This window comes from Oryctolagus cuniculus, chromosome 2, assembly GCF_964237555.1.
Source record: "Oryctolagus cuniculus chromosome 2, mOryCun1.1, whole genome shotgun sequence".
Taxonomy (NCBI): domain Eukaryota; kingdom Metazoa; phylum Chordata; class Mammalia; order Lagomorpha; family Leporidae; genus Oryctolagus; species Oryctolagus cuniculus.
Window position 1 is genome coordinate 42,671,090 of NC_091433.1, and position 282,665 is coordinate 42,953,754.

General features: G+C 51.3%; 4 protein-coding genes, 3 long non-coding RNA genes and 2 pseudogenes across 14 annotated transcripts in view; 4 read left to right on the forward strand and 5 right to left on the reverse strand.

Moving 5' to 3' along the window:
• Positions 1-14,310: 14,310 nt before the first annotated feature.
• Positions 14,311-18,425, reverse strand: LOC138848446 (uncharacterized). Its single transcript, XR_011386234.1, has 3 exons — positions 17,990-18,425; positions 15,931-16,130; positions 14,311-15,060 (listed from the first exon to the last, which is right to left on the reverse strand). It is a non-coding gene; the product is annotated as an uncharacterized lncRNA (long non-coding RNA).
• Positions 18,426-18,472: 47 nt separating this feature from the next.
• CTSB (cathepsin B) lies at positions 18,473-35,394 on the forward strand. Its single transcript, XM_002709436.5, has 10 exons — positions 18,473-18,614; positions 28,945-29,095; positions 29,528-29,613; positions 30,479-30,593; positions 31,773-31,891; positions 32,126-32,211; positions 32,466-32,609; positions 32,936-33,052; positions 33,990-34,118; positions 34,435-35,394. Exons 2-10 carry the CDS (start codon positions 28,970-28,972, stop codon positions 34,530-34,532), a joined length of 1,020 nt encoding a protein of 339 aa, XP_002709482.1. The 5' UTR covers positions 18,473-18,614; positions 28,945-28,969; the 3' UTR covers positions 34,533-35,394.
• Positions 35,395-39,479: 4,085 nt separating this feature from the next.
• On the reverse strand, positions 39,480-67,834 carry FDFT1 (farnesyl-diphosphate farnesyltransferase 1). Of its 2 annotated transcripts, XM_002709437.5 has the most exons (8): positions 67,558-67,834; positions 59,924-60,021; positions 58,608-58,791; positions 51,210-51,338; positions 48,264-48,455; positions 44,134-44,310; positions 41,883-42,035; positions 39,480-40,349 (listed from the first exon to the last, which is right to left on the reverse strand). In XM_002709437.5, exons 1-8 carry the CDS (start codon positions 67,654-67,656, stop codon positions 40,128-40,130), a joined length of 1,254 nt encoding a protein of 417 aa, XP_002709483.1. In that variant the 5' UTR covers positions 67,657-67,834; the 3' UTR covers positions 39,480-40,127. The 2 variants fall into 2 exon arrangements, with proteins under 2 accessions (XP_002709483.1, XP_008247080.1); XM_008248858.4 differs by lacking the exon at positions 67,558-67,834 and having other exon boundaries at positions 59,924-60,393.
• Positions 67,835-72,604: 4,770 nt separating this feature from the next.
• Positions 72,605-92,635, reverse strand: NEIL2 (nei like DNA glycosylase 2). 2 transcript variants are annotated; one of them, XM_002709292.5, is made up of 5 exons: positions 92,535-92,635; positions 90,912-91,051; positions 86,676-87,031; positions 76,495-76,691; positions 72,605-73,552 (listed from the first exon to the last, which is right to left on the reverse strand). In XM_002709292.5, exons 2-5 carry the CDS (start codon positions 91,047-91,049, stop codon positions 73,239-73,241), a joined length of 1,005 nt encoding a protein of 334 aa, XP_002709338.1. In that variant the 5' UTR covers positions 91,050-91,051; positions 92,535-92,635; the 3' UTR covers positions 72,605-73,238. The 2 variants fall into 2 exon arrangements, with proteins under 2 accessions (XP_002709338.1, XP_069924310.1); XM_070068209.1 differs by lacking the exon at positions 76,495-76,691.
• Positions 92,636-93,189: 554 nt separating this feature from the next.
• Positions 93,190-93,319, forward strand: LOC138848856 (U1 spliceosomal RNA; annotated as a pseudogene).
• Positions 93,320-102,550: 9,231 nt separating this feature from the next.
• Positions 102,551-180,283, reverse strand: GATA4 (GATA binding protein 4). Of its 4 annotated transcripts, none has more exons than XM_008248888.4 (7): positions 180,155-180,283; positions 152,227-153,282; positions 112,750-112,919; positions 111,729-111,854; positions 108,302-108,389; positions 105,254-105,405; positions 102,551-104,160 (listed from the first exon to the last, which is right to left on the reverse strand). In XM_008248888.4, the coding sequence occupies exons 2-7, from the start codon at positions 152,840-152,842 to the stop codon at positions 103,978-103,980; spliced, it is 1,335 nt and encodes a 444-aa protein (XP_008247110.1). In that variant the 5' UTR covers positions 152,843-153,282; positions 180,155-180,283; the 3' UTR covers positions 102,551-103,977. The 4 variants fall into 4 exon arrangements, with proteins under 4 accessions (XP_008247110.1, XP_051698478.1, XP_002709484.1 ...); XM_051842518.2 differs by lacking the exon at positions 180,155-180,283 and adding an exon at positions 167,067-167,091; XM_002709438.5 differs by lacking the exon at positions 180,155-180,283 and adding an exon at positions 156,619-156,983 and having other exon boundaries at positions 112,750-112,916.
• Positions 130,731-131,469, forward strand: LOC108175603 (pre-mRNA-splicing factor 38B pseudogene; annotated as a pseudogene).
• A 17,291-nt stretch (positions 180,284-197,574) lies between the features above and the next one.
• On the reverse strand, positions 197,575-198,601 carry LOC127490255 (uncharacterized). Of its 2 annotated transcripts, none has more exons than XR_007918099.2 (2): positions 198,496-198,601; positions 197,575-197,806 (listed from the first exon to the last, which is right to left on the reverse strand). It is a non-coding gene; the product is annotated as an uncharacterized lncRNA (long non-coding RNA). The 2 variants fall into 2 exon arrangements; XR_011386795.1 differs by having other exon boundaries at positions 198,103-198,572.
• A 78-nt stretch (positions 198,602-198,679) lies between these two features.
• LOC103345245 (uncharacterized) overlaps positions 198,680-282,665 on the forward strand; it is an 88,460-nt gene continuing 4,474 nt past the window's right edge. The window contains exons 1-5 of one of the 2 annotated variants that reach the window (XR_011386237.1): positions 198,680-198,855; positions 199,077-199,327; positions 205,104-205,180; positions 235,747-235,873; positions 248,964-249,655. This is a non-coding gene — a long non-coding RNA (uncharacterized lncRNA). The other variant, XR_011386236.1, reaches the window with a different exon arrangement.

The window sequence follows — 282,665 nt, forward strand, 5'->3', positions numbered from 1 at the left end:
TGCCAACATCTTGAGGATAAGTTTCTTTTTTTTTTTTTTCTTTTTTTAAAGATTCACTTTAATTTATTTGAAAGGCCGAGTGATAGACAGGGAAGGCCAGAAAGAATTTTCTTTTTATCTACTGGTTCACTCCCCAAATGGCTTCAACAGCTGGGGCTGGACCAGGCCAAAGGCAGGAGCTTAGAACTCCATCTGGGTCTGCCATGTGGGTAGCAGGAGTCCAAGGACCTGGGCCATCTGTTGCTGCTTTCCCAGGCACATTAGCAGGGAGCTGGATCGGAAGTGGAGCAGCCAGGATTTAAACCAGCACTCTGATATGGGATACTGGTATCACGCGTGGTGGTTTAACCCACTGCACCACAACACCAGACCCTTGAGGACAACTGTCAACAACCAGAGGCCACGGAAGTGGGAGGCTTCTGTCCATTTTACTAATCTAAAGCAGAGAGAGGCTCCCGATGAAGATTTCAAGGCCAAGCAAGAAAGCAGAAAACCATACAAGGGAGAAGGTAACAGAGCACAGATGTTGTTGTTTTGCTTTAATCAACTCAGGTGCATCTAGGCCACACGGATCGCGGCTCCCCTCCTGCCCCTAGTCTACAGCTGATGCACTGATTCATCATGAAGGCTGGCTCCACGCTTGGACAAAGTTAGGCCTCCTGCTTGGACCTTCTGACCTGCATGTGGCCCAGTGCCTCCAGCGGCTCTGACCCCACACCGGGGCACGCTGGAAGCCTGCCTCCTCACGGCACCTGTCCACTGCTGGCGAGAGGCTCTGCCCAACAGCTTTACTTGCCCACGACCCCAGCAGCCTTCACGCAGTCCTGTTCCAGCTCACAAGTCGCTCTGTTGACTGTCCGTCAGTGACCCAGTGCAGGGGAAGGAGGGGGCTGGCTCAGCACACACCCCTCCCAGCTCCTCCAGCAAACTCCACCAACTTGCCTTGCGCACCCCGATGACAGATCCACTACTCCCCCCCCAACACACACACACACAAAGGAGAGTTAGCAACAATGTTTTCCTACGTCCAGTCACACGCACGTGTCAATCAGAGGAAGTCTTCACACCTACACAGAGCCCCACACAAATGAACAGGGATGGCGAGCTCAGACAGGTGACCATCTGGGGCAACAGATGAGCTCATGTCTCAGTGTGGATTTCTGACATCCAGAGACATCCTCGAGCCAAAGCAGAGTTCAGCAACAACAAAACACTTCTTCAAAGACCAGAACAGTTTAGAAAACGACTTACTAACCAGCTACACAAACATGCCAATGTTTCTGAAATCCATAACAGAGACCATTCTCCCTGGTGGATCTTGCTGGTATCGAAATGAGCTGGAGCAATGACATGCTGAAATCGAAGCGGCCTACTCTATCTTCCCTTAGCAAAAAAGATTCCCCTCAAAAACTCCTTCTGCTGACCTATGGTCATGAAACTTCTGTTGGTCTCGTGGTCCGTGCCAAAAGCGGCCGAGGAACCCTGAGTCGGGTACTTCCCAACTGTCGCTCCTCCTTGGCCACAACTGAGAACTTTCCCAGGTAGATACTCGGAATCCACCGCCAACAGCACTGAGCTATTTTTCTGGGAGCTGAGTCTGTAGGGCTGTCCATGGGGGGAAATTCATTCCCCAGGACAAAAGTGTTCTGAGACCGCCCGCGAGACTCTAAGGCATAGGAGCCCAAGAAGACAGCCCACTTCCCTGTCACTCAGACAGCTGCCCCGGAGGGGGCCCGGGGCACTGCAGAGTCACAGGGGTGGTGGCCGCGACCTCAACAAGAGCCAGGAAAGGCACGGGGCTGAGTCAGGAGGCCCAGCTGCTTCCGCGCCGTGTGACCCTGGCAAACATCCCAGCCTCTCTTGGGTCTTCTCGTCTGTAAAATGCCTGCCTCACCGGGTTGCTAAGAGGCCCAAGTCAGAAATGCTTCTGAAGATGAGAAGGCGCCAGGAGTGGCCAGGAGCTAGGTGGGAGCAGTGTGTCCTGTGGGTTTGCAGTGCACTCAGCCTTGGTATCTGCAAGTTCCACACCCACAGATTCTGCCAACCTTGCCTGGGAAGATTCGGGGGAAAAACATGGAACATACACAGATATTTTAAAATATAATTTTATTTTCTATTTATTTTCATTTTCTTTGAAAGGTGCGTGCACACACACACACACACACACACAGAGAGAGAGAGAGAGAGAGAGAGAGAGAGAGAAAGGGAAGGAGAGAGAGAATCTTCTATCCACTGGTTCACTCCCCAAATACCTGAAACAGTTAAGACTGGGCCAGGCCAAAGCCAGGAGCCTGGTACGGAATTTGGGTCTCCCACAGAGGCAGACATGTGAAAAGAAAATGCTGGGAGGTATCCTGAAGATACCCACAGCTTCCCCTTGGGGTGGCAGGGACCTCAATACTTGAGTCATCATCTGTGGCCTTCCAGGGTCTGCGTTAGCAGGAATCTGGATCAGAGCAGAGCCAGGCCTGGAACACAGGCCCTCTGACACAGGATGCAGGCATCCTAAAGGGCAGCTTAAGCACTGTGCAAACACCTGCTCTCAGATGCACTTGTTAAAAAACAATTCTTTATTGAGATAGACAGTTAGCTCTCTTCACTCCCCAAATGACTACAATGGCTGGAACTGGGGGCCAGGAACTCAATGCAAGTCTCCAACATGGGTGACAAGGACCCAGCTCCCTGCTGCCTTCCAGGGCGTGCATTAGCAGGAAGCTGGAGTCAGGAGCAGAGCCAGGAATTGAACCCAGGGACTCTGATGTGGGACAAGGGCATCTTAGCTACTAGACTGAAAGGCATTTACATTATATTGGGAGTTTTAAGTAACCTAGAAACCATTGAAAGTATGCAGGAGGATTGTGTAGGTTATACGCAAATATTAAGCCATTTTATAGGAAGAACCTGAGCAACTACAGATTTTGGGATCTGCGTGGAAGCAGGGGGAGGCCTGGAACCAATCCCCTGTGGAAATCAGAGACCATGCACTTGTGATTTGGAGCAGTCTGGAGGTTGCGCTGTGCTGGCCGCTGAATGCCTTATGAGTATTAGTGCCCTCACCACGTCCCTGTGAGATCAGTCCCATCATCACCCCTTGCTACAGATGAAGAAAACCAACCCAGAGGGTTTCGTGAGCTTCCCCAAGTCCCTAAATGGGAAGTGGTGGAACCAGGATCATAAACTTGTGCCACTGGCCAGTCAGAGCTCACCAAAACCATTTCTTTGTTCTGGGCTGCTGCACGTGTGGCTAAACCACACTTCCCAGCCCACGGACAGCGACACAGCTTCCGTGAAGGGGCCATGTGTAGAAGCTCTACAGATCACTGGCAGGCGAGGGCTGCTGAGAGGTCAGGGGGGTCCCCACTCTGCCTCTGCCCTCAAGCAGGGTCCTCATGCAGGGACTCGGGGAGCTGCTCCAGTTTCCTGAGAATGCAGACCTGGGAGGCAGCGGTGATGGTTCAAGTAATCAGGCCCCACCACCCACACAGGAGGCCTGGATTGAGTGCCCAGCTCCTGGCTTCAGCCCCAACTAAATAAACAAGCTTTATTTCTAAACACTTTTAAAGAAAAAAAAAGAATGAAATTTATTGTTGTTGGAATGGGCCCATTTATTATATAGAATTTAAAAAATTGTCTATTTATTTGAAAGGCAGAGAGACAGAAACAGAGAATCTTCCATCCATGGGTTCAGTACCCAAATGCCCACTATAGCCAGAGCTAGACCAGGCTGAAACCAGGAGCCAGGAACTCCATCTGGGTCTCCCATGCAGGTGGCAGGGACACAAGTACCTGATCAGTCACCTGCTGCCTCCCAGGTGTGCATTAGTAGGTGTCGCTCCCCCTCTTCGTGGAGGAACGACACTAAACCCTGCCTAGGCTTCACATCCGAGTCATGGCACCATTATGTCGCTCCCCCTCTTCGTGGAGGAATGACACAGGACCCTGCGTTGTTCTTCTGTCTGCTAAGCCCTCCCCGGGTTTGCTGCTGGTTCTTCCCGGGTTGGCTACCGACCCTTCCACCTCCGTGGAAGGGCGGTTCCCCCTAGCCACTTTCCCCACTTCCGCAGGGGAGCGGCACACCACCGGCCGGCTCTCTGGGGGCTGCACAGGTGTTCCTCTTAGATAGATGTTCCCCTTAGATGTTCCCCTTAGATGTTCCTGGTGCATGTTGTCTCTCTCCTCCTTTATAGTCCTCTTCCACCAATCCCAACTCTGCTACCCACATGCCGAGTACGCTGCTCTCCTCCAATCAGGAGCAGGTCCTACAGTTTATTGGTTGAACTGGAGGCAGCTGCGTAGAAGCTGTTTCCTCCTCTCCCAGCGCCATATTGTGGGAGAGCAGATGCATAGAATAAGTCTTAATTCCAGTAACTTTAGTCTAGTCCGAGTTGCTCCCAGTTGCTCCCCACAGATCCCCCTTTCTTTTTATTTTTGGCGTTGATACGCGCCTGTCTTCGGTGCCCCGTGGCACACACTCTGCTCTGCTTGCTAGAGTTGCCCACAGGTGCTTACAAGCCCTACCAATCAGGCAAACTGAATCCGGGTCCTCTCTTCGCCATGTTGTGAAGAGGTTGTTTTTTTTTTTTTATCTTTTATTTAATGAATATAAATTTCCAAAGTACGACTCATGGGTTACAATGGCTTCCCCCCCATACCGTCCCTCCCACCCACAACCCTCCCCTTTCCCACTCCCTCTCCCCTTCCATTCACATCAAGATTCATTTTCGATTATCTTAATATACAGAAGATCAGCTTAGTATACCTTAAGTAAGGATTTCAACAGTTTGCTCCCACACAGAAACATAAAGTGAAAAATAATAGATGATTTTTTTTAAATGATGATGAAATCAGATCAGACCTATTGTCATGTTTAATCCCAGTGAGAGTCAAGTTGGGAATTGATAATTTCTTTTTTTTTTTTTTTTACAGAAGATCAGTTTAGTGTACATTAAGTAAAGATTTCAATCGTTTGCACCCCCATAGAAACACAAAGTGAAATATACTCTTTGAGTACTCGTTATAGCATTAAGCCTCAGTGTACAGCACATTAAGGACAGAGATCCTACATGAGGAGTAAGTGCACAGTGACTCCTGTTGTTGACTTTACAAATTGACACTCCTGTTTATGGCATCAGTAATCTCCCTATGCACCAGTCATGAGTTTCCAAGGCTATGGAAGCCCCTTGAGTTCTCCGACTCTTATCTTGTTTAGACACAGTCATAGTCAAAGTGGAGGTTCTCTCCTCCCTTCAGAGAAAGGCACCTCCCTCTTTGAAGACCTGTTCTTTCCACTGGGATCTCACTCACAGAGATCTTTTTGCCAGAGTGTCTTGGCTTTCCATGCCTGAAATACTCTCATGGGCTTTTCAGCCAGATCCGAGTGCCTTTAGGGCTGATTCTGAGGCCAGAGTGCTATTTAGGACATCCGCCATTCTATGAGTCTGCTGAGTATCTCACTTCCCATGTTGGATCATTCTCCCCTTTATTTATTCTATCGGTTGGTGTTAGCAGATACTAGACTTGTTTATGTGCTCCCTTTGACTCTTAGTCCTTTCATTATGATCAATTGTGAACTGAAATTGATCACTTGGAATAGTGAGATGGCATTGGCACATGCTACCTTGATGGGATTGAATTGGAATCCCCTGGTATGTTTCCAACTCTACCAATTGGGGCAAGTCAGCCCGAGCATGCCCCAAATTATACATCTCTTCCCTCTCTTATTCCCACTCTTATGTTTGACAGGGATCACATTTCAGTTAATTTTCAACACTTAAGAATAACTGTGTGATAATTACAGAATTAAACCAGTCATATTAAGTAGAACAGACAAAAAAAAATACTATGAGGGATAATGTATTAAGTTGTCCATTAGCAGTCAGGGCTATGCTGATCAAGTCACCATTTCTCATAGTGTCCATTTCACTTCAGGAGGTTTCCTTTTTGGTGTTCAGTCAGTTGTCACCGATCAGGGAGAACATATGGTATTTGTCCCTTTGGGACTGGCTTACTTCACTCAGCATGATGTGTTCCAGATTCCTCCATTTTGTTGCAAATGACTGGATTTCGTTGTTTCTTACTGCGGTATAGTATTCTAAAGAATACATATCCCATAATTTCTTTATCCAGTCTACCATTGATGGGCATTTAGGTTGGTTCCAGGTCTTGGCTATTGTGAATTGTGCTGCAATAAACATTAGGGTGCAGACCGCTTTTTTGTTTATCAATTTAAACTCCTTTGGGTAAATTCCAAGGAGTGGGATGGCTGGGTCGAACGGTAGGGTTATATTCAGGTTTCTGAGGAATCTCCAGACTGATTTCCATAGTGGCTTGACCAGTTTGCATTCCCACCAACAGTGGGTTAGTGTCCCTTTTTCCCCACATCCTCGCCAGCATCTGTTGTTGGTAGATTTCTATATGTGAGCCATTCTAACCGGGGTGAGGTGAAACCTGTGAGGAGGTTTTTAGGCGCTGATGCGTGCCTGAGTTCGGTGCCCTGCAGAGCATGCTCTGCTCTGCTAGAACTGCCTGCAGGTGCTTACAAGCCCTATCAATCAGGCAAACCGAATCCAAGCCCTCTCATTGCCGTATTGTGGGGAGACTTACTGGTGTTGATAACGTGCCTGTCTTCGGTGACCTGCAGGTGCCCACAGGTGCTTATCGTCTTACTAATCAGGCAGACCGAATCCAAGCTCTCTCATTGCCATGTTGTGGGGAGGCCTTATTTTTCTCTATTTCTCTATCTCCGGGCATTCCTATTTCTCCTATTTTACTTCTATCTGCGAGCATTCCTATTTCTCTCATTTTACTTCTAAACTTGTTTCTCTTATCCCCGCGGTTTCCCGGCGCCCGCCCCGAGGCTGCTTCTCGGCGCCTCGCCACCCCGCGGCGGCTTCCCGGCTTTGCGCCGCTTCAGCCCGCGCTTCTCTCATCTGTGCGGCTTCCCGGCTTTGCACGCGCACTCCGCGGTCTCCGCGCCCCTTCGCGTCCGCACCACGGCCTCGCGCTAGCCCCGGGTTCCCTATCTACTTGTGCCCCACGCGCTCTCTCTGCGCGCAGCGGCTTCCACGAGTCACACAGCACAGCTCACGTTTCCGCCACCGGCATTCAATCCAAGTTCCCCGGGCTAACCTGGCGAACTCAACCCAGCTCACGTCTGCGCCCTTCGGCTTGGCTTCCCGTCCTTTGCTCCCCGGGCTAATCTGACGGATTCCAACCTGGCGGCCCACGTCTCTGCCTCTGGTTCCAGATTTTCACCTTTTGCTCCCCGGGCTGACTTGAAGAATCCCAAGATAGCTTACGTCTCCGCTTCAGCCTGCACTCGCGGCTTCATCCTCCCTAACATATTTTTCTCTACCCGGTATGTTTCCTAACTTTTCTTCCAACAATATTCCTCCCTCATTTCTCCTGGCTTCTCCCCACAGTCTGTGTCCGAGTCTGTTTGTTCTAGCTTTCACTTTCACTTTCAATCTTAGAGATTTCTCCTAACTTCTTTCCCACAGTCCGTATCTGAGTCTATGCCTAGGCTTTCAATAGCTTCTTCCGGCACCTTTTCCGTCCGGCTTTTCCCTAGGCTCTTTGCTAGTCTCTCTCTCCAGTATTTTCCCACTTCTTCCCGTTTCTTCCCTCCTAGGTTTCCTATCCGAGTCACGGCACCATTATGTCGCTCCCCCTCTTCGTGGAGGAACGACACTAAACCCTGCCTAGGCTTCATATCCGAGTCACGGCACCATTATGTCGCTCCCCCTCTTCGTGGAGGAACGACACAAGACCCTGCCTAGGCTTCACATCCGAGTCACGGCACCATTATGTCGCTCCCCATCTTCGTGGAGGAACGACACAGGACCCTGCGTTGTTCTTCTGTCTGCTCGGCCCTCCCCGGGTTTGCTGCTGGTTCTTCCCGGGTTGGCTACCGACCCTTCCACCTCCGTGGAAGGGCGGTTCCCCCTAGCCACTTTCCCCACTTCCGCAGGGGAGCGGCACACCACCGGCCGGCTCTCTGGGGGCTGCACAGGTGTTCCTCTTAGATAGATGTTCCCCTTAGATGTTCCCCTTAGATGTTCCTGGTGCATGTTGTCTCTCTCCTCCTTTTTTTTTTTTTTTTTTTTTTTTTTTTTTTTTGACAGGCAGAGTGGACAGTGAGAGAGAGAGACAGAGAGAGAAAGGTCTTCCTTTGCCGTTGGTTCACCCTCCAATGGCCGCCGCTGCAGCCGGCGCACCGCGCTGATCCGATGGCAGGAGCCAGGATCCAGGTGCTTTTTCCTGGTCTCCCATGGGGTGCAGGGCCCAAGCACCTGGGCCATCCTCCGCTGCACTCCCTGGCCATAGCAGAGAGCTGGCCTGGAAGAGGGGCAACCGGGACAGAATCCGGCGCCCCGACCGGGACTAGAACCCGGTGTGCCGGCGCCACAAAGCAGAGGATTAGCCTAGTGAGCCGCGGCGCCGGCCCTCTCTCCTCCTTTATAGTCCTCTTCCACCAATCCCAACTCTGCTACCCACACGCCGAGTATGCTGCTCTCCTCCAATCAGGAGCAGGTCCTACAGTTTATTGGTTGAACTGGAGGCAGCTGCGTAGAAGCTGTTTCCTCCTCTCCCAGCGCCATATTGTGGGAGAGCAGATGCATAGAATAAGTCTTAATCCGAGTAACTTAGTCTAGTCCGAGTTGCTCCCAGTTGCTCCCCACAGTAGGAAGCCAGAATCAGAAGTGGAGACATGGGGCTGGTGTTATGGCACAGCAGGTAAGGCCACCCCTGGTGATGCTGGCATGCTATATGGACACCAGTTCATGTCCTGGCTGCTCCTCTTCCAATCCAGCTCCCTGCTAATAGCTTGGGAAAAGCAGCAGAAGATGGCTCAAGTGCTTAGGCCCTGCCACCCATGTGGAGGACCCGGATGGAGCTCCTGGCTCCTGATTTTGGCCTGGCCCAGCACTGGCAGTTGCGGCCATCTGGGGAATGAATCAGTGGATAAAAGCTCACTCTCTCTCTCTCTCTCTCCCTCCCCCCTCTTTCTTTGTAACTCTGACTTCCAAATGGATAAATAAATCTTAAAAAACTAAAAGAAGTGGAGCCAGGCACTTTGACACAGACGCACACATTCCCAAGAAGCATCTTCATTGCTGTACCACATGCCCACACTATCAGCTCAATTTTTGTAGAAAGTCTATTTCTTTGTTTTAAATATTTATTGATCTACTTGACAGAGTTGCACACACATATACACACACTCACAAACACAGAGAGAGATAGAGAGCTCTTTCATCTGCTGGTTCGCTCCTCAAATGGCTGCAACAGCCAGAGTTGGGCCAATTCAAAGCCAGGAGCCAGAAGCTTCTTCCGGGTCTCCCATGTGGGTGCAGGGGCCCAAGCATTTGGGCCATCTTCCACTGCTGTCCTAGGCCATAGCAGAGAGCTGCATCAGAAGAGCAGCAGCCAGGACTCAACTAGCACCCATATGGGATGCTGGCACCACAGGTGGAGACTTAGCCTAATACGTGACAGCGTTGGTCCCTGGTTTCATATCTTGAGATTGCATATATGAGTTTTAGAATCAGTAGCTAAAAATCCACAAAAATGATGGGCTCAACAAGAGAGATTCAAGAGTGAGAAGAGAAGAATGAGGAACACTTCTCATGTGGATATTTACAAGGAGGCACAGGAAGGTAGAGTCGTGGAAAAGACTCTGAAGCCGTCGGAAAGGAAGGAAGCCAGCGAGGAAGAGTGTGATTGTGGTACCCACCAGTACACAGTGTTCAGACAGAGAAAACGGGGCAGGGTGACAGGACAGGCCAACTCAGATAGGGACCGAAAATGTGCATTGTATTTGCCAAGTAGGGTCTTATTAGATAACGCAACAGAAGTCTTAGTGAGCTGATGAAGTCAGAAACAAGATTTTAATGGCTGAGAAGTGAACAGGGTGATAGAAAGTTGGGGCCATGGGTACAGAAAATTCTTATAAAGTGTGGTGAGAGAATGAGAGGTATTTTAGGAATGTAAGGTGAAGTGAGAGTTTTGCTGGAAGGGTCAGAATTATATGTTGAGGTGGAGTTTAAAAAAAGAATGTGAGTACGGTCATGCACTACAAAATGACATTACAGTGGACAACAGACTGCATACACAGAATGATTTTTTTATCAGCTCAATTTTTTAAAGGATTTATTTTATTTATTTTGAAAGAGTTAGTTGCAGAGAGAGAGAGAGAGAGAATCTTCCATCTGGTGGTTCACTCCCCAGATGGCCGCAACGGCCGGAGCTGCACCGATCCAAAGCCAGGAGCCAAGGGCTTCTTCTGGGTCTCCCACATGGGTGCAGGGACCCAAGGACTTGGGCCATCTTCTACTGCTTTCCCAGGCCATAGCAGAGAGCTGGCTCGGAAGAGGAACAGCTGGGACTAGAACTGGCGCCCATATGGGATGTCAGTGCTTCAGGCCAGGGCTTTAACCCGCTGTGCCACAGAGCCGGCCCCTATCAGCTCAATTTTTAAAAAAGATTTATTTTATTTATCTGAATGGCAGAGTAACAGAGAGAGCAGGAGAGAGAGAGAGAGAGAGAGAGAGAGAGAGAGAGAGAGAGAGATCTTCCATCTGCTGGTTCACTCTACGAATGGCTGTGACAGTCAGGGCTGGACCAGGATAAAGCCAGGAGCCTGGAACTCCATCCAGGTCTCCCATGTGGGTAGCAAGGGTCCCAGCACTTGGACCATCTTCTGCTGCCTTCCCAGGTGCATTATTGGCAGGGAACTTGTCTGGAAGTAGAACAGCTGGGACTCAAACTGGCACTCCCAATATGGGATGCTTGCATTGCAGGTGGCGGTTTAACCCACTGCCCCACAACACCAGCCCCGACCACCTCAAATTTTTTACCCTGCAATAATACAAAGGTACTTCAACAAGTTCACAGGAAAGTGGAAAGAAAAGATAATTTATTTTGCTGCAAAAATGTTTGGAAAGCCACACACTGCATTTTCTCAATACACATTTTTCATGAACTCTTTTTTTTTTTTTAAGATTTATTTATTTATTTATTTATTTGAAAGGCAGAGTTACAGAGAGGCAGAGACAGAGAGAGGTCTTCCATCTGCTGTTCCACTCCCCAAGTGGCCACAACAGCCAGAGCTGAGCTGATCTGAAGCCAGGAGCCAGGAGCTTCTTCTGGGTCTCCTATGTGGGTGTAGGAGCCCAAGGACTTGGGCCATTTTCTACTGCTTTTCCAGGCCATAGCAGAAAGCTGGATCAGAAGTGGAGCAGCCGGGTCTCGAACCGGCACCCATATGGGATGCCAGCACTACAGGTGGCAGCTTTACCCACCATGCCGCAATGCCAGGCCCCTCATGTACTCTTTGAAGACCTCTAGTATGTATGCGGGGTTTTTTTTGGACCAAAATGAATTTACTTTCCTTGGCATCATCTTGATTTTGATGGCATCAACAATGATTTCATGAGGAAGGTGCTTGAACATTGCACTTCGGGTTATCCAAGTGGACCACACTTGCAGCCAGATGAAGACACAGGATGTCTTTGTTTAGATTAAGTTCCTCACCGCCACTGCTAAAATCATCGCCTATCATCCAGGGTAATGGATGCCCCATGTGACATGCACACGCCCTCTCAAAACAAAACCGGGGCCTCAAGCCTCCCTGGGGCTACTCAATCTTCTTCTGTTTCTCTTGCACAAAAAGCCACCCTTGCTGAGTCACTGCATTGGAGTTCTCTGGAGCTGGGCTCAGCAGCGCAGGCAGCCATCTGGTCACCAGGAGGTGACTCTCAAGGCTGGGTGGACCTCACGATGGCCCAGACCATGGATCACATGGCCCCGGGGGGCCTGGAGGCACACACTTGCTGCTGGTCCCTGAAGAGTGTGCTGTCTACAGCAGAAAACTGCTCCTGCCCTTGGGCAAAGAAGCCCGTGTTGGATTTGGGACAGAGCATGACAGTGAGTCAGCCCTGGAGCCTCCAATGGACCCTTCTCTAAACAGACACCTAAACTTCTAATAATGCCACCTCCCGTCATTACAGAACAGCAATTCCCAAACCTGCATGAGTCTGAGAATCCCCCAGAGGGAGAGTCTGAGAAACACAGTGTCCAGGCTGGCCCAGGATCTTCAGGGTCCAACTGCCAGGGTGGGAGTTGTGGTTCAGTTGCTGAGCTGCGACTTGGGTCACCTGCATCCCCCACTAGATCCAGTCCTGGCTGTTCTGCTGTCGATCAGCAACCCGGCTGATGGGCCAAGTGCTTAAGCCTCTGCCACTCCCATCAGAGACCTGGCTGGGATTCCTGGCTCCTGGCATCAGCCTGGCCAAAGTTTGGCTGTTGCAGGCATTTAGGGAGTGAACCAATGGATCAAAGATCTCCTTTTTTATCTCTCTCTGTTGCTCTTTCATTAAGATGAAATTAAATAAACCTTAAAAAAAACCAAACAGTCAAAAGTTGTGAGAATTAGAAATGTGAGAGGTTGGGTATATTGTTTATAGTTGCAAAGGCAACGGCTGGGAAGCTGGAGTGGGATGATACACGCTGGGGAGCTAAGGAGGTCACACAACGTCAGCTCTCCTGCGTCCTGGCAAGGAGGCCATGGATAGGGGCACAGAGGCCGCATCAGAAACACAGAGGGCTCTGAGTGCTGGCGTCAGGGGCAAAGCTGAAGGGCTGAGGCGTTGCCAGGCCCAGGCTTCCAGCCCAGTAGAGCACATGCAGGTGCTGAGGCCCTGGTGGGGACCAGAGGAGACCCCATGTCTTTTGTCTGCAGTAACTCAATTGCCCTCAAACCAAGATAGGCCATGAAGGAGACACTGGCATGAGAATAATGAGATTTCTTTCTGGAAGCCAATGGAAAAAGACCCAGTCAGCCGAAGCAAGCTAGACCCAGAAATTTAGAAGTTACTGGAACCAAAGCATCACCATGTCCCCTCTCACTGCTGATGGTCACCCCCAAAGAAAGAGAGCTGTCAGAGGGAAAATGAGGTGTCCCAATGCATGGCCCATACCTCCTTGTGGAAGGAGGACAATAGAGGGACTGAAACCAAACACAAGAATAAGATGGTGCTCTTCCCCAGAGCACCTCAGAGTCTGGGCAGGCAATGATAACGTATTTATGAAAGTACTGAATATGATTATAGTCAACCAGGAAACCCACCTCAGCTCAACACTATCAGTTAGGCACTGTGGGGTGCTCAAGGATAATTTTTAATGTTTATTTATTTATTTTAATCCACTTGATAGGCAGAGAGGGAGAGAGAGAAAAAGAGAGAGAGAGAGATCTTCCACCTGCTAGTTCACTCCCCAAATGTTGGGCCAGGTCAAAGCCAAGAAACTGGGACTACATCCGGGTCTCCCAGGTTGGTGGCAGGGTCCCAGGTAGTTGAGCCATCTTCACTACTTCCCCGGTGCATTGGCAGGGAGCTGAGTTAGAAGTGGAGCAGCCAGAATTCAACCTGCACTCACGCACAGGATTTGAGAGACCCAAGCACAGCTGAATGCATGGCAGCACCCCACTGCCCCAAGGATTTAGGAAAAATCATGAGTCTCAAATAGATATAAAAACATACATGTATCAGAGAGCTTGCCGAACTCCTCCGCGTGGAAACTGGTAAGGCGTCATAAGGCTCCAGTGGAGAACACCCAGAGCAAACCCACACATAGAGCACAAACGCCACAACAGCTGGCCAAATGGGAGCCCAAGTGTCCACAGACAGGGTTTACATGCTAAGGAGGTTATTTTGCATTGCTGTCAGTTATCTGCAAATTAGAGGAATGCAGCACAATTAGTCACATAAAATCAGAATCAGATCATCTGCAAGGATATGCAGAAACTGAGGCACAGTTCCTATGTTCCACCAGCTTATAGAGTAGTGAGGAACATGGCTGGTACTGGTGCCGCAACACATAAATGATAGTAACAAAAGTAGTGATGGCAGGGCCAGCACCATGGTGTATGTGGTGCTGGCATCTCACATGGGCGCCAGTTCAAGTCCCAGCTGCTCCACTCCCAATCCAACTCTCTGCTAATCGCCCAGGAAAGCAGCAGAGGATGGCCCCAGTGCTTGGGCCCTTGCACCCACTTGGGAGACCTGGAAGAAGCTCCTGGCTGCTGGCTTTGGATTGGCCCAGCTCCAGCAGTTGTGGCTATTTGGGGAGTGAAAGATCTCACTCTCTCTTTCTGTAACTGTGCCTTTCAAATAAAAAAAAATTTTTTTTTAAAAAAAAGAATGCCATTGTTATTAAAAAAATTTAAAAAGCAGTGATGGCAAGCATGCCACCCACACCTGCAGAGTGGCTGGAAGCAAGGTCAGTGGACTGCAGAGGCTGGAACAAACATTCTTTTTTTTTTTTTTTTTTTAAGATTTATTTATTTGAAAGACAGAGTTACAGAGAGAGGTAGAGACAGAGAGAGTCTTCCATCTGCTGGTTCACTCCCCAGATGGCCACAATGGCCGGAGCTGCGTCAATCCGAAACCAGGAGCCAGGAGCTTCTTCAAGGTCTCCCACGTGGGTGCAGGGGCTCAAGGACTTGGGCCATCTTCTACTGCCTTCCCAGGCCATACAGAGAACTGGATTGGAAGAGGAGCAGCCAGGACTAGAACTGGTGCCCATATGGGATGTCAGCGCTTCAGGCCAGGGCTTTAACTCGCTGCGCCACAGCACCGGCCTAGAACAAACATTCTTAGTAGGTAACTGGCTCAGCAGATTTTTTGGAATAATGGATATCTGAGCCCACCTTGAAGAACAGTTTTTGTGAAGTCCTTTTTGTTTCAGGTTTTGTTTTTATGTCATAGGCTTAAAAGACGATGTGTACATTTTCAAGACACAACAAAGCTGAAAGTACGTCACAGTGAATTTTTACAGGGCACACTGGGATGCCCATCTAGATTCTACTGTGAACATTTCATTTCAGCCGGTCTATCACAGATCCGTCCGTGCACCCTGCCTCCTGACCTCCATCCATCAATCCAGCATGCTAATGCATCTCACAGTAAACTGTGTAACTGTCACTTCTCTTTCAGCATCCTTCTCGTTAGCCAGAGTCCAGCATGCGCTCGCACCGGTTTCTTCTGATGTTAAATGTAGCTACAAAGACAAAATGCACAAATCTCAAGTGCATAGTTGCCAAGAGTTGACAAGCACATCCACCCATGTAACCCAAACCTCCGTCAAGACACAGAACAAAATCATCACTCCAGAAAGTTCTCTGGGGCCCTTGCCAGTCAATTCCTAACCACAGAGGCAACCAGCTTTGATACTGTTCCTCCATAGATGAGTATTGCCTGTTTCAGAACTTTGTTTAAAAGGAATCCTATGGGGCTGGCAGGCCCTGTGGCGTAGTGGGTTAAGCCACCTCTGCAATGCCCACATCCCATATAGGTGCTGGTTCAAGTCCTGGCTGCTCCAGTTCCAATCCAGCTCCCTGCTAATGCGCCTGAGAAAGCAGCAGAGGATGGCCCAAGTCCTTGGGCCCCTGCCACCCATGTGGGAGACCAGGATGGATTTCCTGGCTCTTGGCTTTGGCCTGGCACCACCCCAGCTGTGGCTACTTTGGGTGTGAACCGGCAGATAGATATAAGATCCCTCACTCATGTTCTCTCCCTCTCTGCCACTCTGTCTTTCAAGAAAAATAAGTGAATAAATCATTAAAAAAGTAAATTATCCTCCAAAGACCTTCCTTCTATCTGCAAGAGGTCTCAGGAGATGAGGCTTTCTGACTCAGAGGGTCTCACTCGCTGTCTTGTGCCTTCAGGGAGGGCTGCTCCAGCAGCAGCTCCCAAAGTGGCTGTTGGAACAGGGGAGGCTATCCGTCCCCAGGGAGCGCTCACATTTGTCTAAGGAGTTGTGTGCAGTGTTGTGGCTTGGAACACAAATGGAGAGGAAAAGGATTTAATCAATAGCCATCTTCACTAGCCAGATAAGGACCCTGGAAAACAGGGTGACTAAGACACTTACCCAGGTGTCACACGGTTCTCTGGGGCAGTCTAAGCTTGCTCTACCTCCTTGTGGAAGATTGACAGGGGGCTGCAGACGTGGAGCTACAGTGCTAAGAAAACACCGTGTAACCTTCCTTCAGACACGAGGATCCACACCAAGGTCACGTCCTCACCCAGGCTGGGTTGTCCTTAACTGTACCACTCTGCATCCAGACCCACCTGTGAGACAAAATGCAAGCCTGGGATCAGAGGGGCTTTGCGGCTGGGGCTGGCCATCTTAGCAGGAAGGAAAACCCCCACCCCCACCCCAGGACACACCTGGCAAAGTGCCCAGGCGAAAGTAAAGGGAGAGAGTGTATTTTTTCCTTTTGGAAATAAAATGTCATGCATCTACTTGAGGCTTACAACATGAGGCTATGGGATCCACAGAGATTCATAGCTATATATAGACAGGACCACGGTGGCTATAGTGAAGAACCCAGCTACTTTTTTGTAAAACAAAGAGCAGCAGAAAATACAGCTGGGCAACCTGCTACCTCTCCAGATTATGTATTTGCATTTTAATGCCAGCTCTCAAGGACAAAATACCTTGTCCAGAAAACAAGTTGCTCTCGGTGCCTTCCTAACATCCCATCACAGCCTCTGTGGCCCACAGGTCTGGGAGCTGTGGCCACTCCTTCACCTGCTGAGCAGGAGAGCTGCGGGGGGCTTCAGAGTCCCTGGCTGGCGTTACAAAAGCCTGCTGCACTGCTACCCTGTGGCACTGACTGACTGACTGGCTACTGTCCGAACATTTTAGGCCACTGAGGCTCGGCTCGCTGGAACCCCTTAGGTCACTGGGCCTGAACCCAGGCCGGATGAAACAGCTATGATCCCAGTTTTACTCAGGAGACCCAGAGAAGTCTGGCGTCTGATCCAGGCTCTCCTTACACTTTCTCAAAGTGTTTCTGTCCCCACTAAAATAGTCTTTTCTGCTTTAGCTGCCTCCTGGCCTTCTTTGAACCCTAGAACCTAACAGTAACTTACTAGAACTTTCCTGGGTTCCCTTTTCTGCCTCTGTAACATGGTGTAGGGGAGGTGGGGGGCTTCCTCATTTCACCAGGTGCTGATTTTCCTTAGACCATGTGTCTTGGGTGGCTGTTGTAGCGCAGTAGGTTAAGCTATGCTAGGGATGCCCACATCCTCTGTCAGGGAGCTGGGCTGAGTCTCGGCTCCTCTGCTTCAGATTCAGCTTCCTGCCAATGCTTCCTCAGAAGCAGCAGATGGTGGCCCAAGCTTGGGCCCTGCCACCCTCATGGGAAACCTGGATGGAGTTCCAGGCTCCTGGCTTCAGCCTGGCCCAGCCCTGGCTGCCATGGGAATACAGGGAGTGGGCCAGCAGATGGAAACACTCTGTCTGGTGGAGATGATAGGGTGGCTCGGGCCCATCTCTCCCCAACAAGCACCCCCAAACCTCTCTAGCCCTCACAACAAGCTTGCAAGGTAGGCTTGACCCCAGTTTCATTTAGGAGACCCGGAAAAGTCTGGCACCTGACCCAGGCAGGAGAAGGCTGCGAGCTGTGGGTCCGGCTGACTGCAGGAGGCTGGCCCTCTGCCGTAGGTACAGATGCCCAGCCATCAGCTGTCACACAGCTCCTGAGCCTGCCCTGGCCCATCAGGGAGCCTTCTCCTGCCTGGATCAGGTGCCAGACTTTTCTGGGTCTCCTAAATGAAACCAGGGTCATGCCTACCTTGCAAGCTTGTCATGAGGGCTAGGGAGGTTTGGGGGTGCTTGTGGGGGGGAAATGGGCCTGAGACACCCTACCATTTCCACCAGCCTCTCCAGCAAAAAAATAAATAAATAAATAAATAAAAACACCCTGTGCTGGTTGCCTATGTCCCTGTTCAGACTCTGCTTGGCCCCACTGTGTAGCAGCCCTTCCTCCCTCTGGTGCCGGGCAGGCCCTCTGGGAACCTAGCATCAGACAAGGTGGTCCCAGAGGGTGGCCAGCTCCCACACGGAAAGGCCAGGCAAGGTCCGATTCTACTTCTAGGTTTTCCAGGTGTGTAGGCGCAGGGTCCTAGCTGCTATGACTTACCTGGGGGGAAGAGGCAGTCTAGTTCCTGCGCCTGTTTTGGGGGGAGAAAGGTCCGCCAGATCTGGCGAGCACGCTTTCTTGGGCTCGAAGTTCTCAGCACGCCAGTGCACTGCATTTGGGTGCCTTGTCCTGAATCTCCACAACACTCTCTCAGAACGTTAGCGCTAAAGGAGCCCCGCGTTAAGGCTCCTCTGTGAGGCTGGCTGTCCCCACACCTGCAGCCCCAGCCTCTGCTCTGCGAATGGATGGCAACATGCAGACATCCCGCAGCTTTGCCTGATGGGGACCTGGGCCCACTTGTGCGCCTCCCGCCCGCGGCAGGTCCCCCTGGAAGCCGGGGGGACGCTCCTCTGGCCCGTGCGCCCTGGGCTCCGAGCGGCCCCCGCCGGGTCTCCCGGAACCGAGGCCCGGCGGGGCAGGCGGGGCAGGAGCCGGGGCAGGGGTGCGGGGCGGGGCGGGGCGGGCGCGGCGTCACGTGACGAGTCAGCCGGGCGGCGGGCGGGGCCGGCTGGGTAAAAGGGCGCGGGGCGGACTGCGGGAGCTACGGCGGCTGCTCGGCTCCGGCTGCGGCGCGGCGGCGGCGGGCGCGAGGAGGCTGCAGGCCCGGCTCTCACGGCTGCGCTCGGTGAGTCGGCGCTGGAGGCGCGCGGGCCTGGGTGGCGGCGCCGCGGCGGCGGAAAGTGACCTTGGCCAGGCCTGGGGGCCCGGCTGGCGGAGGAGAGCCACCCTTGGGGCCGTCGCTGCGATGCCAGCTGGGGTGGCCCCGGGCCGCCTTTGCGCCATCGCTGGGCGCAGTGACCCTGGGCCTGCTCGGCTCACACCCAGGGCCCGCCCCGAGTGGGGTTGCCGGGGCGCGCCGATCAGACCCCGGCCTCGGGGCTCTTGGGGACACAGTCCCGGGCTCAGAGCACCCCGTCTGCCTGCGTGGTCGCTTTTTTCTCGTTCTGAAGAGCTTGACTGCGCACAATCTCCACACCATTCCTGGAGTCCCAGGAGTCGGGTCCCTTCGAAAACAGAAACCTGGAACTGGGTGGCTAGGGTGGAACCGGCACGAGGAGGAGTGCGATTCATAAACAGGAAGAGAAACTGAGCGGAGAGGAGAGGAGCCCGTCCCGGACTTGGGGGCCCCAGGCTGTCCCCGGGGTGCCGGGGGCAGGGCTGTGGGAGGGGAAGCAGGGTGTTTGCCTGGGACTTCACCTCTGCCCTCTGCTCCTGGCCCTGAGGAGCAGCTGGGGAGGGGGACGACGGGTGGGCAGGCAGACCGGGGGAAGTGAACTGGACCCTGCTTGTTTGCGGGTGCAGGTGTGAGGTGCAGGACTGTGGCTCTGGCATTCTTCATCCGACCTGGGAGGGACCCCATTGCCTAGTGGTGGAGCGAGTGAGGTTGCGGAATGCAGGGGACCACCTAGCACCTCGGGTCTCTTAGGAACACATCTCCGGGTGTCTCTCGCCAGAGGAGACCGGCAGAGGTGCGGCCACCGGGCCGGGGTCACTGGGAGGTAGGTGAAGAGGAGCTGGCTGAGGAGAGGCCACTCCTTCCCTGCCATCCTTTCGTTGATGGAGGACACCGCTTCCGCTTGGCTCCGGTGATGGAGACCTGGAGAAGCGCAGGGCTGCCTATGCTGCGAAGCCGTTTCAGAAAGTCGGAGGAGCCCTGCAGAACAGTGGAGAAAACCCCCGGGGGTTCTGCTGATGGCACAGGTGCAGGGCCCTCTGGGGTTGCTTCCGAGGCCCTGGCTCCCCGGGTGTCCCGAGGCTGGCTCGGGCAGCACAGCCCTGTTTCCAAGCTGCTTGGATTCGGGCGTGGGTGGGAGCCCTTTGGCTCCAGGGCGAAATTGCCCCTGTGGTGCTGACTCAGCAGCTGGGGCCGAGGTCCTTGCTTCTTTTCTTTCCCCAACTGCTGGGTCTGGGAGTTACACACATTCAGGGTAGGGTAGAAGACATTTTATTCGGCTATTGGCAGTGGATTGGAAAGTAGAGGGAGACCACTATTGCCTGATTTTCTTTTAAAATTTTATTGTACTTGAATGGCAGAGACAGAGGTTCTGTCTCTTCTTCACTCACTTCCCCCAGATGCGCGCAGCAACCCAGACTAGGCCAGGTTGAAGCTACAACCTGAAACTGAATCGGGGTCTCACTAGCCTGGCAGGACCCGAGTAGCTGAGCCTGCTGCCTCCCAGGATGCTCCCTACGAGAAAGCCGGCAGCCGTGGAGCTGGGTTTCACACCCAGGCACCCTCACGGGATGCCACGGCTTGACTGCCCACCGTGTGTGGTTTCCTTAGAGGCAGTGGCGAGTTGTGTGGAATACCCACACTGGGGAGAGAGGAGGCCGCACAGGGCTGCTGCCCGCTTGTGCTGCTCTGGCCCAAGGAAAGTATCAGAAATCCGTGAGGCTGAACTATGCGAAATGAGTGCTTTTGCCCTTCACAGAGTTGTCAGGCAGGGAGGGTGCTGAGTGTGTATGGGGGTGTATTTGCTCACTGAATATTGGGGTGCAGTCAGCAGTGCACACCTGGTCCCGCTCCAGGAACTAAGGGAGGCTGTGTGGCTGCGGATGTTTTCATTCCACCCTGGTCTGTGTGGGAGGGGCGGTGCAGGGATGGAGCATGGCCACACCTGGAACCAGACCCCCTGAAATCTCACGGGTTCAGGCCCTTGCCCCTCCCCTACAGACCTGGGGCCACCCAGTCTCAGGGTTACCTGGGACCAGGTAAGCAGCCCCCCTGTGAGGCAGCGGGTTCTTGGCGTCTGCTCCACCAGCCTCACAGCGATCAGGTAATATTTGCCAATCCATAAACTCCAGACATGTTTCACTTTACAAACAAGAAAAGCAGGGTGCCTGCAAGTGTCCCTGTGATTGGGGTCACTCAGCTGTGAAATTCCACCTGGGATTGTCTCCTGACCGTTACCAGTTTCTACCTAGGTCCACCCTGCTTAGAGGTTTTCCTCCCCTGGACAATGGACTCCTTAGACAAGCGCGATGGTCCTTTATGGGGATTAGTACTGTGTGTGTGCCAGGTGCTGGGGAGGTTGCGTGGCTTGCAGCCTTGACCGTGTTATCTGTAATGAGCAGGGCAAACCTCCTGAGGTCTGGTCAAGATAATCTCACGTTGTCGGCACGCATGGGTGGAGGAGAAAGGGACTGACAGCGCCAAGATAGTCGGCAGACCCGGCACGGGAGCACTGCAGAGCGGCAGGATGTTCTACCCTCAGCAACACAGGCCGCGACTGCTCCACGGCCCTGTGCCCTGCTGACCTGCACTTGGGCGGGATGTGCCCACACAGAGGAGTCCGGTGCCTTCCTGGCTTGCAGAAATCCTGGGAGAATGCTGCCAGTCACGGGCTGCTGCCACGCGAGGACCGGTCAGACCTCCGATGGCTGGCACCTGCTGCAGCTCTACTCAGTTAACTCTCCTTGTGTGTGTGTGGGGGGGGGGGGTGACTTTTTGTTAGTCAAGATAGCAGAATGAATAATGTTGAAGGCCTTCTCACTGGTAGGTCAGAGGCCATATCTTTTTTCATCTAATCTGGGATAGATTTGAAAATAAAATGACCCTGGGCAGCAAGTGTCACCTGCCATGTGCATGGGGAACTGTGGAGTCCCCTCCCGGTGATGCAGATGGCCCGTGGGAGCATCCCCTTCCGCCTTCTGTCAGCCCTCTCCCCAGGAGAGGAAACCAGTGCCGAGCTGGGGGGCAGGACCTCTGTGTGGCGTGCTCTCCACCTGCCAGCGGGAAGTATAATCTACGTAATCTAACCTGCAGTCGAATTAGGGCACTTTGGTGTGCTGCAAGCTGGAGAGGCCAGGAGCATTAATCTCATTTAAATCCCAAAGGATCAAAAGCTTTTATATAAAGTAGACCCAGCATCCTTCAGTATCCAGGCGCCATGCCCACTTTAGCAACGGAGATGTGCATCTCATGAAGTGAGTAACAGAGCCATAGAGCAGAGCCGGTAGACAGAAGCTTCCAGAACTTTCCAGAACATTGCCTAGATTGTCTCACTAACAATAAAGACATTTTGAACTGCTGGGAGCTTTCATGGTGTCTGTGGTTGTAGGCCTGCAGTCGTCATTTTCTTTGATGCACGACGCGCCGGGCAAGGGTTTACTGCGCTGGTGTTGGGTTGGGTTCCGAGTGTGGGCGTTGTAGTGAGACATTTTCCAGGCATGTGGGGGAGTAGCTTGAGTAGGCTGGCCCTGCTGCACCTGGTGCAAAGGAGTGGCTTATTGTGGGTAGATGGCTGACAGGTGGGCAGCAGGGCAGTGCCTGTGCGTGGCCTGAAGGGCTTGGGTGGGTGAGGAGGGGCAGGGTCGTCTAACAGCTCCTCCGGCTCCCTTGGGTCCCCCAGGGCTGGTCAGCACCTGCCAGCTGCCCACTGCCTGCCCTGAATGGCCTTTCTGGGCCACACAACCGATGGCTGCCAGGAGCCCAGCTCCAGGGGACAAGTGGGCAGCTGGTGTCTGTTCATAAAGAGATGGATGGGGCTGAGGACTGGGGTTTTTGTCCTTCAGCGTTGTCAACCAGAAGGCACTGAATACCATAAAGGGCAAAAACAGAACATGAGAGACCACATCAAGGCTGTGATTCAGACCAGACAGGCAGTGTCTTGGCCTCCGTCGATGTGTTCAGAGCACAGGTCAGTGCGCTCCCAGCTGCCGCAGGGCTGCCGTGTTCTGACCGGCTTGTGGGGGATAGCAGATCTGCACGGTCTTGTCTGTGACTGCGCTGAAGTGGTCGAAACTGGAAGAGCAGCTGCCTCTAGCGACACAGGCAAGAGGAGTTTTTATAGAAGAGAAAGAAGCTTACCGAGTTCTCAGCAAGGGCCCGGCCGTGTCCTCGCAGCCTGCCTGCCTTCCGCCATCCCTCAACCCTGAGCACTCCACTGCGCTGGGTAAGGCACCCTCCAACTGGCAGTGTCGGGAAAACACAGGCACTCGAAGTTTCTGATTCCTTCCAGCCCTCTGTGGAAGAAGTCAGCCGCGCTGTCACAGAGGGGTGATCAGGGAGGAGCAATGGACCGCATAAATACCGTGTTGCTAGACATTTGTTCGCTTTTCAAAAATGGCTTACTTATTTTCATCTACTTGAAAGTTAGAATGAGAGAGAGAGAGAGAGAAAGAGGAGATCTTCCATCCGCTGGTTCACACCACAAATGACCACAATAGCTTGGGCTGGACCAGGCCAGAGCCAGGAACCATGAGCACTGTCCAGGTGTCCCACGTGGGTGGTGGGGGCCTAGGCACTAGGGTTGTCCTCGGCCGCCTCCTGGGTTGCACTGGCAGGAAGCTGGATCTGAAGCAGAGGAGCCAGGATTCGAACCAGCACTCTGATGCGGGATACAGGCATCTTCCCCTTCCCCTTCGATGTTCATTCCATCTTTCAGGGTCCCAGGGTTCCTGTGTGTCCTAGGTGTGGCTTCAAGGCAATCTGAGGAGTGGCTTTGCTGGGACAGCAGGTGATTTGGTGGACGTCTCGCCTGGTGACATGACAGCATTCTACCCACCTTGGTGGGACTTAGAAACTACTGAGTGCTGTGTGGGTTTGGAAAAGGAAGAAGTGAGAAGAGCTCGGGTGCTTTCGCCAGAGATTAGCTTGGGGAAGGGGCAGAGCATGTCTGCCCAAGGGCCCAGCTGCCTGAGGAGCAGCAGTCACTGGTGCCCACAGCTGTTAGCCCCTGGGCCACGCCTGGAGAAAGGGGTTCTGATGACTCCCAGCTGTTCCCCATCTGCTTGGACCCCTTCCCTCCTGAAATTAGAAGTGCGGGAACGAGGAGAAGGGAGGGCAGCAAAGCTGCTGGGCTGAGCAGTTTCATTACCTTCTCACTGTACCCCTGCCAGGGGCTTTTGCCCACCTCAGTTTGTTCCCGGCTTCCACCCAGATCTGGAGGCCATTACTCCCACTTTACAGAGAAAGACTGCGGCTCAGGCAAAGTCAGCAGGTGGCAGAGCTGAGATGTAGGTTCCCATCCTCCAAGCCCAGGCCTCGCTTGTGGCCCCTAGAATCTTAACCCAGGGGCTTCGGGGAAGGAGTGGAGAGTCCCTGATGCCCTACCTGTGTGAGGGTCCCTGACACCCTACCTGTGTGAGGGTCCCTGACACCCTAGCTGTGTGTGGGCGCCACGTCGTGTCAGACATTAATGCTGGATAGCAGTCCCCAGCTGTCAGCTTGGAGTTCACGGAGAGCCCTGGTGGTGCGTAGGGAGAACAAGGTTGGCAGAGGTGGGCGGAGGATTGCAGAGCCGGAGGAAGGGAATGGAGCCCATGCAAGGCCTGCAGGCCAGGGGACTCGGCTGGGAATGGCGTGGCACTGGCCAAGGCAGGTGGGCATGCAGGAGCTAGGGACCCCTTGGGAGATAGGAGCGCCTGTGTTCTGCCAACAGAGAAACCAGAGATCTTGTTTAGAAATTTGAGTTGCCATAGGAATGAGCCGTCTTCCGCTTGGCTTGTGACTTAATGTGACAACAGATGCCATTCTCCCAGGGGCACCTGGGGACGTTCTGCTGCCATTGGACATGTGTGCAGCATCTTGTCTCACGCGAGGCTTTCCTGAGGACCCAGCCAGGTCCTGCATGTCACCCTGGACCCGTGCTGGTGAGAAGCCGAGCGGGGCAGCCCTTCTGCTCAGGCCCTGTGCTGCTGATTGTGCCTACAGCGAGTGGACTCCGCGGGGTTCCTGTACCAGCTCCTCCCATCTTGCGGAAAGGTTAAAGTGCCCCGTGTAGGTCAGAGGGTACCACTGAAAGGAAGGAAAAGAACCAGCCTGCTGCACCCTGCTGCCCAGGAGACGCATTTACCTAACAGTTCAGAGGCCGTGTGGGTGGCTGACATGTGGTCATGTGGCCATGTGACTCCCAGTCCCCTGTGAGTCATTGGAAACGGAAGTGAAGTGTATGAACAGAAAGTCACTAGGCAGGCAGTCTCAGAAGTCACTGAAAATGCATTTGGGGATCAGATGTTTATCAGTTTGGTGGCTTAGGGTCTCAGAAGCAGTGCTACCATTCTTCCTAAAAGAAACAAAACTTTAAAATTCAAGAACAAGAAGCGGCGCTGTGTCATAGCAGGTAAAGCTACCATCTACGGTGCCAGCATCCCATATGGGCACCGGTTTGAGTCCTGGCTGCTTCACTTCCAATCCAGCTCTCTGCTATGGCCTGGGAAAGCAGTAGAAGATGGCCCAAGCCTTTGGGCCCCTGCACCTGCCTGGGCAACCTGAAGAAGCTCCTGGTTCATGGCTTCAGATCAGCATAGCTTCGGCCATTGTGGCCAATTGGGGAGTGAATTAGCGGGTGGAAGACCTCTCTCTCTCTCTCTCCCTCTCTCTACCCCTTTATCTCCCCCTCTCTCTCCCCCTCTCTCCCCCCTCCCTCTCTCCCTCTCTCCCTCTGCCTCTCCTTCTTTCTCTGTGTAACTCTTACTTTAAAATAAATAAATAATTCTTTAAAAAATAAAAAAAAAGAGCAAGGGGCCAGCGTTGTGTGTTCAAGTCCCGGCTGCCCCACTTCTGATCCAGCTCCCTGCTATGGCCTGGGAAAGCAGCAGCGGACGGCTCAAGTACTTGAGTTCCTGCTGCCCATGTGGGAGACCCAGAAGAAGCTCCTGCTCCTAGCTTTGGCTGGTCCCACTCAGGTCGTTGCAGCCATTTGGGAAGTGAACCAGTAGATGGAAGATCTCTCTATCTTTCCCTCTGTCTCTGTGTAACTCTGCTTTTTGAATAAATCAGTTAATTTTAAAAAATAAAATACAAAAACAAGTGTATTTCTTAATTTAAAGTATTATTTATGTGAGAGGCAGGAAGATCTGCCATTATCCACTGGTTCACTGCCCGCATGCCTGCAGTGTCTGGAGCTGGGAGCCTGGAACTCAATCCAGGTTCCCTCTGTGTGTGGCAGGGACCTAGGGGATCGAGTCATTTCCAGTAGGAAGCTGGAGTCAGGCACAGGGGCCAGGTGTTGAACCCGGGGACCCTGATGTGAGGTGTGGGCATCTTAAGCTAAGCCGAATGTCTTCCCCTGTTTCTTTTTTAAAAAAGGAAGGATCTGTAGTGACACAAACCCCTGTAGCATCCTCACCTCTTTTGTATCCTTGCCGTGATGCCCTGGATGCCGTAACAGGAATGCAGCTCTGGGCGCGTGCTGCTTAATAGACTCGCGCATTGAGCATCTGCAACTCGCTTTCCCCCACTGACAGTCTGACTGGGGCATTTTTATTTTAGCTGTGTGGTAGGATGCAGTTCAGCTAGCACAGTTGTTCGGTGGCTACTTTGTATTCCATGTAACCACTTACCATAATTTAACTGTTGCTTCCTTATCGGCTTTTGTTTCTGGCCTTTTGCTACTACAAACAAGGACTATTTAGTAAAAATCCTGTATTTGTATCTCTGTTTGTAGGGACTACTCTACGTGTCCAATGAATTCTAAATGTCAAATTGCTATGTTCCAGGGCCTGCAGATTTAAGGATTGGGAGGCATCGCAGGCTGGCCCTGCCATGGCTGCCCTGCCCCAAGCATCTGTTATCAGTGCTGGCCTCTTTTTCCCCACAGGGAAGGGCCACACCCGCCCAGCCTTTCCCAGTCTGACATCTAATGAATATCCCCTTGACTTAATCTACGTGCCTCTGAGGCTCGGCATTGTTATATCTATGCTGCCATTTGTAGTTTTCTATAAAGTCACTGTATATCCTTTTACCATTTTTCTTTTATGCTGTTTGTATTTCTCTGATTTTTTGGGCTATATTTAAAGATTTATTTGTTTACTTTAAAGACAGAGTTACAGAGAGAGGGTGAGACACAGAGAGATCTTCCATCCTTTAGTTCATTCCCCAGATGGCTGCAATAGGGCTGGGCCAGACCGAACCCAGGACCCTGGAACTCCATTCAAGTCTCCCACATGTGTGGCAAGGGCCTAAGTACCCAGGCCATCTTCTGCTGCCTTCCAAGGCTTATTATCAGGGAGTTGGATTGGAAGTGAAGCAGGGGCCAGCACTGTGGCATAGTGGGTTAAGCCACTGCCTAAGGTGCTGGCATCCCATATGGGCACCAGTTCGAGACCCGGGTACTCCACTTCCCATCCAGCTCTCTGCTATGACCTGGGAAAGCAATGGGAGATGGCCCAAGTCCTTGGGCCCCTGCACCTGTGTGGGAGACCCAGAGGAAACTCCTGGCTCCTGGCTTTGGATTGGCACAGCTCCGGCCATTGCAGCCAGTTGAAGAGTGAACCAGCAGATGGAAGACCTCTCTCTCTCTCTCTTTCTGCCTCTTCTCCTCTCTCTGTGTAACTCTGACTTTCAAATAAATAAATTAAAAAAAAAAAAAAAAAAGTGAAGCAGCCAGCACTGGAACTGGTGCTGGTGCTTGTGTAGGGTGCCAGCATTGTAGGCAGCAGCTTTACCCACAGTGCCAGCCCCATGTTACTGTTGTTTGAGAGAGGCAAAGAGACAAAGTGACAGCTCCCATCTGCTGTTTCACTCCCCCAAATAACTAGACCAGCTGGGACGATCCAGGTGGAAGCTGGGTGCTAGGAACTCAGTCCAGGTCTCCCACAAAGGTAGCAGGGTCCGAAGTGCTTGAGCCAATCAGTGCTGCCTCCCAGGCTCTGCACGAACAGGAAGCTGCCGCCAGACTCAAACCCAGGTACTCCGATATGGAACGCGGGCATCTTAAGTTTGTCTTTATTTGATTTTTTTAAAGAAATTTTATTTTTATGTAATCAGATCTTTCTCCTTGAAGGTCATGTTTTACATCAGTCTTAGGCATTCCTCAAAATGATACAATTTTGAAAGATCATGGGTTTTCTTCATAAGACTTTCCTATTTTTTTATTTGTGAGTTTTGTCTCACTGAGGCACTTTCTGTGTGGTAGGAGTCAAGTGCAAAAATTCAGCCTTTTTTTCCCCAAATGGACAGCAGATGTGCAAGCAGTACCTGCTGCGGCATCGCCTGTCGCCTCCTCGGGGGCCTTGCCCAGCTGCCCTGGGCGCCCCCGTGTGGGGCGTGCTTCTGAGTGCCCCATTGATGAGCTGCTCCGGTGCTGCGTGAGGCAGTTTGCTGCCCTGGAGGACCAGGCTCCCGTCAGAGTCATCTTGCTGTCCTCACACATTTGTTCTTCCGGATGACTTGTGAACTAAGCAACAATGAAGTTCAGATTTTCCCTGAAACAGACCTCACCAGGCAAGGCGGAGTGTCAAGTGCCAGCTCCTACATCAGGCCGGGAACAGGTGCCCACAGGGCCCCAGGTGCCGGTGCCCAGGGAACACTTCTTGCTTTTGTTCGACTTGCATAAGAGGGTGACTCATGGGTCGGCTGGAACTCGTTGGTCTCTTAACCAAGGAGCGAGTCCAAGGGCAAAGGCCGAGGCAGTGATGTGATGACGTCTCAGAAGCCTCATCTCAAGCCGGAAGCGGAGCCCTTGGCTGACCGGAAAAGCCAGAGCAGATCCCAGAAGGCTGGTGCCACCCGCCAGACCTGCTCTGTGCCCCAGTCGGCACGAGGGCCGGCACTCCGGGGCCTGTGCGCGTTTTGTCGAGAACGGTGCACGCGTCTTACTTTCTCTCAGATTTCTCCTCCCCTAGGTCATGATCACACAGTTTCAGATCTCTCACTGGGGAAAAGTCTCAACCTTTGTTCTGCAGATCTGAAAATAGAGCAGGCCCTGGACTCAGTGTAGCTGCAGCACAGCCCAGGGCTTTCCCGCTCCTGGCTCCGGCACACCCGGCACAGACAGGGCTTTGCACGTGGCTCTGTGCACCAGGCACAGTTAGGGACTTTGCGTGGCCATGAGGCTGGGAGCCCATGGACATCCCTGGTCCTTGAGGGTTCTCTGCTCTTCAGTCACCTAGGGGGGAACGGGCAGGGGCGGGGCCAGGACAGGTGTGCGCCAAGACTGCGCCCTATGATCAGAGCAAGGGAGCCCAGTGGGGGAGAAGCAGCCTGATGTTTGCTGTTCCATCTTTGGCAGGTGCATCAAGGATCTGTCTTCCAGAATGTGGCGACTCCTATCCCCTCTCTGCTGCCTGCTGGCACTGACCAGTGCCTGGAGCGACTCCCATCTGCACCCGCTGTCGGATGAGCTGGTCAACTTCATCAACAAGCAGAACACGACGTGGCAGGTGGGCCGGGGGCTGCTCCCAGCCTGGGTCCGCTCCGCGGGTTTATCTGCACACGGATCCCCAGGAAAGAGACGCCTGCTGTGGCCACAGGACTATGTCCTGGGCAGTTGAAGCTCGGGACCGGGCCCTTGACCTCCCATCCTGAGCACTGTGTGTTGGGGGGCGTGTGTGTGTGCGTGTGCACGTGTGGGAGTAAGCAAGCCTCAGGAGTGTCCACAGCCAGGGAGGTCCCGTGCTGCTTCATCGGTACCAGCCCCTGTGTTCGGGGTTGGGAGGTTCTGTCTTCTTGCCAGCAAATGGTGGCGATGAGAGGTCCGAGGGTCACTCCAGCCATCCCCCAGCTGTGCAGGACCCCTGGCCTTCCCACGCCGGCTTTCAGAGGAGGCAGCACCCATCTGCTGCTGGGTGACTGAGAGGGTGGCTCTCTTCCAGGCCGGGCACAACTTCTTCAACGTGGAGGTGAGCTACCTCAAGAAGCTGTGCGGCACCTTCCTGGGAGGGCCCAAGCTGCCCCGCAGGTGAGTGCCCTGGGAGAGCCCCGGGGAGGGAAGCAGGAGAGGGAGAAGGCCCCCAGGCCTCGATGGCCCCCAGGGCTGCAGAGGCCATGTGAAGTAAGGGCTGCCCTGGGAAGCTGGATTGGCCCAGAGCAGAGCCCGGGGGGGGGGGGGGGGGGGCAGGTGTGACAGGGAGGTCCAGGTCTGCTGGAACTCAACCTTGGAAAATTTAAGGCGAAACCTAAGAAAAGCTACGTGATCTCCCGTTAATGCTTTTTTTCTAGCAAACTGCAGTGCACATTTTCACACAGATGCTACTCTTGAACAAGCATCAGGCGTCTCCCCAAGGCCGGGGTAGTTGAGTGAGGGGAGACCACACCGTCATCTGATGGTGGTACTTATGGTGATATATCAGGGACCTGGGCAGCTGTTTATGCCTGGGAGCAGGGGAAACAGGAAACCCTGTGTCTGAGACCCTTGAAACTCCCAGGTAGTAAGTCTAGAAGGAAGCAGACAATGCAGAGAGAGAGGTCTTCCATCCGCTGGTTCATTCCCCAGTTGGCCTCAATGGCCAGAGCTGCACTGATCCGAAGCCAGGAGCCAGGAGCCAGGAGCTTCTTCTGGGTCTCCCTCATGGGTGCCGGGGCCCAAGGACTTGGGCCATCCTCCACTGTTTCCCCAGGCCATAGCAGAGAGCTGGATCAGAAGAGGAGCAGCTGGGACTAGAACCGGCGTCCATATGGGATGCCTGCGCTTCAGGCCAGGGCTTTAACCTGCTGCGCCACAACGCCGGCCCCAGCCAGCTGCTCTTAAGCCAGGCAGCCTCTGCAGGGAGGCAGGGCACGAGCTATGAGATGAGGGCTTCTGATAAAGACCTTTCCTTCCCCAGAGTTGAGTTCGCTGATGACATAAAACTGCCTGAGAGCTTCGACGCGCGGGAACAGTGGCCGAACTGTCCAACCATCAAGGAGATCAGAGACCAGGGGTCCTGCGGCTCTTGCTGGGTAAGCCCCTGATGCCTGGGGCGGGCGTCGGGCACAGGGGGCGGGGTCAGTGATCCCGGGGTTAGGATCAGACCAGCCTGTGACAAGGCCAGCATGTAAGCTTTCAGCATCTCCGTTTCCATCCATTAAAAAAAATCATCAGGTGCCTCTGGTTGGTTGTGAGTTCTCGCCAGGATTAGGTGGTACGACGGATGGGCGAAGCATGCTGCACACCAGCAGTCCCGAGCGCCTGGGTTGTGTAGCTGGTTTCCTTGCTGTCACACGCTGGCTGGCCTGTCAGCAAGTACCAGTGCCTCTGACCGCTGCTCCGCTCCGTGAAAGTGCCCCATCTGTGCAACGCGCTATCTTGATTTTGTTTAATTGTGGCACGGGGTGGCCAAATGTAGCCATCAGAACCATTTGTTAAATGCACAGTCCGGTGGCCTTAAGTGCCTTTCCAGTGTTTTTTTTTTCTTTTTTTTTTTTTTAAGATTTATTTATTTATTTGAAAGGCAGAGTTACACAGAGGCAGTGGCAGAGACACAGAGAGAGAGAGGTCTTCCATCTGCTGGTTCACTCCCCAAATATGGCTGCAATGGCTAGAGATGGGCTGATCCAAAGCCAGGAGCCAGGAGCTTCTTCCGGGTCTCCCATGCAAGTGAAGGGGCCCAAGGACCTGGACCATCTTCCACTGTTTTCCCAGACTATTAGCAGAGAGCTGGATTGGAAGTGGGGCAGCCGGGACTCAAATCGGCACCCATATGGGATGCCGGCACTGCGGACGGCGGCTTTACCTGCTGCACCACAGCGCTGGCCCCAGCCTGCCCAGTGTTGAGTAACCATCTCCATGCCCAGCGACCCCTGCTCCCCAGGTCCCGGCAGGCCCCACTGTGGTTCCTGTTTCTGTGAGTTTGACAATGCCAGGGCTTCCTCTAAGTGAAAGCACATGGTGCTGGCCTTCTGCGTGAGCTGTGTTTTACGTTGGACACACAAGCTACTGTCTCGGAAACGAATGGAATTCCCTAGCGGAGGTTTAAGGTGGTCTCCTACGGTACAGCTGAGTCGGAGCCCACCTGCTCATCGGCAGATATACCAAGAGATGGGCCCCCCAAGAAGGTCTGCAGCCCCCCCAGGTGACAGCTGGAGCTGGCCACCGGCCAGGGAGGCGGCCTCCTCAGCCCATGGCGCTTGTTCCTACAGGCTTTCGGGGCCGTGGAAGCCATCTCCGACCGGATCTGCATCCACACCAACGGGCACGTGAATGTGGAGGTGTCGGCGGAGGACATGCTCACCTGCTGCGGCGGCCAGTGTGGAGACGGGTGAGTCCGCGGCGGGGCGCATAGGGTGCCTGGTGCAGGGAAGCGGTGCTCCGTCGAGTCAGAAGGCATGGGAGAGCCGGCAGGGCTCCCAGAGTCCTAGCGAAACTGGGTCTCATAACCTCGCTGAAGGCTCTGGGCCCGGTGCCCCTGTCTCCTGGCCGTGCTCTGGGGAGCAGCTAGAACTTCTCACAGTGGCTCTGACTAGAGCTGCACACGCGCGTGTTTCCTTTTCAGCTGTAATGGCGGCTACCCCTCTGGAGCTTGGAACTTCTGGACCAAAAAAGGCCTCGTGTCCGGGGGCCTCTATGACTCCCACGTAGGTGAGTGTGTGCCCTTAGCCCAGATATGCGGCTGGATTTTATAGGCTGAGTCCTGATGGCTCCATCCTCCTTTGTAACGCGAAGGTCCACAGCACAGGGCACAGGGCTGGGCTGAGAGGTGGGGTGGACACAAGCCAGTCACCCGGCCGGCAGCGCCAGCACTGTCAGCTGCAGGCGGAAGGCAGCCCTGGCCTGCAGGGTCTCCCAGTGGGGGCTGGAGACCAACTGCCCCTCTTGCTCCTTGGTTGCCTTAGGCTGCAAACCCTACTCCATCCCTCCGTGCGAGCACCACGTCAACGGCTCCCGGCCCGCGTGCACGGGGGAGGGAGACACGCCCAGGTGCAGCAAGACCTGCGAGCCCGGCTACAGCCCGTCCTACAAGGAGGACAAGCACTATGGTAAGTGGGCTGGGGGTGTCTGCCGGCACTCCCTGGAGCCACGGTGGGGACAGGCCAGCCACACTGGATCCTGGAGTCGGGGACACCGGGGCAGGCCAAGGAACGGCAGTGAGGCCTGCCCTGCCTCAGGCCACGGTACACTTGCCTTGTCTGCCGTTCCCCACTGCATTCCTGCAAGCCGGAAGGGATGGCGGAGCCGTCCGTCCGAGGGGCTCCCTCGGGCCTCCTGCAGGCCCTTTCTCTGGGCGCCCCCGAGGCTCGCGCTCCCCTGGCGCCACAGTGTCCCCCACGGGCAGCACCATCACCCTGCCCGGTTGCCTCCCCAGGCTACAGTTCCTACAGCGTCTCCAGTGACGAGAATGAGATCAAGGCAGAGATCTACAAAAACGGCCCGGTGGAGGGCGCCTTCACCGTGTACTCCGACTTCCTGATGTACAAGTCAGGTGCGTGCCCCCGGCAGAGGGCTACTGCAGGGGCGGCGCCGCACACGGGCTGGGGCTCTGGGCTCGGGGCTCCTGGCTCCTGGCTCCTTGGAGGATCATGCAGGCCTCCCCTCACCCAGCTCTCCGTGCCTGTGTCTCCCTGGCTCCTCAAAGTCTCCCCAGGGTTGTTTCTGATTGGCTCTCTCCTTCCCGTCCCTGGGGCCCGGCTCTCCTGAGAAGCCTTCACCCTCCCGTCCCGTCCTCCCGCCTGCCCTAGCCTCTGCGCTTTGTCGGGCCCCTCGCCTGATGCCCCGCTGCTGTGGGCAGAACTTTCTTCCAGAGCCCTTCCTCCCTGGATCTTCACTATGCGCAGTTAAATCGGGAACGAAGCCCTCGGTTCTCATGGAAACCAGGACTGGACAAAGTTAAAAAAAGAAAAAAAACTGCTGTAAAGATGCAACTCTGAATGCCATCCCCACTCCTGTTTTTTTGTTTTTTTAATTTGTTTGAAAGTCAGAGTTACAGAGATCCGCCAGCAGCTGGTTCACTCCCCAAATGGCTGCAACGGCCAGGGCCAAAGCCAGGAGCCAGGATCTTCTGGGTCTCCCATGTGGGTGCAGGGCCCCAAGGACTTGGGCCATCTTCCACTGCTTACCCAGGCCATAGCAGAGAGGTGGATCAGAAGTGGAGCACCCGGACTCCAACTAGTGCCCATATGGGATGCCGGCACTGCTGGCGGAAGCTTAATCTGCTATGCCACAGCGCCGGCCCCAGAGATGTATCTGAATAATGTCCCTGGTATCATGGGAGCGTCTGGAAGCTCCTGGTGGGAGGAGCACCCAGGGGCCGGTGCCTCCCTCGCAGGGCCCTCTTGATCCATCTGGAGCCTGTGTCTCCCGGGGCTGCTGTGGGAGGTAGAATGGCGTGTGGGTGTGACCGGGCCGGTTGCCTTCCCCAGGAGTGTACCAGCACACAACTGGCGACATCATGGGAGGCCACGCCATCCGCATCCTGGGCTGGGGCGAGGAGAACGGCGTCCCCTACTGGCTGGTGGCCAACTCGTGGAACACCGACTGGGGTGACAAGGGTGAGTGGCAGTCCCCTTCCTTCCAAAAGTGGGGAGCCGGGGGCCAGGACAGAGTGGCCATCCGGGGCTCTGGGATCCACCAGCCACACAGCTCCCAACCCTGAGCCCCTGAACCCCAAGCTTTGCCTGAGCCAGGTTTCCCCAGGCCACCCTGAGGCCTTGCTTTTCGGGGAGTGTGGCCACCACAGCTCCTTCTGTGACATCCTGCTTTGGGCTGGCTTGGCAACCTGCTCCTGGGTCTTTTAGAGGGTGGGTCTCCTTGCTTCGATGACAGTCCAAACCAAGGCCCACTGTGAAAGCACCTTTTCTTTCCCAGGCTTCTTTAAAATCCTCAGAGGACAGGATCACTGTGGAATCGAATCCGAAATTGTGGCTGGAATCCCGCGCACTGACCAGTACTGGCGACAGATCTAACCCGCTGTGGGCTGGCCCCCTCCCCCGCCGTGGGGGAAGCGCCCCTAAATGTATCGGATTGGGCTGGGGAGGAGATGAGATGGGGTTGGGGTAGGTAGGAATGGCTTTCCACACAAGATGATACGGGAGGTTTTAGACAGGGCCTGAAGGACTGGACTGGGCCACGCTTGCGTCCGCCCCAGAGCTGTCTTCCAAGGAGACGCATCCATGGCTGCCCCCTCCAAGCCTGCTCAGTGGACGCTGGTCAGGAGGCAACGGGCCGCGCCGGCCACTTCTGTGAGCGCAGGAGGCTCCTCCTCCACTAGGCACCTGCTGCTCCCGCCCCAGCTGCAACCACCGCACCCCTTCTCTCTCCGGAACCTCCAAGAGCAGGACAGACCTGTCGGTGTGGGCGGCAGGCGTTCCGAGGCATTGGCGAGTGGCGTTCCTGCTGACGCCGCCAGCAAGTCGCCTTCTAGACCTGCACCAGGTTCCGAGGAGAGATGGCGGCAACTCTCCGGAAGACGCCACCTCCCCCCAGGGCCCCTGCACCTGCCAAGCTTCGCAGTGTCGCAAACCCTCTCCGGTCTTGTCCTCGGCATGGTTCCTTTCTAATAGAAGTTGTATTTTTTTGCATCCTTGAGCTGATCACGTGACCGAACAGGTCTAATAGTTGGAAGAGCGGCACTCCCTTTCCAGATTGTCTCCCAATGGCACGACGTGAAACAAAACCTGGTGGTCTGGATTTGCTGACTGTCTCCTGACATGGCACCTGGCAGGACTAGTGTGGGAGAAACCAGCTTTTACTGTTTTCTAAAAATCACTGCTTCACCCTGTCCATTTAATGAGGAATGACTGTGCCAATAAAAGGTTTCTCCTTCTACCCGAGGTCTGTGCTCTGCTGGCGTCTCCAAGCCCTTGCTCACTGCCTGCAGCCTGGTGGCTGCTGTCTCTGCCGCCGCACCCCGCCCCTGCAAGAATCTCTGTGTGTGTGTGTGGAACTGCATGCCCCTGCAGCTGCAGTTTCAATTTCTCATTGCCCCAACCCTGTTTCCAGTCCATGGCATCATTCTCCTTACAGCTCCCTGCCGTCCCCGTAATCCTTCCCTGTAGATCGCTCCCTCTGAATACGCCCCAGCCTTGGCCAACGTGCTCCTGCTTAGAGAATTAAGGTCGTGGTTGTAGTGCATTTTTTTATTAAGCACAAACCTTGTACCTGGCAAGATGCAGGCATGGCACATCGCCCATGGTGAAGACAGGGACCCTACCAGAGGGTGCCATTTCCGTGGGAGTGCTCAGTGTAGGGGGTTTTGAGAGTTCCCTGTGTCCCTGGCTGACGCTGCTGGGGGAGGACTTCGCCATTGTAATGCCCTGGTTAAGAATCACATCTCAGGGCCGGCGCTGCGGCTCACTAGGCTAATCCTCCGCCTTGTGGCGCCGGCACACCGGGTTCTAGTCCTGGTCGGGGCATCGGATTCTGTCCCTGTTGTCCCTCTTCCAGGCCAGCTCTCTGCTGTGGCCAGGGAAGGTAGTGGAGGATGGCCCAAGTGCTTGGGCCCTGCACCCCATGGGAGACCAGGATAACTACCTGGCTCCTGCTACTGGATCAGTGTGGTGCGCCGGCCACAGCGGCCATTGGAGGGTGAACCAACGGCAAAGGAAGACCTTTCTCTCTGTCTCTCTCTCTCACTGTCCACTCTGCCTGTCAAAAAAAAGAAAAAAAAAGAATCACATCTTGGTGCCCAGGTTCCTGAGGAAGCCAGGAGAATCCACACTCAACCCACGGATCAGTTGAGATACCTCATTTCTTTCCCTTCGCCAACTGAGAATGTCAGTGGGGATAGCTCCTTCCAGAAGCACGGGGAGCCTGGCGTCCGGCATCACTCGGGAGTTGATCAGAAGCCGTATCAGATAAGCTCCAAAAACCTGAACACTGCAGGAAAAGTGGGACACTCGGATGATGAACAGTGGTGACCTGAGGCACAAGGCGATCACTTTATCCTTAGAATTCCAAATAAATTCATAGCTCGTAATTCTTAGTGCTACCTGTGCCCAAACTAAGTTTAATTCCAGTCCCATATTTCTTTCCCTGCCTCCCTCACGCACCCCCTTGCAGCTGTGGAGTCAGTGAAGCGTGGGGCACCTTCACACGTGGCTGCGCAGCTTCTGGGAGAGAAGCCTGCCTTGCCACCTTCCTGATTGGGGGAGATGCACCACAGGTGAATCATCCGTCAGTTTGGGACTTTTCTTGGATGCCTGTCCACAGGTGACAGATGGAGGTCACATTGCCTTTGCAGCCCTAGCAAAGGACATTGTTTGAGGCCGTAACAATTTAGAAGTTTGGGCAAAATAGTTCAGCCTTTTCCACTCTGAAAGCCTCATAAGCCTTGTTACTCTAAGTGGTCTGCAGCCAGCAGCATGGCCATCACCCCAGGGCCTCCCGGAAACGCACTCAGGATGCCGGGGGTGGGGGGGCTGGGGGGAGCCATTTGTGTTTTAAAAGACCTCTGGTGGTTTCTGGAAGCAGTCGTCCTCAAACCAGCCCCACCAGCAGCAGCTGCTGCAGGGTTGGGAAATCTCTGGTCCTTGCAACCGGGCAATTCTGATGGTTTTAAAGCTCTCAGCCTTACAGCTCTGCTCCTAAAGGTGCCAAGAACTCAGGACGCTTGTTACTTAGCAGATACCTGCTGTCCCTCCGCTCCACACAGCCAGGCCCCAGGATGGAGCTCAGCAGCTGGTGGAATGGGGCCTCTCCGGGATGGCCCTGGCACCAGAGGCAGAAGCATGTGCGTGTCCGGATTGGACTTGCACAAGTCCCCCGGGTTGAGAACAGGTTCTTGCTCCCAACTGTTCTATTTTAAAGGCCTAGACTCGGATGGGTCAGATGCTCACTCTAAGCAGGAACCAAACAGATGGCATACCAGGAAGGCTATAAATTGAGCTGGGGAGTGGAAGGTGGGTTTGCCAGACTTAGCAAGTAAAAATACAAGATGTGCAATTAAATTTGAATTTCAGATACATACTTTTTAGCATAAATGTTCCATGCCATATTGGGGCTATAATTATACTAAGACCCTTTAATCTGAAATTCAAGTTTAATTGGGCTTATTGCACTTTGCAACCTTAGAGAAGATACCTAGGAAGACAATGTTGTTAGTATTTTATCACCATAATGAAATAGCTAAGGCAGCTAACCTGTAAGCCAACATTGCAGCTCACAGTCGCATTGGGCAGCCTCCATTGTTGGTTTAGCCTGATGATGGCATTCTTGCTGGCAGAGTGATCAAGTGGCAGAGAGCACCACATGATAAAAGCCACCAGGACTTGACCATGGGCCCCATCCTAATGACCTAACCAGTCACCTTCCAAAGCCCTACCTCCAAATGCCATAATTGGGTTGAGTTTCCACTCTCCTAGTGCCATAGCATAAGACTTTGGGGAGCAAACCCCTAAATCCTGAGGGACAGTGTTCAGACAGGCAAGCCTTTCAAAGAACTGCCGTATGGGTAACTGCTAAGGCCTTTGTATGAGGCAGTGCTGGACAGAATTCCATAGCTTCAGGTTCCAGCTGTTTCTACTGGTAGTCTCGTGTCTTATGAGGACTTGAGAACAAAGTCTTAGATCTTGACACGAACTGTAACAACCTTTGAAATCGCAAACCAGGCTGAAGCCAGGAGCCAGGAACTCAATCTGGTTCTCCAACATGGGTGGCAGGGACCCTACTATTTGAACCATCGTATCTGCTGCCTCTCCGGGTGTGCATTAGCAGGAAGCAGGAGGTGGAAATGGAGCGGGACCTGAAGCAGGCACTCCAACATGAGTTCCCCAACTTCGGAGCCAAACGCTGCTCCCTCAAGCCCAGTTTTGGTGACTGAGTTGGCTTGTAAGCCAGCTGTATCTAGGTGGCATGTCACCAGCCTGGCTTCAGCATGGTGTCAAGTGTGTCCAGGGCTGACCCTCCGAAGAATAAACGAACGGAAATCTTCACAGACCCAAGCTCCAGCGGTCACAGAAAGAAAATCTGTAAATCAGTGTTTCGTGTAGAACCACGTATACACCAGCGTCACCACTGGGAAGGAACCCTTGAACGTAGTGACCAAGTCACCATACACAGTGGACTCAGCAGAGACCATCCACATACATACGGTAACGGTTACTGTGCCCCGCAAAGCTGCCACATGCTGGGGAACCTTCCAGAGGTGAGGCCTAGGTAATCAGCTCTTGCCCTCAGGGAGGACTTGCTGACCTCCTGGAGTGGGCTGATTCTCCAGGGAGCTGTTAGAGAACGTGGAAGCCTGGTCCCTGGCTCCCTTCTTCTGTGTTCCCATCTCACCGTGGGATCCATTCCACTGAGCTCCCACCATGGTGATGCTGGATTCTGGGGCACCCACCGATGGGACCAGCCCATCTCGGACCTGGAGCCTCCAAACCTGCAAGCTTCATCCACCTCTTCTACCTAAAGTGCTCAGCCCCAGGTACCAACAGACCGACACACACATCTAGAGCATTTTAATGCTCTGACACGGATATTCAACCTGAGGGGCTTTCTCAAACACACCCTTAGCAGGAGGCCATGTGCTGTCTCTTGCTCCTCCTGAGAACAGAGCACAAATCCCAGCTGTGCTGGCACGAGGAGGAGGTGAGGCAGGAGGCACTAGGCTAAGGAGGACCAGGCTAAGCATGATGGCTTTTTGCCAATCGCCTGGGAAGAACCTCTGGCCTCGCTTCAGACTCCAGTACGTTAGCTGGGAATACTCACAAAGCAAAACTTCGGACGGCTGCTAAGGTGCAGAGAGCCCGGCTACAGCAGTGAGGCGCCGCCACCACCTGCTGCTGCCAGCAGCCCTGCCCCCTCTGGTCCTGGCGTCACCTGGGAGCAGATGGCTCCTCCTCCTCCTCCTCACTAATCCATTCTCGGGCTCCAGCTTTCCCACTCACGCAGGCCTTCAAGTGAACTGACTTGACAAATGCAGAACAAGGAAATTCTTTATTACAAAATCTTCCTCCCCAAGACGCCAGCCTCGCTGGAGGCCACACCTCTACAATGAGGCCAAAGGCATCCCTGCCGATTCTCCCTGAAGCCCAACTCCCCTTAAATCAGAAAACAGTACCAGGACATCCAGATTTTTATTCCCAGCCTTCGTATGCAGAAGACAAGTCTGCCTTCTAAGGAAGCACAGAAGCATCACCCCGAACTACCAACATTCAGGTCTACCACATTCAAACAAGGAAATGCAACGAAGCGATGAGAGAAACAGGAATGGACAGAGAGAGTCCACTTCATTTTCAACTACGATAGCTACTCGAAGGTTGCTTCAATTCAGTACGTCGAATCCTCAACACAGCCCGATGCACTCTGCACCAATCTCGTGCCCGTGCAGCTGCTTCGCCTCGGTGGCAGCCATAAGGCCAGGCTCGCGTCGGGGAGCCGCTGGGGCCAGGCGGCCTTCCTTTTGTGTGTAACTTCTCAACTGCACCTCACGGCTTCTAGAGGTTCAGGCACCCTGAGCTCCTTCAGGGATGAAAGTAGGAGGAAAAAAAGTAACAGAAAAGCCGACATCATCCTCCCAGGTGAGGCCATTTCGTGGTGAACTGCAGCTTCTGTACACATTCCAATCAGTGTTCTCCGGTCTGGACATAGTCCTCCGTGACCTGGGACAGCGTGCTCAGGTACTGCCAGCTCAGGGCAGCCAAGAGCATTACGAAGGACAGGTAGAAGGGGGAGTAGTGGCTGCGGGAGATGAGCTGGCAGTTGGGCAGGTTCTGCGTCCTGATGGTGGAGATGATCTGCCTGGTTTTCCCGGAGGATGGGTCTGAGCTGGGGATTCTGTGATAAATCTGTCAGAGGAGAGGAAGACACAGTCAGCGCTCTGCGCGGAGCACCGGGTCCTCTGCAAACATTCTCCGCGTTATTTCACCACTGAGGCCCCGACAGGGCGGGGGCCCACCCGGACCGCCGTGCCAGCAAGCAGAGACCCCCGGAGCAGCAGCTGTGCCACGCTGCTCTTCTTTCCGACCCCTCCCCCCAGTGCCAGGCACACAGTAGATGCTCAATAAATGGTGAGCTGAGCAGAGGAAAGACAGGGTGAGAGCAGCTCAGGAAAACCAGATCAGCGTGTGCTGAGGGCCAGATGCAGGGGCAGGAGTGCGCCCTGTGCCTTCACACGTGCGCAGAGCCCGTCTCCCCCCGATCCTTACGCTTACTGACAAAGGTGGGCCCTTCCTGCTGCCTCTCGGCTGGGCCACCTGTTAGCTTGACCCAAATCCACTCATCCGTCTTCACAGTCACAGACACCTAAAAGCCCTGCCCGACAACTCAGTGGCTCCCTCTTGCCCAAGTGCCTTCATGTGGGATCCCAGGCTGCCGGGGACGCAGGCTGCTGGGCGCCCACTGACCAATCCACCCGCGGCGCCAGTGGTGGCCCTGCCTGTGCAAGGCTCTGTGAACTCTGTTCCTCTCTTCCCTCACACCACTCCCTCTCTGGGCAGCTCCTCCCAACCCCTTCTTCACCTGGCCAGCACTGACCTATTCCCCAGCTCTCAGCAGAGGGCCAAGAGCGCCTCTCCTGGACAGACCAACCTCTCACAGAGACAACTGCTGTGTCTGCGCCCCCAGCTGCACTGCCCTGTTTTGTTCCCCCTTTTGAGCTCCAGTCTAGCACTATGTCTAGCACACAGCAGGCACTCCATAAATGCTCACTGGGTTGAACCAGCCAGCTCAAGGATTGCTGGTGCCAAGTAACAACAATCAGAGCCAGGACTGAGGCGAACAGACTGGACAGGTCATTGTAAAATAGTTTTTAACCCCTAATTTTCATTATACAAAGTATTCCACCACCACCCCACAACAGGCATAGCTTAATCCTTGTTACTCTCTTCCCTAAAGAATACGCCAGAGGAACATGCTAATGGTGTCTAATATCTAGTATTACACTATAAAGGACAGCAATAGAGAAAAGCAGTGGGGATAAACCACCATTTCTAATTTCTTTCAAAAACTTCTGTGTGTAATAACGGTGATAGAAAAATAAAGTAAAAAGTAAAAATCCCCTCACAATACTCCTCCTTGGCCACAGGCTGGTGCAGTCAGTCTAAGGTCTCTTATGATGCCCATAGCATCATCTTCTAGTTCCAAAAACACGATTCTCCTTTGGCCTGCCTATTCCTTGCTTCACTGGTGGTCTCTGACCCAGGACCTGGGTAGCTCTGAACAATCAACTCAGCTTCTGTACACGTATTTGTTTCCTAGTAAGGACACTGACTCCTGGGAGCTGTTGGCATCATCTAACATCCAAACATGGTATGTGTAAATAATAACACTTAAATCACAAAAGTAGCTACACCGTATCCAGGGAGCTGACTAAAACCCACCTCTTCCATATACTGGTAGATGATAGCTTTGACAGCTGGCATGTTGGTGGCATCCATCATGAGGGTTACGGCTTGCCCTTTCCGAATCTTCACCACCCCTTTGAAAACCTGCTGATTATTATAACAGGCAGCCAAAGTAGCAATGGCCATTACCTGTGGGCGACAAGGAGAAACAGGAGAGAAAAATCCAAATTCATTTCATTTCAGGATAAAAGTTAGAAAGGGTGCTGCAAGCAGCTGTCATGAACCTGAGAAAACTCTCCGCAAGTGAACAACAGCCAAAGAGCAAAGATTTCAGTAATCAAAACGCACCAGTGACAAAGTACATCAAGATTTGTCCTTGTCCCACTCCTCCCTTCTCACCAACACACAGAATCAAGCAGTCTTTGCAGTCTGAAATGATTCTGAAATGATTTAGCCAGAGGTTCCACTTTATGTGGAAGAAACAAATACAAATAAATGACACACTTCCCATGACAGAGTACACAGTTATTAGATCTGAAATGTACATTTCAAAATAGATCAGGAAAGAGTTTTCTATTTTTGGTTGGTTTTGCCTACAATGAATTTAATCATTGTACATTTAAAAACGGGGGAGGGGTGTTAGTGTTTGGCATAGCAGTTAAGACACTGCTTCTAACACCTGCACCTCTTATCAGAGTGCCAGAGTTTGAGTTCTAGCTCTACTTCCAACTCCAGCTTCCTGCTCATGTGGACCCTGGAAGGCAGGTGATGGCTAATGTAGCTGGGTCCCTGCCATCCAGGTGGGAGGCAAGGACTGGGTTTTGGGCTCCTGGCTTCAGCTGTCATGGGCATCTGGCGCAATGAACGAATAGATGGACGATTTTTTTGTCTCCCTGCCTTTCAAATAAAGAAAACAATATGGGAGGGTAATAGAAGGGGGATGATTTCCTCAAAGGAAAAAATTTCAAGAATAAATGAAGACCTAAGACAGGGATAAATAGGGCTGGCGCTGTGGCACAGCGGGTACAGTCACCACCTACAGTGTCAGCATCTCACATGGGCGCTGGTTCGAGTCTTGGCTGCTCTACTTCCAATAAAGCTCTCTGCTGTGACCTAGGAAAGCAGTGGAGGACGGCCCAAGTCCTTGGACCCCTGCGTCCACATGGGAGACCTGGAAGAAGCTCCTAACTACTGGCTTCGGATCCGCCCAGCTCCGGCCTTTGCGGCCATTTGGGGAGTGAACCAGTGGATGGAAGATCTCTCTCTCTGCCTCTGCCTCTCTGTAACTTTGCCTTGCAAATAAATAAATAAATTTTTTTTTTTTTTTTTTTAAATTTTTTGACAGGCAGAGTGGACAGTGAGAGAGAGAGACAGAGAGAAAGGTCTTCCTTTGCCGTTGGTTCACCCTCCAATGGCCGCCGCGGCCGGCGCGCTGCGGCCGGCGCACCGCGCTGATCCGATGGCAGGAGCCAGGAGCCAGGTGCTTTTCCTGGTCTCCCATGGGGTGCAGGGCCCAAGCACCTGGGCCATCCTCCACTGCACTCCCTGGCCACAGCAGAGGGCTGGCCTGGAAGAGGGGCAACCGGGACAGAATCCGGCGCCCCGACCGGGACTAGAACCCGGTGTGCCGGCGCCGCTAGGCGGAGGATTAGCCTAGTGAGCCGCGGCGCCGGCCTAATAAATAAATCTTTAAAATAAAAAAAAAGACAGGGATACACTTTTTCGTTCCAGCCACTATTCAAAGTTGGCCCTCAGAACAAGAACAATCCCATTTCCAAAGCAGTTAAGTCCTCTTACTTTCCTCACTGATTTGAGTAAATAACTGAAGTGCCCAATAAAGACACCTGGGAGAAGCTCCCAGAATACCAGGGCCAGGTCTGCAGCGTCAGGTTTTGGAATCCCAAGTCTAGGAAAAGGACAGCTGCTTCAGGAAGATGTTTTAACAGTAACAACTTCCCCAAGTTTCACCCAGCACCCCCATAGATACAGGTTGAAGCCCTTGATCCACCCTAACGGTCTAGCTAGTTCAGAACAGTTGGCAGGAAAAGTAAATCCAGAAGGAAGCTTCTGAAAACAAGCAGACGTAGCCTCCGGGCTGAGGTATGACACTGGCTGGGAGACACAGGGAGTCTCGTGGATCCGAAGCAAAAGAAAATTGCCATTTTAAAGGACTCATGCCCCCGGAATACAGCAGAGCCGAGCGGTATCTGCATGCCCCTCGCTCGCCACCGCCCTGCTCCCTGTAGCCCCTGCCTCCCATCCACACCAAGAGGAGCCCCCTGCATACCTGCGGAATAGCACAGAAGTTAAACACACTCTGATTTCTGAGTCTTGAAAGGTAGGTGATGACATCCGGGATGTGGTGCAGGGCATTGGTTATGAGTTCGTTCAGGCACTGCACAGCCAAGTCAATATTCTCTGGCTTAGCAAAATCCCCCAACTTCTTAACATACCTGCTCCAAACCTAGACAGAGGGCAGGATTAAACAGCAAGTCAGCATGTGCCTGGGGTGCATTTACAAATGATATTGAGGGATGTATGAGTAAGAACTGTGATATACAGTAAAATCTCCCTTTGCCACTGACTCAGCTTTCCCCAAGGGCAAGTCCATTGTCATGCCATAGCCATTTACTAGCATTGGGGGCCTGTTGCAAGGCAAGAGTGAGTTAATGGGAATGTCCTTAGAGACCATTATTGCAATATGCACAAAACAATGCTTTACTGACCTCAAACTAAAGAGGCGTCAGCTATAAATAAAAGCAGCTACAACAGTACCACAGGATAAACATTAAACCCTCCCAAGACGGCCAGGTCTCAAGACAATTAATGATTAACGTTACACTATTCATTCTGGTAAAAATACTGAACAAGCACATTTCGGGAAAACAAACAGGTTTAAACTCTAACATTACCTCCCTGGATCTTAGTTGCTTGGAAAAACAAAAACAAAAACAAAAACAAAACAAAACAAAAACACAACACTTTTTCAGTTGGACTGGTGGGATTGATCCTATGATTTTTTTTTTAAATCTTCCATCAGCTGGTTCACTCCCCAGATGGCCACCAATGGCCAGGGCTGGGCCAGGCTGAAGCCAGGAGCCAGGAACTCCATCCGAGGCTCCTATGTGGGTGGCAGGAACTCAAGTACTTGGGCCGTCACCCCTGCCTTCCCAGGTACATAGCAGGGAGCTGGATCAGAAGTAGAGCAACCAGAACACAAACCAGCACCCATATGGGATGCCAGGTTGCATGTGGCGGTTTTACCCACTACACCATAGTGCTACACCATAAGTGCCGATCTTATGATTTTTTAAATGTAATTTAATTTATTTTTTAAAAGATTTTATTTATTTGAGAGGTAAAGCCACAGACAGTGAGAGGGAGAGACAGAAAGGTCTTCCCTCCTTTGATTTACTCCCCAAATGGCCACAAAGGATGGAGCTGCGCCATTCCAAAGTGGGGAGCCAGGAGCTTCTCCAAGTCCTCCACGTGGGTGCAGAGGCCCAAGCACTTGGGCCATTTTCTACTGCTTTCTCAGGCCACAGCAGAGCTGGACTGGAAGAGGAGCAGCCGGGACTAAAACCAGAGCCCATATAGGATGCTGGCTGGCACTGCAGGCGGAGGATTAACCCATTGCGCCATGGTGCCGGTCCCACCGAACTTATGATTTTTAATAAATATTATTTAGAAGATTATCTGAAGCTAGCAAATAACTTACTTTTATTCTTAGGTAATTCTTCAGCTTCTTAAAATATGTTTACTGCAACCTTACATACTCCTCAAAATAAATAAGGACAGGGCGGGCACTGCAGTGCCACTTGGGATGCCCACCCACGTCCCCTGTCAGAATGCAGTTCAAGTGCTAATTACTCCACTTCTGATCCAGCTTCCTGCCCTGTGCCTGGGAAGGCAGGGGATGATGGCTCAAGTACTTGAGTTCCTGCCAACCACACGGGAGCCTCAGATGGAGTTCCTGCCTCCTGGCTTCAGACTGACAGTCCCAGCTCTTGTGGTCATTTGGGGAGTAAACCAGTGAATGGACGATGTCTCTCTAACTTTCAAATAAATAAATCTTACAAAGAAAAAAAAAAGCCTATGGCACTGTGGCAAAGTGGGTTAAGCTGGTGCTTGGGACATCAGCTTCCCATACTAGAGTGCTGGTTCAAGTCCTGGCTATTCTACTTCCAACCCAGCTCCCTGCTGATGTGCTGGGAAGGCAATAAAGATGGCCTAAGTGCTTGGACCCCTGCCACCCATCTGAGAGACCAGGATGGAGTTCCTGACTCCTGGCTTCAGCTTGACCCAGACCTAACTGCTGTGGTCATTTGGGGAATAAACCAGTAGACAGAAGATGTCTCACTCCCTTTGTCTGTCTGCCTTTCAAATAAAAAATAAAGCAAGTAAATAAATAAATAAATAAATATTTTAAAAATGACTAGGCCTAAAAGGAGTAGGAGATTCTATTAAAGGTCAAATTTTTATCTATTCTGGGACCGGCGCCATGGCTCACTTGGCTAATTCTCCGCCTGCAGCGCCAGCAGCCCATATGGGCACCGGGTTATAGTCTCGGTTGCTCCTCTTCCAGTCCAGCTCTCTGCTGTGGCCTGGGAGTGCAGTGGAGGATGGCCCAGGTGCTTGGGCCCTGGCACCTGCATGGGAGACTAGGAGAAGCACCTGGCTCCTGGCTTTGGATCGGCACAGCGCCAGCTGTAGCGGCCATTTGGGGGGTGAACCAACAGAGGGAAGACTTTTCTTTCTCTCTCTCTCTCTCTCTCTCACTAACTCTGCCTGTCAAACAAAAAAATTATCTATTCTTACTCAGATTGATGGATTGTATAATTTGAACCATAAATGTCATGACATATTTCCAAAGTGGAGGGCCCCTTCTTAAATACATAATTATTTATCACACCTAAACATTAAGAATAAAAATACTTAAAACAGCTAGAATTCAAATTTTTCCATGGTCTTTTTTTTTACACTTGTCTTATTCAAATAAAGATCTAAACAAGCTTTACAAATTGCATTTTGATATCACTTAGGTCTTTTTTAATCTCTAGAATCTCTCTTGCCTTTTTTCAGGCCATTTATTGAAGAAAAGGGTTTTGTTTCCTGACAAATTTCTTCCATTCTGGATTTTGCTGGTTGTATCCTGTAGTGCCATTTCATATTTTCATTCTTCCTTTGTTCTTCCTGTTCATTGACAGGTCTGGCAAGAATACTTCATTGGATCCTATATTTTCCCTGAACCATGCCTCCTTAGAAAAATCACAGTTCAGTTTCCTAATCCCATGGAGCTTCCTGTTCTGTTGTTAGTGTGTGGAGTTGCGCTGTCCAGTGCAGTGCAAGCTGAGTATATTTGGCTATGTACATTTAAATGAGCTAAAATCAAACAGAAGTCCAATTCAATGCCTCAGTCGCAGCAGCCACATTTCAAGGGCTCAGCAGTCTATGTGACTCGTGGCTGCTGTACTAGACAGTACAGCACCAATATGGCACCTCGCTGAGATCTCCTCCTGTATTCCAAGCCCTGCACCCACTATGATCTAGAACCTCTATTGTCTTCATGTTGGTCTTCTCTATTCTACTCAACTTTTATTTCACTCCTCAATATGGAGCTCACAGCGGATGCCAACTTTTTTTTTTTTTTTTTTGACAGGCAGAGTGGACAATGAGAGAGAGACAGAGAGAAAGGTCTTCCTTTACCATTGGTTCCCCCTCCAATGGCTGCTGCAGCCGGCGCACCGCGCTGATCTGAAGCCAGGAGATAGGTGTTTTTCCTGGTCTCCATGTGGGTGCAGGGCCCAAGCACTTGGGCCATCCTCCACTGCACTCCCGGACCACAGCAGAGAGCTGGACTGGAAGAGGGGCAACCGGGACAGAATCCGGCACCCTGATCAGGACTAGAACCCGGTGTACAGGCGCCGCAGGCGGAGGATTAGCCTATTGAGCCACAGCACCGGTGCCAACTGTTTCATAATTCCATTCCATTCTGGCACTCTCTGGCCTGGAGATGGCAGTACATGCTACAGGCTGAGGGCTCAGCCCACAGACTGCAGGCAGCAGGCTGTCACCTGTACACCAGACTGGCTGCACGCTGGGATTTCCACAACCCCCTCCTTGGGTCTGTTTAGTTTGCCAGAGCAGCTTGTAGAACCCAGGGAAACATGTCTCGAACAGTTTCCTGTAAAGGGTATTTCTAAGGATATGGAGAAGAGCCAGATGTCACGAATGTCTGATTGTACTGACACCCGAGATCCAGCGACTACCTGAAGCACACTGAATCTTAACTTTATACTCACGTGCCTAAGGCAGTTTGACCTGTATTTCTGTCACTTGCAACTATAAAAGTTTAATGATTTGTTTTCAGAGTGTGTCTAAAAATTTTTTTTTCCCCAAATACTCTGAATCTGTTACCTCTTGAGGCCAAAACTCTCTTCCTTCCCTCTGGTCTTCCAAATAATCACGAATTATGTTTGTTTTTTGCAGAAACAGGCCCATAGAGTTAGCACGCTCTATGTCTTCTCCAACTAAGGGGTCTTCAAATTCTGAGGCCGAGAAAAGACGGGAAAGGCCAATTCCCACCAGTCCGGCAACATAGTGACAGTACTGTAAAAGATTATAAAGTAAATTAATAAAGAAAAATTTACTAAAATGGAAACATTAGAGATGACTAGCTACAAAAAGGCAGGTTCCAAGCAGAATGTTCAAGATCTCATTTTGATTAAAACACACAAATATACAAGCATACACATGCACATGGAAGGACTGTGCACCAAAAATTTAACAACACTGGTCTCCAGGTAACGAGAATTCGACGTCTGAGAACAAGGTAGCCCAGCGAGGCTCTGGCACTGCTGTAAGTGCTCTGTATTTTCCATCATCACAAACATCTGATTAACAGTTTCACAGATCATCCATCCGGGAAATCAGAGGCCAGAGGTTAAGTCCACCTTAAGAGTTAGGCTTTATCAATTTCAGTAAAACTTTCCCACTCTCAACAAAGATTTTAGTAAATGTAATTCTTAATTGTTAAAGAACTGTCTTCGATGAAAGCAGTTTGTCAGAACTGTGGTCCCCTAAAAAAGGGACTCTAAAACAACTTACTGCAATGCTCTTCTACAATGAATGTCTGTCAGGCAATCTAAGAAGGGATAAAGAAGGGAAACACCCACAGTGGTCCTCAGCAAGGGTAAACGTTAGAGACCAAAGAGTAACAAGCTGCCTGGAGTAGAAACACGGACATGTTCTAGGAGAGGAAGAGTCTGGGAAAAGGGAAGATCTGCTGAAATTAGAAGGAAATCAGGTGTGGATAGCTACTAAAAAGAACTATTGGGAAAAAAATTTAGAACAGCTAGAGTACTGTTTAACTGTATTTTAAAACAACAGTTCCTTGGATAGAAATATGAGGGTACTTGAAGAAGTTTATGGAATATGGAATTAAAAGATAAGTTTATTTTGGTTTAAAAATTTTTTGCAATCAATGTAGTTTTTTTCATGTGTTTTTAATGAATTTTTGGAAGAACTCTTATATGCACACATTTCAATTGTTTTTCCCCTTTATTCAGGAGGCAGAGAGACAGACAGACACACACATGGAGACAGAGAGGTTGTGTCCACTGGTTTACTCTCCAAATGCCTCCCAGCAGAGGCTGGGAGCTGGACACCCAACCCCCGAGCCACCACTGCTGCCCCCGAGGCAGGAGTCAGGAGCAGAGCTGGACATTCCCATAAGGCACGTGGTTATCCCAACTGCGAGGCCAAACACTGGCCCCTCAAAACTGTTTTGCACCAAAGTAAACCTATCTTTTAATTTTTCTTGAACTTTTTGAAATATCTTGTGCTCCCAGAAAGGAGACTTCCATCTTTTTCCAAAGTTGAAGGAGGAAAAGTTCTTCAAATATTCAATTTTATCTGATCAGAACTGTAACAACATAGAATTAAGTTTCCTGAATAGATCTGTTCCACAAAAAAGGAAGTTACTATCAGATAGCCAGTGCTGGTTCCGGGCCAAAAGTGGGAACTTCAACTTTAGATGGATTTTCTGGCTTGTTAACTGGGGCAGCATAAGCCAGAAATTCCAAAGATGTTTTCATCAAGTTTTGAGGCTTAAAAAACGAAGAGGCCGGACATCTGATCTACACTGACTCAATGAAAATGTAGCAGCATCTCTTCTGAGATCCCAGCCCAGGCACGGGTGAAGACTCAGCATACATGAACACTAGACACTTAAAATCTCTGCTTCCATAGGGGTGATGTGTGAGTCTCACAATCACCATTTTAAGGAAAATGGGCAAATTTCTGCCCCTACTTTGTATTTTTATGTTTAGTTTTGTTACTTAGGCCCTACAGTCAATTGTGTCCTTTTGGCTACATAAATGAGCCTGTTCCCCAGACCCCTAATTCAAACCTACAAGTATGTGGGTCTCCTACAGCTCATTCCTTCATCTGTCTGCCTGTAACTTCTATAATCTGAATGTCTGCCTACAAAACTGTGTGCTGGAAACGCAATCCCCAATGCAACGTGCTCCAGGCAGAGCCCCTGGGAGGTGACTCTTGTTCTCTCTGGGCCTCTCCGCCCTTCACGCCACAGGGTGATGTGGCAGGAAGGCCCCAGGCGCTGGTAACCCGATATGAGACTTCCCAGCTCCCAGAGCTGTGAGAAATAAATCTTTCTTCATAAATGGCCCTCTCTGGTATTCTGTGATATACCCCAAAATGAGTTATGACAATAACCACCACGCAAACTGAGGGGGGAGGCCACGAAGAAACGTGGAAGCATCTATAAGCGTCTTACTTCAGTCAGGAGACAATGAGAGAGGAAGAAGTAGGATATTAGAGATACTCACCCTTCAGCGTAAGACACCGAAAACCCAAAGCCAATGCCTTTGGATTCTCATGAGCTGTTCTTTGTTTCCAAGGAAACAGACACACAATGTAAGAGCTTAACTGGTATCTGTGTCTCAGAAACAAACAGGGCCAGCCCGGTACTGACGTAAACACAGTCTTAAGATGGGACTTGAAATGACTCGGATACTAAGGCAGACACACAAACACACATACTCAGTGATGGAAAAGAACAGAAAGCATTTTTTCAATTATGAGCTTAATGTCTATCTTCAGACAAGTCCAATCTACTCCGGCCTTGCTTCACAGTAAACTTTCGAGGGCGTGAAAAATTTTGTTGACAGAGAATTAAACTTTAATTCGCTATCAAGGGCTTCTGATGAGACATTCAACCCAAACAGATGACTTGTCAAGTTAGAAAACCTGGAACTAGCAGACTTGTTCCTTGTTCTTCACTCTACGATGCGGACTGCTGGGTTTTGGCCCATGCTCAGACACTGTTTTGCAGTCACTAACCTTGTCCCACTCCTGTTCAGAGGTCACGTGCTTGTCCAAAAACTCTGCCATCCCCATCCCCATCCTCCGGCAAATGTCGGCAATCACTTTCTGATACTTCTCAGCCAAATTCCTAAACTCAAGGGAGATCTGAAACGGAGATCACAGAAAACAGAAAGTATGAACGACTACACCACAGAGCAGGGTAGAACTCTCGTGATGGCTCCAACAGTTCATCTGTGTGCTCAACCTCAACCATACCATTCTACATGCTAAATAATAAGCTCTGTGCATTCTATAAATACCAAACAGAAATGCTAATGTTCCTAGATGCAAAATAAAACTCAAAGTCTCGTTATCTATTCATTTTCCAATATATAATAAATAAGATACTTCAACACAGAGTTGGATATTAAGTGTAAGAATTTTAGGAAGAACAAACATCTTGCTTCAGGTGAACCTTGTTATGGCAAAGATTCATTTGTGCAAGCGTCTATCAAGCCATTTCTACCTAACAAACCTTGTTCTAGGCACTAGGGAGAGACGTCAGGGAAAACGAAAACTTCTACCCTTGCAGCTCGTATTCTAGCAAGGAGATCAGCCAGCCACTTCCCATTGTCAGTTTCCCAATTGTATCTTAAAGCTGGAGTGTCTCTCTCACTGTAAAGTTATATTTTTTATTTCCTTAAGCAACTCACACAATACGAAGCATCCTGCCTGGTATTTTTTTTTTCATAGCCATGTTCTAATGTAGAAAACAGTCTTAATGTTTATTAAGTTTATTGGTACTGCAGAAATATCTTGTTTAAATTCAAAGAAGTGTTTATGGGTTAACAAAATAAACTAATAAAAATGATGTCATTTAATCACTGTTTAACCCCCCAAAACCCATAAAATCAGTCTCTGACCCCTGCTCCTTCCAGAACAGCTGTTCCAAGCCAGGGCCAAAAGCAAATTCCTCCTGTGGATGGAAAATACTAGCACCTCTCGCAGAAGGTAGGCGACTCCGACTCCCCCCAGAACCCTTCCTTACACAGATCCTCGGCCAGACCAGTTCTATTTATAAAATGAAAAGGCCAATGAGGGTGGGAGGAGGAGCTTAGACTCAGGAAAACAAACTCTTCAAAATAAACACTTTCTCATTTCTGAATTTGAGCTGTCTCTTCCAATAACTTTTTCAAATGTATTACATGATTATGCAGTTCAAAATGTGAAAACAAAAATATGCAAGAAAAAAGTGAACCCAAGGGAAGAGGGGTGCTTTGCCAATTCCAGGCTCACTGCCCGGTTCTGTGCGTTCTCCAGGCCCAGCGACAAGCTCTCCCGTGAGAGGGGTGCCCTCCCCAGCCCCTCGTGCCAGGTGGGTTCCACTCCAGACTAGACACGGTGCCTTGGGCCTCAGACCACTTCCTGGTGCCTGTGAGCTCATGAAGGAAGCACCGGTGTGATAGGAGCCCACAGGGAGAGTGGACAAACGCCAGATCCTGTGTCACGGGCAAGGACAGCATGGCATTTCCATTCACCTGTGAAGGCAAACTCCCCAATCAGAAATCTTAGAACACTGTTATCAAATCCCTACTATGTTCAAGAGTTTTTTGCTTATTTGCTTTTTTAAAAACAGCTTGAGGGGCTAGCACTGTGGCATAGTGAGTAAAGCTGCTGCCTGCAGTGTCAGTATCCCATATAGGTGACAGTTCGAGTCCCGGCTGCTCCTCTTCCAATCCAGCTCTCTGCTGTGGCCTGGGAAAGCAGTAAAAGATGGCCCAAGGCCTTGGGCTCCTGCCTGCACCTACGTGGGAGACCCGGAAGAAGCTCCTGGCTTTGGATGGGTGCAGCTCCAGCTGTTGCAGCCAACTAGGGAGTGAACCAACGGATGGAAGATTCTCTCTCTCTCTCTCTCTCTCTCTCTCTCTCTCTCTCTGCCTCTCCTTCTCTCTCTGTGTAAGTCTGACTTTCAAATAAATAAACAAATATTTTAAAAAATAAAAGAAATCATTAATTTATAAAAAAAAAAAAGGCCAGCTTGAAAGAGGCAGTTAATTATGCCAATGATTAAATGCAAGATCTGCATCTCACAGGTGATCTGACAAAAATGTAGGTAACAGCGTATCATGTTTTAGGTAGTTCGCCTATTGAAACTACATTATAGGGCCAGCGCCGTGGCTCAATAGGCTAATCCTCTGCCTTGCGGCGCCGGCACACCGGGTTCTAGTCCTGATCAGGGTGCCAGATTCTGTCCCGGTTGCCCCTCTTCCAGTCCAGCTCTCTGCTGTGGTCCGGGAGTGCAGTGGAGGATGGCCCAAGTGCTTGGGCCCTGCACCCGCATGGGAGACCAGGAGAAACACCTGGCTCCTGCCTTCGGATCAGCGCGATGCGCCGGCCGCGACGGCCATTGGAGGGTGAACCAATGGCAAAAGGAAGACCTTTCTCTCTGTCTCTCTCACTCATTGTCCATTCTACCTGTCAAAAAAGAAAAAAAAAAAGAAACTACATTATAGAAAAAAAAAGAATCATGAAATATTTTTAGTAACTGATTTACAGTAAATTAATAAATGTATTATTGCCACTGTTTAAAAGTAATTCAGTCTAGCAGCTAAGAGGCCTGTGTTCCATATCAGAGTGCCTGGGTTCAATTCCAGGCTCTGGCTTCTGACCCCAGCTTCCTGCCAATGCAGACCCCAGAAGGCAACAATGATGGCCCAAGTAACGGGGTCACTGCCACTCATGTGGGAGACCTGGATGACATTCCTGGTTCCCAGCTTCAGCGCAGCTCAGCTCCAGCCACTGCAGACATGTGGGGAGTGAACCAGTGGATGAGAGCTCTCTGTCTCTCAAACAAAATGAAATTAAAACACTAAAACAAAACAAAACCAAAACCAAAAAACACCGTACTATTTCTTGCACTAAATTCTGGTAAGAAATATATGTGGACTTCCATAAGCATGGGCTCTGTATCTTCAGATTCTATGAACTGCACACTGAACACATTTAATAAACACAATGTGTCCATACTGAACAGTACAGGCTTTTCTGGTCATTCCCCCAGATAATGTAACAACAATTTATGTGCATTTACACCGGATGAGGTATGGTGGGTCATCTAGAGAGGACTGAATTACAGAAGTGCGTAAATACCATACCTCCTCATACCGGAGAGATTTCAGTATCATGTGGTCCTAGAACCAACTCCACAGAGGCACGGGATGATGATATTCTAACTGGATCCATAGTATACAATGAGAGTTCTAGAAAGCCTGACTTGAAATGGTATCAACAAATGATCACTATAGCAAAAAGCCTCAGGTTCAATCTGAAGGCACAGACTGACAGTACATGGAGGTAGTTACTTGATTAGATCAGATTGTTCTGTCTAGGCTTATTCCTAAATTCTATGGGTCTGGGACACCAGAGCAAATGGAGGCCCACATACCATATGTTGCTAAAATTTTTTAAATTTTCTATTAAACGTGTTCATTCAAATATGTTCTACCTTCCTGTCCTGACAAATCTCTCTTCCTGACAACCTGGATGGTTCAGGTTTGAATTTAAAATGCTTGGTGCTCAGGGTTTTGCTCCAAAAATGCAGCAGGGCAGAGACTGTAGATCCCCAGTGCCCCTCCCTACCACCCCCAGTTCTGTCCAGCCCTGGGAGGGACCTCACATTCACATGTAAGGATGCTCTAGCCTGTAGGACCAGTTTCATCCACCACCCTCCCAAACACAGCCCTTGGCCACCCCTCAGGCCTCCAGACACAGCCACTGGTGGCATGTTCCATTCTAGATAAGAGATGGACTTAAGGAGACAGTCAGACCTTGGGCATGGGCTCAGAGACAGGGGGTTCCAGACACCCAGAACAATGGTTGAGAAGGGGATGGTAGCATTCCATTTCAGAGTGCTGGTGTGAATCATGGCTACTTTCCACTTCCAATCCAGCTTCCCACTAATGAGCCTGGGAGCCAGAGGATGATAGCTCAGTTACCTGGGTTGTTATTATCTACATGGAAGACCCAGGTCCAGTTCTTGAATTCAGCCTATGTTAGTCCTGTCTGTTGTGGCATTTGGGGAGTGAACCAACAGATGGAAGCTATCTCTCTCTCCCTGTCAATCTACCTATCAAATAAAATAAATCAATCATTAAAATAAAATAGGTGGTGGTATTGTGGCATAGCAGGTAAAGCTGCCTCCAGCAACACTGGAATCCCATATAAGTGGTGGTTTGAGTCCCGGCTGCTCCACTTCTAATCCAGCTCCCTGCTAATGCTCCTGGCAAAGAAGCAGAGGAGGCCCTGGTGCTTGGGCCCCTGCACCCATGTGGGAGACCTGGATGAAGCTCCTGGCTTCAGACCAGTCTAACTGTGGGCACTGCAGCCATCTGGGAAGTGAACCAGTGGATGGAAGGTCGATCTCTTTCTCTCTCTCTCTCTCTGTAGCTCTGCCTTTCAAATAAATAAATCTTTAAAAAATAATAATAGGGGGCCGGCGCTGTGGCACAGTGGGTTAATGCCCTGGCCTGAAGCGCCGGCATCCCATATGGGCAACGGTTCTAGTCCCGGTTGCTCCACTTCCGATCCAGCTCTCTGCTGAGGCCTGGGAAAGCGATGGAGGATGGCCCAAGTGCTTGGGCCCCTCATCCGCAAGGGAAGCCCGGAAGAAGCTCCTGGCTCCTGGCTTCAGATCGGCGCAGTTCTGGCCAGTTGCGGTCAACTGGGGAGTGAACCATCCGATGGAAGCCCTCTCTCTCTCTCTGCCTCTCCTTCTCTCTCTGTGTCTAATTTTGACTTTCAAGTAAATAAATATATCTTTAAAAAAATAAATAAATCTTTAAAAAAATAATAATAAAATAGGGTAAGGGAACTCTCTTGCCTCAGTCTCAGAACAGAGCTATGGAAGCGAGGTCAAACTCTCAATCCCTTACTTGTTCTGTCCTGTGATCCGGTCAGAAGCTACCTGTAGCAGAACACCAGGCAACCACACCACCCACCAACACACGCACACACTCATTTCTTAAGAAGACCATTTCTACCTATTGCTGTCTCCTGCTGAATCACAGACCAAAAGGACCTCAAACTCAGGTATCTTAAAATTATACATGCCCACAAAACACATCACATTCCTAAGGATATAAAAGGCGAATAGCAACACAACAGTGCTGGCTGTCCTGGGCTTTCACTCCCTTTACTCTGCCTAGGAGCAGTTCTCTGCTTTCAGGGTCATGGGGGCGCTGCTACCCCAAACGGAAAAGACACATTTCATGTTCACATTTGATATCTTCTAGAATAAAACATTATTTTTCCATTAGAATGCTCTATGTGTAAAGGCACTTACAAATAAGCACTTATAAATATGCTGAAATACTGGCTGAAAATTTACTAGCTAAGATTAACCAAAATTAACATAAATTTTAAAAAAACTTAGCCCTTAATTCATTTTCCACAAACTTTTTGCTTATTTATTTGAGAGAGAAAGAAACAGAGAAATCTTCCATCCACTGGTTCATTCCCCATTGACTGCAACAGCAAAAGCTGGGCCAGGCTAAAGCCAGGAGCCAGGAACTCAATCCAGGTCTCTCCTACGTGGGTGGCAGGTATCTCCCTATCACCTGCTGCCTCCCAGCTGCACGTTAGCAGGAAGATGGAATTGGAGGAGCTGGGACTCAAACTCAGGTACTTTGATATGGGATGCCCACATGGTGGGCCTGGATGCCCCAAGCAGGACCTTAACTTCTGTGCCAAATGCCCAGCCTAGCCTTGTTTTTTATATTACCTAACACATTTATCCTACAACCATTAATTATTTGTTATGAATCTACTCAGGTCAAGAGGAGTTTGGCGGGGCTGGCACTGTGGCATAGCAGGTAAAGCCGCCACCTGTAGTGCCAGCATCCCATATGGGCACCAGTTCAACTCCCAGCTTCTTCTCTTCCAATCCAGCTCTCTGCTATGGCCTGGGAAAGCAGTAGAAGATGGCCCAAGTCCTTGGGTCCCTGCACTCACATGGGAGACCCAGAAGCAGCTACTGGCTTTGGGTTGGCACAGCTCTGGCTATTGTGGCCATCTGGGGAGTGAACCTGCAGATGGAAGCCCTTTCTCTCTCTCTCTCTCTGCCTCTCTGTAACTCTGCCTTAAAATAAATAAATAAATCTTAAAAAATAAAAAAAGAGAAGTTTGGGGAGGCTGTTGTTGCCTTTGCTAAGTATTGGTTTAAGTGAAAATCTACTATAAATGGCACGTGCCCACTACTGGCAGCAATTCATCCACCCTAGCAGGGTCCAAAGGCTCCTCCAGAGCCAGTCACAGGTTTCCAGGGAGAAGACAGCCATGCTCTGGTCCTCAGGTGTTCCGTGAGGACTAACCCACGAGTACCTGCCCTCGGGTAGAACTCTCCCTTCTCATCTTCTTCACAGACCCTTTGTTTTGGATCGGATGTGACCTGAAGTGACCTCAGCAATCTGAAATAGGCCCTGCTCTGAAGGAGTCTTTCTGAAACATTCTTCTGGAATAGGTAAACTCTGCGCTGTCCCTCCAGCTCCTTCCCGCTCAGACACACCACACACAGCTGTGATTCAACAGTAAAGTCACAGAAGCACTGTCCCACTCCCAAAACTCTGGCAAATGGGTACAAAATGGACTTCTTTGGGCTATTCGGGAATATATGACTTTGTTAAATCAGACTTTTACTTATTATATATGGACTATCTACAATCTATGTGATAAGACATGAAAATTCTGGAAAAGTGGGCATACTCACACATATAAATGTGTGGGACTCTACAGCACAAGGTTTTAATTACAGCTCACTTTACTCCAACAAGATGGACAAAATAGCTAATATTTACAGACCACTTGGCACGTACCAAGCTTTATCATTATTTTAAGTACGTTACAGGTAGGAAATGATCCAATCCTCAGGGTTCTACCTCTACAGATAAGGACACGAGCATAAAGCAGGGAAGGGACGTGCCAGGTCCAGACAGCTCTAAGCAGCAGCGCGTCAGCCTGCTTCTCAAGCCTCACTCCAGCGGGAAGAGCTCACTGCCTACTTCTCTGGAGCAGCAAGCCCATGTCAAGGCTCACGATGCTCCAGAACTCAGTCACGTCACACAGCGAGTGTGGGAGCTACCACGGTGAGTGTGGCGTCTCCCACAACCTTTGGATGCATTTTTCCACAGGAAGATGCACAGGACTTCCAAACAATATACTGCAATAAAAATAGTAGTGAACACTGTTCTAAGAACTTTTCCTATATTAACTCTTACCCCTCACAACAATACAATGAGGTAGGTGTTTCACACATGAAGAAATGGAGGCATAGAGAGGCTGTATCACCAACCACCCGTTACTACGTTGGGATGCAGGCTGACAACTGCATTACCAAATACAAACACAAATGTGGGCACAAGAGACTCATCATTCCACTACCGTTGGGAAGTCCTCCAGCACTTGTCGATCCTTCTCCTTGCTCTCCATAAACCGCCAGTCGGGTTCATAAAGGAAAGAGTGAAAGTTGTGTAACAGTGGAATCTTCTTTTCCACACTGATGGTCATGTCATCTTCCAGGGTGTCCAGAGCCCGAAGAACCAGATAAAATATGCATACCGCATGGCTGTAAAAAAAGAGGAACTGTTAATACATAAGGACATCCAAAGATATGAACTTCAAAATAACATCTAATTTGTACTGGCCATTTTCTTTTCTTTTTTTTTTTTTTTAAGATCTATTTATTTTGAAAGTCAGAGTTACAGAGAAAAAGGGAGAGAGAAAGAGATCTTCCATCCATGGGTTCACTCCCCAGGTGGCTGCAATGGTCAGTGCAGGACCAGGCCCAAGACAGGAGTTTCATCTGGTCTCCCGGGGGATGCAGAGGCCCAAATACTTGGACCGTCTTGTACTTCTTTTCCCAAGCAATTAGCAGGGAGCTGGATCACAAGTGGAGCAGCTGGGACACAGATCAGAGCCCACACTGGCGTTCTAGGCAGCGGCTTAACCCACTGTGCTTCAACACCAGCCCCATGTACAGGCCACTTTCTAAACCTGCCTTTACCTTAGCTCTACAGAACTATGAAAAGATATCTTAGACTCTTCATACTTAATGAGACTTACACTAGTTTTATTTTCTTAAATGAGTGTATGGACCTCTGTAATCTATTTTAAAAAATAATAAAAACTACCAGATGGAGTTATTAACCCTATGAGCCCTATGAGTTAATTTAACTAATGTAGAACTACACAAACCAAATGTTTAGACCAAACTAATAACCTGCAGATAGAAAAGGAAGTCCCAAGACACAACTTCTTCTCAGTTAAAGATATCACACATAAAGGCAGCTGGTGTAGCCTGTTGTGTATACTCTGCACAAAGGCAGCTTCAGGGGAATTAACCCACTAGGCCAGAAACGCAAAGCAGAGTAAGGGAAGCCAAAAAAATACATGACCTACCCAGGCAGGTTCAGCAGCCAGGACTAAAAAAAGTTAATAAACATTACCATCCCCCCCCCCCCCGAAAGAGCTGGGCCCGCAGGGACACTATTAGATGGCCAGGTGCCTGGAAGGGCATTCTAAAGTAAACACATGGGCATTTCCAATCCCCAACATTTCCTGCACACAGGCGGGGCCGCGTTCTCGCAAAGCCAAGAGCAATGGGACTGCAGCCCTCCCAAAGTAGCTTCGATGACTCAACTGCCCACGGAAAATCTTTCCTCCCCCAAGTCGGAGACACTGCTGCATCTGCCACTCACCGCATTTCCCCATCCAGCGCCTCGATAACAGCTGCGAAACTGCGACTGGTCTGATTCAGATACTTGTAGCAAGTTTTCAGGCTGCTGCTGAGCGAGTCCTGAGGGCAGACAACACACACGGCGGTGGGCGGCGCGGAAGAGCACGAGTGGGACGGGGGCAGGAGGCTGGCGGCCGGGCTCCGCAGCCTACCGCAGACGCCCTCTCCCCGCAGCCAGTCCTTGGAGGGCCAGGCGGCCGGAGGCAAAGGGCAGCCCCGCGGTGGGGCGCCGGCGCTCGGGCCCCTGGGCGCCGCAGCAGGGCTCAGCACCAAGGTGCGCTTGAACAGGGACATGGCCTTGGTGCTGCAGGCGGCTGCGGCCATGGGAATCTTGGAGCCAGCCGAGTTTTTCCTCCATAGACCCCAGCAGAGCTGGGAGGCGCCCGCTGAGGGGCGCAACGGACTCTCCCTCCCCCCAAATAAAGCGCTGCGCAGGCCGAGCCCCGAGGGCGCCCCGCCCCACACGTGGAGGCCGCCCCGCCCCCGCCTCCCCCCCTCCCCAAGCACAGCCCCGCCCCCCGCGCAGCCCCACACGTGGAGGCCGCCCCTCGGCCCCGCCCCGCAGCCCCGCCCCGAACAGCTCCGCCCCCGCCCCTCGGCCCAGCCACCCGCAGCCCCGCCCCCGCCCCAGCAGTCCCAAAGCCCCAGCGCCAGGGCGCTTCCTCTGGGGCTTGCCCTTCTCCCTGGAATCCACAGGCTGCTGAGGGAACCCAGGCCACTTCCTCCCTCTGACAGAGTCTCTCACAGACCCCACGGCTGGATCCCCTTCCAACCAGGCCCGCACCTTGGTGCAGGTTAGCCAGAGTCGCCCCTTACCCCTGGGGTCTCTTTCCCCTCCACCCAGGGCGCCACTCTAACTTGCCATTTTCCCTTGGCGGGATGTAGGATTGAGCGCAGTCTCCTCCCGCTTTGCTACTGCCCAGCTGTCGTTTTTCCTAAACACCTGCTAAGCCTCTACTGTCCTCTGGAAAGCGGGCTCCTCCTTCCACGATTTCTTCTTGCCTTTCCCTTTGAAATCAGTGAACTGTACTGCGCCGTTTCCTGACCTTTACTCTTCCCTAAAGAAAACAAGTAAGGACCCCGCTTCTCCAGAGGTGACGGAAGGCAGGCCTATCAGAAAGTCAGAAAGACTCGCCTTTCCTGTGTGTGTAATTTGTTATGTAGGCTTTTTAAAAAAATCAGATTGAGTACAAAGTACCAGGAGTTCCCATACACTTCCTCTCCCTACAAGTCTCCCCACCTTCTGTTAAAGAAATATGTTTGAAAGCAGAGTGAGAACAAGAAAGAGAGGGAACGACAGAAAGAGAGACAGAGAGATTCCATCTGCTGATTCACTCCCCTAACAGCCACAACAGCCTGGGCTGGGTCAAGGAGCTCCATCAGGGTCTCCCACATGAGTGGCAGAGGCCCAAGTTCTGGGGTCATCTCCACTGCCTTCCCAGGCCCTACCTTGTTCTTAAGAGAGACATGGGAAACATTTACAATATATAACAGAAGAGTTACGACAGCTTATCTACTGGTAAGAATCGCATAAAGTCACACTGGAATGTTAAGAGAACCCTGGTGGGGTCCAAGTGTACTAAGATTTTCCTTATGTACATTTCCAAAAATTTCCTATCACTGATATATGTTATTTTGTCAAACAGAGTAAAGCTTTTTCTTTTTAAAAAAAATGTCACATAATGTTGATAATTTCATTTTACTGCCATTCCCAATAAACAATTGTTAGTAAAAGTTAATATTTACTGGGTACTGTATTTTAGTACAGCACAAGGTCTGGCACACAAAAACATTCAGTGAAGGCTTGATGAATAAAATGCAGAGTATTTAAAATAGTCTACCAGGGGCCAGCGCTGTGGCGCAGCAGGTTAGGCCACCTGTGTCACTGTCATGGTCCTGAATGGTCTGCTTCCTTTCCAGCTCCCTCCTCATGCGCCTGGGAAAGCAGCAGCAGATGGCCCAAGTCCCTGGGTCCCTGCACCCACGTGGGAGACCTGGATGAAGCTCCTGGCTTTGGCCTGGCCCAGTCTTGGCTGTTGTGGCCATCTGAAGAGTGAACCAGCAGACAGATCTCTCTTGTTCTCTTTCTCTCTCTCCTGCTCTCTCTGTAACTCTGCTTTTCTTTCAAGATAAGTAAATATTAAATCTTAAAAAAAAAAAAAAAAAAGGCAAAAATAGTTCACTAACTCCTTCCCTCCCAAACTGTACAGAGGCAAAATTTTATGGTATAAGAAGAAGTTTGAAAGTTCTTTACCTAGCTCCAGGCCAGCTCTTCCCACAACCTGACAGCTATCAGACCACAGGGATTCCTTTCACTGCTCTGCCAAGTTTCCATCCTCAGCTACAACTAATGATTTTTGAGCTAAGGTCAATAAGCACAAAGATACAGTCACAGTGGACGTGAAAAGCTACAGTCTTTAAAAGAAAACCAGCCTGGGGCCGGTGCTGTGGCGTAACAGGTAAGGCTACCGCCTGCAGCGCCAACATCCCACGTGGGTGCCGGTTCAAGTCCCAGTTATTCCACTTCTGATTCAACTCCCTTCTGGTGTGCCTGGGAGGGCGGTGGAAGATGGCCTAAACCCTTGGGTCCCTGCACTGACATGGGAGACCCAGAAGTGGCTCTGGGCTCCTGGCTTCGGATGGGCTTAGTTCCAGCCATTGCGGCCATTTAAGGAGTGGATTGGTGGAGGAAGACCTCTCCTCTCTCTGTAACTCTGAAATGTATCTATTTCAAATAGATATTTTAACTTTGAAATTTATCTATTTGAAATAGATAAATTAAAAAAAAAAAAAAAAAAGATGGGGCCAGCGCTGTGGCATGGTAAAGCTGCCTCCTGCTAGTGCTGGCATCCCATATAGGTGCTGGTTCTAGTCCTGGCTGCTCCTCTTCTGATACAGCTCTCTGCTAATGTGCCTGGGAAAGCAGCAGAAGAGAGCCCAAGTGCTTGGGCTCTGAACCCATGTGGGAGACCAGAAGAAGCTCCTGGCTCCTGACAGCTCAGCTCTGGCCACTGCAGCCATTTGGGGAGTGAACCAGCAGATGGAAGATCTCTCTCTGTAACTCTGCCTCTCAAATAAATAAAATAAATCTTAAAAAAAAAAAAAAAAAGTACTTGGTATTTCATGACAGTTCCTAGGCTCTTTGAACTTTTGCACTTCTGCTCCCCATTAGACTGTGGGGGCAAGCATTTTCTTCTCTATGTCCAGCACATGAAAGTGTGTCCAACTCTCAGCTGGGCTGGGCAATCTGCTGCTTAATGTCTCTTTGTAGTGCACTGTCTTAATTATAGGCAGGAGCCGGCACTGTGGTATAGTGGGTAAAGCCACTACCTGCAGTGCCGGCATCCCATATGAGAGCCGGTTCAAGTTCTGGCTGCTCCACTTCCAATCCAGCTCCCTGCTATGTCTGGGAAAGCAATAGAAGATGGCCCAAGCCCTTGCGCCCCTGCACCCATGTGAGAGACCGGGAAGAAGCTCCTGGCTCCTGGCTTCGCATCTGCGTGGCTCCGGCCATTAAGGCCAATTGGGGAGTGAACCAGCAGATGGAAGACCGGTCTTTCTCCCTCTCTCTCTGTGTAACTCTGAGTTTCAAGTAAAATAAATAAATCTTTAAAAAAAATTATAAGCAAAGCAGGGTAAAGAGAGTGAGCTCTATAGTTGGAGTGCAAGGGTTAAAGCCAGGCTCTGCCACTTAAAAGCCATTAGGTCCTGGGCAATTAACCTCTGTGCCTGTGTCCTCAGCTGTAACTTAGAAAAAACAACTCCAGCTTCCTCATAGGATCACTGGAGGTTTAAATAATAATAGATGTGAGGTATTTAAAATACTGCCTAGCACACAGTACAAGTTCAATAAATCTTAGCCATTATTATTATGATACTCTCTGCCTGAAAGGTAAAGTCCCAGGTTTAAAAAGCCTTTAGGGGGCTGGCATTGTGGAAGGTGCTTAAACACTGAGGACACTAACATCTGACATTGAAGTACCTGCCAGTTCAAGTCCTGCCTGTGTCACTTCTGATCCAGCTTTCTATTAATGAGTCTCAGAAGGCAGCTAATGGCCCTGCCACATATGGGAGACCTGGATGGAGTTCCCAGCTCTTGCAGTCATCTGGGGGAATGAACCAACAGATGGAAGGTATCTCTCTCTCTTACTCTCTTGCTCTCTCCCTCTCTTCCTATCACTCTGCCTGCATTTCAAATAAATAAATAACTTTAAAACACATGAATAAAGAAATAAAGTCTTTCAGCAGGGCACCATCCTAGGAAACTAGAGGCGGAAGAGGGGCAATTAGGGATCTGAAATGACCACAATTCTGCTTGAAATGTCAATGAACACCGATATGGGAGAGCAGAGGAGGGTTTGAAATGGGGAAAATGGCTTTAGTTGTACTTGGGCATTTTATATTTTAACAAAAAAGATGAAAAAATATGGCAAAAAGTTGGCATTTAATCTCACGGATGGCCCAAGTGGCTTACAACATTTTCAGAACTTTGCTATTTACTTCAAATATTTTATAATCATAAGTGCATTTTTAAGCTTAAGTAATCTTTGTGTTTTTTTAAGATTTACTCATCCATTTGAAAATCAAAGTTACAGAGAGACACAGAGAGAGACAGAAACAGAGATCTTCCATCTGCTTGTTCATTCCCCAGATGGCCACAATGGCCAAGGCCGAGCCTGGGTGAAGCCAGGAGCCAGAAGCCTCTTCCAGGTCTCCCATGCAGGTAGCAGGGGCCCAAATACTTGTGCCAGCTTCTGTTGCTTTTCCCAGGCCATCAGCAGAGAGCCGGATCAGAAGTGGAGCAGCTGGGGCCAGTGCTGTGGCATAGCAGGTAAAGCCGCTGCCTGCAGTGCCAGCATATCATATGGGCACCGATTTGAGTCTCGGCTGCTCCACTTCTGATCCAGCTCTCTGCTATGGCCTGGGAAAGCAGTAGAAGATGGCCCACATCCTTGGGCCCCTGTACCCGCATCGGAGACCCGGAAGAAGCTCCTGGCTCCTGGCTTCAGATCAGTGCAGCTCCAGCCATTTTGGCCAATTGGAGAGTGAACCAGCGGATAGAAGACCTGTCTCTCGGCCTCTCCTTCTCTCTCTGTGTAACTCTGAATTTCAAATAAATAAATAAATCTTAAAAAAAAAAAAAAAAAAAAGAAGAAGAGGAGCAGCAGGGACTCAAACCAATACCCATATGGGATGACAGCATCATAGGCAGCCTCTCTCCAATGCCAGCCCCAAGTTAAAGGAATTTTAAGCTGTAATAATTAGAATGAACACAACATCTATAAGAAAAGAAGTAGTCTAAAGTGGCCAGACCACACCTAAAATACTGCAATTCTGTACTTTAAGAGAGCGAGCGAGCAGGTCATTCAGGCAAGAGTGACACACAATGAATAGAGGAAGAGCACAGAACATTAGATTTGCACATCAGGATTCTTAAAAGAGAATATGAGAGTTCTCAAACATACTTCAAGTGCTATATTACAAAACAAGGATTAGATTCTCTGGTTTTGGAAGAACAAAGCGTGGACGTACAATTCACTCTACAGTAGCATTTCTAAATACCAGAACCATCTGGAAACTAAGTGGGCCATCTCCAGAGGCAGTGAACTACCTGTCACTTTTGGTGTTTAGCAAACTGCACACCCTAGGTTGGAAAGCACTATTTGTTCAGGTCACAGATCCCATGGAAGAATTTGGCAAGAGTCAACACTGCTCTCCTCCCTACAACACACACAAATGTGGGGCAGGCGTTTGGCGCAGCTGCTGATCCTGGGAGGCAGCAGGTGATGGCTCAAGTACTTGGGTCCTTGCCACCTGGCTGACGCCTGGCCTAGCCTCAGCTGTTCCGGCATCTGGGGAACAAACTAAAGGATGGAAGGTCTCTGTCTCTCTGTCTTTCAAATAAAATGAAAACAAATTTAAAGACTTAAAAACAAACGTATGAATGTACAATAACAAATCCAGGTTGAATATCCCTTATCTGAGATGCCTGGTAGCAGAAGTGTTTGGCTCTCAGACTCAGAATATTTCTGTAAGTCTTGTAGACCAGACCCAAGCTAAACAGGAAATTCATTTGTTGAATATACACCTAAGGCACATAGTCTGAAGGTAATTTTATCTGGTATCTGTAATGCACCTGCATTTTGACGGTGGCCTGTCACATGAGGTCAGGTGCGGAATTTTCCACTTTCGGCTTCAAGCTTGTACTTTAAAAGTTTTGAATTTTGGTGCATTTTGGATATCTGGTTTTTGGATTAAATATTCTCAATCTGTATCTGAAGTAATCTCAAGAGTGCCCTAAGTTAGAAATCATAATAAGAATCTCTGGTTAGACAAATTTTTATTCAGCAATTAAACATAATTTAAGTCTGTATTTCTTGATGACATTCCCATCCTAGCCAGCAGTGCATTCCTCCTCCTGTGCATTTCCTATGGCATTTACTGTCTTCTGCTACCTCTACCGAAGTTTATCTTGCTTAAAGGGCTATTAGCTTCTTGAGGCAGGGCACCCAGCCTTAGCTCATTAATTCATCTTTACATGCATTGACAAGCTATCGTGTTGGGTCACAACAGACACATCGCATCAAAAAAGGCTCCTGTCTGCAAACAGCTTAGAATCCAGAAACAAGTGTAAAATCTTTAATCTGACAAGGACTTTGGGAATATAAAACCAAAGCACCAATAACCAACATCAGACCATGCGAGGGACAGAGGGGAAGCAGGGCTGTCTCAGGATGCTGCCTTCTAGGTTTTCTGTGAACAACCTCATAACATCTTAGTGCCCTGACAGGGTGGGGAGTTCTCTGAGGGTCTCATTTGTCTAAAGGCACCTTTCTACCACCTTGCACCCAAAGTAGAACCTAACAGGGGAACAGGTGTTCAGTGAGTGCCTGCTGAATGAGCTAGACATTAAAGCATGAGGATTCTTAGCTATGAGATAAAGGGGAAAATTAAAGTGCTTTAATAAAGAAAACAGATTAGGAGTGCATTTAAGCAAAGTGCAGTACCTGTGACATTTCTATGGGGGAAGGGTAAGAATCATCAAGTAAGAATAATCTTCCTATTGGGACAAAAACATTTGTAATCATTCATTCAATGAAGGGTAGGAGGCAGATGAGAGATCAATAAAATCAAGTTCTGGTCTTCAGGCGGCCAATCGCCTGACCTAGAGATAAGAACAAGCACTCAGACACAGGAGCGGCTGTGACCCGCAGGAAGCTGGGGTAGCCAGCTGTAGAAGGTGGCTTTACCGAAAACTGGAAGAAGTAAGGTTTCATTCCGAGGAGGTGTTCACGGGGTAACACATGCACAGTTCCTTATGTTCACCCAAAATGCCCCCAGCTTCACCTGTCCGTGTCACCTCGACCCCAGCGCTCACAAACACCAAGGTTCACGGAGGGCGAGCGCTGACGCACGACGCCCGGAACACCTGAGGGCGGGCGGGGGACCGTCGGGAAGGCAAGGTCCACCCCGGAGCGCCGCTGGGCTAAGGACCGGGGAGCCTGGCGGAGGCGCCCCTCCCCGGGGACCAGGCAGCAGCCGCCGCCGCCGCGCGCAGCCTCCCGCCAGGCGGAGAGGCGAGGATGCTCGGCCCACCTGGTCCATCTTGGGTATCACCTTGCGTCTGCCCCCCAACCGGAAGCGCAGCAGGTTGTAGAACTCCTCCGGGTGGCTCAGGCACTTCAAGAACTCCATGCTGGCGTCGGGCCGGGGCTCGGCGGCCGGCTCTCTCGGGGACCTCCGGCTCTTAGCCGCCAGCACTCGGCCAACCTCGAGGCTGAGGCGATGCGGCGGGCGGGGCGGGGCGGGCGCGGAGGCGGGCCCGCGCCACAGCGTCCCGCCTGCTTCCCGCCCTCTTCAACGGACCTCGGGCGCTCGCGCCGCTATCCCCGGGCTCGCGGAGTGAGCTGACGGGCGCTGATTGGCCAGGGCTGCTCGCACCAGGAAGACACCGACCAACCGGCGGCAGGATGAGCCTGGCGTGACGACCACACCCTAGCATCTCATTGGATGACGAGAAAGAGGCCGGCATCCGGGATTGGTGCCCCTCGTGGGGGCTTTTGTTTTCCTTTGCCTGCCTCCAACAGGGGAGCGTGGGCCTCCGGGAGGAACGCGGCCCCCGACTCTGGCGAGGGCGTGGGACGCGTAGGGAGACCGCACTCGCTGAACGGATTCTGCAACGATGATGTCAGAAGCCGCCCACTTGTTCGACTTTGCGGCTGGCGGCTGGATTAGAGCTTGAGCCTGAAAGGGGAGCCCACCACCAAGCTGTCAGTCTTCACTGACAAAAGCAGCTTCTGTCAGGAGTCACCCGGAGCCCACCGCATCCAGCCTGGAAGACACGGCGGCCCAGGCTCGCAGAAACGCCCCTCCCCGGGTCCGACCTCAGTGGGCAGAGCGCCCTCAGCCTCAGCAGCCCTCCGGGGAGTTTGTTGTAGATCTCAGTCCTAGGGAGGGCTTAGAAAACAGCGCGGCTCGTCGCGCTCACTAGCTCCAGAGCCCCCTGCAGCCTGTGTCAGCACGAGTGATCTTTGGAAAGAAGAGCTGACAGCCCCCAAACCCTGCAGTCTCTGTGCAGCTCCCTCAGAAAAAGCTCAAGACGCCTGTAGGGTCTCCAGGGCCCTGCAAGGCTAACCCTGCCGGCCGTTACTCTTTCTGACCCCAGCGCCTTTGTGGCCGGCTATTTGGCTAACACCTTCACCTCTTGGAAGTCTCTGACTGAATCCACATTCTCATTGGGACCACCCTGTTTGATGCTGCAGCCCCCACCCGCGGCCCACGCATCCCCCATCCTAATTTTTCCCCCACGCAATTTATCACATCCTAATGTAACACCTAATTTGCATAAGATGTTTAGTGGGAGAACGTCACCTGTAAGTGCTGGCACTAGTGGGCACTTGCCCCTTCTTGTTTTTTTTCTTCCCCCTCGACTAATCATATGCAAGTCCTCCTAGTATATCCATCCTTTAAAAAGTAACTCTCACGGTGGGTGTTTGTCCTAGCGGTTAAGCCACTGGTTGGATGCCTGCATCCCATATCAGAGTGTCGGGCTTCAAATCCTGGGTCAAGTGCTTCCTGCTGATGCAGACCCTGGGAAGCAATGTTGACTGCTCAAGTATTTGAGTTCATGCCACCCATGCGGGAGACCTGGATTAAGTTCCTATCTTAGCCCTGGCTGTTACAGGCATTTGGACAGTGCACCAGTGGATGGGAGCTCTCTCCCCCTTCCCCAGGCCTCTAGTAATAATAATTTTAAAAAGTAGTAGTAATTCTCCTTGACAACCTTTTTCATTTTCTCTGAGGCCAATCTTAAGTAGTCAGGCATACAGGCTAAAATTGATAAGATTTGTGAGCTGAAGACCACGCCTTCACCACGCCCCCTGTGTGACCTCATGCCCTGATACCTTCACCATGCCCCTGTATGTCCTTATTCCCCTACCTGGCCACACCTGGGTGCCCACCAGACAATCAAGTTAATTAACCACTCCCCTTTGGAAGTGGGTTAAAAGCCCGGGACCCGGTGTGTCCCAGCCCTTCTCTTCTCCCCTGGCCTCTTGCCAGGAGAAGGCTCTCTGTATCCCTGCGCCTCCAGGTCACAAGGCCTTCAGGCCACGCACCCTAAGCTTCCAGGCCTAGATGCTCCTCCACGTGGCTGGTTCCTGCTGCTCGGTATGAACCAGATTTACTTCTCTTTTTTTTTTTTTTTAAGAGTATTTATTTGACAGGTAGAGTTACAGACAGTGAGAGGGAGAGACAGAGAGAAAGGTCTTCCTTCCGTTGGTTCACCCCCCAAATGTCCGCTACCGCCAGAGCTATGCTGATCCGAAGCCAGGAGCCAGGTGCCGCCTCCTGGTCTCCCATGCGGGTGCAGGGCCCAAGCACTTGGGCCATCCTCCACTGCCCTCCCGGGCCACAGCAGAGAGTTGGACTGGAAGAGGAGTAGCCGGGAATCCCATATGGGATTCTGGCGCCGCAGGCGGAGGATTAGCCAAGTGAGCCACGGCGCAGACCCCTACTTCTCTCTCTTAATAAAGCTCTCTCCTATGCATCTTTCTCACTAAATAAAAGCTTAAAACGTACCACGCTGCCTCATTTATCTGTGCCAGTATTTAAAATTCTTCTCTAAATATTAGGCAAGAACCCTCTCGGGCTTATTAATATTGGGGATTTAGTAATAAGGCAATGGTGAAATCATATGGCACCCCAAATTCTGGTAGCATATGTGGCACCCCAGATAGCACTTCTGGGGAACTTGAGGGGCCACATTTCAGTGTAAATTTTAGGGGGTCATGTCGAATTTCAAATCTAAACAAACAGCAGACTGTTCTCACCATTCCATTCCACTTCTCAGCTCCCACTCTGCACAAATTACTCTCTTGAAAGTCCTCCTGACCTCAGGTTCCATCAACAGCCTCAGCCATTTGTTAGGAAAATGGCGCAGTCTTATCTATGGCACGATTCTACATCCTAGGCCGTAGCCCCCGCCGCCATTGCTGAAAGCCAGGTGGCCACATGGGCCAACCACCAGTGTCAAGCCCCACCCCCATCCTGATGGGATTTGCTGCTCCTACTTCCCTGCCCGCCCCCCCCCCCCCCCCCCCCGGCAAAGTTTTAAAAGGACCTGTTCCCGAACATGTGGCTCTCTTGGCTCCGCTCCTCTCCTCTGCTCTCATCTCTTGCTCTCAGCTGTCTCTCTGCTCTCTCTTGGCTTCTCTCTCGCTCCTCTCTTCTCCCCTCACTGGCTCCTCTCTCTTCCTTCCTTCCTCGCCCCTTCCCTCCAGCCTGCAGGGTTTTCCCCAATAAACCATTTCCCTTACTCTGGTGTCTGGTGTGTTTTGTGGCGGCCTTACACCACAGGACTCCACTATTATCAACCATCAGCTCCTGCTGGGATTTCTTTTCTCCCTTCCTACATCACTGACTGGCTTCCCCCCCCCCACCCCACCCCCCCACCCCCCCCCCCGCCCTGGGCCCCTTAAACACAAGCCTTTCTCTAAGATTCTATTACAGTCTCCATGTTTCTGCCTGAAAAAAAATAAAAGCCAAAATGGTGGCAGAATGATTAAAAAAAAAAAGAGTAAAATCCATTTTCTGAGTCTCGGGAGGACTTACCTGAGAGTAGATCGCCACTCAGAGGTTGACTGCTTCTCCTTGTTACAAAAACCCAAACTCACCTATAGGATTTTCTCCAAATCCCCTTTGTAGCCTACAATAGCCTAAGCACCTCCCCCTAAAATTGCTACGCTGCTGCCCTAAACTCCAGTTTGGAGATAAAGCCTTCAAAGAGGTGGTTAGGGTTAAATGAAGTCCTAAGGGTGGGGCCTGGCCGACATCCCTATAAGAGACACCAAGAGTGCACACAGACAAGGAAAAAAGTCACATGAGGACAGACCAAGTAGGTGACAACTACAATGCAAGGAGATGGACGAAAACCTCAGACGAAACCAACCCAGCTCACAACTTGGCCTTGGACTTGGAGCCTCCAGGAGGAGGAGCAAGTCACTGTCTGTTGTTTAAGCTGCCCGGTCTCTGGTAGTACATTCTGTACTTCGGCAGCGGTAGTCAATAATGAGAGTACCACAGAAGGCCTGTGGGGCATGGAAATGAAAGTTAAATTTACTTTGGGGGTCAAAAAATTTGACACCACAATTTTTTTAGTAATAGATATTTTCCACTAACTTTCTGAAGACCCCTTCTTTATAGGATTTCAAAATATTGTGTACCCAAATAAATTTCTCTTTTAATTCTATTCTTCTGTGAAGAGGATTTAGACTGGACAGAGGCTGTAAACTGTGAGCACAGCCACAGGTGCTATTGACCATAGCCACAGGCGCTGTTGGCTACAGCCACAGGACCACAGCATGGACATTGCTAACCACAGCCACGGTGCTGCTGGCCACAGCCCACAGGACCACAGCCGCAGGTGCTGCACTGAGAGAGTGGAGAGGCACATTTGAAGCAGTCACTGCAGCATCCAAATTCAAACGATGCCTTCGCAAGTCTGGGAGCAGACAGGTTCTGACAGCATTGCCTACACTGTGTACCAAGGAGTAGTAAAAGATTCAGAAACATCTAGAGCAAAGTGAAACAGTTTTCTCTGCTGTGGGATTTCTTAGAGACTTTATGTGCAATATACAGCTCCAAGTGGTGGTGGTGGTGGTGGGGGCAGCATGCAGTAGTTCTCAAACGTATTTCACCCTTCTTTTGTGGGATTTCTGAGTGATCATTCTTCCTGGTGTCACACTGTCAGAGCCGATGGGTCAAAGGAAACCTGGCTACCCTGAGGGATGTATTCCCGAGGTTGCAGGTGCTGCTGGCCCGGGCTGGGAGCTCCTGTGGTGCAGCTGCTGCTCCTGACAGAGGGGACTGTGGTACCTGGCTGCTATGGGCTGAATATGTCCCTCCAGAACTCATGAGGTATTTGGAGATGGGGTCTTGGGGAGGTGACTAGGCCCGCAAGGACTGTGCCAGGGGCTGTGGGGACAGAAGTAAAAGTCCATCTCTGCTCACCTGGGGCAGAAGAGCAGGTGTGTGTGGAAGCATCAGGCCGATACAGCAAGCCCCACGAGGCCACAGCCACCTTCACAAAGAGTTCAAGTATTGACAACTTAACACCCTTTACTGCCAAATAAAGATGAGAAGAGAAGAGAAAATCACTTTATTTTCAAGCCACTGTCTTGTTTCATCTAGTTGTTGCCAACCATCTGACAGCAGCTTCTCTATAACCCCTGATTCCTGGAGTGTTCAACATATCCATGGTCACAGCTCTATCAGCTTCAGGAGGACATGCGTAGCTTTCCCCTACAGGCCCAGGGCGTGCCAGGAAGACGGCCAGCTCCCTGCTCCCTCACACAGGCCCCTCGGGGTCTGCCGTGGAAGGCTCCCAGGCAGGAAGCTGACCACAGCTGCTAGCTCCTCACCCCAATCCCTCCAAGGGAACAAAGAAAGAAAATTCTGTTTCTCCAAATGGAGGGTCTTAACGTCAACCGAAGTTCAAACACAAACAAAGCTCAGAACCTGGGAGGCAAGGCCGGGAGCTTTCACCCTCCACATCCCACTGCGCTCGGCAGCCTCCTCGCCCACCGCCGTGATGTTTCTCATCTGTCCCAATAGCAGAACTAGAACTTCCCTCGGAAGAATGAACTAGAAAAGGAAAAAACTCTAACCCTGGGAAAGCGCTTCCTTAGACACACCTCTAGTGAGACGACCATCAAGAAAACTGACATCCCTCTCCTCTCTGGGCACCACACAGGGCCCCCAGAGGAAGGGCCAGGTGACTAGGCGCGCTGGTGCTGCTCTGGCCCCTCGGCTGGGAGCCGGGGCTGGCACTGCGGGCACCACCAGGTCAGCCTCTGAAACCCGCCCGGGGGCCCAAGCTCCTGCTTCAGGACCTGGTGCCCGGCAGGACACTGCTCCTTCTGGTAGATCTGGGGGTGCTGCTGTCGGCCCTGCAGCTTGTCCTGCAGCCAGTGTGTACTGAACTCCACCACGTGGTCCACAAGGGCCTCCAGACACGAAGGACTCAGGAGCGAGCCGAGGGAGAGCGGATGGACCCCGGCTCTGTAGAGGACTTCGTTCTTGATGATGTTCCCTGCAACAAAGCAGGCAGAGGGTAAGGCCAGGACAAAACGCACACGGCACAGGAAACCATCCCCAAAGTCAGCCGGGCAAGCCGACGGTGGCATGGCAGCAGCAGGCGAGTACACCCAGGAGGACTGGAACTGGCTGCGCCACATACTGGGGGACCTCGGGCAAGCCTGCAATCTCTTTGTCAAAATGGCCTGGGAAAGCAGTGGAAGATGGCCCAAGTGCTTGGGCTCTGTACCCGCGTGGGAGACCCAGAGGAAGCTTCTGGCTCCTGGTGTTAGATCGGCGCAGCTCTGGTAGCCATGGCCATTTGGGGAGTGATCTAGTAGATGAAGATCTCTTTCTCTCTGCCTCTTTGTAGTTCTGCCTTTCAAGTAAATAAATCTTTAAAAAAAAATAAATTTACAAAAAAAAAAAAAAGAAGAAGAAAGGCAGAATTACAGAGAGGAAGGGGTAGAGAAAGAGAGAAAAAAAGAGATTTTCCATCCACTGGTTCACTCCCCAAATGGTTGCAGCAGAGTTGGACTGATCTGAAGCTAGGAGCTTCCTCAGGGTCTCCCACGTGGGTACAGAGCCCAAGGACTTGGGCCATCTTCCACCGATTTCCAGGCCATAGCAGAAAGCTGGATTGGAAATGGAACATCCAGGACTCGAACCAGCACCCATATGGGATGCCGGCACTGCAGGCAGCGCTTTACCCACTACACCACAGCACCAGCCCCATGAATGGTTACTATTATGTGAAATGTCAAGCACAAGGCCTATTCTATAGAAAGCTCTAAGAGGTGTTATTTTCTTGTTTTTCTACTCCTGCCTCATTCTTCAGGAAGCCAGCCTTGATCCCTCCTTACAGAATCAAGTAATTCTTCAAAATGTTCCCACAGTGCCTCTACTAGGCATTATCACAATCTGTGCTTCCCGGGCCATTAAACAAAGATTTCCTTCATGGAGGAGGGAAGGTGAGCCTGCCCGAGGGCAAGGGCTCTGAATGCCTGTGGGGAGGGGCTGAATGGAATTACTGCTCCTCCCAAGAGCTTCGAAGTCACAGTGCTGGCTACACACACACTCTCTCTCCCAAGGCCACGGGCAGGCTACTGCACTGGAATTTCAGCTGTGTGGCTGAACTTGCAATGGGCCCTCTGCTTTGGTTTCACCTTCTGAATAAAGGGAAAACAAGTACCTTCTCCCAGCACAAAGCAGCGAGGATGAAGCCATGCACCGGCACAGTGCAGTCCGGTTATTACAGCTGCTACTCTGTCACTGGCCAGGGGAGCCCCCAGGGTCCTACATGGGGAAGCAAGGCCAGTGCCTGGAGAATGCAGGATCTTTGCCTGCAGCAGCAAAGTCACGCCATGGATATGGAGGTGACTTTGTCATCACCAGCCTGCCTGATGTCCTGGGTCACACAGACTCCCCGGCTGTGGGTAATGAGAACGGTACGCTCTCCTAGTCCAGCTAAGTAGCCGTGATCTCTTTTATCAGATTGTTCAGTTCTCCCCACCTCCAAATACTCACGGTCTATCACTCAGGCCTCCTGAACAAAGAGGGAACCAGAACATGATGCAGGCACGAGTCACCTGTGCCTTCAAGCAGATCTACCAAAGAGCAGTATCCATTAGCAAGCTGCAAGACTTTCTGCTCCTAGCAGATCCTGATCAGGCACCTCCCATGGGCCAAGCAGTGTGTGGGCAGCAGAAAGCACAGGGTGTACAAGCATGACCCCTGCCCTTTAGTAGCACATGCTCTAATGTGCCTGTTCAGAAGCTAACAACTGGGGCCAGCTTTGTGGCATAGCAAGTTAGCTGCCACCTGCAACACCGGAATCCCACAGGAGAGCCAGTTCAAGTCCACGCTGCTCCACTTCTAATCCAGCTCCCCATGAATGTGCCTAGGAAAGCAGCAGAAGATGGTGCAGGTCCTTGGGCTCCTGCATCCATGTGGGAGACCCGGATGAAGCTCCTGGTTTCTGGCTTCGACCTGGCCCAGACCTGGTCATTGCGTCTTTGGGGAGTAAACCAGCAGATGGAAATCTTCTCTCTCTCCCTCTCTTCTCTTCCCTCTCCCTCTCTCTCTCTGTAACTCTGCCCTTCAAATAAATTAAAAAAAAAAAAAAAAAAGCTAACAACTGATAATATAGTCATGGTGTGAATTCCAAAACCAAGAGAGAAGTCAGAAACCACAGAGGGGCCTTATGGCACAGTGGGTTAAGCTGCTGCTTCTGACACTGGCATACCGTATGGGTGCCAGTTTCAGTCCTGGATGGTCCACTTCCCAGCTCCCTGCTAAGTGTTTGGTCTCCTTCTACTCAACTGGGAGACCTGGATGGAGTTCCAGTCTCCTGGCTTCAGCTTGCCCAGCCCTGGCCATTGTGGCCATTTAGGGAGTGAACCAACAGATGGAAAAAATATATATTTTTTTAATTTGAAAGTCATAGTTACAGAGATAGGAGGGGAGAGGGGGGGGGAGGGAGAGAGAGAGAGAGAGAGAGCGCGAGCAAGCGCACACTCTTCCATCCACTGGTTCACTCCTAAAATGGTTGCAATAGCCGGGGCTGGGCCAGGCCAAGGCTGGGTCTCTCATGTGGGTGCAGGAGTCCAAGCACTTGGACCACCTTCTGCTACCTTCCCAGGTGCATTAGCAGGGAGCTGGATCAGAAGTGGAGCAACTAGGACTCAAACCAGTGCCCATATGGGATGCTAGTGTAGCAGGCAGAGGCTAAACCTGCTATGCCACAACACCGGCCCCAACTCTGTCAAATAAATGACATATCTTTAATTAAAAAGAAAAAAAAAGAAATGCATAATCTAACTTCTTCAGTTTAAAAATGGGAAATGAGGGTAAAGAGAGTAAGAGTTTGCTGCCAGACCAACTGGGGTGAGTCTCATGACCCCCAGACGACTGACTTTGTAGCATTTAGCAACTCCATCCCATCTCCATGGCTCATACCTAAGCCTGAGAAGTATCTCTGGTCCAACAGCGTATAGCAGACAGGCTGGGCCTGGCCCAAAGCTTCCAGGGCTTGTCCTCGATGGAACTTTTCAGACAGGATGTCAGAGGTGGGTCTGACCACTGGGGAAGAGCTCCAAGACATCTGACAATTGTAAAACGCCAGAAAGCCACCACCGCCAAAATAAAGGACCAGCCTGGGAAGAAAGCACAGATCACACGCGCAGTTAGCACAACACAGGCAACAGGTACACACCGTCACTCCGCACACTCCGCATGCACACACACACACAGCTTCCTGTCTGCAGTCTTGGTCGACCTGCGGAAACAAAGGCCCTGAAAGAGAAAGGTGCAGGGCTGATGCTGTGGCACAGTGGTTAAAGTCCTAGCCTGCAGCACCGGCATCCCATTTGGGTGCCAGTTCGAGTCCCAGCTGCTCCACTTCCAATCCAGCTCCCTGTGAATGTGCCTAGGAAAGCAGAAGATGGCGCAAGCCCTGGGGCCTCTGTACCTGTGTGGGAGACCCAGAGGGAGTGCCTGGCTTCAGACTGGCTTAGCTCTGGCCGTTGCAGCCATTTAGGGAGTGAACCAGTTGATGAATGACCTCTCTCTCTCCGTGTCTCTACCTCTCTCTGTAACTCTTTCAAATAAATAAAATAAAATCTTTAAAAAGGAAAGAGGGATAGGGAAAGGGAGGGATAGGGAAAGGGAGGGATAGGGAGAGGGAGGGATAGGAGGGGGAGGGGGGAGGGGAGGGGGAGGGGGAGGGGGAGAGAAGCTCTGTAAGAAGTACAAACATCTCAGGCCTGAATGGAATAATTAAAAGAACACACAGTGTTTAGCCATTGGCTAAGATGCCCACATCCCATACTGGAGTGCCTGGGTTTGATTTCTGGCTCCAGCTCCCAAATCCAGCTTTTCTGCGACGCAGCTTTGGTCTGTTGTGGACATTTGGAGAATAAGTCAGCAGAAGGGAGCTCTGGCCAGCGCTGCGGCTCACTAGGCTAATCCTCCCGGTTTCTAGTCCTGGTTGGGGCACCGGTTCTGTCCTGGTTGCTCCTCCTCCAGTCCAGCTCTCTGCTGTGGCCCGGGAGTGCAGTGGAGGATGGCCCAAGTGCTTGGGCCCTGCACCCCATGGGAGACCAGGAAGAAGTACCTGGCTCCTGGCTTCGGATCGGCACAGCGCACCGGCCGTGACGGCCATTTGGGGGGTGAACCAACGGAAGAAAGACCCTTCTCTGTCTCTCTCTTACTGTCTAACTCTGTCAAATTAAAAAAAGGGGGGGGGGGGCTCTGTCACTTTGCCTCTTGAATTCAAAACAAAAGGAAAAACTACATACACATTTTTCTGATTATAGCAACTCATGTTCACAGAACATTTGGAAAGGATAAAGTCTGAAGTTAAGGAAGTACGGCTACCTGGACACAACTGGCTCACGAGGAAGGAGACAGGGCAATGGACACAGGAGAGGAACCAGTGTCAGGCTCATTCCCCAGACACAGACACAGCCAGGGGCAGACACCGCGTGAGTGGCTGTACTTCTCGGGATGCTCGCGTGCCCTATCAGAGAGCAGGGGTTCCAGACCCAGCCCCACTCTCCAGCAGCTTCCTGCTAATGTGCAGCCTGGGGGACAACGGGCGATGGCTCAAGTAGTGGAGTCCCTGCCGCTCACATGGGAGACCTGGACTAAATTTCCAGCTCCTGACTTTAGCCTGGCCCACACCTATGTGTTGTGAGCATTTGGGGAATGAAGCAGCAAACAGGAGATCCATCTATCTCTGTCCCTGTCTCCCTCTCCTCTCTGGCTCTCCAAGAACAAAACAAAGCAAGACACACTCCCACATACTCAGCTGAGCTTCCTGAATGCCAAGGACAGAGCAGCCTGATCTTATCACCTGAGAAGAAACAACGGGTTACTTTGTCAGGGAAGGCAATCCGGCTGGAACTGGACTCTACACTGAAGCAGAAACCCGCAGATCCTTCTGTAAAAGTAACAGGGAATTCTACATGAGCAGGGACTCAAACACAACGCAGCAGGTAAAACACACGGCTAACAGAAAGGAAATCACCAAGGGCATCAGGACACAGGAGACACACAGATGAGAAACACCACACAGCTCTGAATTTCATAACATATGTGAGCTCCAGATGGACTGTGACTGGGGCTGGTGCAGTGGTGTAGCAGGTTAAGCCTTTGCCTGGGGCGCCAGCATTCCATATGGGCGCTGGTTCAAGTCCTGGCTGATCCTCTTCCAATCCCGCTCCCTGCTGATGCACCTGGGAAAGCAGCAGAAGATGGTCCAAGTCCTTGGACCCCTACACCTATGTGGAAGAACAGGAAGAAGCTCCTGGCTCCTGGCTTCGGATGGGCCCAGCTCTGGTCATTGTGGCCATCTGAGAGTGAACCAGCAGATGGAAGACCTCTCTCAGTAAGTCTGCCTCTCAAATAAAAAAATCTTTAAAAAAATAAAAATAGACTATGATTCTGATGTGTAGCAGAGGCTGTAATTCAACTGTTACAAAAGAACTCTTAAAACAAAACATAGCATGGGGCCGGCACTGTGGCGTAGAGGGTGAAGCCATCACCTGTAGTGCCAGCATCCCATATGAGCACCAGTTTGAGTCTCTGCTGTTTCACTTCTGAGCCAGATCTTCTATGGTCTAGGAAAGCAGTAGAGGATGGCCCAAATCCTGGGGTCCCTGAACCTGCATGGGAGGCCCAGAAGAAGCTCCTGGCTCCTGGCTTCTGATTGGCGCAGCTCTGGCCGTTGCAGCCATCTGGGTAGTGAATGAGCAGATGGAAGACTTCTCTCTCTCTGCCTCTACCTCTCCATAACTCTACCTTTCAAGTAAATAAATAAATTTAAAAAAATAGCTACTTCAGTTATGTATTTATGAATTTAGTATCAATTTAATTGATATCTAATTAAACCGTAAATTAACACTATTCATTCACTTAATAATCCAAAACACTGAAGTAGCTGGGCAAACTCAAGAGTTGGGTGAATATGTCAGAGAAAAGAAATAGTAGGTAGGGGCCTGCACTGTGGCATAGAGGTAAAGCTACCACCTGCAGTGCCACCAGCCCATAAGGGCACCAGTTCGAGTCCTGGCTGCTCTACTTCTGATCCAGCTCTCTGCTATAGCCTAGGAAAGCAGTAGAAGATGGCCCAAGTCCTTGGACCCATGCACCCACGTGGGAGACCCAGAAGAAAATCCAGGTTCCTGGGTTCAGATTGGCCCAGCTCTGGCTGCTGCAGCCATTTAAAGAGTGAACCAGTGGATGGAAGATTTCTCTCCGGCTCTGCTTCTGCCTCTCTGTAACCCTGCCTTTCAAATAAAATAAATAAATCTTACTAAAAAAATAAAAAGAAATAGCAATTAGTTAATGTGCCCTGGGAAGCAGCAGAACATGGTCCCAAGTATTTGGGCTTCTGCCACCACATGGGAGACCCAAATGAAGTTCCAGGCTCCTGGTTTTGGCCTGGCCTAGCCCTGGCCATTGCAGCCATTTGAAGAGTGCACTAGCTGCTCAAAGTGCGCTCTCTGTCTCTCCCTCTCTCTCTCTGTAACTCTGCCTTTCAAAAAAAAAAAAAAATACATCTTTCAAAAGAAAAGTAGCAGGCAAAAAATATGTTAAAGGATTTTTTCTAGAGGTGAGGAGAACAAGCAAAAAATTAGTTCTTGGCCGGCGCTGCGGCTCACTAGGCTAATCCTCCTCCTTGCGGCACCGGCACACCGGGTTCTAGTCCTGGTCGGGGCGCCGGATTCTGTCCCGGTTGCCCCTCTTCCAGGCCAGCTCTCTGCTGTGGCCAGGGAGTGCAGTGGAGGATGGCCCGAGTCCTTGGGCCCTGCACCCCATGGGAGACCAGGATAAGTACCTGGCTCCTGCCATCGGTTCAGCGCGGTGCGCCGGCCGCGGCAGCCATTAGAGGGTGAACCAACGGTCAAAAAAAAAAAAAAAAAAAAAAAACCTAATTTTTTTTTTTTTTTTTTTTTGACAGGCAGAGTGGACAGTGAGAGAGAGATAGAGAGAAAGGTCTTCCTTTTGCTGTTGGTTCACCCTCCAATGGCCGCCACGGCTAGCGCACTGTGACCAGCGCACCACGCTGATCCCAAGCCAGGAGCCAGGTGCTTCTCCTGGTCTCCCATGCGGGTGCAGGGCCCAAGCACTTGGGCCATCCTCCACTGCACTCCCTGGCCACAGCAGAGAGCTGGCCTGGAAGAGGGGCAACCGGGACAAAATCTGGCGCCCCGACGGGGGCTAGAACCTGGTGTGCCGGCGCCGCTAGGTGGAGGATTAGCCTATTGAGCCGCGGCGCTGGCCAAAAATTAGTTCTAATAATGAGAATAATTAATGTTGATGTAATTAAAAAATGAAGTTATTAACAGAAAAATCCACTTTTCATTTAAAGATAATTACCATCAGAATGAAGATGAACAGCAACCTGTCCAAAGAAACTCAGTGTCATGAGTATAAAAAGAAAAAAAGAAATAGTACATCCAACAGTAGAGAAGAAAACAAAGTCCAATAAACAGGCAATGAAACAAAATCCACACTGCACAGTTCTCACATTTCCTGAGTTTCAGCTGGAGTTTAATGAGACACAGCAACTTCCTCTAAGCAGCACAGCTAAACCAAGTGAACACTGGGTGTAAACACACTGAATTACGTGAAAGGGCAGGGCCGGCGAGCCACGAACAGCTTCACTGAAGAGAAGGCACAGCGTGGCAGGGACGCTGCCCCCACCAGAAAGCCCTGGACAGTCAGGGATGCTGAGGCCTGGGACAGTGACTCAGCAAAATCAACAAACTCCAGTGCTCAGTTGCACAAAATCCGTTACCTACCCAGGAGGCTCGAAGGCTCGTGCCAAGTTCTGAGTTAGCAAAACAATAACCTATTCTTTTCCTTTGCTCAATGTTTTAATAACAGTTAATGTTTACACTTTCTTTTTTTTTTAAAGGTTTATTTATTTATTTGAAAGTCGGAGTTTCACAGAGAGGGAAGGAGAGGCAGAGAGAGAGAGAGGTCCTCCATACGCTGGTTCACTCCCTAGATGGCTGCAACAGCCAGAGCTGTGCTAATCTGAAGCCAGGAGCCAGGAGTTTCCGCCGGGTCTGCCACACAGGTGCAGGGGCCCAAGGACTTGGGCCATCTTCTACTGCTTTCCCAGGCCATAGCAGAGAGCTGGACTGGAAACAGAGCAGCCAGGACTCGAACCAGTGCCAATATGGGATGCCGGCACTGCAGGCGGCAGCTTTACCTTACCTGCTACACCTCAGTGCCGGCAATGTTTACTCTTCATTGTATGTTCCTAAAGAAAGTAAATCTTCATTTATGCACACAAAATGTAAGCAAAGATCAAATTTAATGGGTGCCAAAAGTAGAAGTTACAGGCTGTGGTCTGACCATAATCCAGTGATAAGTGTTTTTTTTTGTTTTTCTCTTTTTTAAATATTTATTTATTTGAAAGACAGAGAGAGATCAATCTTCCATTCTTTGTTTCACTCCCCAAATGGTCAAAATGGCTGGCACTAACCATAGCCAAAGCCAGGAGCTTCTTCCAGGTCTCCCACATGGGTGTGGGGTGCCATCTTCTGCTGCTTCTCCCAGGTGTTGTAGGGAGCTGGATTGGCGGTGAAGCAGCTGGGACTCAAACTGGTGCCAAGCGGAGGCTTATCCTTCTACGCCACAACGCTGGCCGCAATGACAAGTTTTAAAACAACAAAAAAGATCACCCTGGCCAGGGCTGATGTTCAGCCTGGCAGTTAAGATGTCAGGCAGTGGGGGCTGGTGCTGTGGCGCAGCAGGCTAAAGCCCTGGCCTGAGGCGCCGGCATCCCACATGGCAGTCAGTTCTAGTCCCGGCTGCTCCTCTTCTGATCCAGCTCTCTGCTATGGCCTGGGAAAGCAGTGAAGATGGACCAGGTCCTTGGGCCCCTGCACCCACATGGGAGACTCAGAAGAAGCTCCTGGCTCCTGGCTTTGGATCAGTGCAGCTCCTGCCGTTGTGGCCATCTGGGGAGTGAACCATTGGATGGAAGACCTCTCTCTCTCTCTCTGTAAGTGTGTCTTTCAAGTAAATAAAATAAATCTTAAAAAAAAAAAAAAAAAAAAAAAGATGTTAGGCAGCTTCCATCAGAGTGCCTGGGTTCAGTGCAGGGTCCAGCTTTCTGCAGATGCAGACCTTGGGAGGCAGCAGGTGCTGGTTCAAGTAGCTGGGTTCCTGCTTCCCAGGTGGAAGGCCTGAACTGAGTTCCCGGCTCAGTCGTTCTGGATAACTAGAGTGAACCAGTGGATGGCAGCTCTCTCTCTCAAATTAATAAATTATTTAGAAAATCATCCTAAGCACTATGTAAATCAGGAAATATTCTTCCACACAGAAAGAGTCTATAAAGCTAATATTAATTTGAAAGACCAGCGAGGTAGATAAAACTCAGGTAAGCCTAACAAATAAAAGAGAAAGGATAGAGAAAAATATAAAAATGTGAAAAATGAGAAACGGGATACAACTTAACAAGAAGAGAGAAAAAAGCGAGGACGTGATGTGGGACATGTATTTATTCTCTGACAATAAACATGAGCCCCAGGGCGAGGCTGCTCCCTGGGAGGGCGTTCCCGTCCGAGCTAGAGACCAAGCCAAGAATCGGCAGGGCTGAGCTCAGGCAGCAAGAGGTTTGCTGGGGGTTCTGAGGAAGCGCTCCTGGCTCATCCCCACTTCCAGAAGTGATGCTCTCAGCTCTTTCTTCTCCTGGACGTGGTCTTGGGTGGAAACGAAGCCAAGACCTGCAGCAGCATCCTGCGCTGCAGCTCCAAGGACAAGAGCAACGTGAACAAAGGCGAAGCCAGGAGGACCACAAACATGGGGCCAGAACCCTGGAGCCGAGTCGAAGGCAACTCCTTCTTTCCCTCTGAACTTTCAAGTACACTAACCGAAATAGTTCCTTACCACGTAAGCCACTTGGAGCTGTTTCTACAACGTAAAGCATCCTATGGCGCCTAATCACATCATACATAAAGACTACAGGCCCAGGGGCGGGCAGTTGGCAGGGTGACTGAGATGCGGGATGCCCACATCCCATGGTGCAGTGCCTGGGTTTGAGTCTAGCTTCTATTTCTGATTCCAGCTTCTTGCTAATGTGCACCCTGTGAGGCAGTAGGTGATGGCTCACGTAACTGGGTCCCTGCCGCCCACATGGGAGACCTCTATTAAATTCCAGGCTGCCTTCAGTGTGGCCAAGCTCCAGCTGTTGCAGGCATTTGGGGAAGGACCCAGCTGATGGAAGATCTCTCTCTGTCTTTCAAATAAATTTAAAAGAAAAAAAAATATTTTTTTAAAGACCACGGTTCTAAACATAAAAAAAAAAAAAACCTTTAAAACACAGGAAGTCCATGTGTATGGGCTGGCATTGTGGTGCAGTGGGTTAAACCATTGCCCAAGACACCAGCATCTCCTATTAGAGCGCTGTTTCAAGTCCTGGCTACTCCACTTCCAGTCCAGCTCCCTGTTAATGTGCCTGGGAAAGCAGTGGAATCGGGCTCCTGCTAGCCACATGGGAGACCCAGATGGAGTTCAAGCCTGCTGGCGTCAGCCTGGCACAGCCCTGTCCATTACAACCATTTGGGGAGGGAACCAGTGTATCTCTCTCTCCATCTCTGTCACTCTACCCCCCCACCAAAAAAAAAAAAAAAAAAAAGACTTTGGGGTGGAAGGCAACTTCTTTGGTGAGAGGAAAAAGTTAAATGCATCCAAAACCTATACTGACCATCAACTATTTAAAAATTAAAAATCCTGAATGCTAAAAGGTATCACAGTCAAAGGACACAGTACAGCCTCGGAACAACACAGGCAACACGTATCACAGAGGTGAATGGACTTCACATCTGTTAAGCTTCAAGAAACGGAGGGGAATACACAAACGACCTAATGCTGGTGACAATTCAGTTAAGCTATCACTTTTCTAAGGCCATGAAAACGTGTGCCCCTAAGAAAGTTCCTTCTCTTCAACCAGCAATTACTTCTCTGGGAACAGATTGCTAAGGAAGTAAACCCAAACAGACTTGTATGCACAAAGAGGTTGTTCTCGCATTCAGATGAAAACTGGGGAAATCCTGCCCTGAAATTCAGAGAGCACGAGTCAAGCCATAGAATGTTCTTGAGCCCTTCTACCCGCAGTCCCAAGTCTGCTGGAACAGTGCCCTCCTTTCCTAAGCCTCCCCAGTGAGTTAGGAGTCCTCTCCTGGGTGCCCAACATAGTCCAATTTCTTTTTGTTTTTTAATAATTTATTTATCTAAAGTCAGAGCTACAGAGACAGAGGGGGAGGGAGTGAGGGAGGGATGATAGGAGAGAAAGTGAGAGAGAGACAGAGACAGAGAGATCTTCTGTGGTGGTAGATACTTATTCAAAGGCTGTATTTGCAACAGCCCAATCCGAAGAAAAGGCTAGTAATGCGATAAAGGCGGTTAAATCAGCCATGCTGGTCCTTGGTGTACCCTGGACCATAAAGACTGATAACGGGCCAGTGTATACATCATAGGAATTTAATTCCTTCCTGAAATCTTGGAACATACAGTCTGCCACAGGTATCCCATACAACCCACAGGGACAGGCAATCATTGAAAGAACTCATAGGACAATTAAAGATCTCTTACAAAGACAGAATAACAATCATGCCCCCAGACCCACAGCTTGCTTTGAATGAGGTCCTTTTCATTATCAATTTTCTTAGTTTTGATTCCCAAGGGATCAGCCCAGCTTATAAACACTGGGGATCCTTTCCATCCCAAACCCCAGCCCCTATGGTTAGGTGGAAAGACCCCCTGACAGGAGAATGGAAAGGACCACACCCTCTGCTAACCAAGGGTTAAGGATATGCTTGTGTCTTTCCAGAGAATGTGGGACAGCCCATTTGGGTACCAGCCAGAAACATAAAGCCTGCAACTGACAGCCAACCAGAACCAGCTGAACAAGACTGAGAGTCCGCCTTGTTAGCAGACATACCTGCCCTATCATCCTACCCTGAGAAACTGGCCATAGCCACATCCATTGCTGTTTTATACCCCACTTAGCTCTGGTCAGCCACTCAAATGGCCCACAGCCTGTGTGCGGTCATGCCATTCCTGATAACCATTATTCCTCATTCCTACCCCTATCTGGGCAAGAACTCCTGTGGTCTCTCGATTTAAGCATTGGTTAGTCAACAACGGGTAAGATCCCCTTGGGGACAACCTAAGACAGGCACAGCTGCGTATGGAGACCACATGGAAATGGGGTCAACAATGGTATGGCCAAGAATCACGCCTCCCGTTGCTCAAAAATAAATGAAAAGGGGGAAATGTGGTGGAATGAGAAGGCCATGCCAAGATGGCCGCTGGCAATCAAGCGTCAGTTACTCAGGAATGGCTTTGAAGCCCACCTGGCAACGGAGCCTGCCTGGCAACAGGCTGTGATTGGTTAGGGCATAAACTGCCCCTTGACTGAATTGGCTATCTTGGCTATATAAGATGTTGTACCAACTGAAATAAACGAGTCTGCGGGCTGCTCGCCTCTGGCCCGCTTTAACCCAACTCTCGGGGTCTGTGTGGTGACTCCATGCCTCTTGCCCCCACCACACTCCTCATCTCAGAAAGAAATCAACTTCAACAATCTTCCATCTGCTGGTTCACTCCCCAGGTGGTCACAACAGCCAGGGCTGGACCAAGCAGAAGCCAGGAACTTCTTCCTGGTCTCCCACATGGGTGGCAGGGGCCCAACCATTTGGGCTGTCTCCTGCTGTTTTCCCAGGCCATTAGGAGGGAGCTGGATTTGAAGTGGTGCAGCTGGGACATAAACCAGCACCTGTATGGGGTACTGGTGTCGTGGGCGGCAGCTTTACCCACTACCCCACAACACTGGCCTCCATAGTCTACTTTGTTTTGAGTAAATATGAGGAGTCTTCAAAAAGCTCATGGAAAATGCATGCTACAAAAAACCCTATGTGTGGATTTCAGAATGCTCTGCACCAAAGGAAGCTTTCTCTTCTATTCCATTTTCCCACAGGCTTTCCCAAGCACCCTTGCCCAGCAGCCTCTTCTGGCCCCTGGACAGCAGGGTGCCGGGTAGCCGGCTGGAGCTCCCCACTGCCGAGGGCCCGTGAGTACTGCAGACCCCGCAAAGACCTGGCCAGCCACTCCCTCACCTGGGCGCGGGATCCCTCCAGTCACCCCTCTTGTTGGCTTTCTTCGCTCTGGAGAACTCGTTCACCCAAATGCTGCCAAACAGGCCGAAGCTGACTTGCAGCCACCTCTCAGCACCTGGCGTGAGGCAATCCGCCCCCAGACACTTGGGCCCCTCGTCTCCAGGGGGGACGGCAAGCGCCGCAGCCTGAGAGGACTTGTCAGAAGCTGTCTGTCTGCTGGGCCCCACGGCCTGCTCTTGGTCTGCGGCCTCCACCTCCTGGGCTCCTTTTCGGAGAGGTTCTGGAAGTGGGTCATTGCCACGGAGCCTCAGTTCTTCATCTGGATCAAATCTAAGGAATAATTTCTTTCCATGGACCTAGAAAGAAAACAACATGGATCTGAGATTCAGAAAGGGACACAAGATGGGTATGCAGATTGCTGCCTTACTGGGAATTGCTTCCTTGTCTCCTCCCCAGAAGCTCTCCCAGGTCCAGGGCTTGGGCCCTGTCTTCTGCTTTTCATCTCAGTGCTGTGGGCAGTTAGCACATGGCTTTCAAAGCGACTGGTACCAACTGGAAGAATTAGATTACCAATAAAATGATTTCCGCTAGGTAGCAGGCCACGCAAGGATGCCCAATAATTGCTCCCAATGTTTTCATGAATTAGCTAAAAAATAAATACAAACTCTCATTCTTTCATGCTGGAAATGATCAGCACACACAAGTAGACACCAGCTAACGACAGCACACTGTATAAGGCAGTGCCCCTTACTACACACACACACCCGCCCAGCACATTGGACTTGATAAAAGTTGCAAGAGAACTCACAATTGAAAAAAATTCTGTAAGAAAAACTAGGGGCCAGTGCTGTGGTGTAGTAGGCTAAGCCTCTGCCTGTGGTGCCGGCATCCCATATGGGCACTAGTTTGTGTCCCAGCTGCTACTCTTCTGATCCAGCTTTCTGCTTGTAGTCTGGGGAAGCAGTAGAAGACGGCCCAAGTGCTTGGGCCCCTGCACCCGCATGGGACACCCAGAAGAAGCTCCTGGCTCCTGGCTTTGGATCAGCCTAGCTCCAGCTGTTGTGGCCATTTGGTTAGTGAACCAGTGTATGGAAGACCTTTCTGTCTCCCCCTCTGTCTGTAACTCTACCTCTCAAATCAATAAATATTTTTTAAAAACTTGAATCGGAGCCAGCACCGTGGCACAGTAGGTTGATCCTCCGCCTGCGGCGCCAGCATTCCATATGAGCGCCGGTTCTAGTCCTGGCAGCTCCAGCAATTGCGGCCATTTGGGGACTGAACCAGTGGACAGAAGACCTTTCTCTCTGTCTCTCCTTCTCACTGTCTTTAACTCTACCTCTCAAATAAATAAATAAATAATGTTTAAAAAAAAAACCACACACCTGAATCTTGACACCAAAAATAAATGAATCAAACCACTACTATAAAATAAGCAAGGCGGGCCAGCGCTGTGGCTCACTTGATTAATCCTCCACCTGCGGCGCCGGCATCCCACATGGGCGCCGGGTTCTAGTCCCTGTTGCTCCTCTTCCAGTCCAGCTCTCTGCTGTGGCCCAGGAAGGCAGTGGAGGATGGCCCAAGTGCTTGGGCCCTGCACCCCATGGGAGACCAGGAAGAAGCACCTAGCTCCTGGCTTCTGATCGGCGCAGCACCAGCTGTGGCAGCCATTTGGGGAGTGAACCAACAGAAGGAAGACCTTTGTCTCTCTCTCTCTCACTGTCTATAACTCTACCTGTCAAATAAAAAAAAAAAATAAGCAAGGCAAAGGACTCACCTTATCACAAAGAAAATGATTTCAGTAAAAGAATATGAAAATAAGAAATGTATGTAAAAGAACGTTCCAGCTGCTTTGTGCTCTATTTTCACATTGCCAGCTCCTAGTATGTAATATCTGCATGCCCAGATTCCAGGGTGTGTTCTTTTTTTTTTTTTAAAGGTTTATTTATTTATTTTAAATTCAGAGTTACACAAAGACAAGAGAGGCAGACAGAGAGAGAGAGAGAGAGGTCTTCCATCCGCTAGTTCACTCCCCAGATGGCCGCAATGGCCGGAGCTGCACCGATCCAAAGCCAGGAGCCAGGAGCTTCTCCCAGGTCTCCCACGTGGGTGCAGGCGCCCAAGGATTGGGGCATCCTGAACTGCTCTCCTGGGCCATAGCAGAGAGCTGGACAGGAAGTGGAGCCAGGTCTTGAACCTACGCCCATATGGGATGCTGGCGCCTCAGGCCCAGGCATTAACCCACTGCTCCATAGTGCCCGCCGGTCCCAGCCAGGATGTCTGTTCTGTACAACCTTAAATTCAGGCAGTCTTTCAAAAACTTAAAATCAAAACATCTGCCATTAACATTGGAAATGCCTTTTTTTTTAAAAGATTTACTTATTTATTTGCAAAGTACAGTTAATGGGGGGGGGCAGAGAAAAATTGGGGAGGAGAGGAGTAAAAGAGAGAAAGAAAAAAAAAAAGAGAGAGATTGAGATTCCAGCCACTGGTTGACTCTCCAAATAACTGTTAATGGCTAAGGTTGCACCAGGCTGAAGCCAGGAGCCAAGAACTCGATCCTAGTCTCATCCATGTGTGGCAGGGAGCCATACAGGAGCCATCAACTGCTGCCTCCCAGGAAGCGTGTTAGCAGGATCATCAGAATCAGAGAGCACTTGAAGCCAGGAACTCTGGTATGGGTCTGGGCATTCCAAGCAGCAAGTTAACCACTATGCCCAACACCTGCCCCTGGGCAGCATCACTCTTCACATCAAAAAGTAGTAACAGGCGCCAGCACTGTGGCGTAGCAGGTAAAACTGCTGCCTGCGATGCTGGCATCCCATATGGGTGCAGGTTCGAGTCCTGGATGTTCTACTCCAATCTGGCTCCCTGCTAATGCACCTGGGAAAGCAGTAAAAGACGGCCCAAATGCTTGGGCCCCTGCTCCCATGTGGGAGACCTGGAGGAAGCTCCTGACTTCAGATTGGCTCAGCTCCATCCGTTGCAATCATTTGTGGAGTGAACCAGCAGATGGACGACCTCTCTCTCCCTCTCTCTGTAACTCTGCCTTTCAAATAAATAATATTTTTAAAAATGTGTATCTGCATCATGGAATATAATTCAGCAATAAAAGGAGAAAAAGAGCTGCCACATGCTACAAGTGAGTAAATAGTCTGAGCACCAGCTCTGCGGACAGCACTGTGATCACTCTGACATTCCAGAGACAGGGGCATCATGCTGACCCCTGTAAGCCTCCCAGGGCTGTGTGAACTAAGAGGCCATGCACCTGGAGGTCAGACGACCCGCGCTCCAGGCTGCCCCTCACCAGCTACCCATTCTGCGGTGGGAGATAGTGGTGGCAAACAGCAGGGTAGAAGCAGAACTAGTATTTCTCAAATGCCTACAATGTGCCAGGCATAACGTCCAGTCCTAGGATCACGGTAATAAGTGGGCAGCCTATCCCCATTTCACCTCTGAAGAAACTAGAGCTGCGAGGTTCAGGAGCTTGCTGGAGAACACAGCCAAGCAAACGGCAGCACAGCCCCAAGTCTACTCTGCAAACACCTGGCACTGGGTGCCACGCAGCCGGGATACATGACTGATGAGGACACAGCCCCGTCCTGTGTATCTGTCTCCTCCACTCAACAGGCCGGACACAGTCAGCAGGAAGGATGCAAGAGGAGGGGCTACAGGGTGCCCAGGAAGCACAGAGGAGTCCAAAGCAGGCAGGGCAGGTTTCACGGAGGAGGTGACAGCCAAGCAGCAACCAGAAGACAGAACTGCCGTGGTCAGCTGAGGAGACAGGCGGGGCTGGGAGAAAAGGAAGCCCTGCTTGGGATGACGGGAGCAGCAGGTCAAAAGCATGGGCAACACAGACTGTCGGGAGAGCCCCAGGTGGGCAGGGGGAGAAGGCTGGAGGGCAGCGCAGGGGTCAGACCAGAGGGCGCTGTGCGAGCGGGGAAGAACCCGACTTCTGCTCCAGGACTGACCCACAGCTCCCCTTACTTCCCGGTGGGATCTAGCATGGGTTTCCAGCCAGAGGTGCCTGATGGGCACAGCAGGAAGGACCAGAGTCGCTCCAGACTTGCTGAATCAGGGTCTCCACAGCCCACTGTGACGCCCATGGGAGCTGTGTGGAGTCCCAGTGTGCTGGTTGGGGCCCATGGCAGCGACAGCCGGGGATGTCTTGGGACAGACTCCAGGAGGAAGCGTGGGAGGGGCCGAGGGAATCAACACACCTGAGGATGCTCAACTCACCTGGGTGTCCTGGAGCCACAGAGACTGAAGGTCGGGTGGGTGCAGCTTCTTGCTGCTGCCCCCTGTCTTGACCACCTGCTGGCCCACAAAGGGGGACACCAGGTGGTGAAATTTCCTCACAGACGGCCCTTCCGGCATCCCTGCGGGCAGAAACCGGCGTCAGAGGCCGCGGACTTCTCTCTAGCACGCTGACTCACCTCAGGCTGCAAACAGCCCTCTATGCCGCCAACTTTAAAAGCAGAGAGCGCCCAAAAGCCAATGTGGCTGGGGACGGGGTTAGCTCACCAGTGGGGATGAGCCGCAGCCCCAAGTGGATCAACTTCACAAGAAATTCACAAGGAACGGCCCCCTCCTTGCCTCTTCCGCCTCCACCACCCACAGTGGGCAAAGCAGCCCGTCGGGACCACCTGCCGTTTCCATCCGCAGCAGGAGCTGACCCTGTTACTTTTTGCCTGGATTGTGGGCCCCTATCTCATCTCCACGCTCTCTCTGCCCCCACTGCAACCCTCTCCATGCTGATTCATCCCCCCCAACCACCACCTTTAGGGGACCCAGTGGTGAAGGCTGCGAGGGACACGGAGACACAGCCGTGGATTCGGACCTCCAAGAATCTCCACTCCAGTAATGGGGACACGCAGGCGCAGGGCAGAGCCCGGAATCCTGACAAGCGCAGACACCTAGCCAGGCCAGTTCGGAGCAGGGAGGGGTCGCTCGCGGTTTAACTAGAGACGGATCCCTAGTAACCGCGGCACAGCTGTGCGTCCCTTCAACGCCGATGCAGAGTTGTCTGTGGCCCCTTCCCCCTCTGCGCCAACGCCACCCACAGGAGGTCTGCGTGGCTGCTCGCATACGGAAGCCCCCAGGTTTCTCAGCAGCACAAGACTCGCTGTAGTAACTGCACAGGTGCTGCCGGAGGGGGGGGGTGGTAGAATCTATCGCATTTCAGTGACTCTAAAAGACCTTTACAAGATTAGCAAGCTGCCGCTTACAATCCATGCCTGCTTATAGCTTGGTTAGCTGCACTTTGGGTAACGCACATCTGTTCGCAGCTGCCAGGGATTCCCTGCGACGCAGCCACTTTTCTCCTAAATCCTAACGCCGGGAAGCCCTGCAAGGGTCCTGCCAGCTGTGAGGGTGAGCCTGGACGAAGGTTCTGGAAAAGCTTCCCCCCCCCCCTGCTTCTCTCAGGTGTTTCTGCGGAGGGGGACGAGCGGCAGCACGAGGAGAACCGCCCCCCACCCGCGTGCCCCATCCCCGCACGGGGGTAGCCGCTGACGTCGTTACCACCCAAGGAGTCTAAAAATGACTGCTTTCCGCAAGTCTTGGGGTAGGGGAAGAGGAGCGCGCGGAGACGGGACCGAGGGCCACTGGTCGCGCACAACAAAGAAACTGAACCGGGAGCGGGAGTCTAGAGACCCTTCTTAATGTTCCTGTCATTTAGTTTTCACTCCGAAAAACAGCGCGGCGCACCCGTTTGCTCTGGGCGCGCGCGAGGCCGCGCCGCGCACACTCCGCAGAGCCTCGGCTCGGGAGCCGCACGGCCCTCCCCGCCTGCACCCCTCCGCAGGCCCCGGTCGGGCCGAGGAGGCGGGCGCGCAGCGAGCGGCTGGCTGCCGAACTCACCGGCTCCGGGCGGCCGCCCTGGGCTCGCCGCGGCTCTGCAGCGCACTTCGCACGCTCGCTTCCGACGCCGGCCCGGAGCGTGCGCGCAGGAGGCGGGGCGAAGCCGGGATGGAGGCGGGTTTGCGGCGCTCCGCCCCTTGGGGGCGGGGCTCCGTCCTGGCGGCGCCGGCCCTGTTCTCGGGAGAGGGCGCCGCTCTGGGGAGGGTGTTGGGGGGTGGGCTGCTGGAGGCGGGGCAGCCGCCAAGGGTGGAGAGTACCGGGGTGAGAGGTTGGCGGGTTCCGGAACTAGAACTGGAGACTGAGGATCAGAACACAAGACAGTGATGGAAGAAGGCGGGTGCGTTGCTGAATGGGAGCACTTTGTGGGGTGCGGGCACAAGACAAACCTTTCTGTTGGTTCTGCTCGTCCTCGGAGCCTAGGAATGACGGAAAGGATCCAGGTTGTCAAGAAATTCCCGTGAAGTCATTTATTTATTTAAGTCAGAGTTACACAGAGAGACAGAAAGAGATCTTCTATCTGCTGGTTCACCCCCCAGATGGCTGCAATGGCCGGTGCTGGGCCAGGCCCAAGCCAGGAGCTTCTGCCAAGTCTCCCAAGTGGGTGACAGGGGCCCAGGTACATCTTCTGCTGCTTTCCAAGGCACGTTAGCAGGGAGCTGGATCAGAAGTGGAGCAGCCGGTCTCCCATTGCACTGCGGGAGTGCTGACCCCTGCGATTTCCCCAAATGTGGGAAACTCGACGGCATAATTTGTGGTAGTGGGGGACTGCGTTCGCGCTCTCCCCTGAAAAAGAAAAAAAAAAAAAAAGGAGTGGAGCAGCCGGGTCTTGAACCCGCACCCTACCCCCATCCCCCCATTTGTCTTCCTCACATGGGATGCCCATGTCGCAGGCAGCGGCTTTACCTGCTATGCCACAATGCTGGGCCCTCCTGAAGTTTTTAAAGGGGGGGATTTTCTATTTTATATTTGAATTTTCACTCACAGCAAATTTTGCTTTAAAGTTTTGTGTTTTTTATTTCAATAAATGAAAGATAAAAGAATAGATTATTCAAAGATAAAATACCTCTGTTGCCGTTGGTTCTCCAGGGGGGATGCCCGGCCAGCACTTTCCAGGAAGGCAGCGAGGAAGTTTGGGGAAGTGCCCGAGCAGGTGTTCAGGAAACAGCCAGCCGCGCGACCCTGGCCAAGCCCAGCCAGTGGTCCTCAGAGAAGCCACCGTGTCGGCTGCCGACAGGAAGCAGTACAGTGCCCGCTTGCTGAAAGGGCTGGGGCAGGGAGAGGAGAGAAAGGCTCCAGATAGCCAGGTCCCCAGCCAGAGAGAAACCCCGGAGCAGAAACCCCGGGAGAGGGGTCCCCCACTTTCTATCTTCTGAAGAGTAGCATCCTCTCCACCTGATGCCTCCTGCTATGGGATCAGGCTCACCCCAGGCTGGTTTCTAGAACGCTGGTTGTCCCTTCTGTAGCTTGTGGCTGTGCTGGGAGGGAAACCATGGCCACGGTCCTTGCCTCACCTGGCCATGCCGATGCCTGGTCTCTAAGAGGAATCTGCTGAGGCCAAGGAGCTGGGCAGGTGAGAAACCAGACAGTACGCAGCTTGGGTCTGTCATGTTATATATATATTATAGCTGTTGTCCATTGAGCACATGCTATGTACAAGACACTGGTGTTTAAGTTTTTTAGACAGAGTGCCTCATTATGAATTAAACCATCTGAAAGGGAGAGAAAGACACAGACACAGAGAGATCTTCCATCCCCTGGTTTACCCCAGGACTGGGCAGGCCAAAGCCTGGATCTTGGAACTCAATCTATGTTGCCTATGTGGGTGGCTGGAATTCATATTTTTTTTAAGATTTATTTATTTGAAAGTCAGAATTACACATACACACACACACACACACAGAGGGAGAGGTCTTTCATCCGATGATTCACTCCTCAGATGGCCGCAACGGCCGGAGCTGCACCAATCCAAAGCCAGGAGCCAGGAGCTTCTTCCCAGTCTCCCACATGGGTGCAGGAGCCCAAGCACTTGGGCCATCTTCTACTGCTTTCCCAGGCCATAGCAGAGAGCTGGATCGGAAGTGGAGCAGCTGGGTCTCAAACCAGCGCTCATATGGGATGCCGGCACTGCAGGCCAGGGTGTTAACCCGCTGCTCCATGGCAACCAACCCTGGAATTCACATATTTGAACCACCACCTGCTGCCTCCCAGGCTAGGCGTTAGCAGGAAGCTGGATCAGAAGCATATTGGTAACTGAATGAACTCGAGCGCTCTGGTATGGGATGCAGGTGTCCCAAGTGACATCTTAACTCTGCACCAGTTGCCTTCCCATAATGCCTCAGCTGTGAGAATACAAGCACGTCCTAGTACCTCTGACAGCATCTCCAAATCTATTCATTCAGGCTTGTTCATTGCACGGTCTTACAGAACTACTATAAAGACACACTTCTCAAACTTTAATGTGTGTGTCAGTCACCTGGGAGCTTTGTTTAAATGCCAGTTCTGACTCAGGTCTATAGCAGGGCTCAAGATTTTACCTCTCAGGGTGGGTGTTTGGTGCAACGGTTAAGATACTACTTGGGGGGCCAGCGCCGTGGCCTAGTGGGTAAAGCTGCCACCTGCAGTGCCAGCATCCCATATGGGTGCCAGCTCGAGCCCCGGTTACTCCACTTCCAATCCAGCTCTCTGCTTTGGACTGGGAAAGCAGTAGAAGATGGCCCAAGTCCTTGGGCCCCTGTACCCACATGGAGGAACCCTGAAGAAGTTCCTGGCTCCTGGCTCCTGGCTTCAGCCAGTTGGAGAGTGATGGAAGACCTATCTCTCTCTCTGCCTCTCCTTCTCTCTGTGTAACTCTGACTTTCAAATAAATAAATAAATCTTAAAAAAATAAAAATAAAATAGAGACACTACTCGGGATGCCTGCATCCCATGTCAGAATGCCTGGGTTCCATTCCCATTTCTGCTTCTCATTCCAGCTTCCTGCTAATGTGCACCCTAGGAGGCAGCAAGTGGTGACTCAAACATTGAGTCCCTGCCACCCAGATTGAGTTCTGCATTTGGGGAGTGAACCAATGAAAGGGAAAGTTTTCTCTCTCTCTCTCTCTCCATCTCTCAAATAAGGAGCTTAAAAAAAAAAAAAGATTTTAATGTTTCTAAAAAGCTCCCCAGTGCTGCTGCTGCTGGCCCAGTGAGCACTATGAGCAGCAAGGGCATAGAGTAGTAGTACTCGGCAGTTGGAGGGCATAGAATCAACCTATGTTGAATGGGTAATGAAGTGGTTAGGAAACACGTGCAAACACTTCCCATACGGTAGCAAGTGCTTACCCAGGATGTGCAACTATCCCCGGCTAGGGGGTGTCTACTCTTAGGAAAGGCAGTGATGGGGTATGAAAGCCCAGACTCTAGAGACAGATAGAAAAGCTTTTTGAATCCTGATTCTGCACTCACTAGCTCTGTAACCTTCAAGGAATGACTCAAAACGAATGGACCCTGAGGCCAGGGTCTTGGTGTAGCAGGTTAAGCTGCTGCCTGCGACGCCGTCATTCCATAAGGGTGCCAGTTCAATTCCTGGCTGTTTTACTTCTGATCCAGTTTCCTGTTAATGGCCTGGGAATGCAGCAGAAGATGGCCCAAGTGCTTGGGCCTCTGCACCCACATTGGAGACCCAGATGCAACTTCTGGCTCCTGGCTTTGGCCTGGCCGAGCACCAGCCTCAGCGCTTCCCAGCCATTTGGGGAGTGAACCAGCGGATGGAAGAGCTCTCCCTGTTTCTCCCTTTCTGTCTGTCTGTAACTCTGTCTTTCAAATAAATAAGTAAGTCTAAAAAAAAAAAAAAAAAAAAAACCAAAAACAAAAAAGTGTGGATCCTGTCTTCTCTGTGTGCAAAATGTGATTGTGGGAATATATAGCTTTTTTTCTGTGGCTATTTAAAGCTCCTAGTGGTGTCTGGCATGCAGTATTGCTCAACAAGCAATAGGTGCTTTTTGTTAGGAGACTGGGATGATCAGAGCCATGGAGTTTGGAAACATGGGCTAGACTGAAGGCAAGATGAGAGAGAGCATGGGCGCCCCCACATGGCTATTGCATTAACTGCAAGCACGGTGCCTGTGTCCATGACCTTCTCAGTCAAGGGCAGATGCTGAGTCAAAGTTGCTCTTCCCCATACCAGTTCTGTGGTCTGGGCAAGTTCCTTCCACAGCACAAAAAAAGGATTTGGACCAGATGATCTCTGAGACCTCTCAAAATTGATAGAAATGGGTCTGGTGTCTCAATCTTGGCTGCTTTGTTCATAGCAGGGTTCAGTTTCCTTTTGTTTTGTTCAGTTCCCCAGGCTAGCTGTTGGAAACCTTACTGGTTCTAACTTCTCAAATCCTTAGCAGTTTGTCTCCTGAAACCCCACAACACTCCTACAAAGCCGACCCATACCCTCCTGGGAGGAAGGACTTTCACAGAAATTCCCCAGCCTGGCCTTTGTGCAAACAGCTAGGTTTTAGGCTGCAGTCCCTACCTGGAGCTGAGAGCAGCCCCAGGGGCTTGGACAGCAGTCCTGGGACTGTTTGCTTGCTTGACTTCATAGCTGAACAGGAAGGTTCACTCTGGGCCAAGCCCCAGACAACCTAGATGAAGTTAACTGGTCTTTGTAGTTCTGTACTAAACCGGATCCTCAGAGCAGGGGTTCTTAACCTGGGATATCTGAAGAAGCTTCTAGAGTTCATAAAACCCCTAAAATGGTAAGTGGTGCCCAAAGCCTCAAGATTTATGTACTTCTCTGGGGACAGTGGGCACAGCTTTTGTATATTTTCAGAGAGGTTTGTAACTTCCAAAAGTTAACACACACACACATTGTCCCAAATTGTTGCAATGACTGACCTCAAACACTCTCTATGTACGAAACCTCCGAGTTGCCCCCCCTCATAACCTGCAGCCCCTCTCACATCTGCCCAGAACAGCTGGGCAATGAGGGACAATGCCAAGGCCATTTGATGGGCTTGGGAAGACACACCTAGGACTAAAGCGCGCTGTGCTGTCCCCTTCTGGGGAGCAGCTGAGGCTGCCTTGGCTGGAATCCCTTTGCAGAGCTTACGAGCCCAGCTTCAGTAGGCCCTCACCGCAGAACCAGGACCGCACCAGAAATGGTCAGGTGGCATGATTGTGTTTGGGGCCCCCTAAGGAAATGTGGCTAAGAAGCCACAAGGCTTGCTCTCTGTGGCTGTTCATGAGCAGGTTCTGGACAGTATCTGAAGGGAGTTACAATGCTTGTTTTTGCTGGAACTTTGAGATGAGTTCACTTCCCCGGGAAGCTACTTTGAGGGGCAGTGCTCACTGGCTGTGTGCTTTCTGCTGCATTCCATGGCCACACAACACTGGGCCCCTGTCAAGGTCCTGTTCTGCATTTGGAGAGCACCATCTTGAGTCTCAGAAGGACCCACCTTTGCATGTTGGAGCCCTGGGCTTTCTTCTTTCCCACCAATAGTGTGTGAGGAGAGGGAGAGGTGAGGCCCCGTCTTGCAACTCCTGATAGCCTCGGCTGCCAGCCCAGAGGTGCTGGGTGCGATGCAGTATGATGGGGGCGGGGGACGGGGGATTCTTTCTGTCTCTCCCTGACCACTCTTGCAGCCTGGTAGAGTGTCACAAAGGAAAGGTGACCTGTGCTCCTTGTCTGGTGACAGATACAGCAGGGATAGTTTCAGATTATTTCAGCTATCACAGACTCCTTGGAGCTTAAAGATCCCCAGTCTGAAACTCTTTATGCTTGAGGATGCTGAGGTGAGAGCAGTGTGATGCACGGGTCTCAGAATTCCCTGTTTGGGGCACTTTCTTGGCCCAACTGGACACAGATGCAGAAGCCATCCCAAGGGTGTGTGCATGGCACGGTCCTTTCCTAGACCCCCCGTGGCCCAAAGCATCACCCATTAGGAACCCACAGCCATTAAAAAATAGTCAGAAATCCCCCAAGTGGCCAACTGCTCAGCATCAGTAACAAGGCCCTGAATGAAATCAGATGTCTGTGCCTTAGGCAAGAACTCAGCTGGTACTGGTTGGTGGAGATGAAGTTAGGGTTTTTGTCCTCTTTAAAATAAAAGTACAAGTTATATGAGGTTATAGTTTTGATCCATGAAATATGAAGGGAAGCCCAAATGGTTGTGTAGATAGCATGATTGCAGATTGGAAGTGAGGCACAGGTGGGTGTGGACAAAGGGGACTCTGATAAGGTTGGAGATATCCAGAGAAAGGTGCCTGGGGAACCACGGTGGGGACGGCAGGAAGAGGTGGGAATGGAGGTTGACTTAATGAGTGTCCAATCCACCCTAGTACGGCAGGACTGGTAGTGGACTGATAGCAACTCCTCCCATTGGACGGCATGTGACTTGGCACCACCTCTTGCTTTGCTCAGCATCTCTGGTCCAAGGCCTATTTAGGATTGTTATTTCAGTCTTTTCTTGCCAAATATATCTTCATCCCAGCTCAACCATTTCAGATAATCAAGAATCCTAGCAATAACAGATATTTTATTTTTACCTTTAATTGAGTTCTAAAGGAAAAGCACAAAAGAGGGAGAATCAATTGAATTTTTTAACATATATGATTACTATTCATTTCATGTCAGCAGATTATTAAATCTTAAAGAAGAGGCAGCACAATAGACTACAATAGGGACCGGCACTGTGGTGTAGCAGGTAAAGCCACCATCTGCAGCACTGGCATCCTATATGGTCACTGGTTCGAGTCCTGGCTGCTCTACTTCTGCTCCAGCTCCCTGCTAGTGCACCTGGAAAAGCAGTGAAGGATGGCCCACGTACCTGGGCCTCTGCTCCCATGTGGGAGACCTAGAAGAATCTCCTGACTCCTGGCTTTGGCCTGGCTGAGCACAGCCTGGTCATTGTGGTCATTTGGGGAATGAACCAGCAGATAGGAGATCTCTGTCTCTCCGTCTCTCTCTCTGTAACTCTGACTTTGAAATAAATAGATTAAAAACAAACAAAAAAAAAGGGGCCAGCGCTGTGGTGCAGTGGGTTAAAGCCCTGGCCCAAAGTGCTGGCATCCCATATGGATGCCGGTTCTAGTCCCAGCTGCTCCACTTCTGATCCAGCTCTCTGGCCTGGGAAAGCAGTATAAAGTGCCCAAGGACCCTGCACCTGTGTGGGAGACCTGGAAGAAGCTACTGGCTCCTGGCTCCGGATCGGCGCAGCTCCGGCCATTGCAGCCATCTTTGGAGTGAACCAGCGGATGGAAGATCTCTCTCTCTGTCTCTACCTCTCTCTGTAACTCCATCTTTGAAATAAATAAAATAAATCTTTTAAAACACACACACACACAAGAAACTGCAGTACCTCTCCTGTAAGAGCAGTCTGCTGGTACTGTCTACAAGAATTGGGCTGCTTTGGGCCGAACTCCTCATAGGGAATCATGGGTTAGGAACCTTCACTTGTCCTGTTGATTTGAAATGATTAGAGCTGCGGGTGTGCCGTTAAAAACCTGCTGTAAATCCAATGGTGGGAGGAGGGACACAGAGAGAGCGAGAGAGAGAGGTTTCTTGGTAGCCACAGCCACTGGAGAGGGGAGAAGGGGTGGACTGTGAGGGGGTATGAGAGGGTCTCATTCATCACTCTTCACTTGGGAGGGAGACGCTCCCTTGTGCGTCCATCTGCAGACCTCCCCGCAGAGGGCCGGCTGCCATGAGCACTGGGCACCTCACTGGCCTTTTCTCTCTCCTGTTATTAGCCCAGAGGGCAGCTGTGCAGTCTCTGCCTTGTGTAAAAGCAAACCCACAGTCTCCTAGGTGTTGGCCAGAGAGCGAGCTAGCAATGAAAAGACAAGGGAAAAAAAAAAAAAAAAACACCTGGTCATTGAAAAACCAGGTCTGCTTTAATGTCATCTTGGCTTTGATTATTTTATTCTCACTTGTTATCAGCCTTTTTCCAAATGCGACTGCTGCAGCTATATGGGGAGAAATATGAGTCACACGGGAGCCAGGGCTTCCGAGGCAGCCCTGCAGGCACAGAGCCCTCAGCAGCAGTGCTGGGTGTCAGACCAGACTTCGGATTCCCAGAGACACTACTTCCGTACCACACCTGGAAGCTCCAAGGCTGGTCCACGGCCACGGGTGACACGTATTTGTGTTCCAGCTTCAAGCACGGTGAGGATGCAATCTGGAGAGCAGCTTCCCGGGTCACAAAATCTGAATCCAGCTAACCCAAAGCATAACCTACTCCAAAAGCCCCTTTCCAAATGGCTGTGTCCCACACGCTCAGTACACAAGTCAGGATGGCGGGTTCTGGGGGCTCTGCAGTGGGAGTTCTTCCAGATACCCCAACCCTGGCTCGCTTCAGTATACAGTCAGTGAGTATCCACTTCCTTCCACCTCCTCTGAACCCACGCCAAGCATAATCACAACTAAATCTGCTTCTGTAGATTATTGCCCTTAAAGGCAGACAAGTCAAATACTGAAGAGTGATTCTCTCCAATTGTCACGTGGCTGGCCCTGCGCGTCAGTGGCTTTGTCAAAGCCAGACGCATGGCTGCAAGGGAACGGGAGGGATTTCACCGCAGCCTTGCACCCTAGGCAGCTTCACTCGCCCACTGGATCATCCTTTATTCTAAGGACGATGATCTACTACCCTCCCCCCACCACCCCCCAGCCATATAGAAATTGCATCTTCTACTCTATCCTGTTTGGTGGCAACTTGGCCTGCTCTGGATACCCCGGGGTTGAGGAAGCAGCCAAGTCTGGTGAGCAGTCTGGGGGGAGGGACATGTTCTAAGAGGAATGAGGGGTCTTCCGGCATTGTCTGTAATTGTGTTGTGAAAGTCATTACTAAAGGGAAGTGGCAAGACTGATTTCACCAGTGACAAGCAGGAGTGGCCTTTGGACCCCTGCTCACCCTCTCCACATACTTATTTTAAGATATATTTATTTATTTGAAAGGCAGAGAGAGAGAGTGCTCTTCCATCATTTGGTTCACTCCCCAAATGGCTGCAACGGACACAGCTGGGCTGATATGAAGCCAGGAGCCAGGAGCTTCTTCCAGATCTCCCACAGGGCTGCAGGGGCCCAAGCACTTGGGCCATCTTCCAGTGCTTTCCCAGCCAGAAACAGAGAACTGCACTGGAAGATCAGCAGCCAGGACACAAACTGGTGCTCACAGGGGATGCCAGCACCACAGGCAGAGACTTAGCCTACTAGAGAAGTCAGGAGCTGGGCAGATCTGAAGTCAGAAGTCAGGAGCTTCTTCCAGGTCTCCCACAGGGGTGCAGGGGCCCAAGGGCTTGGGCCATCTTCTGCTGCTTTCCCAGGTCATAGCAGAGAACTGGATCAGAAGTGGGGCAGCCGGGACTCAAGTAGGTGCCCATGTGGGCTGCTGGCCCGGCAGGTGGTGGCTTTACCTGCTCCGCCACAGTGCCAGCCCCACTCTCCCCATACTTTTAAATTGAAGCAATTGAGCAATCCTTTCACCTAGGAAGGTGAAGACAAAAAAAAAGGACAAGGGAGAGAAAGTCCCAGTCTCCTCTCTCCTGGAGTGGAGCGTCATTTGCTCCTGTAGGGCCCACTGGAATCCAGCCATCAGGGACTGGTGGAAGACAGCAAGGGCTGCCCAGGGCTCCCCTCTGAGACACAGGTCACCTCCGCGGGGCTGAGCGGTCATCTGTTCTCTGCTGAATGCAGCCCCCGCTCCAGCCTCTCACATCTGCAGGGGAGCTCTAAGGGTGCCCCCACTTGGGCAGTGACATCTGTTGGACCTTGAGGACCCTTAGTCAGTGGTGGCCCAACCCTCTCCTAGGAATCTGAAGCCCACGGTGACCTGTCCAAGGTCTCACGGGAGTCACTGGCAGGGCTGGGACAAGCGTGCTTTCCACCACTTGCCAGCACCTGCTACCACCTACAGAGGAAGCCCTGGCCAGCGGCCAAATGAGAACACAGGGAGCAAACGGACTTCCGAGCAGCCCGCGAGCGCATCAGTGGGCAGGCCTCTGTGTCCCCTGCAAAGCACAGCAGCAGTGACCGCCGAGGGAACAGCAGGGAAAGAGGAATACAGATAAATTTATTAGTTAAATACTGATTTTACAGCCATTTCACCTTAAGACAATGTTAACAGGTTCGTGGGCTTGGGAAGGTAGAGGAGGGTGGCCTTCGGGAAGAAAACAATGTAAATGATGATTAAAACAGATTCTTGGCTTAAAGATCTTCTCTGCTACAGCCAGTAGGATCGGGGTGGGGGCTGGGTGTGGGGGCAGGGCAGTAACGCCACAGTCAGCTTCCGTCCGTGCTGCTGAGAATGAGCAGCAGAAGGCCAGCCCGGGACAGCGCGGAGCTGCAGTCCCGCCAGGCCCCCGCTGCTCTCTCATCCGTCCGCTGCTTCTTTCCGTGGGTTTGATTTTGCTGTTCGTTTGCTTTGAGTCTAGGTTGCGAGATCTTTGCTCTTCATTGCCTGGATAAACGAATTCTGCTGGGGAAAGGACGCAGGCCCAGGGGCTTGTGGAGCAGGGCCACAGTCTGACGGAGCCAGAGTCCTTGGCGCATCCCCTGCTCCTAGGCAGGACGCTGTCCACCAGGCACTGCCTCCGGAAGGGTCTAGAGATCCAGGTGAGCGTTAGCCAAGCCCGCTGCAGCAGCAGAACCTCTTGTCCTTGCTCCAAACAGCTGTGCGAGCGACAGGGTGACTGGAGGATGTCGGGGGTAGACTTGAGGGGCCTGCCGCTCGGCTACGCTACCAAGCTCATGTTTTACAAAGGGAGACATGCACAGGCTGAAGGCAGAGCTGAATCACTCAGAACAGAAGGGCTCTCATTTAGGAGGCCTTGGCAGGGAAGACAAGGAGCAAAGGATGGGGCCTCAGCAAGGGAAGGGGACGTCGCCACGCTGCGGTCTGATGAAGCGACGGCGGGTGCTGGGACGTGGCCCTCTCCACCGGCTCCCCAGGAAGCGCTCAGTAACATCTGCTTTGCACCTGGTGCTTTTGGAGTCAGATTTGTACTGGGGGACGCAGAGACGTGCCATGCCTCCGGGGAGTGTTGGGCAAGGACAGGGGCTGCCTCCTCCGGCCGCCCTCGGAGCCCTGGTGCTGAGAACACAGTGGAGAAGACACCAGCTTAGGTCACCGCAGTGGACAGGAGAGGAGAAGGACACCTTGTCTCACCAGGGGTGGGGCGGGGAGGAGAATGAGAAACACGTCTCCAGCTCCATGGGAGAGACTTCGTGTGCTCGTGGTGAAGGGCGGGCTCCTCCATTCAGAGTCTGGGCTCCTGCCAGCCCCCCCCCACCTTGAAAAGGCATCAGAAAGTCCAGCACCTACGTGCCCTAACCAAATCGTCGACTTCAAGTTTCTTCCCAGTTGTTCTTCCAGAGTCACTCCCAGACGGGGGCCGGCCCCGGGAGCCCAGAGCCTTGATCTCTGCTGGCCTCCAGGCCCCGGGTCCACGCAGGAAGTTGAGGGGGAAGGAGGGAAGATTACGCAGTGATTATGTCCCCGTGACTGTCAGCCAAGACCAGGCTGTTCCAAGAGTCCTGCTTGGAGCTGGCCTGCGGTGACTGGCTGACTGGAGACGCATAGCCTTGTGGGGACAGCTTCAGGGCTGAGAGGACTGGGTGGATGGAGGGCCCGTGGCCAGACATGGAGCTGACCGAGAACGTCTGAAAAGCACAAAGCACGCAGTGAGACAGACAGAATGGCGCCTGCGGGCTCGGGAGGGGAGCGCAGCTGTGCAGATGGCCCCAGCGGGGCTCAACCCCAGGAGGGCAGGGCCAGGGACCCAGGGCAGCCTCCTGGTTTTCCCTAATCCCTGCCATCCGGGAGTTCCTCAGCTGCTTCTGACACAACACAGCCAGGGCTGGGCTGCTCAGGAGGCTCTGGGGTTTCAGGAGACGCGTCCTAAATCTTAGCACCCTCAAGTCTGCACTTCTCGACAGGGGCATCCTCGCCACCCGGAAGGGGCTCCTTCGGAGAGGCAGGAGCTCCAGGGGACATGGCCTTTTTCATTAAGTGCAGAGAAAGCAGCAGACTAGGGCCAGGAAAGAGGGGGCGTCATCAGGCGTGGAGCATCCTGCTCCCAAGAGGCCAGGAAGCAGGGATGCCATTGGTGTCACCTGTGAGAGGCAGGAGGCACTGCCTGGCCATCCACGGACGTGAAGCAGGGCCTCATGGAAACAGCACCCTTCCTGCTCTTGCCTTCCCCACTGCCACCACCCAGTCACCCTCTGCAGTTGCCAAGCCTGTGCCCCTGCCAGCAGGGTCCTCCTGCCCTACCTCCTCCTGTTAAAATCCTTCAGGGCCAAGGTCTAACCTCCCTGCACTTTGGAAACGGCATCATCCTGAGAGGGCTCTGCTTCCAACAGCTGGGCCCCAACCCCCTCCCTCACCCAACACGTGCAGGCTGCAGGTGGGTGTGGCCTTCCTGCCCCTCCACACTGGGTGTCGCCCCAGGACTCCCTTCTTCTTGTCTCCAAGGGCCATGCACACAGGAGCTACCAAACATCTGTGTGTCACAGCTCTGTGTCCCAGTCCCCGAAGCTTGGTAACCTGTGCTGAGACCTAGTCTTGAACAGGCAGATGGCCGTGGCCAGGGAGGGCTCTGAGGGCACAGGGCAGCTCGGAGGCCTGGCGTGTGCAGCCCAGTGAGGGGGCTCGCCACTGGCCTTCTGCAGCTCACACTCTAGCACCAGCTGGCCACCTGGGACTCTGGAGTCCACTTCCCCACACACAGCCCTGTCCCGCCCATGGGCGTACCTGGGACATGGAGCTGCTGTGGCCATAGTGAGATGACAGCCCGGGCTCTGTCTTGATGGGGCGCATCTCTTCGCTGCTGCTGCTGCTGGTAGCATTGCTGGAGTTGCTGGAAGCGCTGCTCGTAGGAGGAAGGCTCTCACTGCCCGCAGCACCTGGAACAAGGCAGAGTGAGGACGCTAGCCAGGGCGGAAAATGGAGGGTGGCCCTTTGAGATGGCTGGGATTTATTTCCATTTGCTGGGGAGAGAAGCAGGGGTCCATCTCAGTGGGGCGACAGTTCTCAAAATCAGAATTTCCAAGGAGACCTTTTCAAATGCTGGGTGGCTTCCTACCCAGATTCCAAACCTTGCAGCCCCATGTGTTTTAGGAGTCAAAGCTTTTTGAATTTTAAGGAGTGCAAATAGGCATGAGGGTTTAGCCTAGCAGTTGAGACACCTGCACCCCATATCAGAATGTCTGGGTTCAACACCTGGCTCCAGCTCCAGCTCAGCTTCTTGCTAATGCAGACCTGGGAATCAGTGTGAGGGGTCAAGTAATTGGGCCCCTGTCATCCATGGGGAGACCTTGACTGAGTTCCTGGCTCCCAGCTTTGGCAATGGCTGAAATGGCTATGGGCATTTGGGAAGCAAACCAGCAGATGGGAGCTCTCTCTGTCTCTCTCAAATAATAAGTAAAAAACAGACAAACAACAACAAACAAATGCAAATACTGTATATTATAGGCTACTTCTAGCAGGTCTGGGACAACACCCCATACTTAAGTAATAATAAGATGTAAACATTTACAGTAACTGGGATAAATAGACACTGTTAAGAATAGGTTTGCAATCAAATCTAGCTTCCTGGACCTGGGACAGGGGATCACACATGGCCACCAAATGCTGCTTTACCTGGGATTGCTATGGGGAAGCAGCGGGGAAGCATCAAGCAAGGTGGAAGCCCACAGGCAGGAGGCACGGAGAAGTCTTACAAGAAGTATGCCTGCCAGAAGGCGTAGGCCCCAGGTGAACCCGGAAGAGTGGGTGTCTGACTGTGTTGGAGGATGCGGGAGGGGGCCCTGTGTCTGACTTTGTCGTGCCTTCGATTAAGCTTTGGGTCAGGTCGGCCAGTTTTTCCGCGAACATGCTGCCAACCAGTTAACACTTCCAATTTGGCAGCAGTACTGAGTAGGGAATGCTTTGGGCATGGTTGTTAGCCCTTGGTGTGTTTGTTTGTTTGTTTGTTTGTTTAAAAAAACACTTATTTACTTACTTGAAAGTCAGAGTTACAGGAGAGACAGAGAGAGATCTTCCATTCACCCCTACCCCACCAAAATGGTCACCAAAGTCAGAGCTGGGCCAGACCGAAGCCAGGAGCCAGGAGCCAGGAGCCTCTTCTATGTCTCCCACATGGGTGCAGGGGCCCAAGGACTTGGACCATGCTCTGCTGCTTTCCCAGGTGCAGTAACAGGGAGCTGGATTGGAGGTGGAGCAGCCAGGACTTAAACCTGTGCCCATATGGGATGCGGGCGCTGAAGACTGAGGATTAACTCACTGTGCCACAGCACCCTGCCCTTGTCCGGCTGCTCCACTTCTGATCCAGCTCTCTGCTATGGCCTGGGAAGGCAGTGGAAGACGGTCTGAGTTCTTGGGCCCTTGCACCTGCGTGGGAGACTCCGAGGAAGCTCCTGGCTCCCGGCTTCAAATAAGTTCAGCTCTGGCTGTTGCGGTCATTTAGGGGAGGGAACCAGCAGATGGAAGACCTTTCTCTCTCTCTCTCTCTCTCTCTGGCTCTACCTCTCTCTCTAACTCTGTCTTTCAATTAATAAAATAAATATTTTAAAAAAATGTAACCACAAAGGGATTAATTCACTTTATTTAAGTTTTTTCTCTTAATTTTTGTTTTATTTTTATTTATTTGAAAGGGAGAAAGATCTTCCATCCACTGGTTTACTCCCTAAATGCCTGCAATAGCTAGGACTGGGCTAGGTTGAAGCCAGGAGCCCATAAATCACTCCGGCTCTCTCCTGTGGGTGGCAGGGACCCAAGTGGGCCATCACTTCCCAGGGTGCCCGTTAGCAGGAAGCTGGAATGCAGAGGCGCTAGGCTCAACCTCAGCCACTCCATCTGGGATACGGGCATCTCAGTGGCGGCTTAACGCCTGCCCCAAACACCTGCCCCAGCCCTCATTCTTCAGTCTCGAAACTAAGAGGGCAATGTGGTAGGCTGAATTGACTATTAATATTAAATGCTGGGTTTCGATTCCAGATCTGCCTCGGAGCAGCTGTGTGAGTTTGGTGTTTATTTATTTATTTTTTTTTTTTGGACAGGTAGAGTGGATAGTGAGAGAGAGAGACAGAGAGAAAGGTCTTTCTTTTTGCCGTTGGTGCACCCTCCAATGGCCGCCATGGCTGGCACGCTGCGGCCGGCGCACCATGCTGATCCGAAGGCAGAAGCCAGGTGCTTCTCCTGGTCTCCCATGGGGTGCAGGGCCCAAGCACTTGGGCCATCCTCCACTGCACTCCCTGGCCACAGCAGAGAGCTGGCCTGAAAGAAGGGCAACCAGGACAGAATCCGGTGCCCTGACCGGGACTAGAACCCGGTGTGCCGGCGCCGCTAGATGGAGGATTAGCCTAGTGAGCCGCGGCGCCGGCCCGAGTCTGGTCTTTATTGGTGCTGCCTGGGAACAGTTACGCACTGACTTCCACCTGAGTCCTGTGCCATGAGCAATGGGCCCTGCGCCCTGGAGCCCAGGATGCCGGAGAGGAGTTGAGTTCCTGGGTGACCGCAGCGCTGACGAGGCAGCAAGTAACATTCCTCTTTCCTCAGGCTGGTCCAGCCCACCCATCCAGTCTGCAGTCGGCAATAACCAGGCTACAAGGTGAGCCGAGCCTGCCTCAGAAGCTCCCCATGTCTGCTGCGGGGATGCCACTTTACGGGGCTATGGGCTCCGTCCTGCAAGGCCAGGGCTGGATGCTGTTATCGGCACCCGTCACCAGCTGTGCTAGGACTCTCACACATTCCCAGGGCTACTGACTTGTTCCTGTAATCACACACAGGTCTTCTCCTCACCTGCTGGCGTCTTGGATTTGTTAAGATTCTTGGGCTTCCGTTTTCTGGTTTGAATCCCCTCTTTCCGCATCGCAAGAGGCCTGGGGACCTGCAGGATCACAAGTCAGTGTGTGTGGTTTTCCATCTGCCCCTCAACTGCACACGACTGAAACAGGCAGGCATGCAGAAGGAGCAGGCAATGCCTAAGCGACCCCTCAGACCTTGGGGCTGAAACCAAGTGCAAAGGCCCCCGGAACCCCTGAGGAGAAAGAGCTCAATGTGTTGAGCACCTAGGCTATGTGACGGGCATTTTATTAGACCCTGGGTCAGTAGAATTAGACATAGTTCCTTCCTTCCGGAAGTTCACAGTAGAGTAGTAGAGACAGACAGCTAGAAACAACAGGCTCTATTAAGTGACATGGGAAGGAAGGGAGGAAACAATAAACTCTGTCCTGGTGGGGAGGAGGGGACCCGAGGAAATCAAGGAAGACTTCACTGAGGAGGTGACAGCTGAGCAGACAACGTGCATACATTTCAGGCAGCAGGAACAACAGTATTGCAAAGGGCTTTATCATCCAGACCAGGGCAATGTGAAAACACAAAAGGGGCACTGTTAGCAGTGACGCTGAGAAAGCAGGCAGACACAGGACGGTCCTGGTGAGGGACACACAGAGGCCCACTGCTGGCAGCAGCTCTGTCCTGCACGGAGTCTGGCTGGAGCCCGTGGCAGGGTCTGTGTGTATGGTGGGAAACAGCAGAGCGGCTGTCCTGTGCCCCGGCCCTGAGATAAGCTGTCTGTGGACAAGACTTTGACCTCATCTGCTGCTCCTGAACGAGCAGTGGCTGCTCAGAGCCAGGCCCTTGAGCCCTCAGATGGCTAACCAAGGGTCTGGGGTGGGGGCAGGACTGCAGGTCATCTTCCTGGAGTTTCTACTACTACGCCTTCCCCTCATCTGGTTTCTCTTAAGCCAGGACAAATATTGTCGCCCCTGGCCTATCCCACGCTTGTCTGTCATGTGGGACAGATGAAGGCCACATGTGCCAAAAACTACCAGCTGCGGCTTCAGTGCCAGGTTCACAGACATTGCTGCTTCAGGTTCAGAGAGAAATGCACACACTGGTGACTTGCCTCCTAGTCAGGGGATGCTGCCCCTCATCTCCCAGGGGCTCCACAGCATCCTTCCCACCTCTGCCCACCATTGGAGGAGGGTCTCCTGCTGTTCCTCATACCTCTGCCCCTTTAAAGCCTGCGTTGACCTCACAAGAATCTTGCCCTCATGTTTATTCCTATTCACTTAAGTATAGTTTTTAAAAAGTAGTGGAATACATGTAACCTAACATTTACCATCTTAAGACATTTTTAAGCATATCATTCAGTAGTGCTAAGCATATTCATACTATTCTGCCATCATCACCACCATGGCAACTTCATCAGGGTCTTAACTGCTAGGCTAAATGCCCACCCCAGGATGTGTATTGTTAACCTTAATAAATACACTAGCCTAATTTCTTTTAAAAATACAGTAATTCTCATTTAAATAATGAATACTTATTTCCCCAAATCCTTACTAGCACTATATTTTACACACATTTTAATGATCGACAAATACATGTGCAAAATGAGGAACCTCAGGGTTTTGCCACTTATACTCCCGATTTTCAGGGAGGCCTAGCATGTCTGCCTACATTTAATGGCTATCTAGGGGCTTCTCTGGGCTGTCTGCTCATAAAAGTTTGCCCGTCTGGGGAGCTGGGAAGAAAAATCAATTGTTTTCTTATGAGGTTATAGGATCTGCTTTTGGTTTTGTTTTGCTAACTTTGTTTAACCTACATTTGAGCAAGACTTGTATATGGACATCTAAAATGTGCCAAGGGAGTGCACAGTGAAGACAACGCTCTCTAATACCTATTCCTCCAGCCCCATTTCCTTTCCTAGACAAGCTCCACGCTTCCAACTTCTGTGTCCTTCCAGAGGTGTGCTGTGTGTGCATCAGCAACTACATATGAGTTATGTTCCTTTTTCAAAATGAAAATGCTATGGGACCAGCATTGTGGTGTAGTGGGTAAAGCTGCTGCCTGGGACACCAGTGTCCCATACAGGTGCTGGTTCCAGTCCCAGGTGCTCCACTTCTTACTCAGCTTACTGCTAATGCACCTGTGAAAGCAGGGGAAGGTGGCTGAAGCACTTGGGCCCCTGCACCCACATGGGAGGCCTGGATGAAGCCCCTGGCTCCCGGCCATTGTGACCGTTTGGGGAGTGAACCAGCAGATGGAACATCTGGCTCTGTGTCTCTCCCTCTCTGTGTAACTCTGCCTTTCAAATAACAAATAAATCTTTTAAAAAAATGTTATAGAAAGTGTTTGGCAACCTGCCTTACTATCTAAAATACTATACAACAGGCAGGAGTTTAGCCTAGCAATTAAAGATGCCTGCATCCTACATTGAAGTGTGTGGTTCAATGCCCAGCGCCACCTCCTGACTCCAGCTTCCTGCTAATGCAGGCCCTTGGAAGCGGAGGTGATATCCCACAGAACTGAGTGCCTGCCACCCAGTGGGAGACCTGGATTGAGTTCTTGGCTCCTGCTTCCAACCCTGATGCAGCTCTGGCTGTTGTGGGCATTTGGAGAGAAAACCAGTGAATGGGAGCTTGTCATCTCCCTTTCTGTTTCACTCTCTCTCCTTCACAAATAATTTTTAAATTAAATAAAACACTATATAACGGAGATTGTTCCAAATCAGAAAGTACTGTGCTTTCTCAAAGCTCTTTGCTTTCTGGAAGTGATAACCCCCCCTTTCTGACATATGTGTGCATTAGCTTTTGCTTTCTTCTGATGTCATTTTGCATACTCTAACACTGGATGTTTATATGATCCAATACATCTAACTTATGTGGCTTACAAGTTTTTCAAACCTGCTGAAGTTCTCCTTCCATATCGAAAGTTGTCTAAAGACTTCTCCTTTAATTTTCTTCTAGTATTTTTATTTCTTTTACTGCCTAGTATTTTATTTCAAAGACGTCTTATGTCTAATATTTTTGATTCACCCAAGTTTATTTTGTCTCAGGTAGGAAGTGGAGGGCAAGCTTTGCTTTTGTTTCACAGATGGAATGGCTAACTAGATCAATACGATTATTCCTCAACAAGTTATCACTGTATCCGCTGAATCAAAGCATCCCGGACTACCTATGGCATAGTCTCCTCATCTGTAAGATGTGAACTCATACAACATGAAAGATGCACGGGCCCGCAAATCTACGATAGCTTCCAGATCTCAATCGTTGTTAGGAAGGGGGAAAGGATTCCAGTCTGAAGGGAACTGAACAGTGGCCAGGAAAGAGCCGGCAGCCTGCCCGGTGGGGGCTGGGGCCATGGTGGGCGGCGGTGCGGTGCGGGGCTGGGGCCGTGGTGGGCGGCGGGGCAGGGCAGGGCGGGGCGGGGCGTCACTCACCCCGTGGAGCTTCATGTAGAGGCCGCAGGCATTGCACACCGGCTCGCCCTCGGCGTTGCGGCGCCACAGCGTGGTGGTGGTCGTCTGGCAGTTGGCACAGGAGAGGCCCACTCGGCGGGAGGCGGACTGCGACACAGGGAGGAAAGCTTTCCCGTCTGCTTCTGCAGAGCTGGGCCTCCCCGGAGGGGTAGCAGGGCTGGGCCACTTGCAGCAGCCCCATCTTGACGCTCCCTTACCCGTGCCACTGGGAGAAGTGAATGAAACCAAGACTAACGCTGCAAGTGCACCCTCGGCCTGGCTTCCGCAGCACATGAATGGCTCAGCAACCCTGGCTCTGGCCGCAGAAATGCTTTCACCACAGATAGAACTAACCTGGGCTGTGGGTGCGGGTGAAGAAGCCCTGTACCCTGATGGCGTCAAAGATGGAATGGGCCTTGGGACCTCAGGGAAGGGAAGTATCACGTGTCCCCTCTGTCCCTTCCTAATACCACGCAAGCCAATGGTTGCTGAGCAGAATCAAATTACCTTCAAAAACAGCATGGTACCAAGAGCTACAAATCAGTCCCAGGCATTGGGCCCAGTGCAAACTGCTTAACCTCTGGGCTTGGGGTTTTAGCAGCCTTCCTCCTGGGGCTGCTGGGCACGTAGGACACCTTCCAGACAGCACTGGCATGGGAGCCAGTGCAGCTGGGTTCTGGCTGCACATGGGAGACACACTGTCAGTGTGACTGTGGGTGACGCCACTGGCTTTATGAGCCTCAATCTGCTTCTGTGCATCACAGGGGTTGGACCGGAAGGTCTGGCACATGCTGGGGGCTCACACCAACCCTAAGGGTGTGAGAAGTTATGCACTGCTCCCAGCCACCTGCCCAATCCCTCAACCCACACCCTCAAATTCCAGAATTCCAAAATTCCAAACCAGAGACTTTCCAGCTAATGGGAGAGCCGACAGCAAGTGCCAACGGGAGTGGGGGGCCCGGGGAGCCCCAGCTGCTAGACTGGGCTGGGGGCGCTTGCTTACCAGTCGGCGCTGAGGCTTGATGAGGGGCCGGTTGATGCCGTTCATCTTGTGGTAGAGGCCGCAGGCGTTGCACAGGTAGTGTCCCGTCCCGTCCCGCCGCCACAGCGGGGTGGACATGGCCCCGCAGTTGACACATTCTCTGCCTTCCGAGAAGTCATCAAACATGTCTACTGGGTGAGAGACGCACAGGACTGACTCTTAGTTCATGCCCAGCAACCTCGCGTGTGACAATGTGGAGGCCGCAGGCATAAGGCGGGAGGAGAGAGGGGTCACCTTGCGGTGCCTGTCGCTTCCTCCGCTCACCTCAACCCCAGGGCAGCAGCTACACAGATTGCAGTGGGAAGTGGACTTTGTCACAGGCACAGCCTGCAAGCAAGGGCTGTCACCAGCAGCCTGGGCGGCAACCTGGGCATCCACACTTCACCCACTCCGGCCTTCAGGGCCTACAGCCTCCACAGCTCTCCCCTAACATGGAGATCTGCTGAGATCCTCCCCCTTCCCACCGCCAATTCAAAATTAACGTTATTTCCCGCTGGGAATACAAGTACAACATGTATTTACTCCAGGGAAATGAGAAAGTGCCAACAAGGGTAAAGAAAATAGAAATCTTTACCAGTTACAAGCATTTTTGTTCTACTGCATCCTTGGCAAAACTTTCTATGTTGACAGATATCTCTGCCTAATTGAGGTCAAGCTATATAATTTAAGCCCTTCCTGCCGGTTCAAGCCCCAGCTGCTCCACTTCCAATCCACCTCTCTGCTATGGCCTGGGAAAGCAGCAGAAGATGGCCCAAGTGTTTGGGCCCCTGCACCCACATGAGAGACCCGGGGGAAGCTTCTGGCTCCTGGCTTTGGATCGACACAGCTCCAGCCATTGTGGCCATCTGGGGAGTGAACCAGCAGATGGAAGACCTCTCTCTCCATCTGCTTCTCCGTAACTCTGCCTCTCCAAAACTCTTTCAAATAAATAAGATAAGTCTTTTAAAAAATAATTTAAGTCATTCCTTTGCATAATACCAAAGCATTATGATATTAATTAAAAATTACATTATTAAAATTTTTATTAATTACATTAAAGTTTCTTTATTAAAAATTATTAACTCATTGTAGCACAACATAATATTCCCTCATGGGAATGTGGCATACTTTGTCCTTATCCATTTTCTCATTTTTTGTTTTGTAAACACTGTCTGTTTTGTACACAGATTCCTGGGTTTGTGTTTATTCCTTAGGGTATTCTAGGATTAGAATTTCGAAGTCAAAGGGACTAGATTTTTTTCTTAAGTTCCTGAAATTCTCAGACTGCCCTGCATAGATTTCACTTTTCTCAGGGTAATGTCTCTGTGCGCTCTGCTACCACAGCTGTTTGCCTGCTCACTGGCACAAAGTCAAGGTGCACAGCATGACCACCCACGGGAGTCCACCCTTGCACCGAGGCTGTCATCCTGTGCCTCCACTCACTCCCCATCACCCGTATCTTCCTTGTGCATTGAATCTTACAATGGACAGATTCCACGTGCATCCGTGCATCTGTTCTTGCGATCCTGGTGAAGAGAGGCTGGGCTGGTTTTCTTACTCCCTGTCTTCTGTGTAATTCCTGGCTTAGAGCTGCAAGAAGTCTCCCTTGACTCCATGCTGTCCTAATTTTATGTCCCTAAACATAGCTACCTTGATCTCTGGATTATTCTTGTCCTGCTGCTCCAGTGCAGAGGGGGCATGTTTTGGGGGCAGGTGAGTGGAGGGCCCCTCCACCAGGACCCAGCCTTGGGGCTTAAAGCTGGACATTTCGCTCCTCTTAGACCAACTACTTGCTGTAAGGGAATGTGGGCAGGAGGAGGATGGGGGGGGGGCTACCCCTCAACTCTGGGTATACAAACAGTCATTTGCACCTGCAAACAGGTAGCTGTGTGTCCACACCAAGTAAACAATGTGCAGGTGTGAGGGGCTGTTTGCTCAGGCCAGGGAGCTGAGCACAGCCGGCGAAAGAGAGGCTATTTTTACACCTGGGTCACTCGGAGGGCCTGCCACAAGGTCACCTGCCTTCAGAGGTGACTGCTGTCCACAGCTTGTTCCCACCTAGACTCTGTCACCAACACCACCCTCACCACCTCTGCAGCCCTTGTCTGTAGCTGCCAGACTGGCTTCTTAAACACAGGACCTCCTCTGAGGAACTAGAAAGGACCTAACCCCACCCCCCACCCCCCACCCCCAGGAGCGAGACACCAGCAATGTCATTTTCTCAGGATTTGCAATAAACACTAGATGGCACTACAGTCTCAAAAGTGAAACAAGACTCCTCATTCTCCTCTCAATTGTGCTTGGGGAAGCAGGATTGTGCAGATCATCCTTCCAGTCCAAACCCAGTGCAAGCCTCTTATTGTATTTGTATTTATTATGAAAAAAAATTAAAATCAACATTCAGAAGTGGACAGGGGCCGGTGCTGTGGTGTAGCAGGTAAAGCCACCGCCTGTAGTGCCAACATCCCATATGGTCGCCCGTTTGAGTCCTGGCTGCTCTACTTCCAATCCAGCTCTCTGCTATGGTCTGGGAAAGCAGTAGAAGAAGGCCTAGGGCCCCTGCACCCACATGGGAGACCTGGAAGAAGCTCCTGGCTCCTGGCTTCAGATAGGCACAGCTCCAGCCATTGCGGCCATCTAGGGAGTGAACCAGCAGATGAAAGGTCTCTTTCTCTCTTACTCTTTGCCTTTCTGTAACTCTGCCTTTCAAATAAATAAATAAATCTTAAAAAAAAAAAAAAAAGTAGACAGAATATAAAAATGAACTGTTATTTAACCAGTATCCAACCTCCAACAATTTGTGGTCAGTCTTGTCCCATCTCGACCTCTGCCCACTTCCTCCCATCCTATATTATTGAAAGAAATCCCAGGCACGCTTATCATTTATTCATAAATAGCTCAGTATGCCTCCCTCACAGATAGAGATTCACACTCTTCCCCTATTAAAGATAAGCAAACCAGCTTCTTTCCTACCTCCTGGTCCATTTGAGCACCACAATAAAAAAAATCTCATGGTCTGTTCTCTGATTTAGGAGAAAGATCGCCCTTTCCCGTCTCACAGACGGTTCTATATGCATGACAGAATCTTAGAGAAAGACCCAGGAGTCTTGGGAGGTCTCCCTTTGCTGACTGCTCATCTGCTGCTGCAAAACTCCCTGAGGCTTGTCTCAGAGAAAGGGTTACACATTCAAGCAGAGATCTTACTGGCCAGCTAAAGCCATTGGAAGTTGGCAAATATGTATTTGTCACCGACAAATATTTACTAAGCATCTGTATTTAAGCACTCCCATAGCTGTCACAGGAGCTAACAGAGAGCTTTGTTCTCAGAATGCCAATGATCTAGTGGGGCAAACTGGACGTGAGTATCAGTAATGACTAACACTATTACTCAATGCATTTTCAGGACATACCCTCAACAGAGTCGGGGATTGGTGGTAGGCACCACCGAGACAGGATAGGAAGTATGGAAGCCCAACCCAGAAAGAAGTCTGAACCAGGCAGGAGGGTCAGGTGTTCCAGGAACAGCAAAGGAAAGACCTGGATGGGAGGGACAGCCCGTGTTTCCCTGGGGCTCCCAGTCAAGACAACCGCAACCCACCACACCTCCAAATCTGAGGAGTTCCCACATTTCCCACCACAAAATCTTGTTCTCCTACCTACTTGCTCAGGGACATATGCCATAAATTTTCTAAATGCTATTACACAGACAAGGCACCCATGGAGTTAAATGTTCCATAATGTTAAATTTAAAAATGCAGCACACGGAACACCAAAGACTTTGTGACAGCAGAGACTACCAGAAAGACACTTTTATTAGATCAGTTAAATTGTATGGACTTTTCTTTGGTAAAAACACCATCCTGAATTCTTATAATTGCCTATATTTGAAAATTTGATGAAAGAGAAGCAGGCATTAGGTGTGGCAGTTAAGATGCCCCTTGGCAATGATTTCTATTTCCCATATCAGGGTGCCTGGTTCAAGTCCAGGCTACTCTGCTCTGATCCAGCTCCCTGCTAGGGCAGGAAGGCAGATGATGGCTCAAGCAGTGCAGTCCCTGCTGCCCATGTGGGGAGACCTAGATTGAATTCTAGGGCCCTGGTTTCGGTCTGGCCTAGCCCTGGCTACTGTGGGTATTTGGAGAGTAAACCAGTGGATGAAGATCTCTCTCCCTTTCAAATTAAAAAAAAAAAAAAAGAAAGAAAGAAAGAAAGGAAGGAAGAAAAGAAATAAACTTAAAAAAAAAAAAACTGGAACTCAAACATGGCAGCAGCTCCTAACCCACACTGAGGAAGGGGCTGTTTGATCTCTGACTTCTGACACATGTATTTTTTTCCCTCCTGGACTGAAGAATTGTGGGAACAGATTTCATACCCTGCTGCCTGAGCACACACCCTGGGGGAAGTAGGGGTGAGTGAGCCCCAAGCCAGCACTAACGTCTGGGGTGAGCCTTCCTGTCCCTTCACAGGGAAGGTGCTGGGTGGACCTTTCCAGGGAGCAACTTCGACTTCTGAGGTGGGAGGACAAAGCTGTGGCCTCCACCTGAAGGCAGCCATACCTGCCCAGTGCTGGGCAACATGGGAATTGGTCCAACCACTTGGGAAGCAGTGGGAATCCAGCCCTGGGAAGGATCACCCCACATTGGGAGGAAAGACTTGTAATAATAGTTGTAAAGTCCTTTGCAAATAAGAGGAAAAACTTATAACAATGGCTGTAAAGTGCTCTGCAAACACCCAATGAGATAACAATGATGGATTATTGTTGGGAGCCTGGGGTTGGAGACACCAGAGGGAAGGGGGAGGTCTTGGGACAAATTGTGGTGCTGGGTTACTGGGGAAGAGGGAAGGACAGATAAAAGAGCCTAGGAGATTTGGGAATCTGTCCTTTTCTCAAACCACTGGGGCCATTCTGAGTCGTATACTGCCCCAGAGTTGACCAAGTGTGAGACACAGGTGGTCACTGACAGAACATAAGATTGACAGTGTGGGCTGGTAACTGACAGAGCACAAGACTGACAGTGTGGGAGCTGGCGCTGTGGCATAGCCGGTAAAACCACTGCCTGCAGTGCCGGCATCCCTTATGGGCGCCTGTTCTAGTCCCAGCTGCTCCACTTCTGATCCAGCTCTCTGCTATGGCCTGGGAAAGCAGTGGAGGATGGCCCAAGTCCTTGGGTCCCTGCACCCCATGGGAGACCCAGAAGAAGCTCCTGGCTCCTGACTTCAGATTGGCTCAGTTCTGGCAGTTGCAGCCAACTGGGGAGTGAACCTGTGGATGGAAGACTTCTTTCTCTCTCTCTCTCTCTCTCTCTCTCTCTCTCTCTCTCTCTGGTTCTGCCTCTCTGTAACTCTGCCTTTCAAATAAATAATAAATCTAAAAAAAAGAAAAAAGACTAACATTCTGTGCACCATGTGTGAGGTCTCAAAGTTGCTGCTCACGGGTCATACCGACTGATGATTGTTTCAGCATTCAAAGCACAAAATGAATGTGTCCTAACCCCAAGGATGCAGACCTAACTCCTCACCTTCATCCACGTCCTGTCTTTAAACAAAAAAGAAAAACAGTGTTTTAAGGAGTAAACAAGTTCAGTCTGGCTTCCTAGGTGCAGGACGGCCATTCCTAGGAATTAAGGCAAACTAGTCCCACCCAAGTGCCTGAAAGAAAAATGTAGGCCAGGAGGTTGAAGGCTCCCAGCCCTGAAACCCCAGCAGAGAAACTGACCAAACATTCCGCCCTCTCCCGGGTTCTGCCCCACCCCACCCTCTCAGGGACACAGGCAGCTGTTAGCAAGTCAGGGTGGGATAAGGAGGGCGAGGAAGAGAGGGAGAGACAGGAGGGGCAATCAGAGGCCAGGGGCATGGTGGGCAAGCTCCGCTGGGCAGTGCCCACTGCCCACAAGCTGGAGAGAAAGCTCAGCTGATGGGGTTAGTGTAGCTCAAGCATTTGCTGTGTCTGCTATTCTTGCCCCTGTGGTGAGTGCTGGACATACAGTCATACTAGAAAATTGTGGGTGAAGTCTCTGCCCAGAGGGGTTGGAGTCTAGCTGCAGACACATAAAATAAAGCCAACAGTTGACTACATGTGACAAGGCGCAGTGGGCCTGGGCTGTAGCCCCACCCACGTGCACATCTCCCGCTGTTCCAGGTCATGCTGTAACCTATCCCAGGAGAGCAGATACACAGCACAGTGAACATGACCCATGCCTAGTGTGGTCACCCCATGCTTCGAAAGAGAGGCCAGAGGACAGTCAGGAGTTTCCCGGGGAAGGCCCCAAACACGACCACAAGTAGGGTGGCCACCTGTCCAGAGACTTTCCTCTGGGAACCAAAGGGGCCTTAGGAGCAAAGTCCCTGATCCCACCGGAATGTCCCATGCAAAGGTCGCCAGAGGCTGGGCCTGGATCCACGCCTGTGGCTGGCGCCTGGGCCTGGGGCACAAGGAGCAAACAAATCCTGAGGTCTTTCTGCCAGCCCTTGAGCCTTAGGTCTTCTGGGCTTTGTCAGGCCCAGGCAGATGCCTGTGACAGGAGGCTGCGAGGGGAGGGCCGAGGTTGGGCAGCGTGAGGCCGGCTGGGATTACAGCACCTATTTTGGAAGCTCCAGCGGCAGCTGAACAGAAGCTGCGCACGCCAGGCCTGGCTTGGAGTGGCCCTGTGGCGCGGGGCCTCTGCCGCTGACTGCGGAAGACCAGGCAGAGGGGGCAGCACCCAGGCGCTGGCGGGGGCCTCCCTGCACAGCTCCAGAATGTGACTCGGGTTTAAAACATCACAGACAAGGACGTTCTGAAAGGAAGTTAGAAACAGCAGAAACATGGAGGAAGGAAGAAAGGGAGGAAGGAGCCAGAGGCAGAGGAGCCAAGAGGCTGAAGAACAAAGACAAGAAAATCTTCCAGGACCTAACACCCTGATCAGCCTAACCGCGAGCAGGGCTTACACATTACAAAGAGGACACCCGGGGGGGGGGGGGGGGGGGACCAGGTAGAATCCACCAGTCAGTCCTTCTTCCGGTAAATAAAATAAAATGTTTATTTACATATTTTTATCTATTCAAAAGGCAGAGACAGTGAGTGAGAAAGAGAGAGAGAGAGATCTTCCATTGTCTGGTCCACTCTCCAAATGCCCCCAACAACAGCCAGGGCTGGCCCAGGCTGAAACCAGAAGCTTGGAACTCAATCTGGGTCTCCCACATGGGTGACTAGGACTTGAGTACTTGAGTCATCCCCTGCATTAGCAGGAAGCTGCATCGGAAGTGGAATGGCCAGGACTGGAAGTGGCATTCCCGGATGAGGTGTGGGCATTCCAAGCAGCTGAGCCACAATGCCCACTGCCTTCCCTTGGTTTAGAAAACAAGTCTTACCCAGGACTAAGAGCCAGTAAACAGCAGCGCTGGGACTGAACCTAGGCTGGCCCACCAATCTCATAACCACAGAGCCAATCCCTTCGGCTCCTGCCTACACCTGCCTGACCATCCTACTGAGGCCCAACTCTCCCCAGAAGCAGGCAGGGGTTCAAAACTCACTCCCAGTTCATCTGATCTCCAAAACTCTCAGTGCACATCTGCTTCAACACTCTGCAGCCGACCTATCCAAGGGAATGCTCCCTAGCCTTCATCATTGTCAAGATTAGATGGTGAGAACTTCAAGAGTCCCCACATATGGGAACACAATGACAGCATAACAGATTTCCCAGCAAAACACAGAGTCAATCACAAGCTCCAGGAGAAGCACCTCCAGGTTTTAGAATTCACACTTGAGCCTGAGCCATGATTCTGTCATGGAAGCCTGGGTTGTGCAGTGCTAAGTCCATGCACTGCTATTGGAAATACTAAGTGTGGTGTCTGTCTGAACACTTAAGGCTCCTAAATTCCCAAGAGACGGCTGTCCAGGTCCTTCCCACCTGCGAATTGAGACACTGTTCCAAATGTAGGCAAAGGAAAAGAGAAAAGGAATACGCAAATGACTGCACTGTGTTTTAAGTTGCTATTTTTAAAAAAGATTTACCTTCTTTATTTGAAAAGGCAGAGTCAGAGAGAGATCTTCCGTCCACTGGTTTACTCCACAAATGGCTACACAGAGCTGGTCCAGGCTTAAGCCAGGAGCCAGTTCCTTCATCTGGGTTTGCCATGGATTGGCAGGAGCCCAAGCACTTGGGTCATCGTCTACTGCTTTCCCCGGCACATTAGCAGGGAGCTGGATCAGAAGTGGAGCAGCTGGGGCTTGAACCGTTGCTCATGTGAGATGCCAGCGCTGCAAGCATCGGCTTAACAGTTATGCCACAGGATATTTTTTAAACATTGCCTAATGTCAGTATTTTGTCCTTATACCAGTGGATTTTTTACAAATACTGTTTGGTCGCTTTGTTTCCCCACGTGTCTCCTAGGTGCTACTCTCCCAAGAATGACCTGTCAAGAGTGTTTGCAGTGGATCCTCCATGTACTGAGGAGCCTGGGCCTCAGTAGCTGTTGTGTCCAACAGATCCCTGGCCTGTGTCCCGGCACCCCAGACCACAGGCAGCCTGGGACAGCTGGCTCCTTTTTCGGCCAGTTCCCAGGTCTGACCAGGATGCTATATAACTCATCACCCAAGCTGGGGTACTTCTGAGACAAAGGGGGCACATTACTAATTATTCCAGCTTTGAATCAGACCCGCGACAGCCCCCCATCAGCCCCAGTGTGACGTCAACATCCCTGATAAACCGACTCTCTGGCATTTCTCCCCAGTGGCACCGGCTGACTTCACCACCTCCCCGACAAGGTGCACGCAGAGTGCTGGGGCAGAGTTACCTAACACTGCGCTCACCACCAGGCTCCCCCACTGGCGCTGACATCTCACAGCTTTTTGGGCTTCGGGCTGAAAATCAGCTGCAGCCATAATAGCCCTGACCGGGGATGAGCAAGTGATGAAGTTTGCTGTTTCAGGAACCCTGGGGGCCGAGCCCAAAGACACCCTCCACTTCTCTGGGCTCCACCTTGTTCATGACTCTAGCCACAGGTTAGCTGTGCACATCCCTAATGCTTCCTGTGGGGGTGCTTGCTCAGGTAGGCTGCAAGGCTCCTGGAGGGCAATCGGCACAACACACAGGGTCTTAAACCCTGCACGTACCATCTGGACAACTTAATGAACGTTCAGAGGAGGAAACCAAGGCCCCACGAAGGTGAATCAGTCACCTACGATGGTAACAGACCCTATCTCAGCCTCTCCACTCCACACTGCTCTCAGCTGGGCCATACCATCTGCAGTGCTCTGCACACCACGGAAACCCAGTGCACACTGACCTGTGTGACCTCAACAAGACCCACGGTGTCTGGAGAGGCAGCAAAAAGGCAACAGCACAGTGAGAATCAGAGTGCTGGCTCCCGGCCTGCGTGGCTGTCTGGCCACTGAGCTGCTGTGTTCCTGGACACGCCTCATAATTCAGCCATGACAGTCATCTAGGCAGGGCCAGGGGACTGAACACATAGGCTGCATATGTGTATATGCTGTATGCACCAAAGCCCAGCCCGTTCTTCTCAGAGATAAAACTGCTCGTGTGACTCATTGCAAAGCATTTTTTAAAAGGGGAAACATTTATCCTTAAGATGCTCATGGCAGGTCTGGTGCTGAGGCACAGCGGGTTAAGGTGTCCCCTGTGATGCCCGTTTCCCATATATATGGGCACTGGTTCGAGTCCTGGTTGCTCCACTTCCGATCCAGCTCCCTCTGATGGCCTGGGAAAAGCAGCAGATTATGGCCCAAGAGCTTGTGCCCCTGCCACCCACACAGGAGACCAAGAAGAAGCTACCTCCTGGCTCCTAGCTATGGCCTGGCCCAGCTCTGACCATTGTGACCATTTGGGAAGTGAACAAGCAGAAGGAAGATCTATCTCTCTCTCTCTCTCTCTCTAACTCGGAATTTCAAATAATTAAATAAATCTTTAATAAAAAAGAAATATGAAAACCTGACGATTTTTTAAATGACAATTCTATGGGTCATGTTCTCAAGATTTTCTCTTCCTGTAACATGGTTTAAATTAGTTAAATAAGGAGTTAACAAGCATCTCTGAGTAGGAGTTGGAAGATCAGAGATATCTACCTTATTTCCCATTTTCTGGGTGCTCTCTTCCTCAAAGTACCTTCTTCTACTTGGGCCCAGGCGTCTCCTCCAGACAGGCAGCCCCATCTGAGCTGAGACAGGCAGCTCAGGTGCCTGTTACGGCTGACTCTCCCCAGCCCTCAGGAGGGGGAAAGCTCTCCCTGTGGGCACTGCCTCAGCAAGTGTGGGATGGGACACACAGTGCTTCCCAAAAGCTGCCTGTCAATCATGCTGTGGACAAAGTCAGACACTGGTCTGGCTCCTCCCAGGCCTCTCCCCAGCCTGCGTCCATCCTCCTTCTGTGCCCTGGAAATGAGGGAGGAGGGGATGAGCACTGATGGGGAGGGTGAAATGGTACAGACCATAGGGAAGGCAGTCTAGTAATGTCTTTTTTAAAAAAATATTTATTTATTTATTTGAAAGTCAGAGTTACAGAGAGAAGGAGAGGCAGAGAGGGATGTCTTCCATCCACTGATTCACTTCCTAAATGGCTGCAACAGCTGGAGCTGCGCTGCTCTGAAGCCAGGAGCCAGGAGCTTCTTCCAGGTCTCCCACGTGGGTGCAGGATCCCAAGGACTTGGGCCATCTTCTACTGCTTTCCCAGGCCACAGCAGAGAGCTGGATCAGAAGTGGAGCAGCTGGGACTCAAACAGGCACCCATATGGGATGCCGGCACTGCAGGCGGTGGCTTTACCCTCTAGGCCACAGCGCTGGCCCTGGCAATGTCATGTTAAAAGTGTAAGTGCCCATGCCATTTGATCCAGAAATCCCACTTTCAGGAATTAATCCCACCGAGGTCATGACAGTTGTGTGAAATGGCTTATGTGCAAGGAGAGTCACAAGGATATTTTTTGCAACAGCAGAGGACTGAAAAAACAACTTCTATGTTCACAGTACGGGACCGGTTGATTCGGTTAGGACACACTATGTAGCCATACCGAATGAAGATCTTTATGTACCAATATGGAAAGCTTTCCAATAAAGCTGTGAAATAGCAGAAGCAAAATTAAGAGCAGTGCACGTGAGACTCCTTACAGAAACGGGAGAAGAACCCACATCTGATTTATTGTCTGTTTATATATACAGCAAATACATTTGGGAGGACAGACAAGGTATGACAGTACTGGCTGCTTGTATCATAGTGGCTCAGAGACACTTTCACCATATGCATTTGGGTCTTTTTATACCACAGGAATTGATTTCCAATTTGTGATAAATAGTTATTTTATACGTTCGATAAAGCAGACCAGCATCATCACTAGTTCATTTTAAATCAGGCAGGTTCCACTTTCTGATCTTCCCATAAAAGCATGTTATTTCCCAAATGGGAAAGTAGAATCCACTTTTCATGTGGGTTCTCAGTTTTGCTGTGGTCCTAAAACTGCAACCTGTGTCACGCACGTCTCACAGCACTGTAGTCCCGGTCCCAAGGAGCCCCCGCCCCCAGCTCCTCAGCAGGCTGGGGCCCCAGCCCCGGGAGCTTTGGCTTGGCTTCTCACGCTCTGTGACGCACAGGCACATGGCCCTTGCGCCTCTTATTTCTGAGGAAGACTGAGTGGGAGCTTTGGCCAAGGGTGACTTAAAGCAGGCAGTGTGGGCTGCCGGCCTCTGCAAGCCCTGTCCAGCTTGTCACAAGCTGGCAGGCTGGAAAGGAAACATGCAACAAATTGGCAGGGCAGCTCCCTCAGGGCCCGAGACAATGGCCTGCAGGGAAAGGCCTTTCCTTCCAGGCCTGCAGCCGGCTGTCCAGAGAAAACAACTTCCCCTTCACCGAGAGGAATGGCAGCAGCCAGCCAGCCAGCCGGGGAGATTTATGGAGATATAATGTGACCTCTTTATTGCCCTGAGTGCTCGGGAGGCGTTTCAGGCGAGATTTACGCCTTTCCGAAGGGGCGGTGAGCGAGGGTGTAGAAATTTATACAGGGGGACTGTTTTCCCCTCTCAAGGGTTTCTCGGGGATTACTTAATCAAACCAAGGTTAAGCTCCAATCGCCAGCACTTCACATCTTCTCCTCCTGCTAATCCAGCCGGTTACCCTGCTACCCTGCAAGCTTTCTGCGTGAAATGTGGTGCCTAAGGTGAGTCGGGAGGGCTCTGTTCAGCTCTGAGTGCAGTTACTACAAAACCAACAGTAAGGCCCGGCTCCCTCTGGCCGTGGAGCCAGCAGTACACGCGCTGCCTGAGTAGCCCTCAGATCTTTGTAGAGTGAGGATGTGGGACTGCATGATCCAGGTGAGAACGATCCAGAGTGACTGCAGATCAAATGCTAAGTCTGTAAATTACTCTGCACCGCGGCTTTTCCTGTCATGTTTCTTCCCGCTGCAGGAACTTTCCTCAGAAGAAAATCGCGTCTGAGGAGGTCTGACACAAGAGAGAGGGATGCAGCTGATTGGGTGAAAAAGAAGAGCGGGTGTCCTCCCCTCCACACAGGCATCCACAGCCACACACCCTCCAGGGAAGTCCTCTGAGCTCTGGAGGGCACCAGGAGCTGCAAGTCGTCCAGGACTCGACCAGTAAGGGGGATGGGCCCATTCACTGAGTCAACATCAGGAGCTACGCTTCTCAGACTTGCTCTTCAGGGCAATGAGGACAAATGCCAGGTCAACCAGAGGTGGAAGTGTTCTCCAGCAGTAATTTTAACCTCTCCTGGTCCCCCGGCACTGTATACCTGGCACTGCATTATAATTCTCACTTATATATTTTGGTACTTTTCCCCCTCAGTGTATATTTAAATGATAAAATTCATAATTTCTTTAAAAGTTCAAGTAGTACAGAAGAATGACATGAAAACAGAATCTCCACCAACACTAGGTATCCCCAGAGGCAACAGTGACTAACATTTCTCTATTTTTCCAGAATCTTCTACATCGATAATTATAATTTAAACATTTTTTTAGTCTGGCACTGTGGAGTAATAGGTTAAGCCTCCACCTGTGGCACTGGCATCCTATATGGATGTCAGTTTGAGTCCTGGCTGCTCCACTTCCAATCCAGTTCCCTGCTAATGTGCCTGGGAAAGCAGCGCATGATGGCCCAAGAGCTTGGGTCCCTGCACCCACGTGGAAGACCCGGAAGAAGCTCCTGGATCCTGGCTTCGGATCATCCCAGTTCTGTGAACCAGTGGATGGAAGACTTCTCTCTGTCTCTCCCTCTCTCTGTCTTTAACTTTGCCTCTCAAGTAAATAAATCTTTACAAATATTTTAATTATAAAACATTCAAGGAATAATGTCACAATCTTTTTTACCCCTCCTCAAAGTCTCCTATCCAACCACTATTTTGAATTTTGTGTATATCCTTCCAAATCTATTCTTACACTTTTACATACAGATGTACATGAATGCCTTCATATTATACATGGCATTTAGAAACTTAGTTTTTAGAAAAGATGAGATATCTCATCACTGAAAAAAGGAATACAACAGCCATGAACACTCAACCCAGTTTTGTCTAATGTTAACATTTTATGCTATTTGCCTCAGTTACGTTGAAAGAAACAATACAATACAGATGCTATCCACTCCCCTATATATCTTCTTATTCTAGGTTTCTTTTTTTTTTAAAAATCTACTAATGTGTCTAGCTTTTAATTATGTACTTAATTAGTAGATACCTGTGGGTCTACTTTACTTATGCTGGTTTACAGTTTTTCATTATATTAACACATCCCATTTTATTTATTAATTTCCTTATTGTTATAGACTGAATGTTTGTGCCCCCCAAAATTCACAGGTTGAAACTCTACCCCTAGTGTGAAGCAGGCGCAGGAGCCTTTGGGAGGTAATCAGGTCATGAGGATGGAGTGATCATGAAGAGGACTACTGCCATTCTAAGAGACAAAACAACTTTCTCCCCAACCCACCATGTGAGGACAGAGCAAAACGATGGCCAAAGCAAGTCAGGAGGCAGGCCCTCACCAGAGGCTGGATTGCCAATACCTTGATCTTGGGCTTCCTGGGTTCCAGAACTGTGAGAAATCATATTTACTGTCTAAGCCACCCAGTCTATGTATGGTATTCTGCTATAGCAGCCGGAGTGTCCAAGACATCTACTGGTATATATTTAGGTTGTTTTTGATCTTTGCTGTCATTGTAATGTTTCAACAGGCACCCTTGCCCACATCTGTTCACATAGAGGAGAAAATTTTCTCAAGGATGTGTTGGACATGTCATAGCTATGTTCAGAGGTATATGCATATAATACTTATGCTTGGTTTTGATGCTGTTTAACAATGTATTGGTCAGCTGTTTCTAGGTTATGTTATACCAAACAACCCTTAAATCTCAGTGGCTTACAGCTGCAAATATATTTTGCCATTGACATCACATGTAAATTGGCTGAAGCTCTGCTGTAGGGATGGCTCTTGATGCCTCTACAGCATCTTCAAGTCACAAGTCACTGGTCTTTGACCAAAGCAAGTCTCGTAGCCATGCCCATGCCATCAGAGTGGGGGAGAACAGAGAGTGAGCCCTGATGCTAAGTGGGACCACACTACACATGGGCAGCCATCTATTGAGAAATTTTTCTGGGCCGGCGCCGCGGCTCACTAGGCTAATCCTCCGCCTAGCGGCGCCAGCACACCGGGTTCTAGTCCCGGTTGGGGAGCCGGATTCTGTCCCGGTTGCCCCTCTTCCAGGCCAGCCCTCTGCTGTGGCCAGGGAGTGCAGTGGAGGATGGCCCAGGTGCTTGGGCCCTACACCCCATGGGAGACCAGGAAAAGCACCTGGCTCCTGGCTCCTGCCATCTGATCAGCGCGGTGCGCCGGCCGCAGCGCACCAGCCGCGGCGGCCATTGGAGGGTGAACCAACGGCAAAAGGAAGACTTTTCTCTCTGTCTCTCTCTCTCACTGTCCACTCTGCCTGTAAAAAAAAAAAAAAAAAAAAAAAAAGAGAGAGAGAGAGAGAAATTTTTCTGTATTGCTCCTATTTCAGCTATAGGAAGATTTATTAGTTTTACGTTGTAAAGGTACATAACATTTACATTCGATTCCTTAATTCCCTCAGTTGTCTAGCTGTACTTGATACTTGAAAGGATCCAATGTTAATGCCAGTCTTTTTAATATGGTGGTTTCCACACCCTTAATGCCTTGGCTGTATTTCAGCAAGTAATTTTTCACTGCTACACACACCGAGGCCGTAATACACATCACTGCATTAGTTTCTGTGCCAGTGCCTCTTTATTTTGGTTTGTTTTGATTTCTGAAAGGGTGAGTCCTGCTTTCTTAAGGCTTCTTTTAAAAAATTATCCTGGTCAGTCTCATACAATAACTCTTCCATATAAATTCTATAATCAGTTTGACAAGTTGAATTTACAGCACTTTTTTGGGACGATTCCTGGGATTGCATTAAAATTGCAGATTTGTTTGGGGGAGTTTTGAATACAGAATTCTGCTGAGCTTTCCAGGCTGAGAGTACAGCGCCTTCCCCCACTTGGCCATGTTTTCCTAATCCTATCAGGAGAGTGCAGCAGTGTCCACAGAGAGCTTGCGTAGTTTTCCCATAACACAGATTCCCTATGAACCCTTCATACGCACGCATTTCAAAACATATTTGTACCAAGTAAATTTATCTTTAAGAAAAATTACCCCTGACTTTTTAGAGATTTATTTGAAAGGCAGAATGACATAGAGACAGAGTTAGAGATCTTCCATCCACTTGTTTACCACCCAAATGGCTGCAACAGCCAGGGATAGACCAGGCCAAAGCCAGGAGCCTGGAGCTCCATCAGGGTCTCCTATATGGGTGACAGTGTTCCCAGTCCCACCCTCTGCTGTTTTCTGAGGCATATCAGCAGGGAGCTGAATTGCCAGGACTCAAACCGGCACCCTAACATGGGATGCTGGCATCACAGGTAGCAGCCCAGTCCACTGGGCCATCATGCAGGAATAAATTTATCTTTTAATTCCATTTTCCATGAATTTTTGAAGTGTTCTCATATTTACTTAGTGATGTTGATCATTCTTTGATCTGCAAATAACAAAAACATTACCCCTCTTTTCCCATCTCATTTATTTTATTAACCAAGATATTTATGCCCAGCTAGAGATTAGGAGGTACGGACCAGCTCTCAGTCTTTCGCTCAATGATGTCAGAATTTCTACTGTATTTGTCGTGTCTCTACAGCTGGGGTATGAGCTATCTCCTAACTTCACCAGAGATGTAATTGGTGCTTTGTTTTAGGTTTTGTTTTTTTTTTTTGTTTTGTTTTTTGTTTTTGTAAGATATATTTATTTATTTGAGAGGCAGAGTCATAGAGAGAGACAGAGAAAAAGGCCTTCCATCTTGCTGGTTCATTCCTCAAATGACCACAATGGCCAGAGCTGAGCCGATCCAAAGCCAGGAGCTTCTTCCAGGTCTCCCACGTGGGTGCACAGGCCCAAGCACGTGGATCATCTTCCACTGCTTTCCCAGGCCATAGCAGAGAGCTGGATTAGAAGAGGAGCAGCTGGGACTAGAACCAGAGCCTGCTGGCACTGCAGGAGGAGGATTAACCTACTGCGCCACAGCGCCAGCCCCAGGGAGATGTCTTGAGGCAGCATTTTTGTAGACCCACTCTTCTAGAAAAAACTCAGAGGGAGTGGTAGCTGTAGTAGAGAAGATTGGAGACAAGGAAAGCAAAGAGAAAGAAAAGTAAGAAGGGGAGGGATTGCGGAGAAGAAAGAAATGGAAAGGAGAGAAAAGGACAAGAAAAAACAAGACAGGATCCCCCCAGAAACAACCCACAAAAATCCTGTGGTCTCAGGATCTAGAGGGAAGGAGGATCACTCAAGCAGAGCAGCCTGGAGCAAGCTGTTCGGGAACACCACTGGCCCCATCTCCCAGAAACGGGAGGCCGTTCACCCAGTGCAGCTGACACAGGCAGGAGCAGAGTGGCACATGCCCTGGGGGGTCTGCTGACCTGGGTCCCACCAGCCGCGGCCCTGTGGCCTTGAGCACATCCCTGCAACCTTGGTTTCTCTGCCTGACAATGCACACTGCCACCCTGTCTGCAGGACACTCACTGGGAATAGGCACAGTGCTAGAGGAGAGCAAGGCACAGAATAAGCACTGCTGGGCTTGTACCACTACCACTCTTCACGCCTTTCCCTTACGGGGGGCCAGACCAAGCCCCCACTCCCTGACAGTCACAGCACAAGCAAGCACCCTTCACGTCTTCCTGTTTTTCACATTCAATTCCCATTTTTGGTAGAATCTTTACACTATCCCCCTACGTCCTTACCTCCTGACTCTCAGAGAGCTCATCAAAGCTGGAAGGGCCCATAGACCTAGGAGGTGTGGGTCCACTTCACTCATTTTTACAAAGGAATTGAAGGCTCCATAGGGCTCCTCCAGGATGGACACCAAGGCCACATCACTCCTCAGTGAAGATGGAGGCACAAAGAAGCTTGGATCTTGTTCCCAGCCCATAGAGCCAGTCAGTGGCAGAAACCCCTAGGAAGTATATCCTGAGTTATTAGAAAATGTGTTTCAGAGTCGCAGCACCAGGCGGCCATGGCTGCAGCCCAGTGGCAGCGGCGGCAGCAGCGGAGGCGCCATCAATAGGCAGTCTCGGGCAAGCGGGGCCATGTGCTGCCGCTGTGAGGCAATGAGAAGACGATGAGCCTCAACCCCATGGTCCTGACCAGCATCCTGTCATCCCCTTACTCTGAAGCTCAGCTCCACGAGCTCACGAGCTACCATGAGGTGGTGGGGGAGATTTTGTAGGACTGTCTCAGTCTTCCAGTGAGGCTTGGAGCAGCCCAAGGGCACAGGTGGAGGTACCCATGGTGAAGCATGGGACAGAGGAAGCAGTGGGCCAGACAGAGCTGTGTGGAGGGGTCTGAGATGTTGGAACAGGAGGAATTGTCTGTACAGCATTTTGTCTGCTATACAATTTACTCTGAACTCAATTCACGAGCAAGTGATGGGTCTTATAACACACAAAGGCTCTCCATATGTCTGAGCCCTTGGATTTATGTATGTGAGGTATTCACAGCCACAGCCACAGCCACCGACAGATCCATGGCATTGGTTGAATCCTTCCCGGCTGCTGAAGAAGACCTACGTGTGAAGGCACGTGGAGGCTGTGAATTGACCACTGGAGAAATGCCGTGATCTTTCTACAAAACTGGACTGGCTTTCTATTTTGCTTCCAAGAATTCCAGTTCCAGCTCAGAATATTGATCAACAGTTTAAAACTTGACCTAGAAAAATCAAGAAAGATGGGAAGGAAGGGGCTGAGGAGTTAGACACGTCAAATGCAGGGCTTTCAGGGTCTCCAGGGAGATCAATGAGATCCAGGAGGCTCCCAAGACCAAGAAGTAGAAGTCATCATTAGGAGGGCCTTGGGTCTTCTAGTTTTGATACAGGTGAGAAAGAAGTAACAGCAACGACTGGAGCGTGAAGCTGAAGAAAGGGAGAACGATGAAGACGACCTGTTGACCGGAGATGAGAACACAGGCATAGCGGGAGGTAGACGCTGCAGTGGAAGTTGTGACTGTAAAGGGGACAGAAGGGATGGGAATTGGGAAAGAGAGAAAGAACATGAGAAAGGTAGAAAATGAGGTTGAGACTACGATAAGCAAACAGGGACTAATCAAGAAAAGGAGAGGGAACGGTCCAGGGCCAGCGCTGTGGCGCAGCGGGTTAATGCCCTGGCCTGAAGCGCCAGCAACCAACATGGGTGCTGGTTTGCTTCCTAGCTGCTCCTCTTCCAATCTAGCTCTCTGCTATGGCTCGGGAAAGCAGTGGAAGATGGCCCAAGTGCTTGAGCCCCTGCACCTGCTTGGGAGACCAGGAAGAAGCTCCTGACTCCTGGCTTCAGATTGGCCCAGCTCCAGCTGTTGCGGCCATTTGGGGAGTGACCCAGCAGATGGAAGACCTCTCTCTCTCTCTCTCTCCCTCCCTGTCTGTAACTCTAGCTCTCAGACAAATAATAAATAAAATATTTTTTAAAAGGAGAGAATGGTCCCAGGAACTAACTAGCTATGGGTTCAGTAGAAGAGAAGAAAAACAAAGACAAAGAAGATAGGCAGCATCAGATGACAAAGAAGATTCCAAGAAAGAGAAGGAAACACAACAGAAGTAGAAGCATGGAAAGGAAACAGGAGTAGGAGTAGAAATGCAGGGCAATGGAGTAGAAGCAGGGGCAAAGAAAAATCAAGTAAACACAAAAATGAAAGTAGAGAAAAATCAAATAAACAAAGTAGAAGTGGAAGTCAAGGAAGAACTGGCAGTGTTGAAGAAAAAAAAAATCAAAGAAACAAGAGCACAGCCCCAACAAAGAAAAATCTAGAAAGCACAGCAGAAGCAAAGAACGGTTCCACACACGAGATCACAGTGATACTAGAACTAGTTGGACAAACACGATCGTGGAAGGAGCCAAAGTGTAGAACGAGAGCCAGGAAAACAACACAGAGACAAAGACGGAACTGTGAAGACGCTTTTGGAAAAGTGGATTCTGCACACATGTGTCTGAAACTGCTCCCCCAACACGTGCTGGGATCGTGCAGTACTCTGCTCTCTTGCAGCTCCCCGTAGGAGAGCTGTCTAGGGATGTGCCTTTGCGATGTTCTCACCCAACTGTTCAGCTGAATACATGACGCATGGATTGGTCTTGCATTTTTGCTTGCTTTTAAGATGTACAGTCTGCACTTAGGTCCTGAAAATGTTTTCATTCTGTTGACACAGTTGCCACATTGGTTAAATTTGTATAAGGTAATAATGCATCACTAATTCTATTTTTGTTTCATAGGTGTGGGATTATGGTTTGTGTAGTGGAGCTAGCATGGTTGTGTTTTTCATAACAGAATGTTACAGACTTTGTCTGTTATGAGAGAATTATGTGCTTTCAGCGTACATGAAAACAGGAGTTGTAGGATTTACATTCTTGTCCTCTGTATATTATCTTGGAAGGCTCTTCCCAATGTGTTACATTTAATATTCTCTACAATTACCTTACAGAAGTTATGAGAAGTTAGTTTCTGATGCAGAAGTTTAAATTAGATTGTGATCACAAGTTCTTTCAACATCCTACATCAAAGGAACACTGTTAGTATGCCAAAAATTTATTCACTTAGTTTTCCGTTTTTATTTGAAAAAATACATGACATGTCATCTTTTTCCCTTGAATTCTTTCTCAGGTTTTTAAGGTACCCTATTGAAGAAACAAATGAATGTCTAAAGCTGAGCATTCTTGCAGCAGCCCAATACTAACTAGAGGGTCGATAAAGGAAGCAGAGAAGATAAAGAGAAGCAGATTCAAGCTTCAGTTTCCAAAGCATTTTAAAAAGTGGAAAATACTTAAGTTACGAAACAGCTTGTTACAGTGTCCTTTTTAAAAATTCAAAGTTTTCATATTAATTATGAAAATTGCTGTTTGAGTTTTTAAATTTACTCTAGAACAGAGATTAAAAGTAATGCTGCAATGCATTACTTAAGACTAAGGCAAATTACTGGATACACTGTTCTTATGACAGAACCATCCAGAGTGTAGAATAAAAACTGGATTGGATTAAATCCTTAAAAATAAGTGGCTCCTCCTCACCCTGATACCCTCTCCAGAGCCACTCGGAATGCAGCAGCCAGTGTGGGTCCTATACATTTCTGGGCAGAAATTCACAAGCTGGCAGGCTAGCCCCCCCGCTTCAGGAAACACCATTTAGTATGGTCAAAATGTTCACCAGGGCTGCTGGGCTCCTACCCTAGGGAAGGGTCTACTGAGAGAACTCGAAGTGGACGGCGATCCCACTGCATCTCAGAGGTTCCCGGGGCCGGCACTGCGAGGGCTTGCTCAGAACACACAATCCCTCCACAGCCCAGCCACAGTCCTGTCTCCTCTTGAGTTCAACCCAAGTAGCTTCTGCCTTTTTTCTTCTGGTTCAAATCTCATTGGAAGCAAATGGTCCCAACTCCCTTAGAAGGAGCTTTACAATATTCTAAAACCTTTATTTAAAAAAAAAAAAAAATCACTCTTGGCCGGCGCTGCGGCTCACTAGGCTAATCCTCCGCCTTGCGGCGCCGGCACATCGGGTTCTAGTCCCGGTCGGGGCGCCGGATTCTGTCCCGGTTGCCCCTCTTCCAGGCCAGCTCTCTGCTGTGGCCAGGGAGTGCAGTGGAGGATGGCCCAAGTACTTGGGCTCTGCACCCCATGGGAGACCAGGAGAAGCACCTGGCTCCTGCCATCGGATCAGCGCGGTGCGCCGGCCGCGGCGGCCATTGGAGGGTGAACCAACGGCAAAGGAAGACCTTTCTCTCTGTCTCTCTCTCTCACTATCCACTCTGCCTGTGAAAAAAAAAAAAAATCACTCTTCAGGCAACTATAATTCCAACTAACTTCTGCCTGCATAAACGTGTGTGCTCATGTAGAAAGAATTATAGGCAATAAATTGAAAAGGGGCCCATACCCTCAACTATAGATTGAAACAGAAAAAAAGAGGCAAATTCCAAGTAATCCAAATCCCTCGATTCAACTTGGCATCCTTCTGTGCACCTTTGTTAGTAGAAGCAAAAAACCTCCTATTTTAAGTAATATCTCATTTAATGATAATAGTTAGCTTTTTAATAGGTAATGCTTACAGATAGACTGTATGCTAAGTATTATGCTTTATGAACATTATTTCATTTTGCAATAACCCCATGAAGTAACTTCAATTCAACTTTATACCCATGAAAATCGAGGACATTATAAGGGGAAAGGCTAGAATTTTAAACCAGGTCTGACTCCAGTTCAGCTTCCTTAGCCACAAGATTCTACTGCCACTCCTTTATCATCAACCAATGAGTAAAAAGTTGGAGGTCCCAATAAGAAATATAAGCAAAAGTTCTCAAAAGCAAAGAAAACAAGTCTGGCTAATGGACTCTGTTCCCCACGAACAGCTGGTTATGTGGTCCGTGTGGCCCGCTCTCCCCTTCCCGGCAGATCTCGCCCTCTTCTTCCATCTCTCCCCACTGCCCCTCTGCTCTATCCTGGGGAACGGGTCCCCATTATTAATGCCATTCCTAGAGATGTGTTTACACAGGGCAGGAAACCTAATATCAACATTCCCCGCAGGAAAGTGTCTCGTCACTTCTGCGAAGCACTTCGGGCAGGGAGAGACTCTCCTCCAAAATCAACAGGCACTTACACGCTTTAAACAGAGTCTGATGGGAGAGTTTGTTTCTGCAGGGAATCCTGGAGTTCCTGAGCTGGTTTGTTATGATGAGGTTGAGAGGCAGTTTCAGGGGTATACACAAAGCTCTCCCTGAGGCCCCCCAAGGCTCTCTGTGAAGGATCCCGGACTTCTTCTCCCAGTCAGGAGGAGGGAAAACAGTGGGTGGAGGTCCCCACCCGCAGCAAAGGGCAAACATGATGAGAGAAGGCTCCAGAGTCTGCAGGGAGACAGTGGGCCCAGAGCACCATGGGAAGAGCAAGGGGGCAACAGGGAACCAAGCAATGTGCTGGCGGCTGTCGTGAAGCCACGTACTCAGCCGTTCCATACCCCCAGCTCGCTTTCGCAGGGCCGCTGCCTGCGCTGCCCCACACGCCTCGACTGCAGTACAGGCCAGCTCTGCTGAGCTGAGCTCCTCCTTGGCCCTCTTGGCACCTCCTCACCATCCTGGGGGCTCTGCCTTGTTCTCAAGGCTTCACACAGAGGCAGTGGGGACCCTCAGACTCCCACCGTGACCGCATCTGCCTCCTGGATGTCTCCACCAGCACATCCCTCCCCCATGCCTCAGACCACCACATGCTGAGGGTGGATCCAACTTCCAGGTGCCCTGCTCTCTGCTGCAACCTTGGAGAACATATCACGGGAGCTCTCTAGGTCCGTCTCTTGCCTCCTGACCCTCTATGCATTGTCAATTCTTGGAGCTCCTCTCCCACCACCTCTCTCAGGGTCCCTCTGCCTGTCCAGCTGATCCTGGATCAGGACAGGCTCATCCTTGGACTTCTGCCTCCTGGGTCCCTTTTTCAAGGATGACTCCTCTCCTCCCTGGAGGAGAGGATATCTCAGTAGGGCCATTCATGCAGGTGTGAATATGGGAGCCAAAGGGATTACTGACATGAGGATGAATTCCAGACTATATCCTTTTATGTTAATTAATGACCATGGATCTGGTATTTGCCAGGTGACTGTATTACAGACCCTAAAATGAAACAGGGTGCAATTCTTGCCCTAGAAACACTTCTAGTCTGGTGGATCAATAATCCATATAAAAGGATAGCACCGTAAGGTCTGGTTCTCAGGAATTCTGCCTGGAAACATGGCAGAAGCTGGCCGCAGAGACGAGGCAGCCCTGAGGTTTAGATGAGAGACCAATCTTCAGTTTCACGCACTCACAAGGTCCACCTTCTCCCTGCCTCTTGGCTACTGAGAGGCAATGGGAACTTGTATTCTCTGATTGTATTCTCTTTCTTTTTGCTTCCAGTTCTTCCTCAGTCACTTGGGGAGGACAGGAGATAAAAAGTGTCTGCATAAAAAGGTACTGTGGGGTTACTAGGAAAGCACCAGGTACCAGATGCTTTGTCGTGGTGCTCCCATCATCCGGCACGTCCTGTGAGCCAGGACTCTATTTCTATGTGCCTGGCCACCATCACAGACAGCAGCAAGGCTGACCTCCGAGACAGGAGCCAGGCTCAGAAGTTCCACTTATCTTGGCCTTCCCCACAAAGACGAAGACTCATGGGAGCCCAAGTAGTAAAATCCAAGGGACTCTCCAGAAATGTGATCGAATCTGCCTTCCTCCCAACAGCCAACCAATCAAAGGCAGTTACCAGTTCTTGCACTTTGCCCTCCCTACAAGTGCCACTGACTTCCCAGCCTATCCCATCAGTCCAGGAAGCTGCCAGGCCTGAAGGGACAAGTGAAGAATCCAATCCCCAGGCCTTGGGCAACAGATGGATGAGAAATCCTTCTGTAACTTCCACACCCACTCAAAATCTATTCAACTCCCTATACAAAAGTTCCTTTAGATTTTTTCAACATAGCAAATTAAACTACTGAGAAGAAAAGTAGGTCTGAACCCCTGATGGGGCAGTAAGAGGTGACACTGGCCTAGTCCACATGGTAGGTCAATGAAGAGGAACCTCAGATGCAGAATTCTTGGATAGTTCCTTACAATGCATCCCCCCTGCCCCCTCCTCACCTCTACCCTCACTACACAGGGAGTGCATCAGGTAAGCAGGAAGGCTTACAATACAAGCAATGACTCTCTCCAGGACAGCATGAAAGGGCAGCCCAGAATTTATTTGTAGACACCATGTCTGGGCAGGGCAGTGACATGAGGATGATCCACTGCCTATGTGAACTGGGGGTAAGAGGTACAGGAAAGATATCTTACATTCACTCCCCCGCAGCTCTCTTCACAATGGAGTCCAGATGCTTGAGAGAATAATAATCACTGACTTTCCCTACAGCTTCCCTTTCCCAATTTGACCTGGTGCTTTCCCCCTTGCCTTTTCTTTCATATCTTCTGCCATCATTCACTCATTCTCAGGACTAGATTAAGCTTCTGAACACCTCCTCTCTGACCTCCCTGCCTTCAGCCTCCATGCCAGTAATCCATCTGATACACGCATATACACACATCCTTCTGTGTATACATATTCCCGATTTACTGCTTCTATCATACTTGCCCTCAATTCACAAAGTCCCGAAGCTCTCGACTTGACTTTCAAGGCCCTCCACCCAACTTTGGCTCCAGCTGTGTCAACCTTGCTAAGCCGAAGGGGAAACCAGACTGCTGGGGACATGGGGACAGCTACAGGTTGTAGGTGGTGATGTCCAAGATGCCCAGTGGAATCCAGGCAGGTGCACCCCAGCTCATGTAGCTGAACAGGAGCCCAAAGCCAGGAACTAGAAAACAGGTGCACAAAACAGGTTTCAGTAACTGTATTATTGGTGAAAGTTTTGGTTTTATTACTCTGAGACTCTATGAATACCATGGCATAAAGGAAAGGAGAAATGGGGTTGGAGTTAAAAATAGGATTGGGGGGGGGGCTCCGTGACTCACTTGGTTAATCTTCCGCCTGCAGTGCCGGCCTCCCATATGGCCACTGGGTTCTAGTCCCGGTTGCTGCTCTTCCAGTCCAGCTCTCTGCTGTGGCCCGGGAGGGCAGTGGAGGATTGCCCAGGTGCTTGGGCCCTTGTACCCGTGTGGGAGACCAGGAGGAAGCACCTGGCTCCTGGCTTCGGATAGGCACAGCGCCAGCCGAGGCAGCCATTTGGGGAGTGAACCAACGGAAGGGAGACCTTTCTCTCTCTCTCTCTCTCTCTCTCTTACTGTCTGTAACTCTACCTGTCAAAATGGGATTTGGGATGTGGATGAAAAGACTTATAGATGTAAGGATGGCAGGGCTGGTGCTGTGGCACAGTGGGTTAAGCTGCTGCCTGCAGTGCTGGCATCCCATATGGGTGCTGGTTCATGTCCCGGCTGCTCTGTTTCCAATCCAGCTCCCTGCTAATGCACCTAGGAAGGCAGCTGAAGATGGTTCAGGTGGTTCACATGAAGATGGCCATGTGGGAAACCTGAGTGAAACTTCTGGCTCCTGGCTTTAGCCTGACCCAGCTCTGGCCATTGTGGCCATGTGGGGAATGAACCAGCAGAAGGAAGATGTCTCTCCCTCTCTCTCTGCAGCTCTGACTTTGAAATAAATAAATAAATATTTAAGAAAGAAAAGATGTAAAGATGTCATGAAGGATGTAAAATGATACAGTCATTATGGAAACCAGTTTAGTGGTTCCTGAAAACCACATAGAATTATCGTATAATTTAGTAATGCTACTTCTAGGTATATACTTAAAAAATTAAAAACAGGAACACAAAAAGATACTTATATAGCCAGGTAAAAATGGAGCATCACTTGTAATAGTCAAAGAGCAGAAGCAACCCAAGAGTCCACAGAAAGATGATGGGTGGATAGATAAAAAGTGGTCTATGCACACAGCAGAATATGACTCATTCTTAAAAGGGAAGGAAACGCTGACACACACCATAACATGGATGAATCCTGACGACATTATGCTAAGTGAGAGAAGCCAGACACAAAAGGACCAATGCCATATGATCTCATTCATATGAGGTACCTAGAGCAGTCAACTTCGCAGAGACAGAAAGTAGAACGGTGGTTGCCTGGGGCTGGGGAGAAGAGGACTCGGAGATTTATTGTTTAATGGATGCAGACTTTCAGCTGTGAAAGATGAAAAAGCTCTGGAGATAAACGCTGGCGATGCTTTCACAACAATGTGGATGTGCTTAACGCCATTGAACTTTACACTTAAAAATATTTAAGATGGCAGTTTTTATGTTCTGTATATTTTACTGCAATTTAAAAAATAAGCACAAAGTGAAATAAAAATCCCTTTAGTCCCAAATTTGAATTGGAAGCATTGGTATGAGCACATGATATATTTTATCTTATCTTTGGGGCGGGCGGGCGGGTGAAGTATTTCCTAGCTCTGCTGAAAGACTAACCCGATGGTAATAAGCACAACTAGGACAGCAAGCGCCAAGAGCGAGCTCCAAATACCATTCCTCATGAAAGGAGCCAGAGTTTCTTGGGGGAAATGGCCAAATTCAGGTCGGAGAGAAGAAAATGGAAGAGAAGGGCTTGGAACATTTTGTAGTACAAAAAGCAGGAAACTATTAAGCTAACATTTTGTCAAATGTACTTGAGTCGATTTGAACAAGTTCCCACTAGCAAAAAGTAGGATACTTTGAGCATCAGTTGGAATACAGGGACAAAAACACATCCTATAACTCATCTGTTTAAACCCAGGAGTTTTTAATGACACTAAAAAAAATGTATCTCACTGGTCATCTTTGAAGGATGTTGGAGAACTCATTTGTTATTTTGAACACTGAAAAGTGAAGTGAAAGCAACCTGCATTTACCCTTTCTTATACAAACTTTTCCTCAGGGTACCAAATATTTGATAAGCTAAAAATGTATTTAGTATTGTAGAAGAGTTCCAGCTAATAAACGGAGGAATGACAGCGTCAGAACATTACCATTTGCAACCCCTAAAGGCTCCAAGCTTCCACCTGAGTTGATCAAGTCTATCTTTCCAATCACAGATGCAGTGAGGGAGGGAGGAACCTGCTAAGTGTCATGAAGAACAGCAGTCTGCAGAATTTCTACAAGAAAAGCCTCCTTTCCTGAGCAAACATATTGCAAGCACAAGAAAGAGAGGGGAAGGGAGAACCCACAAAAGAAACTTGAGATGTCAACAGAGGCAACATATGCACCTTATTTAGATTCTGATTAGAACAAATGGTGAAGGAAAATGAGAGAAACAGGGAAATGTGGACACTCAGTGGACATCTCAGGACACTAACAGTGTCAGTGAATTTTCTTCGAGGTGACAATTTGGAACTGGAGCTCTACTTAAAAAGATACCTTATATGTCTTACAGAGACATACACAAGTGCTTTCGATGATATGACATGCTGTCTGGAATTGGCTTAAAAATGGCAGGTTCAGGGAAAAGAGAGTAGAGGTAAGAACGAAACAGTTGGCCACGGGTTGGTATTTGTTGAGGCTGGAAGCTAGGTATTCTATTCTCTAATTTTGCATATGTTTAGATTTCCATATTTAAAAACTGGTTTAAAGGCAAGAATTGAACTTAAAAAAAGATGGATCAGAGAGAGAGAGAGAGAGAGAGAGAGAGAGATGTCAAAATAAGGGGTTATCCAGAGCCCTTCATCCTGACTTTTAAGCCTCCTGGGAGGTAAGTGTGCTGATGAGCCCATTCTGCAGAGTCTAGTGATGCACACTCACATTCAAGTATTCTCTCCTGTGATCATCTCTGTTCCTATTTCAAGGCCACTCCTGCCACCCACCACCCCTACAAAGAACGGGGAAAGAGGGTGGAGTTATAAAAGGCTGTTGGTCCTGGGTCAGACACACCTCATTCCTCTCCCTCCTGGTAGCAGGGATCCAGGTTTGGGGACTAGGAGTGACCTGCATTTCCCCTCCCCCGCCTCAGTCTGTACACAAACCGCACAGCCGTCTGCCCTGCTAGAGTACACACACGGAACTCTCCCAAAATATGCTGGCAGTGTGCAGCTGCACGTGAAGCAGAGTTCTCGTCTGAATGGATGCAGTATGGGACAGGAAGTCAATCATTGCCCTGCCTGAGGGAGGCAAAAATAAAACCAAGAGCCACAATTTTGAGCCTTTCTATACAATTCCTATAACCAAAGACATGGATCCTAAGTCTACTCAAATCCTGCTCTACTTTCAAGTTTTCTACCCCAAGGCTAAGTGTGAACTCTTCTCGATGCATTCGCTTGCTTCCCAGCCTTGTGTACCCTACCCTAGGCTACAAAAGAGCTGTCCCTTCTGCACACAGCAAACTCTCCGTCATCCCTCGGGACTCAGCAGAGCTGTCCCTTCTCCAGCAAGCCTGCTCAACTTTCTGCACCAAGGCCAGTTTTGACATCCTCAGGGCTCTCGGGGAAGACAGGTATACCCCACCATAGCTCTTCATTCCCTGCCCTGACATGGCACATGCACTTTTTATTTCCTCCTATCAGACTGTAAGCTACTGGCATTCAGAGACCATTTTGGATATTTCATATCTCCGAAACCAAGCACCCAGCTCACAAGGAGCAGGAGAGAAACAACTCAACTGGCTGACTGACGAAGCAAAGAAATGTGTCTGGTATGTGCATCTGTCACACTCTACCCTCTATGAGTCTCCTCTGCTTCCTAGAACCTCAGACACTCAATGAGTTTATTAATAAACCAAAGGTACAATAAACTGAGACCACTCTGAGGTCACTGGCCCATGGTTTCCCAAAGTTTGTTTTGCATGTTAGTGGTTACGTATTCTGTTATGTATAAGAAAAAGCAAAGTCCACCCAAACCAAGATTCACAGGTATTGTTGCTTAAACTGAGGCAAGTGACCATAGGTTTCCCTGGCCACCTGCCTCCTGTGTCCACTTCACACAGCGAGTATGCTGTGCAGGCAAGCCCATGTAGGTTAAATGTTAATGTGAAGCCCTACCAGTGGTAAACTTGAATAATTCTCACAGGGGAGGCCCGAAATCCCTGGATTTTAAAATCCCCATAGGACACTGGAGTAGCCCTTCTCACTATGTATGCACTTGATCTGATCTCTTTACCTTACAAAGCAGATACAGTGAGTCTCCCCAAGTCATCCAGCAGGAAAATGAGGGCATGGGACAGGACCCTGGGTTCCTCAACCTCAGACTGAAGTGTTTTCATTTCCCTGTGGCTGCTGGGTTCCTGGGTCCCCCTTCCTAGCAGCAGCAAGCTGAGCCTCACCAGTCAGCAGCCTGCGATGGGCCAGGGGCACCCACTTAAAACTCACAGATACATTCCCACTTCAACCCTGCTGTCCCTTCTGCACAACACACGTGTTTTTACCTGCAGCCCTCCCATTGGATGGGCTATCCCTTACTGACAGTTCTTTTGATCTGTTTCCCACTTTTGTACTCTTTAAGGGATCAGTCCTGAGGGAGCCAGTCTGGGCCACTAATCTTAAAGAAACTCTTCAGTGCTGAAGTGGTTTTAAACAGTAACTTTTATGACTATTTAAAAATATAGATATACACATTCTTGTATATGCATAGTAACTAAAAAGTTAGGATTAATGCCTAACAGTGGTTATCTTTGGGTGGTAAGATTACCAATTAATTTGCACATTCATCTATCTGGGTGTTTCATTTTTTCACATTAAACATACATCAAGTTTAATAAAAGAAGAATAATTAAAGTTTTATTTATTCCGTTTGGGGGAATCGTTTTTCTGAAACCATTTTAGCCTAGAAAATATTTTCGTTTTGCAAATAAGCAGTATTTTTCTACTAACCATGTACTTGTGGGAAGCACATTCTTTATTTAGGGTCAAGTTAAGTTCTCCCTATATGCTGGAGAAAGGTTTTATTTGTTGTTTGTTCTTCCCCGCCTACTCAATTTTGAGGGGTAACTTGTATTATTGCCTCTCTTTACCTGGTTTGATTTATGATCTTAGAAGTCAGGTCATTCTTTCCTACCATGAAGGAAGAAAGAAAAAAAGGTCTCCCCCTCCTAATACCTGATAAAATATCTGAAAAGCTCATTGCAGACCTTGACAGAGACACATGCAATTTCAACCCAATCTGATAAAACAACAACTAGAACACTTTTATCAGACAAAAATGTAATTTGCCATTTCCCAGCTCAATTGATGAACTTTTTTTATCTGAAATGACAGACATCATAAGATAGGAAAAGCTGCAGATAAGAAACCAAATTGAGTTGTCTTGAATCAGATCTGATTGTCTGCCCCCTCCTTCAAACTCCCACACCTGCTTGGAATGGGTCAATGAGTGTCTCTTGGCATGGTCCCCGAGGGGTTTGGAAACATTGCAAAAGTGGTGAACTTTGAGACTTCGGCGTTTATTCTGCGATTATAATTAACCTGCTCACCAGTTGCTATCGATCAGTTCTAAATGGAGGTGATAAAGTTTGACTGGATTTCTAGAAGTCAAAATGCAGATTTAAACCGAGAGGGTTGAAAAAAAAAAAGAAAGAAAGACCAAGAAAATAATTTAAAGACGGAATCCAATTTTAAGAAGTAAAACTAAATGTGCAATTGGGAGGTCCTAAAGTTCATGGCTTACTAATTCTCAAAAGTTGAATAATAGCATCTTGGTTTCTCATCCTGCAGAATAAAATGTAACAGCGACTATTCAATAAAAATGAAAGACCACCTCAGATTCCATTTGCAGGGACTTTCCAAGGACTTACCTATCCGGATTAGAATCTTCTTTTAAGAGACAAAATATTTTACAAACAGCAAGTCGATTCTTGGGCTCCTTCAAAATGCTAAAGGCCAGAAAACCAAATTCCCTTCACTCTGATAAGAAGCTTGAATATCCCAGCTCAATTCTGATTGCAGAGCAGTCGTAGATAAAACTATAGGCTGCCTGCCAGGAACAAGCAAGCTGCCCCAGTTCCGTTGCTGTGTCCATCTCAGACCACCTCCATGAGTCTATTCCTGCCTGAGGCTTAGTCACCATCCTGATCCACGCCCCTGTTCTCATCTTCATCACAATCAAAATTACTGTGTTCCTCTGCTCCTGTCGCAAACACTCTTGAAATCTTCAGAGAAAAGGAAAAATGGAGAAAATGGTTGTAGATTCCCTTTAGCAAAGGAGTTTCTGAGGTCCTGGCTCTTTGGAAGCAGCCAGCAGCCTAGGTGAATCCTAGTTTGGAGGAACTGAATTCTGGGACTCTCTCCTTAATCCTTTGCACACTAAAGTCAAGAGGCTGAAAAAGCAGTTCATGCAAGGCCGGGGACCCATGCAGTCCCCAGCTGCACATCCTTCAGGACCAGAATGAGACGGGAGTTTACTCCAGACCCTAAGCCTGGGAAGACACAAACTCTTGGGAAGCAGGGACACACAGACAGAAGTTACCCTGGGGAGAGAGAACAGCCGGAAAACAAGGAAGGAAAATCACAAGGTTTAAGAGAGTCCTTCAACCACGATGTAGCTTTTGATTCTAAAAGGGTCAATGCCACTGCCTCAAATTTGGCAAATGCATGGGGAAAAGGGGAAAGTCCCACAGCAGGGGCTGGCCTTGCCTGGGTTCTAAGCCGGAGCTGTTGTCTGCTACCTGTGGGGACTTGGGCAGATTACTTCATCTTTCTAGACGTCAGTTTCCTTTCCAGCCAAATGGAGATCATAGGATATACCCACACTTCAAAGTCGCTGGCATAGGGTGATTTCCCCAATGATCCAACTCTATTCATGATGGGCTATTAAGCAAAGCACACACTACTCTTCCTAAAATGTTATTAACTACCAGCTAAACACTGATGTACCAAAAAGTACACATTTATTTTGTATAAATTAAAATAGATCGAGGTTATTCTTATTATAACCCCACTCCTATTATTTTTCCCTGCTCTTCTTTAGAAGGTGACAAAGGAGCAGCTCTGTAGATATCCAATAAAACTGTCCGAGTAACCCACTCATGGACTGTGTTACAACAGGCCATGTCAATCTAGCACAGCGATACTCCCCAAGAAAGGAGCTTATCCCCTGGCTCTGCAGGATGGATAGGCCAAAGAAGTCCCCCAAAGACAAACCTTTCCTTGTCAAAATAGTCCCTTTAAATTCTTAAGGCAGAAGCCCAAGTCTGCAAGCGCTGCCTCTTCCAGAGCTGGGCGGGGTAAGCCTTCCTCTTTCTTATGCAAAGAGAAGTGGCAATATTTGCAAATGGAACAGTCTCTAAAAATCACCTTGCAGCCTGGAAGAAGGCAACTTGCGTTCAAGCACAATTCCACCATCGCTTAGGTTGGTGTTTCCCAGCCTGTTCTGGTCTGTGTACCCCTGAAGGAGAACTGTGCACCAGGAAAGGCAACCCATGGTCAGGTGTGTGAGTGTGTGTGCCCACGAGGGGCCCTTAGGAAGCCACAGCAGTGTGTGTTGTGGTGGGAGACGTTTGACAGTTGCAAAAGGACAATACTGTGTGCTTCCACTCACATGAGGTCCCTGAAGGGGTCAAGTTCATAGAGACAGAAAGTACAAGGGTTGCCAGGGGTCATGGGGAGGAAAGAATGGAGAGGTTTTTATTGGGTACAGAGTTTCGGTTTTGCAAGATGCAAAAGTTATGAAGTACACTTCCATGAGCTTTGTCAAATGTGCAGACAGACCTGTGTCATCACTGTGTTTGGGGTCTTCCAAAGGAGACACAGCATGGAGGTACTGAACACATGGAACTGTCACAAAAAAGGGTAGGGGGATTTAAAGTTGTTTAAATTAAATTTTAACTTCCCTGTATAGCCAATGTGTTTTCTTGTGATTTAATGGATATTAATCCATTAATCCACAGACATAAGCATAAAAAATGGTTGAGGAACAGGTGTTTGGTCCAGTAGTTAAGACACCCACGTCCCACATCTGAGTGCCTGGGTTTGATGCCCTGCTCCAGTTCCTGACTCCAGCTTGCTGCAAATGCAGACAGTGGGAGGTGGCAGTGGTGCTGCCTTTAGTAATGGCATTCCTGCCACCCTGGTGGGACACCTGGACTGGGTTTCTGGCTGCCAGTTCCCTTCTCATCCTTTCCAGATCATTTGGATATTTGAGGGAGTAAACCAGTGGATAAGAGCTCTCTCTACTATGTGTCTGCCTTCCTCAAAAAAAAAAAAAAAAAAAAAAAAAAAAAAGGAAAAACAAAAGAGGCTAGAATGGTTTCAAAAAATTCAAAAGGTTCCAAGGCACCTATGGTGAAAGTCCCTTTCCCACCCTTAACGTCACACCTACCTGTCATTCCCCCATAATCAGTTATAAATTCCCTATGAGAATCTGTATTTACAAATACGAATATTTCCAGAGATAATTTATGTATTTTCAGGGGAATACAATATTTTCTTCCTTTTTGCTAATACCAGGAGAATAGTGCTAAGAATACCTCCCATACTTAGATATGTCTGGATGAGATTTCCATACCATTACACAATGAACTTCATATACTTTCTATACTTATACAGTCTCCTAATGATGATTTTGTTATTACAAATAGTGCTGCAACATATATGCACTTGTCTATTTGTAGACTATGCTCCTAGAAGTCAGCATTTCTAAGTCAAAACTATCCAGCTTGTATCTTGATGGACATTACCAAGGACTCCATGCATGTACCAATTTACACTCCCACTCACAGGTATCAGAGTTCCTGTTTCTCTGCACCTCAGAGTATGTTTGTTTTCTTTGTGCATTTAAGTAAGAAAAAAATGGAGAGGGATATGGAAGAAAGGGTTATCTAAGCCTGTCTCCTGTGCATCCTCCACCTGAGTGCTGAGAGGGAGCCTGGCCGATGTGGCTTGACCTTTCGATGGGACACAATTGGGCAAGTGGCAGGTCTCACTTGAAGGCGTGACACACCCCTGGTCACCCCAACACACCCTCCTTATTTAACTGGCTGTCCCCTTCGCACCACAGACCAGCCCCGACACTGAGTGACCTGTGCAGGGTGGTAACCGGAAAGTTAAACAACTTTGGCTTTCTCGAAGACTGACAAATCTTTCTCTAGCCAAACAAGCTACTTCAGAGCTGGTCTCACAAAGTTCCCTGGATAAATGAACTGGCACTGAAAGCAACTGGCCAAGTTGATAAGCAGTCCCAGAAAGATCCAGAAAACAGTGGGGTGGTTTCCATTGACCTCCACCACAAACCAACTCTCAAAACACCTTGAGTGCTCCCACCTTGCACCAAACAGGACAAAACTTCTTTTAAAGAAACCATTTGGGTAACACTGAATGATCTGCACACATTTCACTGTGTTGCTGCTTTTAACTGACTCTTCAAAAGCTTCAAAATTTTTTGATCCTTTGAGAATATTATAATTGCCCTTTCTCCATTCCACAAGAGAATTGTTATTCCACAGTAAAATACATTTCCCTACCCTTTCTAGGGAAGGCTAAATCCTTCAAGGCATACTATCAGCATCACACTGTATCCTTCAAGGTATATTTACATATAATTCCCATTTCAGCCTCCTTTTCATCATTAATTGGTACAAAACCATCTTCATTGTGATGTGTTATACATACAACCAAAGACTCACATTTTGAGAGTATATTTCCATTAGTTTTGCCAAATGCATATGCTCATGAAAAGGAGACAGTTGTACTCATATTGTCCTGGAACCATGATTACACACACAGCCACACATGTGTGCATGCCCACACACAGACCCGAAGCCCTCAAAACTAAGAAGTGGGTACACAACTTTGCTGGCAGAAGCTTCCGATGTGATGCAGTGTCTGTCTCTTTGAGCACTTCTAGTGCCTAGCAATTTATTATGAAGACAAGCCATAGTCCATACTGCATTTCCTAATAGCTACCATCATGTAGAGTTCTCAAACCTTGTATCTGCTCACTGAGGGCGACATGAAGTTAAAAGGTCATAGGCTATTCTTCCTTTTACCTTTTAGATATTGGTGCACTGTCACCTCTGTCCACTGAGTGACTTCTGCAACTTACAATGTCTGGTTCCTCAGGGCTTTCAGAACCCTCTTCCATCCTGCCCTCTCTCCCTAAAGTGCTCCAGTCATTCTATGTGGTTTGACCAGGCAGGGCAGAGTTCTGGGACAACCACTTTCTTGATCTCTACTCAAATATTTGCTAAGTGCCCAGCATGTGCCAGGCACTTAAAAATGAGTAAGACTCTGTACCTGCCTTCAGGAAGGTCACAGAATTCCATTAAGGCAGCCTAACTATTTCAATAGCTGTTCCAGGGCCTTGGTTCACACTGAACTTGGAATGAATTAAAGTCCATGTCTATTGCAGTGGAACAGAATAATTTCCTTCCAAAAAAGTGCAGGGTTTTAGAGATGGCCACTTCTGTTATGATTTAACTCACTTCTATTATTTTGATTTTTCCCTTATTCCAATAACCAACATAAGAATTCTAGCAAGATATTAATTATTGTTACACTAATATTTCAAAAAATAAATATATTATTTCTCCTCATTGAAAATAAACAATTTCTGAATTAAGGGTGAGTCTGTGCGGAGTTGCCTATGGCATCAAACACATTATTTAAACAAAAGCTGGGGCTTTCTGGATTATTTCATGGTACTACACCTATGTCAGTGAGGACCCAGTTTCTCTTTTTGTTTTTCTTTTTTCCTTCTTTGCACTTCCTCTTCCTGGCAACCTCTCATTCAAAACCAAAATGCATATGGCACCACTAAGGTGACTTTCAGTGCCTGAGACAGAGCGAGAGAAGTGTTTCTGCTTTCCCTACTTACCTCTCAAGTTCATAACCGAGCCATGCTCATGTCATATCCCTGCTGGCTGGGGATGGCACCAGATCTAGTACTAAAACCCCCAAGTCTTAGGAAACCCCTCTGTCCTGGCCTCTCTGCATGACAGTGAATGACTGTTTAATAAAATTATTGTCACTTATGAAGGACCAAAGCCAGATATTTCACAAATGCTACCTTATCTTTCAAATTTAAGACAACACTAAAGAAGTGATGATAAACCCATTTTACTGAAGTGAGCTTATAAATAACTTGCCCAAGATCAGCAGGGACACCTGGAACTGAATCTGGGTTTGCCAAAGTTCAAAAGCTTGTGTTCAGAGCCGATTTTGTGGCATAACAGATAAAGCCACCGCCTGCAATGTCAGCATCCATATGGATGACGGTTCCGGTCCCAGCTGCTCCACTTCGAATCCAGCTTTCTGCTAATAGCCTGGGTAAGCAGTGGAAGATGGCCCACGGCTGGTGCTGCAGCTCACTTGGCTAATCCTCTGCTTGCAGCGCGGCACCCCGGGTTCTAGTCCCGGTTGCTCCTCTTCCAGTCCAGCTCTCTGCTGTGGCCTGGGAAGGCAGTGGAGGATGGCCCAAGTGCTTGGGCCCTGCACCTCATGGGAGACCAGGAGAAGCACCTTCTGGCTTTGGATTGGCACAGCTTGCCACCTGCAGCGGCCATTTGGGGAGTGAACCAATGGAAAGAAGAACTTTCTCTCTGTTTTTCTCTCTCACTGTCTAACTCTGCCTGTCAAAAAAAAAAAAAAAAAAAAAAAAAAAAAAGAAGAAGAAGAAGAAGAAGAAGAAGAAGAAGAAGAAGACGGCCCAAATCCTTGGGCCCATGCATTCACCTGGGAGACAGGGAAGAAGCTCCTGGCTCTGGTTTTGGCCTGGCCTACTCCTGGCAGTTGCAGGCATTTGGGGAGTGAACCAGTGGATGGAGATCTGTCTCTCTGTATCTCTCTCTCTCTCTCTCTGTGTAACTCTGCCTTTCAATAAATATAAATCAATTATATTTATTTCAATAGATATAAATCTTAAAAAGAAAAGCTGTGCTCGTACCGCCACACTATTGCCATGTAATCATCAGCTCTGAATCGATGCCACGAAATCAGATCTCACACGCTTCCAGCACTTGGGTAGGCCAGAATGCATGCTGACTCATTCCCAAGCTGCCAGGTATTCACAGGAGGGCCAGCATGATGGGAAAAACATAGAAAGGGCACATTCAAGTGCCTGCTTTTCAAGCTAAGTAAGTGCAAAACTCAAAACACGCTGAAGACCTGGATGGCAACAAATTCAACCTGATTCCCAAACCCTGAACAAAGATACTCGGGCACCTCATAGGGTTTCAGGTTAGAAACACCTGGCCACGCAGGGAATGAAGAAGCCAGTCACTAGGCCTTCTGGTGGGACTTCAGGCACAGGCCAGCACAGCCTAGAGGCCAGAGCAGCGGAGAGGCAGTGCTTGGACAGCAGACCCTTTTTGGAGGTCAGCTTGCCCTTGACTACAGTGGAATTTGGGGAACACTTTCTGCACGGTATGGCTTACATTTTAAAAATCTACACACTGTGCCGGCGCCGTGGCTCACTAGGCTAATCCTCCGCCTTGCGGCGCCGGCACACCGGGTTCTAGTCCCGGTCGGGGCGCCGGATTCTGTCCCGGTTGCCCCTCTTCCAGGCCAGCTCTCTGCTGTGGCCAGGGAGTGCAGTGGAGGATGGCCCAAGTGCTTGGGCCCTGCACCACATGGGAGACCAGGATGAGCACCTGTCTCCTGCCATCGATCGGATCAGCGGCCATTGGAGGGTGAACCAACGGCAAAGGAAGACCTTTCTCTCTGTCTCTCTCTCTCACTGCCCACTCTGCCTGTCAAAAAAAAAAAAAATCTACACACTGTGGAGGGAGAGGGTGGAAGGCAGGCATTGTGGGGTATTTGGTAAGGCCACCACCTGCGGTGCTGGCATCCCATATGGGCACTAGCTGCTCCACTTTTGACCCAGCTCTCTGCTATGGCCAGGGAAAGCAGTAGAAGATGGCCCAAGTCCTTGGGCCCTGCACCTGTGTGAGAGATCCCGAAGAAGCTCCAGGCTCCTGGCTTCGCACTGGCGCAGTTTCAACCATTAGGGCTACCTGGGGAGTGAACCAGCGGATGGAAGACCTCTCTCTCTCTCTCTCTCTCCCTCTCTCTCTCTCTCTCTGCCTTTGCCTCTCTGTAACCCTGCCTTTCAAATAAATAAATAAATCTTTTTTAAAAAAATCTACACGCTCGCTGTGCACACTCACAAAAAATCCATTTTGTTTCCACGCTGCTGCATTGTAAATCTGGACCTTTCTCTTTTTTTCCTTAACGGAACGCCAAATTCTCACTCCCAGGATTATAGGAGTTACCGAGCAAACTCCTCCCGCCTCCTAATCAGAAGAAAGTGGAATTCTGGGGACCATTTCCCCTTAAGTGCCACCCGAGGCGGCACGAGAGACGGTTCTGGAGAGAATGTAGATGTCGCACGAATGAAGGCCACGGCGCCCCACGGCCCGCACGCCCACTGCGAGCCGCCCAGCACGGAGATGCACCATGCGCTACTGCTGCGAGGCCGCCCGCAGGGCCCGGGCGCTGGCCGCCCCTCCTCGCCAGAGGGGGCCGTCTGCTTCCCGGCCCCGGCGCCACTACCACGGTTAATCAGTTTACCTGGGATGTGGATTTGGCTGGAGCCCCCGGGGGGGACCTCCCCTGGCCACCCAGGGCCAGAGAATAATTTAAAAGGTCTTCAAAGCCGGGACCCTTCTCAGAGGCGGCCTGAGCCTGGAAGCCTGGGAGGGACAGGCTTTCCTCTTCAAAGTGAGAACAAAAGCAGAAGGATTTAGCACTTAGTAGGCAGTCAGTAAATGTTAACTCAGTCTGTCAGGCCTGGGCTTCGCCACCTCCCTGCGTCAGAGCCGGCGTGATCCGACCCCGGCCCCCCCGGAGGGAAGCGGCGGTGGCCGCCGTCTGCGCTCGCCGTCCCCGCACTGAGTCGGGTGGAAACACCGCACGGCGCCCACCACAGCTGTCGTTTCTAACCCAGACCCTGCAGCCGAGGGAGGAGCAATCCCGGCCCCTGGACTCCCGTCTCCCTTTCACAAGGGCTGGCCCTGGACGGCCAGCAGCGTCCGGCGACACGGTGCGGCCCCAGTCCACCTCATCTCGCGGGCGGCCTCCTTTGTTCCCGGTGTGAAGCCCCCCACAGGAAAATCATCTGCCGCTCCCAGGGATCCTGCAACGGCGCCGCCAAATGGCCCAAAAGATCTCAGAGCCATGCCAGCGCCGTCTGAGGCCTCTGAGGAAAACGGGAACCCGGGGCTAGCGGTCGCCAGCCGCTGCCCCTCCAGGGTGCCAGTCGGCCTCGCGCGGGTCAGCTACAGCGCGGCGCGGCCGGGGGCTTCACCCGGACCCCGCCACCTTCGCGGGGAAGAGGATCTGGCGGGGAGGCCCGCCTGGCTGAATGACGGCGACCCTCACTTCACCGCCGCCAGCTTGTGCCTCGAGGCTTCGTGTGCCGTCTTGGGAGACTTGGTGGCCTCCAGCACGTCCCCTCTCCCACCCCCGGCACACGCTCCAGGGACGGCGAATGCCCCGAGCAGGGCTCTGGGCGGCCGGTGTTTCCGGCCCGCGCTCGGTACTCACCAAGATTGGGGTGTCGGGCGGTGGGGTTGGCCCGGCCGGGCAGGCTGTGGAGGACCGGGCTGTCGAAAGGGCCCGCAGAGGCGGCGGCGGCTGCTGCCCAAGACGCGCCCACGTCGGCCATGTAGGCGGGATAGGGGCTGGAGTAGGAGCCCGCGAAGCCCGCGCGCCCGTACTGCTCGCGGCCCGCCAGGCCCGCTCCAGCCGCCCCGCCGCTGGAGCTGTAGGCCGCGGCTTCCCGGGCCGCAGCGGCGGCGGCCGCGGCCGCCAGAGACCCGGTGGTTCCCGGGAAGGAGAAGCGCGGCGACACCGGCGGCGGTGTGTAGGCTGCCCCCTCGGCTCCGGCCTGACTCCAGACGGGGCTGCCCTGCTGCGTCCCGGGCCCTGCCGCCGAAGGGGCAGCGCCGGAGCTGCTGCCCGACGCCGCTCCGGACGCGGCGCCGCCGCCCCCGCCCTGGAGGTAGGACAGGCCCAGCACCGAGGAGGGCACCCGCGGCGTGGGCACATAGACCGGCGAGGACGCGGCGCCCGCGCCGTGCATGAAGGCGCCGGGGCCACCCGTCTCGTAGGCTCCGGGCGGGGGGCCGTGGTTGGCGGCCATGGCCAGGCTCTGGTACATCGTCCTTGGCTTCGGAGTCCTCCCTCTGCCCTGGCAGATCTCCGAGCAACGCGGAGAGGGAGAATAACAATAAAAATATGCGTGTGAGGGACTGTCACGGAAATAAAAATCAAAAATCAAAGGGGAAAACCCAAGACGCTCAAAAGTGTCTATGTCTTAAATCCATCCAGCGTTGAGCAAAAGCCTCTAGGTTCTTGTTTATTCGGGAAAAATCCCAAACGGAGTTTTTGGTTGTTCCAGAATGTGGTACAGGACGGGCCGAATCCACCCCGGGGCCCAGCGGTGCAGAGAGCCTGTGGGTGGCCGGAGACCCAGGGCGGTGCCTGCGGGTCACGCACGCGGCCCTCTGGGAGGCCTCGGTCCCGGTCCCGCGGAGTTCGTAGATCGGCCTCCAAGCCCAGGTCCCCGAAGCTCCTAGCCTCCTCGCTGCAGCCGCGGTCCTAAAGCAGGAACGACAGGGAGGAAGAGAGACGTTCATTCCAGAGCTTTCCAGCCCACTTTCCTGGGTTGCTGGGTTGTTTTCTCCCGCACTGCAAACGAAATCGCCCCACCCCGCGGCCCAGCTTGGGGCCCCGTAGGACGCGGGAAGCGGCGGCCTTTGTCTGGCTCAGAACAAGGGGTCCCGTCGGCGGGGCAGGCAAGCCTTGCGGGAGGGCGCCCTGCGCACGCTTCTGGGCGTGCAGTTACTGGTTGTGAGCTCGGTCAATGATTTCAGTATTGCTTGGGGGGAGGGGGGGCTTTACTTTTACCCTTTTCTTCAAGTGTAAGCCCCCTAGGGTTCCGGGTGTCCGGGGGGAGTCCTGCCACCTCTCCCCAGTAATTCCTGTCCGGGAAACAACTTAAAATTGCCTGTAGGTAGACAATCACAAACTTTATAAAAACCACCAAGCTATGAAGGTTCTGTTTGTAATCTTTTTTGAAAAACCTAGAGGTTGAGTCTAAATGTTTATAAATGAGCAAGTGTCTGCTCAATCTCCCAAAAAGTATGGTGAAACCCCTTATCCATACATGTACCGTGCAGATGTCAAATCAAATGAGTTCCATGTTCCTTGCAGATACTTACATTTTAGACATTTTGCAGATTGTGTATCAGGACCAGAAAAGCGACAGGAATGGACAAGGTCACTTTATAGGACCGCTCACTGGACTACTCGCATGCAATGAGCAGTTTTTTTCATTTAGAATCAGCAGGGCCATCCATTTGCGGAATCAGAGTTGAGACTGCATAGGAAAGGTCTGTGGGGCTTGACTGTACGCTTCTGAGCACCCTAGGTTTTGATGGGATGATGGATTTTTTTAACAGAGAAAATAGGAGCTGCCCTTTTCTGAAGCACCTGCTGCACTTCCAGATCCTTTTCTGGATCCCTGTACCAAGGAAAAGTGTCTATTTTTGCAAAAGACGGAACTGAAACATTGGAAAGTTTTGAAACTTGTTAGGATCAAAGTACAATTAGAGGGGATGGGGGATGGGATCTGCAGGCTGCAAGGATTTAAAGCTGTCCGCTACAACCACATTTTTCTCCTTAAGAAGCAGCAGCTACTCCAAACAGTGGTTTCTTGTTTTACTGGAATAGTGGACTTACAAGGATACTCACTGAACCATATACTAAATCCAGGCTCTGCCACTTACTGAATGAATGACCTTAGACAAATCACTTAACTTTCTATGCCTCAGTTTCTTCATATGCAAAATGCAAAAAAATTAGATTCCTCATTTGTAGTCATTGAGAGGATTGTTATTGAGGATTATAAATTAATACACTTAAAGCACTTATAACAGGGCCTTACTAAACTGTTATAACAGCACAAAGTTCCACCTACAGAGTTCTAATGTACCTCAAATGTAATATTACTAAAACAATCATCTTTATTGTGAAAATTCTGAAAATGTAATCTCTAGTATGTATGCACCACCTGATGCATTTTTTGCAACATCACTAGTAACAATCACAGGATTATTAGGATTGCATTATATAGGCACCTAGTAACAAGATGTTTTATTCTTTGCTTTCAAAATATACAATAACTATTGGTTTGAGAGACATTTCCTTCCTTGCTAGTTTGGTTAAAGGATGGGTACAAAAAAATTTTACCTGAGGCCACCAACTTTTTTTTTTTTTAAAGCAAAATCTCAACACCTCCAAGCAACCTCTGTGCTTCCATAAGTGAAGGTGCAACCTTCCCTTCATTAAATACTCAGTTTTAACTTTAAAATCAAGTGGCTGATCTACTTCATCCCATTTTCTGTAATACTAAACTCTTGCAGTTCTAAAAGATAACATTGTAAATTTTCTTTTCTCACATAACTGCAGAAAAAGGAAGGCGACTTAGAATTTTGTGATCCAATTTCCAGTATACATACAAGTGCTAACTTGCAAGCTTTAAAATGTAAACGCTTAAAAATATTCTAAATTTAACACGTCTTTATGACATTCTCCACCTTTTCAAATGGCTGACATATTTACCTTGAAGCTGGATGAGTGGAACAGAGAAGGAGAAGAAAATATCCCCCCCCCCCGTACCTTTCTGGAAAGACATGAAATTATTCCTTAAAATGATGCTTGCTTATTTCTGTATTAGAACCGGGGTCCCGCGGCGTGCTGTGGCAGCCGAGCGAGCTCCGGCGGCGGCTCACGGCTGGCCTGCGCCCCAGCTTTCTCTCTCCTGATCCGTTTCACCCCAAGTCCGCAGGCCAACAGGCCATGCTTTCTCCTTTCACGATTTAGCCAACATTACCCTCTTCCAATCTAGTTTTTCAGAGTGGGACACTTCCGAGCTCGCGCCCGTGTGCAGGTCCTTCCTTGGCTTCGGCCTCGGCTCACGGCCTGCAGCGCGCAAGGCTGCCACTCACTAGCCGGCACGCCAGCCGCAGGCAGGCGGCTGCCGCGCCAGGGGCCCGGAGACTCCAAGTGCGGGGGAGCCATACACCGTCACCCCAGGCGAATCTCTCCCGTAGGAGCCATCCTTTTCTGAGAGCCACAGGAAACGCTCCCCCAGCCTTGCGGGCAGCGCAGGACCTTGCTGCTCTGGACGGGGTCCCTTCTTCTACTAAGCCATTCTTTTCTCCTGAGTGAAACTCCCCCCCGCCCCTTCCCTCAATCTGCTGGCAGCTCACTGCCTGGGCATCCTTCTCGCCCCAAGTGGACCCCCTGCCCGGCCCAAAGCCAGGCGACCGTGGGTCCGCAGCGAGCGGGGAGGAACGTCGCAGCCCCTCGCCCGGGTTCCAGGCCTCGGCCAGTTTCACCCAGTAGCAGTGTAGATGGGAGGATTCTCTCGGCGAGGGGCATTTCTTTCCCTGGAGCCCAGTCAGGAAAGCTAGGAGGCCAGGCCGCTCGGCAGCCGTCCCCACCTCGGAGCACCTCCCCGGTCCCTGGAGTCGGCGGCGGTGGGCGAGCGGGAGCTGCCGTGCGGCCTTCCCCAGGTAGGTCGGTCAGAGCGACTTCTCACGGCCACCATCACCACCACCACCCGGGCCCGGGCTGAAGAATCGGCGCACGAGGACGGAGATTGGCAGCGTTCAAGTTCACACCGAAAGAACCCCAAACGCGCTTGGACCAGCCCTCTTCGCGGCGCCCTCAAATCCGGTTTAGACTTAAGGAGTTGCTAAGCCAAAGTCAAAAGCAGAGCAGGCTTCGGCCAGTTGGGGCGTGAGGAAGTGACCGATGTCTCCTTCCCGCGAACTGGCTCCCTCCCTCCTCCCAGGCAGACCACTGCGGAGGAGCGCCGAGGGTCGGGGACAGCTCGGAAGAGCCAGGGGAGGGATTAAAGAGCCCTACCTGCCGGGCCTCGAGCCTTCCAGAGAACTGCGCGCTCTCGCCTGGGCGCCCCTGGAGCGGCGGCGGCGGAGCCTCCGCGGCCACTGAGCCCGCCGCCTCCGAGTCCCGCGGCTGCCGGTGCGGGTCCCCAGGCCCCTGAGCTCGGGCTGGCGGGCGCTGAGTGGCCTGCGCGAGTCACGTGCCAGGGCGGGGGGCGGGGGTGCGCGGCCGAGGCTGCACCTCCGCCGCGCGCCGAGCTGCGGGGCTGTTCTGAAAGCTCCCCCAGCAGGCAAAGTCCAGGCGCAGGAATCTCCTCGGGAAACACCAAAGCGCTATCGCCAGCGCGCGGCCCTTCGCGCACTGCCCAGCGCGAGGTCGATTCGGTTGGCTTTGTGGCCCCGAGGCTTTTTAAATGAGCCTCTCCCTCCCACACCCACTCCCCTGGCCTAGCCTTGGTCCTGCGGCGGCGGGCGAGGGGCGGGGCTGGGGAAGGGGACCTCACCGGCTCCACTCCCGATCGCTCGTGGGACTCCGGGTCACCCCGGTGCCCCGCTGGCCGAAGGTTTCCGCTCGCGACTAACGGGGATCGACCCAGCCCGGCTTTCCGAGGAGGTTCGCGAGACCCTAACTCCGGGACTTGTCGCTAGAATCTGAGCCGAAGACGGAATCTCGATCTGGAGCCTGGGGAGAGGGGCCGGGCGCCGAGGATCCCGGCACCAGCCCGCAGCTTTATGTATTTATGCAAAACGTGCGCCCCTTCCTGGAGCCGCTTCCCTTCTGCGGCCTCCTGGCTTCTGATCTTTGCCTGTTTCCTCTGCAGTCTGCAGTGGCTGCTGCCCCCATGGAAAGAACACGGCGGGGACGGGGTGGGGGGTGACCCCGCGATCCGAGGGAGCTTCTCAGTGGAGGCTGCTTTTCCAGGGGCTGCGGGCGGTTCCTCCCCGGAATGGGGTGCGGGGAAGGTGTCAGCCCGAGTTTGGAGCCGGCGTCAGCGCCTGGAGGCCCCTGCGCAGCGGGGCTTCGAGCCGGAGAGTCCCTCAGACAGGTCTAAAGGTTAATAGAGCAATCACAGGCCCTATTACCGCGTAAAAATAACCCATCGATTACCGCAGCCTTCAGTCCCAGATAACAGCCGGCCTGTGGCTCTCACGCTTTCGGTTAAACTTTTTTTTTTTTTTAAAGGCCGCATTTCGCTCCGTGAGCACAGGTTTCTCCCAGATCAGAGGTATCGGGAGGGGGCTGGGATACCACCCTGCACCAAACCTGTGCTGCTCCGAAACTAGTTGCAGACGACACCCGCTCCCGCAATCGGAAGTCAGTTATGGGCTCCCGGTGCGCGCCAGGGTAACCCGGTCGCTGAGGATCAGGCTAGGACGCGGGGCTGATTGTAAGGAAACCCCCTGATGGGATGGTGGCCAACTCCTGGGAATTCTCAGGAAAATCCCAGAGGAAGAAGTGAGCGCGGCTGCGCGGGGAATTCTCTTCCCTAAACAAGAGGTGCGGAGGTCCAGCAGGCCCCAGCGCAGAAGAGAAAACCGAGCCGGCGAGGGCGCGGAGCTAAGAGCTTGCACGCGGCCTGGACGCCCCGACCCGGCCTCCGCAGCCCAGCAGCTGCTCCCGGAGCCTTGCGGCGCCGGAGACGCAAACTACGAGAGGCTTGCGCACCGGGTCCCTTCTCCGGCTCTTAGCCAGCGCCTCCGCAGAATTTGGCCCCGCAGATCAGAGGCCAGGAAACTCCAGAGAGTGGGTCCCGGTCCCGGAGGCGGGCGCCGGGGGAAAAGCTCCAGCACACCGCGATCTGCATCCCCAGACGCAGCAGAGGGAAGGGTTCGACCCCTGCCCTGTTTGAAGGGAGCCCTCATCTTCATTGGGTTGAGTCTGAGGAAGGGGCCAGCGAGGGCCTTCTGGAGAACTGAAAGTCTGGACTTGGAGGAACCGGAAGCTGCCTCTGTACTCTGCCCCCGCGGATCTGGGGGTCCCGCTTGGCCGGGGGCCTCAAGCTCTCCCTCTCCCTCCTCCCATGCATGGCATTCAGAGAGCAAAAAGGGTTAGCCTGGGGACTTACACTAGGCAGTGGATTTTCTTTGCAACAAGTCAGGAACTTGGGGCTTAGCGCTGGCGGAGTCCTTCCCATTGGGAGGCACAAAAGCCCGTTGCCCCCACGGGCTTCTCCCAGCGCTTTGAGATGGGCCGCAGCGCGAGGTGTGGTGCTCTAAGAGTTGCCTTGGACAGCCCGCCGGCCTCGCAGAGCCCCCAGCGCGGCCTCTGTGCGCAGGTGGGGAAAAGCAGCTGGCTCCGCTGTGTGGCTGTTCTAAGACCCCTGCAAGGGCGCCCAAGTCCCAGGGCCGAGGTTCCCCGCCAGGCCCCAAGAGGGGTCGACCACCCGCGCCTCCCGCTGGACGGCTGCTGGCTAGGCCCAAACCTAGAAAAAATTCCTAGGGCCCGGGAATATTCTCTGCTTCTCAAAGACACAGAAACGTGGGTCCGTTTCCTGCGGCTTTTCCGGTGGGCCAGCGCTCCGGCTTTCTCCCGGAAGGCCTCTGTGCAAGGGCCGAAAAGGAGTGGCTGGCGAGCGCCCTATCTTTGTGGGTGTTCTATTCCCCTCACTCCCTCCTAGGCTCGCCCCCTCCCTCCCCGGGGCCAGGCGGGAGCCCGGCGTTGCCTGGAGCGGGGAGCATTTCAAGGCCTCGCTGGCCCGGGGGTTGGAAGAGGTTTCCCGGCCGCCTTTCCAGGTTCCCAGGCTTCGCTCACTCTGGAGACGGCTGGGGGCGGGGGTCCGGCGCTCTGAGGTTCAGACTCTCGGCTATTTTTAAGGAGGATGTCTGGCTTGGCCTGGGAGGGCTGCTTAACCCGGCTCTCGTCCCTTTTCCGCTTTTCTTTCCCATAATCTAAGAGGATCGTTTAACACCGTGACCTCTTTTTACTAAAGGCCTGGGTCTACTGACCCAGCGTCAAATCGCGAGATTTTTTTAAAGACAAGATTTAGATATACTATACTCTCTAAAAAAAAAAAAAAAAAACCACCTCTCCAGGACACAGCGAAAAATCCGTTCCTCTGTCTCATTAAGGCTCCCCGGACTTGAGTCAGCCCATACTCTGGGAGAGCTCTGGAAGAGACAAAATTGTGAGCATATTATACAGAAGAACGTGGATTTCCTCGAAAAAAAATTAAGCAGCAGATGCCGGAATTTAGTGAGACCCGCAAGGATCTCCCAGGAAGAGGTTCGCGCGATTTCCCTGGGGGACACGCTCGGGTTTACTTAAGCCGAGCGCACCGTGCCCGTCCACAATCTCAAGTTACTGCGGGCTCGAGGCCCTCCCTACTCGCTGGAAGAGAGTCTGCTGCAGCCAGGGCACCCAGAGCAAAACGGCGCCCAAGGTCACCAGAGTCTCGTAGTCGGAAACCAGAAACTCAGAGAGGGAGGCAGAGCAGGAAGAGGGGCCTACAGATGCCAACCCCCGTGGCGTGAAACGCAGTGCGGGCGCGCCTCTTGGGACGGACGGGCAACACTACCCGCGCAGAGCGAATGCCCGGTCCTCTCCCCGCACTGCCCTCCCTCCAGCCCTGCGCGCCGCCGGCGCGGTTCCTCGTTTTCTCGGCGACACTGGGACCTCCCCCCAGGGGTCTGCCCTGCCCTTCGCAAAAACCCCCACCCGCAGCCGGCTCGGCAGAGTCTGTTTTTGCTGCTGGAAGAATGAAGAACGAGTTAAGCTGGAAGACCACGTAGACCAACCTTTCTTGCCTCCCTGCACCCCGCGCCTCGCACACCTGGAATTGGAGTGGGGGTGGGGAGATCATATAGCGATCCCCGCGCGACGCACCGGGCGCCGAGCTCAGCAGCCCGGTTGCATCCAGCCTCTGGTGAACAGACGCGAGGACAGGAGGCAGCACCGCTTTTGAATTCTCTTGTAAAAAAACACTGCTAAGCGCGGCAGAGGGACGCGGTAATCTCTCCTCACAGACCTCCGCAACAGCTCCCTGCACCGCGGACCGAGTTTGTGGCACACCACTCCTGTTTTACAGCGACTTCCAGATCACAGAACAGCTTCCCTCTAGGAAACGGCGACCTGATCACATTAGAGGAAGGGAAAGAAGTATTCCCATGCTCACCCTAAAAAACAGCCCATGGCTGTTTTCTAGAAAACAGAGAGGCTGAGACGCCGGCCAGAGTTGGCAAAGCCCCAGCAGCAGTAGCAGCGGCAGCTTCCAGTCCCTCAGTCCTCGCTTTTTCCTACTTAAAACCACCTTCTACCATGAAACACTTCTTTCACCATCATTGTATTATTCAGAAATTAAATTTCCTCTAATGAACATGTCTGACATTTAGCAATTACATTTCAACTAAAATGCTTGGCGTGGCATCATCTGAAAGCCAGTGGGAAGGGACGGAGAAGGGGACCGCAGCCCGAGAACACTTTGGCTAGGCTTGGGAGGATGCCAGAGCTTTGCGGAGCGGGGAGGGCGCTCCTCGGGTCCCGGACCGGCGCTCCCGGAGCCCGCAAGTCCCGGCTCCGCCGCCAGCGGGCCGGCGAGCCCCGAGCACTGTGGCGCGATGGCTGCGCTGACGCCCGCGCGTTTGCCCCTCTCCTCCCCGCTCCCAAACGGGGCTCCTTCTCCTCCTCTTCATCCAAGGACCTCTGAAAAAGCTAGCGAGTGGGCGCTGCCAACGCCCAGTGCCCAGGCGGACGAACACGGCTGCAGCCCGCAGGCTCTGGGAGCTGTCTGTGGGGAGCTTTCTCTTTGCCGCTTCTGGCACGGCTCTTGCTGATGTAGGCCCCAAGTCTGTCAATGTGTGTCCTCCCTTCCTTCCTGGCTGGAGACTTGCGGAGTCCCAGACCTGCTGGCTCTGCCCCCAGAGCAAGAGCACGGAGAACGTCCTTGGACTGTTCGTTGGCTTCATTACAGGTCCCAGGTTCTCCGGGGTTACAAGCCCGTTTACCTGGAGTTGGCTGTGCGCTGCCACCTCAGCTCCCGTCCTACCCCGGAGGGCAGGCTCGGTGAGGGCAGCGTCCAGGGGTGGCACACAGTAGGTGCTCAATAATTGAGGGAACGAAAATAACAAACACGGCTGCTTACGGCGTTTCTCTAGGCTGCTGAGAGCTGCCTTTAAGCGGCCAAGCACACACAGGTGCACAGCGCCTCCACATTCCCGCATCGGGTGGCTGATGCCGGAGTTGGAGGCGGAGGGAGGAGCCGGTCCGGGTCCAGGTGACCCAAATCCCTCCTGCGGGTTCATCTGCCAGCTCAGCTCTGCAGCCACCCGCAGTCTGGGCTTATCCCGGGGACATCCTGAGGTCCCTGGAGCCTGGAGTTTACAAACCAAGGATATCTGGGTACACAGGCAGGGTTCTGGAAGTAGTACTTGGCTGGGGGACCAGGTAGGCTCTGTGTCACCAGGTGCACCTCCTCCAACAGCTCAGAGGAGGACCAAGGGATCAAGGCAGGCACTGGGGCTGAGAAGAAAATGGGGTGAGGGAGTGTGTGGCAGAAAAATGAAAGGAAAGAGAGAAAAGGGGGAAAAGCAGAAAGCAGCCAGACCAGGAGAGAAGAGAACCCAGAGGGCATTGAGAACTCAAGGATGAGGGATTCACTCATCCACTCATCCATTCAATTGACGTTTACTATCATTCGCTCATTCTGTCTATATTTATCGAGCACCCATGCTAGCAACATTGGAGGCCTGAGCTCTACCTGGGGACCTTACAATTTGTGACAGAATGTAAAGTCCATTTTGTAGGGTGTTAACGGCGAAAGCGGTGAGGAAAAATAGCAGCGGGTGGAGAGGGCAGGCACAGACCCTGGGAAAGAAGGCCAGCTAGGACTCCAGGGACTGGGCGGCGTTGGGGGGGGGGGGAGACTCCTCCCCCAGGCCCGCAGGAAAGGGGTCCGGCCTGGGAGGGGAGGAGAGCACCATGGGAGAGCTGGGCCCACTGCTGAAGGCTCCCCCTCCCCTCCCCGAGGGCAGCGGTGGCGGTGGTGGGCAGGGCACTGCCAGTCGCCGGTACCGGTGCACAGATCTGGGGACTGGTGGGGCCCTCGGAGACCTGGCGTTCTCAGCGCCAGCTCAGGCTCATTTCCGCACCGCCCTCCTCCACCCCGAGGTGGCCGAAACGCCCCATCCGCCAGGCACCCTTCCCCTCGCCCCGGAGCCCTGGGTGACCCCGAGTTGGGGAAGACGCCCAGGCAGGCGCCGCGACCTGGCGCGGCCGGGCGAGAGACAGGAAAGTGTCGAGGAAGCGCGAAGCCAGAGTGCGAAAACAGCGTCTCGCCCCCCAAGCCTCCCCGCCGCCAAGGGTCCACCGGAGCCCGGGAGGGGCTGGCGTCCCTGGCGGAGCGGGGGTGGGGGCAGCGGCCCTGCTGTCCTCCTCGCCGCTGAGAAGTCAGCCGGGTCGTTCCCGGGTCCCGTGGCCGTGGGCAGTCGGGTAGCTGCACATGCCCTCCCCTCCCACCGCTAGGCAGCAGGTGCCCGCGGAGCTACGTCTCCGACCGCCGCAGCTCCGAAGTGCTTCTTGTTGGGAAATCACCGACTTCTTGAAGGGCAGAAGGAAGGGGAGGCATGAAGCTTGCACTAGCGAGACAGTCCTCTTTCTGACAAAAGGGTATTTACCGTTTTCTGAACCCAGCGAGAAAACAGAGTGGAAGGTTCTCCCATCCGTTTCGGGGCGGCCGGTTTCAGCTTTCCCCAGCTTAGTTATGTGTGCGTGTGTGTGGTGTGGAACGACCGGGACGCTTTACTGCTGAAGTCTGACTTCTTTGGCAGTCCCCTCTGCCCTTGGCCAGAGGTGCTAATGAGCAGCGAACTGTCAGAGGGCAGGGTACCAAAGGGAGAAAAGTCACAAGCAAAGTCTGCGTGAAATGCAAACCTGGCCCGTGGACAGAGGGGAGCTGGCAGGCGCTCCCTTCTGCAAATGCAGACTGACCAGGAGTCTCTCTGGATCTTATCTCCTCCCTCCCTCCCCTTCACACACTACTTCTGGCTGGGACTGGGGCTTCTCCCACCCCTCCCCCACACCTGCCCAGTGCCATACTCTCTTTGAAGGGGCAGTGGGGCACGCCTAGAGTGAGGCTTACTTGCCTTGTCAGTCAAGATTGATCAATTTCTCAATAACTATGTATTTGTTTTTACTCCACCTTGCTAGTTCTGATTTTACAGTTTTTCTCTCCCCTATACGTCCACCCTTCCATATAGCACTTTACCAAGGACTGTGCCATCCTCACCTAATTCTCTGAACGTGGTCCAGCAGAGGACTGTGATATGCCTGGGGATTAGAAGTACTCCATGTAAATTTGTTTTAACCAACAAGAGTATGCCTGGAATTGTCAGAGTCTACAGCTTTATTCACAATTCTCCTTAACTGGACACCACACAAAAGGCCACCAAGTAGGGAGTAGATAAACTCATGTACAATGCACAATGAAACACTACCCAGCTACAAAAAGGAACGAATTACAAGCACATCCAGTGACAAGACTGAATCTCAAACGCATCCAGCTAAGTGAAGGAAGGCTCCAAAGACCAGAGGGGGCAGAAAACAGACCAGAGGCTAGGGGTGGGGGGGGGGTCAGGAAATTGGGGGAAGGGTTGACTACAACAGGGGGAGGAGGAAATTTGGGGAGTGCTGCGACTACTCTAATATCTTGATGGTGGTGGTGGTTACACAATTTGTGTAAGTGTTGCACACTACATGGAGTGAATTTGCTATGTGTAAATTACACTTCCATAAATCTTTATTAAACTGAGAAAACCGGGTAAGATGCTCCTGCCCCCATCTCTCCACCCCCTCTGCAGTCTCCAGTGAGACTCCACATCCCTGGTACATCTTTCACTCCCACCCACAGCACTTCAGCAGAATGATTTATATGCAGAAGAAAGCAATGCCTTTCTTTTTAAAGGATCCAGTTTCCAAGGCTGATCCTCCCTATTGCTCATCCTTGGTCCACGTGAATAACCACAGCAGTCCATCCTGGGCACAGCTCCAGCGAACACGTGTGACACTAAAACACACACAACCACACTCACATTCCCAGTAGACTGGGGGTGAGGGGTGTGGCACTGGAGAATCATCCTGCTTTAGCATCCTGAGGGCCAAATGGCTCAGGAATTGCTAAGTCATCTTCGGTAACCTGCTGACTGCCCCCACAGGGTGCTAGAGGGTGGGAGGACCCAGGCAGTCAGCAGACACTGGGTTTTGTCTAACTGGTCCCATGAGGGTGTGAAAGCCAAGGACTGGCCTTGAAGGAGAAATGTGTTTGCTCCTGAAACTAGAATTGTATTTTCGAATGGACTGAGGCAACAGCATTTAGTGAAACATGGGCATTCCTGTACCAGACTAGAATCAACCCTGATGAGAGCTGTGTGGAAGAAGCAGCTTTGGCTTGGACAGTTAAGTCGTTTAATTGCACTCGGCTGCAGTTCACCATGTCCACATGGGTGGGCTGCCATGCAGGGTAAGGGGAACAGGGATAAAGTGTGCTCTGTGCCAGAAAAAGCCACACAGCTGTGCAGTATTCACAACTATGACAGTATAGTGAACAGCACACAACAGCCCCACAGCCACTGACTGCCTGCCTATCTGGATCACAGGATGGCTTTAGAAGCTTGGCTTCTTAAAAAAAAAAAAAAAAAAAAAAAAAAAAGTGTGTGTGTGTGAGAGAGAGAGAGTGAGAGAGAGATTGCTTCTACTTTTTCCAGAGTTGTTGATAATATCATTGTTTCTAACTCTAGTCAAACTAAGGAAAGAAAATAATAATACAAAGGTTAACAGACACTCATCATCAGTCACTGGTTTTAACATCATCATTTACATTTGAATTAAAAACCAACAACACAAATGCTAAGAAAAAACTACCAACAACAATAAAACAAAACAAAAACTCACAGAATATGCTGTGTTTCCTGCTCACAACAAAGTAAACAATTTGGCTTGGTCCTCTTTCCTGATCCTCTCAGCCCTCCCATTGGAGAGGTTGCTAATTAAGCAATAGAAGGGCCAAAAGGTGGGAAAGGAAAGAGAAAAGTGAAAAGGATGCAGGAATGGCCTGGCAAATTGGGGGATGGGGGTGCAGATAGTTGCTCTCGCCATCTCTTTCTCCTCATCTCTCTGCCTTCCAATTACATGAAAATCAATCAAAAATGTTTTGTTTTCAAAAATAACCAGGCAGGGATTCCTGGGGGGGCCCTGCCGTGAATAAATGAGGGGCAACAGTGTGGGCCCCAGTCTCCCTCTTCTGAAAGGAATTGCACTCCGGGACGACCTTGCATTCTTTCAACCTCAAAGTCCTCTGAGTTATTTGAGTTCCCTTGTAAGTGTTGCAATCCATACTCTGAACACTCATGGGGAGGCACACAAATTTCCACCTTCAAGCTGGTCAGACCAGCAAGGAAGAGGCCAGCAGAGAGAAGCAGGAGTAGGGGCTGGGACAGGCAAACCCTAATCTTACCTCCTTAGGGAAAAGGGCAGTTGGGACTGGGAACGCTAAATGCACCCTTTTAAAATGTGCCGGTGTGGTCTCCGTACTTTTACCTCCGGTCCCGTCTGTCTTCTTCTCAACACACACACACACACACACACACACACACACACACACACACACACACGGGCTGGCCTGGGTGAAGGGCAAGCATGGCGCGCGCCCTGCACTGTCCACGCACCGAGGCACAGCCAGAATCTGATGAGACGCACGATCCTGCGCTGTCACACGTTTGGTGCCAAACACGCACATCCGACACGGTTGCCGCTGGGTGCCAACGTGGTGTCGGCTGTCCAGAGACGGTTTGGTCACCACCTAGCCATGCGGCCTGGGGCACACTCGCCCCCCACTCTCGCCCTCAGTCTCCTCCTCTGGGGAGTGTACCGATTGTGCTGGACCATTGCTGATCTCCCGTACGGATCTTCAACCAAAATTGAGCCTGTCTGTGAAAGGCCCAGTGTGAGTAAAATGCTGCCTCCGAGCCACGCGGGGCTGTCAGGGGAATCCCCCCGCCCCCGGCGTGCACGAGCCTGGCTCATCGCGCGCGGACGCCCGCTGCAGACTCTTCCGGCGGCCTCGCCCGGGCGGACGCGGGGACGTCCCGTCAGGTTCCCAGCCCCACGCCTGCCCGCGCCCGCGCCCGCGCCTCCCGGCGTGATGGATGGCCGCGGAGCCGGCGGCCTGTCAGGCCTTATTGATGAGGTGCGCGCTGACGGCCGCCGCGTAACCCGAGGCGGCAGGAGGCGAGCGCGGGCCGGCGGGCGGGCGCAGACTCCGCGGCGCTCGGGGTCAGCACCCGGCCGGCAGCCCCCGCCCCGAGGCGCGCCCCGCTCGGCTCCGCGGAGGGGGTGGCGGGCGCGGAAGCGCCTCCCCGGCCTGGCGCCCGGTGTGCCGGCCCCGCTTCCTTCCCGCCCCCGGCTCGCCCGTGCCCTTCGCGGGGATCCCGGCGCCGCAGCCCTCCCAGCCTCCCAGAGCCCGCCCCGGCCTCCGCTCTCACCCTGGCCGCCGAGTCGGTGGAGGCGCGGAGGAGCGGCGCCGGCCGTGCGCCCCCAGGAGCAGAGTCCCTGCCCCCGGGAAGGGGCCGCGCCCTTCGAGGCGGGGACTCGTGGCCTGAGAGCAAATGCGACGCGATCCTAAAGGAAAAGTCAGTTTCGCGGGAATTACGCCGTGCGGGAGAGCAGCCAGCACAGGACGCGCGCGAATGTTCCTAGTTAGAGGCCGCTGGACTATTCACACGGTGGCAGTGAGATGGGTGGAGAAGTAAAAAGCATAGACCTACGTGAGGACTGTCAAGTTCCTGGTGGTGTGTTTTGTCCTTTTTGCACGTATCTGACGTTCTCCTTGAGCACGTGATCCTTGCTAACAGTGAGCACCCTTGAATCCTTCCGGGATGGAGTTCAGTTCATTTTCAGCCTCTCTGCTTCATTCCCCCACCTCCACCTTCCTCTCTGGTCCCCGCCTCGTTCTTTGCTCCCATTACCCTGGCAGATGCAGAAAGAGGCCGCCAGGCTCTCCCTGCCCTTGCAATGGAAGTCCTGAGGGCTGCCTGCTGTGTTGGTGACACACGCTACCCGCAAAGCGCTCCCGGAAACAGCACGAAGCATTTAGTGGCTAAGATGCCCCCACGCGCTTTGAATCGGTTGCTAGTCCTGGACGGGTAAGGGCGCTAATGCTACTAGGAGGCTCAAGAATTTTTCTCTCTCAGGAGAGAGGGAGGGAGAGAGAGGGAGAAGGGGAGAGAGAGAGAGGAGGGAGAAGGGAGGAGTCCCAGGTTGCTGTGACCCCAGAGTTCCTTGTGGATTGCTGTTTAAGCACCGAGGGTGAGGATGGTGGGAGCTCAAATCTTGCTACTGCCACCCAGTAAGTGCCACCACCGCAGGCGAGTCATCCTTCTTTGTAACATGAAGAGACTGGACTAACTCACCCCCTGGGTCCCCAGCCTTCTGTGACTTTCAACTCCCCACATGGTTATCACCAGGCCGTGCCCTTTTGTGGCTCCAGCGTGCCCGCGGCTCATTCCCGGTCCTGGGTCCTGCCCAATGGAAGGGCGGGGACACCAGGACCCCAAGTCTGAACTCAGTCTTAGCTGTAGATAGTGAATGTTTTCAGTAAAGAACTCGCAATGGGAGGCTCAGTTGAGTATAAAATAAGTATGATAAAAGGATTGAACTACAGATGAAAAACGTTCATCAAACGTTTGTTAACAACTAAGCCCTGGGCATTGCTGTGTGCCAGGCCTGGTGCCAAGCATGCTGTGTGGATGCGGTGCCTCATTTATCTACACAGTCACTTTATTCCCCCCACTTTATAGATGAAGAAACTAAGGCACAAAAGATTAAGTAGCTTGCCCAGCTGGAGACTTGGTGGAGCCAAGACTGAAATTCACATGCTTTGATTTCAGAACTCAAGAATGGAATTTTGAGGGATGTAGAAGGGACATGAAGGCATGTATCCTACTTATATCTTTCTTTTTTCAAAGTTCCCATCACCATTCCGGAATCAATGTCTTTCCCTCTTTGGTCTCACATCCTTCAACATACTGTATTTGAGCTTAATCATTCTGCAACTCTGTGTGTCTACTCCTCTCCCCAAATTTTACTCTCTTTGAGGGCACAAATCCCATGTTCGACATCTTTTTTATTTCCAGTAGTTTCTAACTTGCATATTAGAGATGTTTGAGAAAAGTTTGTTGAATTGATCTAAGAAAATTGACATTTCCAACTTGTTCTTGTACAGTGTGAGTGCTCATCCTGCGTGCCTGAAGATGCCGTATCAGAGATGCAGGTGAAACACACATGCCATGGCCCCTTCCACCGTGTGCAAACCCACAGGGGCCTCGTGATGCCTCATCAGCACCTTGGCCCGAGGCCCCTGTTGGTGGGGGTGACCTGGCCCCACATACCTTTGGCCCACTTATCAGTCATGGAACAGTCTCTTTCTGACACTGATGTGGAGCCCTGGAGTTGCAAGGGAGCTTAAGAATTCTGGTCCAATCCACTCATTTTATATAGAAGGCAATTAGGAGCCAGAGAGGGCCGTGCACTGACTCAGAGTCACAGGACTGTTCAGTGACACAGCCAAGACTGGGTACCCTGAGACTCTGGTCATGCCCTGCTTTTCCATGTCAACATGCTGCTATAGGAACCGATATCTCCCCTCTATAAATCTGAATCCTATGGCCAAACCTCCACCGTGTGTTGCAATCGCTGGGGTGAGAGGATTAGTGACAAGGCAGCAGGAGGCTCTGGGAAGAGCCTAGAAGTCTGGGAGGCTGGCTGGCCCTGCTGCATCTGCCCTTTGCAAGGAGGGGACAGCAGGGTCACAAGTCACAGACATTGGAAACTGCAGTCCTTCATCTCTCCTTAGACTCGGGAGAAACTGAGGCAAAATGGGCTCCAGGCACGGCTTCCATCTCTAGGCTGAGTATCTTCCCAATTTTCCTGTGGACTCATACACACTCTAACCTTCAAAGTAAAAAAAATGAGGCCACAAAGGGGGGGGCATATTGGCTGGGGTCTGGACATGGTCCTTGTTCTGATTCACACTGTTGAATAGGGTGACCCAGTGTCCTGAATTGCCCAAGTCCGCCCGTCTAGGCCTGCTATCCTTGTGTAGTTATTAGGAGTGCATGCACTCTCTGGTAATTTAACATAAATCATGTGGTCAGCTGTGTGACGTCACAAGAACCCCCTAAGCCTCAGTTTACCCATCTACTGAGTAAAGGGTTTGACTAAATATCTTCCAAATTCTCTTTGCACTGAAAGATTCTGCAGTGTTCTGGGTGCTGGGCCCAAAGATGAATGGTTGCTTGTCTGAGGACGCAGGTCGGTCACTGGGGTGGGGGTTGGGGGGTGGGGGGTAGATGGAGCCAGCTGGCTACAGCCAGCTTCTCCTCTGGGCTGCTGAGAGCAAAGTCACTTATTGGATTTCTGGCTGCTTCTCTGTTGACACTGAACTTTGGGCCTCAGGTCCACCATTGGCAAACTGGGATTGATAGAATATAAAATAAAATAAATCAGCCCTTCTAAAGAACACACACACATTCGTTAGAGCTTACTTCCCAAACAGGCAAGTCATCTGTTGGTTTCATCCATTCTCAGCGTGTTGCAAATGTTATAACTACGGTTGCTCTCTGTGGGTTCCCCACGCAGCTCTTCACCAGTTGGTGCTTAAGGGGATTTTTGGATTAGGCTCTTAATTGGGGCCATCAATTCACTGTCTCCATCTCTGCCTATGAAATTTCCCAACCCCTCCTAAAGATAAAGAAATCTTGGGAAAAGGTTGCAGCAAGGCCACCCCCCTCTCCTCAGGGTTCTCCTTGTTGTGACTACCGCATTGGGACAGGCACTCTTCCCCTCCCTCGTGTGCCTGGCACCAGCTGGTTCCAGGCATTATGCAAAGCCTCATCCTAAAAGGATTGAGATTCAATTGTGTATGGATGTGTGTGTGTGTGTGTATATATATATACATGCTTTATTTTATCACCTCGTTAAGCTGAAAAGATTCTAGGTGGTTAAATAGTATTTAATAATGCTAACATTAATGGTATTGAATAATACTAGTCCCTCACAATGCTCTACATACCATAGGTATTTAATACATACTCAACAAAATGAGTGAATCTGAAACCAAGCACAGAATTCTGCATTAGAAATATACCTGCTTGTGAAACACAAATAATTTGTCTAAATCTTTCCCCTTTTTCACATTTCAGGAGACCTTGGACATATGCACTTTATAAACATGTGACTTTGTAAACCACTGTTTTCTCCATTTTGATCTCACATGTGTGGGGGCTCTTGAACTGCTATTTGCTTCACTTTATAACTTGCACCTTGGAGAGGCTGGATGATAAATGAGAGATGAATAATTCCTTATTGCTACTTATCTGCCCAATCTATAAACTAGTGTCAGCATTTACTCAGTTGGGTTTAAAGCTGTGGCTGGTGTACTTATTAACCTGCTTAAAATAAGCCATAAAAATGGGCTTGGTAGGCAGTTCTTTCAACTAATTTTTAAAAATGAGATTGGTCATTTTCAACTAATTTATGGGGTGACCTTTGGCAAATCACTTAACCTCCCTGGGCCACACCTGCACGGCGAAGGGTGGGGAGGAGGGCTTCCTGGGCTCTGAGTGCAGTGAGGCTCTTTCGTCCTTTGATTCTACAGTTTTCAGAGGGGTGAATGAAGGGATCCTGGTAATATGTATTAGTGCAATGACAAATCAGTTCACCATCTCACATGTCCTTGGCATGTGGAGAGGCAGCACTTCTTGGTTAGAGCAGGGCATTTCGAGTTGAATTCTGTTGCTTAGTAGTAGACCCTCAGCAATGCATCTCTGGGTCTCAGTTCCTTCATCTGGAGTACTCTAGCAATATGTGCACTGATTACCCCAGAGGGTTGCTCTGAGAATAAGATACAATATGTAGGTGTTTTTGTGTGCCTTTAATTTCCTTCAGAGATGGGTGCCAAGAAACCTGCTGTTCCTGAGGATTTAGGTCACAGAGAATCTAGTCGGCAAAGGTATCTTGGACTTACCCATGTGAGACCCCTCAAACAGTCCCTGCTACCATGCCTGTGTGGTGTCAAGGGCTAGCAAATGTGCTATGCAGATGCTTGTGGTTCCCAACTGGGCCCTGCTTGCTTTGTAGCCAGAGAAGGGCAGAGATGAGCTGAGGTGGAGCCAGCTCCAGTCTACAGTCATCTAAAATTCTGCATTTGCAAAACTTCTATTCATACTCCCTTACCAACAACTGTCCAACCAACCAACCAAGGCCAACTGCAAAGTTGAAAAGTGTGCACTTCAGAGAAAGATGATGGAGTGGCGTATTCAGCCCACATCTCCTGCTATAGGCAGAATAAAATAAATCTACTAAAATGTTTACTTGCTAATCAGCAAAAACGAAACTCCTCTTTATTTCTATGTTGGCTCTGTCTTCTGCTCACTGAGATGTGTTACATTAAGACAAAAGCTCAATGCACTTTCTTTTAAAAGATCTTGTAGTTTATGGGGTTTCTGCTTCTTTTGGTTACCCCCCCCCCCCGCCCCATGCACACCACCCCACGCTCTGCTTGTGAAGTGGAGGAAGACAGCAAGTCTAACCTCCTGCTCACTTCTCTGCAAGAGAACACAATCTCGTTCCAAAGTGGCACTGACACTCATTAATCATCACTGCAGAATTCGTTTGGTCTTCATTCATGTTCTGAGCTTTACCTCGCTGGCCTGCCGGATGCTGTCTCCCGCTTCTGGCCCTGCTGGAGGCCTGACTTTCCTCTCCCTGGCCCTGGAGCTGCCTAAGCTTGTATCTGCAGCTGGCCCCTGCACCTGGCCTGGTCCCTCCACCGCACTAGCGCATCCTCCTGCTAGCAAAGGGAGTTGTGAGAAGAGGGAAAAAGTTACAAGAGCTTAGACTATTGTTTTTGATTTCAGAAACACTCAAGGTTGCCAGTGAAATTCTGAGACAATCTGGGTGGCTGTGAAAATATCAAGGGGAAAGAGAAAGCCCTTTGTGGAAAAACCACTCCTTCCCCTGTGGCCCTCTCTCACCAGGAATGGGCCGTGCAGGCCTTGGTGAAGAGTTCTGGGGACTCTCAGACTGAGTTCCCTGCAGTGGACAAGCCCAAGGACCACTCTGATCTCAGGAAGCCTGACTTGCCCTGGATCCTGCCAGTCCCCCTCACCCCTCTCAAAATATTTCCTTTTGTTAAATAAACATAAGCTCAGTGGAAATCCAGAAAAGTCTAACAAGGACAACAAAATACATCTTTAACCACACCACCCTGAAAGAGACCCCAGGGCATTAGGCTTCTCACCTCTCCCTGTGAAACACAAACCTTACCCTGTTTGGAGTGTTTCGCAAATGACTTTTTATTAAAAATAATATACTATGAGACCTTCACGTGTCATCAGATAGCTCAAGAAAATACAATTTAATGACCATGTGATGGACTTAAGTAAACTCTTATTGTTTATAATTTAGATTGTTTTCTGTTTTTAGTACAATAAATAAATAATTGATGTCAAATCATAAATTTGGGATGTGTTAGAAACACCTGATTATTTTCTTAAGTTAAGTTTCTGTTTCTGGAAGAGTGGGTCCGAGGGTGTGAATGTTTCTAGGATTTGGGATAAATGTTACCAATTGCCTTCTAGAAAGATTGCACCCAAAATTTCCATCTCTACCACCAGCACTCAGTTTTGGATAAGATAGTTAAAATATGTTTATAAAATTTCCTCCTTTCTGAGGAAGTTTGAAATTATAACTAAGAAGCAAAAAGCTCAAAGCTAAACTAAAACAAGGGGAGCATCAATGTCCAGCTGAATATATTAAACTGTGGAGATTATTTTAGGGATTGGGAAAACCATCTGCTCTAAGGATTATGAGGATTTTAAAGGGTAAGAAATCGAAGCACAGAAAAGTTAAGTAATTCTCCCAAGATAACACAGGTAGTGAGTAAGGAAGATGGGATCCAAATCACACCATTCTCACATTGGTTGTAAACTGTTACACTGACCCAGGGACGTCACATACATAGTAGCTCACCAAATGTAAAAAGCTTCCAGAATGTTCTTTGCCATGCACTAATTGTCCAGAAATCACTTTCTGTAGCCTCCGATTATTTATGAGGAGAAAGTTCATCTTTGAAAAAGGCGACCTCCTCAGCTATTGACCAGCACATTTGTGCATCTCACAAACAGAAGGAAAGCGACTTGTTGAAAGCCACCCTGCTTGTGCTGGAACTGGAATCCAGGGTTCTTTGACTACTGCCTCAGGTGTTTTCTCTGACCTGACAGCAAGTTTCCCCTACAGACAGCCCAGCTAAGGCCAATGCCCCCCCCCCCCCACAACGTTCCAAGGGGCTTAGCATCCAGCAACCTAGGCTCTCTATCCCCAGGGGAAGGGTGGCACAGCTAGATTAGAGGACCCTTGCTCTGAGAATACAAGCCGAGCTGGACACCCAGGAGTCCCAGCGGCAGAAGGAGGCTCAGCTCCTAGGTGGAGGCACTGCTTCTCCCAGGGAGAGGCATCCCCTGCACTGGGCGCTCTCAGATGGGACGCCCACACAGCTGCTGTCGGTTCCAAGAGTTGGGAGAGAGCAGAGGCAGGGACCTGGCCGCTGGCACGCTGGGGAGGAGATTCCTGCATTGAATGGAAGGCTGGACCAGATAACCTCTGGGGCCCTTCCCACTCCCAGCGTCTCCGATTTGTATGTCTTGGGGGGAAAGAAGTGAGCCGTCCTGGGGCTGGAACAGTTGATTTAGGGTCCCACCCCAGCCGCCAGCATAGTCCTCATCTTGGGCAAATAATTTAACCTGTCAGCACGAGGCACAATGCCTGGCGTGGAGTAAAGCTTTGTAAATGTTTGCTGAATGAATGAATGAATGAAAGAATGGGTGGGTGGACTTAAGTCTCCCCAGTCTGGAGGAATACGGGTGGAAGTGGGATCTTACACCGCCCTTTGACTGGTGAGCTTGAAGGAGACTGTGTATAGCTCATTGAACTTTTTAAAAATAGAGTGAGCCCTCCAGCCCTAAGGGATTCTAACTCTTGCTTACACTGACAATGGGTGGAATTATCATTTCTAGCAGAAGTGAGAATAATGGGCATTGGTGAGGTTTGAGTGCACACAAAACTCTGCTTCATTAACCACCCCATCCCCACCCCCACCCCCCAAACACACACACTCCTCTGCACTATGGCAGCTGAGCGCCTCCCAGGGCCGGGCGGGGCATGTCAGCCCCTGTGGCTCCCTCTTCCCCACCCCGGATAAATGCTGAGCTCTAATGGATTGGTCATACTGCTGTCCAGATTAGATAGCAAGCCCTTCCGTTATCGCAGCTGGAGCAAACCCAGTGGTCACCAAGCCGAGAGCTTCCCAGGGCACCCCCTCTGGTAGGCTGGGGAACCCAGAGGGCACAAGAAACCTGGGAGAACCCAGGTGATTTCCACCTCCAGCCTCTTCCCAGAACCTTCCCTGAGCCCCAAGCATTTAAGGAAGCGGGTGGGGATAGGGGAGACGGCGCTACTATCTGCTGGGTTCCAGGGTGTAATTCTTAGATTCTACTTGTTAACCTTTGGGAAGCTAGGAACACACTGAGACACCTGTCCCCTTCCTGGGATGGATGCCCCCAGCAGGCTAGTCGTTTTCCGAGTCATAGCTTTCTGACCTCCCTTCCAAATTCCCTACGGTCAAGTTTTCACCTGATCTTGGCTCTTAAAAGTTTCGTTGGTGTTTTTTCAAGGCGATATTTTTTTAAAAAGTTTCTTAAAGAGCAAAACTTATATTTTTATCCACATCAACTATTTTTTGTCTCCAGTCATTTTCTGAAAGCAAAAATCATCTACCATTTACCAGCACTGTTATATAAAAATTTCATGTGAGATCTAACAGTAGGTTCTACAGAGAACAAATAATAAGTACTCCGAAGCATTATTTATCTACAAGGAGAGACTAATTGTTCTATCATTACTGTGATAGGATGACTCTGATCTAACAGAAAGCAAATAAAATCTTAGCTAGTGAACAAGGCAAAGTTATCTGTTTATACCATATCAATTTCCTGTTAAATCTTTGGAGTTAGTGGAAAGCTTATACTGTGGCAGGATAAATTATCTGGCTCAGTTTCACGTTTCTATAAGGCTAAAAAATTCTGCATCACATTTCTGAGCAAATCAATCTTCTTAGACATTCACTTAGCCCTTGGAAAGTTATTGTAGTGTGATGTCATTTTTTCCTTAAAGACAAACAAAATAGCTACTGTGGAGTTTAATATGCAGAAATTGAGCTTGTTTATCAACGGGAAGGCTTCTGATTCATTGGAAAAGACAACTTTATGAAGTCGCTACTGTGCACAAGTAGTACACCCGAATGAACAAAAGTGAATTTATTGTCGGAGCCAGGGCCTCAGGCTAGGATAGGAAAAGAGGAGCCAGAGGCAGAGGAATTGTTACAAGTTTGTGCGTCTAAGCTGCCAGCCCAGGCTGCAGCTGGTCAGAGACAGGGCAAAGCAGAAAGGCATGCAGGTGGCAAACAGCAAATTACATGGGGAAAGGACAAAGGAATGGGGAGAAGCTTCTGGCTAAGAAAGAAAAGGAATAGAGATAGAGATAGAGATAGAGATAGAGAGAGAGAGAGAGAGAGAGAGAGAGAGAGAGAGAGAGATCGAGGAAAGTTAACAAGACGATAATTAAACGAATCCGGAAAATCCCTGAGAAGGGCGGGTGGGGTGGAAGTGGGAGAAACAACACAGCTCAATATCCAAAGAAAAAACAGCAGGCATTCCAGAGAGGGTCTCCCCTCGAACGCGGTCTCCCCGGATGCGGGTACCCGGCCCCTAGTGCCTGCCTCAGCGCGAGGGTTGCAGCTTCCGCCCCGCTTTGAGCGACAAGTAGGACGGGAAGGGTCTGCCAGGAGTTTTTGTAAGACCCGGGAGGATGCGTGCTGGAGATTCGTCCAGTGCGGGGCGCGAGGCGCGAGGCGCGAGGCGCGAGGCGCGAGATGAGGATGAAAGAGCCGTGCAGAGGCCTGGGAATCCGCGGGCTCCTGGGGAGACCGCATCCCACCTCTCCCTCGAGGGCCTGCGCATCCCGCCGCGAGACGGCGCCCGAAATGCAGGGTCTTCCAACCGAGCTCAGGGAAGGAGGCTGCTGGGGCCAGGTTTGCGTGGCCACTGACCCTGGTTGAGTCACTGAGCCTGGTAGCCATTCACGCCCATCAACATCACTCCCAAGCACCATGGCCCGAGGCGGGGGATGTAATAACCGTTTCGGTGAAACACCCCTGAGCCTCGACCTATGCTGGGATTTGGCTCCGTGCCTCGCCGCGCAGGGAGTGGAGGCAGCGGTGTGGGGGCGAGAGGTCCCCTGGCACGTGGAGAGGGGTTCTCCGGCCTCGGGCGGCTGCTCTGTTCTCCTCCTCGCGGCATCCGGCCATCCCTGCGCTCCCGACAGGGCTCTTCCGCAGAAAGGGCTACCCAAGACGCGTTCCGACCCGCGCCAGGCCCAGGCCGGAGGTCCTGCGTGGAACCGCGGCTCACTCCCTGCTGCCTACGGCCTGGGTTGTCTGAGTCCCCAGACCCTCGCTTCCGGAGCGCAGTTCCACGAAGAACCGCGACCCTGCAGAACGCGGCCGCGACACCCGCCCGCGGCGCCCCGGCCCGCCAGGCACCAGACCGGTTCAAAGCCAGCCAAGCCTCGGCCTCGCCAGGAGCAGATCTGGAGGACTGCGAGGGAGACCCGCGGCCTCTGGGGCAGGAGGAGACGGGGAGGGAGGTAGAACGCGGGAAGGTGGCAACGCCTCGGAGGGGCCTCGTAATTCACAGGCCAAGATCTGCCCGCGGGCTCCAGAGCGAGCAGTCGCCGGGTCAGCGCCGACCCTGGAGCCTGCGGCTTGGGCTTTGCCCCGACGGCTCGGCCGTGCGGCTGCCGCGGAGCATCCGACGCGGCGGCGCCGCCGTTCCCAGGCCCGGCAGCCGGTCTCCCCCGCCGGCTGCGCACTTCGGGTCGGGGCTCCCTCAGGGGATCGTGGAGCAAGGGTCTCTAGGTCCCCTGGGAGGCCCCGGCGGCGCGACAAGGGACGGATGAACTTGTCCCAATGCCTCTTCCTTCTCCTCATGCGGGCAGCGGGAGGAACACCCAACACCCCGAAGCCAGGGGAGTTCGCGAGCCGCGGGGCGCAGCGGAGGAGAATGGACAAGGACGGTTAAACAAAAACAGAGCCCCTTCCTCCCTGCTCCTCGCCCCGGGCCCAGATCTCTGCCTCTTTGAAGCGAAGGAGTCACTTTCGAGTCTCCTTTCCAACCCCACCCCATCCTCGCCCCTTTAAAACGTCCATTTCTGTCCGGGTCTCCCAACTCCGGGCGGGTTAGGGCTACTCGCCCCGGGCTCCCGCACTCGGGTCCCGGGCTGGGTCGGCATTCGGACCCAGCAGTCGCCGGTGCCCTTTCATTCTGCCGACAGCCTGTAGCGCGGCCGGCTCCCCGCCGGCCCCCGGGCCGCCCGCCCCTCGGCCGGAGCCTGACGCCGCCAGGTTTATTGACCTTAGCTTGGCTTCGGGCGTTATCAAGCTGGGCAGGGGCGTCCCGCGGCGCAGCGGCCCTCCCCAGTGGCGCGGCAGGAGCCCCTCTCCAGCTTTCTTGGAGACTCCCCCTCCCTCCTTTCCGCGTCCCTGGGTTCGCGCGGCCGTGGAGAGCCACCGCGGTTCTAGATCACGCAGGTGGAAGTAGCCCAGTAGCCCCCTCCCGGAGCTCTCCTTGGGCTGTGCTTAGACACTCGAGGGTGGGTGGCTCGGATTTCCCCCTTCTCCGAGCCCCGGCCCCGAGTCCAGCCTTCAGACATCCTTGGACTTCACACATGCACGCTGTGATTTTCAGTCCTGTAAATCACTTGGCAGATATAACAAGGCATTAGGAAGCCATTTGAAATGGATATTTTATTGGGCTTGAGAAACAGAACAGGGACAAAGAGCAGTTTAGGACCATTTCCTCAGTACTCACCGCACAAAACGGACTGCAAGCCCGCCCCCCCCCCCCAAGTGAACCCCGCGAGTGCGAAATTGCCTTCAGGGACAGATTGTTAGAAAACAAAGAAAATTCGTGGCCATGTAATAAAGTTCATACAGTGGGACTTCAAATATCCTCGACTCTAAGCTGATTTGTGAAAATAAAGCTAAGCAGACGCCTAACATTTGCCACTACTGCTATGTTTAATAAAACAGTTGACGATGGCCCCCCATGGGATGTTAGCAGTAAGATTTTTCCCTCCATTCCAGTCGGCATGTCCCTGACTTTCCCAGCTAAAAATCTTCCAATTCCCCCTTAATTTTGGAGAATGCAAGTGGTAGGGAGACTACCTGCACTCCAGGAAAAATTACCAGGGCTAAGAAAGCCAGGAAGTTGGGCAGGGGAAATAGAAGGGAAAAATGAGTGGACTTTTGGAGACATTTCTGAATTCGGCCCTCTGGAGAGGGAGACACCTCAGGGAAAGCGACTGTGGATAGCTAGGTGTCCGGGGACCCAGAGCCTGTGCACCAGACCCTACCTCCTCAGCTCACTGTCAGCTTTCAGCCTTTGGGAAGTTGGGGGGCTGGGAGAAACTGGGAGGTTGCAATGGCAGGAGAGCCTCAGTCGTCAGACAGCGCTGCGCGGGGAGCCAGCTCCTCATCCTCCACCGTGTCCTCTCAAAGCTGTCCCCCCCTCCCACCCAGCCCACCTCAGCTTGTCTTCTTCCTTCTCTCTGACAGCAGCCCTTTTCTCAGCTATAAACAGGATCCGCAGTCCATTTGCCTGAGCGTCAGCTTCATAGGAGGCAGAGAGATGTTTGCCTTGCATGAAAACGCAAAGGCTTGCGATTGTCTGCAACCAAGCTCTTGCAAAAACGCACAGTGGGCTCTGGGAGGAAAAATACTGACTGTGGGACACCTGAGACCCACCTCCACCCCCTTCTTCCCATCACCAGTCTGGCACCGGAATAAACAGAATTTAACTGGCCTGAAGGCTAAGAGACCCAGTAACAAGGCCAACCAGAAACACCATGGAGGCTTCCAGACCCGGAAATCACACAGGGCCTGCGCTGATGTGGATCAGGAAGGGTTCACCTGAGCTTTCCAGGGGAGCTTCTTGAGGGGACCCAGGAGAAATCAGGGTGACTGGCAGTGCCAGGACTAAAAGCTGAGGGGTGGAGACACCTGCCCTGGCCCATTGGGTCTCTGGTGTGCTGTTTATTTCCATTTTTTCTTGAAGACTGATCATCCATTTCTGACTGTTGGAATGGGAGGCTGAGCCCAGAAATTAAGAAAGTAAAACACCTCCTCATTGGAAGAGAGAAAAAGAGGGAGGATGGAGCAGAGGAAGACCGTGCAGACAGGAAGCCCTGGCTGTGTGGCGTGGCCTGCAGGGTGTCCTTGCTTCCGTCAGCCAGCCGCCAGCCAGCCGCCAGCGGTCAGTGGCACCCTGGCCAGGCCTTTCCCTCTCCCCACCAGCGGGGAGTCAGCGCGTTCCCCTCGGCCTCCCGTTCCCCCAGCCCCGCCACTGCTCCTGGCCTCCCCTGGCAGAAGGGCTGCCAGGAAGGCCAGGAGGGGACTCACCAGTGGTGGGAGCGGTGTCCCCGTGGCTCCTCCAGGCCTGGTGGGAGGCAGACTCTCAGGGCCAGCCTCCGCCCCTCGGCCCAGGGATTCCAGACTGTTCTCAGCCGGGTGGGAGGGAGACGCTGTGAGCTTCGTCTCCCAGCTCCCTGGAGCTCCCAGCTTTCCTCTCGAAATTAGATAACAGGAAGAATAGATAAGAGAAGTGGTTCATTAATTCAGCAAGCCTTTTTTTTTTTTTTTTTTTTTTTTTTTTTTTTTTTTTTTTGGTTATTTGTAGAAGCAGAAGGAAACCCTGCTAGGGACTGAAGCCCTGGCTGGAGGCTTTTTTTTTTTTAAGTCAGTGTTCACAAGGTTCCAGAGATGCTTCTGGAAGGTCACTTGGAAGGACACGAGATTCATGAAAAACAAGCCTGAGGAATGATGCTTTCGGGGGAGAAAGCACTGGTCACAGTGTGGGCTTCTTCCCTGCGTAACCTCTCTCTCAGCCACTGAGGCTGCCTTCCGGTTGCTTGGGGAGGACGCTTTGCAGCCTTTGCTGTGTCATGCAACCACCCTCTGAGAATTTGAAGTACAATAATAACAACCTTGCTAGTCCTCCCCTAGTATACAACAAAAAATAACAGAGGTTTTTTTTTGTTTTTTGCAAAAATTTAAAAAAATTATTTAATTTGATAGGCAGAGTTACAGAGAGAGAGAGACATGGTTGCAATGGGTGGGGCTAGGTCGGGCTGAAGCCAGGAGCCGGGAGCCACTTCAGGGTTTCTCACTTGGGCGGCAGGGGCCCAAGGACTTGGGCTGTCCTCCACTGCTTTTCCCAGGCCATTAACAGGGAGCTGGATCAGAAGTTGTGCAGCCAGGACTCGAACTGGTGCCCATAAAGGATGCTGGCATACCAGGTGGCAGCTTTACCTGCTATGCCACAACACAGGCCCCAGATCAATTGATCCTCAATCCAGCAATAAAGAGACCAGTGGATTTTTAGAAGTGGGAGAAACCTCAGAGTTCTAATCTCTGGCCCAAAGCAGGAATCTCCTACGTTCTTTTCGAATGCTTCTGGTGATGGGGACCTCATTCTCTGTGTGCCAGGAATGTGCAGCTCTGCTAGCCACTATAGCTTGCTGCACACAGAAAGGCACGGGCATGGTGGCAGTGGTGTGATTTGGGGAACCAGGCAACAGAGACATGCTCTGGAATTTTCTCCTGTCATGCCAGGCCTTATTTAAGGTAGGCATCCTTTACAGAATCAGTATCTCCCAAAGGCAGTTCTTTTTTTTTTTTTCTTTTGACAGGCAGAGTGGACAGTGAGAGAGAGAGAGAGAGAGAGAAAGGTCTTCCTTTGCCGTTGGTTCACCCTCCAATGGCCGCCATGGCCAGCGCGCTGCAGCCGGCGCATGGCGCTGATCCAATGGCAGGAGCCAGGTGCTTCTCCTGGTCTCCCATGTGGGTGCAGGGCCCAAGGACTTGGGCCATCCTCCACTGCACTTCTGGGCCATAGCAGAGAGCTGGTGTGGAAGAGGGGCAACCGGGACAGAATCCAGCGCCCCGACTAGGACTAGAACCCGGTGTGCCAGCGCCACAGGTGGAGGATTAGTCTATTGAGCCATGGCGCAGGCCCCAAAGGCAGTTCTTAATAATAACAATGTACACTAGGCCTCTGCATTTTAACAGAGCTCCTTGTTCCTAGTCTCCTGGGATGCTGACAACAATTCCTGCAAGGTAAGCCGAGAGCAGACAAGTTCATATATCCCTTTCCAAATGTAGAGCAAGAATCTGAAACAGAAAAGGTACGTGAACTGCCAGATGTCAGAGAGCAAATGGATGGTGGGAAAAGAGCTGGAGAGGAGAAGGCCCGGGAGACAAGGGGGAAACATGAGAGACACACGCATGCTTTCTCCCTTCCAAGGATTTTTAGTTACGAACATTTTTGTAAGTGATGTATAAGGTGTCCATTGTGGTTATCTATCTTTACACTCTTTCCCTGCCAAATGACTTGTAGAAACTATGCCACGGGAAGATGTTAGTGTAAAACTCCCTGTCATGTCAGATCATTAAAATTCCTTAAGAGTGAGCTGAACAGCACACAGCACACAGGCGAAGCTGGGGCCAGGCCTTGGTCCTGAGGGGCTCCACTGTCTCCACCAGGGGAGAGCCTTTTCGTGAGCAGGTTCTTCTGAGGGAGTGATTATTGTTGTGCTGATTGCTGTAAAATGCATGTAACACAAAATGCAAGTGCACAGCTCAGTGGCGTTGAGTGCACGCACATTGTTATGCCGCCTCCACGCCATTCATAGCCAGAACTTTCTGATCTTCCGCAACTGAAACTCTGCACCTGTTAGGCACTGACTCCCCACTCCCCAGCTCCCCAGCGCCTGGTACCCTCCAGCCTGCTCTCTCTCTCTCTGCGAATGTGAGTCCTCTGGGGCTCCTCTAAGGGGCATCACACAGTGTTTGTCTCCTGTGAATGGCTTATTTCACTCAGCATAATGTCCTCAGCGCTTATCCATGCTGTGTATGTGTCAGAATTTTCACTTTTTATGGCTCAATAATATTCCATTGTATGTATAGACCTCATTGTGTATATCCATTCATCTGTGGGTGGATACTGGATTTTTTTCTACCTATTGGCTATTGAGAATTCTGCTATGGACATTGGTGTACAAATATCTGTTCTAGTTCCTTTCAATATTTTTGAGGGGGTAGCCCCCCAGAAGTTAAATTGTTGGATCATATGGACTGTTTTATGTTTAGTTTTCTGAGTAACTTCCAGTGTTTTCTACTGGATTTTTGCTCTAAAATTTAGGTAGGAGGTCTTCATCCTCTTGTCTAAATAGCAAATAACAGAGCAGTGACACCAACTAATCCACGTATAATCGGGCAGGTTGGGGCCGTTGTTACAGCACAGACACTGCCTGTGACTCTGGCATCCAGACTGAAGCACTGGTTCGCGTCCCGGCTGCTTGGCTTCTGATCCAGTTCCCTGCTAGTGTGCTTGGGAAGGCAGCAGAAGATGGCCCAAGTGCTTGGGTCCCTGCCATCCACGTGGGAGAACCAAACAGAGTTCCTGGCTCCCTGCTTTGGCCTGGCGCAGCCCCAGCCACTATGGTCATTTGGGCGAGCGAATCAGCAGATGGAACATCTCTGTATCTCTCCCTCCTTCTCTCTCTGTCACTCTGCCTGTCAAATAAATAAAACAACTCTTTAAAATAGGTAATAAGATTGGGGCATATTGCCCTGTCTGCTCAAAACTTTTTAAAAAGAAAATAGTTTTTCAGTAAGAGAAAGGTGAAGCATGGAGTTCCTTGAGGACCTCCTGGAAGCAGAGTTAACCCTTGTGTTAAAAGGCTGGCGCCGCGGCTCACTAAGCTAATCCTCTGCCGCAGGCGCCGGCACACCGGGTTCTCGTCCTGGTTGGGGCGCCGGATTCTGTCCCGGTTGCTCTTCTTCCAGGCCAGCTCTCTGCTGTGGCCCAAGAAGGCAGTGGAGGATGGCCCAGGTCCTTGGGCCCTGTACCCGCATGGGAGACCAGGAGGAAGCACCTGGCTCCTGGCTTCGGATCGGCACAGTGAACTGGCTGTAGAGGCCATTTGGGAGGTGAACCAATGAAAGGAAGACCTTTCTCTCTGTATCTCTCTCACTGTCTAACTTTGCCTGTCCAAAAAAAAAAAAAAAATAAATAAAAGGTGGGGGGAGGAAGATTCCTGTATCATGGTGCAGTAACAGAGTCCAGGGACTTCACGGTGTCAGGGCGACCAGCCTCCAGGGGGAAAAAATGCAACTCATGAAGAACACAGCTTGTGTTTCAAAATTTACAAAATAAAAGTGATCGTTGGAATGTTGATGAAACTTGTATATTTTCATTTCTCCCTATAATTCTGAATCTTTTTGTGAGGTAGAAGAAAACCTATTTTTGTTCCCTGTGGTTTTAAACTTTCCAGAAGCTTTATATATTTGGGGGAATCCAAGATTCTACCATCTCAAGCCTCTGTTGAGCCAGCTCTGGCCAGCATGAGTCTTCCCCAGGGCAAAACTGGAGTCTGCGGCCCCTCATTGCCCAGAGTGGTGGAGGGTGGGCTCATGAGGGGTGTTCAGAGTGAATGAAGGTGCCAGCTACTCCTGTGTTTCTCTTGTGCTCCTGTGTTCATCTGGGAAATGATGGTGATAATGTAACTACCAGCCAGAACTCCAAACACCACTCAGAATCCATGACAGGAGAGTCCCAGAGAAACTTTTAAGGAACAGCTGTCTGTTTTCCTCTCTGTCTGAAAGGCAGAGTTAGAGAGAGAGAGAGAGAGAGCGCCAGAGACTTTGGGCCAGACCAAAGCTAACAGCCAGGAGCTTTTTCCAGGTCTCCCTTGAGGGTGTCAGGGGCCCAAGCACTTGGGCCATCTTCTGCTGCTTTCCCAGGTGCATTAGCAGGGAGCTGGATTGGAAGTGGAGCAGCCGGGACTTGAACCAGTGCCCATATGGGACACCTGCTATGCAGATGGTGGCCTTACCTGCTGTGCCATAGTGCGAGCCCCAGGCACACACTTTATTTTAGCTTTTCCTATGAAAGTGTCACATATTCATCGCTAAGATTAAAAGTACTGCAGAAAGTAGAGGATGGCGGTCTCTTTAGCATCTGCCCTTCTGCCTCAGCAGACAGCTCTTGAATTCCGACTTCTCTTCCGAGGGCTGCCCTTTCTCTAGGGTATTTGTCATCGAGCAGGTGGTTAAGAGACAGTTTCTGGAAATTGTATTTCTCTCTCTGGTGTGAGCAAATTAATGAACAGCTTTAAGCCTCAGTTTTCAAATCTGTAAAATGGTTGTAATAATTCTTATAGGATTCCTGACAAGTTTAAATGAGATGACCATGGGAATCTCTTAGTGTGATGCCTGATGCTAAAAAATAATGAACTATTTCTACTACTGCAATTACTCTTATCAGCTGCGAGCTATCAGTGGCACCTGCACTCAACCCAGTGATCCTGTTCTGGCCCTCCTGTGCTGGCCTGCACCCGGGGCAAACTCCTCTCATTGTTGTGAGGGGATGCTGGGCTGAGTGTCTCCCGGGATTAGGACTAACTCGTGCCTGGATGACACTTTATTTGCACCCGGACTCTAGAATTACCCCAGGTCTCCGGGCAGAGGTGAGTAATTTGAAAACAATCAGCACCCAGGGCCAGATTGAACTCACTTACACACTTCTGCCCTGTTGTGACTGCCACTCTCAGCTCCATTCTGCAGGGCTGCAGTGGTTTGTCTTTTGTTATTGTTTTTCTGTTTTAAACGGGTAAATAACTCACATGATGTAACATTCTCCCTTTGGATATGTAGACTTCAGTGTTTTTTAGTATATTACAAGGCTTTGCAACTCTCGTCAGTGTCTTGATCCAGCCTATTTTCATCCCAGAGCCGCGATGTGATTGGACGTGGTAGCCGTGCACTGGAAGTTTCTTATGTAAAATCCCAGGCATGCTACCTGGAGCGGGCCTCAGAGTTTTGTCAGCCCAACTCCACACTGGTTTGGTTGTGGGCAGATAACACCCCTGAGCCACACTCCCGCCTTCCTGCTTTTGCACATCAGCATTGGTGAACGGGGCTGTTGTTGTTAAAGGCAGCCATTAGTGGGACCCCCCAGGCACCAAACCCTGCGCTGAGGGCTCTGGGTGTGTGTTCTCTCTTATCCTGTCACCTACAGGAGAGCCCTTGAATGCAGATCTTACATTATTCTTGCTGTGCGGGCTGACTCTGCCCTCCTTATCACAGCATTCTTCAAGTTTGGGATGGTTTGCATGCACTGTTTTTTTTCCCCCTAAGATTTATTTACTTAGTTGAAAGGCAGAGGGACAGACAAAGAAGAAGAGAGAGAGTCAGAGAGTGAGCAGGAAAGAGACAGCCGGCTTTCATCTATTGGTTTACTCCACAAATGCCTGCAACAGTCAAGCCTGGGCCAGTGTGAAGCCAGGAGCCAAGAACTTCATCTGGGTCTCCCACACGGGTGACAGGAACCCAAGTGCTTGGTCCATCACCTGCTCTCTCCGAGGCACATGAGCAGGAAGCTGGATCAGAAGCAGAGGGGTGGGCTCCAATTGGCTTTCTCATGGGGGATGCTGGTGTCCCACGTAGTGACTTAACCAGCTGTGCCTCGGTGCCCTCCCTTGCTTAACTCTTTGCTAAGTGATACCAACAACTACCTGTGTGGCAGTGAAGTTTGCAGTTTACAAAGCATTCGCAGCTGTTATCTCATTGGATCCTCCCATCAACTCTGTGTGTTTGACAGTGCAAATGATTTTCATACTTTCCTTCCGTTGAACTGGCTTCTGGACGTCTCCCTGCACCAGGTTCATCCGAGCCCAAGCCCTCTGTGCTTTGGGATCTCAGTTCAAGAACTCAGTAGCCACCTTTTGCTGTCATCCTACTCAGATCAGCCCCAAGGTTCAGTTGGTGCATATCTGCACTCTCCTATCTCCCCCTAGAACCTCAGATTCTCAGCAGGCGGGGAGGACGGGCTGACAATTCTCTCTTCAAGGGTGGAAGGGATCTATTTGGAGGGCCAGGGCCAGCACACGGCCTCTCCCATCTCTTCTGTGACTGGCAGGATCCATTCCCTGTGGCTGAGGTGCAACAAATTCCCCAAATTTGACCAATTTGAAAATCCAATTATAATTTTCCTGCAATTTATTAGCCTAGAACAATCATGAAAATGTCATCTGTCTATTGGGTTCTCATATTCAGTGGGATGTGTGTCTTCAGGGAGCCTGCTGAAATGTTCAAACATCTAGATTCAACTATGCTTTTGTTAAGCTAATTTGAGGGCTTTTTTGGGACATTTTCAACTGAAAGAGTACTGACTAACACAGGGCCACCCACACAGAATAATCCATAATTCTGTTGACTGATTGACTCATACAAATAAGCGTAGTATAGGATACGCTGTACCTATGTGTCTATCAGTGTGGCGCAGGCCTTATCACTAAAGCCATACAATCTTAATTTATTCTTTTTTTTTTAAAGATTTATTTTAAAGTCAGAGTTACACAGAGAAGGAGAGGCAGATAGAGAGAAGTCTCCCATCCGCTGGTTCACTATCCATTTGGCCGCAATGGCTGGAGCTGTGCCAATCTGAAGCCAGGAGCCAGGAGCTTCTGCCAGGTCTCCCACGCAGGTGCAGAGGACCAAGGACTTGGGCCATGTTTTGCTGCTTTCCTAGGCCATAGCAGAGAGCGGGATTGGAAGTGGAGCAGCTGGGACCTGAACCAGTGCCCATATGGGATGCCTGCACTGCAGGCAGTGACTTTACCCACTGGGCCACAGTGTCAGACCCCTACTTTATTCTTCTTTTCAAAATTGGCGTGGTTAGTTTAGTTCTTTTGCCTTTCAACACAAATTTTAGAATAATCTTTTCTGTGTCAGAGCATGGATTGTGGCACAGCGGCTTATGGCACTGCTCAGGACGCCTGCATCCCATAAGGGAGGATCTGGGACCAGGTCTGCTTCTGATAGTTTTCCGCTAAGGCACTTGAAAAGCAGCAGATGATGGTCTCAGTACTCGGGTCCCTGCCAGCCCCAGCTGTGTGGGAGACCTGGATGGAGTTCCTGGCTCATGAATTCAGCCTGGCTGTCGCCCAGCACATGGAAGGTATTTCTTTCTCTGTTTCTCTCCCCACCTGTCACTCTGCCTTTCAAGTAAAATAAATAAGAAATAAATCTTAAAAAAAATCTAATCTGCACCTGCAAAAAAAAAAAAAAATCCTGCTGAGATCACAGCTATGTATCAATTTGGGGAGAACTGACATCTTTGGATATTGAGTCTTCCAATCCATGAACATGACATACCTCTCCATTTCTCGAAATCTTCCCTAATTTCTTTCATTAGTGTTTGATAACTAAGTATACTCTACAAGTCCCATTCACACTTTGCTAGATTTACATTTAAGGAAATAATTTTGAGCAGTTATAAATATTACACATTAAATTTCAGTTTTCACATGTTCATTGCTAATATATAGAATTCCCAACAAATTATTTTTGCTTGTTGATCTTATTTCCTGAGACCTCACTGATCTCATTTATCAATTCTTGGAGTGTTGTTTTTTGTAGATGCCTTGGAATTTCATATGTAGATGATCATGTTATGTCCAAATAAACACACTTTTATTTCTTTCTTTATGATTTGCTTTCTTTTTATTTTTTTTTTTTAGGTTCAAGTTCTAGCTTGCACTTCTAGTCCTATGTGGAGTAGAACTAGTGAGATGGGGGCTGGCGCTGTGGTGCAGTGGGTTGGAGACCCTGCTGCTCCACTTCTGATCCAGCTCTCTGCTATGGCACTGGGAAAGCAGTGGAAGATGGCCCAAGTGTTTGGGCCACTGCACCCACCTGGGAGACCCAGAAGAAGCTCCTGGCTCCTGGCTTCAGATCGGCACAGCTCTGGCCTTTGCAGCCAACTGGGGAGTGAACCAGTGGATGGAAGACCTCTCTCTCTCTCTGTCTCTACCTCTCTCCGTAACTCTGTCTTTCAAATAAATAAAATAAATCTTTTTTTTTTTTTTTTAAATAGGACCAGTGAGAGTGGAAATCTTTGTCTTATTCTCCATCTTCAGGGAAAGCACTCAGCCTTTCACTGCTAAGTATGTTAGGGGCAGATACTTCATCAAGTTGAGATAGTTTTCTCTATTCCTAGTTTTCAGAGGACTTGTATCATGAAAGGGTGCCAATTTTTGTTAAAGGCTTTTTTTTCCTGTATCAATTGATAACAAATGATTTATTTTCTTTAGCCTATTACTGTGGGACATCACATTGATGGATTTCCAATGATCAAACCAGTTCTGCATCTCTGGACTAAATCTCGCTAATCATAGTACGTACTGCCTTTGGTGTATCGCTGCTATTACTACCATTTTGAAAAGGTTTTCCGTCTAGATGAATGAGGGATGCTGGGCTGCAGTGTCCTTTCCTGTTATCAGTCTTGTTTGGCATCAGGGGGAATACTGGCTTCGTAAAGTGCACTGGGAAATGTTAGCCCTGCTGGTATTTTCGGGAACAGACTGTGTAGAATTGGTATTATTTCTTCTTTAAAGATTTGGTGGAACTCTGCGCTGAAATCATGTGGGTCTGAACATTCCTTTTTTGGGAGTTTTAATGACAAGTTTACTTTTCTTAAGAGTTACAGAGCCATTACCTGCTGGTCTTTTTCATATCATGTGAGTTGTGATAGTTTGTACTTTTAAGAAATTGGTCTATTTCACCTTAATTGTCAAACTTATGTTGTCGAGTTTGTCACAGCACCTTTTTATTATCCTTCGATGTCTGTAGTTTCTGCAGTAATATCCCATTTCATTCTTAATTTTTGTAATTTATGTCTTCTGTCTCTTTTTATATTTCAGTTTTCCTGGAATTTTCTTAATTTTACTGATCTTTTCCAAGAGCCAGCTTTTTGCTTCATTGATTTTTCTCTATTATTTTTGTATTTTCCATTTCGTTGATGTCTGCCATTGTGTTTATTATTTCATTTCTTCATTTGCTTTGAACTTACTTTGCTCTTATTTTTCTAGTTTCTTGAGGTAGAAACTTAGATAGTTGATTTGAAACTTTTCCCATTTTCTGATAGAAGCATTTAGTTTAATAAATTTCCTTCTCAGCACTGCTTTAGCTGTGTCCCTTAAATTTTGTTACATTGCATTTTCATTTTTATTTGGTCCAATTTATTATCTTTATTTTTCTCAAGACTTCCTCTTTGAACTGCAGATTGTTTACAAGCATATCATTTAGTTTCCAAGTCTGTTAAGATGTTTCAGTTATTTTTCTGCTGATTTCTTGTTTGATTGTGTTATGGTCAGAGAACAAACACGGTGCGATTTTAACTCTGTTAAATACCTTGCGATTTCTCAGATTTGTCTTAGGGCCCAGGATATGCTCTATCTTGGTTCCATGACATGTGAAAGGCAAGTGTATTCTGCTTTGCTGGGTGGAGTGCTGGAGAAACGCTGATTACACCGCGTGGCTTGGTGGTGTTCCTGAGCTCCTTTATTTGCCTGCTGATTTTCTGTTTGGTTGTTCCAGCAACTCCTGATAAAAGGGGGTTGACGTCTCTAACTATAATTGTAGCTGATTTATATCCCCTGTAGTTCTACTTAGTTTTGGTTCATACTTTGGAGTCCTGTTGTTTGGTGCATGCGCACTTGGGTTTGCTAAATCCCGACAGAGCGTCCCTCTCATCAATACACTGTGTCCCTTTCTATCCCTGGTGATTTTCTTTTCTCTGAACCTTATTTTATGTCATATTATTATAGTCATTTCTGCTTTCTTCTGATTGATATCTGCATGGTATATCTTTATTTTTTTAACTTTCAAGCTGTCTACATTATTATAATTGCAGTGAATTTTTTCTAGGCAGAAAACTGTTGAGTCATGTTTTTTTTTTTTTGTATTAAGTGACATCCTTTTTTTTTTTAAGATTTATTTTATTTATTTGAAAGATAGAGTTACAGAGAGAGGTAGAGACACAGAGAAAGGTCTTCCATCTGCTGGTTCACTTCCCAGATGGCCGCAACAGCCGGAGCTGCACCAATCCGAAGCCAGGAGCCAGGAGCTTCTTCTGGATCTCCCATGAGGGTGCAGGGGCCCAAGGACTTGGGCCATCTTCTACTGCTATCGCAGGCCATAGCAGAGAGCTGGATCGGAAGAGGAGCAGCTGGGACTAGAACTGGCACCCATATGGGATGCTGGCGCTTCAGGCCAGGGCTTTAACCCGCTGAGCCATAGCACCAGCCCCGAATCATGGTTTTTAATCCACGCTGCCAAGCTTGATTTTTAATTGTTGCATTGAGACAATTTAAAATGAATGTAATTTTTGATGTTAGGATATAAGTTGGTCCTTTAATTTTTTTTTGCTGTGATTTTTTTTCTATCTGTTAATTCTCTTTTGTTCAACCTTCCTATGCACTACTTGAATATTTTTTGGAATTCCATTTTGTTTTCTCTATAGTGCTATTGATGATATCATTTTGTGATATTTAAGTGGGTGTTTATATATGTCAATATAACATTATCTGTTCACTGCCTACTGATATCGACATTTTTATCAGTTTGACTGAAGTGTAGAAACCTTAATTACCTTCCTATTCCTTTACTCTATCCCACTTGTGGTATAATTATCATAAATATTTCTTGTACATATATTGAGAACACCAGATAATGTTGTAATTGTTGCTTCAACTATAATTATAAAAACTCTGGAGTAGGAGGAACGCCAACAGGATTGTTTCTACAATAAGGAAATAAAGTACTTTTTAATTCAATAAAAGTAAACCTTCCTTTTTAATTCAATAAAAGTAAACTTTCTTCAAAAATATAAATTAAACTTCCTGAGGTTTAATTTATATTTTTTTGAGGAAATTAACTTTGAAGAAGAACCCAAGAATGGTGCATCTTTTGGGAGCACTTAGACATTACAGTTTACAAGACATAGATAGTATCTTCTATTCATTTTTTAAATCTATTTTCTCTCTGTTGTTCCAATTGAGTAATTTCTAATTTTAAAAATATTTATTTATTTGGGCCGGCGCCGTGGCTCAATAGACTAATCCTCCGCCTAATGGCGTCGGCACACCGGGTTCTAGTCCCGGTCGGGGCACCGGATTCTGTCCCGGTTGCCCCTCTTCCAGGCCAGCTCTCTCCTGTGGCCAGGGAGTGCAGTGGAGGATGGCCCAAGTGCTTGGGCCCTGCACCCCATGGGAGACCAGGAGAAGCACCTGGCTCCTGGCTTCGGATCAGCGCAGTGCGCCGGCCACGGCGGCCATTGGAGGGTGAACCAACGGCAAAGGAAGACCTTTCTCTCTGTCTCTCTCTCTCACTGTCCACTCTGCCTGTCAAAAAAAAAAATTATTTATTTGAAAGTCAGAATTACAGAGAGAGAGAGGGAGAGGGAGACAGAGAGGGAGAGGGACAGACACACAGAGAGAGATCTTCCATCTGCTGGTTCACTCCACAGATAGCCACAATGGCCAGGGCTGGGCAAGACTGAAGCCAGGAGCCAGGAACCTCCTCCAGGTCTCCCACATGAACAGCAGGGTTCCACGCATTTGTACCATCTTCTGCTGCTTTTCCCAGGCCATTAGCAGGGAGCTGGATTGGAAGTGGAGCAGCAGGGACTTGAACCTCACCCACATGGGATGCTGGCGCCGCAGGTGGCAGCTTTATCTGCTGTGCCACAGCGCCGGCCCCTCATGTTCTATTTTCAGGTTCATTGTTTCTTTTTCAGTCCCCGCTATTCTATTGCTTGCACTCAGGTGACAGAGGGTTTTTCAGTTCTGCAATTTTCCTTTGGTTGTTCTCTTCTTTTTTCTTCTTTTCTTTTCTTTTAAAGATTTACTTATTTTGTTTGAGAGGTAGAGTTACAGACAGTGAGAGGGAGAGACAGAGAGAGAGATCTTCCTTTTGTTGGTTCACTCCCCAATTGGCAGCAACGGTCAGAGCTGTGCAGATCCGAAGCCAGGAGCCAGGAGCTTCTTCCGGGTCTCCCATGAGGGTGCAGGCGCCCAAGGACTTGGGCCATCCTCTACTGCTTTCCCAGGCCATAGCAGAGAGCTGGAGCAGCCGGGACTAGAACCGGCACCCATATGGGCTGCCAGCACCACAGGCGGATTAACCTACTGCACCACAGCGCTGGCCCCTCCATTTTTTTTATATCTTCTTTTTCCTTGCTAAAAGTTGCTACTTTTTCATTTGTTTCAAAAGTGTTCATAAGCCCTGCTGAAGCCCTGTGTGATGACTGCTATAGCATCATTGTCAGAGAATTGTAGCACCCATGGTGTCAGTTGGTTGTTCGTTCTAATCTAGTTCAGTTTTCCCTCATTCCTGCTATGATGAGTGATTTTCAGTTGAAACCTCAACATTTTGCATATTACGTTATGGGACTCTAGATTTTATTTCAATCTTCTCTGTCGCCACTTGAGCCATGGAAGATTGGGCTTCGTCTCATGACTGATGGATGTGGGTGGTGGGCCAGGTTGCTTCTAACGATGCCATCGTATTTTAGACCATCAGGGTCTCCTGTTCCTGCTTTTCAGGTGGCCCCACAGACACTGTGAGAAGGCGGCCTCATTACCAAGGCATCGGGGTGGAAGTCCCGGCTCTGCTGAGCTTCCTCTGACACCACCTCTGCCCTGTGTGACTGCCCTGAGGCCAGGCCCCCTGTGTGGTCGTCACTGGCAATGCAGCGGAGGGGCCTCCGGAGATCAGGAGGCCGAAGTCCCACTTGCTCACCTGCCTCGTCTGACGCCACCTGTTGGGGGAGCCGAGGAGCCCCACCGTGGCTCTGCGAGGGTACACATCCAGGGCCTTCGCCAGGCAGTTGTTGTTTTCTGGGGTGTTTGGCTAAGCTAGGGCAATGCTGATCTCAGCACTCCCTTGCCTGGTGATCTTTCCCTGGCCTTGGCTGGGGAGGGTGGGCACTGTGGTTTTCTCTGGCTGTTGTGTTTTTGTGTTGCCAGCCTCTCTCTCTCTCTCTCTCTCTCTCTCTCTCTCTCTCTCTCTCTTTTTTTTAAAGATTTATTTATTCATTTGAAAGCCAGAGTTACACACAGAGAGGAGAGGCAGAGAGAGAGAAAAACATCTTCCATCCGCCGGTTCACTCTCCAATTTGACGCGACGGCCAGAGCTGTGCAGATCAGAAACCAGGAGCCAGGAGTTTCTTTCCGGTCTCCCACGCGGGTGCAGGGGCCCAAGGACTTGGGCCACCTTCCACTGCCTTCCCAGGCCATAGCAGAGAGCTGGACTGGAAGAGGAGCAGCTAGACTTGATCCGGTGCCCACATGGGATGCCGGTACCACAGGTGGCAGCTTCACTCACCACACCATAGCGCCGGCCCTGCCAACCTCTCTTTCACCCAGTATAGATTTATAACAGCAAAGAGAAACCCAATGAATGATTACTCTGCCCTGCTGAGTCCCCTACTTTGTCTATTCTCTTCTTTTCTCCTTTCAGTTTCCTTTGCTTGTTTTATTTGTAATGCCTGGATTTTAAAATGTGCTTAGCAGGAGAAAAGGTACAATTCCCCAGAAGAGCAAGTCTTGCTACTCCTTTCTTTTTTCTTCTAAGCTTAAAAAGTAATCTGGCTTCTTAGTTCACAGGAAATCAGAAGCAATGCCCCATAGGCCTCTCTTTCTGATGTTGAAATGTTAATAATTTCAACCGTTTCCTTTTGATTGTCCAAACCTAGGAGTTATATCTATCTGGGAAGTTTCCACCTTTCCAATACTAGAGCTATCCTTTTGCTTTTTCAGTTTTAAATTTATTAAATTTAAATTAAATTTATTTTTAAAAGTTATTAGATTATTCATTTATTAAATTATCTCTGTTAGATTCACTGATGTACTCTCTCTCTTTGTACCTGACCTTTAAGCAAATTTGTAAGATAGTTCAATATGGTAGCTCATTAAAAAATAAATATCTCAGGCTGGCGCCCTGGCTCACTTGCTTAATCCTCCGCCTGAGGCGCCGGCATCCCATATGGGCACCAGTTCTAGTCCCTGTTGCTCCTCTTCCAGTCCAGCTCTCTTCTGTGGCCCAGGAAGGCAGTGGAGGATGGCCCAGGTGCTTGGTCTCCTGCACCTGCATGGGAGACCAGGAGGAAGCACCCGGCTCCTGGCTTTGGATCAGCGCAGCACTGGCCATAGCAGCCATTTTGGGGGTGAACCAATGGAAGAAAGACCTTTCTCTCTGTCTCTCTCTCTCTCACTGTCTAACTCTGCCTGTCAAATAAAAAATAAAAAAAATCTTTAAAAATAAGCTTTCATACAAACAATAACTGGTTAATAAAAATGATTTGTTGCTTGTCCGAATTTAAATTTAACTGAATATCTTGTGTTTTTATTTGCTAAAGCTGACAAGTACAGTTATGGAGAGCTGCTCCGAGTGCTTTGGGATCTAGGGGTGGGGTGTGTGTTAATGGGGATGGCGTGTGGATGGGAGGAGGTTACTACATAGGGTTGCTTGCATTGTGAAAGTCTCCTGTCCCATTATGAGAAGCCAGGGTTGAAAATGAATGCATGTTTTAGAAACAGGGTGTTTGAACTGGGTTGTGGAAGATAGTGAATTTCCCAGGCATGTTATCCACCCAGGTAACAACACATGAAAAACAGAATTAAAATGTTTGTTTCAGTGCAAAAATCTTTGAATCTATAGCAGTTTGTTTTTTTATGTGAATTTTCCATGAACTTTTTGAAAACCCCCTTGGATCCATGAATTTCAACATTTTTGTACCAAGATACGCTTATCTTTTAAAAAAAGGTTGATCTGTCAATAAATAAAAAAAACTAATTTATTATTTAATTTCTTTGAAAGACAGAGAGAGAGAGATCTGCTAATGGCTTATTCACTCCCTAAATGTCCCAAACAGCCAGGGCTGGGCCAGCAGGAGGAAGCCAAGATCTGGGGATTCAATAAAGATCTCCTATGTGGGTGGCAGGAAGCCAGGACTTGAGCCATCACCTGCTGCCTCCCAGGGTTCACGTTAGCAGGAAGCTGGAGTCAGGAGCAGAGGTGGGACTCAACCCCACAGGTGGCCCAGGCAGCATCTTCACTGCTGCTTGAAGCATTCAGCCACCAAAAGTATCTTTTAGCTCCATCTTTCCATGAGTGTGTGTGGCACCCTCATTTTGGCAGCCATAAAGCCCACTTCATCTACTATGCCCCTAATTCACACTTTATTAGTTGTTCTTGTCGAGTCACTCACGCGCCCTGACTCAATGGCTTCTCAGAGCCTCCTTCCATCAAACTGACCTCTGACCTCACTATGGAGGCTGAGTGCTTGGCCACTCTCGGAGCAGAAGGGGAGGAGCTGGTCCCCAGGAGCTGGGCTGAGTCAGTGTGTCTGCGGGAGTAAAGTCTGCCAGCGAACTCTGTTCTCACCCAGCTCACCTAGCGCCGTGGTGTCCAGTGCATCCTCCCTGGAAGGCTTGTTGTCACAGCACAGCTTGTTCTTGTTTGTTGAAAAGTGATACTGACCATTTCCACCACCGCCCTTTTTAAATTTAAAAGCACAGGCAAACGGGGACAGGTGTTGGGGCGCAATGGTTAAGCTGCCACTTGCAATCCTGGCTCTCTATGCCTGAGTGCCAGTTCCAGTCTTGGCTACTCTGCTCCCAATCCACTTTTTTTTTTCTTTACAGGCAGAGTGGACAGTGAGAGAGAGAGAGACAGAGAGAAAGGTCTTCCTTTGCCGTTGGTTCACCCTCCAATGGCCGCCGCGGCCAGCGCGCTGCGGCTGGTGCACCACACTGATCCGAAGCCAGGAGCCAGGTGCTTCTCCTGGTCTCCCATGGGGTGCAGGGCCCAAGTACTTGGGCCATCCTCCACTGCACTCCTGGGCCACAGCAGAGAGCTGGCCTGGAAGAGGGGCAACCGGGAAAGAATCCGGTGCCCTGACCGGGACTAGAACCCGGTGTGTGGGCGCCGCTAGGCGGAGGATTAGCCTAGTGAGCCGCGGCGTTGGCCCCAATCACCTTTCTATTAATGCGCCTGGGAAGGCAGTAAATGATGGCTCAGGTGCACAGGCCCCTCCCACCCAATGCGCCCCTCCCACCCACATGGGAGACCCTGAGGTGGTTCCTGGTTCTTGGTTTTGGCCTGGCCCACCCTGGATGTTGTGGTCATTTGGGGAGTGAGCTAGTGGAAGGAAGCTCTCTCTTGATCTCTGTCTCTGTCACTCTGCCTTTCAGGTAAATAAATAGAGCAGTCTTTTAAAACCCCACACAAACACAAACATCTGGGTTTGTGCCCGTGACAGCCTGGACAGACTCTCTATATTGCATGGTAGTTGCCCTGGGAGAGTGAGATTGGGAGTTTGGGGGGCGAGAACAGGTGCGTAGTTGTATCTTTTACATTTTATAAGCTTCTGTGTTTCTGGCAGAAAGTCTTTTACAAAGACAATGGCATAGTTTGTTAATAGACAAGGAGCAAAGCAGTCCTGGCAGAAACAAAATTTGAGATTAAAACCCACTCCCCAGCACAGTTCCTTTCATTCCTTTGGAAATACAGTCTCTGACCGGCCAGGTGAGGCCCAGCGGCAGTCGTAGAGCGTAGGCCGTGCACGTGCCACAGCCTTGCTGGCCGTCCATCACCGCCATCGCAGCTGCTTCTCCAGGCTGCGCAGTCTTCTCTCCAAGTTGAACTTCCTAGGACGGGAAGGGCCGACTGGGAGTGACCAGCGATTTGCAGCACAAATTCTTCTTTCTTGAGCCCTGACCTAACTACTTGAGCAAAGGGGAGGTAGGAACAGGGAGCGTTTATCTTGGCAAGTTCCTTTTTTTCCTTTTTTTGGATCTTAGCATTTTTTTTTTCCAATCTGGAAAATGAGTCATTGAAAGCAGGTTCTCCCTGGGGTTATCATCTATTATTTTCATGAAGCACATCATAAATAACCATCATTTGGACATAATTCTTTGTAAATCTGTATTTAATCCACCAGCCTTCCTGTTTTAAGATCACTTGGCGTAATGCAGGCCATTTATCCTCATGATAGATACGGGCTGGTAGATATAATTATCCCTCTCCTAGATGGGGAAACTGAGTCGGGGGTGTGGGTTGATCTGTCACAGTTTTGGTGTCTTATCAGGGCCGCCGTGGGCTTGGCTTCCCGGCGTTCTGGCTGATGGAGAGCAGAGGAGAGCCCTGGGGAGCAGACGACAGGAGGGGCGAGGGTGTGGGGATTATGAAATAGATCCATCACTTTCCTGCTTCTCTCTCTCTCGGATTCCAAGTCATTCTTTCTCTGTGGCCTTTCTTCGGGACATATTCATGAGTGGACCTTTGGAGTTTCACACACACACACACACACACACACAGGACAATTTGGTCACACCTAAGAGGCAGATAAAGCTGAAGGGAGCCTGCAAAAGGATCTGCAGATAAAAAGTCCGGTATCTGGGCAGGTAACACCCAATTACAACAGAGCAGTGTTGACTTACACTTTTCCTTATCGGGGGAATCAGCTATTCATGTAAATCAGAAAGGGGTTTGATGGATGCCAGTTCATTGGCGTCTCCAGCCAACGGACAGGTTTGGTTAAACAAAATATATATTCCCCTTATCTCCAGTGGCGACGATGGCTGCAACTCGCTGGCTCCCCTTTACTCCTCCATGCCCTATAAAAAGAGGGCTTATCTGGAGTTTGTAATAGCCTAATGTCTACCAGGGCCTGCGCTAAAATCACTCTGACAACACGGCAACCGGGGCCCAGCCCAAGTCATTTCGGCAGACAGATGATCTTCTCTTATCTCCAATTGTCTTGGCAATAAATGTCTTTTTCTTAAGATCCTTGTTTAGACTGCCTCCGGAGAAAAGAATAGGTAGGAGCTCACTCGATAGGAGAAGTCGCTGGGATTGCGAGTTCTGCACAGGGGTCCACTGGCTCCGCGAGGTTTGAGGGCTGCGGTGACGAAGGGACTCACACGCCGCACGCGGCTGCGCACTGCGGCGGAAACGGCGGTGCGGCCCGCGCTCACGCGGCGCAGGAGCCGGAAGTGCTGGGCTCAGCCACCGGATGCGGGCAGAGCCGGAAGGTGAAGGCCACGGGAGGGAGAGCAGCTTCCACGAGATACGGGGAAGGTGCTGAAATGCTGTGGCCTCTTCTTGACTGAGATAGAGGCTTCATCAGCCAGGTGGACGACGGCCCCCGGAGCCGAGTGGGACTCTGCCCCACACCTGCCTGCTGAAAAGATGTATTTATTTATTTGAAACTCAGATTTACGGGGGGCGGGTAGGGAGAGGAAGGGAGAGAGAGAGAGAGAGAGAGGGAGGATCTTCCATCCACTAGTTCACTCCCCAAATAGCTGCAATGGCCAGAGCTGGGTCAATGCAAACACAGGAGCCAGGAGCTTCTAGGTCTCCCACACGGGTGCAGGGGCCCAAGGACTTGAACCATTCTCTGCTGCTTTCCCAGGCCGTTAGCAGGGAGCTGGATTGGAAGTGGAGCAGCCAGGATTCAGACTGGTGCCCATATGGGATGCCGGCACCGCAGGTGGAAAATCCATTCACTGCCCCACGGCAGTAGCCCCTGCCTGCTAAGATCTTAACCGTGCCTTCTCCCTCTGGGCGCCTGCACTGGCCTTTGGGAGAAGGGTCCACACGCGCCTGAGGCCCAGAGCTGCAGGAAGGCAGCAATGCACTGCTTGCTGTCTGCTCCTGCTGGAGGTGAGCATGATTGGCCTTGCATTTGCCTTTTCAACTACTTCTGGGTGTTCCCAGCTTTTCTGTTGAGAGTGGAAACCCCCCAGGGGTGGCTCCCAGTCACCCAATTCAGCACCCTATGGGAACCTGCACACCACCTCCAGCCACGTCCCCCCCAGGAGTGTGTAATGTCATCCTTCACACTCCATTGAGACAGGCGCCTCTGTGTCCCCAGGTGAACCACTTGGAATGACAAGGGCTTGTCCACCTCTCCCGTCCTTAGCTCCGAGTCAGGTTTCTCTGACACTTACGGAAGCTGAGCTTCTGTTCAGGGCTCACTGGCCGTCCGTGCACCTTTTCTGGAACTGCCGACTCAAGACCTCTGCGCATTTTTCATTCTGGTTGTTTGCTTTTGTTGTTGAATTGTAGCAGTTCTTTGTGTAGCCTGGGCTTTGGCTTCCTGTTGTTTCTATGGTTTGCAAACACTTCCACCCTTCCATAGGCTACGCTTTCACTCTATTGATTGTGTCCTTGGGTGCGCTCAGGTTTTGACATTTCATCTACTTTTCTTTCTTTTGTTGTGTGTGCTTTTGGGGTCATCTTTCTTAGCTTTGAATCTATTCTTTTTGGTATCGAAGGGAACCAGGGCTTGGAACGTTAACTTTGCTTGGGGAGAGAGATGCTCTGCCTTGTGTCTGCATGACCAGAAGTGACCACCTGGACATCCCACAAGTGTCCTCTCTGAGAGCCATGGTGGCATTTATTTCCATTCTGCTTGGCCAGCCTAGCCTTATTTCAGTAACATAACCTCATCTTTTCACTCAAGGCCGTGCTTTTCCAGATGGTGTGGCCTCTTGCCTTCCTGAGTGGGACATTTCTAGACAGGTGCAACGTCCTTAGGTGTCAGCTGGACAGAATATGAAGGATGGACAGGAGAGCCAGGGATGGGGCACTCCCAAAAAGGCAGGCCTCAGCTGGTGGGGAGAGCATAGGGTCACAGCCCTGGGCCCTCTCTCCTGGGACCCACGTCTTGTGTTCTGGTGTGAGTGGAGACAGTATGTGTGGGGGAGAGTGAGAGAGCGAGAGCAAGAGAGAGAGCGAGCTAGAGAGAGCGCTATTGTAGCTACTCTTTTCTCCCATGGAGGAGGCTGGCACTTCGAGTAATATTTGGGTTAGAATTTGCTTTTTCTCTTCAAGACTGATTCTGTTTGTTCTCTAATATGATCATTCGTTAGAATGAAAATAAGTGGAAAAATCAGAAAATAAGTGGACAGATATAGCTCTACACATTTTTTATTTTAATTTTTTATTTATATAAGCTGAACAAATTTCATGTATTTCATATATGCAGATTTAAGAGCATAATGATACTTCCCTCCCACCTCTCCTCCCACCTTCCCTTCTCCTTTCTTTCTTATTTTTCTCTTAACTTTTACAATGACATACTTTTTTTTCTTTTGACAGGCAGAATGGACAGTGAGAGAGAGAGAGAGAGACAGAGAGGAAGGTCTTCCTTTTCCGTTGGTTCACCCCCCCAATGGCCGCTGTGGCTGGCACACCGTGCTGATCTGAAGCCAGGAGCCAGGTGCTTCTCCTGGTCTCCCATGCAGGTGCAGGGCCCAAGGACTTGGGCCATTCTCCACTGCACTCCCAGGCCACAGCAGAGAGCTGGACAGGAAGAGGAGCGACTGGGACAGAATCCGGCGCTCCAACTGGGACTAGAACATGGTGTGCTGGCGCTGCAGGCAGAGGATTAGCCCATTGAGCCGTGGTGCTGGCAACAATGACATACTTTCAATTTATTTTATAATCATAAGGTTAACCCTCTACAAATAAAGAATTCAACAAGTAGTAAGCAGCAGAAACCACTGTTCCTCAAGTGTATGGACTAGGGCTGTAAACAATGACCAAATCTTAAAATGCCAGTCTCAATCCTATACATAACATTTTTTGTGCTCTGTATATTAATTACCACATTTCAGGAAAACATGATATTTGTCTTTCTAGAATTGACTTATTTCACTAACCATTATGGTTTCCAGTTGTATCCATTTTGTTGCAAAAGGCAGGATTTCATTCTGAGTAGTATTCCACAGTGTATATATATCACATTTTCTTTGTCCAGTCATCACTTGATGGACATCTACATTGATTCCATATCTTAGCTATTGTGAATTGAGCTGCAATAAATATGAGGTTACAGATAACTCTTTCATATGCTGATTTCATTTTGTTTGGGTGAATTCCCAGGAGTGGGATGGCTGTATCATATGATCTATTTTCAGATTTTTGAAGACTTTACATACTATCTTCCACAATGGCTGTACTAGTTTACATTTCCACCAACAGTGGATTAGGGTGCCTTTTTCCCCACAACCTCACCAGCACTTATTGTTCTTTGATTTCTCTATGAGAGCCATTCTAATGGGTGAGGTGAAAACTCATTGTGTTTTTTATTTGCATTTCCCTGATGGCTACTGATCCTGAGCATTTGTGTGTGTGTGTGTGTGTGTGTGTGTGTTGGCCATTTGAATTCTTCCTTTGAAAAATGCCTGTTCAAGTCCTTTGCTCATTTCTTGACTGGATTGTTTGTTTTGTTGTTTATATTCTGGAGCTTTTTATGGATTCTGGATATTAATTCTTTATCAGTTGCATACTTTGCAAATATTTCCTCTCATTCTGTTGGTTGCCTCTGCATTTTGTTGTGTGTTTCCTTTGCAGTGCAGAAGCTTCTTAACTTGGTATAATCCCATTTGTCTATTTTTCCTTTTATTGCTTGCGCTTCTGGGGTCTTTTCCATGAAGTCTTTGCCTATGTCAATGTCTTGCAGAGTTTCCCTGATGTTTTCCTCTAGTAATTTGATGATATCAGATCATAGATTTAGATCATTGTTCCATTTAGAATTGGTTTTTGTATAAGGTGGAAGAGAGGGGTTTTGTTTCATATTTCTGTACATGAAGATCCAATTTTCCTAACATAATCTGTTGAAGACACTTGCCTTTCTCCAGGGATTTATTTTAGCTCTTTTATCAAAGATTAGTTAATTGTAGATGTGTGGATTAATTTCTAGGATTTCTGTTTTGTTCTGTTAGTCTGCATGTCTATTTTTGTGTCAGGACCAGGCTGTTTCGATTATAACTGCCCTATAGTGTGTCTTGAAATCTGGTATTGTGATGCTTCTGACTTTGCTTTTGTTGCTTCAGAATTGCTTTAGCTATTCAGTGTCGCTTGTGTTTCCATATGAATTTTAGCATCATTTTTTTCTGGATTTGAATAGAATGTTATTGGTATTTTGATTGGGATCATATTGAATCTGTAAATTACCTTGGGTAGTATGGACACTTTGATGATATTAATTCTTTCAATCCACAAACTTGGAAGATTTTTTTCATTTTTTATGTCTTCTATTTCTTTAATGTTTTGTAATTTTCATTGTAGGGATCTTTCACATTCTTGGTTAAATTTATTCCAAGGTATTGAAGTCTTTATGTAGCTATTATGAATAGTACTGATCTTACAAGTTCTTTCTCAGTCATGGCATTTTCTTTGTATACCAAGGCTAATGATTGTTGTGTGTTGATTTTATATTCTGCAACTTTACCAAACTCTCTTACGTGTTCCAATAGTTTCTTAGTGGAGTGATTTGGTTTCCCTACATTTGGAGATCATGTCATCTGCAAACAAGGGTAATTTGACTTCCCTCTTTCCAATTTGTATCCCTTGATTTTTTTTTCTTGCCTAATGGATCTGGCTAAAGCTTCTAGAACTATATTGAATAGCAATGGTGAGAGAAGACAACTCTGGTTCCTGTTCTTAGTGGAGATGTTTCCAGCTTTTCCCCATTCAGTTTTTTTTTTTTTAAGATTTATTTATTTATTTGAAAGACAGAGTTACACAGAGAGAGAAGGAGAGGCAGAGAGAGACAGGGAGAGGTCTTCCATCTGCTGGTTCACTCCCCAATTGGCTGCCATGGCCAGAGGTGAGCCAATCCAAAGCCAAGAGCCAGGAGCCTCCCCTGGGTCTTCCCATGTGGGTGCAGGGGCCCAAGAACTTGGGCCATCCTCTACTGCTTTCCTAGGCCATAGCAGAGAGCTGGATAGGTAGTGGAGCAGCTGGGATTGAACCTGAGCCCATATGGGATGCCTGCACTGCAGGTGGCGGCCTTACCCGCTAGGCCACAGCACCAGCCCCCCAACTCCCGCATTCAGTTTGATGCTAGCTGTCGGTTTGCCATACATTGCCTTGATTATGTTGAGGAATGTTTCTTCTATACACAATTTGCTTGAAGTTTTTATCATGAAAGAATGTTGTACTTTTTCAAATGCTTTCTCTGCATCTATTGAGATAATCATATATTTTTTTAAAAGATTTATTTATTTGAAAGGCAGCATTATAGAGACAGAGGCAAAGAGAGAGAGAGGTTGGTCTTCCATCTACTGGTTCAGTCCCCAAATAGCTGCAATGGCCAGAGCAAGGCAGATCCAAAGCCAGGAGCCAGGAGCTTCTTCCAGGTCTCCTGTCTGGTTGCAGGGGACCAAGGACTTGGGCCATCTTCTACTGATTTCCCAGGCCACAGCAGAGAGCTGGATCAGAAGTGGAGCATCCAGGACTCGAACCGGGGCCCACATGGGATGCCAGCACTACAGGCAGCAGCTTTACCCTCTGAGGCACAGTGCCAGCCCCAATTATATAGTTTTTCTTCTTCAATTTGTTAATGTGATGTATAACAATTATTGATTTGCCTATTTTGAACCATCCCTGCATACCAGGGATAAATCCCACTTGGTCTAGGTGAATGATCTTTTGCTCTACACATACTGAGATGAGTAAATAATTAGTTTGAGAAGCAGAGGGATAACCAGGCAGAGATAGACTGGGAAAGGGGAGCATTTCCATCTGTTTGTTACTCTCTAAATGCCCACAATGGCTGTGGCTAGGCCAAGACCGAAGCCAGGAGCTAGGAACTCAATCCAGGTCTCCCACGTGGATGGCAGGGACCCAAGTACTTGATCCATCACTGCTGCCTCCTAGGGAATGCATGAGCAGGAAGCTGGAATCGGAAGACAGAGCTGGATATTGAACTTAGATACTTTGATGTGGACATCCTAACCAGTGTCTTTTTTTTTTTAAGATTTATTTGCAGTGTTAGAGAAAGAGAAAGATCTTCTACCTGTAGGTTCACTCTCAGATGACCCAATAGCAGGGGCTGGGTCAGGCTGAAGCCAGGAGCCCAGAACTCCATCTGGGTAGCAAGAGACCAAACACTTGGGCCATCTTCCTCTGTTTTCCCAGGTGCATTAGCAGGGAGCTGGATTAGAAGTGGTGCTCATATAGGATTCAGGTGTTGTAGACAGTGGCTTAACCCACTGTGCTACAACACCAACTCCAAGCAGTGTCCTAGCCATTGTCTAAGCACCTACCTGGAGATGCATCTACCTATAGCTGGGGTCATCCTTTATTGCATACCTCCTCTCTCCTCAAAATCCAACAGCCCCTTCCCTTCTTTCAGCTTCTTGTCTCACTGAGGAACTTGAAGCCATCCTGTGACACACTCCTGTCTCTACCCATCTGTGCCAGTCTGACCTTCCTCCTGCCTGCACACAACTGCTTTGTCCTTGCTCTCCTATGAAGCCACCTCCTCCTCCCCTGCTGGCCTGGACTCTGTCTTCCCAGCGACCTCCTCCGCTCTGGCTCATACACTCCTGCTCTGCTTTTGGGCCATTCACTCCACCATCAGACTCAGTGTATCTCCCTTCTCTAAAACCAAAATTCTCCCTTACTCAATTCCATATTCTCCTAGGGAAGGAAGGAGACCATGGACACGCCGGCAGGAAGAGCAGGTGCATCATCCTTGGTGGAGACTCGGAGACCCAGGAGGTAGGCACTTGAGTCCAGGAGGGAGGCTGAGGTCTGAGTGCCGGCCTCCATGTGCTTTATCCTGCAGAAAACAGGGACCCCTTTAGGGTGGCTGAGGCCGTGGGGGATTGCAGCATTGCCTTGCCCCCGTATCCTGGCAGCAGTGAGGAAGGGGCAGAGCTTTGGGAGATCAGCATCACAGCCCAGGGCGGTGCCTTCGTCATTGTGGTTGAGGAAGAGCCCCTTCTGGAAGTCAGGGAGTGGACCAGGCTGCTGGTGGGGGCAGCAACATGGGAGGCTGCCTGGGGCCTATGGAGCAGCCTGATTCTCTCCCTGCTACTCCCCACTTCCCCATCCTCCTCCCCCTCCAGCCCCACAGAGTGCCCAGCAGTTGCAGAAGGAGGGCAGGGCATGAGCAGGCAGAGGGCGGGGCATGGGGCCCTGGGGAGGATGCCCTGGGAAAGAGCTTGGGCTGTCCGTCACTTACAGACCAGGTGGGTGAGGCTCCATGGGGGGATTTCCTCGGAGAGCAGCAAAGGTGGTTTGGATGCCTGGGCGGGGTCATAGAGAAGGAGCACAGGGTCTGCGGAGGTCATGGCAGGCCTGGGGCAGCTCTGCACAGTTGCAGGTGCCCAGGGGCTGGAATCAGACAGTGGGGGTGGATGAAGCAGGGCCTGTGGAGAGTCCTGAATTTGAGTCCCCCACAAGGAAGTCCTTTCAGAAGCACAAGGGGCCTGGAGGGGTACCATTCAAGATTTGCAAGGGATCTTGGGTGCTCCTCCTTAAATAGGTGAAAGGTGAGGTTTCACTCTTGAACTTGGAAAGGAGAGCCCTTCCCCACCTCTCCCGGGCTCTGGGAGCACCAACGGCCAATTGGTTCTTTCTTTCTTTCTATTCCTGTCATTTTATGGGGCCGTAAATGAGGACAGCAGGGAATTAATAAAAAGGTGGAGCCAAGGCAAACAGCAGAGTCCTCGCCCAGGTGGCACTTGCGGTCTAAAGGTGCACGTGTTGCAATCTCACGGCTGCTGTGCGCCCAGGAGGGCTGGGCGGAGCTGCCTGGGGCAGCCTGGGACAGCAGGGTCAGGGTGGGGGGATGCAGGGAAGGTGGCCTCATCTTTGAGGAAAGACCGAGGGAAGGGTCTTCTCGCAGAGCAGATGGAGAACTGATGGCATGGGACATAGGTGGACACTGGTCGAGGCAGTGGCCACCAATGCAGAGTGAAAGGAGGGACCCAGGGTGAGCCTCTTTGGTGTCATGGAAGTAGAGAGAGGTTTGCAGTTGAGTCGATGGAGCCAGTGGGCAGATATATAAAGTGAGGCCAGCAGGTGCCAAGCTTGGGGCAGAAGGAAACGAAGGAGGCAGTTGCTGGTTCGGGATGCCTTCCCTGAGGGCTCCACCCTGCTGTGTGTGGGGGTGTGTGTCCCTGATGAGATGGAAAGGCCTGTGCAGCTCCCCCTTGGAAGAATCCCCCCCAAACTAGTGTATGCAGTGTATTTGGAGCTTTGGCAAGGTCTGGAAGGACGTACAGATGATGGTGAGGGCTGCTCCCATAACCCAGCTCTCGCAGGAGCTAGGTGCTAAGGAAGGAGGAGAGGGTGGACTCCTGGCTGATCGCCTGGGGCAGGCCCAGCTCGCTTGGTGGAGAAGGTTGACTCCCAGGTCATACCCTTTGTGCAAGTGTTCTTAAAAACCCTAAAGTCAACCTTGAGGACCTGATGCTAGGGGCCGGCATTGTGGTGTAGCAGGTTTAGCCTCTGCCTGTGATGCTGACATCCCTGCTAATGTGCCTGGGAAAGCAGCAGAAGATGGCCCAAGTGCTTGGCTTTGAACTCATGTGGGAGACTGGAAGAAGCTCCTGGCTCCTACCTTTTGACCAGCCCAGCTCCGGGTATTATGGCCATTTGGGGAGTGAATCTACAGATGGAAGATCTCTCTCCCTCTCTCTCTCTGTTACTCTGCCCTTCAAATAAATAATAGATTAAAAAAAAAGACACAGTGCTATAAAATGTGATGAAATAAGCCACTCATAAAGTACCATAGTTTATGGTTGCACTTGTACAAGGTCAAATTCATAGAGACTGAAAGTAGAATGGGGCAGGAGTTTGGGGAGTTCGTGTTTAATGGGGACAGAGTTTCTGTTGGGAAGATGAACAATTCTGGAGCTAGGTGGTGGTGCACCATGCACTTTGCAATGGTTGAACTAGTGAGTTTATGTTTTGTGTATGTTACCACCATAAAATGCATTAATGAAATCACTCAATTCCTTGGCATGAATCTTCTGTGCATCAAGCTGGTCCTGACCCAGTAGATGGAGGCTGAGCAGAGCCAGGCACTCTGTCACCATCTGATCACAACAGGTGGTTAAATAAGACCGTGTTATCAAGTCCGTCCCCTCCTGAGTGGTGGCCAGTCCTCCAGGGCGTGCTCACTCGGGGGTAAAGGAGAAAGCCCAGCGCTGAGACTGAAGGGGGAGGCGCACATGGGAAGCCGGGGGCCCACAGCCACCCACTGATGCAGAGAGGCAGGACGACGGCGCTCAGCCACACTGCGGAGAGCAGCCGGCACAGGGTTTGGAGTCGGCCGTCCTGCAGCCCCGTCACTCATGGGCAAGCTGCTCACCTTAGCATCCTGATCAGCATTGTTATCCTCAGGGCTGTGAGAGTTCTGGAATATCACATAGATAAATCATGGAGCACAGAGCTGTTCAACAGGTGCCGGTTACTGTCCCTGGTCTCCTTCCCCTACACATCCTTTGTACTGTTATAATCATTTTTCACAGACCGCAGGACTTTATTAAGATGGAATCATTGCTAATTCTACAGAATTTACTTGCCTACGCCAAAATCCATGAAGTTTACAGAACTCCTAGCTATACAAATGATTTTTTAAAAGATTATTTATTTGCACAGCAGAATTAGAGAGAGAGAGAGAGAGGGAGAGAAAAGGGAGATTTCCATCTGCTGGTTTGATCTCCAAATGACTGCAATGGCCAGGCTGAAGCCAGGAGCCTGCAACTCCATCTGGGTCTTCTATATGGGTGGCAGGGTCCCAAGCACTTGGGCCATCTTCGGCTGCCTTGCTAGGCACATCAGCAGGGAGCTGAATTGGAAGTGGAGCAGCCGGGACTCAAATGGACACTCATATGGGATGCCGTTGTGGCAGGCGGTAGCTTAACCACTGCACCAAAGCGTCAGCCCCCACTCCTACGAATTAGAAACAAATGGCAAGTTTAATACCGCAAGGACATGTCTTGATGCCCCCGTGAGGGAGGCTGGGGTGAAGTATACACTTTATTTCAAGCTGCTCAAGAATTTGTGGGCCACTCAGTGCTTCCTGGCATGCAAGAAGGCGGTGAGCTCCTTGGTACAGTGCTGTGTGTGTGATTTAGAGGGCACAGGCTCATCACACAGCTCAGGCTGCTCCCGCCTTCCTCCCCGGGGCTTGCTCCAGGTTGCTAGGGATCCACTATGTCCTCCTCTTCCTCCTCTTCCTCCTTGGGCTCTCTGGACACTACCAGCATGTCTTGTTTATCCTCCAGTCTCGTGTCTGGCTACGGTTCTGGACTCAACCCCAGCAGCCACAGCGGTGCCGCTGCACTCCAGGGTCAAGATGTTGATGGTGTCCTTTAAAAATTACACAGCTCTTTGCCCTCCCTTGGGCTTCTAAGAAGGGCAGGATGTCTCTCGGCTTTGGTGTTCTGGAGGCAGGGTGTGGACTGAGTATCTTCTGAAGGCTCTTTGTCCACATGGGGACTTCCTTAGGGCTCTGGCTCTCTGTGACAGCTTAGCAACGTCACCATGGAATCTTTGGCTCCTTGGTGAGCAGAGCTGGGTTTGCTTTGCAGTCGACCGCCTGGGAAGGTGAAGATCTTTGAGCAGCCCCCAGCTCAGAGCCTGCATTGAAGAGGCAGTGCCAGGGCCAGGGGCCATCAGGGACCTGCTAGGCTGAGGACAGGTGCCCGACACACCAGGTCCCAGCTCCGGGCCAAAAGCCAAACAGGATGCAGCAGGAAGCATTAATTCCACTGGATATTTATTTTCTATGATGTGAAACATCTGGCGCTAGGAAAGACACAGAAATCGGAGGTCTGTAGGAAAATGGCCTTGGGAGCTTTGAACTTTTCCACTTTGCTGCCGACACCGGTGGAGAGACTGGGAGCCGTGGTGAGGGTGAAGGAGCTGAGAGGCTGGGTCCTGCTGGAGACTACTCAGGGGCTTGGGAGGGACCGCGGGCCTCTGCCCTCAGGAGAGATGGAGACAGGGGTCTCCCCCGAGGGTGGTGAGGGCACACGTGTGGGAGGCCGACACGGGCAGGAAGCAGGAGGACGGAGTAGCTGGGGAGAAGCAGAGCAGGCAGGGACTCGGAGCCCATCTCCTTTGTCTGGGAATAGTAGCAATACTGTGCTCAGGAGCTGGGCCGGGGAGGTGGGGCAGGGTCAGCCAGGAAGACTCTGGCAGCTGAGTTGGGCAAAGCCAGGGGTCAGGCTGCAGTTGCCGAGGAGGAGCTGGGTGTAACTGAGAGGGCTGTTGGGCACTGCATTGGGCGCTTGTCAATCTTCCTGGGAAAGCTGAATAAGAGGAAAGAGATGACTGTCTTCTGAGTTAGTGGAAATCATAGTTCCTGTTGATGGAGGTGGTCCAGACCTCCAGTTTGGTTTAATGTTTGGTAAAAGATGCCCCCCATCCCCGGCAAAATGGGCACAACTCTGAGCAAGGCTTCTGGGGACACGTGGGCCAATGGAGGCATCCCAAAGGGAGAGGTGGGTTGGAAGGGATGTATAGGAGTTGGGAAGCTGGCTGATGTCCGAGGAAGGCATTCTGGACATGCTCTCGCACTTGGCCATCCAACCCCCTTGTTCTGATCCTGCACAAACGTGCCGCACTAGCGGCTGCCCAGGTTGCTCCGAGGCCCTTGTCTGTTACTCCCCGCAGTGTTGCCAGGGTGGTTTTGAAGGCAGTGCTCACTGGGAGGGCTGAAGACCCTTTATTTCTTCCAACGCTGCCGATACAGAAGCTGAGGGTCTGGGGGAAGGTGATGAGTGCATGGGCAGGGGGAGAAGCGGAGAGGCCTGGGAAGGAGGAGTCCCTACAAAGGGGCATGAGGACACTTGGGGTGATTGTGTTTACCATGATGGTGCTGGTGATGGTCTCATGGGTCCAAACCTGGGTCTCTTACATAGGTGCACTTTATTGTGTATCGGCTTCTTTTCCCCATACATCTGTTTACAGGTGCCTCGGATTGTTCATGTATATTTTTCAGTGAAAATCTAGTACAAGACCACCACAGAACAAATTCACAAAAGCAGGGAAAAGGAGCCAAACCACGCTTTGCCCTTTGTTGTCTTTTTTTGGTGGGAAGATTGTTATCCCTTGTGGTATGCCAGTGAGTGAGACTCCTGGCCCAGCCCCAGTAGCCAGGATACTCAGCTGAACTTGGCAGAGGGTCAGTCCCCTGGGGACCACTGCCCCCACCCACAGATCCCAGCCCAGCAAGCCTGAGGGAGATCGGGAGACAGGTTTAAGGCCAGCACTGTTGTCACCCGGTGGGTCCATCGTCCGCTGGAATCCCAAAGCCCTGGCAGTCCTTCATCTTTTCTGTTTTGGCCACAACATTGCTTATAATACCGCAGCCTGCAGTGGTGGGGTCGCAGCTGGGTGTGGAGGCAGAACTGGCTGACTCCAGTTTGGAAAGGCTTGTGGTAGCAGTCACAGTAATATCAACAGTAATAGTAGTAGTAATTTAAGCGGGAGTGGTAGCAGTGATAGCAAACATTTCTGGAGCACTCACTGCACTGCACTGCACTGCACTGCACTGCTTGTGTGATCTCAGCGCTCCTGGTTCAGAACAGTTCCTGCAGGCAGACACTGGGGTGTGAACCTAGCCCTGCCGTGCTTAGCTCAGTAATCTTGGGCAAGTTACTTTAAAGGCCTAAGTTTCACACGACAGCCAATGAGCACAAGCAAAAGTTCTCAGTGTCACTAATCATTAGGGAAATGCAAATCAAAACCACACGGAGATATCACCTTACCCCAAACCATAATGAGATAACACCCTAGGATAGTTACCATAAAAAAACAAAACAAAACCAGAGTGGAAGATAAACATTGGTAGGCTGTGGAGAAAGCAGAGCCCTCCTGCACCGTTGGTGGGGACGTGAAACGGTGCAGCCACCGTGCGAAGCTGCGTGCTGGTTCCCTCAAAATGAAGCAGAAAATCGCTGAATGATTCTGAGCATACTCATGTCCAGAAGCATCAAAAGCTGCATCTCCAAGAGGTATTTGTGCATCCATGTTCATAGCAGCCTTATTCACGTAAGCCAAACGGCGGAAGCAAGGGGCCTTTATTGCATGAAGGGTTATATGGAGCATGGTTTGCCTGTACAGTGGAACTCTGCGATTCTGACACCAGCGACAGTCTGGGTGTGCGCTGAAGACATTATGCGAAGTGGAATACACCAGTCACACACAAATCCCCATTACATCAATACCTAGAATAGTTAGCGTAGTGGAGATGGGATGTAGAGTGGAAAATGCCAGGGGCTGGGGCTAGGGAGAGTGAGGAGCTAGTGGTTATATGGACAAACTTTTTAAATTAGTTATTTGAGAAGCAGGGGAAGAGAGAGGGAAAGAGCGCGCACTCCCATTCACTGACTCACCCACAGTGTCAGGGGTTGAAGCTGACAGACGGGAACGCAATCCAGGTCTCCCACAAGGGTGATCAGAGCCCAGTTACACGTGCCATCACTGATGCCTCCTAGGGTCTGCCTCAGACTCAGGGACCAGAGCCGCTCCTAAACCTAGGCTCTCCGATATGAGAAGTGTCTTAAGTGCTAGGCTAAATCCACCTTAGAGCTAGTGTGTTTTTTTTAAAGATTTATTTTTAATTTATTTGAAAGGTAGAGTTACAGAGAGGGGGAGGAAGAGGAGGAGGAGGAGGAAAGAGAGAGAGAGAGCGAGAGCACGAGCTTCCATCTGCTGGTTCACTCCTCAAATGGCTGCAGTGCCTAGGGCTGGCCAGATGATAGCCAAGACCCCAGAGCTTCTTCTGGGTCTCCCTTGTGGGTGTAGGAGCCCAAAGGACTTGGACTTTCTTGTGCTGCTTTCCCAAGGTACATTAACAAGGAGCTGGATTTGAAGTGGAGCAGCCGGTTCTCAAACCAGTGCCCATATGGGATGCCAGCATTGCAGGTGGAGGCTTAACCTGCTATACCACAATGCCAGCCCCAGGTTTTTTTTTTTTTAAATGATTTATTTTTATTTATTTGAAAGAGTTACAGAGAGGGACAGGGAGAGGGAGAGAGAGAGAGAGAGATCTTCCATCTGCTGCTTCACTCCACAAATGACTGAGACAGCTGGGACTGGGAGCAAGGAATTTCATCCAGGTCTCCTACATGGGTGCAGTGTCCAAGCACTTGGGCATACTCTGCTGCTTTCTCAGGTTCATCAGCAGGGAGCTGGATTAGAAGTGGAGCCACTGGGACTTGAACCTGAGACCATATGGGATAATCAGCATCACAGGCAGCAGCTTAACCCACTATACTAAAATGCTTAGAATGGGGGCCAGCACTGTGGCGTAGCAGGTAAAACTGTCTACAGTGCCAGCATCCCATACAAGCACTGGTTCTAGTCTCGTCTGCTCCCTTCTGATCCAGCTCTCTGCTATGGCCTGGGGAAGCAATGGAAAATGGCCCAAGTCCTTGGACCCCTGCACTCATGTGGGAGACCCGGGAGAAACTTCTGGCTCCTGGCTTTGAATCAGTGAAGCTCTGGTCATTGCAGCCAACTGGGGAGTGAACCTGCTGATGGAAGACCTCTCTCTCTCTCTCTGCCTCTCTGTGGCTCTGCCTTTCAAATAAATAAAATAAATATTTTAAAAAATGCTTAGTATGGTACAGTTTAGGCTTATCACAATTTTTAAAAAGAGAAGAAAAGTCCTTTGTTTCAATTTTCTCATCTCTAAAATTGGGAGAAAGCCTCACTTGCCTCCTAAGGTGGTGAGGCTGGATTGGTGACAGCATCTGACAGCCCTAGACAAGTGCCAGCGACCAGTTATGCCAAGGACCATGGTGCTCATGACCAGTGCCTGGCCGGTGTCTGGGGATTGCTGGCCTTCGGGCACAGCCCCTCCCGTCTCTGGGTCTCAGGATCCTCACACACAAAGGAGGTGGCGAGCAGGGGACCACTTCCAGGCCTCTTCCCTGCAGCATGCCTGTGTCTCGGTTCCCAGATGTGGAGCTGGCATTGTGGGGAGGGGGTTGGCTGGCCCTTCCACTTGGATGCTCAGACAGATGCCTGAGCCCCTGCAGCTGGGGTAGCCCGACTCTGGCCCTGTAGCCCCTGCCCAGGCATCCTGGTGTGTGCCGCGGGAGTGCGTGTGTGTGCATCCGACTCTGTGTCACATCCACGCAGCCACGTGCGGACAGCTAGGGGTGCTGGAGCCGGGATGTGGCGCGGTGTGCACAGAGGGCAAGGGGCACCGGGCTGAGTGTCACACCCCTTGGTGAACCCTGGGGGACAAGGGACAAGGAGGAGCCTGGCAGGTTTGCTGACGGCAGCATTTTCTCACCTGTGGCTGCACATTAGGGACATTTATAAGAAAACTGGGGCCTCTGTCCTACCCCAGAGCCCTGACTTCATTGGCAAGGAGATGGCCTGAGCCCAGGATTTTTCAAAACTCTCTTGTGGGGAGCTCTCTCCTACTGCCAGGCTGGGAACGTCCGTTCTGCAGGGATCCAGACCTGCTGTGGCCGGGCCCAGTGTGTAGTGGGAGGGAAGCTACCTGTAAGCTGTTTATTACCTGCTTGAATTACTAGGTAAATATTGACCGGAGACTCTGGTGTCCCAGGAGCTACCTGTTGCTTCCACGGGCACATCCCTGGTGTGGTGGGGATGGATTTGTCTGCTCTGGGCCCTGGATGGACAACACTGTAGCTCTGGGCTTTTCCAGCAGACGAATTGATGTGCAGAAGGCCCTGGGGGCTGGGTTTGGGCTAAATGTTACTGTGCTTTGGCAGGGTTTTTTTTTTTTTAACATCTCCAAACTTCAGCCTCCAAGTGTGTGTGACAAGGATGTCAGGAGCTGGCTGCGGCAGTACTGTGAGGGTGAACTGGCACACTGTGTGCGACGCCCCCATTGGCTGGCAGTGACTCGAGAAATGAGCGTTTCTTTTTTTCTGGGCAAGAGAGCTGCCCGGCCTGACCTCTGGGAAGGTGCTTGCGTTCCTGCCTGCGGGGTCAGCGTCTGTTAGCCAGTGACAATCTGATAGACCCTGGGACGTGGCTGAAAGTCACTGAGCTCATCCCCTCCCTGTTACCGTAGAATGGAGAGAGGGTTTGGAAGGGGGTGATAAGGTTAGGTGGGTCTCTGCGGTGCCCCCACAGGAAGAGATGAGGACAGCGATAAGTGCAGAGAAGTGACAACGTGAGGGCACAGGGAGAAGACTGTCACCGGCAGGCTTGGGCCAGAGGCCGCAGGAGGAACCGGTCCTGCTGCTGATCTTGATCTAGGACTTCTGGCCTCCTCGGGAACTGTGGGACAATAACCACCTGTTGTTTAAGCTCCACTCTGTGGTCTTTGTTAGGCAGCCTTGCTGAGCAGGCACCTCCCCACCTTCCCTGCCCCAGCCACATCAGTCACTCAGTGCCCCCATCCCCAGCTTTCCCCTTCCCTGTCCTCAGCCTCAGGTCCCCAGGGCCTCCGGCCTTCACTCCCACCTCCCCCACCGTGGCGTGTCTCCTGCTGCAGGTGCACTTGGGATCACAGCCCTGGGCTGAGTTTGCACACTGAAGCGCAGGTGCAGGCTGCCCACGGCCGTCGGACCTCCGTGTCCGGCCCTGTGCCTCTCCTCCTTGGCAGGCTGTGCACCGATGCTGCAGAGCCACCTCAGTCCCCACAATGCACTCTACTGCTCTCCCACCTCTGTGCCTCTGAGCCTGTCGCTTGAATATTCATCCTTTCTTCTCTGCCCATCAAGCTCCTGTTCACCCTCCGTGGGCCTCTGTCAGTGTGTCCCCCGGAAAGCCCCCCAGACCTGTGCAGAGCAAGATCGCCTTCCAGCTTCCCTCTTCCCTCCCAGCCCTATGCACCAGCCTCACCTACACATCTGTAAGGCCCCGGGTGTATCTGATGGGATCAGGCACCAAGCTCTAGGAACTGTCACAGCCAAAGCACCTAGTCCAGTGTCCCGGCACAGTTGGTACTCAGCGGATGCTTCTCTCTCTCTCTCTCTTTTTTTTTTTTTTTTTTGGGGGGGGGGGGCAGGCAGAGTGGACAGTGAGAGAGACAGAGAGAAAGGTCTTCCTTTTGCCATTGATTCACCCTCCAATGGCCGCCACGGCCGGCGCACCACGCTGATCCAAAGCCAGGAGACAGGTGCTTATCCTGGTCTCCCATGCGGGTGCAGGGCCCAAGCACTTGGGCCATCCTCCACTGCACTCCCTGGCCACAGCAGAGAGCTGGCCTGGAAGAGGGGCAACCGGGACAGAATCCGGCACCCTGACCAGGACTAGAACCCGGTGTGCCGGCGCCACAGGCGGAGGATTAGCCTATTGAGCCGTAGCGCTGGCCTGCAGCTGCTTCGCAAGTGAAGGAGGGAATGGGGAGTTGTCCAAGCTGGCTCTGGGCGCCAGCTAATTCTTTGCCATGGGCGCTGTCCTGGGCATGGTGGGATTGGCAGCCCCATCCCTGGCCTTTAACCATCATACATCAGCACCCCCTCCCCCACTCCCAACCCAGAGTATCTCCATTCACTGTCACATGTCTCCTGGGGACAGAGGCCCCTCTCGAGAGCCGCTGGTGTGGCTTGCAGAGATCTCTGTTGACACGAACACTAGAGGCACGCCCGAGTGGGTGTGACACTGACATTGATTTTATTGAGCCGAAATCAGAGGTGACCAACTCTGAAGGCTTCCTCCCGCAGTGAGTTCTACCAGAAAACTGTGTTGGGCCAGAATTCTTTGTTAGGAGTAAGACTGGAGAGGTGTTTCCTGAAATTCTGGCTTTGTTCGACTGCTAAATTGGGTCAAGCCCAATGCACTTCCCTTACTGAGCCGGGGCTCCAACGACAGCTGGGATTACAACGCTCAGAGACCTCGTAACCGCCTGTTCCACCCCATCCCAGGCAGCCCCCTGCCATCCGTTACTCATGCTCTTTGCAGTCACTCCGGCCCCGGGAGCCCTCTCAAAACGGCCCTCACCCCAGCCCTCCTGGGAGCGTCGGTGCTTTCCACACACTTTGTACCCACCTCCTCTCCCTGGGATCATCCGCTCAGGGTCCCTCAGCACCCCCGCCTCTCCTGTGCCTGCAGAGATGGCTTGAGGAAGAACAAGTTCCCTCCTGCGTGGCTCCTGACCTGCCCCGGTGGCCTCTTTCCAAGCGGTGAGCTGGGCATGCTTCTAATCTCCCTGCCCTCCATTTCCTCTTTCCAGCAAATGGACAACGAGAGCCACCTCGTCCTGAGCACAGGGTGGGAAGCACCTTTCATCCCTGCGGGCGGGGCACTGAGCTTTATTATTTAGGGACCAAGTGGCTAGATAAGCTGCCCTTCCTGATAGGAGGCCAATTCTTGGGGCGTTTGGCTTGGCAGTGAAGATGCCCACATCCCATAGCAGAGTGCTTGGCTCTCACACCTGGCTGCTGATGCCGGCTTCTCCTGATGCAGCCCCTGAGAAGCGGTGGGTGATGGCTGAAGTCACTGGGTCCCTGCCATCCACCGTGGGAGACTTTGCTTGAGTGCCTGGCTGCCTACTTTGGACACAACCAGAATCTAGGGGTTGTTGCTGGTATTTGGGGGAGTGAACTGGCACATGGCAACTCTCTCTCTCTCAAATAAATGAAAAACACTTTCCAGGGACATATCTTGGAACTGGAGCTGGTGTCTGGCACAGTGGTTAGGCCACCACTTGCAACGTCCATATTCTCATGTCAAAGTGCCCGTTGCTGAGTCCTGCCTATTTTCTTCATTCAACTTTCTGCTGTGTGCACTGTGGGGAGCGATAGGTGGTGTCTCAAGTACATGGGTCCCTACCACACTTGTGGGAGACCCAAATGGAGTTTCTGGCTCCTGGCTTCGGCCTGGCACAGCCCTGGGTGCTGCAGGTATTTGGGAAGTGAACAGCAGATAGGAGAGCTTTCTCTCTCTGCTTCTCTCTCTCTCTGACGTGCTGCTTTCAAATACATAAAATAAATTAAAAACATCATCAGCAAATATTACATCTTTTTTTTTTTTAAATAAGACTCAAATTCCCAGGGCCGGCACTGTGGTGCAGCAGGTTAAAGCGCTGGCCTGCAGCGCCGGCATCCCATATGGGCACCTGGCTGCTCTGCTTTCGTTCCAGCTCCATGATAATGCACCTGACAAAGCAGTAGAAGATGGTCCAAGTCCTTGGGCCTTTGCACCTGTGTGGGAGACCCAGAAGAAGCTCCTGGCTTCAGATTAGCTCAGCTCCTGCCATTTCGGCCATTTAGGGAGTGAACCGGGGAGGGAAGACCTCTCTCTCTGTCTCTACCACTCTCTGTAACTCTTTCAAATAAATAAAATGAATCTTAAAAAAGAAAAAACCTCAAATCCTCGAGCAAGGAAGCTCCTTTCACCTGGAAGAATACACAGGCCCACAAATCCTCTTGTCTTTCTTTCTTAAAAAAATTCTATATTTATGTGTTTTCATTTTATTTGTAAGGCAGATAGTGATAGGGAGACAGACAGAAAGAAAGACCTTCCATCCACTGATTCACTCCCCAAATTCTCGCAAAAGGACCCATCCTGTACTTGGCAGGGACCCAGGTACTTGAGCCATAAAAATTCCATTGCCTTCCAGGGTGCACTTTAGCAGGAAGCTGGATTGGAAGTGGAGCAGCCAGGACTAAACCAGGCATATCAGTGTAGGATGTGGGTGTCCTAGTAGGGGACCTAACTGCTGTACCACATCCCTGTCCCCGAATTTTCCTTCCTAACTCCTTTATTGTGTATTGTTTTTCTTAGCTAAAAATAAAATTCTCTTGAAAGGGTAGCCTACAGGGCCTTACCAGTAAGGTTACCAGATAAAATAGAGGATTCCCAATAAATCTGAATTTCAGATAAACCATACATAATAAATTAGTATAAGTATGTTTCAAATATTGTACAGGACATACTTAATGCTAAATATTATTTGTTACTTCTCTGAAATTCAAATTTAACTGATGTTACGACTTGAACAGGATCTGAATCCCCAAATTCACGCAGATGCTTAAACCCCAAAGTCGTAGGTTAACAGATACTAGATGAATGGTTGGTGGACCAGGGTGGATCTGAGGGTGAGACCTTTGGGAAGTGAATTGGATTAGAATTGGATTGGATCAGCTTGCTGCAGTGGAGGCCCATGATTGAATAAGGAGAGACCGCAGAGGTCTGCTTCCTGGATCCTAGAGGATCCCTGCTCTGCACACATTCCCCCACCGCCAGCCTCCACTCAATGCCAGACAAGTGGGGCTGCCTGACCTTGCACTGTGAACCTCCAAACCGTAAGCCAAAACAAGCCTCCCCCCACCCCGAGTGTTTTAGTTAAAGTCACAAATGGCTGGTGAATACAACTAGGTGATGTGCATTTTTGGTGCTAAATCTGGCGATCTTACTATTTGTACCTCAGGTACATACACCCATTAGACCCTTTTCAGATTGAGTGCAATGTTATAGAACCGTCTCTTCAGTGGTGACCAGCGCAGTAGCCCTGATAGGTCGCTTTGGATAGACTGGTTGACCAGTTGCGTCTTGTCTGTCATGAAACCACTTGCAGAAATAAGGACGCCCAGTTCTCCCTGACCCTGTGGCTTTCACATGCAACATGCATGTGAGGCTTCTGTGCTGGCCCCTTTTCTCCAAATTTTTGGCAGAGAGGACCAAAAACTAGCTTCTGTGGAAATTATTTATTTAGTATTAATGGGGCCAAGCTAGATCTTGGCTAGACATTTCAAGTAAACAGGATCACTCCACACAGAGTTGTTTGAAACCAGAGATTTCCTGTGACCCCCAGAGTTTTAACAAGAGCCAGAGAAGTTATATTTATAGAAACCCTGTGAATTTTACCCCTCCCCTCCCCCCATTTAATCCCAAATACAACAAATCCCGGAATGTCTGCAGACAGCGGCCTGCTTGATGGATGAGGCTGGGAGGGGACCCCTGCATGCAGTTGTGTTGGTGAGTGGAGGCCTGAGGTTGAGCTGCGGCCGCAGGGCAAGGGTGGGTGCCGGTGAAACTGCAGACACCACTGATTCATGAAAATACAATCAAATGAATGAGCACCCCCCGCCCCCAGCATGCAGTGTCTTTCGGTCAAATTTCTCAGACGGCTTTGCACGTCGCTCCTGCCCTTAGCAGCTTAAGAGAGTTTCCAGGCAGAGATGGAAGCACGGGACTTCCTTTTTGTCTTTGGTTTCTTCTTGAGCAAGTTGCTGTCCCTGTGTAAATCCTAAACATTGGCTCATTCCCCTTCTGGGGGCCGACTCTGGCTGAAGTCCTGGCTGGAGGGGCAACCAGCCAGCCAGCCAGCCAGATCGCTGTAAGAGGCCAAGAGACAGCTCCCCTGCTCGGGACCTTCCGAGTCCTGTGAGAACATGAGAATTAGAAGAGAGAGGAGAGGACTAGGGATTCCAGATCCCAGAGGATCACCCGAACCCTGGGGTAACGGGTGATGTTGGCTGCAGCAGTTGTTGCTACTTGGGACGGCCACATCCTGTATTGGAGTGCCTCACGTGAGTCCCACCTCCTCTGCTTCCGCTCTAGTTTTCTGCTAATGCCCAGATGGTGGATGAAGTACTTGGCTGCTTGGGTTGCTGCTACCCATGTGGGAGAACTGGGTTGAATTTTAGGCTCTTGGCTTTAGCCTGGCCCAGCGCTGGCTATTGTGGGCATTTGGGGAATGAACCAGCAGATGGAAGGTTTGTCTCTGTTTGCCTCTGTCTCTCTGAAAAAACTTCATGGAAAAATTGAATTAATAGGTAAATTTATTTTTAAAAAGTACATGGATTGGGAGGGCCATTATAGAAAGAGCATCAGGGCCGGCGCCGCGGCTCAGTACGCTAATCCTCTGCCTGCGGTGCTGGCACACCGGGCACCAGGTTCTAGTCCTGGTCGGGGTGCCGGATTCTGTCCCGGTTGCCCCTCTTCCAGGCCAGCTCTCTGCTGTGGCCCGGGAGTGCAGTGGAGGATGGCCCAAGTGCTTGGGCCCTGCACCCGCATGGGAGACCAGGAGAAGCACCTGGCTCCTGGCTTCGGATCAGCGCAGTGCGCCGGCCGCAGCGTGCCGGCCGTGGTGGCCATTGGAGGGTGAACCAATGGCAAAGGAAGACCTTTCTCTCTGTCTCTCTCACTGTCCACTCTGCCTGTCAAAAAAAAAAAAAAAAAAAAAAAGGCATCAGAAGACATGGATCAGAGTGGGTGTTTGGCCTAGTGGTTAAAACACATGCAATCCATGTTGGAGTTCCTGGGTTTGATTCCCAGCTCTGCTCCTGGTTCCAGTTTCCTGCTAATGGGAGGCCATGGTGGTAGTCATGTAATGTAGGAGCCCCAGACTGAGTTCCTGGCCCTTGGCTTTAACCAGTCCCAATCCCACCTGTTGCTGGCATTTGGGGAGTGAACCAGTAGATGGAAGCTATACATCTGTATGTGTAGCTGTATCTATATGTCTGCTGCTTGAGTTTTTTTTTTTTTTTTTTTTTTTTTTTTTTTTTAATACCCGGAGCACAGTCCTAGCTCTGACAACCAACAGCTCAGGTGAACCTGGAAAAGTCGCTTACCTAGAGTGTCTGATCTTACTTTCCCACCAGTTAAGTAAGATGGTCACATCTGTTTTGCTAGATTGTTCTGACCGTTGTTCTTCTAGTGACATAATATATGTAAGCGCACTACTGTTATTGTAGTCAAAAGCTGTATGAGGCTCTGAGCCGAGGCATGTCCACTGGGGCTCCAACAGGGGTGTTTCAGTGCACTAGGATGACCCATGCCGGCCCTGGGGACCTCACTGGGTCATAATTCAACCTTCTCAGAAAGGCCTGCTGACGACTCCTGAGAAGAGCCCACTCCTGTCCTGCTACCTATCCAGGGGGCTTCTTGGGAGCCAGATGGTCCCTTGGCCACAGAGCTGTGACTCTCCTTTCAGCCGGTGCTTGACCAGTTGTAAGTAGCATTTTTCTTTATTTAATAATGGAAGAGAGAGGGGAAAAAAGAGCCAGAAGAGACAGGAAGAGAAAATACTAGGACACATTGTAGATCATCAGGGTATTGTTTTGTGAAACATGTTACTGATATTTTGCACACACGTATGTGTATTGAACGGCAGACAGATAATATTTCTGACTCTGAGTTGTGCTGAAAAAAAAAAATTAAAAGGGCTACTTTAAGCAAGAATGAATCTGACTTCATCACTTGGGCAGTTTTGAGACCAAAAAACTCCAGCCGAGGAAATGAGTGCTGACAGGGCCGCCCAGGGTGAGGAGCCCAGAAATGCATGCTGGACCAGAGCCATGGGATGGTTGCCATGACACCCACATGATGCCCTCATCCGTGTTCCAGTCCCAGCTCTTGCCCCAGTAGCTTCAGACTCTGCCCCTAACGCTCAACTCAGGAGGCTGGGTTCCAGGAGCTCCAAGCCCCTGCTAGGTGAGAACCTGGTTCTTCACCCCCTGACTGTTCTTAGGGAGCCCTGGACTGCTTCAGTGTGGAAGGCACCGAACCCCATACCAGGCTCATCTTCCCAGGACGGCTGCTCTGGCAACGGCTCCCACATCACCACCCCCCACTCCCTCCTCCTGGGGCTCCCACCCAGTGTCTCCAACATCCTTGGGGCGAGTGGGGATGGGCGTGTTCCCCTTCTCTGAGGATGAGCCTCTCCCAGGTTGAGGGTTTTCACCTGTCTGGATGAAGGGACACATTTTGGACAGCTCTGACTGGGCGGGGCAAAGGTAGACTTCTCCAGCTCTAGGCTTTGAATGGCTCTCCTGACCCAGGGTCACTGATCCTTCCACCACCCAGATGCAAGTCACCCACATTCACCCATGCTTCAAGGACAAAATTACATCAACCCCAGTTTTGTACATCTTGATGGACATTTGTGATTCCAGAATTGGGTGCCAGTCCAGACCAAAAAAGGGTTCAGTATGCCTTGCCTTCCCAATGGGTCAGGTGTGTTCATAGCCAGAGAAAAGAAGTGAGGCAGAGACAGCCCGAGTGGGTATAGCTCACGTGTGTCTTATTGAACTTGGTGTGAATGGGTGGCCACAGCCACTAATTCCATGAGTAGGTTTCAGTCTGTTTGCACAACAAGTCAGGTTACAGCTACTCTGTGTGGAGAAACCTTTAAGCCAACTGCAAATGTGTAGAGAGACAGTGTTAGGCCAGACAACTTGATTTAACACACCTGCCGGCCACCAGGCAGGGGAGACGCCTCCCCACTTCTTTCCATTGCTGTCTCGTCTTGTTTCCTTTCCTACTCTTTTGCGTTTGCCCTTTCCACCTGAATCGCGCTGTTTCTGAAGCAGCTCTCTAGCGTGAAAGTAGGTGTCCCTAGGGCATTCTTACTTTGGAGAAAACATTTGCAGGAAAGCGGGAAAAGCCCGCGTGCAAATCTGCATGCCTTCAACAACATGCTTTGTAAGGCTTCAGCAACGCTCGCTGAAAAACAGGCTAAATCATCCTAACATGGCCCTGCTGTGATGTGCAACTTCTTGTAATCCCTAATTCTCAGGCTAATTCATCTGGAACACTTTCCCAATTTTTTTTTTCCCTTATAAAAGTCCTTCAAAGGCATGGCCACTGGCACAAAACTGATGACTGGCAGGAAAGTAATGAGACATGAACAGTTGGAGGGACTCTTTTTCCTAGACTGGAGTGAGTACTTAACCATCTCAGCATCATTGGAGATTGTATTCCTGACATTTCACACCTTAACGCTTACAAAAGCATGACCAGCAAAGCCCTGTGGCTGCCTGTCCCCCGCCCTGCCTGCTTAGGGCAGGTGGGTCTCCTAGAGATGGCTTGGAATGAAGCATCTTGGGAAAGGCGCGCATACAGCTGAGCAGCATCTGCCAAAGCTGCCTAGGTTAGTCCTGATCTTCGGAAAGCATTTGCCAAGATGGGGTTAACTCTGCAGAGATTAGGGGAGACGGGAAGGGAGCCATCAGTCCGCTGAGGAAGCTTCAGCTGAGTGAGGAGAGCAGAGGAGAGTGCTGGTGGAAGTTTCTAGATGGATGTGCAAGGACAAGCGAGTGTAGCCAAGCAGTTGAGAGGTCGCTGAGCTCACGTGGGTTGCCAGAGGAGTTCTGCTTGTTGTCCCCGCTGCCCACTCCTGGGGGCTGGGAGCAGCCGTGGGAGTTGAGGCAAAGCCTTCCTGTAATCGCTGCCATGGGTGTGGGAGCAGCAGCGGCAGCCCCAGACCAGTTAGGCCCTCTGTAATTGGAGGTCTCTGAGGTGATTTCTCATGGTCACCTAGGCCAGCTCGAGGTGATTTCTCATGGTCACCTAGGCCGAGCTGGCCGTTTTTCTCCCTACCTCGTAAACATCTCCTGGCCTCTTTATACCCTCTCCAGCTTAAAGACAACTTGTGCAGCAAGCACAAGTTTTTGTTTTGTTCTAGGTTGCCAACTGTGGGTAATCCATGCTTCTAATGCTGTACATGGGCCTCTCCACCGTTAGGTTGGCAGGCTCTGTAGTTGGAGAGCAGGTAGTGCAGGGAGCAGCTGTGTGAGCAGGCATCGCTGGGTTCTGACTGGGTGGCTTTGCCATCTCAACGAAGAGGGTGGGGGGTGACCTCTTGCCAGGAGGCGATGCACATCTTGGGTTCTGTGGTGCATAAGGGGTTAACCCAGTACTTGGGGGCCTTCCTGCCCCTCGGCAATTTAGGTGAACTTGGCTCTGATCCTATGGCACAGCCTGGCCAACCCCAAGGCTCCTAGGAGTCTGTCTCAGGTCCCTAAAGCCTGCAGGTGTGGCCCCTCTGCTCTGCCTCCGCCGGCCAGCGAGCCTTCACTACTGAAACAAGACGTCTGATCACACTCGTGCTGGCGAAGGTTTGTAAATTCATGCAGCATCAGGTTTGCGGGCAGGGATCGCTTTGCGTACATGCCTCTGCCATATCCCCCTCGCCCCCAGTTTTTTCCAAAAGCCTGGCTTTCCTGAGTGCCCCCAGCACACACTGCCGCCCTCTGGGGACACAAGGACACCTCTCAGTGCCTCTCCCACAGCCCCCTCCCCACCCAAAACTTGCCTTTATTCCCCAGGCTCTTGGAATTCTGGGAGTGGGACTCTCCTTATGATCATTTTTACAAAAACATTTTTTTTAAATTATTTGAAAGGCAAAGAGAGACGGAAGGAGAGGGTCTTCCATCCACTGATTTAGACTGAAGCCAGGAGTCTGGAACTCCATCCAGGTCTCCCACACGGGTAGCAGGGACCCAAGCACTTGAGCTGTCACCTGCTGCCTTGCAAGGTGGGCATTAGCAGGAAGCTGGAATCAGAAGGGGAGCCTGGACTCGAACTGGGCACTCTAATATGGATGGGGGGGGGGGTCTCTAGCAGCAACTTAATTGCTGCACCTAACACCCTTCCTTATGATTATCTTTTCATTTTTTTCTAAAATAATTTCACAATTACAAAAAGTTGCAAAAACAATACAAAGAATTCCAACCTAGTGAACATCGCAATCGTCTCCCCAACCACAGGGCGAGGACCCGTATGAAGGAACGGACGTTGGTACATCTTAGTATCTACTCAGCAGGTCTCATTGAACTCTTGCCAATTGTTCCACAAATGTCCTCTTTCTGGTCCAGGATCCAATGCAGGACAGGCTCACACACTGGATTTGGTTATCGCACCACCTCAGTGTTGTAGTCCAGAGTCTAAGGGAAGGAGCCAGCCTTTTTTTTTTTTTCTGTAAAACACCAGATAGCATTGGGGTTTGGCAGGCCACTGGTCTCTCACAATTACTTTCATTTGTTCTTATCTGGCAAAATAGAGGCCAGTAGATTCTGAAGATGAAAAACTAGTTCCTGAAATACTGTTCCCCCATGCACAGTGCCTGACCACCACCTGCATGAATTCACTGCATTTGCAGCTGTTCAGGGGAAGCAGGGAGGGAGACCATGTCCATGTCACTGTTTGGACCAGGAGGGACTGGTATATTCTGAGACGGGGCCAAGGGTTTGCAGCACAGCCCTGCGGGTCTGCTCTATGCCACCTTAGGTAGGAGGCCACTCAGCCCTCCGGCCACTTCTCTCCCACCCCGCAACCATCCTATCCCAATCAGAATGCCCCTTCAGAGCTCTTCTTCCCTAATGTGACAGCCCTGGAGCCCCAGACAGGCCAAGTCAGCAGCTGGGGACCCAGCGAGGAGCTGGGGTGTGGGGTGTTGGGTGGCAGGTGGGGGGGAGGGGCAGTGTTCTGCCTCCTTTCCAATCAAAGCCAGCATTGTTCTCAAAGAGTTAACTTGCATACCACGTTTGCAATTAGCAAGGAATAATGGGGTGTGATGGGTGTAGAACAACGGCTGGAACTGATTTTGAGCCTATGGTGAGAAACTGCCTGCTGATTCCCCTTCCTTATTTCCTGGTCACTCGCTGTCGCTGTCGGCAGGCTCAGTAGAGCAGAAATCCTTGGGGTGGAGGGGAGCCGGGAGCAATCTGTCTCTGAATAATTTCAACAATGCAGTACAGCCAAGCTAAATGGAGCTTATCAAATGTTACACCTCTTAAAGCTGCGATCAGAGGTGACGGATATTTACTGCAAAACCCCATTCAGCTCGCAGAGAACCCAACAGAGGACCAGAGCTGCTGCTTGGTGAAAAGGCAGGGGAGTTCCGAGAGGTGGTGGGCCAGAGGATGGGATCCCAAGGCCTGGTCAAGCAGCAGAGGGGACACAGGGTATGCTGAGCGCTTGGTGTGCACGGCCGGCAGGCGGGAGCCTGTGGCACGGATTGTTCCCTCTAACCTTTGCCCCAGCTCTCCACTGTGCTATTATGCACATGCGTTTTGAGTAGACTCACTTAAGACTGGCTCACTTGGAAATATTAGAAAGCTCTGACTCCAGCTGCTCTCAGCAAAGGGGTGTTCTCTCTCTCCCGAGGCCAGGAGGTCTAGTGGGCCGGCGTGCCTCAGGGCTACAGGGGTGTCACCCGCACCGTCTGTCTCCTCTCTCCTCCTTTATGCCATGTTGGCTTTGGGCTCAAGCCACACTGATCCCTACATCCTCTGAGGTCCAAGCCCAGCCAGGAAGAATCACTCTCTGTTCTACAAGTCTAAGCAGGACTTCCAGTTCCAACCAAGATAGAGTGACAGCACCAGTGACACGACCTCCGCCTTAACACAATGAAAAATTGGGACACAAAGTATCGAACCGTGGTTTTTAGAGCAGGAATAGCAGGACAGGGACCCCTGAGAGAAGGGAAGCAAATGACCCGAGACCTGCTGCTGCCCCCGCTTTCTGCCTGGGGCGTCGCTAGGCTGCAGGACCCGGAAGGGAAGCCCAAGGCAGAGCCTGGACATCGCAGTGAGCAGAGAAGGTGTGGCTGGGCCTGGGAAGGCCATGGCGGCTGAGAGTTCACAGGGCCCAGTGGAGCAAGTAGAGAGCTGCACACAGGAAAGACTAGGGCTAAGCAGATGGATTCCTCCTACTGATGCCATAGTTTTTTTTTGGTTTTTTTTTTTTTTTTTTTTTTTTTTTTTTTTTTTTTTTTGACAGGCAGAGTGGACAGTGAGAGAGAGAGACAGAGAGAAAGGTCTTCCTTTTGCCGTTGGTTCACCCTCCAATGGCTGCTGTGGCCAGCGCATCGCGCTGATCCGATGGCAGGAGCCAGGTGCTTCTCCTGGTCTCCCATGGGGTGCAGGGCCCAAGCACTTGGGCCATCCTCCACTGCACTCCCTGGCCACAGCAGAGAGCTGGCCTGGAAGAAGGGCAACCGGGACAGAATCCGGTGCCCCGACCGGGACTAGACCCCGGTGTGCCGGCGCCGCTAGGTGGAGGATTATCCTATTGAGCTGTGGTGCCAGCCTAGCCCTAGTCTTAAGGTTGCTCTGGTTCCAACTAACAAACCTCAGGCAAACCTTAAAGGAATAAACTATTTCCAAGTGATTTATTGGATCCCCAATTAAAAACTCAAGCATATTTAAAGAACATATAAAGCAGCCAGCACCCAAGAAGGTACAATTTACAATGTCTCTCAGCCAATTAAGAATTATCTACCATGTGATGAAGCAGGAGAATATGACCCATAATGAAGAGAACTTTCAATCAATAGAAACAGATTCAGAAATGATACAGAAGGTAGAATAAGTTGACAAGGACACTAAAACAGTTGCTGTAAGTATTAGCTGTATGTTCAAGAAGATAGCAGCATGAGCATTTTAAGTATAGATATGGAGGCCGGTGCTGTGGCACAGCAGGTTAAAAAGCTCTGGCCTGAAGTGCCGGCATCCCATATGGGCACCGGTTCTAGTCCCAGCTGCTCCTCCTCTGATCCTGCTCTCTGCTATGGCCTGGGATAGCAGTAGGAGATGGCCCAGGTCCTTGGGCCCCTGCACCCACGTGGGAGACCTGGAAGAAGCTTCTGGCTCCTGGCTTTGGATCAACATAGCTCCAGCCATTGCGGCCAGTTAGGGAGTGAACCAGTGGATGGAAGACCTCTCTCTCTGTCTCTACCTCCCTCTGTAACTCTATCTTCCAAATAAATAAAAATTTTTAAAAAAGTATAGATATGGCCGGCGCCGTGGCTCACTAGGCTAATCCTCCGCCTTGCAGCGCTGGCACACCAGGTTCTAGTCCCCGTCGGGGCACCGGATTCTGTCCCGGTTGCCCCTCTTCCAGGCCAGCTCTCTGCTGTGGCCCGGGAGTGCAGTGGAGGATGGCCCAAGTGCTTGGGCCCTGCACCCCATGGGAGACCAGGATAAGTACCTGGCTCCTGCCATCGGATCAGCGCGGTGCGCCAGCAGCGGCGGCCATTGGAGGGTGAACCAACGGCAAAAGGAAGACCTTTCTCTCTGTCTCTCTCTCTCACTGTCCACTCTGCCTGTCAAAAAAATAAAAAAAAAAGTATAGATATGATAGATATAAACAAATCCCAAATATAATTTCCAGAGTTGCAAAAAAAAAAAAAACACATAAAAGCTAGATTGGCTGGAATTAATGGCAGCTTAGGCATCAGAGAAGAAAACATCAGTGAACTTGAAGAAACAGTAACAGAAACTTTCCAAAATGAAACAGGGGAAGAGACTGAGAAAAATAAACGTAGTATCAGTGAGCTGTAAGACAGCGTCAAGGCCTCATGTGGGTCTGCTTGGAGTCCCTGAAGGAGACAGTGTGAGACAGGGGCTTGAGCTGCTCACTGTTGCCCTCGGTGACTGCTGTGTGGAGGGTGCTCAGCTGTTGAATCAATGGCTGAGGCTGTCACTTTGTGACGCTGTGAAGTGGTTTCCTGATGGCGGTGGTGATGCTGGTGGTGATTCATTCACCGGTCACGTAACAAGTGAGGCCACAGACGAGCCTTCCTCTTATCCTCGCAGCAGCCCTCTGAAATGAGTGTCACTGACCTCACATTGCAGTCAATGACAGATGACGAAACAAGCACGTGAATTTACCCTGGGAATAACCTTGTTCAAACTGCTATTTAATTGCCTTTGGTTGCATACTTTTGTTTGTACACAAGACATTTGCAGCATTCACAGTCTGATAAATGACTCCCTTTGCAAAAACTTTAAAAAACATTACAAATGTTTGATGACTTGAAAAATGACACATAGTTCCCTAAATGAAAGGCATGATATAACTGTTCCTTGATGCGAGAGTAACACAGTGATGCCTCCGTGACTCCTGAGGGTATAAAGCTATTTGCCTTTAAGTGATCGGCCACAGTGGTCTGCTTTTCATAGGTGAACGTTATGATTTCATCTTTGGTTCTCAGTATTTTTTTAATAAAAGATTTATTTATTTATTTGAAAGTCAGAGTTAGAGAGAGACGGGGGAAAGACAGATCTTGCATCTGCTGGTTTGCTCCCCAAATGGCTGCAACAGCCTGAGCTGGGCCAATCTGAAGCCAGGAGCCAGGAGGTTCTTCCAGGTCTCCCACTTGAGTGTGGGGGCCCAAGCAATGAGCCATCCTCTGCTTTCCTATGCACATTAGCAGGGAGCTGGATCAGAAGTGAAGCAGCCGGGTCTCGAACTGGTGCTCATATGGGTGCTGGTGCCTCTAACTTGCTATACCACAGCACTGGCTCCTGGCTGCCAGTCTTTGCTAATATTGTCATGCTTTTCTCTTCAGTCTCCTTTAGTCTACTGGGAGCCAGACAAGACAGACACACACACATATGCACATATGTGCTCCATCCTGCAGCATGTCCACCCTTAGCTTACAGAGTAGGTTTGTATGATCCTAACTGGACAACCGTCCCAAAGGGAAGGGGAGGGTCATAGTGTTGTCCATGTGGAGCCTGTCCCTGGTCCTCCCTCTGGGCTCCTTATCTCTGCCATCCGCTTGAGTTACTGCAGTCTTCCCTCAGTTCTGGCCCCTGAGTTTCTTGCACAGCTCACAACCTCAATCTGATTCTTGAGTTGCATTTATGGAAGTGAGTTTGGGAAGTACATGGTCTTAGCCACTGCCAAGTACTGTTTTTACTCATTCTTACAGTTGTTTCTCTAGTGTTTGACTTACACTCCAATCCCTGCTAACTCTAAATTCCCTGTGCATGTTCTCAGTCTCAGACATCCAGGGGTCTCCTTTTGTCATTAAAACTATTTTGTCCAGATTCACTGACTTCACTCCTAGCTGCATAGCTCTTTGTATGACAAAGCTATAAATTATTTGACCTGTTATGCATAACATACACAACACAAAATGAGTCTGTTATCAGCATGAACTCACTGGCTGTGATTACTTTCATAAGATGAAAGCAGTTATCTCATAGTGTCTCCAACTGGCCATCTTCCCCCTTTAAAACTCACTGTATATGTTAGGCTGAAGTATCTTAAAGTGAGTTACAGGTATCATATCACTCCTAAATGTGTCTGAATATATATCTAAAAAATAAGAACTTTTTCTTACACCATCAGAGGAATATTATACCATTAGAAAATGAATGGTAATTTCTTAGTATTCTCTAGGGTTCATTTGCATTTTTATTTCTCCAGACATCCTCATTAGAACCCAATCTATGGCCAGGCACACACCTGGTTGTTACATCCCAGAAGTCTCCTTTTATGTAAGCCACTGACAAGCTGGACACTGGCGTCAATAGTTTATTTTTTTTCCTTTTTGAAGATTTATTTATATATTTGAAAGGCAGAGCTACAGAGAGGCAGAGGCAGAAAGAAAGAGCAGTGTTCCATCTGCTGGTTCACTCCCCAAATGGCTGCAATGGCCGGAGCTGTGCCCATCCAAAGCCAGGAGCCAGGAGCTTTTTTCCAGGTCTCCCACATGGGTGCAGGGACCCAAGGAGTTGGGCCATCTTCTACTGGTTTCTTAGGCCACAGCAGAGAGCTGGATTGGAAGTGGAGCAGCTGGGACACGAACCGGCATCCATATAGGATGCAGGAGCCGTAGGCAGAGTCTCAGCCCACTGTGCCACAGTGCCAGCCCCCACGTCAGTAGTTTCATACAGTGTCTCCCCTTCTGGATTTGCCCGCTGGCTTCCTCCATGGCTTCTTTTTAGCTTCTTGCTGCACCCCTTGTTTCTCCTGCACCCAAGGGGTTCTGATTTGCCTCCTTTTCTCATCTGACCTGTGGCTCAGCACTCCTTGGGACCCTGGCGAGAAGCATTCCTGGGACCAGAGGGAAGTCTGTCTGCCTCTCTATCTGCTGAGTCACCAGCCTCAGGAATTCCTCCTGGTTTCAGAAGATTTTCCCTGAGAAAGAAGGGAAGTGCTGTGGCAGATCGTCTATACCTTGGCTTCTGCACCAGGCGCCGCTCTGCCTGCTCTTCTCCCTCTCTGCACTCTCTTCCAGGACAGCCTGTAGTTTAATTTGATTGCACCTGATATAATGTCTCGAGCTCCCACCCTGTGCCAGGCACTGAGCTGAGGAACAGAGTTGTGTAAGACAGCGGCAAGTTCCAGCCTTCACCTTACAGACTAATGGGAGGGTGTGGCTGCGATCAGATAACATCAGCCAGTGTGGTGCACAGAGAGCACAGGGCAGGAGGACGTGGTCCAGCCTGGGGTCAGAAGGCTTCCGGGTGGAGGTGCTCCCTGAGATTGACCTGCAGGTGGGTGGACATGAAGGCGGAGGGCCATCATGTAGGCTGCCGAGTGAGGGAAGAGTGTCCCAGGCAGAGGAAGCAGCCCAGGGAGAGAGCAGTGTGGTGGTCTCAGAACACGCCAAGAGGTCATGATCACCACGGAGCGTGACGTGGCGGTGTGAAGCTAAGGGCTGGAGAAGGAAGAGAAGATGTGCTCTGCTAAAGAACTCAGACTGTACTTTTGAGGCCAAGAGATGTTGAGGGGGCATCGCACGATCGAGCCTGGGTGTCACGCTAGCTGAGCGGGCAAGGGCAGGGAGATGGGGAAGGCGGCGGAGCCTCCAGGCAGGAGGCTGGTGCAGTGCTGGCGAGGGCTGAAGGCCTTGGCCGGGTCAGGGCACTGTGGAAGGGGAGAGGGCAGCATTGCTCGAGGTAGATCGCATTTGTAGGGTGTAGGAATGAGGTGGCGGGGTGAGGGAGGGGCGGTAAAGGACCCCTCTCAGGCTTGTGGCCTGGAGTGCTGGATGGGGGCTAGTGCCCATTCACACAGAGAGGGAACAGAGGGTGAGGACGCGGTGTGGATGTGGAGGATCAGGGAGGACGACTTTTCTCTTGGAAATGTTGAATGTAAGGTATCTGAAGCATGCTGCTCACATCCAGGAGGCGGTGCACGCAGTGCACGTGGTACACATGGTGGCTGTGCTCTGCAGGTGCCTGCGTGTGCACGTCTGAGTCTGGGGGCAGAGGGGCTCCGGGGCTGATGTGAGGTTGTCAGCAGGAAAGCAGTGGCTCACAGCCTGAGAACGGGTGACACTCACAGACAGAAAAGTGCCGTGGGCCAAGGCAGGTAGAAGAGGCAGAGGACCAATACCACAGGAGTTTTAAGAACAAAAGAGGGCCTTTGCTGCGGCTCAATAGGCTAATCTTCCACCTGCGGCGCCGGCACACCGGGTTCTAGCCCTGGTCGGGATGCTGGATTTTGTCCTGGTTGCTCCTCTTCCAGTCCAGCTCTCTGCTATGGCCCGGGAGTGCAGTGGAGGATGGCCCAAGTGCTCGGGCCCTGCACCCGCATGGGAGACCAGGAGAAGCACCTGGCACCTGGCACCTGGCTCCTGGCTTCGGATCAGCACAGTGCGCCAGCCATAGCGGCCATTGGAGGGTGAACCAACGGTAAAGGAAGACCTTTCTCATTGTCTCTCTTTCTCACTGTCCACTCTGCCTGTCAAAAACAAAACAAAACAAAACAAAAAAGAACAAAAGAGATTTCTAGTGTTAAACACTAGAAGTCAATATGATAGAGCCTGAAAAATGTGCCTTACCTTTAAGAACAGGGAAGTCATGGGTATATTTTCCCAGGTGGTTCTGCTAGAGTAGAAGGAGTAGAAGAACAATGGATTGTCTTCCACAAATGGGGGCCAGATGGGGTCAAAAATGCCGGCAACAGAACGTGGGAGTCAAACAGGTGAGGCCAAGGTCACTTCTGTTCGAACCCACATGGTCTGAGACCCACACTTCTGCAGGCTTGGGTGCTCCAGGCACAGGTCTCCGCCAGCAGTGCCAGGGGCCAGGGAGCTCTCCTTTTCCTACTCGCAGAAGCTGCTGTTTCAGCAATCAGCCCTGAGCACAGGGAGGCTGACTCATGCGAGTCTCTCATCCGGCTACAGGGCCCTGGGGTACACGGCTGGCTGACGTTAAATTCCACTCTTTTTGAGGATTAAAATCTCAAAGCAAGACAGCGATAGTGGCTTTGCCAAAAGCCATCGGGGAAGCAAGAGAAGTTTCTGTGGGGAATGAGCGCAGTTTGTCTTTGAAGATTTCCAAGAGGCAGATGGCATTGTAGGCAGCTGGAGTTTGTGATCTGGAGCCACGTAGAAGAGACAGGTTCAGAACATCAGGGTGACAGTCAAAGCAGATATCTTCTCCACACACAGGCATGCTTACACACAAGGGCACACACACAGAGACCATGTATGTGCATATATTACATGAAGACACACAGGACGCAGACATGTGTGCACCCAGGCACCCGTTGACCGATTGATCCTGACACATGCACGAAGAACATCAGCAGTCTAGGGCCTCAAAAGCGCTTCCAAGCCCCTTTCTTGCTTGTCCTTGTCTGCAGTTTACACACTTGGAAAATGTCAGGCGTGGGAGGCCTTTCAGTCTTGGGTTAGGGTAAAACTCCCTCTGCATATTTGGAGGGCGTCCAGGCCGTGCAAGCGCCCTTGCAGAGCAGATAACAGTGACCTTGCTGGGGAGGGAGGGCGGCCCAGCTGGGGCCACGGAGCTGCTGGCGGCCGCCTGAGGTCACCTCTCCTCCCTGCTGCACCTGGGCTGGCTCTGGGCTTCTGGCCTTCGGGACCTGTGGCCTTTGGCAGGAAGCAGTATGCTCAGTCCCGCAGGAGAAGGGGAGGGCAATGTGTGGGCCCCCACGGTCAAGGTGGAGAGGAGTTCCGCTCCCCTCTGGGGCCCTGCGGGCTGGCGGTCAAACTCCAACCTCATTGCCTTTCTGTAGCCACAAAGCACACCTCTCTAGAATCGTGACATCTCCAGGGCCCTTCTCAGCTGCGGCAGAGTCCTGATTGAGATGTGACTGGTATGCAGATGTGGAGGGGGTCCCAGAAGCCAAGCTACCCCATGGGGTCCTGAAGCTCCAAGGCCCATGGAGGTTACATCACGCCAACGAGATCCTTCTGCTACCACCCCCGTCACCGGCTCATCCTGTCTCATTCAGTGAGACAGCTCCAGGAACAGCCTATTTTACTTTATTTTCATAAGTTTTATTTATTATTTGAAAGGCAAAGAGACAGTCTATCCAGTGGTTCAATCCCCAAATGCCTGCAATGACCAGGGCTGGGCTGGCCTGAAACCAGGGACTAGAATTCAATCTGGGCCTCCTACGTGGCGGGCAGGGACCCAAGTGCTTGAGCCATCACCACTGCCTCTTAGGGTGAGCATTAGCAGGAAGCTGGGTCGGAATTGGAGCCAGTCCTAGGATCCAGGCACTCCACTGTAGGAGGCAGGCATCGCTAACAGCAGCTTAGCCAGTGTAGATGCCCACCCCAAGCCTGTTTCATTGGTGAGCCCCACCAGCTTCCTGCCTCTCTGTTGCCTCTGCTCACTGGCCCTGATTGGACCTCTGGAGCTACTCGTGTTGGGGCTAAGCTGCCTTCACATATTTGCAAGTAGGCAGTCTTCCTATGTATTTGGCAAACACTGATGGGGCACCAGGCCCCGTGCTGGGGGCCGGGAACACGCACGTGGCCACCCGTCGATGGTGATCTAGCAGAGGAGCAGACAGGGTGCTGAGCCTGGGGGAAAGGCCAGAAGCCAGGGGCAGGAGATAGGCAGGGGTCACTGTGCTGGGGGTGGGGGCCTTACGGCGCTGCAGTTAGAGCATGTGCAAAGGCTGCGGCAGCTGGTGAGCCCCTGACCTGCAGCTGACTCTGAATGTGTGGGGCAGACAGTTGTGGGCTGTGCAGGGCATCCAGTCGCTGTCTTGTCCTGAGGGCCATGGTAGGCAGGTGGATGGCAGTGTCCCCAAGAATTTTCAGCAGGGAAGTGCAAGATTAGGCCTAAGTTTTCGTATGGTCACTTGGCTGCGAGGTAGAGAAGGAGTTTTAGAGGCCACCCTGGGGCTTGGGCTGAGAATGAAGGGGGCAGGAGTGCCTGGGTAGAGGTAGTGGCCATGGGGGGCAGATGGCAGAAGGTGCCCCGGGGAGACTGGTGAGCTCCCAGAGGATGCGCGGCTCCTGAGTGTACACGGATGTCTCTCCAACAGAGCTTGGCAGGGCCGCCTGGGGGGCCAGCTCACCCTCTGTGACTGAGCTCCTGTTTTCAGTGTAGGGAAATTCAAATGTAGTGCCCAGCCTGCAAAACAGTATTTTAGATGACGGCTGGGCAGTGGGACCGCTTGGGCGTTTTTGTCTTCTTCCTTCCAGCCTGTGTCCTTTCTGCCATCACGGTTGACGTTAGTGGTGTGGTAGCCAGCACCACGGCTGGCTCATGGGAAGCCTGCGCTGTCTCCGGAGACGGACAGTCTTGCCTGCATCGGCTGTTTCGAGGCTACATGGCCAGGTTTTGAACTTGGTAGTTGGTGTCTGCTGCCTACTACCAGGGACCCACATGTCCTCTTAGTGTTTGCCTTTGTCCTGTGAAATCCAGTGCTGCCCACTTCGCCCCTTTTCCCTTTGCAGTAGAGAGCCAGATGAGAAGCTTGGGGCTCAGGCCGGTGCGGCGGGCGACACCTGACTTTTGCCTTGGTCCCATCTGCCGTGTAGAAAGAACGAATGGTGCTCCTTTGCATTCCACAGAGCTTGAAAGCAGGCTTTGCCGTGTGGACAGAGTGTGCACCAGAAGCTCCGCAGAGGCTATTTCTGTTCGGTTTTGCAGGGAGCAGCGCGGCGCGTGGTGTGGGGCAGAGGTGGGCCGGCCCGTCAGCTCCATCCCCCTACCCTGCCTGTGGGGCCAACGCCCTGCTCTCCCCCAACACGTCCACCTGTACCTGGGAGGAGACCAGGTAAGAGTGCGTGTGTGAGAGTGTGCTGTGTGTGTGTGGAGTGGGGTCAGGTTATTAGGGGTGGAGGGAAGAGGACTGTTTGATTAATGGGTGTCCTGTGAACCTGCACATTTGCCCAAGGCTGCATTCCTGGGCTTTCAAACCCGGGCAGTTTGATAAGCGGAGACCAAAGTCCTCTCTCCTCCTAGCAAGGAGAGCAAACAGGGCCACTCGCTAATCCCAGCCCTGGCTTCTGGGGCCGTCTCTCAGCAACCAGCCTGCCCAGTGGTTGCCGAGTGGCCTTTCACAGGCCGATCAATGGGGCAGCCCGGGACCTCTGGGAGGCCGCGGGCAGAGTGGAGGGGGCCACGGCTCACCTGACCTCGGCAAGCAGTCCCCAGGCCCTTGCTCTGTTGGCGAGGCCTCCACCATGGTAGCACCTGCGTGGCCAGCTGGCTCTCTCCTGCCATCATCCCCCCTGTGGATGCCCACTGCCCTCCAGGTCATGGCTGACAGCTGAGGACCAGTATGTTGATTTGGTCATGCTGCGGGGGACTCAGAGGTATGGGGCTTAAGTCACTTGCCCAGACACGCACAGCCAGTAAGTGGCAAGCTTGAACCTTGTGCTGCCATGTTCCAGAGTCCAAGTGTAACCTCCTCCCGCTTTGCACTTGACAGCTTTGTGGATCCCAGGTTCTTGTGTCTCATGAGACTTTTCTCTACATCCCACACTTCAGTTCCCTGAGCTACCAGAAAACTGGGACTAAAATGCCTGTCACAAGGTTTTGCCTGTTTATCTGCCATTTATCTATCTATCCATCCAAATACCTACCCATTCACCCATCTACCACCCACCCACTTATCCTATCTCTCTATCATCTTAATCATCTATCATCTACTTATCATTCCTATCATACATCTGTCTCTCTATCGTCATCATCCTCTGTTCATCCGTCTATCCACCCATCCACCAATCCACCTATCATGGATATATCTAGCTCTAGCTCTCAGCAGTCATGTACTGGCCAGTGCCACACACGAGGCACCGCGACAGGCTCTGGCTCCTGGGCCAGTGACATGAGAGGTGCAGACACCATTCGGCACCATCACCTCGGCCCCTACCAAGGAGAGAAGCAGCTCCAGGGAGGCAGGTGGACGGGGGTGGCAGGCTGGGCAGACGCCACCCCCACAAGCTGAGTGACCTGCACCTTCTTGGCATCTCCCTGCAGGTGAGCCGGGGTAGGGGTGGGCAGGACTTTGTCTTATTACAGAGCGGATTCTCACCCTGCCTCACCGGCATGAAGCCCCCAGGCAGCAAACATCTGCACATCCTGCCTCCTCCCCTTCAGCCTACCCCCGCTGCTGGCTACCCCCAGAGCAAGCATTTCACTTCCGGAACGGCCCCTCCTCACCCTGCATACCTCCATCACCAGCTGCAGGGAAAACCCTACCCCCAGCTCTGCCTCTACCCCCGGCTCTGCCTCCCCGCCCACCTTTGGGGGAACCTCTTTCCCTTCCACCTTCCTCACTGCATACACGAGAAGAAAAGGAGTCTCTTTGCTGTTTGTCCTCAGAACAGCCTGCGACCAGAGTAGAAGGCCGCGCGCGGCGACCTGACAGAAATCGGGGCGCTTGCCAGCAGGGCCCACGTGGTTACGTTCACTGCCTCCTTTCACAGCCTCCTTTTCATGGAAAATTTTCTACTCCAACACCTGTGCTCATTAAAGGCGCCCGCCGCTCTCTCTCCCCAGGGCTCCCGGGGGCCGCTGTCTCCCCCAGGCTGGCTGCCAGTTCAGGTGCGTGTTCTCGCTGCCCTTCCTCTCGGCCTTGCTCTGGGCTGCTCAGGGTGCAGGGAGCCCTTCTCCAGACTCCCGACTCGGGAATGAGAGCAGGCTCCTCTCCCCCAGCACCTGTTGCTTCTCTGGCATCCTGGATGAGCCCCAGCCCTGCCCCTGTGCTGCCTTTCACTTCCCACCTCCCGACCCTTCCTCGCCCTGACCCTGGAGGGAGTCCAGAGCCTTCCACTCCCTGGACTGAAGAGCTGTGCACTGCATCACTCAGAGATAACGGAGCAGGTGAGAGAAGTGATGCCGCCGTGACCCTCTCCACCAAGTGCCAGGTTATATACGCTGAGTTCAATTTGCAAAAGATGGTCAGTGCGCTTGGACAGAAGCACTGGCCCTGCGCCCATTCTTGGACAGTAACTGGACTCCAACGAAGCCAAGAGGTTTACCCAAGTTGTGCAGCCTGGATGAGGAAGGCCTGGATGGAGCCCAGGTCTGGAAGGCAAACTTCCCAGGGGAGTTGCCTGTGCGTTCTCTCTCCACACCCCCACTCGCTCCACAGCCCACTCCAATCTCAGCTGCTCCCAGTCTCAGTCTGGTTCCCCCAGGCTACTTTGGTACCTCTCCCTTTCCCCCTTTGCAGGAGCTCATCCCTCCAGCACTGCCTGTCTTCCAGGCTCAGGACTTCTTCCTCTTCCTACTCGGTGCTTGCACGCTTTGCAGTCTCACCCAGAAACCCCGCCTCTCCCACCACTCCTACCCTCTCCCTGCGCCACACTTGCCTCCTTCCTGATGCATCGGCGTGCCGCAAAGACATCTGGAGCTTAACCTGTCTCGGGCTGAGTCATCCCAGGACTCAAGTGCTGCACATCTCTACAGAGCGCCATTGAACAGAGTCGTGCCCTGTTCTCTGTGCTCCCGAACTTACTCAACAGGGCCAACCAAACAGCATTTGAGGCCATAAATATAGGAGTCTCTCTTGATACCCACTCTGTCAACCCCTGCCCGCCATGTGAACTCCATCACCTGGGCCAGCATCAGACGAAAGCTGTCACCATCTCTGCAGCAGGAGCTGGCTGGTCTACCCACCCTCCAATGTGAACTTGACATCCAGGGCAGTCCAGGTAGAAGTGAGCGAGACCCAGATGGAGACTGCCTATTGAGATTGTGACCTTCAGGCTCACAGGACAGACTTTGGATGATATCCCTGCAGGAAAATGGTTCTATGAGACTGCATCCTGATTTCAGTGGAGTAACACAGACTTAGTATGTTACTAAGTTACTTAAGTACGTTACCCAGTTACTTCCTACAGGAGACATGCATCTGGGTAAGTAGCTGACCTTTTCTCTCTCTCTCTCTCTCTCTCTCTCTCTCTCTCTCTCTTTCCTTCTTTCTTCAAATTTACTTATCTTTATTTGAAAGGCAAAGTTACAGTGAGAGAGGGCGAGACCAAGAGAAGAGAAAGAATCCATCCGCTGCTTCATTCCCCAAATGACTGCAAAGGTTGGAGCCAGGTCAAAGCCGGGAGCCTGGGACTCCATCCAGTCTCCCACATGGGTGGCACTTGGGCCATCTTCTGCTTCTTTCCCTGGGCACATTAGCAGAGAGCTAGATTGGAAGTGCAGCAGCCGAGACCTCAACCAGTGCTCACATGGGATGCACTTAATCTGCTGTGCCACAGTGATGGCCCCAGTGGTTGAGCTTTTCTGTCCAGGTTTGTTTTTACCTGCACTAAGGCCATTTACATATGCCTTAGCAGTTCAAAAAATTGGAAGCAATACTGAAATAAATGAAAAAAGTAGGGATTTTCAAAATGATTTAAATCGCCCCTGCTAGTACTCAAATGTGAAATGATCAGTGATCTCCAGAGGATGGGACATGCCTCTGACTTGTCTTCGTATCACACACAGTACTCATCATCACACCATTTCTGCGTGAATAAGTGTGTGCCTCCTAAACCACGTGAAAGCTCGCTCAGACTCACTGGTCAATGGAAAGAAAACACCAACTGACACTCATGAGAGCCAGAGGAGACACTGAAGAGGAGGAGACACCTCTAAATTTCTTCCTGGTCCAGGCTTCTCGTCCCTCTGACAATTCAGTTCTTCCTGGAACTCCTTTACTGCTGGCTCAAGGAGGAGCTGGCTGAAGCTGGACAGCTGTAGATGTGGGGTGTGGGGGAGGGGAACCATCTCACACAACTCTCTGGTGCCTGTGTCCCCAACCTGGGGATCCCGCTCATTCTTCAGGGTGAGCTTACTGAAAAGCTGTTGGTTCCAGTCCAAGCAAGAGGGGTTGACTAAGCCCAGTTGCCTCCATTTTGAAGAAGAATAAAACAAGACCCAAAGGGAAGATGTGGTTTGCCAAGAACATCTAGAGAATTGGTGGCAAAGCTATAATCATAACCTGGGTCTCTGGGTTCTCCCTTTTCCAAGATCCTTCAGCTATAACTCCCTCAACTAAAATAATTTGCTTTCTGGAAAGGGTTGGGTGAATCTCACCCATCACAGGAGTCCATTAGGGAATAATACAGTGTGCTAATTTTTCAAAATAATAGTGAAACACAAGAGTAGAGTTGGAAGATTCATACTTCCCAATTTTAAAACCTATTTCCAAACCTAAAGTAATCCAAACTCTATTGTACTTTTATAAGGACAGTCATATAGATTAAAGCAGGAATAAACCCATTCACCTCTTCAACAAATAATGCTGGAACAACTGGATATCCATATGCAAAATAATGAAATTGGGCCCTTACCTCAATCCATTTACAAACTTTTTTAAAAAAAGATTTATTTATTTGAAAGGCAGAGTTAGAGAGAGAGAGAGAGAGGCAGACAGAAAAGTCTTCCATCTGCTGTTTCACTCTCCAAATGGTCACAATGGCTAGAGCTGGGCTGATCTGAAGCCAGGAGCCAGAAGCTTCTTCTGGGTCTCCCATGTGGGTGCAGGGACCCAAGCACTTGGGCCATCCTCTGCTGCTTTCCCAGGTGAATTAGCAGAGAGCTGGATCGGAAGAGGAGCAGCTGGGACTGGAACCGGTGCCCATATGGGATGCTGGCACTGTAGATGCCAGCTTTACCACCACAGGCCTGGCCCCACCATTCAGAAACTTAACTCAAAATGGGTCAACAACATTTATGTAGGATCCAAACTATAAAATTCTTTTAGAAGAAGACATAAAGATCAATCATCTTGAACTTAATTTGGCAATGGATTCTTAGATATGACAGCAAAAATATGTAAGAGCAGTAAAAGGAAAAAATAGGCCAATTTTACCTATCGAAATTTAAAACTTTTATGCATTAAGTAAAAAGACATTGGGGTCGGCACTGTGGCATAGCAGGTAAAGCCACCGCCTGTAGTGCTGGCATCCCATATGGGCACCAGTTCAAGACCTGGTTGCTCCACCTCCAATCCAGCTCTCTGCTATGGCCTGGGAAAGCAGTACAGGATGGCCCAAGTTCTTGGGCCCCTGCACCCACTTGGGAGACCTGGAGGAAGCTCCTGGCTCCTGGCGCAGCTCCAGCCATTGTAACCATTTGGAAAGCAAACCAGTAGATGGAAGATGCCCCCCCCCCCCCCGCCTCTCTAACTCTTCCCTTCAAATAAACAAGCAAATCTTTAAAAGAAAAAAAAGTAAAAAGACATCCTACAAATGAGCGAAACCATTTGCAAATCATGTTATGTGATAAAAAAAATCTCAATAACTACCATATATAAAGAATACCTATAACTCAATAATGAAAAGATAATCCAACCTAAAATTCGGCAAAGGACTTAAATACACATTTCTTCAAAGGTACACAGGAGACTAACTCTACATCGTTAGTCACTGGGGAAATGCAACCTAAAAACCACAATGAACGACTAGTCCACTATAAAGATAACTTTAAAAACCTGAAAATGAGAAAAGTCAATGCGGATGTGATCCACTGTGCATTGTTGATGGGAATGTAAAATGGTTTAGCCAATGGGAAAGACAGTATGGTGGTTTCTCAAAAAATTAAACATGAATTACCATGTGTTCCAGAAATTCCCCTACTAGATATATAAGGGAAATTTTAGAAGTTCACAGAAAGTGTGTATTATGAGAAAACTATGCATAGATTTCAAAATTTCTTGCAGCAAAATAAACCTATTTTTAATTTAATTTAATTTTTTTTGGACAGGCAGAGTGAACAGTGAGAGAAAGAGAGACAGAGAGAAAGGTCTTCCTATTCCGTTGGTTCACTCCCCAATGGCCGCTGCGGCTGGTGTGCTGTGGCCGGCGCACCGCGCTGATCCGAAGCCAGGAGCCAGGTACTTATCCTGGTCTCCCATGGGGTGCAGGGCCCAAGCACTTGGGCCATCCTCCATTGCACTCCCGGGCCACAGCAGAGAGCTGGCCTGGAAGAGGGGCAACCTGGACAGAATCCGGCGCCCCGACCGGGACTAGGACCCGGTGTGCTGGCACCACAGGCGGAGGATTAGCCTATTGAGCCACGGCACCAGCCAAACCTATTTTTAAATTCCATTTTCCACAAACTCTTTGAGACAACTTGGTATGCCAGAAATAATAATTGAAAACACTCAACCCCCTGCTACCAATAGGTTAAAGGTAGAACCAACTCATACAATCAACAGATGAATGAACAAAATGTGATACATACATGTAATCCATGCATATAAAGGAATAAAGCACTGACACATGCTGTAACATGGGTGAACTTTGAAAAGACGATGCTAAATTAAAGAAACCAGTGACAAAGATCATCCGTGATAGGAGTCCACCGACATGAAATGTCCAGAATAGGTAAATCTGCTGATAGTGGTTGCTGGGTGCTTTGATGAGGGGGGAATGAAAAGTGGCTGCTTAATGGGTGCAGGGTTTTCTTTTAGGGCAATGGAAATGTTCTGGAGCTTGATAATGGTAATAGCTGTAGTTGCGCAATGTTGCAAATGTGCTAAGTGCCAGTGAACGTACACTGTAAAATGACTAACTTTATGTTAAATGAATTTAACTTTAGTTTAAGAGAGAGCGCTCAGTCACTCAGAGAGCCAGTAAGACAGGAAAGTAGTTAAGCCTTCTGTGTGCTTCATTTAGAGAACACTGTTGTCCCAGAGGTTTTCCCACATTCTAGCCATTTTGGGGGAGAAAAACAACACGTGTTTTCTGGAGCAAGCATAAATGTAAAACACACGTGTGGCAGAAGTGGGAATTAGCACCGAGGGTAAGCAGCCTCGTCCCTGCCTGCAGACAGTGTGGTCCCTATGTACCCAGTGACACCGCTTCCCTCTTTTGTAGAGAGTACAACCTCGGAGATAGAACCCTAGGCTGGAGATGGGGTGGGCTGAGAAGGGCGGGCAGTCCTAGCACCCTGAGCCTGCAGCAGGTTGGCTGCTTTTGGAGAAACTGTCCTTGTCCACAGACAGAGGGCCAGTTAAAAGGCCAGGGGCGAGGGACCAGGGTTGCGGTGCAGCGGGTTGGTCTGCCACTTGTCATGCCAGCATTCTATTTTGGAGTCCCAGCTGCTCCATTGCCAATCCAACCAGAAGGCAGTGGAAGGTGGCCCAAGTGCTTGCCACTCACGTGGGAGACCACGATGGAGTTCCTGGTTTCTAGCTTCAACAGACGGAAGATCTCTCTCTCTCCCTCTCCCAATCATTCCCTCTCTCTATTGCTCTATGTTTCAAATAGATAAGTAAATAAATAAACCCTAAAAAGAAAAAAAAAAATAAAGAAGACGGTGGCCCGGGGTGACAGCTGAAGCATGTGGTAGGGGAGGCTCTGAAAACAAAGTCTGGTCCACATCCAAGCAGTTCCCCGTGGTGCTCAGGGATCCGTAGTAGAGATGTCTGTGGCATTGATGACAGGAAGTAGGTAGCCAGGCCAGCCTGGTTCACTACAGAGGGACGAATCGGGCTGACACGGGCTGGGTGTGAATGGAAGGACGGGAGACTGACTCTAAAAGGAAATAGCCTCACAGATGCCTGAAAGAACGTCAGAAAGTCCTGTCCATGCATCAGTTAGCTGACCATCCAGCCGACCAGCAGGCTCACTGGATTCCTCCTCTGCAGTAACTCTCTGGGTGATCCCTCGGATCTCTTCGTTCCCGACAACACCTTGTGCTTTGGGGACCAGCTGGGTTCGACTACAGCTATTTCAATTCATGACTAAATCTCTAAGGACTCAAAAGTCTCTGCTGGCCAGGATGAGTTTGACTCGTCTTTGTTTCCCCACCAAGTCTAGTAGCCTGCTCTTTTCTGAGAAGGCGTTCATGGGATGTCTTCTGTGCGGGTGACTATAGGGGCCAGGAAGTTTGAAGGGGGCAGCCACTTCCATCTCATGTAGTTCTGGTGGGACATCACACAGAGGCCTCAGGGATGGCGTGTGACCCTGTCTGGTCCAATTCCAGGGGTTTATCACCCCTCCTCGCTGCCACCCCCTAGCGACTGGCTCAGATATGAGCGCGTGACCTGAGCAGACCCAATCCGAATCCTACAAGATTTGACACATGAGCTGTGGAAGAGCTTTTCTTTGGGATCATGAGCCGTGAAGACGTGGGTGCAGAGGGTCCCCCATTCATATTCCTTGTATCTGAGAGCCTTTGGTGAGAATCACAGGCATATGAGGCAAATAAAGGCTGGGTATGGGGAGAGTAGCAAACACTCGGTGATGCTGTCTTGCCCACAGTCATGATGACCCAGAGTGCCCAGCTGTGGGGTCAGTAACCTCCCTCTCTTGCCACGTGGGTTGGTTTGAATTGGGCTGCTTTTCCCCACAGCTGATGGTCTTGACTACTGGAAGAGCGGACTCAGCAGCGAGAGCGCCTGTTTTGAATGGCATTTGCCGCTAGTGGGGCTCTGGCAGACCGCAGGGGAGCAGGAAGTACAGTTTGGTGTGGCGTGTTGGCCTGCTGCAGTCTCAGAGGTTAATTCAACACGAAGACATTTGAGGAAAGCCAAGAAATGCTTCCTAAGCTTGGCGTTCTCAGTTAGCCCGACACCTACCTGGAGCACAGAAACAAGTGCGCCCCCTTGGCAGGGGAAGCCGAGGCAGAGATGGAGGGAACAAGAGGGCTCGTGGGGCGGGGAAACACAGCCTCAGCATTTGTAAGCTGTCAGGCCAGTGGGGCAGAGAACCAAGCAAGACGTGGCTGAGGTGGGGAGGGATGCCAGGAATCTCATCTGCTCTCCCACCTTCAATCCACACCTCTCACCTCTGAGGTTCCATGCCACCTGCCAAGGTTATCACAGTGAAAACGACAACATTGGCCAGGCCATCCCACAGTGCGCATCTAGGAGAGAAGATGGGTACTAAGGAATAATTATGGGGGAGGAATTCACAGGAATGTGGAGCAGATATTAGGGATGCCTAACCTAGCTAGGGGGCTTGTGAGGCTTCACTGAAGAAGTGGAATTTGAACTCACATACGTGGTAACACTTGGATATAGGAACCATGTCTTCATCTACTTCTTGTAAGAAATGAAGAGTGACTATAACCAGTATGTGGTCATTATCAGATGCAGCATCACACACAGAAGACATTTAGCAAATTGAGCTACTGCTAGTACTGAGAACTTCTGGATTAAGCAGAGAAGAAACAGAGATTCCCATTCATTCCCATGTCAAGAGTTTTGTCTCCTGTTCTGACTGAGAAGGATTGAGGTGTCTGGAATGTGGGTTAGCAGATGCCAAAGAGGGTGCCCTCTGCTTGGGTGGCAGAGCGCCCTCATTTCTGCAAATGTTTGGTGAACATACGTTGATTCAGCAGCCACTGAGCCTTGCTACTGATAGATTATTATTATTTTTAAATATTTATTTTTATTTTATTTGAAAGAGTTACAGAGGGAGGTAGAGACACAGAGAGAGAGGTCTTCCATCTGCTGGTTCACTCCCCAGATGGCCGCAACGGCCAGAGCTGTGCCGATCCACAGCCAGGAGCTACTTCTGGGTTTCCCACGCAGGTGCAGGGGCCCAAGGACTTGGGCCATCCTCCACTGCTATCCCAGGCCATAACAGAGAGCTGGATTGGAAGAGGAGCAGCCAGGACCAGAACCAGCACCCATATGGGATGCTGGCGCTTCAGGCCAGGGCTTTAACCCTCTGTACCACAGCACTGGCACCCTGATAGATTATTTTAAAAGCAAACTTTTTGTCTTGGTATTTAGAAGCAGATCTTGGGTTCTATGTAAACAATCCCCTCACCACTATTTTGATAGTAAACCATATGTGATCAGGTGCAACATAATTTCAATCTAATTAAATGCATTCAACAAATACTTATTAAATGCCAACTATGTGCCAAGGCTAGGCTAGGCCCTGAAGAGGGAGAGATGGAAGGCAGTGTTATCCCGAGAAGATTCCAAGAAGGAGAGAGACAGAATAGATCTTTGCAGTGTTGTAGAAGCAGAGGAGGAGGCCGGCGCCATGGCTCACTAGGCTAATCCTCCGCCTGACGGCGCTGGCACACCGGGTTCTAGTCCCAGTCGGGGCACTGGATTCTGTCCCGGTTGCCCCTCTTCCAGGCCAGCTCTCTGCTGTGGCCAGGGAGTGCAGTGGAGGATGGCCCAAGTGCTTGGGCCCTGCACCCCATGGGAGACCAGGAAAAGCACCTGGCTCCTGGCTTCGGATCAGCGTGGTGCGCTGGCCGCAGCAGCCATTGGAGGGTGAACCAACGGCAAAAGAAGACCTTTCTTTCTGTCTCTCTTTCTCACTGTCCACTCTGCCTGTCAAAAAAAAAAAAAAAAAAAAAAAAAAAGCAGAGGAGGAGGGGTCGATTCTGCCTGGGGCAGGCAGTAAGTGACAAGGTGAATGTGACGCTGGGTGTCCAGGCCGGGGTCACTGCAGCAGAAGTTTTGAGATTCACATATCTCGTACGGCTTCTGCATGGGCTGTGTGGGCAGGAAGGAGCAGGAAGTAAGCCCGGAGCAGGAGGTGGGGTGTGAACGTTTGTCAGGGAGTCTGGACTTTGACAGCAAGGAGCCCCTGAAGAGTTTTATTCAGGATTTGTGATCCAAGCAGCATTCTGGGAAGATCGCTGAGGCAAGAGTGTGGGGGCATGGACCAGAGAGCAGAACATGGCGCTGCAAGGCCAGCTGGGGGCCCCAGTGAGAGGTAGTGGTGACCGGGAGCAGGGCAGCGGCTGTTTGGGAGTGGAACTGTGGCAGGAGAACAGATGTGAGGCCCCTGGCTTGAGTAACTTGAGCAGCAGAGGATCTGGCTGGCATTTCACCAACTTCACCAGAGGCGGGTGTGCCCTCTGCCTTCTCAGGAGCTTCAGGAAGTTGAGGAAGGGAACGCGTAGGGGAAGGAGGGAGCAGGGGGCGGGCACGGTAGGAAGAAGGCAGGCCGCAGCCTGCTTCTGTGGCAGACACAGAGGACAAGGGGCCACAGGGCCTGGCACAGGCAGACGGGGGTGCAGACAGGCAGCGAGCTTGGCAAGGGAAGCCCCTCCCTCGGCGCAGAGAGCCATTCCTGGAGGGAAGTGGAGGGTCTGGGAAGCAAGAGGAGTGGCTGGAGCCTCACACAGAAGCCTTGGGGAGTCACAGGCGCTTCCCATACTGGTGGCTGCTTTCTCGTGGCTGCTGTGGGCTCAGTGACTGATGTGGGCAGGAAGCTAATGTTGGCATTGACTCTAGGCACGGAGGAGACTGGCAATCATGTTGTCTTACCCACTTGTTCCTCCCAAATTAGTCAAGGTAAGAACCCGAACTAACGACAGTTTCAGGGTGCAGAACCAGACAATAGGCTTCTCTGTTATAAAAGGATTCCATCCCCTGAGAACTAAAAGATAGTAGGAACTCTCTCATCCCAACTTACTTTTATTATTATTATTATTTGACAGGTAGAATTATAGACAGTGAGTGAGAGAGAGACAGAGAAAGATCTTCCTTCCGTTGGTTCACTCTCCAAATGGCCGCAACAGCCGGAGCTGCGCTGATCCGAAGCCAGGAGCCAGGTGTCTCTTCCTGGTCTCCCACGTGGGTGCAGGGGCCCAAGCACTTGGGCCATCCTCCACTGCCTTCCCCGGGCCACAGCAGAGAGCTAGACTGGAAGAGGAGCAACCGGGACTAGAACCCAGTGCCCATCTGGGATGCTGGTGCCGCAGGCAGAGGATTAACCAAGTGAGCCATGGCGCCGGCCCCTAAACCTAGCATTCAGTGATATACTTTTAGCACTTTGTACATATTCTCTGATTGTGCTATTTTCTTTCACAATTGAACATGACCAGTCAAGTTCATTCAACACGTTTCAACTTCAAGTTGAAGACTGGCCACTCTTGTGGCTTCTTGTATCAACTGAATTAAGTTCCTGAGCCCTGGTCCTTCTGATCACTAGCAATAGCACTTTCATTTTGCTTGGCACTTAGACAGATATCATAGCCAAGGATAATGTGCTAATACAATACAAAGAATTATATAAGAAGCATTGCTAAACAGAGATGGTTGGAGACATGGCCAAAAGCAAACTGTTCACAGCCGGGTCAGAGTTCACAGAAATCATTTCAAGAGATGCCGTGCTATAAACTGAGACAGGCACATATGAGTTCAAGAGGGCTCACGCATGAAAGTGTGAGGGATATGACAGTCCCGGGCCATAGCAGAGAGCTGGATTGCAAATGGAGCAGCCAGGACTTGAACCAGTGCCCATATGGGATGCTGGCCTGCATGTGGAGGATTAACCTGCAGCGCCACAGCACCAGCCCCATAAACATTCTTAAAGTAAAAGATAAAGATGTAGAAAGGAAATAAAAGATGAGACATTTAGAGTATCGATCTAGGGTGTCTAATATTCAGTTACTCGAAGTTGTAGAAAGGAAACAGAGAAGAGATTGGGAAGGGTACAAATAAGTTAGGAAAAATGAATTTGTCCTAGAATTAAAGGTTATGAATCTCCAGATGACCAGAACCTTCTGAGAATCTAGGACAATGAATGAAAAAGACACGTGATAGGTGATGCAGACACTGAACTTTCCAACAGGAGCAGAAAAGATTCCTTAGAGTTCCCAGCAAAAACGCAAGGCAGGTGTCCTACAAAGGCTCAGGAATGGGCTGTGTCAGACTATAAGACGAGAGAGCAATCCTTCTAAAATGCCGAGAAAAACTGATATCCAGCCTAGAACTCAGGACCTTACAAGCAAAAAACGTACCCCTTCCCAGGACAGTACAGAAGCAGGCGTTTCCACCAAAACACGGTATTCCAGGGAGTTCAGAATGATAATTTTGCTCGCAGATAAGTCGTTGTTTGCTGTTTTAGTTAAATGCTGTAAGTACATTGGAAGAATGGCGGGGTTAAGGAGAAGGGGAGGGCTGTGTAATGGTGCCCGCTTCTCGTTTCTAGGCACACCTAGGTGGACGCATCAGAAGATGGGCATGGAAGTGAATCCTGGAGCAGCACAGGAGCAGACGTAGACAGGAAATCAGGAGGCACTGGCCAGGAAACGCATTTTTTTATTTTTTGTTGTTATTGCTTTAATATTCGAAAGAATGGACTTGAAATACGAAAACTATGTGTACGTGTTACTGTGATAAAACTAACGCAAATTTCTCTGAAAAACCAATGAGCCCACAAGTGAAGCCAGCACGGGACACACAGCACGCGGAGGAGCCGCGGGCCGCCCCTCAGCCCTGCCTAACCGTGGCGTGGTCTTCCTGCTGCGGGATCTGACCCAGGCCTGCGAGCGGCGGCAGGTTCCAGGCCAGGGCTGCTGGCGCCCGTGAAGGGAAACACGTTAGCCCGCGGACGTGGCACGGGGTCCCACCGAGCGCGTGGCCTCGCTCGGTGCCCAGAACCGGCTCCCCGGGGCCTGGCCCCCGCCCCTGCCCCTACCCCGCTCCGCCCCGGCCCCGGGGCGCGCAGCCCCGGTCCCTGCCCCGCCCTCCTCGGCCCTCCGCCGGTGCCCGGGGGCCTGTGGAGCGCCCCTCCCCCGCCTGGAATCCCTGTCGCCGGGGACTCAGCTGACGGCGGACAGACAATGGTATTTCCCATCAGCCTGGGTATCAGGAGCCGGCCTTATCCAGTCGTGTTTTGCTGTGAGTCTAACACCCCATTGTCCACCCCTTATCACTGCAATGTTGATGTCATGCCTGGCTTGGAAGTGGTTTCTGCATCTCCGTCGCTTTAATTGGGGGAGGGGGAGGGGTGGAGGAGCCCATTTATCAGAATTCTCATGAGAATTCCCCCCTTGCGGCCTTCCAGCCTGGCCTCACAGGGCGGCACAGTGGGGTGGGTCCTGGGCCACCATTCCTGGCCTTTCTCTCGGCCCTGGGCGGGTGCACGGGACCGGAGCCACTGCCTCCCTCACAACTGAAATCCCCAGCAGGGTAGGGGACCACGGGGACACTTTTGTCCCAGCGGCTTGGCTCTGTTTGGTTTTAGACCTGTTGTCCACTCCTCATCCCTACCCCATCCCTGGGTAGCCTGTGAGCCCTGGCTGGCCCTAGGAGCTCTCCCTTCTCCCATCTGCCCCAGCCCCTAGAGCCTAACCCCAGCAGAGGCACACAGGCAGCCCCCCACCAAGGCCCAACCTGAGAGGATGGGAAATTCTGACCTGTTGGCATCCCTCCTCCATCTTCATCTTTTCTAACCTCCCCCACCTCCCCATTGTGCCACATCCTAAGGAAAGTTCTAGAAATGTGGTCAGGGATCTCACCTGGTTGCCCAGGGCTGCTCTGTGAGGGAGCTGCAAGCACAGGGAGAAGCAAGTATGCAAATGTGTGTGGATGGGTGTGTTGTTGTAAAACCCTGCCATGCACTCAGTTCCAGCAAATTGCTTTTTTTAATTTATTTGAAAGTTTTACTTAATTAAAAGAAGACTGGAGAGGGAAGGGGAGGGGAGGGGAAGGGAGAGGAAGAGGAAGAGGGAGAGGATCTTCCATGTGCTGGTTCTTTCCCCAAATATCCGCAACAGCTGAGTCTGGGCTGGGCTGGAGCCAGGAGCCAGGAGCTCCCATCCAGGTCTTCCACGAGGTGGCAGGGACATCATTGGCTATCTCCTGGGATGCACATGAGCAGGAAGCTGGAATGGAGCTGGGACTCGAACCCAGGCACTCTGGTGTAGGATGCGGGCACCCTCATCGGTGTCTTGAGCTCTGTGCCACATGCTTGTCCATTGCTTAGCCTTTGCCGACTCGGCATCTTCATCTGTTAGACACGGTAAGGTGGTTTCTCAGGGGTGGGAATGAAACAATGAGGGTGCTTAGCTTGGTGCCTGACACTTGCTACTAAAGCCACCTGGGGGCTTTGGTGCAAAGTCTGGTGTGGGGAATGCGGGTAGGGGGGTGGGGGGTGGGGCAGGGAAGTGGCTGTTGAGCCCTGCTTGGAAAGCTGGGGCAGAGAAGAGGAGTGCCTGTGGGTGAGCCCCTCGGGCTGCAAACGCAAGCCCGTGTAAGCTGGGCGTTGTAAGGGGGGGATTTTACCTGTGCCAGGCGGCCTCCTGGCTGAATCTCATTTAATGCGCACGCATACTCTACTGATGGCACAGAGAACGGGGAGGCACTGTTGGGCAGCAAACCTCCAGCCCACTCACCCCAGCTCACAGGGGAGCCGCCTAGCATGGCCACTGAAGCTGGCCCCTGGGGGAGCACCCAGCACAGCCCCTGGATCAGGAGTCTACCTGGGGGATTTCTTCTCATGTGAGACTCATCAGTGCAAAGTCTTCCCGCCTGTGCTATGGTTAAGGGCGCTAAATGGGCTGCAGAGAGCTAGAAGTTAAACCTTGGATTTTTGAGTGCAAATGCAGGGCTTTTTTCCATGACATCAAGTGACAGCAGATAAAGCACTTGACTTTGCCTCTTAAACACACATTCCTGGGATGAAAAGAGGCTTAGAAAAGCAGGGCTGGGTCTGTCTGTTTTGTCACTGTGTTTACCGTGTGGTCTGCATTCATCAGGGTCTCCCACTGCAGTGTTTGGGGTCCTGGCCCAGAGAGCAGGACCAGGAAGTGGCTGGGAGTACACGAGGGGGTGCATGTGCGCGCCCTCATCCAGACGGCATGAGGTCCACTTGCTCCTTCCTATCACGACTCTTCTGGAAGTTCCAGAGGACGGGGTGGGGGGAGCCGTGGGGGGCTGGGCAGAATACTGTGCCTCTGGACAGGAGCACACAGCAGTTTTCAGGGGGCAACTGGGAAAGCAAAGTCAATTCTCTGATCCTGAGGGACTAGCCTCAGTAGCCTCCTATCTTTCCTCCTGAAAAGGTTGCAATTCCACCCGTGAGCCTTTCACCTGTCTTGTTTTTCAAAAAAGATTTATTTATTCACTTTGAAAGTCACACTTGAGAGAGACAGAGACATCTTTTTGCTGCTTCACTCCCCAGTTAGCCACATCGGTGAGCACTGGGCCAGGAGGAAGCCAGGAGCCAGGAGCATCATCCAGGTCTCCCAGTGTATGGCAGGGGTCCCAAGCACTTGGGCCATCTGCTGTGCTTTTCCCAGGCCATTAACAGGGAGCTGGCTTGGAAGTAGAGCAGCCGGGACTCGAACCAGCACCCATATGGGATGCCAGCGATGCAGGTGGAAGATTTACCTGCTACACCACACACCGGCCCCTCATCTGTTTTATTTTAAAGCACAAGTATTTCCAGGTGGGCAGACACCAAAGGTCGGGGTCACTTTAGTGTGAATGAGTAATTCCCTTGCTCTTTTCTGAGAGTGCCAGGTGCTGACCATAAATACCGAGGAGGAAGGCCCAGTGAGGGGACGAAGGGGATGCAGAGACCCAGGACAGTTTTTCCATAGTGGCCACTATTTTTGTGGTAGGAGGTGAGATTTGTTGGTTCCTTTTCTTGAGGGCAGTATTTCCGGGGTGCTCCTGGGCTCAGCTGTCACCCCATGACTGATTTCCAGGTGGTTAGAGCTGGATTCCTTCGGAAGCTCCTGCAGGCACTGAAGAGGCTTCCCCGTGCCCAGGACAAACTCTTTTGTTTAGAGAGTTATCAGAGCCCCCTCCACTCCCTCGCCTGGCAAATACTGTGTTAGCATACAATGCCCCGTTCCTCTCAGTGGAGTTGTCCCCTTTCTCCCTCTGCCCCAGTCCTTGGATGTCACCTTCCCCTCCCTTCTCCCTGGGTGTGTGTGACATACTGCCTGGCCCAGGAGGTCAGTGGCCAGGTGCCAGCAAATGATCCGGCTTCTTCCTTGGCCGCTCACCTGGGCACCAGCACCCCCACCCCAACTTTCATCTTTCGCAGAATCCTTGAAAGCACATGCCATGCTTTGTAATGATTATTTGTTCATTTCCCATGGGCCGCCTTTTGCTGCCTTCGCAGGAGCATTAGCAGGGAGCTGTATCAGAAGTGGAGCAGCTGTGCCCATTTGGGATGCCAGCCCTGCAGGCAGTGACTTTACCCATTAGGTCACAATGCTGCCCCCTATTTGTTCATTTCTTGTCCTCTCCACCAGATTGGTGGCCCCATGGGGGAGGAACTGTCACTCTTGTCCTCACTGTAGTCTCCCGCCTAGCACACGGAGGTGTTCCGTAACGGAGGGCGAGGGGGTGAATGAGAAAGAAAGCTGGGGTGCTGTGCAAAACCCAGCGATTCTGAGGGGAATGCCTGAGCTCTGGGTGGCAGGGGCAGGTTTTGTAGAGGAGAAGGGACAAGGTTGGGGTCCAGCCAGGGCAGCCACCTGGACTGACAAGAGAGAGCGCTGCCCTTCCTACATGTCAGCCTCCTGCACCGTGCGCCAGGAGTCCAGAGACGCTGGAGATGGCCAAGAACAAGCAGCGCAGGAAGCTGAGGTTCAAAAAGGAAGCCAGTTTGCCGGGTCAGGCACTTGAGGCTCCCAGCGGAGCTGTCCCCGCCGGCGCCATCTCCTCCCTGAGGCCTCTCGGTGCAGGAGCAGGAGTCCTCAACCTTGCGTAGACAGGGAACCCCAGGCATCAGGAGGAACAGCCTGCGCAGAACTGGAGCCACCTCCCACAGAACCGCAGTGCTCACCAGAGCTGGAGGAAGCCCTGGGAGCAAGCCCTGTAGGCTGCTCTGGGATTGTTGGCGGAAGCTGCAGTCCGCACACTGTGCCCGCCCCCCAGCCACCGGGACCAATGTCAGTGTGGTCAGTGTCACAGCAGGGAGACCTGCTTCCTCGCTGTCTCCCTCGGCCCTTCGGCCGCTCCTCCCTGGCTCCGCGGGTCTGTGCTCTGTGGCCGGCCTCCCCTTTATCTTGTCTCCCCGTTTCCACGTTTCCACCGCTATCAGCCATTATCTAGCGCGACCCGCCCTGGCCAGGCCACGCAGGAAGCCAGCCTGTGAGTCCCCTGTCCGCTCTGCATCCTCTTCCTCCTCCAGAGACAAAAGCAAAAACAGCCTGCTAGCAGATCTGCCGCTGCCCTTGGCTCCTCGACTCCCATTTCCCACTCTCATTTTTTCACAGGCTCCAGTTTTCCACCGCCAGGCTGTCCTCAGGGGCCATGGCGGCCAGGGCCCCGAAGGCCCGGGACGGTCACTTCCTCCCAGCCTGTCTGCAGAGGACAAGGCACACGTACCCACAGGCCCAAGGCTGGCCCCTCCCAAAGCCAGAGCCGCCGGCCCCTTCTTATCCTTCTTCAGATCGGTTCAGCCAGAAATAGGCACGGCCCGTCGGGCTGTCGGGTTGCATGAGCCCAGGCTGTCCTCATTACCGGGGTCTCTGTGGCCTTCCCCCCTCCGTGGCCGGGGCTCTGATTATAGCGACAGGAGGCCGTTTTTGGCGAAAGAGCATCATGCGTCTGTTTATTACTCCACCGTTTGCTCAGACATCTGCTGTGTGCTTCCTACACTGTTGCTGGAGACCCACAGACCAGCAAAATGGGGCCTCTGCCCTCCCCACAGCCGCTGGATGGCACTGGGTGCCCTAATACCAGAGTCCCTCATGAAAAAGATGTTTATTGTGGTGCGAAGTATTTTGAAATCCATGCATAGCTTTTTCTTTTTTAAAGATTTATTTGTTTGCTTATTTTGAAAGAGCAATAGAGAGATGAAGAGACACAGAGAGAGAGAGAGACAGAGAGCGAGCGCTTCCATCTGTTGATTCATTCCCCAAATGGCCACAATAGTAGCCTAAGTCAGGGATTTAGAACTCCCTCCATGTCTTGAATGTAAATGCCATCTTCCGCTACTTTCCCAGCGCATTGGCAGGGAGTCGGATCAGAAGCAGAGCAGCTGAGACTCCAGCTGGTGCTGAGCTGAGATGCTGGCGTCGCAGGCAGTGGCTTAGCCCACAGCAGCACAGCGCCGGCCTCACATCATGCTTTCATAGTGCTCATCTTCATGAGCTCCTTGAAGACCCCCTTGTGCACAGATTTCAAAACTTTTTGCACCCAAATAAACTTATCTTTCAATTCTGTTCTCTAAAAACCCTTTAGAGGCCTCTCACACGTGGTAGAAGTTGCTCGGGGCAATGAGAGCAGTGAAGAACCAATGGATGCTCACACGGAGAGCTCGGGGTTCTCAGCACTGCCTTCATGCCGGGCACGAGGTGTTGTCATCTCATTTAATCCTTTAGCAAACCCACGGGGCAAGGGTGACTATCCCAGTTTACAGATGAGGAAACTGAGGCTTGGAGGGCTGAAATCCTGGCCATGAGTGCAAGCCATGAGCGTGACACTGCATTCCCAGCTACTGCAGCCCGTGGTCCTTGACGGCCCAGCTCAATCGCTACCTCCCGGCCATCTTCCTCCCCACCTCCCTGGCCCCTTGGTCTGCGAGACACTTAGTCACGGTGAGTCTTAGTTGTCCTCCTCTGTGACAGCGGTATTGATCTTCTGGTCCTTTGTGGTTTAAAGGGACAATGTGTATGCCGGGCTCAGCATGGTGACTGGTGTGTTCTTGCTGTACTGACTGTTACTCCGCAGGGAGGTGCTGCCGAAGAGTGCTTTGGGAGGGAATGGCTGGAAGGGTGAGTTCGCCCCTGTCTGCACTCTCCCTGCACCACCTGGCCCACAGCCCCGGTAATTACACTCTTAGGTTCAGCCCAACACCCCCAGTGCTCAAAAAACTGCATAAAGTCTAGGTTCTCAAGAAGCCAAGAGCCCCTTCTCTCGTGATCACCCAGCATCACTTTCTCTTTTTATTAAAATTGTGACAAAGCACGATATGCAGAATATGGTTATCATTTTAACCATTTAAAAAGTTTAAATTTATTTATTTGAGAGGCAGAGAAATACAGAGAAACAGACACACACACACACACACACACACAGAGCACACACTCTCATCTGCTGGTTCACTTTTAAAAAAAATGTTTAAAGATTTATTTTAAAGTCAGAAAATGAGAGAGAGAGAGAGAGTCTTCCATCTGTTGGATCACTCCCCATATAGCCACATTAGCCAGAGTGGGGCCAGGCCGAAGCCAGGAGCTTCCTCTGGGTCTCCCACATGGGTGCAGGGCCCAAACACTTGGGCCACCTTCCACTGCTTTCCAGGAAGCTGGATCAGAAGTGGAGCACCCAGGACTCGAACCGGTGCCCATAAGGGATGCCGGCATCGCAGGTAGTGGCTTCACCCACTATGCCACAACATCTGCCCCTAAGGGTTTATTTAAAAAAAGACATTTAATTTATTTGAAAGGCAGAGTAACAGAGGGAGAGGCAGAGAAACATCTTCCAACTGCAGGTTCACTCCCCCAAATGGCCACATGGCCAGGGCTGGGCCAGACCAAAGCCAGGATCCAAGAACTCCAAGTAAGTCCCCTATGTGGGTGGCAGGGACCCATGTGCTTGGACCATCATCTACTGCTTTCTCAGGTGCATTAGCAGGGAACTGGATTGGACGCAGAGCAGCCGGGACTCGAGCTGGTGCCCTGATAAGAGTTACTGGCATTACAAGTGACGGCTTAACCCTCTGTCACAACACCGCCTGCTGTTTAAGATCTTAAGGAACCACTTTGCTGGGGCGGCTTTCACAGCAGCTGCACCATTCAAATTCCTCCCAGCCGTGCTAGGGTTGTGGTTTCCCCACATCCTCACGAGCCTGTGTAACTTTGTGTGCATGTGATGCGGGCCCAACTTCAGTGTCTGCTTCAACTGATGAGGGTCCCATCATCTCAGGACGCAGTTCCTGATCCGACACATATCTTATGGTTGGAAAGGTCCCCTTGTCTCCCCTGCTTATTGTCCTAGCCTGGCCCTGAGAGTCACCCCATTCGTCTGCTCGCTGTCCAGGAGATGTCCCTGGTCAGGATGCAGATGCAGCGTTATGGTCCCTCTACAAGCCGGCTGCAGGACACTGGCCATGGAGACTGGCAGATGCTTGCGGAGTGCCCACGGAGTACCTCCTCCTCTGAGCCAGCACAGACGCCAGCCAGGCTGGGGGGCTGCCACTCCCTTTCTCAGGGAGAGTGAGTTATTGGAGGGAAACGCTGGGTCCCTGAGGAGTTAAATCATCCCTGACTCGCGCCAGAGCCCTTGGCCCCTCGGGAGAGCATCACTCATCCCGCACCCCCGGGACCAGGCTCTGTGTCGGGGCGAGCCTGGCTTCCTTCTAGCTGACTCTCGTAAATCACCCTTATTAGCAGGCCAGCAGCTCTTCAGAGAGATGCGGCGCAGCTGGCCGAAGCTTGGTCTCCTGGGGGCTTCTGGGCATCAGGAGGGGACAGCTCGGGGGCTGAGAGACCCAGCGCCAACACCCTCAGGTGTCAGGGCTCTGCTGGGGTTCCCCTTGTGGCCAGCCAGCCCTCCCTTGAGGGAGACAGGACCATAGCTCTGGCATCCCCTGGACTTGAATAGTCGTGGAACAGAACCAGGAGAGGCCGAGTGTGGGCTGTGGGGCTGTGTTCTGATGCCGGGGAGCCCTTGGCCATTGTCTCTGGTCAGTATTTCTTGAACCGAGGTTGCCATCAACCTCTGCTCTGAGGGAATGGGTTCTCATGTTCCCACCTACTTTGTGTGTAAGGTGGGAGGGTGAGACCTCACTCAGGCACCATCCAGCTCCCTCATCCGGGCACCTAGGAGCTCCCTGTGGATTGGCTGTGGTTGAAATCTCTGTAGTGCTATTGGCTGTTTCACTTGGAGTGGGCGGGACCAGTATTGGGCACAAAAGGGAAGTTTCTGTCGACAGTAAAGGCAGCAATGATTTCAGAGCAAGCAGCTGAAGAAATCAGCAGCCTGGTGTGTTTTCTCACAGAAGCACAGCGGATTCAGGGGCGGTGCCTGTTAGGTGTCCTGGCTGGAGGCGTTTGGATTCCTGACATCATGTGCTGCTCACATAGGAGCAGGGAGATGGGAAACCATTCTGCCTCCAGCACACTTCAGATGTGCAAGGAGCAGCTTACGGACGAGTATTTAGGATCTGCAAATTATAGTCTTAACCAGGGCTGCAGACCAGCCTCACCACAAATTCTGGCCGTCTGGTCCTCAAATGGGAGCTGCGTGTGCCCACTAATTTCCTGAGGGATTGAACTAGCACAGTCATACACCAACCACTTGGTAAGCAGGGGCTGCCCATGGGCCTGGGAATGGGAGCTGATGGCGGGGGGGAAGCATTGGGTTAGGAGCCAGCACACTTGAGTGCTCACCCTGCAGTGCCACTGACGAGCTGGGAGACCCTGCAAACACACTGATTAAGGTGCTATTCTCTGCCAGCCTTCCCCCAATGAGAGCCTGTGTCACCCCGATTGTGCAAGCTCAGCCAGTCATTGAGCTCCTATTGGCTGAGTCTGCGGCAGGTGCGTGATGCAGACAAGTGCCCTTCCCTGAGGTGTCTGGAGGCTAGTCAGGGGGAGGGCTCTACGGGGTTGCTAAGGCTGCCGTAGGAGTCAGGAGCTGGTATTAATTCTCAGTATGGGGAAAGCTTTTCGGCTATAGGAGACCACAAAGCTCATGCCCATGGATGACAGCTGAGAATGGTGAAAGCGAGCATAGCTTCTGGTGACTTCCTTTGGGTCTCAGGACCCAGCAGTGCCCGGTGTCCCGAGCATTTCACTCTCGCTTACTCTGGCCCGCATTGTACTTTGGTCACGTACACTAAAGGAGTCGCAGTAAGTTGTAATAGTTCACCGCTGTGCAGAATAAAGATAAGAGTATGGGGGACGCTAAGCTCTCCTAGCTCTGTGACTCTACTTTTACAAACAAGAAGTGAGAGATCTGGTTTAGCTCACTTAAAAAGTTCAGGCTTTCTCCCCCTTTAAATCCTGATACTCTGGGGCTGGTGCTGTGGCGTAGTGGGTTAACCCCTGGCCTGAAGCTCTGGTATTCCATATGGGTGCCGGTTCAAGACCTGGCTGCTCCTCTTCTGATCCAGCTCTCTGCTATGGCCCGGGAAAGCAGTGGAAGATGGACCAACTGTGCCAGCTCGGGGCTCTGTTCCTCTTCTTATAAAGCTGCAAGTTCCATCACGAGGTCCTTACCCTGAGGACCCCATCTAATCCTGATCCTCCCCAAAGGTTTCACCTCCTGATACTCTCAACCTATGCATCTGAGGACTAAGCTTCCAACACTTGACATCCGAGTGACATATTGAACCCTGGCAGCTGGGATGTGGCAGGGGATGAAGAGTCTGTCGATGAAGCAGTGTCCCCTCTGAGAGGTGTGCATGCGCCCTCACCATGACTCTAAAGGAACCTTGGAGGCCACATTGGAAATGGTCCCAGTCCTAGGACAGTGAGCACCCCTGGAGCCTCTGCTGCACTGTGGAAGGTGTCATGGCCTCCCCTTCACAGCCACCAAAAGTGGAGCCTCAAAGAAGCATAACTTCTTACTCTGCTAAAAAGTGATTCTGGGGCCGGCGCCACGGCTCACTAGGCTAATCCTCCGCCTGCAGCACCAGCATCCCATATGGGCGCCGGATTCTGTCCTGGTTGCTCCTCTTCCAGGCCAGCTCTCTGCTGTGGCCCAGGAGGGCAGTGGAGGATGGCCCAAGTGCTTGGGCACCTGTACCCGCATGGGAGACCAGGAGGAGGCACCTGGCTCCTGGCTTTGGATCGGCGCAGTACCAGCCGTAGAGGCCATTTGGGGGGTGAACCAACAAAAGGAAGACCTTTCTCTCTGTCTCTCTCTCACACTGTCTAACTCTATCTGTCAAATAAAAATTAAAAAAAAGTGATTCTGCAGTCCCTGCTCATTCTGACGTAACAGAGCTCTGACACGACCAGAAGATTTCTGAACAGCCAAGGATCACCTCTCTCGGGACTCAGCCAGGTCCCGCGCCTGGAACAGGCAAGCCCAGTGAGGTCCGTGTCACTGGGAGTGGGAGGCCTGGAGCACAGCACCGGGCCCTGCTCTCTCTTGCTTCACAGTGGCTGTAACAGCTGCCAAGCGTGCTGTCACCTTACCAGTGCTGAAAAAGGCACTGCTGGGAGGTACATCCAGAGAGTAGCACCCCTTCTGTCCCTCAAGATCGAAGGGTTAGAGACACCAGGAGCACACCAAGTTCTTTAAATCTCAGAGTTCCCTGTGGGTCTTGTGGAACTTGTGGGCTAAACCGACCAGTCACCCAACGCCCGCATCCTGTGGAACTATCCAAGGTCCTGCAATTGCTTTGACCTGTGCTCTGTGTGACCAACCGACTCATCTTTCCACCTGTGTCTTTGGCCTTTGCTGATTTCAGACCTCATCAAACCTTGCTTGTATGACCTACAATGCTGGCCTGTTTCACTTACTTCCTACATCCTGCTGATCTGAGTTCACTTGGCCCACCATCCACGCTGGCCCAAGGCTTACTATTTTTTAAAAAATACATATAGATTATTCATTTATTTGAAAGGCAGAGTTACAAAAAGAGAGGGAGAGACAGACAGATGAGACAGAGAGAAATAGTTATATGTATATCTATCTATAGATATAGATATAGAGAGATATTCTAACTGCTGGTTTACTCCCCAAATGACTGCAGCAACCAGGGCTGGGCTACGCTGAGGCCAGGAGCCCAGAACATCATCGAGGTCTCCCACGTGGATGCAGGGGCACACACACTTGGGCCATCTTCCACCGCTGCCCCACGCACATTAGCAGGGAACTGGATTGGGTGTGGAACAGCGAGGATGTGAATGGGTGCTCCTGTGGGATACTGGCATCTCAGGTAACAGTTTAACCAGCCACACGACGACACCAGCCCTGCCAAGTCTTTTTCTTAACTGTAGTGGTCCCTGCTGATAATCGTTGATGCCGCGATACATGCATCAGTTCACACTGCTCTGCCTCCTGCATCTTATAGCCACCTGGCTTCTTGGGTTGACTTCCAAGAATCAACCAATATATGGATTTGGTGCGTGCTGCTTTGTTGCTCTCAAGACCAGCCATTTCCAAGAGGCTTCCTGAGGTTAGAGCAGTGGTAATATTCTTACCCGATCAGGCCTGCACTTGAGCTGTGACTCTGTCCCATCGCGTGCTCACGCCTGTTTTGACACAGCAAGCTGACACTTTAAAGAGAGCTGCCCAGGAAATGAGCTTCCTTTGAAATGCGCCAACTTGCTCAGGAGACCCGAGCGCTCTGGTGTGCTCTGGTGTGCTGTCTCCGCGTGGCTCCTGACCAGCCCTGAGGCACCAGGTGAGGCCTCTCAGCCAGGGATTCCTCCTCACCTCCAGTTGTGTGCTGGCTTTCTTCTTGTGTGTGCAGCACGTGACAGGTGTGGGGGTGCCACCAGCAGAAGACAGTCTCTGGCTTCAGAGACCATCCCATGGACATATCCTAGTGAATTATTGCAAAAACACGAACACGATGGCCAGGCACACAGCACTGAATGGTAGGTTCCTCTGTGGGGAAGGCTTTTCCCACTTTCTGTGACTCGCACTGTCACCTCTACAGTTCTGTGTCGCTCCCCCTCTTCGTGGAGGAGCAACACAGGACCCTGCGCTGTTCTTTCGTCTGCTCGGCCCTCCCCGGGTTTGCTGCTGGTTCTTCCCGGGTTGGCTACTATCCCTTCCACCTCCGTGGAAGGGCAGTTCCCCCTGGCCGCATTCCCCACTTCCGCAGGGGAGCGGCACACCGCCGGCCGGCTCTCTGGGGGGCTGCACGGGTTCCCTTAGATGTTCCCCATAGATGTTCCCCGTGCATGCCGTTTCTCTCCTCCTTTATAGTCCTTCTCTGCCAATCCCAACTCGGCTGCCCACACGCCGAGTACGCTGCTCTCCAATCAGGAGCAAGTCCTACAGTTAATTGGTTGAACTGGAGGCAGCTGTGCGGAAGCTGTTTACTTCTCTCCCAGCGCCATATTGTGGGAGAGCAGATGCACAGAACAAGTCCCAATTCGAGTAACTTAGTCTAGTCCGGATTGCTCCCCACAGTTCTGGGGTCAAATGGCGTGACTCCGGAGAGGCCTCCCCTGAACACTATTTGAAAAGCAACCCCACCTCCATCCCATTGCATTTATCATATTTCCTGGAAGGATGGACCCTCATCTGTGAAGTAAAGGCCAAACCAGTGGTTCCTGTAGTGGATGGGATGGTGGCCCCCAACAAGGTACATTTACACCCTAACCCCTGGACCCTAAGAATATGACCTTATTTGGAAATTAGGTCTTTGCAGATGTAAGTGTCTTGAGATGAGATCATCCTGAATTTCCCAGGTGGATCCCGACTCTAGTGACAAATGTCCTTCTAGGAGACAGAAGAGGAGCAGACATGAGCACCCTGGGAAAGCCACACGAGGATAGACATGGAGGCTGGAACCCTGCAGCCACGAGCCAAGAAATTCCTGGAACCACCAGGAGTTGGAAGAGGCAGAAAGCATTTTGTTCTAGAGCCTTAGGAGGGTGTGGGGCCCGACCCACAGCTTGTCGGGCTTCTGACTGCTAGAACGGCCACCAGGTGTGTGACCCTTTGTTATGACAGCCACAGAAGACAAACTGAGTCTCTGTCTCTGCCATCATCTCCAGGCCAAAGGGTCTGAAGCCTGAACAAAGGGTTACACTGGGAATAGTTTTCAACACAGCCACCTTCTCCATGACTCCATGGCTGGGTTTGTGGGAGTGGACACAACTTTGGAAGGGAAGCAGGAAACTGGGTGTCGGTCACTCTGTAAGCCACATGGGACAGGACTGTGGAGTCTCCCTTGCTGTTCCCGGGATGAGGAGGAAGACTCAGGATCATCTGACCCCTGTGGGAATGCAGACCCCCACCAGCCGAGCCCACACAGCAAAAAAGAAAAAAAAAATAGAATTTCACAGATAGAGAAAAAAAGTGGGAGGGAACCCAGATTTCTAAAAGCAAATAGTTACATACACAGTGCTGTGTCCTACTGTATAAGCCCTAGTGCAGGATATTCTGTTTCTAAATGCGTGCCTTGAATACCCGGGAGCAGGTCTCCCAAGGCAAGCTCAGCTGATGACGCCTCACCCTCCGTGAGGGGAGCAGAGGGGAGTTTTTCTTTCTTGGAGTTTTCCCACAATGACTTGAGTCACTAAGAAGCTCTTAGATTCCAGAAGAAGTAACTTCAGCTTGGGGTGTGGCATGGTGTATTCCTGTGGCCTTGCAGCCAGCGGGAGTGGGTGTGGGGCGGGAGGAGGGGTCTGCTGTTCTCAATGCTCCGGGCCATAAAAGTTGCTTCCAATGCTAGGGTTCCTCCCCCTTCTGATGTGAAGTCCCAGGACCAACTGTGCCAAACAGAAAGTGCTGGCTTGGCAAAGCAAGGTGCGGAGGCTATTTATCAGGACTCCTGCAAGCAACCTGGGCAGCTGATCCAGGAGGCAGAGCCATGGCGACAGCCCCCACCCTGACTCGACCCTTATGATCAGCAGCCACCAGTGCTAGTGGAAGCGTCTATTCCTCTGTTCCCACTGTGTGCGCTGTGGGTGTTGGGTGTGGCCACCCAGCTGTAGCAGAGGTCCTCCGAGGAGCACAGCCGAGCACCTGCAGCCCCGGGGGGTTCCTCAGGCCTCAGAGAGGCAGTCTCTCCCCTTTCAAGAGACGGACACAGCACGCCAGGGACCAGGGAAGGGCCGGCGGGAAGGCTCTGCCGGTCACGCGCGGTGAATTCTAACAGTGTGTTAGCCGCATATGCACACTGACAAATACATGTGAATTAGTTATTATCTCTTAGGCAAAGCATGAAGTGAACTGAGACCATAATAAGCACAGATTCTTAGGTTTCTTGGGTGAACAGAGACGTCTCATGTATATTGTAGACAAGGCCAATGACGCAATGTTGCAAAACATTTTTCCCAGAACAAGTCCAGCTCTTTCCTTATTCCGTACTCTGTCCCTGAGCACATTTCTCAGCAAATGCTGTATCCCAGAATAAAAAGAAATCAGGCCGGCGCCGCGGCTCACTAGGCTAATCCTCCGCCTTGCGGTGCCGGCACACCGGGTTCTAGTCCCGGTCGGGTTGCCAGATTCTGTCCCTGTTGCCCCTCTTCCAGGCCAGCTCTCTGCTGTGGCCAGGGAGTGCAGTGGAGGATGGCCCAAGTCCTTGGGCCCTGCACCCCATGGCCACCACGGCGGCCATTGGAGGGTGAACCAACGGCAAAAGGAAGACCTTTCTCTCTGTCCCTCTCTCTCACTGTCCACTCTGCCTGTCAAAAAAAAAAAAAAAAAAAAAAGAAAAGAAATCAAGCAGCGCTGTCACAGCCAGGAGGAGCCCGAGAGCGTGAGGACTAAATACAGTGTAGGATCCTGGAAGAGGAAAAGGCCATTAGGTGGACACTAAGGAAATCTGAGATGTGGACTTTAGGTAACAACGTGTCAATAACAGTATTGGTAGCCTTCATGGTGGCAAATGTAGCATCTTAACATAAAATATTAACAGCAGGGGAACCTGGCTAGGGGCATAGGGACACCCTGTGCTGTCTTTGCACCTTTTCAGTAAATCTGTCAATTCTAAAATAGAAAATTTGTTGAAAAAGACCAGACCAGGCCTGGCCTGGGTTGACGGACGCCTCTGCCAGATGAGCATTATGGGTGGAAGGGGGTGAATGAATGAAAGGTATGAAAGGTCTGTGATGGGCTTACTGGATGTGACACTTGGAAACTTCCTTCTTTCCCCATTGTCTCGCTGGCACACCAGCAGCATGAGATGCTGTTGTAGTGCCTCCCTCTCCCCGCCCCGACCTGCATCCCAAGACCCCCAGCGGATAGCCGGGGATCCAGCACGCAGGCGCTGCGATACTGATACTGAGCTGGGTACTCAGTGACTAACGGAGCACACAGTGGGAAGGAGCAGGACCTCGTAGGGTCTCACTGCGCTGCCCGGAACAGCATGCAATGTCACACTCAGGAAATGTTTAGTTCTGGAATATTCCACTTCATCTGTTTGGACTAGGGTTGCCCATAGGTAGGTAAAATCTGGAAGATTGAAACTGGGTATAAAGGAAGACTACTGTATCCCCATCTTACAGATGGAAAACTCATCAGTAAACTCATCTCAGAAATGTAGCCCCATCCAAAATTCACGTTGAAATCAAATCCCTATCATGGTGGCATTAAGAGATAGGGCATTCCCGAAGTGGTTCGGCCACAAGGGCCCCTCCCCAGGACTGGCTTATGCAAGGGTTGGAGGGAACTGGCTTAGTTCCTTTCCTCTTGCCCGTCTGCCTCCTGCAATGTGGGGACACAGCAACACGGTGCCATCTTGGAAACAGAGAGCAACCCTCCACAGACACGGGTGCTAGCTCCTGACTGTTGGGCTTCCAGTCTCCAGAGCTGGGAGAAATAGGTGCCTGTTGTTTGGGATACCTTCTGGGGGTGTTTGCTGCAGCAGCACAAGCAGACAGAGAGGGTGCGTGGTTTCCCACCACTCGCCCCAGTGGGCTCGCACTGCCTCTTGGCGCTGGGCGTCCCTGCACAGGCAGTCCCCTGGGCCGAGTGTGCACACCCCCTTCTCCTTCTCTGCCAGGCAAGTCAGCCACTCCTTTAAAAATCCCTCTGATTTCACCCCCTCCCAGCAGTCTCTCCTGACATTCCCTCCTAACAGGTGCTCCTCCTCCGGGTGGCACAGATGAATTCTCTCATTGACCTTCTGAGCTCCTGTGTTGGACCATGAGCTCTCTGAAGGATTCATCCTTGAACCCACACTATCTAGTCTGGTGCCAGGCAAACAGTGGCTGAGCAAATTACATCTCTTAAATTGCACCCAGGTGACTATGAGAGCTGTGCTACATTTCCAGTGTCACTCTAACACAGTCCAGTTGGCTTAAACAACAGACGTCAATTTTCTCACAGTGCTGGGGCCTGGAAGTCCAAGGTTGAGGTGTGCAGTGGACAGCATTGCTGTCCCCCAAGGGCTCTGTCCTGGGTGTACAAATGCCTTCTCCCTGTGGTCTCGCGTGGTCTTCCCTCTGCACACCATCCTCTTGAATTATGGCTCAGCCCAATGACCTCACTACACCTTAATTATACCTTTAAAGGGTTCATGTCCAAATACACTCACGTTCTAAGGTTGTGTGGGTTAGGACGTTAGCATGGGGATGTTGAGGGGCTCATTCAGACCATAATAAAGCCTGGAAGCCCCACAGGATCACGCTGGTTGAAGGACTCAGGGCAGCCCCTAGGGTTGGGGGCCATGGAGAATGACCTCAAGCATCAGTTATTTAAAAGGTGCAGGGGAGGGGCCAGTGCTATGGCATAGTAGGCTAAGCCTCTGCCTGCGGCATCAGTATCCCATATGGACATTGGTTTGAGTCCTGGCTGTTCCTCTTCTGATCCAGCTCCCTGCTAATGCACCTGGGAAAAAACAGTGGAAGGTGGCCCAAGTGCTTGGGCCCTTGCACCCATGTGGGAGACCCAGAGGAAGCTCCTGGCTTTGGATCAGCTTAGCTCCAGCAGTTGCAGCCATCTAGAGAGTGAACCAGCAGATAGAAGGTCTCTCTCTGTCTCTCCCTCTCTGTCTGTAACTCTGCCTCTCAAATAAATAAATGTAAAACTAAAAAAAAAAAAAAAAAAAGAGAGAGAGAGAGAAGGAAGGAAGGAGGAAAGGCAGAAAAGTGCAGGGGAAAGATGGGCTAAGGCCCAAACACTGCTAGGCCGGGCTCCCTGGCAGGGTGCTGGTATTCTGGGAGGGAGGATGCGGGAGTGCCTTGTGTTTGGAAACCAGGATGAGGTTGTGAGCTGAAGGAGCTTTGAAGGAGGCTTGTTTTTACTTATCGCCACGAATAATTGCCTCAGGCAGCGGGGGACACTGCAGCCTGTGGCTGCACTCCTGTTTTCCGGCCTTGACCCCTGACTACGGCTGAGCTCATGGTCTCTGTCTTCTGCTCCTATGCCTTCCACATTGTTACTTTCGCCTTTCCCAGCCCACACAGCATGCAGCATCTTCAAGGCCTTGGGCTCCAGAGCAGGGGGAGGCCTCAGAATGGAATTCAGACTAAACTCCCGCTGGCCAGCTACCTTCTCAAGGGCACTGAGATGTCTCAGGGAACAGCTACAGCTGCCCAGGGATTGCCAGAAAGTTCTAGTTTGTTGTGCATGAAAGGGGAAGGGCCCGGGAAACAGCTCACTCTGGGAAGGGGTCCAACTGCCCTGTTCCTGCGGGCCCAGCCATGCGGGACCCCAGGATGGTACCTGGGACATTTGCAGGATGGGGGGCAGTTGCAACATTTCGTAACTGCTGGTTTTGTGCTGTGGACACCACTCCTCTGAGAATCACGTGGTGGCTGCTCACAGAGCACGTGGCCACCCCCAGCTGCCCGGGGCTGAGCGGGCCGCGGAGCGGCACTTGGTCTGCACAGTGAGGGGTGAGAAGGATTCGGCTGCTCGCGTCCCCGTCCTGTGCAGGAAGAACCTGAGGCTCAGTGGCTCAGCTGGCAGGTGGTGAACGGTGCTTCGGCATGTGAGGTCCCGCTCTGTACCTGCAGGAGCTTGGCCCACCCCCAGCCGCCCCCAGGAGGCTCCGGAATGCTCTGTTTCTCAGGTGAGGCTGAGGCCCAGGGCTCACGGGTGAGCCCAAGATCATACAACCGGTTGGAGGCAGAGCTGACTCCATGAACTCCTGCCTTCAGGTTTGGACAGATATCAGACTTGGGCTAGGAAGGACCCAGTGGCTTAGGACCAAGACCTGCCCTGGAGGCCCTGGCAGTCTAGTGTCTGGGGGTGCTAGGGGCTGGCAGGGTGGGAGCCCGGGTGGGAGTGTGTGCCATGCTCCGGGACCCAGGTCTTTGCTGCGAGCCAGGAGCTGCACTGGCTCAGAGAGGCTCCTGCAAGTGCAGCCAAATGTAGGCCTGGCCACTCATGTCAGGGAGAGCATGTGGATCTGGGGTTGGATAGGTCTGGTGCTGTTTTGGGTGAGGCGTGTGACCCTGTGCAAGTCAGTCCATTTCTCTGAGCCTGTTTCTCTGCTTTGTAAAGCAAAAACCGCAGTGCCTGCTGGGGAGGACTTTGAGGGTGAGTGTGAGGCCCTGGTTGTCAACTCTGCAACCCGGTACCCGACTCAGAGTGGAAGCTAATACATGGCAGCTTAGACGGCCAGGATCAGCAGGGCTGTGTAGTTGTGAGCACATGTGTTAGCCCCTGTGGCTCCAAGCAGGTCCTCAGGCCACGCGTGGGCCTCCCTGGCACACCTGGCCTCCTGCAAGGCCTACTTCGGGTCACAGGCTGGGCAGGCACTTGCATCACTACAGTGGGACCTTGGGCAATGTGCAGAATGCGACGATAAAACCTCACAGCATTGTGAGATTCAGATGAGGCTGCATGTGTAAGGACTCGACACAAAACACATTTCCAGTAGGTGTGTGCCACCTTCAACGTCATGACCATCGTCCTTGCTCCGTCATGTGTGCTGGACAGCTGCACCGAAGGGCCTGGGCCTCTGCCTGAGCCCAGCAGGGACAGTGCTTTGTTGATTGGTGGTGTGTGCAGAAGTGGCCTAGTAGCTTAAGACCCACAAATTCCCTCTCCCGGAAGTGGATGGTCTCTGGGATCCTGTTAGTCTACAGTTTGATTCTTCCCTATGTGGGGCCTCAGTGGCCTTCTTTGGTGGGGGAGGGAGTCAGGCTGACTGGGAGGGAGGAGGGGAGAGAGAGAGAGAGAGAGAGAAATTCTCCATCTTCTGGTTCACTCCCCAAATGCCCAAAACAGCTAGGACCGGACCAGATCAAAACCAGGAGCCCAGAGCTCCGTGTGGGTGGCAGGAGCCCCAGTGCTTGAGCCAGCATCTGCTGCTCACAGGTGCACAGTAACAGGAAGCTGGGATGGAGCGCACAGCCAGGACTCGAACCCAGACCCTCCGTATGAGGAGCTGGAGTCCCAGGGGGTGGCTTCACCTGCTCTGCTGTGAGGCCTGCCCAGAATTTCTTTTTAGCTCTGTCGTTCTGGGACCCTCGTGACTCTGAGGCTTGGCTGAGCTAAACGTTACTCAAAATGCTCTTCTTCAAACAGTTGGCTTCCAAGCAGCCAAGAGTCTGGGGGAGCTTGTGCTGTATCAGGGCCCACTGTTGTCTACAGATGGGTCCACTAAACAGGGCACTCAGCTGCTCCGGAGTGCAGCGCCATGGACTGTGACCACTACCAGGGCTGAGAGCAGCCCCTGCTCGTCTTCCCAGAGCAGAGATGCCTTGAGACTGAAGCTCCGTCTGGGCAGGACCAGCAACAGCCAGGGGCTCCTGCTCTGCTGGCGCCGTGCGGTCTCTGAGCACACGAGGAGAAAGGAGGCACGGAGCCTACTGTCCAGGACACACAAGTCGCTTCGCTCCCAGGATGTGTTTATGTCTGTTTTCTCCAACTCAAGTATGTGCCGCGGGGCAGGGGCGGGGGTGGGGGAGTGGATTTCCTGTCTCCTGTTACTGAGCCATTCCCCGGAACTGGCCGTGTGCCTGGCACGTGGCTGGCACTTGGTATCCATCAACCTTGTGGAACATTTACACAGCCATAGGGTAAGAAGGGAAATGTGAGCTCAAGGTGCTGGGAGACAGAGGAGAAGGTAAAACATGAGAGGTAACCAGTGGACTGGGTTTTGAAGGAGGAATAGGAGTTCATCAGGGTGGGGGAGGCTTTGGCTCTTACAGTTAGATTTCAGGATAAACTTGATATTGATACCGTGAGACTCTTCAGCCAATCTCAGTAGGAGGTGAAGTACGTATCCTAGTGAGATTAGAACACACGTCTGGAGTTTGTCATCCTGGGGAGGAGCCCCAGTGGCATGCCTTGTGTGTGCCCAGTGCTGTGCGAGGCACTGGGCGCACACCTGCTGTCTGGCCCGAGATGGGCATTTGAGGAAGTCAAGGGCTCCAGCACTTGTTGTGGGTCTCAGAGCTGGTCGGCGCTGGGCTCCAGCCGTGCTAAGCGTGGAGTGAGTGAAATGAATGAATGAATGAAACGAATGGATGAATGTCCAAAGCAGAGCCGCTGTAAAGCACCAGGCCCCACAGCCTGAGTTTCAGAATAAGCCCCAAGGCGTTTTCCATGTGGAAAACCTGTGTTTGGAGCCTACAGCCTTTCTGCTTCACTTCAGGCCCTCCCACCTCCTCCCTTCCAGCCCAAGGTCTCAGGAACACTCAGAAGCTCCGAGAGGGGCTGGAGAAGCTCCATCTATCACCAACCTTGAGACGTCCCAGGGCAGGGCTGGGTGGGGGCGGGGAGGAGGGGCGCCCAAGCCCTGGAGCTCCTAGGTCCTTTCCCTGGAGGGGCGGGCCCAAGATGTGGGAGTGGAAAAGGGGGGGGGGGTGGAGGGAAGATAAGCGGGCGGTCATTTGTCTTTTTAATTGGCTCAAATGCTCCGAGGAGAGCTTCGTGTAATCCTGGCTGTGGGCTGGAGTGGGTCCAAGCACCAGGCCGAGCAGCATAGTGCGGGCTGCCCTTGCCCTGGGGGTGGGGGTGAGGGAGCACCCCTCGGGAGCCTCGGAGCCTCGGGAGGATGGGTTCAGGGAGACAGGGTGGGAGGCAGTGAACACGGCCCGGGCGGCTTTTGCTCCTCCGGCATCTCAGCAATTTAAAACAGTTTTTCAGGGACTGAAAGAGACATATTTTAAAGAGCCTGTGACATCTGAAGGCCCCTCCTAGTTCTTTCCTCCGCCCAAGGTGGGTGCTGGCTGTGGGCGAGGCGTTTTAGGGGTGTCAACAACCTAGAACTTGCCCGTGCAATAGGCAGGATTGGCCCTCTGAAGGCATGCACGCCCAGCACGCACCCTCACGCTCGCCAGCTGTGCCCTGCTGTGTGGATTGTCCCATTTGGGTCTCTGAAACAAATCATTGGTGAAGACAGGACAGGTGCACCGCCTCACTGCCCCCCCCCCCCCCCAGCTCCCAGATGCAACCACGACAGCCCAGAGAGGCGGAGGGATGAGTCCGAAGGTACCCAGCCCTGCAGGTGTGGCTCAAACCCAGGTCTCCCCATACACATTCATGGTCTAGGGGTGCCCTAGGTGGTGCTTCCAGTGATGGGCTGCAGGGACAGACGGCTCCATGCGGGTCCCCCCCTGGGAATCTGGGCCACGGGAGGAAGCAGTGGGGAGGAAGCTCTCAGGAACAGGATTGGCCCAGAGAGCGAGTGGCGAGGGCAGAGCTGGGGAGATGATGCGGTGTTCCCAGGTAGGCTGTTGGTGGGCATAGCCGTCAGAGCTGTCATACCTGGGCCTTGAGGAGCTTCCCTCAGGAAGGTTCCAGAGCAAGATAAGATACATTCATTTTGCTTCCTTAAAACCCCCAGGCCCAGGCCAGCGATGCGGCTCACTAGGCTAATCCTCCGCCTTGCGGCGCCGGCACACCGGAGTCTAGTCCCTGTCGGGGCGCCAGATTCTGTCCCGGTTGCCCCTCTTCCAGGCCAGCTCTCTGCTGTGGCCCGGGAGTGCAGTGGAGGATGGCCCAAGTGCTTGGGCCCTGCACCCCATGGGAGACCAGGATAAGTACCTGGCTCCTGCCATCGGATCAGCGCGGTGCGCTGGCCGCGGCGGCCATTGGAGGGTGAACCAACGGCAAAAAGGAAGACCTTTCTCTCTGTCTCTCTCTCTCTCTCACTGTCCACTCCGCCTGTCAAAAAAACAAAAACAAAAACAAAAACCAGGCCTGGGGGAGGAGGTCGCTCAGCCTGGGGGGGGGTCCTCACACAGGGCAGGGCTGTGTACCTCAGCTTCTCCCTCCCCCCAGGATGTGCCTGCAAGGCTCTGGAAAATGCCGGTTTTGACCACCGCCTGCCCCCTGTGCCCTGACTCTGTAGCTCCTCACCTGCCAGTGCAACCTGGGAGATGGAGGCCGATGGCAGCTCAGGGTGGCGACAGGACTCAGGGAGAGCTGTGTGTCCCAGCACCTGTCCCCAGGCGGCAGGTGGGGAGGTTGGGGGAATGGGAAGCTGCAAGTGCCCCCATGGGGCTGTGGCACAGATGGCCTCCCAGGGTGACCCACAGCAGGACCAGGAGCTGGAGAAGGGACCCAGAGTGGGGGAGTTGGCCAAGGCCTGCCCAGAGAGCGTGCCAGGAATAGCTGGGGTTGCCGGTGAAGTGACCCACAGGGTGGGTCCCCCAGGCCAGGCCCAAGCAGGAGCCAGACTTCCAGCAAGGGCCAAGGTGGGGCCCCAGCAACAGGGTGGAGCAGCAGCCTGGCTGGGCAGAGAACTGACCACAAGGTCATCAGCCCCAGGCCAGCCCAGGGGCTTGGACCTGACTCACCGGGTTCTACCTTTGTGACCCCTCATCCGGGGCAGGCTGGGGCAGCCAGCGTGGAGCCAGCCAGCCTCCTCCTTGACACCAGGTGCCCCTGGTGCTCTGTCCTCCCGCTGGGCCTCGCCCCAGAGCTGCTCTGCAGGGGAGGGAGGGCACCTAGGCTTGGGGCCTTGGCTGGGGCTGGGCAGCCTGGGAACAGTGAGGTACCCTAAGTGGAGTGGGTGGATCTCTCTGCTGCCTCAGGTCTTGGCCTTTGGCCCTCCCACCAGGCTCACCTGGGGCCACAGCTTCCAGATTGTTCTGTTTCTGGGATTTCAGCTCCTCCCCTGCCCGCCACCTGCAGCCCCAGGCCAGCATCTTACTGCCCTCGCCCATCTCAGGGGCCTCTCTGCAATCCTGTCATCAGGACAACCGGCTCCTCAGTTTAAAATCCCGCTGCTTTAAACCTGAGTGCACTTCTTTCTCCTGCCTGGAGCCTGACTGATCCATTTTCCGGGGAGAGTAAAATTGAGCCTCATTTTATGAATGAGACCAGACAGGACTCTGAGGAGCTCGGGATGGGGGGAATGTGTGGGGGAAGTTGGGGTATGAACCTGGGGTCCGTAGCCCACGTCTGTTCTGCCTCGGCCGCCAGTCAATCAATGCCTTTGGAACCACCGTGCCCTCCTGCAGTTCCCTGAGCATGCTGCCTCCATTCCACCTCCTGAGCGATCCCACTCAGAAGTTCACCCTCAACTTCCGCTCTCCGTGGGGACACTCCATGCTTACATGTGGGCTGTTCCCCTCCTCAATTGTTGTTCTGCTTGTCCATCCATCCGCCCATGCACACTTGGCTTGTCACCTCCCTACAAACCAGTGCTGTACCTGTGGCTGAATACAACAAGGCAGGGAGGCTGGACATTCTAGATGGGGGAGACGGTCTCTCCCCCAGCCCAGCATCCCAGGGGAGGTGGGGAGGACATACAGTAAATATGTGCATGTTGCTCAAAGCCTGTGCCGCACAGGGCCTGGGCATTGTATTTCTGGCACCCAAAGTCGCTTTTTGGACACAACTTAGGGAACCAGACTGAGGAGTGGCCTTTCCTCCCAGGAAGGAAATGTCTGTGTCAAGTTCAAGTCAGATGCTCTGCTGGATTGGAAGCTCGTGGGGGTGGGGGTGGGGCTCCAGCTGAGTCCTAGGACCCGAGACCCCGAGGACGACTGTCCTGGACTCTCCTGGCACTCCCCTGGGCAGCTCAGGTGGGGGAATTGTGCGTCTGGCTTGGTCCGCAGCGGGTGTCCAGGATCCACGCACTGTCCTTTACCTCGGACCCGTGCCGTCCACTCTTGACCGAGGCAGCAGCGGGGAGGGTCCTGGGGACAAGAACCCAGCAGAGGAAAGGAAATGCAAGGAGGAAAGGAAAGAGGCTGCGAACATGTGGGAGTGAGGAAAGTTTTCCAAGCTTTTGGAGAAGGATTGCTCTAGATGCTTAAGAATCTTTTGTTTAGTTTTTAAAAAAAATTAAAAATTACCTTGGCATTTGACCATACATCACTAATTCCCTTTTGGTGATGAGGCTCCTGGGCTTTCCTTCTCACACCCTAAGGAGAAGTGGAAAAGCAGAATCCCAGAGCTGGGGCCTGGGAGGACCCTGTTGTGCAGACTGTGCGCTGCACAGGAGCATTGCAGCTGTTTTCCAGCAGGTGGCAGTAATGTGTTTTGTGGAAAGGTAACTTCTTCAGTGTAATTCACACAAAGGCCCTGTGCAGATTGGTGGTGGCCTGGGGTGGGGTGAGGGGTGTGGCCCTTGACCGATGTGGAGCAAGACCTGCCAATGGGGTGGGGACTATTCAACACAAGATCTGTGATGGCGGGTTATACTTGCTCTGCTCCATCCCCGGGATCAGGAATAAGACCAAGGAGACAGTGCTACCAGAATGCGAGTGTTGGTACCAAACAAGGAGGAACTTGATAAAAGTACCAGTGATGGACAGTGGTGAGCTGCCCATCACTGGGAGCATTCAAGCTCGGGTGGATCTAGCAGACTCCCGAGATGGAGTGGGACAAGGAGGACTTCCAGGGTCTCCTCCACACCCCCGAGCCTGTGTGGCTATCTTTTTACTAAGAGGAAAGTGACGGCAAGATCTGGAACTCATTGAGCCAAGAGTGTGTCTTGTTTGTCACCACTCACCTGTGCCTCGGGCACATATGCTAAACGTGTGGCAGGTGGAGTGGGCCTCGTTGATCAAGGAGGGGGTGTCGGAGAAATGGGACCAGGCTGTCCCATCCTGAAACTTTGGAGGGTTCACACATAGAACCCCAGCCCCTAGCTCTGGCCCTCGGGCTCCCAGGCAAGGACGGCAGGACAGGGCGGTCCTCAGTCTCCCATTTGTCTTTCTGTTCCCCCTGGGACAAGGAGTGGGGTGGGAAGGACACCAAAGCTTTGCCCCTGTCGGGACCGCAGCCCTGGACTGCCAGGACTCCAGGGGTCCTGAAGCCACCCGTCCCCTCCGCAGCCCCCAGCTGCAGAGGCCCCTGACAGTAACCATACGCCACCCCCACGTCACTCAAAGCGCCCGTGGCAAATGTCAGCCACAGTTGCTTGTAATCTTCAGGGAGGTATAAGGCGGTGCCAGAAGTGACCGGTCTCTTTATCCACATCACCCAGATATAAACAATTTCGGGGACTAATGACAGGGAGATCCTGCGAGGCCCGTCCCCCGAACCCATTTCTCCCGCAGCGGAGCGCCCGGGAAGCTCGGGCCCTAATGGCTGCGGGGGGAGGCAGCTTGTTACTCTTATCTCCTGCAGGCAAAAGCACCTCAGTGAAAGACATTTTTGGTGCCGTGTTCTGGATGTCTCGGTAATCCTCTCATTTATGTCCGCAGACAAGGAGATCAAAGCCCCCTGGGGATGCATAAAACATGTCAAGGCTGGGAGTCTTACATCCATTAAAGCTGACAAATGCTTTGTCCAGCGGATGAGGCGGCCAGATAACCGCCCTGCTGCACTGGAGGCCGTGGAGCCGGGTGGGGAGCACCGGCCGTGCCGGCACAGGGACCAGGGAGGGACTGGGAGAGGCAGGGCTGAGCCGCGCACCCCCCACCTCCATCAACACCCCAATCTCTGCGAAGGGCAATCGTGGCTCCCTTGATCGCATGAAAAGCACGGTGTGGAAAGTCAGCCCCAAGACGTCCTCCAGGAGCGCAGAGGCCCTGCTAGGTGGACATCGGAGAGTGACCTCTGATGCAGAGAACGCCAGGCCTGGCAGAGGGGTGGGAAATCTTCGGGGAAGGCAGGCTAGAGAAAAGGAACGAGAAAGCAGGCTTCAGGAAAGGCAGCGTCCCATTGCTGGTCCTGTCTCCGAAGCATCACTCACGACCGGTCCTGTCCCCGCTGTGGTCGCCCTCGTGTGCCTCGGCTCTTCCAGGGCCTGGCGAGGGCTCCCTGGAGTCCCACCCAGGACAGCCCTGCAGGCGGAGGAGCAAGTGTCTCCGACAATAAGGGGAGAACGTGTGTGTGTGAGAGCAAGCGAGAGCGCTGTGCCCGCTCTTTCTGCTCACCCAGGCCCCCTGGCTCAGCTGGTGCCTCCCGCAGGTGCAAGAACCGGCAGTGTGAGCCTGTGCACTGTCCGCGAGCCTGCACATGTGGTTCCGGCTTTTTGCTTTGGATGCATTGCGGCAGAGCCTTGCGCAGACTGCTCTCTGTTGGCTTAGATTGGCTTCCCGGTGTAAGTCTCATCAGAATGGCGAGCACAGGGAGTCCCCCAGGGGTCTGTCACAGGAACCCACCTTAGCTTCTGTGAGAGCCTGAGGCAGCCCTTGCCAAGAGGGGAACTGCTCTGGAAGCTGGGCTCTGCTGTCCCACCTCTGTCTGGCCCAGCCGAACCATCTCAGCCTCACTGCCAGGGAGCTGTGGCACAGCTGCTTGGGACTGGTGTCGCAGTTCCCTGGGGAGGCATACATAATGCTTCTGGTTTGAAACTCCCCCAAACACATTCCCTGGAGTGGCACACGTGAGGGTCTGTAAAAAGTCCGAGAAAAATGCTTATTATGAGAAAACTGCAGGGGTCTCAAAAAGTTTTGCACCCAAATAAATTTGCCTTTAAAAAATGTTAATTGATTTTAGTGGCACAGAGAGAGAGAGAGAGAGAGAGAGAGAGAGAGCGCTCCTATCTGCTGATTCGATTCCCAAGTGCCCACAATGGCCAATGCTGACGGGGCTGAAGCTGGGAGTCCAGAACTCAGTCTGGGTCTCCCACGTGGGTGGCAGGGACCCAATTGCTTGAGCAGTCACCTGCTGCCTCCCAAGGTGTGCGTCCCCAGGAAGCTGGAAGCAGGGCAGAGCCAGGACTTGCACCCAGGCACTGTGATACGGGATGTGGGCATCCCAGGAGCTATCTTATCTACTGTGTTAAATACCTCCCCTAGAGTTACTTCCAAATTCCACCCTTTCATGAATATGTTGCCTCCCCTCACACAATGAAAGCTACATGCCACTGCAGAGTCGTAATCTACACGAAACCAAGCAAGAATTCTGATGAAGCAGACTTCCCAACTGTCATGAAAGTTTCCCCACCTCACCACTAAGGCCATTCATCTGCTGCCTGCACTGCAAGCTCTAAACCCGATCTGGATCTCAGGCATGGGAGTTATGCACGCTCCAGCACGCGCGCGCACACACACACACACACACACACACACACGAGAGAGAGAGAGAGAGAGAGAGAGAGAGCTTTCATCTGCTGGTTTACTCCCCAGGGGGCTGCAACAGCCAGGACTGGGTCAGCCAGGAGCCAGGAGTTTCTTCCAGGTCTCCCATATATGTGTCAGGGACCCAAGCACTTGGGCCAGCTTCCGCTGCTTTTCCCAAGCCATTAGCTGAGAGTTGGATTGGAAGTGGAGCAGCCAGGACTCAAACCATCGCCCATATGGGATGCCGGTGTCATAGGCAGCGGCGTAACCCGCTGTGCCACAATGCCAGCGCTTCCAGGATGTTTTCATCTCCCCAGACTAAAACTAAGCACCCACCAAACATGCACTGCCCATTCCCACCTGCCGGCCCCGGCAACCCCCGCTCTGCTCCTGTGTCTGTGAACTGACTGCTCTAGGAACCCGGTGTAAGTGGGAGCGCATGGCACTTATGCTCTTGTGGCTGGCTTATTTCACTTAGCACGTTTGCAAGGGACATGCTTGTTGCCGCATAGCCAAAATTTTCTTCCTTTTCAAGGACAAATAAAATTTCACCCTGTGTCTAGACCTCATTTTGCTTCTGCATTTATTGGTTGATGGACACTTGGGGTGCTTTCTTCTTTTGGCAAATGTGAATAATGGGGCAGGAGTTGTGGTGCAGCAGGTTAAGCCACTGCTTGGGACTCTCACACCCCTATCGGAGAGCCGGTTCAAGTCCAGGTTACTCCACTTCCAGTCCAGTCCAGTCCAATCCAGTCCCTGATATCGCACCTGGGAAGCAGGAGGTAATAGCTCAAGTACTTGAGTTCCTGCCTCCCGTGTTAGAAACACAGATGGAGTTCCTGACTCCTGGCTTCAGACCGGCCCAGCCCTGGATCGCGTAGCTATTTGTGGACTGACCCAGTGGATGGAGGATCTCCACCCCTCCTTTCTTTCTGTTGATCTGTCTTTCAAATAAATTAATCAATAGGTCTTTAAGAAAACAATGCTGCTTTGCACATGTTGCTTGGGCGACATCAGTTGTACTTTAACGTTGTTCATTCAGGGCTGGTGCAGGGGGAAGAGAAGCCACCCAGTAAAGAAAACATGGAGTAGAAAGCAAGATGCTCTCACAGCCTTCCCTCGTCCTTGAGGCGGGAGAGGCCAGGGAAGCAGGGAGGGGAAGGTGGGAGCTTTCTCTGTAGTGTTTCCCTGCACATGGGAGGCCAGGCTGATCGAGGCAGCCCTTGGGGTTCCACCCTGTCCCAGAATCCCTGCTTCCTGCATTTCCACACCTGCCAGACCAGCCTCGGGAGCACGTGAAGCTCAAGTTTGCAACTGAGCCTTCACTGGAGGTGTTTCCAGAGCCCCTGCCTTGCCCTTGGTCTCTGGCCAGCTCGGTGGGCTGTGCGCTCCAGCACGCACGTGGAGAAGAGAATCGGTGATGTTCCAACCAAAATTCTGCTCGGTGGTCCCGACGGAGGAGAGATCAGAAGCAAAGAGCTCTCGGTCTCTTATTCCGCTTATTTATAGATTGCTGGGCAATCATTCTGACGGTGGCAGAAGGTTGGGGTACCGGTCCCCACTAGGGTGAGGGGTTTGAGATCCTGGCTGAGGTTCCAAGGGCTCCCGAGGTGGCGTGGGAGCAGCCAAGACAAGGGATTGAAGAACCCTAAGGAAAGAGGAACCAGTGATGCGAGGGGAGCAAGGCAAGGACCGAGCCTGGAGAGAGCCCTGGAGCCGGGCTCCGGGCCCAGAACAAGGGCGGGCAGGGAGGAAGGGTGTGAGAAGGGCTCGCATTCACCCTTGCAGCCACGACGTGCCGAGCACTCATGGTACGTCCAGCCCTGTCGTAGGCGCCAAGGACAAACCCAGCAGCTCTTACGGTTTGCTGTGTTGGGTAAGTGGCCACCTCCAGGATCAGGGGGGCTTCCCTCAGATCTGAGGGTCCAGTCCCTCCGTCCCTCTCTTCTCTTTCATGTGTTAACCAATTAACCAACAAACTAGCTACTTATGGGGTTAGGTAGGTAGAGCAGGAGCCCTTGACAGAGCATCTTGCTTTCTCCCTTGTTGGATGGAGAAGCCAGAAGGGTCTCGGGGCAGGGGCAGGGGAAAGGTGTCCGGCCAAGGTCATGAATTCCGTTTTCCTTTGTCCCAGTCAGGATGTTGATTTGGGTCACCCAAACTCTCTCTAAATATAACTCTGCCTTTCAAGTAAATAAAGTCAGATTTACAAAGAGAGACAGAGAGAGAGAAAGTGATCTTCCATCTGCTGGTTCACTCCCCAGATGGCTGCAATGGCCAGGGATGGGCCAGGTTGAAGCCAGGAGCCAGGAGCATCTTCCAGGCCTCCCATGTGGGTGTCAGGGGCCCAAACACTTGGGCCATCTTCCGCTGCTTTCCCAGACACATTAGGAGGGAGCTGGATTGGAAGTGGAGCAGCCAGGACATGAACAGGTGCCCACATGGGATGCCAGCGTTGTAGGTGGAAGCTTTACTCGCTGTGTCGCAATACTGGTCCAAGCCTCAGTTTTCTCAAATATTCGATGGGGGAGATAACAATAGGGCTTACTTCAAAGGTCAAAATCAAATAATAGGACCCACCTCCTACATCTGTAGGACACAAGCTCTTGGCTGGGCAGGGCACAGTGGGTTAAGCTGCCGTCTGTGACATCGGATCCTGTATCAGAGCACCGGTCTGAGTCCCGGCTGCTCTGCTTCTGATCCTGTGCCTGGGAAAGCAGCAGCAGATGGCCCAAGCACTTGGACCCATGCACCCATGTGGGAGACCCAGATGGAACTCCTGGCTCTTGGCTTCAGCCTGGCCCAGCCCAGAATCTTGAGGCCATTTGGGGAGTGAACCAGCGGGTGAAAGATGTCTCTGCCTCTCTGTAACTCAGTAACTCTGCCTTTAAATACATACATACATACATAAATCTTTAAAACAAAGGCAGGTGCCTTTCAGCTGTGATTCCTTTAGGACTTCTCTTCATCAACTGATGCTCCAGACCCGACTGCCCCTGTGGCCCATCCAGGGACCCTCACATCTGGAAACAGGGCTGTTGGAGAGGCAGAACCCAGGGGCCTGTGTTGACTGGCATGGAGGGCTTCTCTGTTACTGAGCACTGCACCGGGCAGCCAGTCCAGGCTAAGTGGGGAGGAGGAATTGTCCTGAGAAGAAAAGAGACTAAGGGTCATGGTGGGTCTACGGGGTCCAGGGGAGAGTAGGGGAGAATGGCAGGGTAAACAGATGAGCCCAGGGCTAGTGTTTTGGGGGAAGGTGCCCGAGAGATGCCCTTTAATGCATCACACACACAAGGTGCCCGGGTGCCCCTGTGGGATGCTGGGCCCTGGGGGAGTCTTCCTATTCTGGGGTACCGTAGTCCTGGCCCTGCGGCTCCCAGCCAAGGGAAAGGTGCTTCCTGGTCATCCAGACACTGTGGATGCTTCGTGTTTACACCACCTTCTCCGCGGCGAGAGCCTGAGCGCCACAGCCCCTCCCGGCAGCAGGGAGAGTGGAGATGCCTGACCAGCTGCTGGCCCCAGGCTGACCCCCACGACCCCAGAGTTATCACAGGGAGACGGGTCCTGCGGTGGGCCCAGGACCACCAACAAAGCAACCAAGACAAGGGCAGGGGGTGGAGCCAAGGAAGAAACCACAGGGAAGGATCCTGTGGACCCTCCCTGGCCCCAAAACGGGTGCTTAATAATCGCCTGTGGCTTGAACGGATGGAGAGACGCCGGCCAGCATCTGCCGAGCACTTTACAGACACTTTCATTGAGTCTCACCTTGGCCCTGGGAGGCAGGGACCGTGGTGACCCAGGCAGCGGGGCACACAGCAGAGACAGCAAATCCCTCGCTGGAGGTTCCTGCGCCTGGCTCACGGCAGTACTCGCCGCTTCCTCCAGGTGTGTCCACTTCCACAGCACCCACCTCGCTCCACCGCCCGGGACAGAGGCGCAGGTGCATTCCGGCTGAGCCTTCAGCTCCTGCTCTGTGGGCAGGAGGCCTTGTGCGACACAGGAACTTGGAGAGATGGGGTGAGGAAAAGTTGAACGTTTTCATGGTCAGGGAGTGGAGCGACCACCACTCACCACAGCCCATGCTCCCTGCTCCAGTGTGGCTTCCTCAAAGGCACGCAGCTGCTGCACGTGCGTCTGTCTGCCACACCTCACCTCTCCCGCGGGGTGGCGGCTGAGGCACCTCCTGAGTCCCAGTGAGGCTGGTCACAGTTGCAATAGAACTCAAGGGACAAGCCATAGAATCCTTAAGTGGGACACAGGTCATTTCCTGTAGCCCCCTGCCCCCCTCCCTCAGTCTGGCCTGTATGATGAAGCTCTATCTAGACTTTAAGGGAAAGGCGTATCATGGGTTTCATGGGCTCTCTCCCAAACTCTATTAGGTTGGACCACATGATATTGCTAATTTTTAATTATTTTTGACCTACAAAAATGGCATTTTCGTATGGTCCAACCTAATTTTTGAAAGGGTCACACTGATCCAGTGGAATTTGCTGGAAATTTCTGTCCTCCGAGTTCTTGGTCCCCCAGCTGACTTCTTGGCAAAGTGCTGTCCAGGGCCACTCTGGGGGGAGTAGCTGCGTCCCAGTCCATCAGGAAGCCTCCCCCACTGTGTGGCGGTGGGGAGGTCGAAAGCCATGGGACTCTGAGCAAGTCACCTGACTCCCTGTGCCTCAGTGTGCCCATCTGTACTTCCTCCCCGGGTTTTTATACAATGAAACAAACTGATGTAGGCAACGTCTCCAGCGCCAGGCCAGGCACCGGGTGCTGGGTGGGTTTGTGTGGACCACTGGAGTCACCGAGAACTGTGTTCAGCTCAGAACTCAGAGCCTCCGTGAAGTCACATGGGCAGAGCTGAGCGCTTCAGCGTCAACCACCCCTGCCCCAGCTCCAGTGCTGGATGAGGCCTTTGGCTGCCTGGAGCCATTGCTGCCTTCCTCCGTGTCCACTTTAGCTTCTATCCCTCTGTCCACTTGGCCTGCTCTGTCCCTTCTGCCTGAGGGTCGCTTTGCCAGAGGCCCCACAAATGAATTTGAGCCTACTGCTTGGGGGCTCTGGGTTAGGGAAATTGTTGCCCTTTGTTCTAATCCTATCCGTTAAAGACAGACACCTGCCAGTGAGCCACCTGCCCCTCTCCAAAACCCACTCCTCCTAACACATGCACTTCCCTGTCCACGCCATACCTGCCCCTACTCCTATGACATACCCACTCTTGTATACCACTTCCCCATACCCTCACATCTTCATGGGAGGTTCCCCCCATAACACCCCACTTCTGATTCTTCCTTGGACCCCTGGAAGTGGTCCCACCACTTTCAGCTGCCCTGGAAACTAACCCAGGCAGGATGGAGCAGAGCCATCCCTGACCTCTAAGAAAACAAAGATGATGGTGATGTTTCCCCCGATCAGCCCCTCTGTGTCTTAACCAGTATCCCCAAGAGCTAGGGGCATTGGACATGAACTTTCTTGGTGCCGCGTGTTATGAAAGAAGAAAGAGAATTTAGATAACTTGCCAAAAATCACAGAGTTTGAAGCCATGGATTAGGCAGACGCTGAGCCCCTCCTGCTCTGAGGCTCGGAGGGTCCTTTGAACGCTGGGCCTCGAGCAGCTTGCTGAACTCCTAAGGTGGGAGGCAGCTGCGGTTCCAAGTGAGGACAGAGCCAGCCATGAGGCCACGTCTCAGAAAAGCCAGGTGAGTTCTGCAGAGACCAGACCTTCCTGCTCCCTAAACTCAAGGGATTTTACCCAGAATTTCCCAGAGCTCCCCCAATCCCAGCTTCCCTCAAACTCTCCTCTGAGATGGCACACAACGGCTGCCCCTCCTTTGCAGCTGTGCCAACCCTCCAGAGAGGGGCCAGTCGGGGGTGGGGGCGGCAGCGCTGGACTCGACTCCCAAGCCAGACTCCGCTGCAAAGTGGGAGATTCTGAGAGTAAGACTGCC

Bases quoted from the DNA above. Each gene is read 5' to 3' on its own strand.
- CTSB (XM_002709436.5), top strand. From the start codon at position 28,970: ATGTGGCGACTCCTATCCCCTCTCTGCTGCCTGCTGGCACTGACCAGT. The intron at 31,892-32,125 runs GTGAGTCCGCGG...TTTCCTTTTCAG, and splicing joins GGCGGCCAGTGTGGAGACGG to CTGTAATGGCGGCTACCCCT. The intron at 32,212-32,465 runs GTGAGTGTGTGC...TGGTTGCCTTAG, and splicing joins CCTCTATGACTCCCACGTAG to GCTGCAAACCCTACTCCATC.
- FDFT1 (XM_008248858.4), bottom strand. From the start codon at position 60,285: ATGGCCGCAGCCGCCTGCAGCACCAAGGCCATGTCCCTGTTCAAGCGC. The intron at 58,792-59,923 runs GTGAGTGGCAGA...CTTTTTTTACAG, and splicing joins GCGCTGGATGGGGAAATGCG to CCATGCGGTATGCATATTTT. The intron at 40,350-41,882 runs GTGGGTTTTAGT...CTCCTCTGACAG, and splicing joins TCTACCAGTATATGGAAGAG to ATTTATCACAGAATCCCCAG.
- NEIL2 (XM_002709292.5), bottom strand. From the start codon at position 91,049: ATGCCGGAAGGGCCGTCTGTGAGGAAATTTCACCACCTGGTGTCCCCC. The intron at 76,692-86,675 runs GTGAGGGAGTGG...CTTTCTTCCCAG, and splicing joins TGGAGGGATCCCGCGCCCAG to GCTGGTCCTTTATTTTGGCG. The intron at 73,553-76,494 runs GTATGAGCCATG...GCTTTGTTGCAG, and splicing joins GAGATACTTCTCAGGCTTAG to GGAACATCATCAAGAACGAA.
- GATA4 (XM_008248888.4), bottom strand. From the start codon at position 152,842: ATGTACCAGAGCCTGGCCATGGCCGCCAACCACGGCCCCCCGCCCGGA. The intron at 112,920-152,226 runs GTGAGTACCGAG...TCTCTCACCCAG, and splicing joins CGCCCGACACCCCAATCTTG to TAGACATGTTTGATGACTTC. The intron at 111,855-112,749 runs GTAAGCAAGCGC...CCTGTGTCGCAG, and splicing joins TCAAGCCTCAGCGCCGACTG to TCCGCCTCCCGCCGAGTGGG.